Source organism: Solanum lycopersicum, chromosome 4 (genome assembly GCF_036512215.1).
Source record: "Solanum lycopersicum chromosome 4, SLM_r2.1".
NCBI classification, from domain to species: Eukaryota; Viridiplantae; Streptophyta; class Magnoliopsida; order Solanales; family Solanaceae; genus Solanum; species Solanum lycopersicum.
The window spans coordinates 798072-1078271 of NC_090803.1; the positions used below are offsets into that span (position 1 = coordinate 798072).

The 280200-nt window shown below is 32.7% G+C and overlaps 46 protein-coding genes, 2 long non-coding RNA genes and 4 other non-coding genes across 81 annotated transcripts; 24 read left to right on the forward strand and 28 right to left on the reverse strand.

The window, feature by feature from the left end:
- The first annotated feature begins 5434 nt into the window (after positions 1-5434).
- TRNAI-AAU (transfer RNA isoleucine (anticodon AAU)) lies at positions 5435-5508 on the forward strand. The gene has a single exon. It is a non-coding gene; the product is annotated as a tRNA-Ile (tRNA).
- Positions 5509-6770: 1262 nt separating this feature from the next.
- Positions 6771-13871, reverse strand: LOC101253680 (uncharacterized WD repeat-containing protein C17D11.16). The gene is made up of 18 exons (XM_004237012.5): positions 13637-13871; positions 13474-13553; positions 12610-12748; positions 11376-11575; positions 11087-11163; positions 10913-11008; positions 10677-10800; positions 10492-10550; positions 10350-10415; positions 9322-9392; positions 9129-9225; positions 8849-8923; positions 8637-8735; positions 7989-8132; positions 7876-7905; positions 7718-7780; positions 7515-7592; positions 6771-7321 (listed from the first exon to the last, which is right to left on the reverse strand). The coding sequence occupies exons 3-18, from the start codon at positions 12726-12728 to the stop codon at positions 7238-7240; spliced, it is 1482 nt and encodes a 493-aa protein (XP_004237060.1). The 5' UTR covers positions 12729-12748; positions 13474-13553; positions 13637-13871; the 3' UTR covers positions 6771-7237.
- A 902-nt stretch (positions 13872-14773) lies between these two features.
- Positions 14774-17297, reverse strand: LOC101253371 (alpha-1,4-glucan-protein synthase [UDP-forming] 2). Its single transcript, NM_001320088.1, has 4 exons — positions 16872-17297; positions 15655-15905; positions 15409-15577; positions 14774-15314 (listed from the first exon to the last, which is right to left on the reverse strand). The coding sequence occupies exons 1-4, from the start codon at positions 17193-17195 to the stop codon at positions 14985-14987; spliced, it is 1074 nt and encodes a 357-aa protein (NP_001307017.1). The 5' UTR covers positions 17196-17297; the 3' UTR covers positions 14774-14984.
- Positions 17298-19359: 2062 nt separating this feature from the next.
- On the reverse strand, positions 19360-22574 carry LOC101253075 (uncharacterized). The gene is made up of 3 exons (XM_004237011.5): positions 22422-22574; positions 22080-22343; positions 19360-19775 (listed from the first exon to the last, which is right to left on the reverse strand). Exons 1-3 carry the CDS (start codon positions 22456-22458, stop codon positions 19573-19575), a joined length of 504 nt encoding a protein of 167 aa, XP_004237059.1. The 5' UTR covers positions 22459-22574; the 3' UTR covers positions 19360-19572.
- Positions 22575-23620: 1046 nt separating this feature from the next.
- LOC101244179 (tryptophan N-monooxygenase CYP79A68-like) lies at positions 23621-25179 on the reverse strand. Its single transcript, XM_004237177.3, has 2 exons — positions 24366-25179; positions 23621-24287 (listed from the first exon to the last, which is right to left on the reverse strand). The coding sequence occupies exons 1-2, from the start codon at positions 25074-25076 to the stop codon at positions 23661-23663; spliced, it is 1338 nt and encodes a 445-aa protein (XP_004237225.2). The 5' UTR covers positions 25077-25179; the 3' UTR covers positions 23621-23660.
- A 3423-nt stretch (positions 25180-28602) lies between these two features.
- On the reverse strand, positions 28603-30704 carry LOC101243884 (isoleucine N-monooxygenase 1-like). Its single transcript, XM_004237176.4, has 2 exons — positions 29616-30704; positions 28603-29301 (listed from the first exon to the last, which is right to left on the reverse strand). The coding sequence occupies exons 1-2, from the start codon at positions 30558-30560 to the stop codon at positions 28666-28668; spliced, it is 1581 nt and encodes a 526-aa protein (XP_004237224.3). The 5' UTR covers positions 30561-30704; the 3' UTR covers positions 28603-28665.
- A 7172-nt stretch (positions 30705-37876) lies between these two features.
- On the forward strand, positions 37877-42737 carry LOC101268860 (ninja-family protein AFP3). The gene is made up of 2 exons (XM_004237175.5): positions 37877-39117; positions 42216-42737. Exons 1-2 carry the CDS (start codon positions 38322-38324, stop codon positions 42572-42574), a joined length of 1155 nt encoding a protein of 384 aa, XP_004237223.1. The 5' UTR covers positions 37877-38321; the 3' UTR covers positions 42575-42737.
- Positions 42738-43600: 863 nt separating this feature from the next.
- On the reverse strand, positions 43601-46147 carry LOC101268564 (probable LRR receptor-like serine/threonine-protein kinase RPK1). The gene has a single exon (XM_004237174.3). The coding sequence runs from the start codon at positions 46012-46014 to the stop codon at positions 43780-43782; it is 2235 nt and encodes a 744-aa protein (XP_004237222.3). The 5' UTR covers positions 46015-46147; the 3' UTR covers positions 43601-43779.
- Positions 46148-47616: 1469 nt separating this feature from the next.
- On the reverse strand, positions 47617-51804 carry LOC104646800 (uncharacterized). Its single transcript, XM_069296888.1, has 5 exons — positions 51675-51804; positions 51477-51526; positions 49671-50631; positions 48235-48792; positions 47617-48082 (listed from the first exon to the last, which is right to left on the reverse strand). Exons 3-4 carry the CDS (start codon positions 50540-50542, stop codon positions 48345-48347), a joined length of 1320 nt encoding a protein of 439 aa, XP_069152989.1. The 5' UTR covers positions 50543-50631; positions 51477-51526; positions 51675-51804; the 3' UTR covers positions 47617-48082; positions 48235-48344.
- A 651-nt stretch (positions 51805-52455) lies between these two features.
- Positions 52456-55563, reverse strand: LOC101252766 (ureide permease 1-like). Of its 7 annotated transcripts, none has more exons than XM_026030536.2 (8): positions 55201-55563; positions 54585-54878; positions 53963-54101; positions 53677-53851; positions 53452-53495; positions 53275-53366; positions 52803-53177; positions 52456-52719 (listed from the first exon to the last, which is right to left on the reverse strand). In XM_026030536.2, exons 1-8 carry the CDS (start codon positions 55207-55209, stop codon positions 52567-52569), a joined length of 1281 nt encoding a protein of 426 aa, XP_025886321.1. In that variant the 5' UTR covers positions 55210-55563; the 3' UTR covers positions 52456-52566. The 7 variants fall into 7 exon arrangements, with proteins under 7 accessions (XP_025886321.1, XP_010319471.1, XP_010319470.1 ...); XM_010321169.4 differs by having other exon boundaries at positions 53710-53851; positions 53963-54107; positions 55201-55558; XM_010321168.4 differs by having other exon boundaries at positions 53963-54107; positions 55201-55557.
- Positions 55564-56420: 857 nt separating this feature from the next.
- LOC101252475 (PLASMODESMATA CALLOSE-BINDING PROTEIN 3) lies at positions 56421-59258 on the reverse strand. Its single transcript, XM_004237009.5, has 4 exons — positions 58776-59258; positions 58428-58670; positions 58310-58346; positions 56421-56998 (listed from the first exon to the last, which is right to left on the reverse strand). The coding sequence occupies exons 1-4, from the start codon at positions 58828-58830 to the stop codon at positions 56659-56661; spliced, it is 675 nt and encodes a 224-aa protein (XP_004237057.1). The 5' UTR covers positions 58831-59258; the 3' UTR covers positions 56421-56658.
- A 1015-nt stretch (positions 59259-60273) lies between these two features.
- Positions 60274-69310, reverse strand: LOC101251872 (probable methyltransferase PMT5). 3 transcript variants are annotated; one of them, XM_026030537.2, is made up of 14 exons: positions 69204-69310; positions 69044-69122; positions 68170-68586; positions 67616-68083; positions 67286-67421; positions 66880-67120; positions 66086-66311; positions 64941-65092; positions 64527-64830; positions 63794-63926; positions 62826-63027; positions 62426-62707; positions 62218-62330; positions 60274-62132 (listed from the first exon to the last, which is right to left on the reverse strand). In XM_026030537.2, exons 3-11 carry the CDS (start codon positions 68229-68231, stop codon positions 62878-62880), a joined length of 1872 nt encoding a protein of 623 aa, XP_025886322.1. In that variant the 5' UTR covers positions 68232-68586; positions 69044-69122; positions 69204-69310; the 3' UTR covers positions 60274-62132; positions 62218-62330; positions 62426-62707; positions 62826-62877. The 3 variants fall into 3 exon arrangements, with proteins under 3 accessions (XP_025886322.1, XP_025886323.1, XP_069152991.1); XM_026030538.2 differs by having other exon boundaries at positions 69066-69122; positions 69204-69222; XM_069296890.1 differs by lacking the exon at positions 69204-69310 and having other exon boundaries at positions 69066-69140.
- On the forward strand, positions 60415-62577 carry LOC101252166 (putative pentatricopeptide repeat-containing protein At1g26500). The gene has a single exon (XM_004237008.5). The coding sequence runs from the start codon at positions 60415-60417 to the stop codon at positions 61951-61953; it is 1539 nt and encodes a 512-aa protein (XP_004237056.1). The 3' UTR covers positions 61954-62577.
- A 3444-nt stretch (positions 69311-72754) lies between the features above and the next one.
- LOC101251273 (uncharacterized) lies at positions 72755-80086 on the forward strand. The gene has a single exon (XM_004237005.5). The coding sequence runs from the start codon at positions 73458-73460 to the stop codon at positions 75135-75137; it is 1680 nt and encodes a 559-aa protein (XP_004237053.1). The 5' UTR covers positions 72755-73457; the 3' UTR covers positions 75138-80086.
- On the reverse strand, positions 76492-79880 carry LOC101250980 (probable inactive purple acid phosphatase 2). Its single transcript, XM_004237004.5, has 2 exons — positions 79188-79880; positions 76492-78226 (listed from the first exon to the last, which is right to left on the reverse strand). The coding sequence occupies exons 1-2, from the start codon at positions 79878-79880 to the stop codon at positions 76973-76975; spliced, it is 1947 nt and encodes a 648-aa protein (XP_004237052.1). The 3' UTR covers positions 76492-76972.
- Positions 80087-83936: 3850 nt separating the features above from the next.
- LOC101268274 (pentatricopeptide repeat-containing protein At2g20540-like) lies at positions 83937-88974 on the reverse strand. The gene is made up of 4 exons (XM_010321166.4): positions 88841-88974; positions 88684-88730; positions 86605-86651; positions 83937-86521 (listed from the first exon to the last, which is right to left on the reverse strand). The coding sequence occupies exon 4, from the start codon at positions 85585-85587 to the stop codon at positions 83995-83997; it is 1593 nt and encodes a 530-aa protein (XP_010319468.1). The 5' UTR covers positions 85588-86521; positions 86605-86651; positions 88684-88730; positions 88841-88974; the 3' UTR covers positions 83937-83994.
- On the forward strand, positions 86631-89764 carry LOC101267986 (uncharacterized). Of its 2 annotated transcripts, none has more exons than XM_010321163.3 (6): positions 86631-86729; positions 86975-87055; positions 87217-87456; positions 87680-87980; positions 88062-88143; positions 88273-89764. In XM_010321163.3, exons 2-6 carry the CDS (start codon positions 87004-87006, stop codon positions 88462-88464), a joined length of 867 nt encoding a protein of 288 aa, XP_010319465.1. In that variant the 5' UTR covers positions 86631-86729; positions 86975-87003; the 3' UTR covers positions 88465-89764. The 2 variants fall into 2 exon arrangements, with proteins under 2 accessions (XP_010319465.1, XP_010319466.1); XM_010321164.4 differs by having other exon boundaries at positions 86702-86729; positions 86995-87055.
- On the reverse strand, positions 89036-89673 carry LOC101251569 (nodulin-related protein 1). Its single transcript, XM_004237006.5, has one exon. It carries the CDS (start codon positions 89671-89673, stop codon positions 89161-89163), a length of 513 nt encoding a protein of 170 aa, XP_004237054.1. The 3' UTR covers positions 89036-89160.
- A 666-nt stretch (positions 89765-90430) lies between the features above and the next one.
- On the forward strand, positions 90431-98517 carry LOC101250681 (uncharacterized). 2 transcript variants are annotated; one of them, XM_004237003.5, is made up of 15 exons: positions 90431-90829; positions 92199-92644; positions 93300-93377; positions 93615-93670; positions 94709-94828; positions 95159-95229; positions 95438-95531; positions 95645-95851; positions 96233-96487; positions 96728-96836; positions 96990-97057; positions 97303-97372; positions 97486-97560; positions 97676-97767; positions 98239-98517. In XM_004237003.5, exons 2-15 carry the CDS (start codon positions 92342-92344, stop codon positions 98312-98314), a joined length of 1674 nt encoding a protein of 557 aa, XP_004237051.1. In that variant the 5' UTR covers positions 90431-90829; positions 92199-92341; the 3' UTR covers positions 98315-98517. The 2 variants fall into 2 exon arrangements, with proteins under 2 accessions (XP_004237051.1, XP_010319462.1); XM_010321160.4 differs by having other exon boundaries at positions 96236-96487.
- Positions 98518-98921: 404 nt separating this feature from the next.
- On the reverse strand, positions 98922-104775 carry LOC101267700 (uncharacterized). 7 transcript variants are annotated; one of them, XM_019213228.3, is made up of 5 exons: positions 104423-104699; positions 102444-102675; positions 101529-102312; positions 100995-101381; positions 98922-100913 (listed from the first exon to the last, which is right to left on the reverse strand). In XM_019213228.3, exons 2-5 carry the CDS (start codon positions 102624-102626, stop codon positions 99208-99210), a joined length of 3060 nt encoding a protein of 1019 aa, XP_019068773.1. In that variant the 5' UTR covers positions 102627-102675; positions 104423-104699; the 3' UTR covers positions 98922-99207. The 7 variants fall into 7 exon arrangements, with proteins under 7 accessions (XP_019068773.1, XP_069152500.1, XP_010319457.1 ...); XM_069296399.1 differs by having other exon boundaries at positions 102444-102678; positions 104423-104652; XM_010321155.4 differs by having other exon boundaries at positions 98922-101381; positions 102444-102678; positions 104423-104775.
- Positions 104776-108260: 3485 nt separating this feature from the next.
- Positions 108261-110975, forward strand: LOC101250392 (eukaryotic translation initiation factor 5A-3). The gene is made up of 5 exons (XM_004237002.5): positions 108261-108617; positions 109544-109666; positions 109757-109813; positions 109904-109978; positions 110596-110975. Exons 1-5 carry the CDS (start codon positions 108495-108497, stop codon positions 110695-110697), a joined length of 480 nt encoding a protein of 159 aa, XP_004237050.1. The 5' UTR covers positions 108261-108494; the 3' UTR covers positions 110698-110975.
- A 69-nt stretch (positions 110976-111044) lies between these two features.
- LOC101250107 (isopentenyl phosphate kinase) lies at positions 111045-117811 on the reverse strand. 4 transcript variants are annotated; one of them, XM_010321153.4, is made up of 13 exons: positions 117747-117811; positions 116263-116347; positions 115191-115421; positions 114920-115017; positions 114470-114512; positions 113831-113892; positions 113656-113712; positions 112517-112552; positions 112365-112442; positions 111888-111954; positions 111707-111769; positions 111520-111623; positions 111045-111436 (listed from the first exon to the last, which is right to left on the reverse strand). In XM_010321153.4, the coding sequence occupies exons 2-13, from the start codon at positions 116309-116311 to the stop codon at positions 111341-111343; spliced, it is 984 nt and encodes a 327-aa protein (XP_010319455.1). In that variant the 5' UTR covers positions 116312-116347; positions 117747-117811; the 3' UTR covers positions 111045-111340. The 4 variants fall into 4 exon arrangements, with proteins under 4 accessions (XP_010319455.1, XP_069152502.1, XP_010319456.1 ...); XM_069296401.1 differs by lacking the exon at positions 117747-117811 and having other exon boundaries at positions 115191-115426; positions 116263-116374; XM_010321154.4 differs by lacking the exons at positions 114920-115017; positions 117747-117811 and having other exon boundaries at positions 116263-116433.
- Positions 117812-118351: 540 nt separating this feature from the next.
- Positions 118352-119843, reverse strand: LOC101267399 (uncharacterized). Its single transcript, XM_010321152.3, has one exon. It carries the CDS (start codon positions 119634-119636, stop codon positions 118602-118604), a length of 1035 nt encoding a protein of 344 aa, XP_010319454.1. The 5' UTR covers positions 119637-119843; the 3' UTR covers positions 118352-118601.
- A 942-nt stretch (positions 119844-120785) lies between these two features.
- Positions 120786-132983, forward strand: LOC101267108 (uncharacterized). The gene is made up of 9 exons (XM_004237169.5): positions 120786-124135; positions 124288-124791; positions 125016-125513; positions 126194-126694; positions 126882-127018; positions 128361-131127; positions 131241-131741; positions 131994-132509; positions 132600-132983. The coding sequence occupies exons 1-9, from the start codon at positions 121391-121393 to the stop codon at positions 132711-132713; spliced, it is 8283 nt and encodes a 2760-aa protein (XP_004237217.2). The 5' UTR covers positions 120786-121390; the 3' UTR covers positions 132714-132983.
- A 601-nt stretch (positions 132984-133584) lies between these two features.
- Positions 133585-135484, forward strand: LOC101249814 (uncharacterized). The gene is made up of 2 exons (XR_011220503.1): positions 133585-134213; positions 135157-135484. It is a non-coding gene; the product is annotated as an uncharacterized lncRNA (long non-coding RNA).
- A 984-nt stretch (positions 135485-136468) lies between these two features.
- On the forward strand, positions 136469-145753 carry LOC101249543 (ARF guanine-nucleotide exchange factor GNOM-like). 2 transcript variants are annotated; one of them, XM_010321149.4, is made up of 3 exons: positions 136469-136608; positions 140124-140955; positions 141783-145753. In XM_010321149.4, exons 2-3 carry the CDS (start codon positions 140221-140223, stop codon positions 145377-145379), a joined length of 4332 nt encoding a protein of 1443 aa, XP_010319451.1. In that variant the 5' UTR covers positions 136469-136608; positions 140124-140220; the 3' UTR covers positions 145380-145753. The 2 variants fall into 2 exon arrangements, with proteins under 2 accessions (XP_010319451.1, XP_004237047.1); XM_004236999.5 differs by having other exon boundaries at positions 140128-140955.
- Positions 145754-145815: 62 nt separating this feature from the next.
- Positions 145816-148791, reverse strand: LOC101249259 (transmembrane emp24 domain-containing protein p24delta9). Its single transcript, XM_004236998.5, has 4 exons — positions 148443-148791; positions 147008-147217; positions 146316-146392; positions 145816-146228 (listed from the first exon to the last, which is right to left on the reverse strand). The coding sequence occupies exons 1-4, from the start codon at positions 148656-148658 to the stop codon at positions 146084-146086; spliced, it is 648 nt and encodes a 215-aa protein (XP_004237046.1). The 5' UTR covers positions 148659-148791; the 3' UTR covers positions 145816-146083.
- An 813-nt stretch (positions 148792-149604) lies between these two features.
- LOC104646747 (uncharacterized) lies at positions 149605-150045 on the reverse strand. The gene has a single exon (XM_010321148.4). It carries the CDS (start codon positions 150043-150045, stop codon positions 149605-149607), a length of 441 nt encoding a protein of 146 aa, XP_010319450.2.
- A 1673-nt stretch (positions 150046-151718) lies between these two features.
- LOC101248964 (uncharacterized) lies at positions 151719-155118 on the reverse strand. Its single transcript, XM_004236997.5, has 3 exons — positions 154835-155118; positions 153453-153526; positions 151719-151973 (listed from the first exon to the last, which is right to left on the reverse strand). Exons 1-3 carry the CDS (start codon positions 155069-155071, stop codon positions 151886-151888), a joined length of 399 nt encoding a protein of 132 aa, XP_004237045.1. The 5' UTR covers positions 155072-155118; the 3' UTR covers positions 151719-151885.
- Positions 155119-161123: 6005 nt separating this feature from the next.
- Positions 161124-163020, forward strand: LOC101266506 (transcription factor MYB106-like). The gene is made up of 3 exons (XM_010321147.4): positions 161124-161622; positions 161797-161926; positions 162040-163020. Exons 1-3 carry the CDS (start codon positions 161490-161492, stop codon positions 162770-162772), a joined length of 996 nt encoding a protein of 331 aa, XP_010319449.1. The 5' UTR covers positions 161124-161489; the 3' UTR covers positions 162773-163020.
- Positions 163021-170911: 7891 nt separating this feature from the next.
- On the forward strand, positions 170912-172738 carry NAP2 (NAC domain-containing protein 2). Its single transcript, NM_001365397.1, has 3 exons — positions 170912-171238; positions 171334-171614; positions 172121-172738. The coding sequence occupies exons 1-3, from the start codon at positions 171070-171072 to the stop codon at positions 172496-172498; spliced, it is 828 nt and encodes a 275-aa protein (NP_001352326.1). The 5' UTR covers positions 170912-171069; the 3' UTR covers positions 172499-172738.
- Positions 172739-174194: 1456 nt separating this feature from the next.
- Positions 174195-175980, reverse strand: LOC101248378 (casparian strip membrane protein 2-like). The gene is made up of 3 exons (XM_004236995.5): positions 175225-175980; positions 174927-175050; positions 174195-174545 (listed from the first exon to the last, which is right to left on the reverse strand). Exons 1-3 carry the CDS (start codon positions 175440-175442, stop codon positions 174330-174332), a joined length of 558 nt encoding a protein of 185 aa, XP_004237043.1. The 5' UTR covers positions 175443-175980; the 3' UTR covers positions 174195-174329.
- Positions 175981-176522: 542 nt separating this feature from the next.
- LOC101248094 (transcription termination factor MTERF4, chloroplastic) lies at positions 176523-182033 on the reverse strand. The gene is made up of 3 exons (XM_004236994.5): positions 181922-182033; positions 179833-179939; positions 176523-178779 (listed from the first exon to the last, which is right to left on the reverse strand). Exons 2-3 carry the CDS (start codon positions 179873-179875, stop codon positions 177200-177202), a joined length of 1623 nt encoding a protein of 540 aa, XP_004237042.1. The 5' UTR covers positions 179876-179939; positions 181922-182033; the 3' UTR covers positions 176523-177199.
- A 1095-nt stretch (positions 182034-183128) lies between these two features.
- On the forward strand, positions 183129-185111 carry LOC101247809 (extracellular ribonuclease LE-like). Its single transcript, XM_004236993.5, has 4 exons — positions 183129-183282; positions 183535-183690; positions 183784-183982; positions 184773-185111. Exons 1-4 carry the CDS (start codon positions 183184-183186, stop codon positions 185039-185041), a joined length of 723 nt encoding a protein of 240 aa, XP_004237041.1. The 5' UTR covers positions 183129-183183; the 3' UTR covers positions 185042-185111.
- A 193-nt stretch (positions 185112-185304) lies between these two features.
- Positions 185305-186560, reverse strand: LOC101246915 (peroxisomal nicotinamide adenine dinucleotide carrier). The gene has a single exon (XM_019213230.2). It carries the CDS (start codon positions 186558-186560, stop codon positions 185508-185510), a length of 1053 nt encoding a protein of 350 aa, XP_019068775.1. The 3' UTR covers positions 185305-185507.
- A 1222-nt stretch (positions 186561-187782) lies between these two features.
- MIR6025 (microRNA MIR6025) lies at positions 187783-187914 on the reverse strand. Its single transcript, NR_161772.1, has one exon. It is a non-coding gene; the product is annotated as a microRNA MIR6025 (primary transcript).
- Positions 187915-188941: 1027 nt separating this feature from the next.
- Positions 188942-193428, forward strand: LOC138347850 (uncharacterized). The gene is made up of 2 exons (XR_011220391.1): positions 188942-189275; positions 192990-193428. It is a non-coding gene; the product is annotated as an uncharacterized lncRNA (long non-coding RNA).
- On the forward strand, positions 188967-189231 carry MIR5300 (microRNA MIR5300). The gene has a single exon (NR_108004.1). It is a non-coding gene; the product is annotated as a microRNA MIR5300 (primary transcript).
- A 1036-nt stretch (positions 193429-194464) lies between the features above and the next one.
- Positions 194465-196026, reverse strand: LOC101246621 (transcription factor PRE6-like). The gene is made up of 2 exons (XM_004236988.4): positions 195666-196026; positions 194465-194850 (listed from the first exon to the last, which is right to left on the reverse strand). Exons 1-2 carry the CDS (start codon positions 195798-195800, stop codon positions 194698-194700), a joined length of 288 nt encoding a protein of 95 aa, XP_004237036.1. The 5' UTR covers positions 195801-196026; the 3' UTR covers positions 194465-194697.
- Positions 196027-208677: 12651 nt separating this feature from the next.
- On the forward strand, positions 208678-212263 carry LOC101246126 (F-box/kelch-repeat protein SKIP11). The gene is made up of 2 exons (XM_004236986.5): positions 208678-209660; positions 210547-212263. The coding sequence occupies exon 2, from the start codon at positions 210563-210565 to the stop codon at positions 211862-211864; it is 1302 nt and encodes a 433-aa protein (XP_004237034.1). The 5' UTR covers positions 208678-209660; positions 210547-210562; the 3' UTR covers positions 211865-212263.
- Positions 212264-212991: 728 nt separating this feature from the next.
- Positions 212992-215510, reverse strand: LOC101257063 (small ribosomal subunit protein uS4y). The gene is made up of 3 exons (XM_010321146.4): positions 215357-215510; positions 213993-214374; positions 212992-213328 (listed from the first exon to the last, which is right to left on the reverse strand). Exons 1-3 carry the CDS (start codon positions 215382-215384, stop codon positions 213145-213147), a joined length of 594 nt encoding a protein of 197 aa, XP_010319448.1. The 5' UTR covers positions 215385-215510; the 3' UTR covers positions 212992-213144.
- A 1905-nt stretch (positions 215511-217415) lies between these two features.
- LOC101246043 (probable splicing factor 3A subunit 1) lies at positions 217416-221793 on the forward strand. 7 transcript variants are annotated; one of them, XM_019213238.3, is made up of 7 exons: positions 217455-217723; positions 218180-220329; positions 220462-220761; positions 220929-221004; positions 221219-221290; positions 221457-221538; positions 221633-221793. In XM_019213238.3, the coding sequence occupies exons 2-3, from the start codon at positions 218188-218190 to the stop codon at positions 220729-220731; spliced, it is 2412 nt and encodes an 803-aa protein (XP_019068783.1). In that variant the 5' UTR covers positions 217455-217723; positions 218180-218187; the 3' UTR covers positions 220732-220761; positions 220929-221004; positions 221219-221290; positions 221457-221538; positions 221633-221793. The 7 variants fall into 7 exon arrangements, with proteins under 7 accessions (XP_019068784.1, XP_019068783.1, XP_069152504.1 ...); XM_069296403.1 differs by having other exon boundaries at positions 217536-217723; positions 221377-221538; XM_019213239.3 differs by lacking the exon at positions 220929-221004 and having other exon boundaries at positions 217416-217723; positions 221377-221538.
- Positions 221794-221823: 30 nt separating this feature from the next.
- LOC101264616 (kirola) lies at positions 221824-222878 on the reverse strand. Its single transcript, XM_004236969.5, has 2 exons — positions 222641-222878; positions 221824-222251 (listed from the first exon to the last, which is right to left on the reverse strand). The coding sequence occupies exons 1-2, from the start codon at positions 222825-222827 to the stop codon at positions 221995-221997; spliced, it is 444 nt and encodes a 147-aa protein (XP_004237017.1). The 5' UTR covers positions 222828-222878; the 3' UTR covers positions 221824-221994.
- A 2793-nt stretch (positions 222879-225671) lies between these two features.
- LOC101266212 (transcription factor MYB124-like) lies at positions 225672-229628 on the forward strand. The gene is made up of 12 exons (XM_069296519.1): positions 225672-225782; positions 226022-226071; positions 226555-226611; positions 226726-226798; positions 227010-227065; positions 227155-227298; positions 227382-227500; positions 227601-227707; positions 228122-228261; positions 228328-228548; positions 228657-228796; positions 228914-229628. Exons 1-12 carry the CDS (start codon positions 225708-225710, stop codon positions 229013-229015), a joined length of 1284 nt encoding a protein of 427 aa, XP_069152620.1. The 5' UTR covers positions 225672-225707; the 3' UTR covers positions 229016-229628.
- A 195-nt stretch (positions 229629-229823) lies between these two features.
- TRNAI-AAU (transfer RNA isoleucine (anticodon AAU)) lies at positions 229824-229897 on the forward strand. Its single transcript has one exon. It is a non-coding gene; the product is annotated as a tRNA-Ile (tRNA).
- Positions 229898-230180: 283 nt separating this feature from the next.
- LOC101259737 (probable peroxygenase 5) lies at positions 230181-232991 on the reverse strand. 2 transcript variants are annotated; one of them, XM_069296404.1, is made up of 6 exons: positions 232522-232991; positions 232339-232440; positions 231797-231882; positions 231201-231295; positions 230713-230838; positions 230181-230471 (listed from the first exon to the last, which is right to left on the reverse strand). In XM_069296404.1, exons 1-6 carry the CDS (start codon positions 232553-232555, stop codon positions 230333-230335), a joined length of 582 nt encoding a protein of 193 aa, XP_069152505.1. In that variant the 5' UTR covers positions 232556-232991; the 3' UTR covers positions 230181-230332. The 2 variants fall into 2 exon arrangements, with proteins under 2 accessions (XP_069152505.1, XP_010319446.1); XM_010321144.4 differs by lacking the exon at positions 232339-232440 and having other exon boundaries at positions 232522-232619.
- A 2378-nt stretch (positions 232992-235369) lies between these two features.
- Positions 235370-240841, forward strand: LOC101255288 (uncharacterized). Of its 2 annotated transcripts, XM_010321143.4 has the most exons (8): positions 235379-235600; positions 237066-237119; positions 237212-237998; positions 238185-238432; positions 239645-239854; positions 239958-240050; positions 240123-240221; positions 240303-240841. In XM_010321143.4, the coding sequence occupies exons 3-8, from the start codon at positions 237215-237217 to the stop codon at positions 240681-240683; spliced, it is 1815 nt and encodes a 604-aa protein (XP_010319445.1). In that variant the 5' UTR covers positions 235379-235600; positions 237066-237119; positions 237212-237214; the 3' UTR covers positions 240684-240841. The 2 variants fall into 2 exon arrangements, with proteins under 2 accessions (XP_010319444.1, XP_010319445.1); XM_010321142.3 differs by lacking the exon at positions 237066-237119 and having other exon boundaries at positions 235370-235600.
- Positions 240842-243904: 3063 nt separating this feature from the next.
- Positions 243905-244303, forward strand: LOC101265914 (E3 ubiquitin-protein ligase MPSR1-like). The gene has a single exon (XM_069296369.1). It carries the CDS (start codon positions 243905-243907, stop codon positions 244301-244303), a length of 399 nt encoding a protein of 132 aa, XP_069152470.1.
- An 11137-nt stretch (positions 244304-255440) lies between these two features.
- Positions 255441-255887, forward strand: LOC104646798 (E3 ubiquitin-protein ligase MPSR1-like). Its single transcript, XM_010321262.1, has one exon. The coding sequence runs from the start codon at positions 255441-255443 to the stop codon at positions 255885-255887; it is 447 nt and encodes a 148-aa protein (XP_010319564.1).
- A 1530-nt stretch (positions 255888-257417) lies between these two features.
- On the forward strand, positions 257418-264321 carry LOC101265633 (pentatricopeptide repeat-containing protein At2g02750). Of its 2 annotated transcripts, none has more exons than XM_004237164.5 (2): positions 257418-260126; positions 260226-264321. In XM_004237164.5, exon 1 carries the CDS (start codon positions 257967-257969, stop codon positions 259812-259814), a length of 1848 nt encoding a protein of 615 aa, XP_004237212.1. In that variant the 5' UTR covers positions 257418-257966; the 3' UTR covers positions 259815-260126; positions 260226-264321. The 2 variants fall into 2 exon arrangements, with proteins under 2 accessions (XP_004237212.1, XP_010319443.1); XM_010321141.4 differs by having other exon boundaries at positions 260241-260513.
- On the forward strand, positions 262456-264321 carry LOC101265326 (aldehyde oxidase GLOX-like). Its single transcript, XM_004237163.5, has one exon. It carries the CDS (start codon positions 262456-262458, stop codon positions 264172-264174), a length of 1719 nt encoding a protein of 572 aa, XP_004237211.1. The 3' UTR covers positions 264175-264321.
- A 1807-nt stretch (positions 264322-266128) lies between these two features.
- Positions 266129-272902, reverse strand: LOC101250791 (protein NRT1/ PTR FAMILY 4.6-like). The gene is made up of 5 exons (XM_004236922.5): positions 272566-272902; positions 272364-272481; positions 271607-271824; positions 267362-267793; positions 266129-267281 (listed from the first exon to the last, which is right to left on the reverse strand). The coding sequence occupies exons 1-5, from the start codon at positions 272566-272568 to the stop codon at positions 266307-266309; spliced, it is 1746 nt and encodes a 581-aa protein (XP_004236970.1). The 5' UTR covers positions 272569-272902; the 3' UTR covers positions 266129-266306.
- Between the last annotated feature and the right edge of the window lie 7298 nt (positions 272903-280200).

Sequence of the window (280200 nt, forward strand, 5' to 3'; positions counted from 1 at the left end):
TTAAAATTTTATTTAAATAGGTAATTAGATTATAAAAAATAATATTTTTATTGGAAAACAACATAATTTGTTGAAAACTATTAAATATTATGAAAATTTTAATTATATATTTTTATACAATTTTTTAAATGAGTAAATCACGATTCGTAAATAAAGTATCAGAAACGTTTGTAATTACATTTTATTAAAAAGTTTCCAATTCTCATTATTTTATAAACTACTAAAAATAAAAGTTTTTCCCACATTTCCATTTTAATGGAAATTGTAAGACATAATATTAAAGGTTGTAGGTATTTGTATCCCTTACTGGGATTGGGGAGTGTTTGAAAAGACCTTTATATGGAGATACATTATTAGCCCCTTATATTGGAAATATCATATCTATAAAATTCAAAAGTTAATTCATGACGAAAAAAAATATCTAAATTATATTAAAGAGATCACATATTTTTTCTAGCTATGACTGGACATATAGTGCGTGGATAATTTTAGTATGAAGATCTAACATCAAAAAGCAAGAATGGGATGAATCGTGTATTAATATCATGTAAGGAGCGAACTCATAAGAAAAAAATTGTTCAGATCATATTAAAATATATACCAATTCTTAAACCATCGAGACGGAGACTTTTCACAAATTACATACATACTAGACATTATAAATATCTTTTTACATCATCAATATATAGTATAGGTAAGTATATCTTACTACACTATCAATTTAAATTCATCAATAATTACTGAACAAATAATTCGATCGTGAATATCTTTTACACTGTCAACACATATAATTGCAAGTCGAAAAGTATTTAGCAATCAAGGGTTTTACAAGAATTTTTGGTGCTAATAAAATGTATAACAACCTTAAATGTTGTTTGTTTTTCCTTAAACAAGACATAGCACACTCCCCCTTGATGTATCTTTTTGGGACATACCACATGTTTCTGTTACATAAGTTGGATATTTTGATATTAGATACCTAAGAATGTGTCATCATGTTACTCCATACATATCAAACAATATTTCACTTCAATTTGAAATATTTAAAATCAAGATTTGTAATCACATAAACTAAAATACGTTAACGTAATTAATCAATCTTGATTCAACACAAATATTAATGAGAGAAAATATTGATTCAAAAGATAAAAGCACATAGTGTATGGGAATTGATATTCAAATACCTAAGTTGAATATCACAATTCATAAATATCAATTAGTACACTCATTTCATAAATAAATAAAATATAAAATTAGATAAGTGCCTATTTTATATTAATTTTCATAGTCTTTATATACATTCCATCAAATATGACCTATATATATTTTATTTATTTATTGGTGAAATACATATTGTCCATTCTTTTGGAGATGGGTATATTCTCTGCTAAAAAGATGGAGCTAAGTAATATTGGATTATTCTATTCTCTTATCTCTTTTTGGTCGAGAATCTACAATTACATCTTGAAATAAGAAATGACATATTAGAATAAAGTTCTTTTTTTGCATTGTATATATGGTACTCTTACACAGACTAATAATTTTATTCCAAAATTGAAAATATTATTTTAATATAATGAAAAAGAATTTTAATATAATGAAAAAATATAGATGGTTTTAATAAAGAATAAATATGGTTTCCTTCTACTTTTTCTTACATCATCAAAATAAAAAACTAAGCAAATAATATAAATGATTCATTTTTAAATAAACTCTCTTCTATCAACATGGTTTATGGTTAATCAGAGGTCTTGAGTTCAAGTCTTGGGTATGGAGAAAATCATGTTGGAAGCACCCCCGCCCCAAATGAGCCCTTCAGAGCGTCTTCCGAATTTAGTCGAGACTTCAATATGAATTTTGGACACCGAGTGAGAAACCAAAAAAAAAATCTTTCTCCCCTTCCACTTAATTGTGTATGTTTTCTTTTTGCTTTGCTTGACTAATTTGTAAATCCATGAAGATCCAAATAATTAGTGGTCCTTATCACCCTACTCAACCAAATAGAGTGATAATAAGATCGTTGGACTTCTTATAAAGCTTAGACATTAATTCTTTTTTATTTGACCTAGCATTTGAGGTTATAGTTCGATAAAAGATCTAATTTTACATGATATCATAGCAAGATCTGTTAGTGTACTATACCACAAATATAATATATTACAGTTAAAAATAAAATGACAAAAATGAATAAACAAATTATTAGACTTAGGCGCGATATCTCGCTCACTTTAAAGAGATTTAAGCTCACTTTGCGACATAATCTATACCGATGTAGCGGTATAACTCTTGACTTGTTCCCTTCCGAATACAATAACCTAACAACGTTGTACAACTCAAACAACTTCGAATTTAGTTAAAGAGTCCAAAGATCCACAAACAGAATACCTTCTTTAATATATAATTACTCTCTTTTATATTGCAAATATACATAGTTAAAGACTTAAAATACTTTTCTTTATCTCAACTCTCTCTTTAACTACGCTAACCTCAATATAAAGTTGTTCATCTTTTCTTACATTATTTGTCTTCTCCCAATACAAAGTAAGACCACACTAATTATAGGCAAGAATTCTTCCTTGTAATTGATATTAATATAAAAATGTTACATGATGGATTATTTGTCAAAAATTCCTCAATAATAACCACATTCTTATCAATTCATTCTCACTAACATATGAACTTAATATTTTAATTTTAATATTGAAATGCATAAACACCAACATGTCCATCTCACTAATGTGAGGCCGTAAAAATAAAAATTGGATAACTGATAAGATAGTTGAATTTTTTTATAAGATTTGAACACTCCTACTTCTTTGAGGTAGGGATCGGATCAAATTTTATATAATATCAGAACATGACATATCTCAACCAATAATAGTTAGAGAAATAACATACTCTACGAAAACCCAAAGTAGGAAATTATGCAAACAAAATATCGACACGTTTTTGTACTATTAACCATTAATGACAACAATTGTCTTTAACAACAGTAACTAATTTACACAATCATCATCATAAGCTTTAAATTTTAATTTTAATTCTATTAAATATTTGCAAATGTCCATTGAACCACACGTCTTATTTAGTGTCATAGTAATAAAAAAAATGTTGTACTCAAAACTGCTAGTTCAAAGCACACATGCAGTTGATTAAATAGGATCAATTCAAATAGTACTAAAGTTGTTAAAATAGAGTAATTTCTTTAGATTAGTCAAATTAATTGAAAGCTAACGGTTAACATCTTTAGGTAAAATATCTTCACAAAATTTTAATGAATTCCAACTTTTGGGACACCAAAATTAAATACATGTTATTTTTATTTTTACGTATTTATTATATTATACACAAAATCTAATTTTACATGATATTAAAACATGATATATGTCAGTCAATATTAAGTCTACACACCAGATGCTAAGCACATAACGTGATGCGGTATCCTAAACAATAACAAAAATATCATATTAATATAGATAAACTCCTTATAAAACTTAAGCGCGTGAGTTACGTTCCAAATCTAATATTATTATTTTTTTTTCAAAAAGTGTATTTACTACTAGTAGTTACCAATTTATTTTTTAAAAAAAAAAAAGTTTAAGTGAACAACATATGAAAACTCAAAGTAGGAAATTAAGCAAACAAAATATCGACACGTTTTTGTAGTACAAGCATGGTTTTCTTAACCATTAATGACAACAATTGTCCTTAACAAAGTAATTAATCTCTTTATAACAGACGCACATCTACAGCCATCATTATAAGCTTTAATTATAATATCTGTAAATGTTATTTCTACTTTCATATACATATTAAAATTATTTTTTCCGTTCCAAAATAAATAATATATTTAGTTTTGACACTAAACATAATATATATATATATATATATATATATATATATATAAAGTAAAAATATTTTTTCTAACTTATTTTTGAAGGCTATTCTTTCTCTCAAATAACAACGTCATCTATCCAAACCCAAACACAAACAATTTCAAACATGATATATTGCCAAAAATTCTTAGTATTCGTAATCGACATCCAACCATCATGAGTCGATTGAACTATATATCTTATTTAGTCAGAAATTTTGCTGATAGTTATATATATCTTTAGAAGATTGTTTTTAACATATATATATATATATAATATTATTTTCGATATACATAATATAATTTTTCTACGAATTGAATACGTTAATATGTAACTGACCTGTCAGTTTAGCATGGTACATTAACCACACGTCTAATCTTGTACTGATCAAAATTGCTAGTTCAAAGGACACAGTAGATTAAATAGAATCAATTCAAATAAATTTATCAAGTACTAAAGTTGTTAAAATAGAGTAACGTCTTTAGACTAGTCAAAATCGATTCAAATAAATTTACCATTTTATATTTATTTTACCTTTAATATATTATTTATTTCTCAATATTTAGATGATTTATTCAGTTAAAAAATAATAGTATGGATGAATTCTTTTATGAAATGATGATCTCATAAATGAATCAAATTTTAAATAGATAATATAAATAAGTCTATCATCAAATTTAATAATATATTTCAATTTTTTTTAAAATTTATTATATTAACACACGTTAAATATAAACAAATAAATATGAACGACGGAAATAGTAGATGAGCTATCTTTTTCAGTGAATTTTAAGTCGACAACACACCTTTGTTTAATGTTTAACTAATTGGGGACAAATGCAATGCTTGATTATAACAATGCACTTTAATTAAATGCGTTAAGCTGTCGGACTTGATGCAACATATATACACACTTATCACATTACGCTTTTCGAAAGTTAATTTAATTTAATTTTTAAAGTTAAATTAAATTATATTAATTTGATATTTTAAATTAAAAAATTTAGATATTCATAAAAAATAATATAAAAAGTACTACAAACTACAATTTTTGTATATCAATATGGAGAAAAAATATATTGTAAAATATTCGTTAAAGTTCTTATAGTTTGGCTCTTAAAAAAGAAATCATGACAACTAAAAGAAAACGAAAGGAGTATCATCTTTAATTTTTGTGTACAAATTTAAAACGTTCTTGGGTAATGAAATAAAGGGAAATTAGCACTTTATTGAATCCGTAATACATTAAAGAGATATTTGATGTAAAATATAAGATATAATACTTTAAATATAAAATGTATGATTAATTTATCTTACGTTTAGTTGGAAGTATATATTAAATAATCTTGAATTATTTATCTCACTATTTGTCATAGTGATAACAATGTTATCTTATATATACATACATAATAGAATAACTTATTTAGAAATAATTAATACCGAAATAACTTTGTTTGATAAAAGTGAGTGACAAAAAGTGGAGCAACTATAAATTAATAAGAATATCTAAACCAGTGAATAATAAGACTGGAATAATAATGACTAATTACAGTATGAGTGGCCCATTAGCTCAGTTGGTTAGAGCGTCGTGCTAATAACGCGAAGGTCGCAGGTTCGAGACCTGCATGGGCCAGTTTTATTTTTTTATAACGTTTATATTTTTCATAATTTACATATTTCTTATATTTTTTCATATTGCACATATTCTTCATAGATAGATACATGATATACAAGAGAAAAATGGAGATATAGTGTTATACATGGACATGTACATTTGTCGATAATGCAACATTCTAAGTTGATCAGGACCTTAAGACTTCAATTAACCTAGTTAAAGAGAGGCTTTTACATCAACATAGTACTTCTTCCGTTTCATTTTATGTGAGATGGTTTGACTCGGTACGAAGTTTAAGAAAGAAAAGAAGACTTTTAAAACTTGTGGTCCAAAATGAATAATAATCTTTAGCTTCTCCGAGACTCGTTTGACTTTAAAAATGGATCATTTTTAGCTGTTAAGGTCAACTGGCTCCATAACTAACGTCTTAATAGACATCCACCAAAAATTTGAGCAAAAATTGACGTCGAAATTCCGAATCACCAAACAGATTGCAAACTATAACACAAAAAATTGGCAAAGTTAGGGTGTACCTACTCCGAGGCTCGTTTGACATTGAAAATGGGCCGTTTTGACCGTCAGGGCCAACTGACTCCATAGCTAACGTCTAAACGGACGTCCACAAAATATTTGGGCAATACTAAAATCGAAATTCTGGATCACCATAAAAGATGACGAACTATAGCACATGAAAATCGACAAAATGGAGATTTACTTGTCCTAGAGTTTCCCCGTAGGGTGCCCCAATTTTGTTTGTTAAGAAGAAGGATGGTAGTATGAGGAAGTGTACATATTACCAGCAATTGAATAAGGTCGTCATTTGAAACATGTACCTATTGCCGCAAATAAATGATCTTTTTTACCAATTGCAGGGTGCATCAGTTTTCTCTAAAATTGATCTAAGGTCTGGTTACCATCAATTGATCTAATGAACTATTGAAGTTAATCAAGAGAGTGTCAAATATTGAAACATTAGAGAGACCCTTATACAAGTAGTTCTACCCAGTGCTTTATTTTTGTTCTTGTTAATCACAATTCTAACATTAGATTTTTTCTTCGTTAATTCTTCTGTGTATATATGATTCCATCTATTAATCAATTTTCTTTCTTATGACTGAAAATCTCAATGAGAATGCTTGCTTTTTGTATAAATATATGTGATAATATTATCAAAAATTATTTTATCAATTTTCAAAAATTGCATAGTATAATCAGTCACTTGCGTGATAACTTGAAATCTTTATAATTTTCACAAACAGCTATGCTATGAAAATTAACAATATTTAAAATGCATTTACCTTATATTTGGCTCTAAAAGGAACCATGTAAAAATAGAACAAGATTGTCTTACTTTCATATTTTATCCTCAACGGACTAATATAAACAAATAAAAAATCAACCAACATCTCAAATGCATTTTCTTTTTCTAGATAATGGTGTGTTCAAACAGCTAGCTAGACGTCAACTAATATATCATCGAAAATCTAATACCTTCAACCAACACAAGTACAAGATAACTCTACCTAATCTCCATTACGATACATTCAATGAACTCGTGTTGGTTATGTCCCAAAGAAAAAAAAAACACAGCTACCTTGATTCGACCAAACTCTTCACTTTCCTCTTTCACTTTGTTCCAGGCAATGTGCAGCAACAGCAAAATTTTCCATGCTCATGTGTAAATAATGGGGAGGCAATATTTTCACTTTTAGAACTCATAACCAATATCTCCATGAATACATTTGCATTATGATTTGGGCGACTGCTTTTTCTGTGCAACGTATTTGCCATATTTCTTCAACACGGCATCTTCAGAAGAAATATCCCATAGCTGGAAACGATAAGCAAAGACAGTTCTCAGTTCAAAAGCACAGAAACTTCAATTGTTGATTAATTACTAGAGATTGCTTATTAGAACCAATAGCTCTTTTACGTTGTGTTACTGAGGACCTTCTTCCAAAGGATAGGAGGTCTGGGGGGATTTACCAGGACTAACCAAAAGTTTCAAAAGGAACAGAACGCACCTGCAACTTCCCTTTAGAGCCACCAATAGCAAGAAAAAAGGGGCAATCGTCTGAGAAGGATACAGTGAAGACGGCTCCCTAATAATAATATAAAACAAAAGAGTCTAAGCAACCATCTAAAACCTTTTTTATATCAGGTTTGAGGAAATATAAGCCTCAAACTTGAATTTTTAAGAACCACAAATCATTTGAAAATCACATACAGCTTTCGGATTCCTAGATGCAATACAAGAAGGTTGATTGTTGGTCAAATCCCATAATTTAACCTGCAGCACATTTATCAAATTAATAACCAAAATAGCTCTCATCCCATGGAATATATAAAACTAGGTAATAAGCAGCAGAGACAGATAGAGCGTACCATCTTGTCCGTGGAGCCAGTTGCAAGAAGCTGCCCAACATTACACGAGCAAAGTGAGTGAAAAGGAAACATTAAATAAGGGTAAAGCCAAAAAAAAAAAAAGTCCCTCTTACATTTGGGACTAGAGGATTGAAGCACAACGAGGACGCTGCTTTATCATGAGCATGGATGGTGAAACTTGGCTTTGTCTCAGAAGTCGAAGCAGAACTAGCAGCACGGATATCAAAACTAGTGACGGTACCGTTCTCCAAGCTGACCTGAAAGTTTTAAGGAACCTGATTTGGTTAGCAATTTCTTAATATCTAATATACATCAAGAATGAGATTCCTGACCTGACTTTAAAATGAATTTATTCATCCTTCCCAAAAAGGCTTAGGTACAGAAATTTAGTGATTGAGCCAAGGGGAACATAATTATGCGACGTTTTGAATTTATCCAGTGTTTATTTTCATTTAAGTCCATAAAGACTCGGAGCTGGTAAATACTTCCAATTTTCTGTATTAAATAAATAATATATGTCAAACAGTTCAACAAGCAAAAAATATAAAACTAATATGCACGGGGAAAAGTAAACTAATTATCAAACTTAATTTCAATATCATTCCACCCCCAATCCCATTCTCAGTTCTCATACTAATGCCAAGAATCGTTAACAATCTCTCCACTATGAATCCCATATCAGAATCTATCCTGTAGCACACCAAAGCAAATAAAGCCTCAACACAGATTGCATTAATAACAAACATGATGCGAGCACTGACCACAAATGAATGCTCTGAATGCGGATCCCAAGCCAAGCTTTCAACATCAGCACCAACTGAAAACTTAAATCCACTGTGAGAGGGTTTCCTCCCATCCTTCTGCAAGAAATGTTGAAACATTAATTAGCATCTTAAAGTAAGAAACTAATCCACAATCCTAACTTTCAAGAACAAACGGGGCAAAAAAGTAAAAAGAAGAAGTGTTCTATCACCAAGCAAACTGTATGATCGAATGATCCGCTCAGAAGAATCTGTGGAGCAAATGGATTCCATGCAACTGCTTGAACCTGTCAAACATAGCAAGGCAATGAATCTACTTCTTTCAATAATTTGTAAGCAAGTTAGTCTAATGTTCTATACGTAATTCAACTTTCATCAGTCATATTCCAAACTCTAGCAAAGATGAGATATTTTAACTTTATTTAGGTTACTGGGGGTTCTGATACAACACGCTGAGATGTTTTTAGAACTGCTAAATTTTCAAAATTCTACCTTGTCAGTATGGTCATTCATAGTGAGATTACAGGCTTCGGTAGTCACATCCCAAACCTTGACGGTATGATCAGCACTAGCACTAGCAAGTATATTCCTGCATAGAATGTTGAATAAGACGATCTGAAGTTTGACTAAGCCTCAAAGAGATGCACTAGCAAACATCAAACATTCATCAAACAAATTACCATACCTATATTCCTTGTTCCAAGAAAGACCAAGTACTGCATCCTTGTGGCTATCCTTTTTGTATTTGATAGATTTCTGCAAGAAAATTTGCGTAGTAGGTAAATGGAGCATAAAAGTAAGTTTTCTCAGACAATTATCATATACTGGCATTCCCACTTTTCTGCTGCCATGACGGACTAACAAAATAGTGGTTTAGAGCAAATTTCTCTTCAAACCAAATAATATGACAATTTAATTCCAAATGCAGAAACTACTATAAGTCTCTCTGTCTGTCTTCCTACCTCGTGTCCATCTGTCACACAAAAAGAGCATTGCCAAAGCCAACAAGGACAAATGAGGGAGGTTCACATAAAAGCTGATGATTGTGGTGCTCTTATTAAAAGAAGGTACTGAGATTATGAACACTGATAGTCACAATATGCCTGCCATGTACAGCATGTTGCAGAAAATAGAGTAGCGGGATGGAGAGTAAGTTAAACAAGAACATGCCAGTTGACCAGAAGTCCAAACCCGTTAAGATAGCTACTTGACTTGTTGGTACAAACCTATAGGCTATAGCTCCTTGTAGGGTACACCACCTCAGGTTGCTCAAATGGCCATTAATTAGAGTCTGTAAGATAACTAATGCAGATAGTTCCTACTCCAGAATATAAAGCAACAAAGTACAAACCTATTATTGAAGATCTGGCATGTCGCACATGTAAAAAGTAAAAAGGACAATCGGCACTAGGAGAAACATAAACCTGAGCACACTGACTATCTTCAATTGTAAAATATCATAGCCTACTATTTTTTCATCTTTTTAGTTGATTCTATAAATTTGCAGTAGCCTACTACTTTATTCCAAATATAAGTCTCCCGAAACTAGTTCACAGTGATATGGAGAATGACCTATGAAAATCATTGACATAATTTCTATCTTTAGGCTTTAACATCTAGAAATAATTTCAGCTGCAGAAGCTGACCTAGCATACAAGAGCATCCAATCAAAAATTGGATCAAAGAATAGAAAGGTCAAATTGCTTAAATTACCTTTTTTCCCTTTCTCTTTATATCAGCGATGCCACCTAAAATAACAGATGGTTGCACCTCATCTATCTACAGAGAAAGAGGACAGTGAAATACGATCAGTAGTGACTCACGAATTCATAAACATCAGTATAGAGTCACTTACTATGTCAATGTCCCAAATTTCAATTGCTGGTTCCATTGAGCCCACAGCTATGAAGTTACCTATCACCGCACAATTCATTTATTAACACGAGTAAATGAAAAGTTGCTTTCAAAGGTAACATATGTTCAAAACCAGTAAGAGAAATACTTCAGCAGCATAAAGCTCAACTTCAAGCAGAACCATACCTCTCTCCCCGCCTTTAATAGGGCAATCAAGCCAAGCTGTGCAGAGAGGAAATGCAGGTAAAATAAGAGCATGGTGAACATACATGTTTGTTTCACCATCTGATAGATCTTCCAAAATCATAATCTGTTGGCACGGATCAAAGTCACAAATCAAAGGGCAGTCAAAATGAAACTAACTGGACCATACAGATGGAAGTATTATCAAGCCGTTGAGTCGTGAAGTAAGTTCTACTTGCCTCGAGATGACTGACATCATCCTCATTGCTTGCACAAACTATAACAGAATCATCAGGTCTTATTACCATGTCATCATCTTCTTCAGAGTCATTGTCCTGCAAGAACAATTTTCTGAGTTAGTAATACTTGAACGGATAAAACATGATGAAACAACAAATTGATCGTAGTACAACCTTATCCTTGAGATATGGGTCCATGTCATTACTTGCGTAGTACAAGTCTTTGAGTCCTGAACCAAAAAGCTCAATTCCTGACATCGTAAAAACATCATGCAAAAAGAGAGAAAAGTTAGGAACAGTTTTTCAAATAAAAATTGATATAAACTAGGCTTGGAAAAATCAATAAAAAAAGTATTTATCTTATCAAAAAGAGTTGAATATAAAAATACCGCCAGTACATTAGAATTATAAAAAAAACTATGTTCAACCCAAATCAATATATGAGTCAATGCATTAAGTTTACCCTCCTCCTCTTCATCATAGTTATCCATGTCCAGTTCCTTTAAACCATCTATTATGTCATCAGTTCCTGCAGAAGAAACTTGTGTAGCCTTTCCAAGTGCATCAGCAGCAGCTAATGCAATAGCAACTTCATCATCCTCATTTTTCTTGGATTCATCAACATTCATATCTTCTTCAGCTTCCTCATCATCACTATCTTCACTGGAAGGGGAGTAAAGAAACATGACTTTCAAGAGTAGCGCAAAGTAAAGATTACACAGAAAGTAAGTATCAAGTTTAATTCCATTATTCCAAGAAATATAGGTTTTCAATCAGTCAATGTTAATTACATTTACACATCGTTTGGATGGTTGTTACCCGTTGTATTATATTATAATGTTAGTCTAAATACAATATTTGTACTTATTGTTACTTAAATTTATTAAATTGTACCACTAAATCTACCGTTAGATAACGACGAAAAGTACCATTACGTTTAATGACCGATTTGGTGTGATCAAGTAGTTAAGTTAATTTGTTCTTCTCATTATATCACTGCTCATTATTTAATAACCTTATTTTATGTTCTTCCCTACTATATGTTGTTTTATTACTCTCTGTTGTTTCCGTTATTTCTACTACTACTTTTTCTGGACTGTTTGTATCTTGAATCGAAGGTCTACCGGAAACAACCATTCTACCTTTGAGCTAAAGGACACACCTGCCTACAATCTACCTCCCCGTACCCCCACTTTGCGGAATTACACAGAATATGCGGTAGTTGTTTGCTCTATCTTGTATCCTACTTTTCTTGTAGGTTTATCTTCCAAATCATTGATGTGTGATGTTATGTAAACAATACAATCTATCCAAAGTATTCATTTAAGCAATACAACACTAACACATTATAAAACAATACATAACCACTATCCAAACAGAGTGTTACCCACATCAAAAAGCTTTTCTCTGTGAATTGTATGATATGAGAAAAGCATCAGTGTTGCCAAATCAAATAACATGCAAAACACCACCTGGGCGGTTAATTCATTTTGATAATGCTCACTCAAACTCATTGAAACAGGTTGATATTTAGCCTAACTGATTTAATTGGTACTAACAATTATGCATTATTCAGTAACACCCTCTCTACCTTCACGAGGTAATGATAAGTTCTGCCTACATTCTAGGCTCCTCAACTAGGGTTCTCACCACTTACGGATATTGGGGAAAAACATAATGAAAAAATTAACACGTACCCTTTATCAAGAAGACCACTCTTCAAAATCTGTTCAATTTCCTCCTTTGAAGGTGGATCAGCCTCAGCTGGTACAGACTTTGCAACCCCTTTGGGAACCCATGAAATAGCTGCTATCATTCTTAAACTGCTTTATTAACCTACAACCACAAGCAACAACACCAGTATGAGAAGAAATCAAATCAACAATAGAGACAAGGATGAGTAAACAAATTCACAAAGTAATTACCAAAAATCAAACTTATCGCTAGAAAAATTGTTCAGCCGATAAGAGTTTGTGTTAATTAGAGATTCAGAAAGAAAAAATTGTGAGGAGTTTGATCCATCAAAACAAAGAGTTTAACTGAAGGTAACAACCAAGCCACTCAAAAACAAAAATCATAACCTTGTAAAAACATTATTATTAGAAACTCCACATAGTAAAAACCAAAACACAACTCCAAAAAAAGATCTTGGTCATAAAAAACTCAATGGAAAGAAAAGAAAACCAAAAGACACAATCTTTACTCGAAATGAAATTCCCAAAACCACAAAATCAAGATTAGAGATATGTGTTCATTGAAGTGAAGAATTGGACATAGAAATACAGTAAAGCTAAAAGGGTGTTGAGGAAAGCTCAAGAAAACAAATGCTAGTCTATTTGTTCCTTAAGCCTTTTTTTTTCCAATTCTTGCTTCACAAGCAGTGCATACAAACATACATTAAACAGTAAATAATTTTCATCTGAAACCCGATGATACCCACTGAATAATTGATTGAACTTGGTAATAGTTGATAGTTAAATGAGACTCTAATTATAGAAGCATCAGGCTATAAGAGTAAAGCAATATTCTCATGGGACATGATATCCTATTTTAATACAAACCTTTCCGGCAATACCAGGTGCTGAACCTCCCTGATTGCACGGCCTCAGCAAGAGCAATACCTCCCTCACCAATACTGCAACTGCAGGAGAAATAATCTTCAGGAAAAACGAGATAATATGAACACATAAAACATCAGAGGTACAAAGCAAAAAAAAAACATACCTTTGAGTTAAGCCCGAACCACCAGATATATACTCCCTCAGTTGCCGGAGATTGCAGCTGCCAGACGCGCTCTGCTGCTGCTGCCGGTCTGCTCTGTTGCTGTTGCTCGAGGTGGAGTGACCTGCAGAGCCGGTAGGGGTTGAGAGGAGTGAGAGAGGTCAGGAGAGAAAAAAATAATTTAGGGTTTTGAGCACAAGTGTTTAAAAGAAAAACCCAAATATTTATTTTATTTCTCATGTTTCGATATAGAAAGTAGTATAAATATATCTTAAAATATTAATCAATCAACATGAAGTTCACATAATTTTACTCACATCGACAAAGGAATACCGAACTCTACCTGCGTGAGGCCGAAGTCGGTTCTCAAGGCCCAGAAGCTCGGGGATTGAATACCTCTATGTTCCAAGTGACTAGCTTGGCTGGTGATGCGTTCACCCACTTGCACGCTTCCTTGCAAGCACAAAATCCTTAGTTCGCCCGCTATCACACGGGCTGGTGTACTCTTATCGCTAACCCGAGAGAGGCTATACTCTAAGAGCCAATCGACTCATTATCCCTGAACGCAAGGATTAAGAAATAGCGATGTATCATGGACTGAGAAAATAATTCTAACAAAATTCTAATGTTTGTGATTTTGTGTGAAATGGATCCTCCATATATTATGTAGATGGGCTAAATTGATTCATATGTTATGTTTTGTCCTTGTTAGAGTATCAATTTATGATATGATTAGAGACCCATGGGCTAGAGTTTATGCAATTGCAAATTTTCTCAATTTTTTTATTTTTTATAAAAACAATTATTATCTTTCATGTTTGCATGTTTCAAATTTCAAACAATCAAATATTATTTGCAAAAATTGTAACCAAACACAACTTCATCAACTTTGAAAATGAAAATATTTGCAATATTATATAACTATCTATTTGTTATATTACTGTATTATTGTAAATTTTACTAAATAAATTAGTCATATTAAGTGTTTTTTTTTAAAAAAAAGAAAGAAATTGGATCATGAATCAATTGTAGAAAAAGTAGATTACATATTCTAATATTCACAAAAAGTATGAACAGCATTCCAACTTGAAGAAAATACCAAATAAAGTGATGAACAAAGTAGAGAACATGAAGCATAAATAATATTTGAACTCAAAGGTTTGGAATTAAATTCGAAAATTAAATAATAGTCTACAATATAAGTAAATCTTAGACAACAAGTAAATAATAGTCTACAATATAAGTAAATCTTAGACAACAAGTAAATAGATAAATAGTGTATCCAAGCTCAACTCAACTCATCTCAAACTCAAACTGCAAAAAGGCAAGAACCATAAGCTCAACGAAATCTCTACTTTCCGGGGCCGTTTGAGATGGAAGGTTTAGGGTTGAGCTCATCCCAGGCTTCAATCCATGTCACCATGGCATCAGCTAGCTTGGTGAAATACGGGTCTATAGCGGAAAGTTTCTCCTTGACCTGTTTCGACAGCTCGAGATAGCACTGTTGAACACTTGTGCAATCTTTTGGAAGAGTTGCAGACTGGAAAAATGGAATGATCTCTTCTTGCCAGTAGATGCCTTTGTACTCCTTTTTAAGGTTAACAAAGGGGTTGCTTGCTTTGCTGTGCCATATGTAGGGTAAACCAGTCTTGACACCAAGTCCCAAATGGTCGCATATCACCTATAAATCAGATGAGTCAACATCAGAATTCATTCGTTCTACGAAAAATCTGTTTTACTCATACATCAACGGCAGAAAGAAGGTATATTTTTACCTTAATGCACCAACCAGCCCACATATCGTCGTATCGACCAATTGGCTGACCATCACCCATGAGGCCAAAGTACATTGCAGGTCCAATCAGCTCACGGTCGAATGCCAAATTCATTCCACACATGGGGAACAAAGTGCCTTTAGGAATTGTCATGACAGCATCCACATATCTGGAAATTGTACAGATGTTAAAATGTCAACTAATTCAATAAGCTCTAAAAATTTGATTTATGGGAAAAGTTCATACCTCGTGTTCCTCTCACGTGGCTTAACAAGTTGAGTAGGTGCATCGTAATCGGGAATGTTGAGCCAAAGCCCATGAGAAACAGCTGTGGCAGCACCCTCACGCATACTGAAAGGGTATCCACGAACGAAATCTGCCCCTTCTCTGTATGGATCATACAGAGTGTTAAAGAAATGTGGAGTGGAAGGACATAACAGGTTCTTTATGTGCTGCTCAAGAGCATTGATGTCTTTGCCAGAAGGATCTTTCGCCACCTGCATATCAGCAAGCAACAGGAGTTCAACATATGATTAAATGAATGATAGACGAAATAAACTATCAGATCAAGGCATTGGAACCACAGTTAGAAGTGAGATTCATGCATATGATCAATTGAACCACTTCGTTGGATCATCGGAAAATCATACTAAGGCAGCTCAAAATTTTGTTCTTGTTCTAGATAGAAGGTCCAAAAACCAGATGGCACATCTATGGAGTAAGCAGTGATTGGTAAAACTTGTAAAAAGTGTGACACAAGCCAAATATATGGGCCCTTTTTACTAGTAAATCATCCCTTAGATAGGAAGGCATTATTTTAAAAAGGATTCAATCATTGCATGGGACAAAGTCAATCAACAAAGATTATCACATACAAACACTCAATTGAATTCTAAAAGGAGGTGTATCATTAAGTAATATAGCATAATTACATTACATATAGCTTCAAAGTTCAAACATTATGAAACATAAGCCAAAAAACATGAAGCTCACATACATCAAGATCAAAGTTGGTCCCTTTATTTTAAAAACTATGCAACAACATAAAAACAAAATGAACTATAACATGACAATGTCAACTTAACAAAAGAAGAGATTGAAGCTATCAAAGGATCTCCAAACACCATATAGTTACAGATCTACAATTAGATCTCCAAAGTCCAAATAAAACAAACCCCAAACTTACCATAGTTGAAGAGATCCAAACAAATCATAAACCTGTTAACATAATTCAACACTTATTTACTCTTTCAAACCCCTGGTCAAAACCCCAAGTCAGCACCAAACAAAAAAAAGGTTTACAATAAAACACCAAGATCCAATTTTTATCAACACCCACAAAGCAAAACAAAGCAATCACAAAGTATAAGGTAACCCCACATCCAAAACTCATCAAGATCCAATTTTTTCCAACCCCCACAACAGAAACCACAGAAAAGATGCAAAATTGACTTAATACTCACAAAGCAATCATCATCAATAGTGTAGATATACTTCTTCTTAGACACCATATACCCAAAGCACCTACAAGCAGAGTCCTTAAAAGATATACAAGAAGCTTTTGGTCCAAGAATCCTGTTAATATCATCACGATTATAAAGCTCATAATCAAATCCTTCAGGGACATTAATGGTCTTTGAAGGGTCACCATCTTGAACAATGATGAGATGATATGGCTGGAAAAAGGGTCTCCACATCTCCAAAAAATCAAGATTTCTGATTGTAGGTATCACAATATCAAGCTCATCCTTCAGTAATGGTGTTGGTGTCACTGAAGCTCCTGCCATGGCAACAATGGATCTGAAAACAGGAGGAAAAAAAACGGTTCTTGAAGTGAGAAAGAAAATTGGGACAGATATATATATATATTTTTATACAAAGACTACTCTTTTCTTTTTCTTAGTCTACATACGTTATTTACATTAAAATTTAATTAAATATTTTATATTTTTTTTAAAAAAATCAAAATCTATATTTAAGGTGACATACGATATTTACATTAAAATTTAATTAAATATTTTATGTTTTTTAAGAAAAACTCAAAACCTATATTTAAGGCGATTGTAATATGTTGTTGACTTCAATCACTACCTTAGAAACGTGTCAATTGGTAAGAGAAAATTATATTAACTTTCTTACCGACAAGTGAATTTGTTATTATGAAAAAAATAAAGGTAGAGAACCTACTTTAATTTGAAATAGGAAAATCTATTTTTATACAAATTTGACTATAAGTCCTAATTACACATAGAATTCAATAACCTTACAAATAATTATAATAATTAGATATAAATTAAATAAATTTTTTAATATATTTTCATTTAATTCCATAATTAATTAAATTAACATCTGAGAAATTAACAAAAATTCTAAAACAAAAAGAATGTTATTTGAATTATAAGTAATAAATACTCTATGATTTGAAAATCTTTCTTGAATTTTATTACACGGATATTTCACTTAATATATGAACTTATATGAAATTTCATTACGATGGAAATCATATATTATTGGTATTTAACGAGAAATTTCTTGTTAATGTGAATGATAACACATTGAAAATATTATGATTTGATTAAAAATTTCAAATCTTCTAATAATATGAAAGTACATAATCACATGTGGAGGGGCTACTAATAAAATATAGAAAGACAAAGTTTGTAAGTTGTGAATAGGAAGAAGTATAGATGAGAAAAAAGGGGATTTGAATTTGAATGGCATATTCGAAAGAGACAGAGTGTAGACAGTAGATACACTACTGTCATGCATTTATATATAATATTTGAATTTACAAGTGACATGTGCAACTCTCATATTTGATAACTTAAAAACAAGTAATCATAGTCTTTGACTAATTTAATTAGCTTTAAATAAATCACAGCTACCGCGAGTATTATTGTAATAGAATGGTAAGTATTTCTTTTTAGTTTAAATATAATAGAAGAATCTCTCGTAACTCATATAGGGTAAGTTAGTTAATAGTAAATAAAATGTGTATAAATTATGACTTAATACTTTATGTGAGATAGAAATAATGTGTGAGCATTCGAAACAAGTTTGATTATATGAATTTTAAACAAAATAATTTTATAGTATAGCTAGATTTTTTTGTTTTTTTATCTCTTTACCGAAGGAGATTTCTTGGAAGGCTAAAACCTTAATGTATAAAGAGGCTGGAATGGAAATTGGAAAGTTAAAAACCTTAATGTATCATCGTGTCTTTTGATATTTATATCCTATAACTTTTAAATGTGTACAAATAGATGTTTAAATTTGCATAGAGGTGAATAAGCAGACCTACACGTTCCTATGTGTATTATGTCACGTCTATCTATTCGTTTAACTTTATATAAATTTTAAGTATTTATTATTTGAACAAATTCAAAATTGAAAGATTATAAATGTATATTAATATATACTATGTCAAAGTTAAATGTTAAAATATTAGAGGAGAATTAGCCATGTTCATTGTCCCACAGCTAATTGCGCATCTTCTGTCTTGGCTTTAACATGCACTCACATGCCAATGAATTACTTTAAAAGACAAAAGGAAATATATTATAAAGAATATGACATATTCGTTTTTGTTCTTTTTCATTTTTTGCATTCTTGATAATTATTGTGATTTTATCTTAGGGTTGGATATTATCACAGAATCGTTGCGGGAAATAAAAGTAATGTAGTTCCAATTTTGTAATTCAATCTTATTCAATGGCGATGTATGTCTTACAGTGAACGAATTTGTCAAATGCTATCGATTTAGCATACTTACAAGTCAATAATCGATTGACCAAAAACCTGACTGAATCGATCAATATGCACCCCTAGGTTCGATACAGTAAATCAAACTTAGGGTACAACAATTTTCTTTCGATGATTTACGTCCAAAGCCTAGACTCTGGACATACATGATTATCAATAGGTTTCTAAAGCAGCAAAGCTATATAAACCTTATGTAGGTTGAAACACAAGTGAACTTGAGCCATAGAAGAGTAAAAATAGTGTTATCTGACAACTCGAACATGAAGTTTGAAGTTAGTAGAGTAAAAACAGTTACTGCCATTTAACAACATAAGATACGGGGGGTCAAGTAAAAGGACGGAACAACTTGCTCATCTATACAAGCATGACGAGTACCTCAAGCTCCTCGGCCATCCAAAATGATTAGGAAGTAGCATTCTGTTTCAAAACCTCAGCTTCAGCCGTTGCCATAGGGTCTTCATCCTTTTCACCTTCTCTTTCCTCAGCCATCTTTTTTCTATGCAAGTCTTCCGCTACCTGCATTGCAGCCTTCTGCTCTTCTTGAAGGCGCTTCATTTCCTCTTCTTGCTGTTGCCTCTCAAACCATGTGTCAGCATCCGCCCAAACTGAATGTTCGAATAAATAAATTAGCCCAACAAAATCAACTCCAAATCACAACTGATCGATAATGACCTCTTTTCTTCTTTAGGATCACTCGTAAAGATAGTTGAGAAAAGACATCAAGAGAATTAATCTAACAGATGTAGCTGGAAAATATAAATTTAAGAACGTGTCAAGTTCCAACTAAAGAATACAAGTAACATTCATCCATTACTTTATTTATTGTCGATGACAAAGAGATTAACTATTTTAGTGCTGAAACTGGGTGGATGAGGTTCTCTCCTACCCTTCTCCCCTTGAATAAACAGACTTGTTACGTGTTGTACTATATTTGTCATTGAAAATAGGCCCTGGGGCTACATGACAATACACTTAACCTGTTCATAATGAATTGTCATGTATCATAGGGCTCAAATTACGCAAATGAATTTAAGTTGCACAAACAGGAGATGGGAAGAATAACTGTAGCAAATTACTCAAAGAGCAAACGGAAAGGCCTCGATAAATGAGATACCAACCATGATATACAGATAAGTCTTAAACCAACTAGATAATTCATGTAGGACGGCATAATAGTAGGCAGGTAATAAAAAAGCTTCCCTAATACTATTTCAACCCAGCAGCTCCTTTGACCTGAGTGGGTACCAAATTCTCCTAAAAATATAGCGCATTTTCATCAAAGTACAATAACAACTATATCTCAATCCAAATAAGTCGGAGATGGATATATGAATACACTTCTTCATTTAAGTTCATTCAAATCTTAATACTAAATAAAATAGAAGTGAAAAAAATATGTTAATAGCAATTACAACAATAATATTATTAGAAGTTCTCTAACAGGTCTAAATCTAGTATCAAATTATAGTTTCCTTTAGCACTTCTCTATGGTGTTCATGATAAATCAGACGCCATGGATATTAAGAAGATAGAGCATTTTCATCAAATTAATCAGATTATATTTTTTTTGCACTTCTGCATGGCTTGGATGAAGATTCAGACCCCACGCATTAGGAGACTGACTCAACTTAAACTCGTAATGCACACTACTACTATAAAAATATTTGCTACCTCAAATTCAGATTTTAATCCTTATTCCAATGGTAAGTAACTTCAGACATGGTTTGAGAAGAAATACCACCTTATGAATTAGAAAGTAAAGGAGGTTTCCCACCAGAAAATATTGTACAGTGTATACACATTATTTTTGATCCTTCCCAAATTTTGACATCACAAGAATGATTTAGTTATTTCCTCTGGTTTTTATTTCTCCAAAGAAAAAATGGAAAGAGTGTAAAGTGAGAGGTGATACCCTCTGAAACATATCAATATTAAGGATCTTTAGCTCCTTACTTCTTGCTTACACAGTATTCTTAAGGAGCAAATATAAGAAGAAAATAAAAAAGGGGGTGGCACCGCGATTCAGGGATAAGGAGAGGCAAGTTTAGTTCACAAATGCATTTTTACATGCACTTAGCTACAGCACTCGTAGCATACTGATAAAATTGACACATGGCATGCTTAAGAACACAGGTAGCTTACGCCTTACAGATATACTAGGTTGAGGTAGAACTTACTTTAAACGGTACTAATTATATGTAATTGAAAAAAAAAATGGAAATTCTTTTCACCTATATAACAGATCATTCACAAAATCAAGATAGTTAAACACCTTACTTCATATCACATTGAAATACTATAGTATCAGAAGGGAATTTAGTGTATAAAAAACTTCACTTTCTCGAGAGGAAACAAACGGAGAAGGGTGAGTCCATAATCCGGAGTTCAATAGATTGCAATTGGTCCTAAGAGTTAGCTGCCTATAGATTGGGAAAAACAAATTCGACAGATTTATTCATTTAATCGGTATGAGAATCAATCCTACTACTTCATATCTTTCGCAATCTGGGACATGTCGTCCAAATCATCAATCTGGTACAAGATATAACCTTTCCCCGGCAAATATTTATAACCTCTAGTAGTTCAAGGTCGAGATAGTGTTGGTTTGGCTTGGGAGGTATAACAAGTATTACGAAATAATCGAGTTAGGACAGTAGCTATGAGTACTAAAGACGGTCTAACAACGACAGAAATGTAAGTGATTTACACAAAAGCTCCTATCAGTCCATGTATTCTTTACTTGTACATTATACTGTCTACTCCTCACGAAATACAATAAAGGGCTATGCACAGATTGCAAGGTTATACCAAGTGAGAATCTCACGACCCGACCCAACACAAGCTCATGAAACAATAACAGAGACTAAAACCCTAGATGGGTAAAATTAGGGAAAAGAGCAGAAACTTACTTGGCTGAGCAGCCCAACCCTGTTCACCACCCTTAATCTTCTCAGGAAGAGCATAATTAACAGTAAGTACACGTCCATAAAGCTCAGCACCATCCATATTATCCATGGCGGCGGAAGCATCTTCTCTTTCAAGGAAGGTCACAAACCCAAAAGATCGATGCTTTTGAGTGGCATGATCTAATGGGGTCTTCACATCCTTAATATCCCCAAATGGTATGAACGCAGCATGTAGTATTGCCTCATTCACCTCCTCTGCTAATCCTCCTGTAACAATGGTAACCAATTTCTATAACATTGAATCAAATTTCAAGTTTATTAGAGGATTTACGGGTTAAAGATTACCTACGTACAGAGTGTTTTTCTGTACTGCCTGGTTCATAGCACCTTGATTCTTGATTCTTCTTCAATTTCTTTCAAGAATTTGTACAGCTTTCTTTGTTCATCACTCTATATAGTAAGTAGGCAGAAAAAATTGGCCCATTTTTCAAAAGCCCAATAAACATATCCGAGTATGGAGTGACAAGTAGTTTTTCATCCGTTGAAGTTGAAGTTATCTTTGTTAAGAAGGTTTTACCCGATATGATACTTCTTGTGAATATGTTTCATTACATGTACATAATAGAAATTGAAAATAAAATGAGAAACTGCGTAATTAGATATATTTCACTATCATATATATACTACTATTATTATATATCTTTTTAAAATATATGTATCTTACGATTATTTTGGAGTTTTCTATCATCTATTGCGGATGAAACACTTAGATATATGTATTTTTGCTACTAGATGTACTAAAATAGGGAGAAAGGGCGAGATTTGTTATATATTTCGGATATATAGTAAAGTGGTGAGAGAGAAATTTTTTTTGTTATGTATCCAATTAATATACATTTAGATACATTATATCTAGAAAAAATCACATTTAACTTTGACTCAATTTATTTCGATATACATGTATGGGAATGTATATTGATGCATCAAAATTTAATAAAATACGTATTACAAACTAGAATAATCTAAATAATTAGTGAGATTTATGTAAGTTTTCCAAAAATAAAAGAGTCACTAATTTTATGAATTATCTGAAAAAATCAATTGTGTATAAGTTTTTCTTTTACATAGGGTAATTAACGTATAATAATAATTGTTTTCCCTCTCACACGCTCTCGAGAATCAAATAAGAATTTTTGTGATTATGATATATCTATGTTAATTCTTCTAACTCATAAATTTTTTTTACATAATTTTAAAATATATAAATTAATTTTCAAAAATCATAAAAATTGTATGTCCTAACTCCGTATACACGTACAAAATAAATATAGAAAAAAAAATGGAGAGCCTTTCTATATTGTGAGTCAGTCAAATAGTTAGAAGATTTGTTGATACAATAATTATAAGAAAATTTTGATTGAAATCACTTAGCTTTTTGTCTAAATCGGAATTTAAACTTATAAATTAAGTCCTTAGATTAATGTTTACTTTTTCATAAAGTGAATAAGCTATTGCTATTAAATTTTAATTTAGAGCTACAAAAATTTATGTCAATTAAAACTCTATTGACAAACATGTGTAATTTTAAAGATACATAGCCTTAGCTAATCTTGGTTTTGCTTGAGCAAGGAGTGGTAAGGTAGAAAAATGATTAATCTTAGATGACTCAATTAAATCATTGCATGGTGAAATTGGTGGTAAACTCCAGGTAAATCCTTGAAGAAGCCTAGCAAGTAACATTGTAGTAATTGTTGAACCAAGCTTCACAGCTGGACAACCTCGTCTTCCAATACTAAATGATAACAAACGTAAGTTGAGAACTACTTTACCACCATCTTCCATTTTGAGATGGCGCTCCGGCTTGAACTTTAATGGTTCCTCCCAAACCCTACAATTTCGACCAAGTCCAAAACGACTCAATAGCACTATACTCCCTTTAGGGATGAAGTACTTTTCACCGACAATGGTATCAGAGACAGACACATGAAGAACATTAAAAGGTGATATTGGATGGAGTCGAAATGCCTCTTTTATACAAGTCTTGACATAATTTAGCCTTGGCAAGTCTGATTCTTGAACCCATCTATTGATCCCAACAACAGTGTTGAGTTCTTCTATGGCCTTTTGCATTAACTTTGGTTCATTCAACATTTCTGCTAGTGTCCATTCAACTGCATTTGAGGGATTATCCACTGTTGCCAACATGAGTTCCTGTACATTATATATTTATTTGTAAGCAATCATAGTACAATTGATCATAATTTAATAATTGAATATAAGTATACTTACAAGAACTTGTGCCCTAATCTCTTTAACATTCATCAATGGATTTCCATTTGTATCTTTGAGCATAATAAGAACATCAAGAATATCTTCTTTCAAAGTTTTATTGCCATCTTTCCATATTTGTATCCTCTTATCAACTTCAATATCAATATGTTTTGTTGCTTTAGCATATGCTTTCTTGATAATTGCCTTGTGACCATCCAAATCAAAAAAACTTAACCATGGTAAGTAATCTGATATACCAAAAGAATGAAGATATTCAAGAAGTGTAAAAACTGCATCAACTTGCTCCTCTTCTTCTATAGTACTTCCAAATGATGACCTCTTACTAAAAATCATATTCCTAATTACATTTCCACAATAACATCTTGTGACTCTCCTCAAATTAATACTAATACATTGATTATTGTAAACGAATCGATGAAGGTTGTCAGCCTCTTCATCCCTTTTACAACTCAGCCATTGAAATGTTGTTGGTGATAGCACATGAGAAGCAAGAATTCTTCTCATTTTCATCCATTGATCACCAATGGGGAGGAAAATAGAAGTTATATAGTTATTGCTAATAAGGTTCGCGGACATACAAATAGGCCTAGATGAGAAAACGGAGTCTTGACTCTTCAAGAACTCACAAGCAAGTTCAGGAGAAGTTACAGGAATAACATGATAATTACCAACACGAATGCAAGCGATTTCAGTGTTCATTTCCTCCATAATTTTGTGTATTCGATTAATTAATGCATGCTTATTTTTTAGGATGATTTGAGGAAAACATCCAATTATAGGCCATGATTTTGGACCTGGAGGAAATGGTTTATTGTAATTTCTTACACTAGTATTCCATTTCTTAAGAATAATAGAAATGAAGATTGTCAATATAATGAAGAATAATGTAGTGTTATTGGAGATAACCATAAGAAGAAGGTTTGGTATTTTCATCATTGTTGTCTTGTGATTGCTAACTCTTTATGTGTTTCACTATTTATAGGTGCTGCATGAACATGCAACTAATAAGTAGGCTCAACAGCCATGTAGTTTGACCAATCGGTATATAATTTAGGAAATATGAGAAAACTTTACAATATCTTATAATTATCTTTAGAAAAATATGACTCATATAAATTGAGACACAAAAAATATCTCCTATAATTTAGTTTTAATATAACAACATATAATGCGTGGCATAAAACAGGTCAGAAAATTCAAACATATCATTTTCTTTTCGACTATACAGAAAAGCCATAACTAGAACGATCGATTTAGTTAATTAATAAGAACTCCTAACGTAAAAGCAAAAATCGCACATTTTGTACAGTGAGTACTGAATTAAATCTATCTATCTATTATTAGAAGAATAAAATAAAGCACATGGGAATATAAAAATGTAGAGGCCATTTATTGTATGCAACAGTTATCACAAGAGTTTTTTTATCTTTAATTTGGATAAAATGTAAAATTATATTATTTTATGTTAAGGCTAATGTCTTACACTATTTATAGGGGTTGCATGTTCATGCAACAAAGGTAGGCTCAACAAAGAGGTATGGTAAGTAGTATTTAATGATCTTTTTCGTTTTAATGTATGTTATACGTAATTTAAGAAATATGATTTTTTTAGCAATGTTTCAAACTATTTTTAAAAAGAATATTTTTTGCTAAATAAGTGGGATTTAATATAAATAAAATATTGATAGTATTATTAAATATTTATCAAATAAAAAATAATGTATCATATAAATTGAAATACAGTTCAAATTTGAATGAAATCAGAGTTTTTGAGGTGTGGGAAAATATGGTAATAATCGAGTGAATCATTTATGATTTTGATTGCATGAGTAGTTAGATAACTCGTTAAAGAACCCGTACGAATTTATGAAATTAAATTTGGGCGATTAGAACTCCCGAAATCAATCATAGCGTAAAGGCTATTTTCTGAGCGTCGTGGGTCAGGGGTGTGTTGTGTGAAATGGGAATTTTGAAATTCTTTAATTAGCTCATTGTCTCGCATAACTTGCCTTGACGAGGGATTTTGCCGCTCTGGCGGAGCCGCTACAGCGGAGTGAGGGTGTCACACCTTGAACGTAGCCGACACTCGAGAACCATTGCTGGCCCCAAGCGAACCCTTGGCCTGACTTACTCATTCAGCGGAAGACTTTAATACAAGAGTTATAACTCATGCAATAACTTAAAAGATAATAACTTAGCTAAAGATGGCAACTCACGTCTTAAACGTATACAATTGAAATGAATAAGAATAAAGGACTAATAATATTTGTCTATGAAGCCGTCTATGAAGCCTCTAAAACAAATGGTAGCTACTAGCTACTTAATTTAACAGAAGACTTCTTTCTTTTTAATCTATGTGATTAGTTTGACTGATCTAACATATAATTTATGAAATATGAGAAAACTTTTAGACACAAAACTTTGTCATGTCTCAAAATGATTTTTAAAATTTTGTAATGTCCCAAAACTATCTTTAAAAAATGTATTTTTTTTACTGACTAAAATAATATATGCCATGTAAATTGAGATTCAAAAAATATTTTTATAATATTATTTTAACAACACATAATATGCGTATAGGAAAAATCACGAAATTAAAACGTATTATTTCTTTTCATTTCGTTTCGACTATATAGAAAAGTCATAAGGACGATTAACGGTGATATAGTTGATCAATAAAAACTCCTAATGTAAAAGCAATTGTACATTTAATTTTCTACAGGGAGTACTGAATTAAATTGTTATTAGAAGAATAAAATAAAGCACAAGGGAATAGAAAAAATGTATGGGCCATTTATTGTATGCACAAGTTATCACAAGACTTCTTTTATCTTTAATAGGATAAAATATAAAATTATTTTATTTTATATTTGTAAAAAAGTTTTAAGTAATTTTTAAATGGTTATCTTACCATTTATATTATAGTAATAAGATATATATGGTAAAATAATTTATTTTTAAATTATTTATTTAAAATAATTAATTATAAAATATTTTATTCTTAATCAAACGACCCCTCGATACCATAGTACTTTTTATTTTCTTAAAAGTATTTGTGACATTCAATCTTCTCAATTGCTTTAATTTTCTTTTCCTTTGGTTTAGTTCATAATATATTTTTTAGAAATAACTTTATGAAGATCATCAATTCTACTCAAGTTTTTATTTATATAAAAATTGGCCCAAAATCAGATATACAAGCGACACAACTTATTTTTTAATTAGTCATACGTATACATTATGAATTGATATGTTGATATGATGTATATCAACTTATTTGAAAATCAATTTCTTTTCAATTCAATCTAATTGTTTAATATTTATGTCTATTCTTATCTTGGATTATAGCGTTTTTCATAAATCATTTAATGCTAAATCAAGAAATTAAATTTTCTAAAAAATATCAATGTTCAACGTAAAAACTAAAAAATTAAAATTAATCAATTCAATATGATTTTTCAATATTTTATGTAGATTCTTATCCTGAACTATAGTATATATGCTTGTGTGGTCTATACATTTCCTCCATAATTTTAAAAACATCTAATTATTTATAGGTGCTGCATGAACAAGCAGCTAATAAGGTAGCCTCAACAAAGAGGTATCGTAACTAGTTTAATAAAATATTCTTTCGTTTTAATTTATATAACGTAGTTTGACTGATCATCATATAATTTAAGAAATATAAAAAAACCTTGCAATATCACAAAATTATCTTTAAGAAAAATGTGTTCTTTTTTTTAACCGATCAAATAATATGGCATATAAACTAAGACATATTAAATACTTCCTATAAATTAATTTTAACATAACAACATTTATACATATAATATGCCATATAAAAAAGACTATAAAATTAAAACATATTATTTCTTTTCAACTATATAGAAAAGTCATGACTAGAACAATTAATGACGATTTAGTAAATCAATAAAAACTCCTGACTTAAAAGCAATGGTATATATGCCATACTTTTGAATTCCTATTTAAATTCTTAATAGGATAGGCAATAGAGTCACTCTCATAATCAAGATCAAATTATAAGAATTGATAATTTTAATCTTCAAGTTTCTGAGATAAATAACTCCATATACTAAATATCTACCGTACAGGTAAAGAACACACATGTTAATCCAATAATCTATTCAAATGATACTTTATTAAATTAAGTAAACAAAATCATAGTCAGTACATATATAGGATGAAAAACAATACAATAATTTAAACCACACGATTAATAGTAAAAACAATTTCACACACTAAGACTTAGACAAATAAATACGAAAAATATTGTAGCTTAAAGATACATGGCCTTAGCTAATCTTGGTTTTGCCTGAGCAAGAAGTGGTAAGGTAGAAAAATGATTAATCTTAGATGACTCAATTAAATCATTGCATGGTGAATTTGATGGTAAATCCCAAGTAAATCCTTGAAGAAGCCTAGCAAGTAACATTGTAGTAATTGTTGAACCAAGTTTCACTGCTGGACAACCTCGTCTTCCAATACTAAAAGATAACAAACGTAAGTTTGAATCAGTGAGAACTACTTCACCACCATCTTTCATTTTGAGATGGCGCTCCGGCTTGAACTTTAATGGATCCTCCCAAACTCTAGAATTCCGTCCAAGTCCAAGGCGACTTAGTAACACTATACTCCCTTTAGGGATGAAGTACTTTTCACCAATAATGGTATCGGAGACAGACACGTGAGGAACATTAAAAGCCATAAAGGGGTGGAGTCGAAAGGCCTCTTTTATGCAAGCCTTGACATAATTTAGCCTTGACAAGTCTGATTCTTGAACCCATCTATTGATCCCAACAACAGTGTTGAGTTCTTCTATGGCCTTTTGCATTAACTTTGGTTCATTCAACATTTCTGCTAATGCCCATTCAACTGCATTTGAGGGATTATCCACTGTTGCCATAAAGAATTCCTGAACATTTTTGTATAACCAACACTTTTGAGTAGATGAGTAATAATTTATGTTTAATTTTCTATGATGAGTTAATACATAAGGTACCCCCCCAAAGAAAAATTGTTTAAGAGCCTTGGTCAAATTGACAAAAATGTTATTTAAATTGATTAACCAAATCCAAAAATACATTTTTTATAAAGTTATAAACTCTTTTCAAAATAAGCAAATTTTAAAGATAGTCTGCCACTCATAAAATTGGCCAAAGGTGATTAAACAACACAACACTACTTTGTTTTATCACATGATTTATAAGTAAATGAATGTATACTTACAAGAACTTGTGCCTTAATCTCTTTAACATTCATCAATGGATTTCCATTTGTATCTTTGAGCATAATAAGAACATCAAGAATGTCCTCTTCCAAAGTTTTGTTGCCATCTTTCCATATTTGAATTCTCTTATCAACTTCAATATCAATATATTTTGTTGCTATAGCATATGCTTTCTTGATAATTGCCTTGTGACCATCCAAATCAAGAAAACTTAACCATTGTAAGTAATCTGATATACTAAAAGAATAAACATATTCAATAAGTGTAAAAACTGCATCAATTTGTTCCTCATCTTGTTCTATAATTCCAAACAATGATCTCTTGCTGAAAATCATATTCCTAATTACATTACCACAGTGATATCTTGTCACTTCTCTTAAGTTAATAACAAGTTGATTGCTACATTGATTGTAAACTAATCGATGAAGGTGGTCAGCTTCTTCCTTCCTTTTACAATGAAGCCATTGAAATGATGTTGGTGACAACACATGAGAAGTAAGAATTTTTTTCATTTTCATCCATTGATCACCACTTGGGACAAAAATTGGAGTCAAGTATCCATTACTAACGAGGCTCGCGGACATGCAAAGAGGCCTGAATGAGAAAATAGAGTCCTGACCCTTCAAGAACTCACAAGCAAGTTCAGGAGAAGTTACAGGAATAACATGATAATTACCAACACGAATGCAAGCGATTTCAGTGTTCATTTCCTCCATAATTTTGTGTATTCGGTTAATTAATGCATGCTTATTTTTCAGGATGATTTGAGGAAAACATCCAATTATAGGCCATGATTTTGGACCTGGAGGAAATGGTTTATTGTAATTTCTTACACTAGTATTCCATTTCTTAAGAATAATAGAAATGAAGATTGTCAATATAATGAAGAATAATGTAGTGTTATTGGAGGTAACCATAAGAAGAAGGTTTGGTATTTTCATCATTGTTGTCTTGTGATTGCTAACTCTTTATGTGTTTCACTATTTATAGGTGCTGCATGAACATGCAACTAATAAGTAGGCTCAACAGTCATGTAGTTTGACCGATCGGTATATAGTTTAGGAAATATGCAACCAATCGGTATATAGTTTTAATTTATGTGATGTAGTTTAACTCATTAGCATATAACTTAAGAAATATGAAAAAAGCTTTGCAATGTCACAAAATTATCTTAAAAGGTCACTCAACTTTAAGATTTTATCTAGTAAAGTCATCGAATGTATCGTTATTAGAGATAATTATAAGGAGGAGGAGGATATTTTCATCATTTTCCTCTTATGATTGTTAAGTCTTATGTATTACACTATTTATATGTGTTGCATGAACACGTAACGCAAATAAGGTAGGCTTAAACAAAGAGGAATAGTAAGTAGTGCTATTTAATAATTTTTTTTTTATTTTACGCTTAACTTGACTCGACATATAATTTGAGAATTATGAAATTTTTTTTATGATATTTCAAAACTATTTTTAAAAAGCATATTTTTTTATCAAATAAGTGAGATCCAATATAAATAATATTATTAAATATTTTTCAAATAAAAACTAATGTATCATATGTATTTAAATACAGAAAATATTTTCTATAATTTAATTTTAACGTAACAATATATACTATGTGGCCTCAGAGAGGCCACGAAATTAAGACATATTAGAAGAATAAAATAAAGCACGTGGTAATATAAAAATGTAGGGGCATTTATGGTATGCGATAGTCAACACACGATTTTTTTTTATTTTAGAATAAAATGTAAAATTATTTTATTTTATTTTATTGAAAATAATAGATAATTTTTGAATAAAATAAAGTGATTTATTTTTGAATAATTCATCCCAAAATAAAATAATTTATTTTTTAATAATTAATTTCAAAATAATTAGTATGAAATAACATATTTCTCGTAAACAACCTCTTTATACGACGGCATTACATATTTGTTTTCTTAAAGTACTGTCATACAATCTACTCTCATAATATATTTTTTAGATTTTTTACGCAACAAATTTATTTGCATCAAATATGCTCAAGTTTTTATTTATATAAAAATGACCTAAAATATTCTAAACAAATAACTTGTTTTTTTAAAAGAATATAAACGTTGAACCTAAAAATTTAAAGAATTGATTTATTCATTTTCTTTTTTGATATTTATGCATATCTTTATTTTGAACTATAACAATATTTTTTATCAATGATTTAATTGGTACAAATTGAGAAATCAAATCAAAAAATTTAAAAAGTATCAACGCGGAACCTAAAAATTAAAGAATTGAATTAATTCAATTCAATCCGATTTTTTAATATATATGTTTATCATTATCTTGAACTACAATATATTTTTTTCATTAATGATTTTATTGCTACAAATTGAAAAATAAAATCAATTTTTTTTGAAAAAAAAATATCAATGCCAAACTTAAAAACTTACGAATTGAATTAATTAAATTCAACATGATTTTGAAATATATTTATGCATATTCTTATCTTGAACTACAACAATTTTTCACTAATCATTTAATTGCTACAAATTGAGAAATCAAACCAAAATTATTGAAATAGAAATCAATGTTGAATATAAAAACTAAAGAAATGAATTAATTCAATTGAGCCCGATTTTTTAATATTTATGTCTATCATTATCTTGAACTACAGTAAATAATTTTTTAATTGATAATTTAATTGCTACGAATTGAGAAATCAAGTCATTTTTTTTAGAAAAATATCAATGTCAAACGTTAAAAACTAAAGAATTGATTTAATTCAATTTAATATAATTTTTTAGATATTTATTTGTATCGTGTCAGACATACAATATTTTTCGTCGGCAGCTTTTCGACTTTCATATAATTATCTTCAATGTAGTTTCAATGATTTAATTACAATGAATTGACAAATCAAACAAAAAAAGATTGAAATTTTTTTAGTATCGAACCTAAAAATGAAGAATTAATTAATGATTTAATTGCTACAAATCGAGAAATCAAACCAAAATTTTTGAAGAAACATTAATGTCAAATTTAAAAATTAAAGAATTGAATTACTTCAATTTAACCTGATTATTTTGTATCCTTATCTTGAACTATAGTAATTTTTTGAATCTGATTCCTTTTATATTTATATCTATCTTTATCTTGAACTACAATAAATTTTTATATTAATGATTTAATTGTTATGAATTGAAATATGAAATCAATTTTTTTTTTGACCAAATCTAAAAAAACTAAAAAATTGAATCAATTCAATTTAATTTAATTTACGCCTTACAAGATTTTTTTTTCTTCAAAAAGTATCGCACTGACTTGTTGTTTTTGGTTGGCAACTTTTGGATCACAAAGGTTTTCTATGATTACATCAAAAATCCTACTCTTGCCAAGAAAATAATTTTTTTTTTATAAAATAAAATGTAAAATATCATTTTATATCAGACTCTTTTTCCTTTTTGAAACAATATTGTTTTATATCTCTCAATAGTTGACCTGAGCTATGTTTGGTCAGTTTACAAATTTTGTTTTGAAATCAATAAAAAAAAATTGTGGTTATTTTGGAAGCTTTAGAGTTTGGAGACGTTAAGTTATTACAAGTGGTCTTTGTAAACAATCAAAACTATTTGTTTCAAATGAAATTTAGTTAGTGCCATTAGCTTCGGAATGAATAATTTGATCTAGGAATTTATGTATCAATTCGAACTCTTCACGTGGATTTGAGCTCTTGAGTTGGAAGTTTAAGTGCATTTAGGTTAAGAAATTGACTTTGATCACTGTTCAAAGTTCGGACAATCAGTTCGAAATTCCTAAGACACGATTAAATCCAAGGGATTTAGGTCTAAGTGTGGGGAATTTTCAGAGGCTTCGAGCGCAATATAATGTGAAATTTGTAACACTCAAAAAATCACAAGAACTAGGTGGATAGTCGCAACCTCCCAGTTCGCTCTTTCAAATCATCTGACTTTGTTAAGACCAAAGCTCCACGTATCACAGGAATGAGAAAAACAATTACTCAAATTAATCTAGTAAGTAAAAGGAAGTAAACACACAAGCTGAACTATAGGAACAGTAAAACAACCAGAAAACTAGAAACTATGCTAACCAAACTTAAATAAAATCGATAAATAACTCCTAAAACATAATTGATTAAAATCATTCGATGGAACCAGTGATTAAAGCCATATCATCGACGAACAAAACAACAACAAACACAAGAGCATAGATTATACCTCTAACAACTCAAACACACTCAATTTGAAATCAAACAGTCCATCACTAGGCATCAACTGTAAATCAAAGAAGAAAAAAAATATTCGAGCAAAACCGGTGTGCATGGCCAAGGTCTTGAAGGACGTCCACAATTTTTTTTGACTTTTTTGACGTCAGAATCCGGATCACCCAAAAAATGGTGTGCTATAGCACACGAAAATCGTCGAAATGGATAGTATGCGTGCTTTGGGGCTCGTTTGACCTTGAAAATGGGTCGGACTGGCCGTGAGGGCCGTTTGTATGCATAGGCAAGGTCTTGACGGACTTTCACAAAAAAATTTGGCATTTTTAGCGTCGCACTACGGATTACCAAAAAAATGGTGTGCTATAGCACACGAAAATCATCGAAATGGAGGTGTGCGCGCTTCGTGGCTCGTTTGTTCTTTAAAATGGAGCGGACTGGCCGTGAGGGCCAACCGGCTACATTTCCAAGGTTTTGACGGACGTCCACAAATTTTTTTTGCATTTTTGACATCGGAATTTGGATCAACCAAAAAATGGTGTGCTATATAATACACGAAAATCATCGAGACATGGGGTATGCGCGCCTCGGGGCTCATTTGACCTTTAAAATGGTCGGACTGGCCATGAGGTCCAACCGGCTGTATAGCCAAGGTCTTGACGGACGTCCACAAAAAATTTCAACATTTTTTACGTTAGATTTCGAATCACCCAAAAAATGGTATAGCACACGAAAATCATCGAAATGGGGGGTATACACGATTCGGGGCTCGTTTGACCTACAAAATGGGTCGGACTGGCCGTGAGGTCCAACTGACTGCATAGCCAAGGTCTTGACGGACGTCCACAAAAACTTTTGGCGTTTTTGACGTCGGAATCCGGATCTCCTAAAAAATGGTGTGCTATAGCACAAGAAAATCGTCGAAATGGTAGGTATGCGCGCTCTGGGGTTTATTTTACCTTTAAAATGGGTCGGACCTTCCGTGAGGGCCAACCGACTGCATAGCCAAGGTCTTGACGGATGTCCACAAAAAATTTCAGCATTTTTGACATCGTAATACGGATCACCCAAAAAATGGTGTGCTATATAGCACACGAAAATCATTGAAATGGGCGGGGGGGGGGGGGGGGGTATGCGCTCTTTGTGGCTCGTTTGACCTTGAATATGGGTCAAACTGGCCATGAGGGCCAACCGGATGCATAGCCAAGGTCTTGACGGACGTCCACAAAAAATTTCGGAATTTTTGACGTCGTAATATAGATTACCAAAAAAATGGTATGTTATAGCACACGTAAATCAACGAAACGGAGGGTGTGCGCGCTTCGGATCTCGTTTCACCTCGAAAATGGGTCGAAATGGCCGTGAGGGTCAACCGGCTGCATAGTCAATGTCTTGACGGACGTCCACAAAAATTTTGACATTTTTGACATCGGAATACGGATCTCCAAGAAAATGATGTGCTATAGCAGAAGAAAATCGACGAAATGGGAGGTATGCGCGCTTCGGGCTCGTTTGACCTTTAAAATGTGTCGCACTAGCCGTGAGGGACAATCGGCTGCTTAGCCAAGGTCTTGATGGACGTCCACAAAAAAATTTGACATTTTTAACGTCAGAATCTGAATCACCTAAAAAATGATATGTTATGACACACGAAAATTATCGAAATGGGGGAACCATGTACTCAATCAAGCTTTAATAACTTAAGAATGATTATTTTCAATCCAGCATCAAGAGTAAGGTTGGAGAGAGGCCACGTTGGAGGGTAACGTTGAAAAAGACGTCTAACATAGATCAAGAAAGTTATCTTCAAAGAACGCAAATACCTTGTGATGGTTAATGTATGTATGTTTTTTCACCTTAACAAAATTCGAAAAATGATAACATTAACTATGTTTTTTCACCATGGTAATTCTTACGCACAATGTTGGACATATTAAGTCGACACTAAAATGAAGTTAAAAACACCTAAAATATATGAAAACTCACAAATTCTAAGTTTTTCATATCACAATACAATCTCTAATGGTTCCCATAAGGAGATTATTATAACTTAAATATAATAAATTTCTGCGCCCAAGAATTTTTCTCAAGCCATATTGCTAAATATTAGATTATTTGAAATATAATAACGCGTTAGATGAGGATCAGATTTATTTAAATCTCCTTTAATGAAAATTATTAATAAGGTAAAATTACTATTTATAAGTAACAATAGTAATTCGTCAATCAATAAAAAAGCTTCACCAAAGCCTTAAAATACTATATTCAATAGATATATATCACGTTAAAATATTATTACCTATGCCGCATAATATTCCTAAATAATATATCTAGCATTTCTTGTCCTTTTATTCCATCACATGAAAATAGTTACATATCCCAATTAGTGTTTTGCATATACTAATCGTTATTATTTTTTGTTCGTAATAATTTGATATCACGAAAAAAGTATATACATGAATACATCACAAATAACAGAAACTGGATTGAGACATTCTACATAAATTTTGATATGACAATTAAATTGTCTTTGATATTATCTCAAAATTTCGTGTTTTGTGAAATTAGAACAAACTATATCGTGACAACTTTTCACTTTATTCATGAAAAAAAAATCAAAATATCTTGATTTTCAATTAATTATGTGAAGACATTAAAATAACTAGCTTATTTATTCATAAAACCAGGCACAAGCCCACTAATTATTATCTTTGTGATCACGAACAATTCCCCCATCTTATTTAAAATAAGTCTAGCCTGATTTGAGAAGTGTTAATTCGATTCCACGTACAATTTTTAAATTATTTTTCCTATAATTTTAATTTTTATCAAATATTAACCAATTATTTTTTGTTCAAACATGAGCATGATTATGGATGGTGTATTTCTTACTAAAAATATCCAATATTTGACCAAATAGTGAGAAAAACATTATCAACCACGTGTCATGCCATGCTAAGTAGTACTCAAAAAAAAAAAAAACTTTCTTTATAATAAAATAAATAAAACTCCATTTTGGGAAAAGCATCAAATTATTCGAAAAGGACTGACCCCTTTTCCCTTCTTTTATTGACAACTCATCCTAAATTTTATTACAAAAAATAATAAAGAGAAAATAAAACAAAAAGATCCTCATTGACACGTGTCAATCTTTCATGTTGTCTCTCTTCATTACTTGACAAGTGTCTAACAACATTTTTCTTTCTCTTGATATTGCAAATTACTCCTTGAAGATATTGAAAATTCATCTTATCCCCCAATTAAAAGTTTCTCTAAGAAAAAAAGTATAGTTGTTGTTTTAAGATAGACAAACAAATATATCTCTTAATCCCAATTAAAATTTATTAATATTTGAATGATGAAAATAATGTTTTACAATTTTTGTTTTTGTCGAAATTTCATTGTTATATATCATGATTTTTAATAATTCTCATTGATGATATTTCTAATTTTAGTTCACCAATTGATAAAATAGTATCAAGAGATGAATTAGAATATCAAAAGAGGAATTACAAGTAAAACTACGTTCAATTCAATATTATTCTTATATATTCTGTCAAATTATACTTTCGAACTAAATAATTTCTGCCTTGTTTAAGTGCTAGTTATTTAGAGATTAGAAATTTATCTTCGCTTATTAGAAAGAGAGTACACATTCAGATGCTACAAACAAGATTCAATAAAAAGGATCGATCCAGACAACAAAAATCTAATAAATGTTATCCTAACAAATGAAGTTAAATGTATGACTGTTCACCTCTAAACGTTTGAAAGAAATCTAATAAATGTATTTCAAAATGATTCATATTTTAAAATAATTCGTCTAGACGACAAAAATGTAATAAATATTATCCTAACAAATGGAGTTAAATTCACTGTTAATAAATAATTATTCATCCTCAAACGTTCGAAAGAAAGATATTTGAAACTCGTAAATAAAAAATAGGTTTAAATTAGTATTTGAAATAGAATGGAGGGTGTTTTTGATATGATGAAACAAAGTTACATATAAAAGTTTGACACATGTGAGTGAGTACATCTAAAAATAGTCATAATTAAAACATCAATGTGTTGGAAAACTCTTTGATTAGAGACAGCACCAAAAAGGGACTATTCACTCCTACCCACGTGTCACCCTTCATCCTTACCAATTTCAGCCACTTGTCCTCTGAATACTACTTTCTTTGTCCCCTCCACACTCAAAAATCCATGCCCCATTTTCTTCATTCTTCCATTTTTAAATTTTTTTCTCTTCCTTGTTTTCTTCATTTTTCAGGCACCCCTTTTGCTGGAAACACAACATTCTCTTGTTACAGCTAACAGTTTTCTTGATTTGTATGACATCTTTAGTTGTTGTTGTTGTTTTTGCAATTCTTGATGAGGGGTTTTTGAAATTTAGTGTAAAGACTTGATCTTGGAGCTAAAATGCAGTTAAAGATTAGATTTTTCCATTTGGGTGTGGTTAAATTTGATCAACAAATGTTTAAAAATGCAGAAAGATGTGGAAAGAGTTGAGTTTGATAGTTCTTTTTTGGTGTATGGTGGTTTTACTATGGGTGATGCAGATGAGTGGAGGAGGAGGAGAAGTAGAGTGGAGATGGAGAATCTTTCATTGGATACAAGTAGAGATTTGTTGCAAAGATTTATGGGGATTTCAGAAAAATCTGAACTTGAGATTGTAGAGGATATAAATGAAGATGAGTTGAATCTTGGGTTGTCATTAGGTGGTAGATTTGGTGTTGATAAGAGTTCATCAAATTTATTGGTGAGGTCTTCTTCTATAGCTGCTTGTTTGCCAACAGTTAGAGATGATGATGCAGTGGCCGTATCATCATCATTATCACAATCAGTGAGTTGTAATCCTAGTTTAGTGAGAACTTCTTCATTGCCAGTGGAGACAGAGTTAGAATGGAGGAAAAGGAAGGAATTGCAGAGTTTGAGAAGGATGGAGGCTAAGAGGAGAAGATCAGAGAAAGTACAGAGGAATTTAAGGGGTGAGAAATGTATGGAAGATGAAAATAGAGGGACTGATCAGATGAATTTGAGAGGTGGTAATAATAATAATAATAAAAAAAAATTGGAGAAAGAACAGTTCTTGGCTACTGCAAGAAAGTTTGGTTGTAAGTTACCAACATTGGCTGCTTTGGGGGCTGATGATATGGCAATGGCAAAAGGGAAAGAAAGTTACTTGCAAGAAAAAAAGAAACCAGCATCACAAGGGTCAATGGAATCCCAAGGTGGTTGTTCTTCAAGTATATCTGAATTGGAAAGCAAACCTGCACAAGGTATTGGCAAATCATTTATGAGTTTAACTTGTATGTATATACTGATTTACTTATTCATTATATGCTACTTTGTTACTATTGTTTACTATCAGTTGCTAAGAGTTGAGAATCAGATAGAATTGGAATTTTGTTACTAGTACTCTCTCCGTCCCAATTTAAGGTCTTAGTTTGACTGAGTGTGATCTTGTGATTTTAAAGTTAAAGATGTGTATAATTGTGTTGTTAAACTTTCCATGTAAGATGTTGGAATCGTAAAACTTACTAAATCTAGAAAGAACACTCTTTTTGTGAGAGTATGCGTAAATTGGGACAGAGGGAGTACTACATTTTACTTTGACATTGAACTCTTGATCCTTCTTCGAGTAGTCTATTTTTGGCTAAAAAGGGGTGTTATCATATGTTACATTACTGTGGTGGAACAAGTCTAGTGCTTATTGTTGAATTTTGCTGTCAAGATCCTTAATATCTTGTCTTTTACTTTTATCCATACCAACATGCATGTGTTCTTTCTAATTGTTATTTGCCATGTTCTTGATTCCAGAGATGTTTTTATTGCACTGCCTTCTACTGGTGACATCTTAAGAGTTGTCGTTTGCGTCAAGTATTTTGGAGGTACTTTTTAGTCTGTCATAGTTATAGAGCTAGAAATTCAATTTTTTAAGTTCTAAATTTTAGAATTACGACTTCAAGGGCAAGGGCGGAAAATTTTCTAGGTGGCTTTTGGATTTCTCTTGTGCATGCCACAAAGAAGATTTCATATCCTAAGAAATGGAAAATAATAATAATAATAATGTACCCTTAAGTACTTTATGAAATGCTCAAGATAAACAAGTTGGTGTGGTTGATAAACAAACTAGGCTCAAATTAATATACTCCTTTCTTTTAATTCTCGTGGTTGTTTGATGTAGTACTAGTAGGTTAGAAGTTTTCATAAATTAATATATAGTGATATGGAGTTTCCTCTATTGAAGTAATTTTCAACCACTATTTAATGCTTGTTCACTACTACTTATCTTATATAACTATAAAATTAGCTTTGACATCTTAGACACCATAGGCGTTAAAGCATTGTCATATGACAGGAAAGGAGTATGACATTGGAGAGTTTGGCTCGCACATTTATCATCTCTTAGATACCTTTACATGACGAAAGAAGAATCTTTTATTGGTGCGACAAAGGAAAACATAAGACACAGTAAACAACGTAGGTTGGTTGGTAGAGAGTTAATTTGCTGGCAATATATGGTGAAGTAACCTTTCTATATGGTTAAATTTCTCTTCTTTATCCCGCAGTCAACTCTGCATGGTTAGTTCAGTCTAATAAGTTCTTTTTTCAAGTCCAAGAAATTCTTTAGCTTTATCTCGCTCTGGGGCTAACATTCAACAATTTTGTACTAAAATATAGCAGGTGTTTATATAGGTAAACAGACCAGATATTGTGGATTATTCAATCACATCAGATGCTTCTTGCTTCTTGTTCACTTTAGATTTGCAAGTTCTGATATCTAAGCATTTATCATTCCTATAATATCGTAACATCTGATGACTTCACTTGCTTGTTTCTTGCTTCTCATTTTCATTCAATATGTTTCTGCATGGGGTTTTTGTTTTTTCCATTTTGGTCGGTTCTCTTTCTGTTGGGTACGAATAAGAAACCTCCAATGCTTACGCTGTCCAATAATAGATCTTCCAAGCAAACATCTAGAGATGGTGTTCGACATGCTAATTCTGGAACGATGTGATTCAAAAGTTAATTAGTCATTTTATGGGGCAAAAGCTCGTACAAAAATGCTAAAAAGATGAGCTTTATGATGTTCTTTTATACCATGCAAAACAAAATAAAAATTGAAGTTGTTCGCGGCTTGCTTCGATGGAAAATCTCCGTAAGTTGAAACAGGTGCATTTTTCTAATAGAGCTCTTTCTGACCAAAAGTTCCATAAACGGTATGTGTTATCATTTTCCGAGGTTCGTGTGTTAAGACTATCACTATCACTATCATTAGGTCTTTGATGATATTAATCATGGGAACTTGTTTATGATGTGTCTCATCTGGTGGAAAAGTCGAAGTGCCTTTATCGAACTACATTTTGTGAACAGATTTCGGATCAGTAATACTATTCAATCCCTAATTTCCAGTAGAAGTATATTCAATTGTTTATTTCCATATCAAGTATAATTTCCTGAAAATTTTCCAATTGTTATGTCGAGGAGGAGCCGATCAAAGATCCTTCTGCTTCCTCGCTCAGCTAGCTGCTCATCTTATGGCTATGGAAGCACTCAATATAAGCTGGCTTGCCTCCTTTGGCCACGTATACCTATTCCATTTTCTGGAACATATAATGATCTTAACTTGTAGTTGCTGATTAACAGAAACCATAAGTCATTCTCTTGCTCATTTTACAATTGCCGTGACCTATTTGGCTAGACGTCCGTAGTTTCTCCAGTACTAAAGCTTAAAACTGGATTTTGGATGATCAGATTTATTTCATTATACCTTTGTAGTCTTTAGAAAAGAGTCAACTGATGGGATGCCGGGAGGAGATGAGCTGATAGCAGTAGTCATTTATGAGTCTTTACGTTTTTGACTGACGGGATCTTCCAAAGTCTAGTAACTTTGCATGTTAGCCTTTTTGTGATTGCTCATGCACTTCCCTTCCTGATGTTGTTATAACTAAGTTATGGAGTTAATAATTAAATTAAGGGTCACCCATATAGGTGTTAAAATGGAAAATAGGTGTTGTTCAAACAAAAGATGCTGTGTTTAAATACACATTTCCCTTTCCTTTAACGACACTTTCTTTTCGTTCTAAAAAAAATATGATCAAAGCAGAGAAAACAGACAATTATCTATTTCCAAAGGTTCCTGTGAAGTTCTCGTGTAGAATCTTCTGCAAAACGTGTTGGAACAACCCACTGTAACAGGTACGATCATAGACTAACGTGATTCGTATGGTATACTTTGTGTGTTTATGACATACAATTGCACTACTTGTACTACTCATGAAATGTACACCATGATCCTGTGATTTGTCTTTCCATCGTTGCTTTCTCTTTGTTCTTCCAATACATCGACAAATAAAACATTCCTTGCTTGCAGGATCAGCTGACGCAAGCCCTTCTAGTATCCAATCATTACATAAAGATCTTGGAAGCAGAACACTAGGAGGAGAGGTGGAAACTAGTCCATCTAACACAACGAGAAGTCGAGTGCAGGAAAGTGAGGCAAAAGCATTGGGCGACATGCCATGTGTTTTCGCAAAAGGAGATGGTCCTAATGGAAGGAGAATAGATGGTATATTATACAAGTATGGTAAGGGAGAAGAGATCAGAATTATGTGTGTGTGTCATGGAAGTTTTCTTTCACCAGCTGAGTTTGTGAAGCATGCTGGAGGCAGCGACATCGCGAACCCTCTCAAGCATATAGTTATAAAACCCAATCCTTCTTCCTTTCCATGAGGCACAAAATGCATCATGCAAAACAGTAACTGTGACCCCTTTTTCCCTTTCCTTGTTTCTCTTAATCTTTCTCATCATGAGGACTTAACTTATAGGTATGTATTTTACTTGTGCACATTTTTCTAATGAAATATGGAGCAATGGTATTTGAGCATTGTCATAAGAGATTTCAGGTTGCTGGTGTAAAATTGAAGTTTACTGAGGAGTACTTATTACTATTCTGGTGTCGATAAGTTCATGTCGGATTATTTTGCATGTTTTGGAGGATTTAATGCGAGTGAGATAATATCTTTGAAAAAATTCGAACAACATGACAATTCATCTTAGGTGGAACAAGCAATTCAATTATGGTTCATTACATCAGAAATAATTTTTAGCGATAGATTAATTAATAATAATAGTTTAGTTGTCGTTAAATATGAGATAAATACTATTCACAATTATGTGTTAGCACTCTTTGTAGGTGAGGCTAAAACTCATAGTGATACGAATCTAGATATCTAATAGTATTTAACTAATATCGTTAAAGATTTTAGTATTTTTTTATTGAAGTATATATTTATTGTACTTATATTTTTTCATTGTTCTAGTAATAAATGGGTTACAGTGAATTTAGCTCAAGCAATTAATTTGTAAAATTTGAATTTTAGAAAAATCAATATGCATATTTAATATCAATCGATAATACTTGAAAACAATACAAACTATTTATTACAGTAAATAAAGTCTTTTCAGTCTTACAAAGAGAGAAAAATGATTGCTGACATAAATGATAATTTCCTGTTTCACTTAACTTTGGTTAGTTTCTCATATTTGGATATTAAACTATAATTTTGGTCAAAGTAAAATCTGGTTGACTCTCGAAATTCTAATTATACCACATAAATTGAGATAAAAAAAAGCTAATAATTTCATTATTTTTCGATTGGTCGTCAATTTTTTATCACAACCTTTCATTTATTCGAATTTGAGATCAGTTATACTTCACTGATTCTTGTAAAAGCTGAGTTTATTTCATTATATATGTTTAGTACATGAACTAAACTGTGCAGTCAATGACTTGACACAATAACTGTAATGATTTTATGTAAAACATAACATCATATATCATTTATCCATCAGTATATAAAACTTTAAACTAAAACTATGCATAAAAAAAGGCATAATTAAACTATTAAGAGTCTTTTAAGTTACTTTCTCTATACTTATTCTTCGATGATGGATGAATCCAGAATCTCCATTGTTCTAAGGTTTTCAGGTTGAAGATTCTTCAGCTGCTCGACGACTTGAATCATCCTCGGCCTGTCAGGAAGGTCTGCTGTACACTTCACAGCCAAATGCAGCATAGCCTTCAACTTTTCCTCAGAATCTGGTTCCCATAGACTTGTATAGAAGATATCCTCTATCTTGTCATCGCGCAGCATCATGTTTGCCCACGAAACAATGTTGAATCCGTCCTCATAAGCAGCAAAAGAAGGATCTAATGCTCGTTTGTCTGAGAGAAGCTCTAGCAGGACGACACCATAGCTGTAAACATCAGCCCTGTCAGACACACGACTTGTTAAGGCGTATTCTGGTGCAACATAACCAAATGTTCCTGCTACAGCTGTGTTGCTGCTGGTGCCTGTTCCCATGATCCTTGATAAACCAAAATCGGACAAATAAGCGTTTAACTCATTGTCCAATAGGATATTGCTAGGCTTGATATCCCGGTGTATAATACGTGGATCACACTGATCATGTAGAAATGATATAGCTAAACCAATGTCCAGGGAAATTTTATGCAACACTTTATAGTTAAAAACTCTGCTCGCCCTCTCGAGTATGTATTTCTCCAAGTTGCCTCCTGGGAGAAAGTTGTATACAAGGAACATATCAGTGGCACTTCTATAATACCCAATCAGTGTAATGAGATTTGGGTGATTTATGCTTCCGAGGGTCTGAATTTCTGCCTCGAACTGAATAGTTCCGTCAACTGTTTCAGTTAGGAGCCTCTTAACAGCCAGTGTAAGTTCAGAGGAGATTTCTACCCTATAGGTGGAACCAAAACCACCAGTCCCAATGCAATAGCTCCAGCTAAAGTTTCTAGTAGCCTGAACAATTTTTTCATAAGTTAAAACTACTCCAACGTCATTGAATATTGTAATATTGCTTACATCTGGTGATACCGAGTCCTCAACTCTAGGAACTGATGGTGGCTCCTCCTTTCCGTTCTTACACAAGGAAACGAGGACAGCAAGAGCAACAACAAAAGCAAGAGCTACAGATACTGCAACAGTAATCTCTAAGGCAGCAAGTCCTTTCTCATCATTTCTAGACTGATTAGACCCTTGTGGAGGAGCTGCAACACGTTGAGACTCATTCGATTGTTGACTCATCGGTGGTGCTAAAGCCAACGACATCCTTGGGGTGACTGTTAGAGAAGAGTTTCCAACAAAGCTACACCTTCTTATCGTCTTATTTTCTGATGAAAATGATAAGTTGTTGAATAAGAGGTTGCATACATGAAGTGCTGTCAAATTTCCCAAACTTGAGGGAATCTCACCAGTAAATGAATTGTTGTTAAGCAATAGAACTTCAAGCTTCCGAAGCCCTCCAAGCTCAGAAGGGATCACACCAGAAAATTTGTTCGAGTTCAACAAAACTGTCCTTAAGTGGCTACATTTCCCCAATACACGCGGAATTTCCCCTTGTAGGAAATTAAATGACAGATCTAAATGCTCAAGATCCCTGCATTTATATCCAAAGTTGACAGGAACACGTCCAATCAATCGATTAGACGACAAATTCAGCACCTTTAACTTCTCAAAACCACCAATGAACCCTGGAATGACATCATTTACACCATTTCCTGCTAAAATCAACACACTCAAACACCTACATTTTGCTAGAGAAGGTGGAAACCTCCCTACAATTCTGTTGAATCCCAAGTTCAGAACTCTCAGCTTTCTCAACCTCGTAAAATTATAGCTCGAAAAATCCCCCTGAATGGCATTCCCTTGCACATCAAGAACTTCAAGATTCTGTAATTCCCATATCTGAACAGGAATTTCACCAGAAAGATCATGAAATGGAAGAGACAAAACCCGAAGCTCCTCGAGATATGCAACAGCATGAGACAGATTCCCAACAAGTTTATTAGTATTGTTACCTTTGATTCTCAACTCTGAAACTCTTGATGAATTCGCGTTGCACGACACTCCATACCAAGAACAGTAGCTGGAATTGTCTGATTTCCAGCTCAACAATATCCCAAAAGGATCAATGAATGATTTCTTGATTTTCAACAAAGCCATTTTCTCAGAAACAACAAAAACTTCATCTTTTCCATAAGCTGAAAATGGAAAAGAAGAGAAAGCAAATGCCATCAAGAACAAAATCAAGATTCTTGAAACCTGCATTTGCATTGTCATTAACACAACCCCAGATGTCAAAATCATGTCTTTAAGCCTCAGTTTTCAAATTCAAACACAAAGAAACAATCTTTTTGGAAGAAAAAAAAAAGATTCTTGTATTTGACACTACAAAAAAGAAGAAACAAATATGAGATTTCTTCTTCTTCTTCTTTTACTAGTGAAGAACTGCTCTAATGTGATATGTTTTGTTTTCAAACATGTGTTATTTATACTGTGAGTAGATCTTCATTGGGTCCAAAAGTGGACTTTTAGAAGCTTTCCAGGGTCTCTCATACTTTTAGTCGTAACGTAACGTTTTTCTAAAGTCAATTTGACCAGTTTTTAGACTATATTAAATTACGTTAACTTGATTTTTTAAAAATAAACATTTATATACTTAAAAATCATATAGAAAATACTATAAAATGTAAAGTAAAAATTCGTATTAATATAATGGAAAAAAACATTTAAAAAGGATTAGTCAAAAGTTCATATAGTTTGACGGTAGAATATAAGAGAGGAACGTTTCATTGATCGAATGGTTTTTGACGTTGTCCAATGATAACTCTCCATGTGGACTCACGGAACGTCCTCATTGGTCGATTATTTTGGAAAAAAAAAAACAAAATTAGAGGGGAAAATAAGATTTGCCTTTTTTAGGATTGAAATTTTTTTGGGAAAATTGAATTTACTTCCTTTGAAAAAAAAAGAAAGAGGAAAGATGATATGCTTCATAGATGCTACTTACTGAAAAAATTAACTAGAAGAAAGTGATTAATTAACATAAAAAAAACTGGAAAAAAGGAAAGATTGTGAATAAAATGGCAAAAAATAATAAATATTTTTTGATTGTTACCAAATGGGAATATGGAATGTAAAAGCCAGTTTCATTAATATAAATTCTTGTAAATTAGTGTAATTGAGACAGATCATGTTATTTAATATTTGTTACCAAATCTGAAAAGAGGAAAAAACTTAGTCAAGTTAATTCAGCTCATGTATAACATTTTTCGTATTTCATTTATATGTATCATTGTGTTTAATTTACCTAGAACATGTTTGAATTTAGTTAGTTTAAGTTATTTTTTAGTGTTTGAGTATTTGATTTTAAGTTAAAATTAAAAAAAAAAAGTCAAAAGTTAATTCAAACATATCACTAAATTCTTTTCTAGGATATTGATGGAACTACTTGTTGAATGAACTTACACTTGTATTTAATATAATTGAGACGTTCTTATAATTATATCTATTTGTTCAGTTACATATTAATCGATGGATTTCAATTAACAGTGTTGTAATATTTTACTTTAATCGAGAAAGAATGTGAAGTTTAGGTTTTGGTGAACGTCATTTTGAAGCATTAAAAAATTAATGACTTAAGATTTAAAAGTGGAGGTTAGAAATAACAAAGTTTTGACACGATATAGTAAATAGATTAATTGATTAACTAGGGTTCTCCGGAGAACAACGCCAAAAATTTACTTCACTTGGTCAAGAGGTATTTGTGGTAAGAAAAGATTCATAATCGATAGAGATTAGTTAGAATTCGACTTTAGACTTTTTAGATGAGGTTATATTACAACAATCACATTTCCTTTTCATCATGATCAATTACGTATAGACATTTTTTCTCCAATCAGCTACAAATTATATATATATATAAAAGGAACTTGTTATTTGGTAAATAAAAAAACTTATAACATGAGTGGAAATACAAATTGTGTCATTTAAACTCCTAATATACTAGCATTAGTGCAAAAGAAAAGATTGCACTACCTCTCTATGTTCTCCCTTGCAACCATATCTTGTCCCAACTTGAAAAGGGAAAGAAATGAACTAAGTAAACCTCCTCACTTGCCTATATACAGACACTAAAAGTATCAAAATATTGGATATTGTTTAATCCTTGAGTACTAGAGCACATTCTACAGCATGCTAGCAGATTTAATGAATGAATCGGACGTAGAAGGAGGGGCTACATGATATTAAGCATTCACATTCTCAGCAACATCTAGAGCGCGGTTGAAAGAAGGGCACGAACCACACGAACCAAGAGATCGAGGTTGAATGGGTTATAATGGTGCTTAGGTTATCCTTTTCCTCATCCTTCAAACTGCACAGAATGAAAAAAAGTTGGTCTTATCAGATATCTACAATGAACCGTTATATAGAAAGAATCGTTGGAATGTGATCACTACATGTCAATATCATGTCGTTAGATGAAGTTGAAATGTCACAGAGTAAATGAAAAAGAGGTATGTATACCTGGAAAGATGGGATCATGTAATAGTTCCCTCAAAGTAGAATGCGCGGCTATAGTGCAGTACAGAGCTTTTCCAGGTCAGGCACTTGTAATTGCTATGTTAGATTGGATATTAGCAGCAGCAGCGCAGCGAGGTTAAACACTTGCATTTGCAACTCGGCCATTTGCAGCAGCCAACAGGCATGCTTGGCCACTTACAAGAGCAACTTGAGAAGGTTGGACACTTAAAAGAGCAACTCGAGCAGCTTAACCACTCACAAGACCAGCTCGAACAGCTTGGCCACTTACAAGAGCAACTTGAGCAGCTAAACCACTTACAGGAGCAGCTTGGCCACTTAAAAGAGCAACTCGAGCAGCTTAACCACTTACAAGAGCAACTTGAGCAGCTTGGCCACTTAAAAGAGCAACTCGAACAGCTTAACCACTTAAAAGAGCAACTTGGCCACTTACAAGCGCAACTTAAGCAGCTTAACCACTTACAGGAGCAACCTGAGCACTTCAACGAGCAGCTTGACAAACAACTACAAGAACAACATGACCACCAAGAAGACTTCTTTTCCCTACATAGACAGTTTGTATTCTATATCAGCTAAATCACAATATTAGGGAAGTAGGAACTTCCATTTGCATATCCATGTACTCAAATAGGACACACTAAATACTAGTCCATGAGACATCAAAGAATACGCGTGAACAGAGAAACCTAAAATTGCCAATTTCTTTAGACCAAAACCCGTTGCATCAATACCTGACTGGCCATGATATCTTATTTTGATACAAAACTACCTTATTAGTTGAGGTTTCTTATACAACAACAACAGCAAAAACCAGCATGCAAATAAATTAAGCAGATATTATTTGTAGTACAGAAAAAGTACGGATATTTTTCTTGTTAAAGCAAAGAGATCCTCTAATTGGAAATTTTGTAATACCTTTCAAGCTAAGTTAATTGGCCATATTAAATGAAGCACTTTAAGTTTCTTCTCAAGCCAAGTTTGTCACCAATTTTTGTAATCAATAATCCTTAGCTTGGATAGCCAGTTACAAATATGGTCTGATGCATTTTACTGTCAAATCTTTCTAGACAATGTTAAATGACACAGAACTTTGTCTGTCTGTATTCTTGTTCTGTCATCTGCTACCAAACACATATTAGCGATAGTCGCCTCTGTGTATTCGTGTACTATAAGTACCGACAAGCTGCATTTTGAACATTCTTCTTGAAGTGTATTGATTGTGGCGTTTGTGTATAGTTCAACTTTACGTTAATAGAGGTGCTGTGTTTATATGTATATATACATTAAATAAAAAACACTTAACTAACAAATAAACAACTAAGCAGATTGTTTCTTTGTTCAACTCAGGAAAAACCCAAGGAACTAAATGCATGTGCGAAACATTTATTAGCAAAAAAAAAGGAAAGGAGAACATTACTCACATAGGAGCGGCAGAACACGTGCCATTTCCATCAGAAGGGCGAACAACGTTGCCCCTAAAGCATACATTTCCATCGGGGTAGCCAAGTGCAGCAGAACGGATTATGCTCTCCCCTAGTTTCATTTCCTCTCTAAAACAGACTATTCTCTTTGTTGCTTCATCTGAACTTCCTGTTGCTGATGGTTTGTTTACGACATTTACTTTCCTTTCTTTATCAAACGTCTTTTTCTTATATTCTCCTCCTTTTGTAATTGGCAAAGTCTGCCTAAACCTCGTTAGCTCAGACTTATTGTTTTTTTCATTTTTGTCTACTTCTGCACCATTGTCTCGTTTTCTGTCCCTTTTCAAATCTCCATCAGTCATCGCAATATCATTCCTTGCAGAACTACCACTTCCAGGACTGTGTATACTGAACAATGATTCGATAGAAGCAGCGCTCCAAACCTTAGAGGATGAAGCCTTACTCCCAAAAACGGATGAGGGAATTCTATTGGGATCAAAACCTGCCTTCCGTTCCATCACCTGTATAGAAGGAGATTGTGATATCGTCGAGAATTCAGATTCATTAGTGACATCTGAAACCTGTGAGGTGGAACTTGTAGATGTCGTTTTCGAGGATTCATTCAATTGATTACATGTAACCCTTTGAGATAGAAGTTTTGCATCAGAATGAGATTTGGAAGATGCTACACCTGATGAGGCTGAGGTGAATATTATTTTTGGAACCACTTGGATGTAATCATCCGAAGAACCATCTGACGAGGTAGTCGAGACGGAAGGGGAATATTCTGAAGTCTTAGAAGATCTTGTTACACTTTCATTTGATGTGGTATCTCCATCTCGTCTTCCTATACTCTCTTGGTCAGAATCCATGAGTAAAGTTGGCGGAACAAAGGCCTCAGCTTTTTTTTCGGTTACTGGTGCATCTGTTGTCGCCTCCACTTACATATTTACGTCCATTACTGAAAACACAATCAAAAATCACCTTTAGAATACCATCTACTAAGACGCGTAAAGAGATTTCAGTTAAAACAAAACAACCGGGGACACACACAAAGATGCATTGTTGTTTAAAGGGTAATGTAACATTCATAACAAGCATCATTTAACGCGTAAATCCAACTTGCAATTCTCGCATCTCAAATAGGTCCACTCGAGAGGGACAGCACGACCACCATTTCTCAGGTTCAGCTACTATATATCGTAGCTTTTTAATGCAGAATGGTGAAGTTATTATTATAATCTAAATTGCGAGGACTCATAACTTACAATACCACACCAGACGTTTGAAGAATCTGACACACACATGTTAGACTTTTTTGAGGAGTCTGAGCAACATAGATTATAACATAATGCACATGGACGATAAAAGAATCGCATTTGAAAAAAAAAAAGGATCGCATATTTACTCCATCATGAGGGATTGCATTTCATCCACACACAAAATTTTAAATGGTGTTTAATATGTTTTCAAATTTACAAACATACCATAACCACCATTTTACATTTCATAATTTCTCCACAATCAAGATGGAACACAATTAACAACTTCAATCGCCTCGGATCTTGGAACCCCACCCTTCGTCAGATTCTCCAAAAATGCATTACTTTTCGAGAATTCAATACACGTCAAACAACATTTTTGGAGGATTCGAGCAAACATAGACGACTATACACCCTATAGAAGTTCCCTTCACAAACTTTACCAAATTTTAACAAAAACTGAGTTTTAATAAAACACAGAAATCACTTTAAGGAATTATAATCAACAATTAAATAATATGTGACACAAAAAAAAAATATTTACCTCACATGAAACAGCTCCAATAAACTCTGTTTCACAAAAAAATCAATTCCCTGAAGAAAAATATAATTATTATCAACATGATTAAATCACAAAAAGATATAAAAAAATTGAAAAAAAAATGAAAGCATTAAGCCAAAAACATTAATGATCAAAAGCAAGAAAAGGAACAACAAAAAAAAAACTTGAAATGGGAATTACCTGATTGAAATAAAATTAAACAGAGTAATACAATTTGAATTTTTGTTTCTGAATATTCATACAATTTAAGGATTAGGGTTTTGGAGAAAAAAAAAATGAGAGAGAAGAAATCTAATTAGTTTCGATTTCTAATATTTCCTAAAAATAACTAACTTATTTATATTCTGTTTGGCGCCAACAATATTCTAATAATATTGTTGTATCACGTGATATACACGTGCATAATAACACATAAATAGTAAATATATCTCGATGGCTAATATTTGTTTTACTTTTCGATTCTTTCCTTTTAAACATATATTTATTTTAATTTTTCACATGATAATTTTAATATCATATTAAATTAAAATTAAATAATAAATTGAAATCGAAAAAGTTTGATTGATCAATATTTGTGTGACCATGATACTGTCATAGGAATCTCAAAATAACAAAGATAATATTTTTCATGAACTTTTTCCTTTTTGTTGATATTTTGAAAAATTTAAAACCGTTCATATGATATCTTCAACAATTGTAGAAATTGTATTGCATTTAAATAGAAATTAATTTGTGGCCATAATTTTTCAATATTTTATTCTTAAGCTTTCGATTGAGCAATTATGCCAGCAATGCAGTAATTCTCAGTGCACCTTGTCATACAAGCTCCAAACTTTGTAAAAGCATTAATTAATTATGCATAAATTAGAGAAATGTACCAAATCAAGTGTTATTAATACATTAAGCTAATATACTCTATCAATCGATCCCTAAAATTATCAATACCTAGAAATTGATGATATGAGTAATAAAGTGTAGCATTAGTTATTTGAAATAAAGTTTTATTTGTGAAAATTCAATGTTCATTTTGAATGTATATAGTTTTTCTTTATTGATAAGCTAAAAGCTACATCTATTTGCGTTTCCCTGCAGATGCCATGAGGATTGCAACAGCTGCTATGAACATGATCAACATTCCTGCAAGAAGCGTATACGTTCTTCCTGATGATCTTCGATACTCTCCAAACAATAGTACACCCCAAAATGTGCTCACGAGAGGCAGTGCCTGAAGCGCGAACAAAATCAAATTATCCAAAAAAACAAAACGTTGAATAATTAATTAAACTAGTTTAATGGAGATGCACAAACCTGAACAGCATCTGCTGCTGCATATCCAGCAGCTTGACCTCCCATAAATTGAAGACCATTTCCAAAGCCACTCAAAAGTCCAGCCAAAAAAGCCCAACCTCTGCCATCCCAATCGTTCACGTAACACATCAACGATGATTTAGGTGCGTTTAGCACAGGGCGGTACAAGAACGTGAAGTTGAGAATCATTGCCAGTAAAGAACTGGAAACTGAGAAGTAGAAAAACGCGGCGTATACACTCAAGTGAGGAACTCCATCTTTTAGAGTATGCCACTGATCATTTGTAGACAGGTTGAATGCAGGGGAAAACAGAGAAAGACAAGCTCCACCAAAGAAGGTGATAGCTAGTCCAATGTAAGTACTCTTCCCAAAAACCTACAATTGACAATCTAACACATTACGCGCGTGTGTGTACTAGATTAACGAAATCAATCAATTAACAGAAGTGGTGATTTGAGTAACAATCTCTAACCTTCATTGCCCTTCTGTTCTCAACTTCTATAAGGAACAGCGCAGTTCCAGCCTTTGCCTTTTCCTCACCATTCTCCAAGTCATTCATATCGACTGCAGAACGTCTATACATTAACTAAAAAGGTGAACACGAAATCCATCAATCTGAAGACATGAACTTCTCCAGAAGCTAAAGTACCTTTATTTGTATTTGTTGGTTTAGAACCAGTGACATCTTTTGTCCTGACAAAGATTTAACAAAACTAAAATCAATCTCTCGCAATCAGTAGTGAAATCTTCAACAGAATTTCCACATATCCTGCCCACGAGGAGCTAATGACTTCGAAAATATTGCACAAGAGATGTAAAACACAAAGTCTTCCCTCCCCGTCTGGAGAATTCAAAATTGCAATATGTTCCATACCCCACCCCATTGTTAGAGTCATTTGAAAAATACTCAAGTTTTTCTTTGTTGTCAGCTGCATTGGATGCATGAACAGCAGATCCTAGACAAACAGCAATCAAGAAACATCCAACGCCAGGAAAAAGAATCTCGGCTTTGTTAATTTTGTCATCAAGGTAATAATTCAACGTCGTTCCTGCCATAACCAAATCAAGAACACACATCACATTCCAACATAATATCGATACCAATTATCTGCTATAGGGTATCAGTAAAATGTAAATGATCACTCCAGCTAATATGATACCTATAACAACCGTAATACTTGCAGTGATGACCTCGGTGACTGATAAGCCAACGAAAGCCCATGCGTATTGAGTTGAAAGGTTTCCAAGACTAAGGACCACACCTCCAGCAATCGCAAACAAGACGCTAGGCCAATTGTCCTGCACCTTTCATACATAATGAAGTTATGTCAGCAAGGATCACAACTCTAACTCTTCAACTTAATCTATCTGAAATACACATATTTGATCAATAGTGGGAACATGGTTTTCATTGCTTCAGCTTCAACTATCTCTTGGAAACGCGGAAAAGTTACAACCATTAAGTCAGAAGAACATAACACATTAACTAGACTCTACGTTTAAGTCGAAAAAGTCCAACATGTGAAACTCCATACATTCCAAATGACAAACAATATCAACAACAACAACAACACAATTAGTTCAAATCCTCTATATCCATGAACTTAACTCACATCCTAAAAGCTAGCTCAAAGGGCACAGGATTGATCAAGCCTTATAAAGAGACCATACTTTTCATTGACTACTGATATGAAACTTTTTCATTCTTTAACAGAATCATATGTTGTTCACTTTTAAATGAGTATGAGGCGCCTCAAACGCCTTCCACGACTAGCCACTAACCTGAGAAAGCTGCGTTAAAAAATTTGGCTGTTTCATTGAATTCGTTCCAATCTCACCAACAGTAAAAGCAATGAGCGTAGCAGCGACAAGATTGGTGATGGTATAGTCAAGATAAGTGTGTTGAGGAAGACGACCTCGTCTTTCAAGTAAAGTAAGCAAAGCAGGCCATGTCCCTAAGAATAACAAAGAAAATAGCATACAAACTATAGCCCCTGCTTTACTCTCCACCAAATACATCTTCAAAAACACCCTTTCAGCTGAAACTTCAATAAACTTAGAAATGCTCCAACAATCCTAAACAAAACAAAGAAAACACTCAACTATTGAACATATACATTACAACATATATACTGAAATCCTATGAGTGGAGTTTTGGGAGGATAGAGTGTTGTACGCAGACCTTACCGACTACCTCAACGAGAGTTTGTTTCCGGAATACCTAAAGTAAAAAAGAGACCCGTGTAGAAAAGATAGCAAGTAACAAGGAAACGGTGCAAAGTCTACCAAAAGTGAGCAAAAACAACATAATAGTGCGATAATCAATGAACGATATACTAGGAAAAAGTTTATTGAACATATACATATAATAACATATTATTCACTATGCATGTGGTACCTGGTCCATTTTGTTTGTATCTCAGTCACCTCCAAGATTGCCAATATGCAAATGAGTTTACATACCTAATGTAAAGGGGAAATATGTGAGACAACCATGTTGTAGTTTACACTTGTCAAGTTTGTCTGGCAAACTATATATTATCATCATGAGGTGTCATAAAAGAAATCATCTTTTTGCCAAGTCGTTCACGCGATCACTCAAAGTTGTTCGTATATTTCACTTATTGCTTAAATTTTTCAAAAATATTGACAGATGCGTATCAAATTCTCTGAATATAATACTTTTTTTTTTTTGAGGATCTGATACTGAGTGTCTTTTTAGATAATCAAATAATACAAATATTTTGAAAAGTACGAACAATATAGATAATTGGAATGGTCCCTTTTGGAGACAGAATATGATGAGTTCATGAATAACAAATCTGCAGCCCCTGCCTCTGTGATATATAATAGAGCTAAAAGGCAATAGACAAAATTGACTAAAAATAGCATAAGCTTTTTATATCCTTTCATTTGCACATATTTTTGGCACAATCATTTAAATTTGTATAAAAAAAAACAAATAGATATACATGATATAACACACATAATATGCCAATAAGATGCAAAAATTAGTCAGGAGAATGTCACATACAACATATATGTTTAATTATTTAATTTTATATAATTTTAAGTGTTTATTTATATATACACACAATTAAAAAAAATAAATATAAATTAAAGTCAAACTAAAAGACATATTTATTGTTTTTTTTTTAACATGTAAGCCTATGAGGAACACACCTGTTATTATATTGTCTGCTTAAGAACAGACTTGTAATAAATAAAAATAACTTATCACTCAGAAGTGAATTACGTATAAATTCAAAAGAGGTAATAGTTTATTTATACTTGCATAATAGCTTTATACGACTTGTTATTTACGTGTACTATTATTATTACGTATATTGTATTATTATTGTTATTATCTTTTTTATTCGATAGACGTGAATGAATCAAATACCTCAATCATTTGGTTTCGTGTCATTTACATTTTTCTCCTTTCCTCGTGAAAATTTATGACCAACTTGATGCCCACGTTCCAAATATTTTAGAAAATATATTTGCATCTTTAGTTTATTTTTATGATTTTGCCAAGTAAAATTTGCCCAATTGTCATGTAACACGTTATATAGGACTCATGTGTTCACCTGTTACACGACTTGTCCACACTAGATGTCGGAGGGGTAAAAGAAACGTTCATGTATTATCTCAAAAAAAAATAAAATACAGCCACTTTTCAAAGGGAAGGGCGTGGATCAGATTCTTCTACATAATAAAAAATTACTAACTATGGGAATCCAATTCCAACTTTTCAAAGCAACCATAATAAGATAGAAAGACCAGAAAAGAAGAAAGATAAAACTAAACAAAGATTCTTCTAAATATGGACTTTCCTATCTCCTCTTTTTACTTTTTAGACCCTTGAGCATAAAAAGCTTATAGCCAAAAGGGCTAAAGTGAAAAAGATAGTGTTTTGGAGATGCATAGCTGCATTGCCGTCTATGCCAACGCTACTCGGTCCAATCCCAAAAGGTGGATTGTTTGCCCCAGGTGTAGTCACTATGCCTGTCCCCGTGCCAGTTCCTGGAGTTGTGGTGCCAGGTGGTGCAATCGTTGGTATTGTAGATCCTGGTGGTGCGATTGTTGGAGTTGTGGTTCCTGGAGGTGCGATTGTGGTCCCAGGTGGTGCGATTGTTGGAGTTGTGGTTCCCGGTGGTGCTGTTGACGGAGTTGTTGTACCTCCACCAGTGTTGCTGGAACAAAATTGAAAATGAACATCACAAAACACGAATCACTTCAAGTAGTATATATCAAGTATTTTTTCTTATATAATCGAGAAATTCCATAGGGTTAGTGGTGCAGGACTCGAAACTTGACATAGATAATGAACCCCCCGGTTCATTACCCTTCTGCACTTAAGTACCAACTTTTACTTGCATCAAAGGTTTAAAACCGTAACATGAACTAATCCACACATCACGAGCTGCTCTCTCGCCTGCCCTCCCGCCAAACAAACTATATATAAGTATAATAAGATAAAAACAAAAATCAGCACTAAGATTTGCTGGTTGCTGATTGCAAAGAAAGTAGGAACTTGACTGCCACTAACATGCCTTAATGTCATCATTAAGGCTGCTAATTAGGGCGCGTAATGATGAATTAAAAGCCATCCAACACTGTCATTTCTAAGAAAAAATAATTGTAACAACCACGCCAAGACAAGGATGAAATCATAATCTCTGTTTGAAAATTTTGTCAAGGGAAGGACAAATTGGCAACACCAATCTTACTTTGAATAAAAGTAACCAATTTGGAAAAAGTAACTGGCTAATTAGCTGGCCATCTCAATCATTCATCGATTTCGTTTCTTGTCACTAATTACTAATAATTCCAGCTAGCTAAACTGTTAAAGCGTTAACTTCTTCCTTGTAGTGGCGGAGCTAGATGCACGCGTATGAGTTTGGCTGAATCAATGTACTAAAAATTTCACTAAATATACAAAAAAAAAAGAAAAAAAAAACTAAACTGAGAATCTCAATTACTAATGCCTAATGTGGTATCTTAGAATTCACCTCTCATAAAGTTCAAAAATTCTGGCTCCGTTTTTGGTTACTTGAACATAATTTTACTTACATTTCAAAGGTAACCATTAGCCAGTTGTTCAAGATAATCTAAAGGCCTCGCTTTTATTTCTTTGTTAACTTTTTCCAAAACGAAAAGGATTTAACATACATTTATATTACTTCGGTGCTCATGCTTATACCCTTTTAACTTGATCTGACCTCACATTTATGTCCTCCAACTTTAGGTAAACTCAAGTATCTTTAAACTTGTATCAAGTTGAACAAATAAACAAATGCATTCCACGTAGGATCCTACATACATTACGCCGCATAAAACTTATGCATATAATTGTTCAACTTTATATAAGTGTAAGTATCTGTTTGCACAGATCTAAGCTCGAAGGATATAAATGTGAAATAAGACTAACTTATAAAACACATTTATGTATTACGCCTTCAAAAATAAGGAAAGGCAAAACTCAAGATCTAAGTTGAACATACCTTGGACTGGATTGATAGACACACCCAGAATTTGTAGCTGTTGATTAAGAAAATAAAATTAATAAATCTATAAATTGATAATCACATAAAAAGAAAAATATTTTTCTTGAGAACTTACTAGTAGGTGGATTGGGGCTTGTAGTTGCAGTTCCAGTAAAATCACAGGTAGCACCAGCTGCACCTTTTCTTTGATAATAACTATTTACAGCATAATTGCAGTGATCTTTGATAGTGTTAGGGTTATAGCAAGGACCATTTTGAGTGATTGGTGTACAATCAGCTCCAGCTCCACAAGCATAATCTATATTCTTTTGGAGTTGTTGATCACTTACTCCATCTTTACAAATACAGTACAAACCACCTATAGTTGCACAAAAAAAAAAGAAGAAAAAAATCAACACAAGCAAATTCGAAATTCATAAACTTCAAATTCTGACTTCGACATTGGCAATAATGAATTACTTACTTGAGTGATTAGTGATGGCTAAGAAGAATAGTGAAAATAGTAGAAAAGTGGTCATGGTAGTGGTAAAATTGTGGAAGAAAATTGTCAAGAAGAAAACAGAGGAAAAAAGAAAGAAAAAAAAGTAGAAAGATGAATATTGTGTAGACAACGCAAACAAGAATGACGGTGGAGATTTAGATGACAGTGTGAGGTGGAGAGCTAGATGTTAACCAACCATTCAACCATGTTCTCTAGTCTCTAGAGGATTGTCTTACATAAAAATATGAAATAATTAATTTTAATGTAAACATCGCATATATAAAAAGAAATTAAAATAAATAAAATATCACAAGTAATTGTTAATGGGACAAATACAAAAGCACTTCTATCCCAAGTTATTAACTATATTTTTATTATTGTATCGGAATTTATATTGATAATCTTTTTTTATTAAGAATTAATTAATTTTAAATAATTTGATAAAATAAATAGTATTTCCATTTCAATTTTTTTTCTGTTGTGCTGTCACCCCAGTTTTGTAATGTATAATAGATTTTAGTGTCTCTTTGTGCATTGAATGGGGGCAGAGTATGTCAGCATCAGGATTTAACAATCATCTCACGACAAAAGCTATGGTCGGACGGAATGAACAAATTCACATGTTAAATATAGTACACTTGGTGGTAGAATTCAAATATTTTTCATAATTTTAGTGTTGTGGTTAATTATATAGGGAGAGGCGAAAGTATATTATATATATATAAATCATAATCTCTCCGTTTGATATTATTTATCATAATTTTCTATTTTTAGAGTTAAATTATAAAAATTTTGACTAACATTTTAAGATATATTTTTTATCATATTAATATGCAAAAAGTTATAATTTATAATACTTTTCATATAATTTTAGAATATCTAATTTTTTTATTCAAAGTATCAAACTAATATAATTTAATTTATCTTTAAAAATTAATCAAATTAACTTTTGATAAGTCAACTTTTTTGGACAGAGGAAGAACTAAATACATTATGAAATTGAGTGAGATTTTTTAAAAAAATATAGGTATATGAAAAGAGAGGTGAGAGAGACAAGTGAGATAGGAAAGAAATCAGTGAACAACTTAAATACAACTAAATTTATTTGAATATAATGTATTTAAAATAAATTAATTTCATATATTCGAGGTTCATATATGATCGAGATCAACGGCAGAGCCATCTCATAATTAGGTTCATACAAATCTCTTTAGCTGAAAAATTATATTATTTATACATGATTAAAATATTTTTTTAGGCATATATTAGATGTCAAACTCTCCCTAACTAATTCGTATGTGTATTTTTTTAAATTTTAAATTCACTTTTTTAAAATCTTTAACTTCACTATTGATCAAGATACATCTAAACTCTTAATAAAAAATTATAAATATTGAAAGCTCAAGTTAAAAAAAAAAGAAGTAATTTATGTCTAAATTAGTGAAATTGATGTTTTAGTCTTCCCTTTCTAACGAGCATGTGAATAAACAATTATTTATGATAAAACTTTATCCCAATATTAACATATGTCTATCTCTCTCCATCCTTATTATTTTCTATTTTTTCATACATAAAAACTTATTTTTCTACGAGGAGAACTTTACACAATTTTCCCACACAAATGTTAAAACCTACAACTTTAAAGTCTTTTACCTTCCTCCTATCACCCCATCGTCTTCTTCACACCCCACCCACCCCCTCTGCTGCATCACCACCCCCCAACCCAATCCATTCTGCTCCTCAACTCCATTCTCCAAACCCCATCAAACCAGTAAATGAATCTCACCTACTAAGAGTTTCTACGATTCTCTACCAGCAACAGTACTCATCTGACCAGAAACTTCACAACAACCTCTCCAAAACACCATTTGACCTCACCCATGAGTTTTTCCTTCAAATCTGTAACAAATTCCAGTATTCTTGGAGACCCGTTTACAGATTTTATCAATTTACCAAGACCCAACCCCATTTCAACCACACCCCCGTCACCTTCAACAAAATGCTAGATGTGATTGGAAAATCAAGAAACATTGACCTTTTCTGGGAAGTGATTCAAGAAATTGGAAGGTGTCAGTTGGTCACCCCTAAGACTTATGTAGTTGGGGTGAAAACTCTGGCTTCAGCTAGGGAGTTGAAGAAATGTGTTGGAGTATTTCATTTGATGAATGGATATGGATATGGGTATAGTCTTGATGTATTGAATAAGGTAGTTGAAGCTCTTTGTAGATCTAAGCTTGTTGAGGAGGCTGAGCATGTTGTATTGAAGTTGAAAAATTGGGTAAAACCAAATGAGGTTACTTATAGATGGTTGATTTACGGGTTTTGTGATGTTGGTGATGTGATTGAAGCTTCAAAGATTTGGAATTTAATGGTGGATGAAGGTTTTGAACCTGAAATTGCGTCGATTGAGACTATGATTGAGATCCTTTTCAAGAATAATCGATATGTTGAAGCATTGAAGGTTTTTCAATCTGTTAGAGTAAATAGGATGAGTGAATTAGGGGTTTCGACTTATAGGTTGGTGATCAGTTGGTTGTGCAAGAAAGGGAAGCTTGGAGAGAGTTACTTGGTGTTTGAAGAAATGGAAAAGAGAGGGATTAAGGCGGATAATCTTACATTAGGATCGATTACGTATGGGCTTATGAGTAGAGGACGAGTTATGGAAGCGTATAGGGTTGTGGAAGGAATAGAGAAGCCCGATATAAGTGTTTATCACGGGATGATCAAGGGGTTGTTGAAATTGAAAAGAGCAAGTGAAGCAACTGAGGTATTTAGGGAGATGATTAAAAGGGGATGTGAGCCGATAATGCATACGTATGTCATGTTGTTACAAGGGCATTTAGGGAGGAGAGGGAGGAAAGGATCAGATCCTCTTGTGAATTTTGATACCATCTTCGTAGGAGGTTTGGTAAAGGCAGGGAAAACGTTGGAGGCAAACAAATATGCAGAGAGATTACTGTACAGGAAAGTTGAGGTGCCTAGGTTTGATTATAACAAGTTTTTGCATTATTATTCCAATGAGGAAGGGGTTGTTATGTTTGAGGTGATGAGCAACAAACTTAGAGAAGTTGGGCAATTCGATTTAGCTGATATATTTGCAAGGTATGGGGAGAGAATGGCAACTAGGGATAGGAGGAGAATTAGAACAACAGAGTCATAACTGCTATGACACCAAGTTATATTTCCAAACAAACAACAGTCAAATGATGCTTGCCTGTAATTGCAATTCACTGGCAGGGAGCTTCGACTTGGCCCATGTAAACCCCAGCTAGTGTCATATACCTCGCTCCCTTTCTTCTGGTAGTTGCACTTGGAACCTAATCTGCAGAATATACATAACTGAATAGAAAAAGGAGAGGGGAGGTAAGCGCTGTACGTTGTTCTCAAGTGGCTTGAGGAACAGTTCGGGGAAAGAGGTTCATACCGGCAATCCAAGAACTTTTACTTTAGTGAATGGTGAAAGATGATGAAGAGATTCTGAATTGTCAAGCACTTCCCTCAAGACGTAGAAATATGGCAATGAAGATGTCCACTGAACTGTTAGTCACAAATCCAGGAACATCCATAAGAGTCTGTAGAGCTAAAAAAAAAAGGTGCATCTTGGGAAGCCATTCATTATGATTGATTCTTACATTTTGTGACAAAAATCTCTTGCTTTGACAGAAGGTGATTCTTCGCTACACAATATTGAGTTACAAATTGAAAAAAATATGTTAATTAACTGAAAAAAGGAAAGAAAAATAGTACTGAATGAATTGCTACATGAATCTTTTCCAAGGGGAAATTCTTCTCTCTCTGCTGTCTCTATTCCAGCAAACTACAGATTCCAAAAAATTATAATTCCGCCTTTGAGGCCACCATATTATCCATCTAAAAGGATGTCAAGATTGAGACGTGGCCGTGCAGCTTGTGGCCTGGCAAGAAAAAAAATAAGTCTCACCACTACATACTAAAAAGACATTTGCAGGGAAAACAAAATGCAGAATTAGAAGAGGGGGAAGAAGGAATAAGTGCGCGAGCGCACACACATACATGGGGACAAGGAGTGGCTAATCATTGAATTGTGAATTCCACTACAAGATGATCACTTTCTCACGAATGATTTTTGGCATACGAGTAGCCGTTGGTCACTTCCATTCTGGAGGTCAACCACTCTGGCTTCCCAGCGCATTTGAGTTGCTACCATCCGCACTTTCTCTATAGGGCCCAATTTATCAGAGAGAATAATCCATCCCTGTCAAATTCAAATGTTAAAACATTCAAGGAATCAAGCAAAGATGAGTGACACGTTTTGAAGGTGTTTTCAGTCATCAAATAAAAACAGGAAAGATAAGAGAGAATATCAAGCAATCAATAAACTACGCTTGAATCCCAAACCTTAAATAGAACAGGAAAGATAATGAGTATCAAGCAATCAATGACCTACGCCTGAATCCCAAACGTCAAAAGATGAAAACATAGATCATATGGCCGACACCGACCCAGGACCCCAACCCAACCCAGTATCCAACTACCGATCCCAACTTGGGACTTGACTCCCGTCGCTTGACCAAAAACAAGACCTGACTCCAAATCCTGACTCAGGACTTGACTTTCGACCCGACTCACGATCTAAACCCAACATGACTTTGACTCAAGACCATTTATTTTCTAGAAAAATATTTTCTAGGAGTACACGAAAATATTTTCCTTCCTATCAAACATACCCTAAAAGTAGAAAAAGAAGAAAAAAATGTTTGTAATTTGGGTGTACTTATTTCTTTACATAATAAGAAGTATATTATCCATATAATCTGTTGGTTTACCCATTATTTTTTCACATCAACGATGTGCAGGTTGGATGCTTTATCCATTTTCACCTGACTCATTTTTGACCCACTCATATCTGACTCAATCTGCCCATTTTCCACCCCTAAGCATATCTAACAAAAGCAGGCTTATGTTTAAAGAAAGAGAAATGAAAAATGATCTAAAAGTGGAGACTTCAAATACGATATTACCTCTGGCCGTAAGATGCGGTCCATCTCAAAAAGCACTTCAACTATACTGCATCCTTGTGATTCAAGGTGCGAAAGAAGTCCACTACCATGGAGCAAATCGTATGTTCGTGGATATGTAGGAAAGGGTTCACACCTAGCCCAATATTAAGAACATTGGATATCAGTCTTAAACATAATTCTTCAAACTCATGATTGAATCCAATATCAAGGGAAAAGCATAAGTAAGAAAACAATGATAAACATCCAGTGAGGATAAGGTCAAGCTTGTTATGTTGATTATGGCTCCGGGCTTTAACTTTTATCTTCAACTTATCCTCACCGGCCAAATGCATTACTTCATGGCAGAAAAGATTCATAAGGATCAAAAAAAAGGTACAATCACAATACAAACTATACTATGTTTACGAAGTCCTCAAAACCACACATTAAATTTGGAGATGGTTATTGTAAATTCAACATCAGCATCATTTGATAATATTACCATCCGTCTAATATGTTTCGGGGTCAGCCATTATAGTATTCTTTGATTTTACGTTCCATCTAATTGTAGAAATCATTTAAGTGATTTATGATCACATACATTACGAGAAACACATATTGCTACTTAATTCACAAAGTTCTGTGATTTTCTTCACTAAAATAATCTGCAATATAATCGCAGAATCCACAAACTTAAGATGGATCCAAAAGCACATAAATCTCAATGTCTACACTCTACAGTATAATGGCTTACCAGTTATGCAAAACGCCAGCAAAGCCTCGATCAAGTATCAGAGGAAGTGTATTATGCACCCCAAGAGGCACAACATTCATCACCCAGACTGACTTTCCTGCCTCCAACAATGCGGCATTTAAACCCCCATAATGAGCATTCATGTCCAAGACATTCCGCACCATATTATACGGAGGCAATGGATCGTCATCACCTGGCCTCTTTGGATGGTCAGAGAAAATCAAGGGTGACAGCAAAGACCAATAGTTTCGGACAGCTGATTTCCAGAATTCTGAATCCTCAAAGAAATTGTCAGGATAAACTCCTGCCATAAAACAAAACACAGGCAATGATTGCATGTTAACAATAAAGAGCCAATGGCATGAAATTAGAGAATGATGGTAAAGTAGAAGAAACCAATTTTATTTAACTTGCCATGAACTTTGAGCTCAGTGGAGTTCATAGAATCAGATCTGCTATGAATTGGAACCCATCGATCACTGCCTGTTCCAGATATACAATGTGCAAGTGGCTGGTAGTACAGTTGCATATCCTGTCCTTTACAAATTGGTATAGTATCCTGCTTGCTACATTAAAAGGCAAAAGCCAATTAGAGAAGGTAAACAACAGCATACCCAGTGAATAATTAGAGAAGGTCAGTGGGCAAAAAGAACATAAAAATGATAACTGTAACTTGAAAAAGAAAACAGAAATGGAAGACATCTGCATCAAAGTCTGAGGATAAAGAAAGCACTTTTCTGTAACTTTTAGAAGGATATGAGAGGGGTAGTAGTAGGGTTTTTAAAAGTGAAAACAAGTACAATCAAATCTCTCTATAACAATCATTCGTTGTAACAACATTTCCCTATAACGGTCTGATTTTCTCCAGAACTGATTTCTCATGTTATATTTTACATTCTCCATAACAACATTCTACTTATAACAACAATGACATTCATTATAGCAATACACTCTTTGTAAATTACCCCTCTATAATAGCTGTTATCAAATATTGTGTAATAATATTTTGTAAGAAATATATTACATATAAAATAAAATATTAAAATATTTATGATAATCATCGTTTATGTTATGCACATAGTAAATTTCAAGCACGAATATCAATCTAAAGAAATCAAATTGTATTTAAACGGTGCCCATAAGTTATGGACATAACTTCATGAGGAAAGACTACTGATGTTTGCCTTATTTACATTCATACTCTTTCTAATTTTGCATACTTTTGATTATAACAACTAAATAAGATCTAAACGCCAAATTCCAGTATACATACATAACTACACACCACTGTAGAAGTCATGAAACTTTCAAACAAACATTGTCACTATTGAGAGGTATGACTGTGTAAACAAAATGTGAATTAGTTCAAACATGACCATGCACACATACAAAATCCAAGTACACCTAGTATTCTCTAATTGATTGTAACTTCTGTTTAAATGACTATGCTTCAACTTTTAGCTTTTTAACTGAATAAAGTGAAATCAAAAGTAGGTTAAAGGAAACGGGTAACAAAATATAGAGGGAATACATGGCATTGGCTTCTTTGGTAGTCGTACCCAGATGTGTAGCACTGGGAATCAACCGTTTTCTGCCAGATGAAAGTTTCGTCTTGCTGTTCCAAAAGAGACCAACAGAGATTCTTAGTGAACTCTTCCAAAGGAGTAGGCATGATTCCCTTCTTTGCACCGGTTGAACTACCCTGCTGCTGGGTTGTGGATGAGGTCAAAACAAAATAACCTCCAGGCTTGAGTACACGGTCAATTTCAATAAGAAACAGTCCATCTGTTTTGTCAAATCATTATTAGTTTCATGCCACTTGTTCGGTTATAAATCCTCAGAAGGTCAGCTACCATACAGATGATTGTTGAGTGATCCAATAAAGAAAAAAAGTAAACCACAAAAACTAGAACATGTTACAATCATAAAAAAATGAGGGTTTCCAACTGTGAAGATTAATTTTGCTTCAGCTCAGCAATATATCTTTTTAGGTGAGACAGGGCTGGGGGCTGGATTTAAAACCAGAACCAATAATTTATCAGCACGATCACTAAAAAGTTCAAGTGAGATAGGTCAAATCAATAAGATTTATTTTATTTTGGAGAAGATATTTTATACTGTAAAGGAGTTCCATTGTAAAGTAGACAGTTTGGGATTAGTAGTTGTGAAGTACATCTACTCTCACAGCATGAAATAGACTAGGAAAATGAATTATATATCAAAATTAGGCAAATTTAGAATTCTTAATGAAACAAAATCTTGATAAACACTGGTGGGAAATCAGTCAGGTCACATAAAACGATAATGAGAAATAAGTATGGGAAATACAGTTTCTGAAAAGCAATGGCAATACCTTTGCTGTCCCAAATAACTCCACATTGAGCACAATGAACCATGTCATAGGACAATGATGGAAATGGTAGCTGTTTTGAAATAAAGTTTCCGATGACTGCAGGAAGGCCTCTCTCAAGTGCTACCTGAACATGGCTACCAGATGACCCATAAGCTGCTACACAAAGAGCCATCAAGTTCAGCGAGAGTAGGTGGGCACTGAAGCTACCAAAGCCACAACCAATATCTAGTACAGTACGCACCTGTTATTCAGTAAATAAAAATCTTATATTCTACAAGTAGAATTATGGTTCTGCATCATAGTTCCAACAATATGAAACGTGTAGCATTCTAGAAGCAGGATTCACCAGAAACCAGCAGTGACCCAAAAAAGTAGCTTATGGGAAGATGAACAAAAGATTACTTACACCAGCTTGAAGGAATTCTGTGTCACTTCCCAGCCCAATCATCTCTGCAATTTGGTGAGAGTAATCTTTGACATCATCAACCATCATCCCATCTTGTGAATGGAAAGCAATTTGATTTTCTTCTAGTAACATTAGCCTGGAGAAACAAAGAGTTACAATAAGGTAGAGGGAAAGCTTTCACCTTACATAAAGACTTCAAGATTATTCCTACAAATGTATAACCTCAAAAGAGCTCGGAAACTCAAAATGCAGGCCTTCGTCCTTCAAGCATGTTACGCACAAAAATTTGACATGTTAAGATCATTGACAGTATCATTTAATTTACTTTACCTTTTCATAATGCTTCCAGAAGAAAGGAACTGATCTTTGGTAAGCTTCACATTTCCACTCCATATAACATCCCTTCCTGCTGGCCAAGACAAAGGGATCTTATAGTCCTTAGGTGGACGAATCAGACAATATTGACGTTCTTGTGATAACTCACAATGCCGATCTAACTCCTCGCCATCTTTAAGCCCAGCTAGAATATTTGCAGACACATTGTAGCAAGGCACATAATTTTCTCTTTCCTTACCACAAACACCAACATCCTTTATCTGATTTTCTCCCACAGCAAGGCTTTTTAGCTCTAAATAATCGCTTCTTGCTTGCTCCTTTAGCTTTCTGTAATTCGTGTATATATCATTCTTCACAGAGGAAGTGACTGAATTAAAGGTACTTGAGGATGATCCTAGCAATGCTATTACCACCAAGACACTGACAAGAAACAAGAGTAACCAGTTGAATGGTGATCTCGACCTGAAATTTTTTGATAAATTTTTAAGCAAAGGGCTTTTCATCTCCAATTTATGTAACCTCAATAAAGTTCAAGTTAAGAAGATCACAATGTGCTAGCTATTTCCTTCAACCTCAACCTCCAAGAGCTATGAAAATTATAAGCTGTCATCCGATTTCATCACCCACAAATATCACACAAAATTCAAACAATTTCAACTAGCATTGGTTAGAACTCAACCTAACGTCCTTAGGATAATGGAACTCCAAAATCATACCAAACCACCAATCAGATAATCAAAATCACAATCTCGATCGTGTTAGTTTCCAATCGGAAACTAAAACAAAAAGTATAGGTCAACCATAACTCCTCCCCTATGGTAATGATGCATCAATTACCCCTCAAAATATATTAGGAAAGTCCTCTAAAACACAACTGCACTGAAAAATACCAATTCCAAAACAACTCTAGCTATATCCTGAAATACAAAGTAATCCAAATCCAGCAACTACACGGACACATCAACCTGCAAAAAAACACCAAATCTAAAATCAATAAAAACAGGAAAATTAGCAAAAAAAAAAACAAAACGAAGAAACAAACAGAAACTAGAATCCTAAGCGCAATTAATATTCCAATTTTAACAATTCAAGCAGAAAAACCTCAAAAACAGATTAAAACACAAAATTTCCAACTCAGATGGATGAAAATAGACCCTTCCACCCCAATTCCCAAAAATCAGAAACGAATCACAATTTATATTCCAATTTTCAGCCATTCCAGCAGAAAATAGTCTCAAATACATATCAAAAACACAGAATCCACTTAAGATCAATACAAAATAAGCAGCTGAAACAAACATCCTACTCATAATTGATCCAAAATTTCCAGTGCGGGAGTTAACAAAATCTCAAAACACAGATCAGATCCAAATCAAGCAGCACACAAAAACAAAATCACATTATAAAAAATTGATAACTCACAAAGCGAGAGACGAATCTAGACCTTTGCAGCAGATTCAACTAAACGCATTGCTTCTCACGGTTCAAATCACGTAAAACACTGCAAAACAAATATACATATACGATTATCATATTATTTTATATTAATTAATATATATTATTAAAAGTAAAAAAATTTTACTTAAAAGTTGGATTATATTTCTCGAAAGAATTATCATGGAATTCTAAAATAGACAACTTAATAAGTCGTAGATATTTAGATTTTAATCAAAAACTTCACATATCCCAACTTTAACCAACTCGATTATCATATATTATGTATATCATTAATTTTTAAATGACTTTTTATAATTCACTTATAATTATATATACCAAAAAGTTATTTTCAAAATCACTTTGTATTAATGCATAAACTTTGTTTTTTCAATGTATAATTGTTGATAAATGATTATTTGGGGATATAATTATATTGCTCATCACAATCACTTTATATTAATGCATATATTTAGTTATTCTAATGTATAATTGTTGATTGTCGATGGATGTTATTGTTCATCGAATATGCAACCAAAATATATATATATATATATATATATATATATTTATGTTTTTGTTATTTATTGAGGAAGTTCCTCTATTCTCTTAATCTAGAATTGTTTTCTCTCTTGAATTTTTGTTGTTTTAAAGTTTCAAAATTCAAGTAGCCATTTTGTTATTTTTATTTTACTTATTTCATTTTGTTTTTGAATATAAGTGGGATTGGACATAATGTACATCTGAAGTTGTATAATTTATTGTGATAGTTTTATAATAATGTAAATATTGATAAATATTTATATATTCTCCTAAAACATTACATGACATCTCCAAAACTATTAAATCATGTGAAATTTACGTATCAAAATGATACAATTTTCCAAAACTATTTGATATAATTATCAGGTTGTTAAGCTTTAATTTAATGTTACACTTTTTTTCTTTTGATTACTTAATTTTATAAATAATTATTTATACATATTGTAATTGTATTTAAATCACTTACAAATATTTATATAAAATAGCGTGAAATACACGCATATTTTCTTCTCTGTATTTTGTTATGAACTCCTTTTTTTAATTATATAGAAATCTTATAGTAATTACAGGTGATAAACTTGAAATGTGTGTTTTTCAAAACTAGTATAATATACGACATGTTTTTAACTCATTTACTCTAAAATCTCCACCGATAAAAGTAATCCCTCTGCTTTTAATGAGGGGTCTCAACTTATTCTAGTTGTTTCACTTTATGTGGGCAAATTAGATTAATTGAAGCTCAATGTAAGTACCGAACAAACAAAAAAATTTAAAATTTTGAAATAATAATAGAACAAAACTAATGATTAGAATTGTTAATGTTATCAGTTGAGCAACAATGCGAGGAGAAGTGTGAGTTGGTTGATGTAATTATGTTATATATACGCATAGATCGAAGAGTTCCAAAGAGCTATGTAAGATTCGTCATTGATGTTGTCATTATTTAGTATGTTATATTTTGATATATTTAGTTTGTCTTTATTAATAATTAAAAAATAAACAAGTCTCAAAATTAATGCGTAAAAGTAGATTGATGAAAGTCATGTCTTATTACTCCTAATGAGATAATAAGTATAAATAACTGATTTCTCGATAACAATTAGATTATGTTAACGAACGTGAATTAGATAAAAATCATATGCAAGATAAATATGCATGCTCAGTTGTAATATCATCATAGAGTGTATTACAAACTCTATAGTGATCACAAAATATCTAGTCTCTATAGCTTTTATTTTCTCCAAGCTTGTTAGTTAGTAAAAGTTTTTTTAATTAGGATTGGTAAGGTAAGGTCTAGCTCCTCTTACTTGTACTTTATCCTGTTGAAATTTTTTTAATATCTATAAAAGACCGCTAGATACTCTATCTACAGGTAAATTTGCCCAAAAAAAAATAGTGGGTTGGATTATCGACCTCAAATTTCATTTTATGTATGTATGAATTAAAAAAGATAGCTTGACCATCTAAAGTAATTTGAAATATTTTCTTGTTTTTTCCTTCACATTTGTCCAATATCACTTGATAATTTATTACTTATTCTTGAATTTATTATATTTTGCTGAAGTTGTTAATATTATATGATTCTTCTTTGTCAATCATATTTAGTAGATGTCTTAAAACAACTTTATAAATATCTTTTGACATTTATAGGTAGAGTCTAAACAAAATATATAATATAACATATAATGAAAAATTGATTTCAAAACAACTTGATCATTTTAATAAAATGTAATTATAAATAAGGTTTAAAGATGCGAACTAAATAATTCCTCCCATTTCCTTCCCTCTTTTATAACTTCACCCTAGGAGGAAGGAGGATAATATTATTCTCGCTTAATCTTCGGTATGATTCGAACCTTCAACCTATTAGTTGGTGGTAAAGATGTTCAACGTCTCACTTTTCTTGGAACATAATTATTTCAAATTTCAAAATCTCCAAAAAAAATTTAAAGAAGATTTGTGATCAATTTTTAGAAATGTAAAACTTGAGTAATAAGTTTATATTTTAGAAAAAGAGTTCCATTATTTCAAATTTTACAAAAAAAAAAAAAAATCATGTTTGACGTGAAAAGATTGTTCGTATCATATAAAATATAAAATAATTTTATTAAAAAGAACCATTAGTTACTACTTTGAGTGTTGACTAGGAATTTTTTGTAACATTATATATGCTTGAAAGTTTTTAATCGCAAACATTTATTTATAAAAAGAGTATGAAAATATATGATTTAATAATACGGTACCTTAGAATATTCTAATATCTAAATTTATAAATTATGATTTACTCATTTGTTAAGATTATATAAGAATGAAAGAAATTTTGATAATTTTAATAACTTGTGAAATTTCCTCTATATATATATAAAAAATATTGATATCTAATATGAAAGGAAGAAATACTATTTATTTAACTTAGGTGTATCAATAATCTAGAGTAATACACTTTATTATTGACTTAATGCAGGTGAAAGACACTTCCTGTTCACTATCTTCCACACAAAATTATCTTTAAAAAAAAAAAAAGTTGACCAAGTAATTTAAGAGTTGGGAGAAAATAATCCAAGAAAACAAATACAAAGCATGTAAAGTTAAGAGTCGAAATAAATTTTCTAATGAGTTAGGAAGACACAAATTAGGAGGAAGATAAATAAAAAAAGAAGACTTTTAACATATAATCACTAATCAGTCCCTTAAATTTTTCATAATATTTCATTAGACACTCAAATTATATAATGTTTAATTGAACATCTCAACTTTTAATAAAATATTCTAATTACACACTTTAAAAATCAAACTAGGAATTTTTTTTGTATGTATTCTCAATTGTCTATTAGATAATTAAATTAATTACATAAAATAAATTATTTTCTTAAATTTCGTACCATTATCTCAATAAGTCGTAAACCCCCTGACATTTTTTACTTGAGATTGACGCATATAATTAAAGAAAATAACATATTTTATATAATTAATTTAACTTATATGCGTAATCATGTTTTTTCAAATTTGAATAAATATTTTATTATAAATTAAAATGTTTAATTAAAGTGCAACTTAATTTGAACGTCTAAATGAAATACTCCGATAAGTTTACTTGAAAGGGTTGACAATGTATAATTATATTAATCCTGAAAAAAAGAACTATAAAGCCTTCAGATTTGGAACCATTTATGAGTGTGTGTGACCATAGGAGCATAGACAAATGAGGAATGTCTTTATACAGATTTCAGAATATAAGAATTAATTTCCAATACCCAAAAATAGAAAAAATGTATTCACTCTTTTAATTTTCTTAATCTTCAATCCTCAAATAATAAATTAGCTATCAGATCTTGACCATATGCTTAGAAAGAAATGAATTTTTTTGCTAGTCTTATGGTCATTAAAGATTTAAAACACTTTTTTTTTTTTTTAATTTTTCTAAAAGAGTGAGAGAAGGGGGTTTTGTGGTTTTGTTGGGGAGGAAAGAGTCTTTAGATTTCTGTTGTGATTTGTTTTTTTTTTAAGTTTCCCAAATATATTGCTAGTCTTATGGTTATTAAAGATTGAATTTTTCATAAAGGATTCTTGAAATTTTGTACATTTAATATCTGGTTTGTCTTAGTGAGTGAGTGAGTGATTACATTGATATGGGAATTGAAAGAGTCTCCTTTTATTGTGGGTCTGATCATTTACTTCCCAAAAACATGTATCATTTTTATTTAATTGAGAGATTAGCTAATATAATGCAATAGCCAAGAAGAGTCTTGATGATCTGTATCTAGAGCTTTTTTTCCTTTTTGTCTTTGTTATGGGGGTGGTTTGGACTTGAAATCTTGTGAATTTGTTTGATATTCGAGTTGTTGTATAAAGTTGTTCTATGGAAGAAGATCAAGATTTGAAGTACTTTTGTAAGTTGTGTGACAAGAAGTATCCATGTGGGAAGTCATTTGGTGGTCATATGAGGTCTCATGTACTAGCAAAGGAAAAAGTTGAGTTTAAACAGAAAAAGTTGCAATCTTGGATTGATGGTGGGAAGAATAGTAGCAAGAAAGATCATAAATCACAGTTTGAATTAAGTGAACATTCTGGTTATGGTCTTAGAGACAATCCCAAGAAAACTTGGAGGGCTTCGGATTCGAGGTCTCCTTTGTTGTCTCAAGAGAATGTTTGTCAGCAATGTGGTAAGGTGTTTCAATCGTTGAAAGCTTTGTGTGGTCATATGGCGTGTCACTCTGGCAAAGACAGGGGAGGGTCGAAAGATGATCACTCGTGGACTAGTGAAAACAAGAATCTGTTGATGGATAGCAACTCGGATACTGAAGCCGATGAGCCAAAGCTGAAGAGCAGATCAAATACTAAAAGGTACAATAGACTTGTAGCTAAGTCTTCCTCTTTTTGCTTAGTTAACAATAGAAGTGTTTCATCACCTGTTTCTGAGATTGATGAGCAAGATCAAGAGGAAGTAGCTAAGTGTTTGATGATGTTGTCGATGGATTCTGGGATTTGGAATGGTGTCAATTCAGTTGTTGAGTCTTCTGACAACAATTCTGTTATTTTGGAGACGAAATCATCATCTGTCGACATGAAAGTAGCTAGAAAGGGTTGTCTAAAGCCTGCTGAAAATGTAGATGAAACACATCGAAGGTGTAAAAAAGAGGCGGATAGAAACTTGAAACTTAATGCTTTGAATGCTGAAGCTGAGTCTGAGAATTCTGATTCCGGATACTTTTTAGGCGAATATATGAAAGTTGAATCAGATGCATCTGTTGATGAGTTCCATAGAAATGTTAATTACCAATGGAATACATCTAACAAGAGTCTCAGAGTTTGGTGCGATGAGACTAGAAGAGACGTGGAAAAGGGCTTTAACAGAACAACAACAAAGTACATAACAGAAATGAGGAATGGTTCAACCAAAGACTATAAATATGAAAGCTATGGAATGGCTTCAAATTTGGCTAAGAGTGAATCAAGAAAGAGAATAAAGGATATATCTTATGAACCAGAATTAGGAAAAGAGTCGTCGTTTAGGAAGATAAAGGTCGGTTTTAAAGGTCCTGAAGGAAGCAAACATACTCGGAAGAAAAAAAAGTATGAGTGCTTCAACTGCAAGAAGGCATTTAGCTCTTATCAGGCTCTTGGTGGACACAGACCTTGCAACAAAAAAGCCAATGCCTATTTCGAATCAACATATGAAACCGATGAGAATGGTCGTGGTGCTGAAAATGGTCCTAGTTACATAGACAAGGGTAAGCATAGGGAGACATTTAACAACAGAAAACCAACTGTTCATGATGGTCAAGATGTCAATTACAATCCTGAGAAGAAGATGAAGCCTAAAAAGTTCAAAGGGCATGAATGCCCGTTCTGCAACAGGATGTTTAAGTCTGGACAAGCTTTAGGTGGCCACAAAAGGTCACATTTTCTTGTTGGTTCACAGGAGAATCATAATCAAGCTTCAGTAGTCAAAGGATCAGAATTTGCTGATTTACTTGATCTTAACCTTCCTGCTCCTGTTGAGGACATGAACGGTGAGCCTACCTTTGTGCATTGGTAGGTTGTTAGAAACCAGATGCGCGATGTTTGTTGGTAAGCTGATTTTCGATTAGGCAGAAGCATAAGCAGGTCAGGATGCCCAGTTTCTCACTTGTCATCCCTAAATTCTTTGTAATCAGTTGTAAGAACCTTACATCACAGCTACTTGTAGCATGTTCAGTGAATCTGCTTCAAGTTTTGCTAGTTAAGTTCATTCACTTCTTTAACTTTGAGACATTTTTATGTCCATGTTTTAGTTTACATGCCTCTATAATTAGTATTCTCATTCTAAAGACTTAGCTGTTATACTTCTGTTTTGTCATTTGAAAAAACCAAGGAAGTTGTTACTATACTTTAAGCTTTATTGCCAAGTGATTTGCCAAAATTACCTTCCCAAATCATTTTTAATTGTTGATTCATGTCTTTTGTCTACATAAAATAGTTGGCTTCTTCATGGGAATTGCACTTGTTGGGATAGGAACTAGACCTATAGGGAAAGGCACAACCATGATTTAAAGTTTATGAATTCTGAATGTCGAAGAGCATGAATTCCCCTAAAGATAGACCAAAGATATGATCATTTCAAGAGTATGATGGATTAGTAATCAGAGAGGTTTCAAATCATCTTTGTTATGATATGTAAATGTGGTTGTGAGACCTCCTAGTTACAATTTCACAATGGAAAAAGAGTCAAATTTGCTCATAAACTAATCAAAATCGAATAAATTTGCAATAAAATCAGTCTATGCAATAACATCATCTATCAGACACAATAGGTTAGTTAAACTTAATGTAAATTCCGAAGATAATAGGACCTCACATAAGTTAGATGTACATAACTAACTTATCGTTTCGACATAGTTTTAAGAGGGTTCTTATGTCCTGTCCAGTATTAGTTCCTATTGTTTGGGAGAATCTTTAGTAGGTAGTTTCCTAACTTTAACTCTATTTGCTTACAACCGTCTGGACCATATATATATATATGTACATAATATCTACGAATATTTGATTGAAAACTCAATTATTTCTTTTGTTAATCAAATTCAATAAAATTACATTGCATTCCCTTTAAGTTTCTTCATCAATGACTTCACTTATCAATTTTGGCATTCATGTAGTACAATTCAATCTTGTTGCCCAACTACCATGTCATATTGACTTCTCAACCTAAAAAAGAGTACTGACGGTTTGAATAAAAATCGATGTTCCTCAAACCTTAAAAAACATCTACTATGATCACAATTGTATTGTTGTATCCAGAAGACCAGTATGCCTCCTCTATTTATCAAGAACAATCACCAACAACAATAATTATCTATGAAAAATACAAGTCTCTTAAATACAGAAAGTAGTAAACCAACAGAAAGGGGAAGAGCTAAATCCCAACCATTATATATTCTTTAATTTCTTGGCAATTGCTAAACAATAATTCAATCAAGCACTGATCATATACATACAAGAACATTTTCCAAATCACATCTAAAATCATTAAAAAAACATGCTATGGGGACGTCAGGTCGGTAGGATAGACCAGGATATCTTATGAGATTATTTTATCCACTTTCCATATGGATAACTTATCCGCCCATTTATACTGAAATGACAGAATAAAACAATCATATCCATTACCAAACACATGATTATTCTCACATAGTCGCATTACAGGACTAGTGCAAAATGCTGGCCACATTCATTAAGCAGGCATTCTCTCTTATCTTGCCGTGACCAGGTGAAGCATCGTCTTAACTTAGGTTTTTACCATATAGCAACTGGTAGTAAGACATTCGAGTATTGCGATGTAGATTGCCTTGTAAGACTTGAGTATCGCCAAATTTCACAACCTGAACTAGCAAGTATTCATATTACCTCAGTTTTTATAGGCCTCCAACCATTATCAGCAGAATTTTTCCGAGCATGAGATATGAATCCAACTATGTAACCCATCAAAGCTCCAAGCATTAGCACACTTCCAACCTTTACATACCATGAGAAGTTAGACTCCATGTGTACTGTATCTGCAGGACCATCACGGATACCAGCATTGAGAAGTTGTCCTGAAGCTAGGAACTCCACCTTATCATGCACCTCTCCGTCATGGTTTCCTACATAAGAAAGTGTAAGCTTTTCCTTTGTGGCATGCAGCCTCATGTATCCAAATTCACTCCCACGGTACAGAGATTGCAGAGGCTGTGGGAAAATAGGATCCGTAGGGTGGTCTTCTCTTGGTGCCCAGATAGGCTGCCAGTCCTGTCCTGCCATCCCGATCACAATTTGAACAGGGAAAGCCTTTTGCTCCTTCCCGTTCAAGGCCAAGCTTCCACAGGTGAAGTTATTCAAAGGGCAAAACCTCTCATACCTATGAACATGCCCCCACAATACAAGATTCACATTGTTCTTCACAAGAAGAGGTTCCAAATACTCAACCATTCTCTTCCTCAAAGATATATCTTTTGTTCCGCTACTTGAACTGTACATTGGTCTGTGCCCTTGAAAGACGACAAAAGGAGTTTTTACTCGATCAACTGATTCCAAGTCATGCTTTAAAAAGTCATACTGGTTACTACCTGGCAGGAAATTTGTTTCAGTTGACATATAGACAAAGTGAACGGGCCCAGAATCAAATGAGTAATAAAGATTCCGAGTTGCAGGAGCATGCATTCCAGTCGGCACTGAAGAGTTTCCTGGCATATGGAACTTATGACTGTAGGGTACACCACATTCACCTCCCCCATCTTTCCCGTAGCTTGACCAATCAGGCTTCCAAGGTTGAAGTGGCCAATCATATTCATGGTTTCCGATGCATACATGGTATGGAACTCTGGATGCAACAGGTTCCACCTGAGTAAAAAAGTTGTCCCACAACCAAGAGTATCCTCTGGCGTAGCTGATATCTCCAATATGTGAGATAAGGGCAGGCTTATTACCAAGAGCTTCAATATCACGGCTTATCCACTTAATCGTTGATTTACTTTCTTCCTGTGTACGAAGAAATGTCAAGTATGGCGTAGCAGTCCCCATGTCTCCAAACAAGAAAGCAAATGTTTCACCCGTGTCTCTATTCTGTGACACAAAGCTGAAAATGGTGCTCCAGCCCCTTGAATCACTGCCAACCTGTATGGTAATGCATCATTAGAGATATCAACTGTGGCAACCTGACATCATTCAAGAAGTGAACGATTTCTAACTCTGCATTATACATCATCACAGCGTACCATCATAGCTACTAAGGATAAAAAAAAGAATTTGTATGGACGAGGGGAAATTAGTATTACATCTGAACATTCTTAACTAGAGGATGGTTCCACTATACCATATTGCTCTGAATTTGATGAAAATTTAATTCTGGGGGCTCGATGTTCTTCACTAGATAATTTATCAACAACAAAAATCGTACTCCACTAGAAAATCGCATTCATGAAATCGCTCATCACTCAAACCATATTATACTGTCATTAGAATCCCGAACTTATTATCATATCAATACCATTATAGTGCAAACCAAAACTTCACCTGGCTGCCCACTGCTCAAACCTCCCACCCCATGTAAAAGCATAATTCTTGCTAAAAAGGGCAGCCTGGTGCACTAAAGCTCCCCCGCTATGCGCAGGGTCCAGGAAGGGCTCGATCAGAAGGGTCTATTGTCTGCAGCCTTACCTTGCAACCTTGCATTTCTACACGAGGCTGTTTCCAAGGCTTGAACCCGTGACCAGGAGGTCACCAGACAACTACTTTACTCTTGCTGAGAAAGTAAATTTGCTAATTAATTAAAGGAATACAGCACATGTACGACTGCACGGTGCAGGAAGCATCTCGCGATCATGCAGGGTGCCAGAAATATGTAGGTACAGATTAGAAGTAAATTAGCTGGCACCATTAGCTCGTACAACGGATTAGCATTCCACAGCTTTAGCTCACTCAACAATACCATATGAAAATGATAATTACTACATCCAAAGTAAAAAACACTCTAAATTTCATATTTTTCCTTTCTCTAAGCTAATACTAATAACAGCTAATCTTCAATATCAACTAATTAACACAGAGTTTAAGAAAATGAAGAGCCGAACAATACCTGATAATAATACTTCTTTCCCTTTTTCAGATTATGCATAACACCATCATGTATATACCCAGGATCTCTCCATCCAATACTACTATTTGCTGGTGCATCACACAAATCTTCCTTCTCATACCTCACAACCCGAGTTTTCACAACCCGACCCAATCTACCCCGGGTCAACCCATATCTCACATAACTCTCTTTCCCATCAGGCGTAACAAACATAACCCGCATCTCATCTTCAAAACCCGTCAAAGCCAAATGAACCTGTTCGGGTCCCCTACCCGAAACAAACCCAACCTCCTCCGACACAGCAAGAAGATGCTTCGTCTGCGGCAATGGATTGTGGTCATGATCCACTAGATCCGGTACAATCTCCGATTCCGTCCATCTGAATATCCGAAACTGATACCCAGATCTAAGATTGACTAAAGGGATGGAAATTGAACCCGATCCAGATTCCCATTCGGATGTTGAAGATAGGAAAATATAGCCAATGAAATTATCGTGGAGTGAACTGGGTGGCGAGTAAATTCCTAAGAAATCGAGTTTAGAAGGTGATGGTATACCAGTCCATTTGATTGTAACAAAATCACCAGATTTTGATAAGGTTTTTGGGGTTACAGAAACTGAGATTTGTGAAGAAGATGATGATGAGATCAAGCTGAAAAGGATAAGTAAGGTGAAGGTGACAAAAGGGATCATGTTTATTGGTGCTTTTTGTGGGTTAAATTTCCACCATTTTTATGGTGAAGCTAAGCTATGGCGATTTTCCGGCCAGTTGATTGACGTGTCACTACCAGCTTCCGTTTACTCTTTCCAATTTGTACTTCCCAAGAATTACCTACTTATTAGGTACACAAGTAACGATATTATCCGTATAAATCCATGAAGATTTTAATGAGCATAAATTATTTGTTTCGTTTTTAAATTATTGACAATTTTAAATTTATTCATTTACTTAATTAATTAAATTTTTTATTTATCGTATAATATATCAGTAAGAAGTGTTAAAATTTTGTAGGAGCATTGATATTTTAATATAAGTCGATATAAGTGTTGAAAAATATTACTAAATTTGGCAAGGGGCATATTCACTCATGTCGTAAAGATAGAGGTCCTCATATTTAAATTTAATTAGTAAAGTAAAAGAATATATATAAGAAGGTCAATAATTTAAAAATATAATTAATAATTTATACTTGAATTTAAAGGTATTTTTGTATTTGCAATATTAAATTCAAATCATTTACATCAACAAGTTTACGTATGCTAGATTTTTTGACTCTTTCTACATTTTTTATAACTCAATCAATAAATATTAATTATGAATTTATTTGTATTGTGTTATATAATATGGTTTAGTATTATTTTAATGAATACAATATTTTGATAGATTGTATAATTTTCATGCCAAATTGATGGCGAATGTAAATAATAATATACAATAAAATATTATCATTAAAGAATAATAAGGTAAGATGATGGAATGGATTAAATATAGGATGTAGTTTTGTCTAATTCGTTATAATGACTATTCTGTAACCACATTGTAATGCAATCTGCATGAAACATATGCGAACAAGGCAGTACACGAGTTTCCTTTCCTATCTCATCTAGACATACCAAACACTCATCGTTGCTATATCTTCCATCGGTTCTAGCAACTCTATTGATGATTTACTAGCCATTCTCCGCTAATTCCACCATGGCATTGGTGATCAATCATTATCGACATACCTCCGATATCTGTCTAGTCATGATTTTTTTCAACGATTAGAGTTTGGTATCAGAAAGATGAAGAATCATTTGGGTTGATTCAGATGACTAGATTATTGGGTGACATATACCAAAATTGTTGTATTATTTTGAAATTACAATGAATGGTTAAAACTGGTAAAGAAGAAGTAATTGGGGGAATAATCCATTTTTCTTCTTCAGAAATTGGTTTAACACTAACGATAGAGTGCTTGAAGCAGTCATGGCATACAAATCCTGTTGGCCACATATTGATAGAATATAATATATATTTTTTTAACGTAGACCCTTCCAAGTTTATTTATAATATAATAAAATATAACTACCAAATCGAATATCATTAGGAATAGGATTAGTGAGTATTAGAAAAAAGAATTACACGTTTCCTTAAAAAAATATAAATAGGAAACTCAGGAATATCCATTTTTATTTGGGATAATCGTATAGAATAACAAACTAGTAATATAAAATAAATATAGTAGCTACCGTTTGATTTATTTGTGTTCCATAACAAAGTGTTTTTCAGTCCCTCTCTCTCGCTTTATAAAAGAGAATTATATAAATTGTGTTTTTAATTGAATAAAGCTAGAGAAAATTGTATATACACGTGCAAATACATATATTTTTGTCCTATACACTTATAATTATATAATAGAAGTACTCCCTGCCCAAGTCTTTTTTGTCTTTCTCTCTTTCTCGTTTTGTACAAACTCAAATTGTATATAATTTTCTCTCTTTCTCGTTTTATACAATTCGATTCAATTGTATATTCCCTGCCCTAAGTCTCTTTTTCCTTTCTCTCTATCTCATTTTATACAATTTCAAATTGTATATAATCCTCCTATACACTTATAATTATACAATTCGTTTCTTACACTTTGTTTTATACAATTCTCTGCCCAAGTTTCTTTCTCTTTCTCGTTTTATACGCTTTGTTTTATACAATTTGCTTCAATTGTATATGTATAGCGAATTATACATATATATGTTTGCTATGGAGCGTAATTATGCAAACTTTATTATATAATACAAATATAAATTTTATGTTTATTATACGTGAAAGTTACCCTTTTTATTTCGGGGGAAGTAATTACAAAAAATTAGTGTGTCAAATGAAATTTAATTTAATGCAACTTTAGACTACCTAGGATTGTTTCACAACTCTTCCTAGAGATATAATTGAATTTGTGCATATCCATCAATCTCAAAATAATGTTTGACAAGTTACAACCCCTAATGCTAACTTGGCATTTCGTCTTTTGATCCTCTTGCCTTTGCCCTACTCGTCAATCACCACTTGTGCGTCGACCTCAATAGGGTCCCTATCGTTCACAACGTCTCTGGCAACCAAAACATTGTCATGAGTTTGATGTACCATCCCAGATGGAATCATGTTTGGTACCATTAAACGACTACTAAACCCTGTGTCGCTCTGAAAATATCCATATGTAGCATTTCAGTTGGAATCCTGCCAACCAGCATCTCAAATAACTTAACGATAAACACAAAATAACTACATATCTAATGAAAATACTAAACAAGTAAAAACATATTCCAGTCACGCACGGGCAGTAATTCTATACATGTAAAAACATAAAATTGTGAACATATAAAGTACTTACCTTGCCTTCGAGTGGAAGAAAAACAATTCAATGTCATCAATAGTAGCCTTAATGTGTTGAAATACTTAGGCCATAAATCGTCTTTTATAGGTGATGAAGGTCGAGTTGGGAAAAGACTAGAGTATCAAAAGACGAAATGCTAAGTTAGATGACTATGTTAGAATCAGGGGTTTCTGATCAATAGGAAAGAGTAGGAAAATATTGTTCAGTAAAAATCTGACTCTTATGGTATACCAAAAAACAAACAAGAGGTGAATTAATCATGAAATAATGATAGGGAAACAAATAGTACATCACACAATAATGAACACAACAACTTATTGACGATAAAGAAAATTGAAGACATGGAAACGGGTTGAATGACCTGGTCCAATCGATGTGTATGATGGAGTTAGAGTTACACTGAGTTCAAGTCACTTATATCGACTGGGTTGCTACTTTTTGTACTAGCTAAAGTCGGCTAGAATTAGATTATGAATAGGATTAGATTATTTATAATTGTATTATTATTATAGTATTGTATTAGGACTCTATGTATAGTTAACTTAGTATTCTACAATTCTTCCTATATAAAAAATGTACTCAACATTATCAATACAATTCTTCGTTTCTCTAATCCTAGACGTGAGAATTCTACATGGTATCATATCTTAAACGCTCTTTCACTCTCTCCGAGTATTGATAAAACAAATCACACGTTCAACTACAAAGGCTGCCTCTACCAACATTATGTAGACCTCTTCACTTCACCAACTCATTGTTGTTTGCTTCATTGAACTTAAGCCAACAAACTGCTTCATATGGAGGACACTAATATCCCAATTGATTCGGGTGATGAGACTAACCTATCTCATTACAGAGAATGATGTAACTAAAAGTAGTTGTTTCATTGAGCAATTGCAGGGAAAGTTGTAGAGGTTGAGAAGGATTCAAGAGATAGTGACAACATTAAAATTATTGAGAGGATAACAATGCGTTGTTAAGGAGTTGGATCTCAGGCAAAATCATCTATCTAATTGTTAATTTCTCAACTGCCATAACAAATCATATACGGCAAATCACAACATCATTACCAATATCACCGATATAACTGCCAATCTAGAGACAAATCTGATCAAAGCTGAAATTTACACGCTTAAAACAGAATCATACTTTTATAGGGAAAATGAACTGCTAAACAAATCATATTTATATGAAAGTATATAACTATGGTTAGGACTTTGTTTTAATCAATTAGATACCAACCATTAATTTTAAACTATGACATGTGTCTCCAATCTAAGCTAGAACTTGGGGAAAAGAAGAAAAAATGTGACATGACAAATATTATAGACCATCTACTTTTAGTAAGGACGAGACATAAATAGAAAGGGAAGAAATATTATTGGAAAGTAAATTTATTCTTATTTTAGAAAAATAGTGAAAAAATATTTTATATATCAATGATCATAACCATGTAAGATGTGCGTACTATTATCTAAATGATTGTTAATAGTCTCCAAAACTTGATGGATTTGAACCAATTGAGGATGAGTTTTCTCTCCTGCAATGAGTTCATGAACAACACCATTGATCTCAAGTGAGCTGCATCCTGGTACTTTGCCTATATATTGGCTTTTCATCTTCTTCCTTATCCTTCTAGCATTGTCATGTTTACCTGCTGCAACATAGATATTCGAGAGTAGAACGTATGCTCCGCTATGCCTTTCCAACTGCACAATTCTCTCAGCAGCAGCCTCAGCCAAATCAACAACTCCGTGATTCCCCGAGGCACTTAGTAATGCTCTCCAAGCTATAGCCTCTTCGGAAGGAGCACTCGAATTAGGCATGTTTTGTACTATCTTTCTTGCTTCCTCAAGCAGCCCGGCTCTACTTAGAACGTCGATTATGCATCCATAGTGTTCACCTTTAGGCTCAATATGATACACATTACACATTAGATTCAACAAATTTAAACCTTCGTTCGCCATACCTGCATAACTACAAGCAGTAAACATCGAAAGAAACGTAACGTCATCCGGCCTAATCCTGAATTTTTGCATCTCATTGAACAACTTTAAGGCCTTTAAACCATTCCCATTCACAGCAAATCCTGATATCATAGCATTCCAACAAATGAGATCTCTTATCGGCATTTCATCAAACACCTTCTCTGCTATATCTAAACAACCACATTTCCCATACATATCAATAAGAGCAGTTCCTAACTTAATACTCGATCCCATTTTCAACTTCTTCACATATCTATGAATCCATACCCCAATATCAGCACAACCCAAATGAGCACAAGCAGAAAGTACACTAACAAGAATAGCCTCATCTGGTTCAATTCCACTCATTTGCATTTGTCTAAACAATTGTAACCCTTCTTTGAAGCAATTATTTTGTACATAACAAGATATCATACACCCCCAAACTCCTCTATCCTTCACTAAGCATTCATCAAAAACCAATCTTGCTTCATAAACATCCCCTCTTTTTGCATACCCACAAATCAAAACAGTCCAAGAAACAACACAATTACAAGGAATCTCATAAAAAACAGATCTTGCAGCTTCCACATTGTCAAAACAAGTGTAGAAACCAATTAAACTATTACCCACAAAAGTATCAATCAAGAACCCTAATTTCAAGATTTGCCCATGAACCAATTCACCAAGATGTAAACTTTTCATCCTTCCACAAGCTTTTAAGACATAAGGGAGTGTGTAGTTATCAGGGTACATCCCAATTTTCAACATGTTTCTGTATATCTCTGTGATTCTGTTGACCTCATCATCACCTTTGAGTAAGAATGATTTGATCATTGTATTGAATATGCAAATTGTGGGTTCTTGTATTTGTTCAAAGATTTTAAAGCCATAAACTGGGCTACCAAGATTAGGATGTGAACAGAAAGCTAACAGTCTGCTTAAAGCAAAACTGTTTTCCCCAAGTCCACATGTGATTACTTGTCCATGTGCTTGCTTGAGTTGCTTCATATTTTTGCATTTTTCTAGTAGGAAAAGGCACCTTCTTGTGCATATTAACATTAGCTTTTGCTAAAGTTTCAATTTTTTTTAAAGAAGGGGAAGGCTTTATATTGCAGCAGCATTCACTATAAGTATTTTTTTTTTTAAAAATGAAACCAGGTAACTTACAAAAATCTAACTAGCTTAGCAGCTAGATCTTTAGATACACGCTAATTTGCAATATTATGAATCTTATTGTACGTTGACAAATCTCGCTCGCTTGATCTCAGTTCTCTTCACGAATGAGACAAAGACCTCGTGAAGGTGAAGACCAGCTGGCTTCATTCTTGTAAATGTGGTGGTCTCATTGCGAACACAAAGACAACAGTTTAGTTGTAAACTTCTTCAACCAAAACCCGAAAGGATCCTTGGAAATCGTTCAGATAACAAACAAAATACGTAGATTGAGTCAAATCACTCAAAATGGCTCAGTATTCATCCAAACCGTCCAACAAAGTTATAAATCAGCCCTCGAACCTAATGGAGCTGTCGAAACTCAAATCAGCCCTCGTTAGTCTAGAACATTGAGTTTAATCGAACTTCAAAACTGAAATTCTTATCTGATCACCTCGTAAATTGCACCACCCAACCCCGCAAGTCACAAATGACATATGAAACCACGAAAAGGGTCAAAATAGGAAAAGAAAAAACATGTAACATGAAACTCGAAATGACCATTAGGATCACTACAACTTTATGGAGAAAATACTCACTTAAATTAGTGATAGTAACATCTAAGAAATCATTAAATCACAACTCTGTGTGGGTACGATATCTGACTCACTAATCACTATGTTACTTGGTGATCACGCACACTTGCCTATACGTTTGAGAGCAGCGCACATCTACGTGCCTAGAATCTACTTGTGGAATTACATTGAGTATATTATTTTGTTTCAAGAGCCAATTATAATGTCCAATATTACTTTTCTATATTTGCCTGTAAACCAAAAACCTGTACAAAGTCAAAAAGGAAACTTATTCACAGCCAATTCATGAAAAACAAGTAATCATCTATAAGAAGAAAAGAATACTTACCTTTCATGCAAAGATACTTTAACTTTGCTCCTTCAATCACCTTTTCCCTAACAAAATGAATGTTTCTTTAAATAGGTATTAATCAGATATTCACTGTTGAAATAGTTCCAAATTAAGCATATGAGGTAAGGGAAAAAAAAACATTATGCTATTTTTCTTCTTCTATGTTTTCTGCCTTTTAAACTACCTATAATCTTCGAGAATATAATAGGTAGGAGTGTGGTGTCTTGACGTACGTGCATATATACTAGTAGTCATAGTATTACTATTCTAATTTTTTGTCCCTCAGTTTCTGTTACTATCGATTATTTCTTGTACTTCGAGTATCGGTTAAATCCTTTCGTTTAATTCCCCTTACAATTTCTTTTAGGGTGAGTTTCTCTGTTGCAGGGGAAGAAAATGAACAGTAGAGACAGAGGAATACCAGCCCAGAGAACACAAATGTCCAAAGGTGGTATAAGCTTTTCACAAAACATATTTTTATAACCGAGAAATTTCCGAGAGCTAGTGGGACACGATTCAAAACTCGATGAATAATCATGCGAGACGTGTTCCCACAGGCTCTTCAGAAAGTATAGTGACTTTTTTGTATATTCTTTTTCTCTCTGGCAGAGACGAAAAGAACCGTTAGCTGGTTAGAAAGACAGTTTACGACAAAAGCCAGTCGAGATTATGATTCCAGTAATAGTGTTGATTACCCAACTGCAGTAGCTGTAGCTGCATTTGTTGTAAAATCAATTGAAGACAAGAGTAACAAGGACCAAACAAAGACAAACATTGGAGCTGATAAACCTTTAAGCAATATTAAGAGTAAAGCAAATGATATAATTGAGAGACCTGAAAAGTCCACAGGTCAGGCCGACCTCTCTATAACAATCATCCTATATAATAACATTTCACTATACGTAGAAGGTTTTCTTTTAGTATATTATATGTTTTCTATAACAGTATTTCGCTATAGCAACTGAACATTTAGCAGCAATTGAGTTAATGTCATTGCATTCAGAGTCGTTAAAGCCTTTAGCCGCATTTATATGTTGTAGTGTTTACTCATTTCCTCCATATTTATAATCAGCTGTGAAAGCTGCAAAATCGAGTTCAAAAGTTGCAGACAAAAATGTTGTAATACGAACAGCTACGTTGAATCAAGAACCACTCAACTCCACGCGATCCCTTAAGCAGAGTGCAACCTTTGAGGATAACAGAAAGAACTCCACATTTAAGAACATCGACATTGCATCTGCCAAAACGCCAATTAGACTATCGATGTCTCAAAAAGAGATGACGAAAGGAACAACTACTACGACAAATCATGTAGTTGTAAATTCTAAAGCAAATATTTGGGAGAATGAAGAGATGAAGAAGATCAAAGAACGGTACGAAGTTGTACTGAATTTTTGTATGATTGAAATTGGAAAACACAAATTGTTGTCATCTAACTACAAAGAGATTTTCAGGTATGAGAAGCAACATTATGTGATACTTGATTGGGAGACTAAGAAGAAGAAAAAGTCGAAACGACACTTGGAGCAAATTGAGGTTGATTCTAATTTCTCTTTTTTAATCTGATAACGAAAACAAGTCTCTCTACCCTCCTCAAACTCCATTTTATGAGATTTCACTGAATTTGTTATTCGTTTGCTTAGTACATAACAAATGAAATTACAGGCAAAATTAGATAGACGAAGGGCGATGACAAAGCAAAGTTTCTACAACGATATTGAAAGGATCGAAAAGATAGCAGGAGGAGCCAAAGCAAAAGCAGAACAAAATCAAGAAAAAGAAGAGCATAAGGTGAAGGAGAGAGCAAATAAAATCAGATCAACTGGGAAAATGCCAGCAACATGTTTGTGCTTTTAAGCTAAGATCGATTACACGAAAGAACGTAAATATTGTACAAACAACATCAACATTTGGAAGATCTTTCAAACTTGTATGGAAGCATAAGTCCTAGAGAATAAACGTTTATCGCAACAGAATGTAAAAACAAACTAAATATAGTTTTCGATTGTTGAAGCATGACATTTATCGTCTCATCTTAAATTTGAAGTTGTTAATTAGAACACACTATTTACTTACTTAATTATGTCTTCGACACTTGATATACTGGATATTCCAAATTTCACCTGTGAATGAAATTACAGGTTAATTAATGAATTATAATATTTTTTACGATCTAATTACAAACAAGCAAAAGTACTCCCAAAATATAGAGTATATTGTGTAATATACATACCAAATGAAATCTCTTCAAATCTAGCATGGAAGCCATCAAACAAATAAATATATGTGTTGTCTATATTATAATTACACGTAGCATGACAGATAAGACACAAAATTATTAGATAAAATAATACATTGAGCAAATATATCTATTTTTATTCGATTTTATACAATTTTAATACCGAATCAAAACAAGATTAGACGAAGGTTCTCTAAAACAAATTTATTTTCATTAATTGGCTTAACACAAGTGGCAATGAAGCCTAGCCACACAAAATACAAATCACATTTATCCAACATAAAAATAGAATTTTCAGCGCAAAATTAAACAGTTCAATGCTTCTTCAAAAAATCTCCGGCCATCTTCAGATAATCTCCTTTTTTACCAGATTCCGACGACTGACTCCCATCGGAATCTTTCTTCAAAAGTCCTTCCGCCATTTTAATATACTCGCCATATCCACTTCCTGATTTTTCATGTTTTCCTCCACTTGTATGCCCCGATGACTGCGTATGTGCAGTCGCCGCGGCGGTAGCGGTGGTTGTTGAATGATGAGAAGTTTCGTATTTATGGAGATAAGTCTCTGCTTTTCCGACGAATTTCCCGATCCCTGTCTCTTCTAGTTTACCGTACTGTGAAGCGGCGTTGAGGAGGTCAGCGGCAGCTCCGGCGAGCTCCGATTTCTCAAATTGTTTTGGATCGTGATGGAGTTTTGCTTTGGCGGCGTCAGCTACTAGCTTGGCGCTGGACATCAGCTCAGATTTAGATGGCTTCGGGTGGCTGTTGGGCTTATGGGTCGATGAATGACCCGATCCGGATGTGCTCTTGGCTCGTGTTGGATCCATAGAATGAACTAGTATCTTTCGATTAATAAAATAATTGAAGTGCGAACGAATTGATTATATATATGAGGAAATTTGTTGGTTATTGATGAATGAACAATGGTATCGCTAATGTAAATATTTATAAAGAGGTGATTTTTATAGGTATTAAATTGTTTAAGCGAACAAAAGTGTTAATATTATTATAATTTTGCAATTTTTGGTTGTTGTACAAGTCAACACGTTATGGTGTAACAGGCTTAAACGAGTAGACAACTCATGTGTGTTATCCGTGTACCAAAATCAGAGGAAACAAATTATATTTTTACCAATTTCTTCTTAGTTGTAATAGTAAGACAACGGGTGCACTATCAACGATTAATACATATTAATTAAAGAATAAGTTACTTATTATTCGTGTAATAATTTTATCAAACATAAAGTATAAATATGATTTAAACTTATTAGATAAAATTTGCTTTGTAGAGTGATGATTTTGAACTTTACTTTGCATTATGAGATCGCAAGTTCTAAACTATCTATTTTCTTATAAGTTGATTCAGATGAATTCGTAATGAAATATCTTAGCTGTAATATCTTGTATCAAATAATCATATAAGAGAGTGTCATGAGTGACCTTCTATCGAAATTTATCCTCTCACCTCTACAATGTCCACGTGCATAAATGTTATATTTTTGTTAATATAATATTTCAGCACATGATTCAATTTTTATTATAGATCATAATCTACTCGGAATTAATACATGAAAATAAGGAAGGGAAAGAAAAATGATTCTGAAACCTAAATAATGAAGAAGAAAAAATATAATCGATTAAATTAAAATATCAAAATAAAATTAATATTTTCTACGTATATCACACTAGTTTAATAGTCTAGCTATACGAGATAAGGGTAACAACTCCCATAAAAATTTGTTAATATACGAGTGTGACTATTAAGATAATTAACTCTGTTTTGCTCCTTACCACAGTCTAAAACCCAAAATTTCAGTCAAAAGGGATACAAAATCTCGATACACTTTCTGTTCAAGAAGATAATCTATGTTTTGGCGAGCTCATCACATCTCCATCTTCTTCCTCCAGCAAAATTCATCCAAAAAGTTTCTGTCTTTGCCTTGCTTCTTGCTGTATTCTTGAAACCCCACATTGATTCTGCAGGTACCTTCTTAGATTTTTTTTTTTTTAGTTTATATGAATATTTATGTGTTTCTGGGGAACCCCTTTGTGTATATATTTGTGGGTCTTTCCTCTTTTTCCCTGGGAATTAATTAATCTTTGATTATGAACCATTGGAAGAAATCTTGAATTGGGGTCCTTAAGTAGTACATGCTTCATTTTGGTACTAACTTTTGTGTAATTGTCAATTTTAGACTTCTCGATAGAAACTTATATGTGGTTGATTGATTTAGATTGATGATTGTTAAGGTTTTAAGATAGAGTTACAATCATGGGGTTGTTGAGTTTTGACTGATAATGATATACTCTCTTTGTCCCAATTTATGTTACTGCTATCTTTGGCACATACCAAAAATGCTTCTTTTATGCCATTATCTTCCTGCTAAACCAACTAATTCGATCTAACCCGGTGGACTTAAAGCAAAAAATGTGTTTTTTCAGAATAAGCTTATCATGTTTAAATAGTTTCAACCTATGCTAAGATAAGATTTGAAGAGCAGATTAGCCGTAAGCAGATGACTAATTCTCTCTGTAAACCACGGATTCAAGGTCTAGTTGAATTACGGCTATTCTCACTAGTCTTTATTTCCCTTCTCATCTAGCTTGAGATTCCCTTCTCACTGGGCCGACGGCTTCTCGAAGAATGTTTGATATTACCATTTGTTTTGTGTGCAATATTGGCAACTTCCCTGAATTCAGATCCATTGAAGCATTCAAAATTTAAACTTTGATACCGTGGTTTCTCCATTAAACTAGCCTGTCGACTTTTACTTTTAACGTTTTCTTCTATTATGATATTTAAGTCAAATTAACTTCTAAAGCTTTGTCTAGTCATATAAATACGGAACGGACAGCTGTGCAATGTGGCATAGCAAGTCTTTTGTGATTGAACATCAGTTAAAACTTAAAATCAGTGTTATTAAAACTCATATAGCTCAATTCAGCTAATGATGTTCAAAGTGATCTCTCAGCAAGAAGCAGTCGGTTCTTTGATCTCAACTTTTTCAAGTTTGAGTAATATGAACATTATTGTATTGAATGTTAAAATTATTAATTTTAATTGAAATTTGACTGTTAGAGTACTGAGTTTATATATGTTCAAAGTTTCCTTAAATTGTGCACTTCATTTTAAAGCAAAGTGCGATTCACTTTTCACATTCCACTCAAGCTCCATGGACATTTTGCTTCTTTGTGCTTTATGCTTCTACAAGTACCGAATTAAATAGAGGAGCTATTTGGATGTAAAAATTCTATTTTTCTCGAAATACTACTGCTCTCAGGGATTACTAGTCTGCCACTCATGGTTTGGCATCCTTATATTCTAATACCAAATATTTTGCTCTTTTCCCAGGGAGATTTGAGTTGTTCAAGTATAATCCATGTGGGGCTATTAGATATCAGTATGAGTTTGACTTTTTCAATAATCAAATAAAGGAGAATGGCAGGTCTTTTTTCGAACAATTAGAAGAGAGATTCAAAAAAGTGTAGCACAATATGTATCGCCCTGTGCCTATTACTACCCGAGGTGGGGAACCTACAGATAGTGGAGATCCTGTGGTGACGTTGGACCAAGTTCCACGTTGGAGTAATGCGGAATTTAGGTATGCACATGAGAATGAAGATCCTACTAATTCATGCTTTCCGGACCCCTTGGCATCTGCTTCTGGGTCTGAATTTAATGGTAGTGGCATAGTTTCCAAGTTTCCCATGGATCATGAGATTAACTCCAAGATATACTTGTGGAGAGGCGACCCCTGGAATCTCGAGGTAGATGCTGTTGTTAACTCTACTAATGAGGTAAGAGGTGACTATTCATGTAGCAGTATTTGTTTTGCATGTCCGTCATAAATGTGAGCATCTTTTTGTCGTTTATTATTGAACATCTAGGTTTGCCTGCAATGTTTCATGTGAGGTGGCAACATAAAGGCGAACTTGTAGCCAACAAATTAGCTACACTTCCATTTTATTTTACTTTTTTGAAAAGGTTTTCAGTCTTTGAAGCCAACAGATTATCTCATCTGTGTATTCTCTGATTTAAGTGAACTTCGACTAACTTTATTAAGCAAGGGGATGACTGCAATTGTCGCTTATTCTTGAACTGAGACTCAATGTCCAAAACATAATCTTAAATTTTCTTTTCTTTTCTCTGAAAGAATGAGGTAGGTAGGTGGGTTAGCATAAAAGTTGATAAGCGTGAAAATGTTGATTTTGGTACCAAAGGCATGAAGAACAAGTTTAGAACTGTCTAGAAATTGAAACATGTCTTTTTTATTTTGTCCGGTAAATGTCTTGTTCACTTTCCTGAATCATTATGTAGAGCAACAATGTGATGGGAGATATAAGATATGGTGTGACCTATTTTTATATTTTATGTGGACATTTATATTGTGTATCATTTATTGATCTATACGCCTCAACATGAGATTTATACCTGTTTTTTGGTGGTCAAAAGAACTTAGACGAAGCTCACAGCAGCCCAGGATTGCATGCTTCAGCTGGACCTGGTCTTGCAGAAGAGTGTGCCACATTGGTAGGTTCTTTCGTGCATGAATATGTGTTTAGGAATTAATTTTGATTTCTTTTTCTCTGTGCTGGTTTGCAAATAGAAGTTAGAGTATGACTTGTGCGAACTGTTGAAGTTCCAGTTTGTCCATTCCTTCTTCTAACTTAAGAAAGTTATCTCCCACTTTTTAAAATTTGTTCTGTTCTATTCAACTAGTGACAGTGATGTTGACAGACTAATATATGGTTTACTTTTCCTTCATAGGGAGGCTGCCGGACAGGAATGGCAAAAGTTACAAATGCTTATGATCTTCCTGCTAGGTGAGTATACTGGATTGTTTTTCTCAGAACTTTTGCAACAAGCTTTTCCATAATTTTCATATTTCTGCTTGCACTAGAAGTTAATCAATGTACTACAGTGTTCTCACTTGTAATAAATACCCATCCTAAGTATTCTCTTTTGTTTTTCTTTGTTAGATCTGTAACCTAATTCTTCTATTTGTTGATGTGAAATATATTTCTCTTTAAGTTCAATTAAGGAAATCGAGCCGTTTTCTTAGATATCCATTTTTTCAGTATTAAAAGAGAGAAAAAGGGAGAACACTGTGAACCCAACTAAGCTGGCTGTACATAAAAGGAGCATGTACTCTGAGAATATGCTTCTCAGATGGAGCTTGGAGATTCTCTATTGGATAGTTACTACCTACTGCTCTCGTTGAACATGTAAAGAGATCCATAATTGTATGTTCAATGGAGTTGTCTTAGAACAATAGTAAGTGGGTTGGTTAGGAAAGTCCCATGTCCCAGCTAAGTTGCACTAATATTTGAGATATTCTCAAGAAATTTCAGTATGAACAAACAGTTTGACTCGTTTGGATTTTCTGACATAAGAATCCAGTATAGTAGTAGTTTAATAAATTCAGTTTTATCTTTAACTGTACTTTCGAAGTGCTTATCTATTCATTGAAATCATTAGGCCGCTATTACTGCCTATTTCAATAGTCAATGCCGGTCCACTATATCTTGCTTTAATTTTTCACACCTCAACTATTGAAGCAATCTTGTCCCTTAACTTTGCTATAAGAACATGGTGATTCACACATACGTACTCAACCAAAAATAAAGGAAGAGCAACTTCACTTAATGTTTTAATTCCAAGATCCGATCATGGTTGTTTAGGTTAGCTATATTCTTGTATCACCGTTTAAACTGCTATGGTCTGTTAAAGTTAAAAGCAAGAAACATTAAGTGTTGAACTCTGTTTTACATTATCATTTATCACGATACTAGCATTAGTAGACGTTGAGTAGCATTTTCTAACTATTGACCCCACGTTCATTTTATTCTTGCATTGTGCAGGAGGGTCATACATACTGTTGGTCCCAAGTATGCTGTAAAATACCATATTGCTGCAGAGAATGCGCTAAGCCATTGCTATCGCTCTTGCTTTGAGCTTCTTATAGAAAATGGGCTGAAGAGGTTGTCTTATTGTTGTAGTTTCAACTGTTACATTTTAGTTCCCTGAGGTTGATTATTGAAGGAAAAGAAAAATAGAAGCAAAAATATAAAAGACCAATCTTGGCCCTAGGACTTTGGTCTAGTAGTAAGAGCACAACATGTGATGTGAGCTTGGGCTCTGCCACAGATAAGAGGTCCGGGAATTAATTGGAGAGGATAAAGGAGTGGACTCATTAATCACTGATCTATAGCCCTTGGATATTTTTTGTATAAAAAGAAACTGATCTTGAGTCTTATAAGTGTTTAAATATTTGGAAGTTGATGTAACCTCGTTGTATCATGTGGATGCAGCATTGCTATGGACTGTATATATACAGAAGCGAAAAGTTACCCACGAGAACCAGCTGCTCATGTGGCAATAAGTGAGATATCTTTGTTGGCTATTTTCATAATTTCTAATGTTTCATAATTGATGTTCAAGTTGCAGGTATACATTACTCTGTTTTCTCTGTTGCATTAATGCTATTGTATCTCCATTATAAATATGTTTTTAACGTGTATTCCAATGCTTTAGCTTCCAATAGTTTGTTCCACGTTTTCATGATGATATCTTTATTTCACTTTGATTAGGAACTGTAAGGCGGTTCATTGAGAAACAGAAAGATAAAGTAGAGGCAATTGTTTTCTGTACTACTACATCACAAGATACGGAGATTTATAAAAGGTATTCTTAGTACATCAATTTTCTTGTAGATAGCAGAGGAAGGAATTCCTTCAGTTCCTATTTCTTTGAGAAGCCCAACCATCCATCTTTCGAGTGGTATTAATACTCTGCAGATTGCTTCCACTCTATTTTCCTCGGGATAAGCATGAGGAGGAAGTTGCCCTTCTAAAACTTCCTGCAGATGTTGGGGATGAAAATGGGGAGACAACTATAGATGAGCGTAAAATTAGGATAAAACCGTTACCAAATGTCAAAAAGTCCAATCCAAGGATTTCCCAGGCCTCTGTTGATTTGTCTGTCAGTAATGTTGGTTTGACCAGGTTAGTGGCTAATTTTGCATCTACACTTGTGGATTATGCTTGGTATGCTGTTATTTCTATTTGTTCATTATTAAAATGATAAATAAAATAACCCAAACTATTACAATTTTAATATTAGCCGTATCCCATCAGAACTGACGCACTGTCAAGCAATTATCCTTGTAATTAGAGTTCAACATCACTTGCGCTGGTAAATTTCAAAAACCAATGCCATTAATACAGGAATCTTCTTGTTACTTCAACAGTGGAATATTACTTGGATGAACATGTTCATGTTTTGATGGATTCTGTCTTCTTCTTTCTACGTTCTAGTCTTATTTTTGAAGGATATGCCTTTATTTTTTTTTATCATCAAGACTTAATGAAATGATTTTTCTGAAGTAGGAGTTCATCCTATTTGGATGCTTTTCTGGATCCTGCTTTTATGTCCCTGATCAAGGACCCAGATCAGCGACGGAAAGAACAATGGGAAAAAACTGCCCAAGCTCAAACTAGCTGGAACTTCTTTAAAATGTTTGGATATGGTGACGTCGCAGGACCTCCTTTGTCAGCTGCAGAAGAATACTCGCTTCATTCTAGATATATTGCAAAAGCAAATACTCTGAATTTTTCAGAAATTGCAGAAATGAAAATTGTGTAAGCACCTTGCTGTATAGTATATGTCTCTGCAGACTTTAGTTATTAGTCCATGGTACCTAAAATACATGAAATATCTGTCTAGTTGTCCAAATATGTACTTGTTTGGGTACAAAGTGGTTTTATTGATTTTTCATCTTACGAACAACTAGTTAAGTCTCGTTGACATAGTTAGGATCAAGCTCAGATGAACTTGTGTTATATTGCTCAACTACCATGTCAGAATTGACTTTGTTTCAGCTACCGAGGAGGGGTTGACAGTGAAGGCCGTCCAGTAATGGTTGTTGTGGGGGCACATTTCCTGCTAAGATGTCTTGATCTGGAGAGATTTATTATCCATGTTGTAAAGGTACGTGATACTTGCTTGCTTTCCCTCCGCCGCCAAAAATATAGGTTAGATATGATCTATTGTTCATATCTATTGAGCTGTTCAATAATTTGTCATCTTTGATATAACTGCACAAATTTTCTGTAAAAGATTACATTATATGTCAATTTGCAGGAATTTGAACCATTGATACAGAAACCTTACTCTATTGTGTACTTCCATTCTGCTGCAACTCTACAGATGTGAGTATCATCCTTTCTCACATTGGCCTGTCCCCCTTGCTCAGTACGATGAATAAATTTCTTATTTTACTTTTTTGTTTATCTGTTTTATGGACTTTTCCAATTAATAAAAGTTAAAGGTTAAACATTGGATGTGTATTTTGTTCTTTTCTTGGGTAATATTATATAATATATGCTTTTTCCTACCTTACAGTTCTATTTTGTTTTGTGATGTTAATAGATATTATTTTGTTGTACCAAAACAGGCAACCAGATCTAGGATTAATGAAGAGGATACAACAAATTCTTGGTCGCAAGCACCGGCACAACCTTCATGTATGCAATGCTTCTCCTCTGTTCCCCTTGTGCCATGGTTCCCCAATGTTTTTACTTGCTGTTATACAAGTAGTTGACTTTCTGTATTCTAAATCTCCTTTTTCTCTGGGCAGGCGATATATGTTCTTCACCCTACTTTTGGACTGAAGAGTGCAGTTTTTGGTTTACAACTCTGTGTGGATAATGTGGTACTTACGGTCCTATTATCCTGCTCTCTGTCTTCTCTCTAATGTCATTCTTGCATTACAATGTGGATTTCATTCTTTTTTCTGAAGACTTGTTTCCTTTTACACTAATTCTCAGGTATGGAAGAAAATAGTATATGTAGATCGTCTTCTGCAATTATTCCGCTATGTTCCTCGTGAGCAGCTGACTATTCCAGATTTTGTTTTCCAGTTAAGTAATCATTCATTTTTCTGATCATAATTATGAATTTCAAGTGTGAAAACAGCAGAAGTTTTACACATTGTCAGTAGCTCCATCGAGAAAGGTGTGATAATTGATATCTAATTTGCAAAAATAGCATCTTAAAGCTCAGAAATAGATATTCAGACTCCTACAAGGGAAATACCGCACTTAGTTTCCCTGTTTACTTAAAATTTTATTCATAAAACTTGACCCTGCCTAGGGAAGTTGTGATCAGGAATCCTAGAAAAGATCGAGAGTCCCTCCGTAGTCTGTTCATGACAAATGAGATCTTCAGTGTGGGAGGCTGGAGCAGCTCAAATAAAGAACAGTCTGGTTCTTGTCATAATTTATCTCTCTGAATGTCATGCAGTTCTTTAAGTGTAGAGCTGTCGTTTCCTGTAATATAAAGAACAGAATCGAGTAGATTAAATGGACTGATAATCATGTTTGTGTTGCAGGCATGATTTGGAAGTAAATGGAGGGAAGGGCCTAATTGTGGATCCTAGAACCAAGTATGTTTATCAGAGACCATAGTCTCAAAACTTCATCCGATAAAAGAAGAAAATAGACGCTGTAGTAAGATTGTGGAATTTAAATTTGTTTGTACAGAGGCTGTAATTGTTTTGTGCAATATTAGCAGTGTATTTAGCTAACTTTGTCTGTAATTTGATTTATTTATGCAACCATATGTCCAGTCCTGTGCTAGCTAATGGCAATAAATTTCTTTGTTTCTGCAACATTTTCCCTTCTAGATATGTCATTTTAGTCCTAAATGAAGACTTGACCTGCCTCTTATTTTAAGTTAAAAGTCATAAGCAGTTTCTTAGAGTTTTTGTCCGTGTTTTTCAGTTAGACACCTTGGACTTTCAGTAGGAGCAAAACATGCATTTTTAATGTTTAAGCACATAATTAATATGTTAAAAAGACATTATATGTAGTTGCCAATATCGAATTTAGAAGTTGCAGATTCTGAATGCAGGAAGTCAATTTTAATATTGTATTTAACTCTATTAAACTAGCTTTTTGGTGCACATACAAATTCCATTTAGATTATTAATGAAAATAATTTATGATTTTTAATTGCCAGAAAATGACTTATTTTCCTTTTACCAAATACAACCTTAAGCTGCTTCCATTGTGGTAAAACAACAAAAAAGATTCCATAATACTTCCATTGACATAAATTTTTATGATTCTTTTCTAAATAAATCCAAAAGATGCATTTGGGAGAACTGATGATCCAGAAGACATTATGCTGAATACTGAACCAATAACCCAATGGACATCATATCATGATGGTGTCTCAAATTATGTGCTACCAAAACATGTACAAGGAAACCCATAGCTAACAACTTCACACCTGTAATTCATAAACAAAGTCCCTAATGTGTTGAAATAATCATGAAGGTGATGAATTAAAGCCTCATTCACATAGTTCTAGTAAATGGGACAGCAGGAGGATGATCTGCAGGGCATCTTTGCCTCCTCGGACGTCTAGTTGTCTTGCCCCCCCACCCTGTAAGGCTTTTGTCCTCCAAACTGGATACAATGTTACTCAAATTCTGCTTTAGAGGAGGGCTTAATCGGGTTGACACAGTGACAGGGGTGGTCTCAATCACCATCCTCCGCCTTCCCCTCGTACCTCCATTCCTTCTCTTCGATCCTGAGTTCCAAGAATGACCTGTAGCTCTCATCAACTCTCCGAAGGTCTGAATGTCTTCAGTCACTTCATGCCTTGACAGGGAAACTAGTCCGGGAAGGATATCCCTTTGAAAGTCCCTCCGCTGTCTTCCCCACCTTCCTTGTCCTCTTCTGGTTCGATTTGTTAGTGAAGTGGCTCCTGCATCTTCCACTGGTTGGACTTCAGGAACAAAAGGCTTGGGCAGGTAGTCTTGTTCCTTAGTCTCTTCTAGCTGCAATGTCATTGCCTCAAAGTAATCCATCTCCAAGTTAGTAGTAGGTCGCGCAACAATCATAGCGTCCTCGACTATTATTTCTTTAGACTTGCTCTCAAGTTCACTCTCAAAAGAAATGACTATGCCAACAAACCAACCTAGGGATCCCAGAGGATCATCAGATGGATCACCGGAGATGGTGTCTATTTGACTGGATGATGAAATGGCAACTATAGCTTCCGCTGCGACCCTGACAACTTCATCCTGTATTTCCTCAGGTTTGTGTTCAGGCAACTGCAAAGATGCTTCATTTTGTTTGCCATTTTCTTTAGACAAATTGTCTAGCTCAGTTTCCAGAACAGGAGGAGCTTCCAAATCTATCTCGACGACAGTTCTCACATTGACATTATCGCTTTCGACAAAGAATGAATCATCATCTTCAGTAATACATGAGTTCAAATCGAAGGGATTTCTGATAATGGTAGCTTTTGTTTCCATTGCTGTCTCAGCAACAACTGCTTCCATGACAACCTGTTTCTCGGGCTCAACCATAGAAAGGTCACAAGCTATGTTAATGTCAATCACTATTCTCCTCTCTTTGTGTCTGCTGTTCTCTTCTATGGGTGAGGAACAAAGAGTAGCAGACGTGGAAACAAATGAAGATGACTCATTTTTGGAAGCACATGAAATTTCAGGAATTGGAGCCCCCAGAATTTTCCTGACACTTCGGGTTTCCCCCAACTCTTTTGTGGCCTTCATGTTAAGATCTATCATAGCTGATGCAATATTCTGCGCATTGCAGACATCGCTGAAACTTTTCAACGGACCATTTCCACAGATGGGTGAGTTTGTGTAGGCTTCAACCATTCCATTCGTGGTCTTTGTACTCTCATTTTTGAAACTTGGTTTAGCTTTAAGCCACGGCAACACTGGTTTACAGTCTTGAGGCTCTCGTTTTTCATCAACCAACTCAAGATCTCTGCTGGCAAGTTCCTCATTTATTGAATCCTTTGATAGTACATTCAAATCAAAACCTTTTTCTGATGTCAAGTCCATATTATAGGAGGTAATAGGAGATTTCTCACATCCATTGTTAAAGGAGCGGTCAGATGTCAAATTGTCACTCTTGTTTTGCTTCTCAGAGTCAAAAGCAACAGAGAACCAACGGGGTGATTCTTTGGGCCCTGATGAGGACCCATGGTCAAACCCATTCCTGATGGAGAAATTAGTAGCCTCACCTAAATTTGATTTAGAACTGCCATCAATACGCCACTTGTCTCCAAATATATCATGGTATTGAGGTGATTTCGGACTCTTACCTACCATGGCACATGAGTTCAATGACGGGTTTGTATGTCCTGATGATAGCCGTGCAACAAAGCCACTTGGTTTACCCCAAGAAGAGAGTGTGTGCGACCATGAATCGGTAAACTCTGAGGAATTAGCGAATGGATATGGACTAGCTGTCCCAGAAGTGATAAATGGTCTCCCATACGTATATTCGGACTTCTCATGATTTACGTGGAAGGTTTCTGGACCATGCCCCACTCTCTCTTTCCATTGGTCATCCTTGAAATACTGAGGTGATTGAACCCCGGGACGTTGAAAGGCTTTATCAAGCATTACTTGTGCCAGTTGGCGTGGTGTAGGGAACTTGTTGTGTGAAAAATTATGAGGTGCTGGAGTCAACCTACCTTCAACTTTACCTGCAAAATAGCAAAAGTAAGGAAACACCTTGCATAACATCATGTAAATCCATTAAAGAAGGAAATTTTAATGTGGAAGCAACCAAGTCAAGATAGGTGCAGACAACGAAAACTCTGGCAGTTGTATATACCACAGGTATTATTTACCTGTTTCATATGTGGAAGGGAACCAGTCCCTCTCTTTGCCTTTACTAAGGCTTGTATGATGGGAGTTCCGTGTGGTTTCTCTAGGCAAAGCCACAAATGCTGGATTTGAGTTAGCGGAAGCGTTTAGGCTTCTCGTCTCCTTATGACTATTACCATATCCAAGAAAATCAACAGGCAATGAGATTGCTTCTTCAGGCTGAGCTGGTTCATTGAGATCAGCCAACCTGACTGAGCTTCTGAAACACGAATGGGATGCTGAAGCATCTTTTTTATCACTCTTTGTACCAGCACCAGGGAATAATCTTGTACAATTCTCTTGGGAAACTTTATTATTTCCATTAGCACGGGAACTTGGATAGAACGATCCTTCATCATCTCGCAACTGCTCAACTTCATCAGTATCTATGTACTCATCAGCTGGAAGTTGAAGATCGAACATCTTCTTCCGTAATTTTGAGGGCCTAGCATCCAAAGATTCACAGATCTTTGAAGAGCAACCATTTTGCATTTGACCGTGACCAGACTGTACATCATTCGCTTTTGAAGAACTGAATGGGGAATTTACAATTTCAGTACCAGACATAGATGGTCTAGCATAACTTGAATTTGCAAAGGGGAAGCCGTTGCTATGGCCTTTCCAAGCATCTTTAGGTAGTAAATGGGATCCAAGAATGTTTGATGAAGATGATGGCTCCATTGATGTCCAAGGTCTATGCAATTCCGTCCTTTTAATGTCATACATCATGTCCCTCTGAGTTCTGTAAAGGCGATGAAGTTCAAATACCTAGGAACAAAGATTTACATAGGTAAACATTTTGCAGCAAGCTGGAAAATGCCAGAGGACAAGTATAAAACTAAATATAGAACTTATAACTTAACAGAAAAAAGAATGTTGACCAGTAGAGATAGAATTACCTGATTCTTGAATGTTTCCTCGTGTTCGAGTATTTTCTGCTTTAGAACATCCTTATCATATCCAGGATCTGAATCTGTCGTATTCCTTGGCATGAAACCATTACAGTATTGAGCGTTTGTGAAGATTTTCTCTCCAAAATGCAGGGGCCATCTATTGTTTAAATCCTCGCTAAGGTAGCTCATGGAGTAATAAGCTGGTACTTAGCCTTTACAATTGGCTTGTGCTACCATTCTGCTGACAGTAGGAACTAATCATATAAATAAAACCGAACAGAGTAAGGAATTATGCAAAATAACCATTATTAATAATTAAAGAGCGCAACACATCCGATATTCAGCCTGTTTTATGGACCAGTACATCCTTCAAACGTTTAACAAGCTGAATAGCATCAGTATTAGCAATCAGCATTACATGGCAGGTATAGAGAACTGACGGGAAGTGTAAGACAGCATATGTTAATTGGCCGATGCAATATTTATGTTGCCCCAATATCATGACATCATTGGCACAATGCCACTCAAATCTCACATAGTTTAGGTGCCAACCTCTGCATATCAAATTTGCATTTTGAACATATTGTCCTCTCTCTGAAGATTTTACTTTATTTCTGTCAGAACATAGAAGAAGCAATTTGTATTCTTCTTCAAGTGTATGACTAACTTCTCACTTTATATTAGTCTTCCCCGTGAAGCTTTCTCAAGACTCATATGAGTGATTTTGGAGATGATGAATCGAGGATGCCAGGTAAGAACACACAAGATAATATCAATGGAGATTTTAAGATGTTCTTTCAATCGTTCAACACTTTTTGTGACTCCTTAATCTCTTCACTTGATTGTAATCATTTAGACGTGGAAACATGGGAAGATAATAGTGTGTGTACCAAGTAAACTTGCACCAGATTGTTCTGACACCAACCAAATGAGGAAAAAAGGAGCACTCTTCCCTATAATGACAAGCTAAGGTAAACACCTAATTGAGTATACTGTTTATGATCACTCTTCCTATAGCTTTAAGTCAACACACTCTTTTTGAGTCATCCCTTGATATAGCACAGGGTTACAGGCAACCAACTCAATAGTCCAGCATACTTCATTGGAATCACCAAGAATAGAAGAGGAAACAAGCAAGACAGTGACAGAAAACAATCAATATCGCAGCTAATCTAGACATTTTTTTATAACCGGGTCCGGACCAGCTTTCGCACACCTCAACTAATTCCACGAATACTTGACACCTCCCACCAGCACTAGGAACCACGTAACTATGTCCACCAAGTTGGGACAAATGAGAAAAAACCACGTAGTTTTTTTTGCCTCTGCTAGAATTTGAACATGAGACCTCATGGTCCTCAACCCGTGTCACTGACCCCCTAGGCCACACCCTTGGGTGCCAATCTAGACATTTTCCTATCAGCAACACTTAAAACCAAAACTCCTCAATTATCAGTGTATCATAATCTAGTAATGAAGATAGGTAATTTTGCATCAGTAAATGTATTTGAAGGTCACAAAAAAACAGTCTAATAATCACAAAAACAAGCCAATGCAAGCACTTCTGCTAATGAAACATCAACATTAACTGATGCAATTCAAATCCTTCAACCAAAACTATCAAACTAGAAGGCATTTCATTATTAATGCCCCATTAATTTAGACTAAGAAACCAACTTCCATCAGTTAATGAAGCTAGAAAAGATCTCAATCTTTATTTTTATTTTTATTTTTAAAAAAGATCACTTGACAAATCCCAAACCATAGCCAAATTAGTAAATAAGGCAACATAGTAAAAACTAGAAAACAAAAACATTAACTTCAGAACCCCACAACTGTTATTACAGATAGTATAAAAAACTTGAATAAATTAACACAACAATAATTAATTGAATATTAAAACAAATCAAATATAGAAAGAATTGATATGGTCCTAGGTCTTAAAAGTAAAAGAATTATAAATCTACAAAATGTAAAGCTTTTACCTCAGACCCCCATCTCCTCAAGAACCCCTTTCTTGAAAAAATTACATCTTTTCAAGAATCATGGAGAATTAGCCACACACATACACAAAAAAAAAGAAGTAAATTTAATATTAAATGTAATACAAAGATGGTTATTTTGGTAAGAACATTGAAGAAGGTAAGATCCTTGTAAAACTAAAGAAAAAGATTAGAGCTTTATCATTTTCAACCTTAAGGGCCAAAGCCTCACTGAAAGAAAGGTTCTTTAAGACAGAGAAAAAGAAGGTGTTTTGTGTGTGAGTTTTTGGGGGTATGGGGTGTGGGGGTAGGGGGGTTAGAGGGGGGTAGGGGAGCTTCTAAATGTATAGACCTATATTCTGTAGAGAGAGATCCCAGATAAGAAATCTATCACACAAACAAACCAACAGTGACATGAAATTTGTCAACATCTCTTCTCTTTTCTTTTTGCTTTTCTTACCTTTTTTCCCATGCTTTGTGTTCGATATCTATATTGAAGTCAGATAATTTTACATTAGGAAAAAATAATATCTAACAAAGATAATTTTGTATACAAAACTCAAATTAAAAATTACGACGGTCCACAAATCCTTTTGTTACTTTTGTCTCTCTCTAATTTAATAAGTTGTGGCTTCTTTTTGGAAAGAGTGAATCTCATAAAATAACAACTATCATTATTTTACGAGTTTTTATTTCTAAATTATTATGTGATTTATTTATTTTTGGACTATAACCTTTTTTTTTTACAAAATTTACCTAGTTGAATATAGGAAAAAATATTTATGATAACTTGTTGAGAGAAATGAGAAAAATGAATGTTTTTTTTTTAAAAAAAAATGAGTCCAATATGCATTATGGTTGATTTGGGATTTTTTTGTCAATGCTCAATAGCTTATGGATTTTTTTAAAAAGGGGGAAGTTAATTTATTCACGTAATTTTTTCATGTGTATTAACGTGTTATAACTTGAAACTCTTTAAAAGAATATTAAATGTGATGTTTATATATCATGATATTTTTTTAAAAATATTTTAATATGAATTTATAAATAGCTTGAGAAAATTTTGTAAACAATTAATAATCTAGATATGATACTCGTGTAATGATAATAAATTAGATTTGTTTTATATATTCACTTTTAACCACCAAAAATAGTGGTTGGTGCCTTTGGTGATAAGGACATTTTCTTCCTTAATAAATGAATACACTTTTCATAGAACATTTTACTTTAAAATTGAAATAATTTAGTACAATTTTTTATTAGTCTGAGTCCAACAACAAATATACAATATTGGTATGTATAAATTACTTGAATACGATAATTTTTAATGAGAGTTTGATTATAAGAATTTTTTTCCTTCTAAAAAAATCTTTGAACTTGAAATTGTATTTGGCTTCTTGCGAAAAATATTAAGAATTGAAATATGTATTCTATCTAAATTTTATTTATATTTTTCAATTTTTAAAACCTAGCAAAATCATTCAACTTTGATTAAATTATCTAAAATTTACAATTAAATTATAAATCTTATTATATTGAGCTACTGTACATTATTTTCTTTTAAGACATGAAAAGTAGTACAATTCTACTGCTAAAGTTGTAGGAGAAATTGACAATAAACCCATCGAGACTGTGGGGTTGAATGACGCTCCTTGTGTTTCGTCCGTCTATTTTTACTCGTTCATTATAATCTTCATATATTTTAAAAAAAAATAAAAAAATAACTAATATAAATATTTTAATGTAATATTATATTAATTACTAATATATAATATTAGATTTTAAGAAAAAAAATTAATAATATTAAAGATAAAATAAGAAAAACAATAATATTTTTCTCAATATATTAAAAATTAACAAATAAATAAAAAAAAATTGAAAGATGAGTAAAAGTGAATAAAACGGAAGTTACATTTTTTGTTTTCCTTTTTTTTTTCGTTTTGTGTTATGCATTCACATTAGAATTCGATTAAATTCAGATTCATCGAAGTTGAATTAACGCTCGAAAATTCCACATTAAGGGTGCAGTGTGCTCCTTAACAAAGAAAACTTCATATCTAAGCAGATTCAAACCTGAAATCTTTTAATTTAGAATGAAAGAGTAACTATCATTTCACCGCAACTTTTGTCGATGATTTTGTATTTTTTTTAGGTAGGGCTAATAAAGTATTTTGCTAAAAAGCCCTTCAAGTTTTGGGAAGGTAAGATTTGATGCTTTATGAATTCTGATTTGTGTCTGATTGGTTGATACTCTGACATTGAAAGTATATATAGTATAGTAAGTTTAATTATATTGTGGGGTACTGTCATGAAAGCAATGTATAATAAGAAAATGTCATGTACCAACGTGGTACTGGTAGAAACACAAACACTAATATGCTATCGGAGCTCTAATACGAACTTCAGACATTAAATAAAAAATTAAACGAGAAATCATACAAATCTATATATTATAAGATTGAACAAGTTTGATAGCAAGATAGAAATAAAGAATGCATATACATATTCTTTTACAAAATATATTTATGTGATTGCACTAGTATATATTTTTGTTGGACGATTATTTTAATTTTAATTTGATATGAATTTTAAGAAAAGTCTTTTTTCATGCTTACTTTCCTAAATATGTACTTATCATTTAAAAAATATCGACTCCAAAAGTTTTTTTCTCTATGGTAAACTTTGAACATAACACAAAAATTAAAAAAACTTTCGGAACGTATTTACTTTTTTTCTTTTTACTTTCACAATTATATCTCTTTTATTTCTGATTAACGCCATGAAAAAATATCGAGAATGAATAGGAAGAGATCAATATTTTTGAATTGTTGGGCTAATAGATGAAAAGTAAGTTTTAATTTATATAAAAATTGGGTCAAACTTAGGTAAAAATAAAATATAAGTCGGTCTTAATAATTTTGTTACATCAATTGATACCAATTGATAATTATCTCACAAAAATAATGATACTAATTATTAAGAGATATTATTTATTGAAGTTTTAAATTTGATAGATAATTATATAAACAACACATTTAATTTATCAATTATTTTATTGTTATAATAATACAATATTTTGAAAAATTATATCATTTTTCACCATTATAAATTTTAATTGGTCGATTGGATTTAAATACAAGCTCTGGCTTAACTTTAAATGACAACAAGTACGATTAGTTAGTTTGAATTATAAATTTTCTAATTATTAGAACTAGATGCAAGTAGTGTGAGCTAAAGTGGTTGACATTTATGTAAACAAAACAAAACATAAAAGTACTTAATATGTTATACTATTTTTTTTCATAATTTAATTCCGTTATTATTCTTTTTTTTTAATCACTAATTAAACTTTGAAAAAAATATTCAAAATTATTTATGAATTATATGAAATGATTACCCCATGTTTTAATATAATAATTGGGATCTAGACTACCACAGTGTAGTACTCAACTCTAAAACCAAATTCATATACAAATAATTTGTCCAAACATCAAAAAATAATTATCTCAAGTATTTTAGTATATGAATTACGATATATTATCCTTTGATAACACATGAAATCTTAAATTATATTTAACTCAAAGAATACTCATATAATCCTGATAGATTATAATCTATTTTTACAACATGATTCCTAGCACTCATATCAAATAAATCGAATACTTCTTTGTCGTGTAAAATTATGATTGGATTATAACACTCAATATATATGATTTTTTTTCAAACAATAAATTTTAAATATTTGAATTGTCTTTTTTTAACAATGAACTTTTTTCTATATTTTCAGATATACCACTTTACGAATATAAACAAGATATCGAAATATTGATCGATATATCCCAAATCAAAACATAGTGTATGGAGATTGATACACAACTATGGAATATATTCGAATTTCACAAAATTTATTTATTTTTAATAATTTGAGAAAGAATAAAAGATTTGTATAAAAATTTTCAGTATTCATGAAAAAGAAAGTTTAAACGCAGAAGGAGAAGTTAAGAAAACCCTAAAAATATAAAAGGGGGCTTTAGGCGGAGGCGGAGGTGTTGAGAAGCTTCAATTGTTAGTGAAAATGTCTGACGAAGAGCACCAATTTGAATCAAAAGCAGATGCCGGAGCTTCCAAAACTTACCCTCAACAAGCTGGTACTATTCGGAAGAACGGTTACATTGTAATCAAAGCTCGTCCTTGCAAGGTTTTATTTTTGCATCTAATTCTACATTTTTTGTTAGTAATTTTGGTTTTTTGTACAGTAGAGGCGGATTCAGGATTTGAAGCGAAGTTCAAATTAATATATGATGATAACTGAGGTTCAGTATTTAGTAAGTTTATTGTTAAGTTCATGGATCTGGTATTGGATTTTGTGTAGTTTATCTGCAAACTGTGAAGTAGTTAATTATCAGTGGAAAGCTGGATCGTACACTTTAGCCATAATAAAAAAAAACTTTGTTTTTGAAGTTATTGTGGCGGCAATGACTAAATCCAGCTACTTGCAATATGTGTTAAAACTAGATAACTTTTTGTTATTGTAAAATAGTAAAATGTCTAAATTTTATTGAAAAACGTATTAACATTTCGAAAGTATTGAAGTGTTTTATAGTGTTAAAAATGACAAACTATTGTACTTTATAATATTGATTAACAGACTATTGTACTTGATATGAGACGAGATTACGCGAAGAGGGATATATTAAATCAAAAGAAAAAGGGAAAAGGAGTGTATACCCCTCAACTTTGCGAAGAGGGATATATTGAATCAAAAGAAAAAGGGAAAAGGAGGATATACCCCTCAACTTTGCGATTTGGTGTTGATAACCCCTCACGGCTCGCAGCTCACAGCTCACGTATACCCCTCTACCTTACACAAATGGCCCAATGGCCTAAATATACTCTTTTTCGGATGATGGAAGTGAAATTCTCTCACGTGAATATATTTTGCCTTCAACTAGTTTGGTTGGATTCAAAAAGTTCTTAGTTGTTTACCTTTGTGGTTGGATTCAAAAGATTTTCAGCTCTTCATTGATCGTCTAGCTTTCAATGCAGATTTTAGTTCGGCCTTTCTTCCTCATTTTTTCCTTCAGTACTTCCAGTTTTTGCTAATTTAGACATTTCTGTTTACAGGTTGTGGAAGTCTCCACTTCCAAGACTGGCAAGCATGGACACGCCAAATGTCACTTTGTAGCAATTGACATTTTCACTGGCAAGAAACTTGAGGATATTGTTCCCTCTTCACACAATTGTGATGTATGTGCTCCTCAAGGTCTTCTCGTCCATTTCACAATGTTCTTTTTCTTGCATTATCGGTCTCATATATGATGATTCTGTCCGTTGCAGGTCCCCCATGTTAATCGTACAGATTACCAGCTTATTGACATCTCTGAGGATGGATTTGTATATCTCTATTCCTAGTCAGGTTTTTCTTTGTTATTTTTAATGGAAGTGTCTGATCTGTGTATTATTGTTTATATTAATGATATATAGGTGAGTCTCCTCACTGACAATGGTAATACTAAGGATGACCTGAGGCTCCCAACAGATGAGAATCTTCTCTCACTGGTCAGTAAGCAGATCTAGCTCATCCACCTTTTCACCACTTTTTTCAAGTTATAATTTGAAAGTCTAAAGTAAATATTTCGAGTCTGGTGTAAATATTTTCAGTCATTGCAGTTTTGCATCAAACTCCCTTAGAAGCTTAAGTGGGTTCACGAGAAGATCGTAATTCATTTTGATTCCCTTTTAGTAATATCTTTTTGGTTTCCCATCCGGTGTTCGGTACTTGCATTGATGTCCAACTGAATCCGGGTTTGTGCTTGGAAAGTCCCACGTTTGTGTGTGTGTGTGTAAAGTGCTTCCTAACAAAGATGATTTCGTACCCCCCACTCGAACACGAGACTTCTGGTTAAGGTTGAAGGAGTACTTACCACTTCACCACAACCCGTGTTGGTTTGGTAAAAGTTGCCTTGCCTTCTGCATTCATGTTTTCGTTTTTGAACTGCTTTGTAATGTTTTTACTTGAACCGAGGTTTTATTGGAACCAACTTCTCTACCTATTGTCGTTGTCCCACTTAGTAGAAGGGGCACTTTCTTGGTGCATATAGTGAGAGTTTTTTGGAGTTCTGTTTTTAGAAAATCCTGCCGGTTTGTTGACTAGTTCTAATTTGCTAAATGTGCAGATCAAGGATGGATTCGCGGAGGGCAAAGACCTTGTTGTGTCTGTCATGTCTGCCATGGGAGAGGAACAGATTAATGCACTGAAGGATATTGGTCCTAAGTAAACGGAGAGAAGGGACATGACGGTACCAGCTTGTTCAAGAACATCTACTTCTACTTCGTGTTCTTGAGTTAGATTGTTGTTCTAATATTTGTTGGAATTTATCTGATTACTTTGAACGTTTTCAAATCTCCTTGTTCGATGAGTTTAGTGGGTCATTTGCTAGAGTATATTAGAAGTAATAATTCATTAACTTTCTGTATTAATAGTATTCTGTTTGATACATCTTTGCTGTAGTTATACGCTCTAAAATAAAAATTGTGCAGTGTGCTATTTTTCATACATCAAATGAAATAATTTTTCCATAATTATCGCAAAGCATAACTAGACGTTACAAAAGAAATATGATGGTTTCCATCAGGCAACACATGAGATGCATTAATAGAAGTGTCAATTCGATCAATATGACATTACAACACAATTAATCAAGTCAAAATTTCGCTTCCTTAAATCAAAACAACTACTATTAATCAACAAATTAATAGTACAGTTCAGAAAATCTGAGAAATGAACAGGAAAAAGGATGAATAGAGAGACCACAAGGGAGGGGACTGCACGTCATAAAACGAAAACTTGCTGTTAGTGGAATGTGTCTTTTTCAAATGATTTAAACCCTCGTATTCAGCACGAGCAACCTATGATCTAGCTCAGCTCATGTAACGGATGGCTGTTCCGAGCCAGTCATCAGGTATGCCACCCTTCAAGAATCCACTAAGGGCTTTCACTGAATGGTCTGTTCCTGCCTGCATCAATTCAAACAAATAATGAACTAGTTGGGATGAGTTATATTTGTTTCTCATCCTAAGCTCCCATGAAAACATATTACCTTAGTTATGTAGACATCAATCCCAAGCTTGGCAATCATGGCGGCTTCTGTTATTTTTGTTACCATCCCACCAGTTGTGTCATGTGCAGCTACTGTGAATTCAACTGTGGACAAAAGATTCAGGAATATCAAGTAAATGAATTGTCTCTCCGATAGTTCAATGCAGGTTAAGTTGTAATATACTTACCGGGCTTGCTTGTATCTTCTAATATAGGTTTCACTACTGACCAGCTTCCATCTTCACGTACAGCTGCAACAAGTAAGCATCATCTAAATATGATGCATCTAGCTTATCATAGGTTCTTTATGGAAAAAATAACATATTCGAAACAATAAAACCAACTCTAGGGCTAAAATTGAGCATTTACCTATTTCCCGGATAAGTACAGCGCCAGGTTCTACTGGTGGACGATCATATACACCAAGAACATCCGTCTTCGCTCAAGATGTATAGGATAACATTTGTAGAACAAAATCTCATGTTGTTCAAAGATGATATGATCAGTAACAGTTTATGTGTCAGGGCCAAGTTAGGGGGTTCTGTATTCATTTTATGCACGACTTGAAAGCACCTAGATGCAAATATGTTGCACTGAGATGGGCCTAGAAATAGAATCTGAACTGTAGTGTATTTTTTCCAATATGCAAATACATTGCAGGTTTTAAGGCAATGTTTCTGAAAACAATGTAAACGGACCTTCACATACTACACTGGAATGATGTCTTCACAGAGATATTTTGGAGTATGTAATTTGAAATTGTATTTACTGAAGATATTCTTGTTTGCAAATTTCGAGCATGAACAGTATCAAAATGCATGCTCTACCTATCGATGTGTTGGATACAAGAAAAACAACAAACTCTGGCTTTAGTTCAGCTGCTAAATGACGTATTATCACGTCTCCACTCAGAATAGTGCACTCCTGAACAAGTGAAAGGATTAATTACATGAACAGTGATCACCATGTTAATGTTCAATTATACTTGAAAAACACACCTGTAATGTATCCAGAACTGCATCTCCATGCAGGACCTGGAATGCAAACGAACTTGTGTTACAACATTCTCTATGTCACAAAACTATAAAATCCAAGCAATTGCAATAACAAATTGACCGAATTAGAAAGCGATATTTTATTTCAAGGACTTGATATATGAAAATATAGTGAAGAAAAGCTTTATGAAAGAACAATTTACCAGAAGTGTTTCGTTGCAATGAAGAAAAAGATTCAGAAGTGTTCGATCAAGGAAGAGTGGAAAACTAAGCTAAAGCTACATTAGCAGAAGATCATCTTTTCTTATTTGCAAACAAAGCTTAATTATTTCATACAGATTAACATTGTTTATAATGAACATGACATTAATTCAAGTGAAAAAATCTCAGATTGCATAGATAAACTTAACTAGCAGTTCCTTTCATATAATAATCCCTAGTTTGCAATTGTACGAATTAAGACCCTATGTTGCTCGGACTCTTCAAAAATATCGCGCAATGCTCCAAAAGTAGTGCAGTTTGGAAGATCTGACAGGAGTATGGCAACATTTTTGGGCAGTCCAAGGAACATAGCTAAGACCTACTCAGGTTATGCCTTGCTTACAAAAGTATCTGATTGTTAAGTGTGGTCTTTGGTTTAAAGCCAAGTTAAACTTACACACATATAGTTATTAACATGTTTACCAACAACACTCTCCCAAAGTATCTTTGAAAATAATAAACTAGAAAGTGCTTTGAGTAGCAGAACTTTTTCCTGTTCGCCAAGTTCTTCTATTGGATTTTTGACCCTTTGGTGTCTATGTCAAAAAGCATATAATCATGGGAATTTGCACTACTATAATATTCCTCTAAATATTTGAACATTAAGCTTATAAATACACATCCTATAGTGCTAACAGTTAGCACCTCCTTGACATGAAAAGCCTAAACATCATGACAAACCTACCTACATAATGCACATTATTGATTATATTCTTGCCTCAGAAAATGGAGGAAGATATCAGGGGAAAGGTAAGAATATGGTCTGAAAGAGAGTGTCAATGAAAAACTAAACTGATATATAATTGTGTTGCCACAGAGATATTTATATGTGTGAAAAAGTACGAGAGTTTTGGGCTAAGATCCGAAGAGTTCAAACTTACAGGTATAAAACCAGCATCAATAGCTTTAATGACCATGGAAATGTCAGCCTCCGTCATCTGCAGAAGCACAAGTTGCCAAATTTCAAGCAAGGAACAATTTTGTTTTCTCTCGAAAGAGCTTAAAATATAGAAATATATCCATTTAATGAAAATGATCTTCATTTCGGCTTCTAACATTTCTTTGACATGTTGACCAACCACATGAGAATGGAGACATTCCGATGGAAGGAATACCCTCTGCAACAACAAAAACCATTTCTTAGGAATCCACTGATAAGAGAGAGACATAGATTTGTACGCAAGTACGCCCCTTAAGGTGAAAATATGCGTCTATAATGAATCATTAACAAGCCTTGTACGTGAAGAGCTGTCAATTGTTTGCAGAATGACTGGATGGACAGCCATCAAGTACTATGGATATCAACAATTTGTGTTGATTAATGAGGATGTTAGCTTCTTAAAGAGTGACGTGGGAACTTAAAAGAGGATACCAAAACGATTTAGGCCCTCGTAACATCTTCCGCAGAGCAATATAGCCCCTCCAATCTGATATAATAATTGTCTATGGCCTTCACAATGTCTATTCAAATCCTATTTCTTGTCATGCAATAAAGCAGTTGGGCTATTAGAGAGATGCTCAGGACTTAAAATCCAAATCCATATCAATTCCCAACCCTGCCCACAGTGAGACCCAATGGAACGAAGATGTGAAAATGTTGTGTATTATGGTACCAGGTATATTTAATCATAATAAGATATATTTATAGACAGCCTTAAAAGGCTCGTTGCATGGAAATGAAATTGTTATAAGTACCTCTTGCTAGGGCTCTCACGATTTCAAGATTGAGGGATGTGACCTGCAATAAAGAAAAATGTAAATTCCGTCACATAGCACCTGAGAGTCGAAGGAAACATAGAGGGGGATCATCGCATAGACGAAGAAGTCTAGCAAATAATTAGGTCATAACACTTAATTTTGTGCAGTAAACACCAAACCCGTCATTCCCTGAACAGTCTAATACACATCTCTCAGGAGCATGGAATTTTAGCCTGCATAATATCCTGGAGATGTGTCCAAAACAAGAGGAGAACAAAGATGCATGCATGAATTATTTCATGTAATATTTGAGCCCGAAATGATAAGGCCATGAAACGTAGGAATGAAAAAGAAACGGGTGGAGGTAACTATTTAACTGGTTTCAGCAACAGCACTGCTAGTCCTAAGTTACAAGTGGAAAACGGAAAGGTGAGGTCTGGCGCTTACTGAAATTCTTGTGGCAACAAAACCTGCCTTGACAAGAGGCCGGCTTAGTCCACCCTTATGAACCCCTGACTTGCTAGCTTGAAAGTGTCCAAAGGAACCTGAAGTCAATGATGACAAATGTTTTACTCAAAACTAAAATCCAAATTGTCCTTCTATAGCACCAAAATTGGGTCGACTTATGTTTATTCATTTCATAATTCAAAGAAATTTGCTGTGGCTACTGAACCTAACAAATCCTGCTACTGACTAAACACACTCAAATAGTATCAACCTGCTCCATGAACAACAATAAAACTTTCTGAATCCACAACTGGTTGATCACTGAAATCATTAACGAAACTTGGAGCTTCAGACTGTCCCAGCCTTTTACTCCAATCCATTCCAAGAACATTTGCAGAAGTAGAGTCCGGAACAAATGCTTGACGAATCTGGGACGAAACTTCCTTAAGATTCTCCTCATCTATAGTCTCCAATTTATTTTTACACGTGATGGCTGCACCTCCTGAACTAAAAAGTAAACAAATAATGCATCCAAAATCTCCAAAGTAAAATAAAAAAGAAGAAGAGACATGCACTTTATACAGTGTTAAGAGTAACCTAAAATAGTTAAATACAAACTCAAAAGAAAGCATTAACCAACATTGTTTTTATTTCTAGTTTCTCCTATAGGTAAAGTCAATCAATTAATCAACTAACATGTTATGCTACTATATTTTGTTTTTGTTTAAGTATTTTCTATTGTCCCTTGTACTTCCATTACGTCTTTTTCTAAACTGATTATGTCTTTGAGCCGATGGTCTATTAGAAACAACCTCTCTACCTCAATGAGGTAGAAGTAAGGTCTGCACATACTCTACCCCTCTCGATATATTGTTGTTGTAGGTAAAATCAATCAATTAGCATTTCCGCTACAATCTATTGTTTTTGTTATTTTCTAGTATCATTTGTACTTCCATTAGCCAAGGTTCTATCAGAAACCGTCTATCTTATCTCAGTTAAAGTAAGGTCTGCGCATACTCTACCCTCCTCAGACCCCGCTAAGACTACACTAGACATGTTGTTATTGTATGTAAAATCAATCAATCAATCAACTACGCATCGATCCTAAACTAGTTGAGCTCATCTACACATATCCTCTGTTCAAGTCAATGGATTCATCTAGTTTGACTATAACCCTGTTCAATTCACAAAATTAGTGCCAATTGAATCGTAGCACAACATTTTCTATTCATAAAGTACCAAACAGATGCTCAATTTGAGGATTATTTGAGTCAATCAAATACACAGATATCAAATCAAATCAAATCAAATGTAGACAAATAAAGTGGAAAAGGATAGTTCACCGAGTTTAACGATACAACGGAGACGCTTAGTTGTTTTCTTGTGCTCCATTTTTGGTGAATGCTCTGCTGCTTTGGTCAATTCACTCTAAAAGTTGGATGAAAATAGAAGCATAAAAGAAATGACATAATAGAATCTTAATTTAAGAGTTAGATTTGTAATAGCACTACACTATGTTAAATTATATTCTTTGGTCTCAATTTATTTAATCATTAATTTTTCACATATATTTAAACTTATTTATAAATATACAAAATTCATTTTAAATTGTTTGACTCTATAAAAACAAAAAGTGTGAGTGTTTAATAAAGTCTTTTGTGGTTTAAATTTGGTTGGTTGAAAACTATATTTTAGCCTTCTTTAATTCGATTTTCTTTATTGAGAGTTTGTTTTTAATAAGAATAATATCTTTAGTGGCTAAACTTTTTTAAAAAAGTTATTTTTTTTTGCAGAACCATTTTTAAAAGAACTTTTTGTCAATATTAGGATTTTTTTTAAAAACACACACACTAATTTTAGCTTCTGAAATATGTTACTACTCAAAAATACTAACTTTTCTTCCCATAAGAGTGTACTTCTGCTTATTTGGACAAACATATCATAACATGAATTCATATTGAAGCTCGATTAATCTGAATCTATATTGTGTTATATTTCATTATGAGGAAAACACTCTTTATGAAAATATTTTCATATGCAAAACTCGAATTGGAGATTTCACAAAAATCTGTTAAACCATATAAATTTTAATAAAACATTTAAAGGTATATTTCTTAATTGTAGTAATATAAAAGAAGTAGTAATATTTCGCATATTTTTTTTAAACATTATATTTTAAATATCAAAATCTTAAAATTAATTAAATTAATTCCCGAAAAGTAAAGTATGACATTTATTTGAGGCGAAGAAAGTAGTATTTATTAACATCTTGATTTAATTGGCTGTATAATGGATAAAAGAGTCAATTTGAATTTATGTGGAGTTGTCCTACCGAAAATTTATCTTCAAATATTTGTTTATCTTTGAAATTTGGCCTGATTTTCAAGATCCTGTTATTCAAATATTTTCAAGTTCTCAAAAATTGGTCTATCAGTTTCTGAGACTTTTACTTACAAAACTTCAAATATTTTTCGAGTAAAATGAATGTCTAAACACGATTTCAAAAACTCAAATTGTCCATTCAGAGGGAAGCGCTCCTTACCAAGATCGTTTGATATTCCAAATCCCAAGAAAAAAATCACCAGATACAAGTGTTTTCACTTTCTTAGAGATGTCAAAACATACTCTTGAGTATGAAAAGTTTGTACAATAGCAATCAGGTAGTTGACAGTATAATACAAGGATGAAGTAGAACTGGATTTCTTCATGATTTTGCTATCCAGTTCTGGAAAATATACCATCTCTGTGACTAACCGAGACTCGAAAGCATACAGTAGGAGGGTTTCCTTCTACGAGAGATGACAATCGATAGTTCTAAGAAACTCACCTCGACATGATGCCAAAGAACTATTTGCAAATGAAGATGATTGCTCTCTGATACCAAAATCCACAGACAGCTGAAGTGGAAACTCAAGACATTCAAAAATGCAACTCAAGATGAGTACAACACTCGAGATCACTCTACGTTCCAATCAACAAACAGATAGGAAAATCGTAAAATGCAACAACACTAAGAGCATGATGAACATAGTTTCTCAACTTGCATTTGTGATGCACCTCAGAGAACAAGACTCCTTACCGTACTTTCACCCTACTGTTCTGTAGACAAATTCAAAATCGCAAGTATGCCAATATCTCAGAGAAGCAACTAACTTATAGAAGTGCCAATACCAATCCCCAGCTTAAGTTAGCTCATTTACCAATTAGCAAGTGAAAAATGATATCTAGTATCTGAACGGAACCAGCTAACCAAACGAAAAATGCAGTGCAAGGGGAGAACTTTCTTACAAGGAGAGAACTTTCAATGTTCAAACATAACAAATACATCATAGATCTTCCAGCATGGAAGAAACATGCTATGCTTTTTCGAGGTAATAAAGATACCAACCCAATTATAAGAGTACGTATGGAGCATTAACTGAAAGCGAGCCATTTGGATATAGTAATCAAACTAACATTTAATTGAGGAAATGATACAAGTAGTTTTTACAGTACCTACACAATATGTAGAAGCTAGAAAAGAGATCCAATTGCAACCTGCTTCAACAAACTTATTACATATTGTAAAGCATCTTCACATGATTTCTTAACTACTATGGAACTCGATACATGATTAAAACCATAATTTCTACAAAATACAAAGTAAAGACTGCGTCTTGAACCCACTGACCTTAAGACTGTTTCAACTTTGAACAACACATACAACATGAGGAACCTTCTCATTGTCAAAAGGCAAGTAGACATACTCGCGAGCAAACTCCTCTGCGATATCCAATGCTAGCTCCCCGTGCAACGCCTTGCAATACATATACAACACGACACTCGCTGCAATGTTCTGAAGCATCAGGAGAGTAGCGAAGCCCGAACTCACCACCATCTGCAATATCACCCCAAAGCTTGTCCACCCACCACTAGCAGCTCCTACACTCACCAGAAAACTTGAACAACCACCCACTAACAATCCAATCAGAACCCCGAAAAATAGCAACACTGACAACGCCACCCATCTCATCCCCTTCACCAAATAAGCACTTCTTCGCAATGCTTGGTAACCCCATTTCGATTCCACAACTACAATCACATAAGCTAATGACCAATTAACCTGCAACCACATAACAACCAATACAACAAGTACACCTACAAAAACACCCAAACCCATTAAGTAATTCGAATCGTAACCCACTTCAAACCCAAGAAACTGCACACCCTGCACCACAATCACCGCCAATAGCCCAAACAGTAAAACAATCAAAGCATAAATGACACGCGAAACGATAAGGGTGGCAATTAGAGGCAAGAAAGAGTACAAAACCGACTTCATAGACGAAACAAGCTTGACGGGTCTTCCATAAAATCCATGGAAAGTACTGTAGCTGATTGTAGCCAACGCCAAAAGAGACAGAACAGAAGCTAAAAGGGTGTACACAAGGAGAAGAAGAAGGGACTGGGAATCCGGTTGGGTCAGATTCCGAATCGGGTCATATGGGTCAGTGGAGGTGAAGAAGGAGAAGGAAAGGTGAGATGGGTGTCGGTTAAAAAGGTTGGAATCGGAGTGAAAGAGAGCGGTTTGAAGAGTAGGATAGATGATGAGAGAAAAAGAGAGAGGCAAAAGGAAGGAAACTGAAAGGGCTAAGAAATGGCGTGAGTGAGCATTGATTATCCGCTTTGATTGGGAAAGTACTCCCCAGAGATTAAGGGTGTGTGGATAACCAGACATTGAAGATGATGATGAAGAAACCAAAGAGATGATGAGAAAAACTAGTCTCTGTTTTTGTGATTTGGGGCTTTTTTCCCTTTTCTTGAATTTTTCAGGATTGATGTGAAGGAGGAGACAAGTGGCAATAAGGTTCAATATTTTACTCAATTCACTAGAAAATTGGTCTTTCCATTAGCCTTTGGTCAATTCGATTCGATTTATATATTTCGATATAATTATTTAATTTTTTACTAACCTCTAATTAAACTAACACAAATTTGATATGATTAATAAAATACTGATTAACACATTTTCAAATTTCAATCACTAACTTACAATTTTTGTCTTTAGATTTGGGTCACTCCAATTCCCCTCAATTGGGCCATATTGATATTGGGCTTGGCCTAGACTAGCCATTAGTGTCGTTAAATTCGATTTTTCGATTAAATCGAATTTAATTTGTTCAAAATCAAAAATCTAAATTAAAAAAGTTTGTTTTGATCAATTTTTTTCGATTTAAACCAGAGTGTGTGCAGCCGTACATATGATTCAAGCAAAGACAAGAAAATTGAATCATGGGATGTTTTTTAAGTCTTAACCTAACTTTTGGATTGAGTTACAATCGGGTGTCATGTGAAAAATATATCTTTCACCTAGTTCCGTGAGACTTGTCTAGTGTATTTCTACCATTCCGTTTGCACACAGGATAAACTCCAATCCATCTTCGCATTTAACGACCAGTTTACTATGGCAAGGCTCTTCAAGCAACTATTAAAAAGGGATAAAGTTTACGTACATTCTAAACATAATTATTTCGAATAGGTTGACATATGCTCATGTATATTAATGCAAAATCCATGTCATTCTAGCCAAATTTAAACCTTGTTTGAATAGTTTGTCATTCACCTAGTTCTAAAAGAGAAGAAAAGTAAGTCATTTAGACTATACATGAAAAGGTTGACTATTTGCTTTACTTAAGTGCTAAGATATTATTTTGCTAACATCTTTTTCAATAATAGAAGTATTTTTCTTACTTTATAAAATAGATTGTATACATGCATTTAAATATATGTTGAAATACTTTTGAGAGAATTATCAAAGTTTGGGTGGGTGGGTGAGAGTAATTATGGAGTTGTTCAATTATCAGATAGACAAAGCAAGTTAAGAATTGACAAAACATTTCATTTTCTGAGTAATAGTACAAATTTAACAACTACCTCCTAGTTTTTTTCTCTCTCTTCATATTATGCAATTGTGTTGTCAATTATATATTTCTTATAATCGTGGTGTTTGTGTCTACTTGCACGTAACTCGACTAAGTTTCATGAGGTATTTTCTAGAGTAGTTATTATCTAAGTTGCTCGAACTTTCCAGAAATGTTGTGGCACCTTTATCAGATCCATTAGAAATGCACTACTTTTGACTGGTCTGACACACACCCAATGAAATTTTTGAAGAGTTCGACTATTTTTATCATTTTCAAAACAATTAAGATGTGACAGCCCCATGTTAGGTAAGGTGGGTGAGAGTAATAATGGAACATTATTGTATTTTATTTCACATCATTGTTTATCATCATTTCTATCACATTGTGTGTTTATTAACAACCTTTTAGTTTCAAATTTTCACCTGTGTATGATATTTGAGTTGCAACTAAGAGCCCTGCAATGAACTTTTTCCTCTGTTAAACATCCTTTTTTTTCATTGAATTGAAGAAGAACTTGTGATTTTCATCTGATCCTGCCTTTGCTTCCTTGTAAATTTAGTCAATAGCTATGGAATTCTTATCTATTTTTGTGGAAAAACTAACTGATTGCTTGATCCAGCCAGTTGCGCGGCAGATTGGTTATTTCTACTACTACAAGAGAAACATGAGATGTATGGATAAAGAATGTGAGAAGCTGAAGAATATCAGAATGACAATGCAGCGAAAAGCGGAAGATGCCAGGAGAAACTTACAAGACATTTCACCTAATGGCAAGGTTTGGTTAACTAGTGTTGATACAACTACTGCAGATGTGGAAGGCGTGATGCGAGGTGTAGCTGAGGTTGAAAGGGGTTGCTTCTATGGTGTGTGCCCGAATTTGAAGTCACGTTACTCGATGAGTAGGAGAGCTAAGAAAATTACACTGGAGTTGATTGAACTTCAAAATGAAAGCAATAAGCCTGATGTTTTGTCATTTGATCATCCAGTCGAAAGTGAACCTGAGGCTATGTGTAGTAACAATGTTGAGGAGTTTGAGTCCAGAAAATTGAAGGAGGATGAGGTCATGGCAGCTTTGAGAGATGACGAGGTTGCTATTATTGGGATATGTGGTATGGGTGGAGTTGGTAAGACAACACTGACTGAGAAAATCAGACAAATGGCGAAAAAAGAAAGGTTGTTTAAAGATGTTGTCATGGTAATTGTCAGTCAACAAATAGACTTTAAAAGAATTCAGGATGAGATTGCAGGAGGAGTTGGGCTGACATTAGAAGGGGATGATTTGTGGAGTCGTGGAGATCTGCTGCGTACAAGGTTAATGGATCAGAACAGTCGCATCCTTATAATCTTGGATGATGTTTGGAAGGCTCTTGAACTAGAGAAACTTGGAATTCCTAGTGGTAGCAACCACAAACATCGGTGCAAAGTGACATTCACAACGCGTTTCCGACATGTTTGTGAAGCAATGGGAGCTCAGAAGATCATGGAAGTTGGAACTTTATCTGAAGAGGAAGCATGGATCCTTTTCAGACAGAAAGTCGGTAATTCAGTCGACGATCCTTCTCTACTTGATATAGCAAAAGATGTTGCCAAAGAATGCAAGGGGCTGCCACTTGCAATCATTACAGTTGCAGGAGCACTAAAAAAGCATAAAACCAAGCGTTCGTGGGACTATGCCCTTGAAGAATTACGCGGTGCAGAAACAATAAATATCCCTGAAGTGCACACAGAGGTGTATAAACCTCTGAGGCTAAGCTATGAATACTTGGGAATTAATGAAGCTAAGTACCTCTTTTTGCTTTGTTCCTTGTTTGAGGAAGATAGTAATATCTGTCCTGAAGAATTACTTAGATATGGAATGGGGCTTCACATCTTTCCAGGAATCAAAAATTTGGAACATGCAAGAAATAAGGTGTGTTATCTGTTGGAAATATTGAAAGATTGTTTCTTGTTATCCCAAGGTTCAGAAAAAAATTGTGTCAAGATGCATGATGTGGTCCGTGATGTGGCTATATATATTGCATCTGAGGGAAAGGACATATTTATGGTAAGTCATGATATGAACTCAGAATTGTTCCCAAGAAAAGACTCTTACGAGCAATATAGCCACATGTCAATTGTTGCAAATAAATTTGATGAGCATCCTAGTCCAATATTTTGCCCAAAACTGAAGCTTCTAATGTTGAAACTTTGTTTTGAAGAAGAACCAATCAAATTACAGGATGATTTTTTTGATGGAATGAGTAAACTCGATGTCTTAAGCTGTAGGACATACAGTTATTGTTACACCAGTCTACCTTTTCCAGCATCCATTCAGAGGTTGTCAAATCTGAGGACGTTGTGTCTGAGTAATTTAAGGTTGGATGATATATCCATTATTGGGGAACTTGTCACTTTAGAAATTCTCAGCATAAAAGATTCTAAGTTGGGGGAGTTTCCCGTGGAGATAGGAAAACTGACCAATCTAATTATGTTGGAGTTGCGGAATGAGGAAAAACCACTTGAAATGATTTCACCAGGGGTCTTATCAAGATTAGTTCGATTGGAAGAACTACATGTGGTGGGAGTAGAACATTGTAGTTACTCCAACTTAAGGGAGCTGGAATCGTTATCGAGATTGACTTCACTGACATTAAGTGAATGTTCCGGGGATGTGATCTACAGTAACTTGGGTCTTTCCTCCAAGTTGATACGGTACACTCTTACAGTGGGTAGAGCTCTTACAGTGGGTAGAGCTTACAAAGCGACTTCAAGCATGGACAATTACGACAAGAATATTGCTTTAAAGGTCACTGAGACTGCCCCATTGGGTGATTGGATCCGCCACATGTTGAGGACGAGCGAACATGTAGATTCAACCGGAGAGGGCTCCAAGAACGTGTTGGCTGAGTTGCAGCTGGATGAATTTCAGAATGTGAAATATCTCGGCCTGAAACACTTTGATTCATTAGTACATATCCACTGTCAAAATAATATTTCATTCCCCAAACTTGAAAGACTGGAGGTAAGAAAGTGTCGTTGTCTACAGTATGTTTTTTGTGTGTCCTTGGCTGGAGGGAGTTTGAAAGTAGCCTGCCCTGATGATGAGGAAGAGGAGATCTCTCGGAGGACACGTGAAGTAATCAAGTTCCCCAATTTATATGATTTGAACCTTCAATCTCTGGAATGCCTCACTCACTTTTGCAATGACACTGTTGAGGGCATTGAGTTCCCTCGGTTGCGGAAAATGCACTTCAGTAGCTTACCAGAGTTCCAAAATTTCTGGCATACAGCCAACAACTCTATCACTGACTCAAATCCTCTTTTTGATGAAAAGGTTCCCTTCTAATGCTCTACATGTGACCTATCATGAAAAAAAGAAAAACTTTTATGAATTAAAAGCTACCTTTTACTTGAGCATTAGAGATATTTACTTACACAAAATCAAGTTCATAATCAAATAGATATTTATAAATTGTATATTTGCAGGTTTCTTGTCCCAACCTGGAAGATCTGTATATCGATAGGGCTGACAGCATAACTGCTCTCTGGTCTCACCAACTTCCAACTACCTACTTCAGTAAACTTGTAAAATTCGAAGTAGATGGTTGCGGAAAATTGACAAACTTGATGTCTCCATCAGTGGCCAGAGGTCTCCTGAATCTCCGGAAACTAAAGATAGAAAATTGTGAGTCAATGGAAGAAGTGATCACAGAAGAGGAACAACAAGGAGAAGAAATCATGAGTAATGAGCCTTTATTCCCCCTGTTGGAACAGCTGAACCTTTACAATCTGCCAAAGCTGGGGCACTTCTTTCTAGCGAAGCGTGGTCTTGAATTTCCATTTCTCAGGGATGTGTGCATTCATAACTGCTCTGAAATGAAGGCGTTTGTCCAACAGGGAATATATGTGAGTACACCGAGTCTCGAAAGTGTAAACAATGATGATGAGGTGAAAGTGGTTGATCTCAATAAAGCGATGTTCAATTCTAAGGTTTGTCTTGTGCCTCTAGTTGTTTAACTAATTACTGCTTTCTTTCCGCTTTAACTAGTAAATAGTAATAGTTATTTCTGTTTGTCACTTAAAGCAACTTTTTTTAGTTTTTACTTGTTGTTACTATGATGTAAGATGAGAATATGGTTCAATTTTGGATTTGTACTTTAAGCTATATTGATTTTCCATCCCTTATATAAAACACAAGGCCTCAACATTCGCAGGTTTCGTGTCCCAGACTGGAAAAGCTACAACTCTTTTGTGCTCATAGTATAACTGCTCTATGCTCTCATCAACTTCCAACAGGCTACTTTAGCAAACTTGAAGCGTTGCATGTATCGTTTTGTGGAAATTTGAGAAACTTGATGTCTTCATCAGTGGCCAGGGGTGTTTTGAATCTCCAAATTCTACATATAGGATATTGCGAGTTGATGGAAGAAGTGATCACAAAAGAGGAACAAGGAGAAGAAATTATGACAAATGAGCCCTTATTTCCCCTGTTGGAAGAGTTGAGGCTTCAAAGCCTGCCAAAGCTGGGGCATTTCTTTCTCGCTATGCACGCTCTTGAATTTCCATTTCTCAGAGAAGTGTCGATTCATGAATGCCCTGATATAAAGACGTTTGTCCAACAGGGATCTGTGAGTACACCGAGTCTCGGAAGTTTGAACAATGATGATGAGGTGAAAGTAGTTGATCTCAATAAAGTGATGTTCAATTTTAAGGTTTGTCTTGTGCCTCTAGCTGTATAACTAATTACGATATATATTTTTGTCATGCACTAATACCTTTTTTCTAAAATCTTGGCTAAACACCTCAACTAGCTAAAATAAGCACTTTTGGCTTCTCAACTTATCAATTACTGTTTTCTTCGTACGTGTTCGCTTTTGATTGAGATCAACAGATGAACATGCTTTAAGTATTCTTAATTGTGCCATTTAGTTGTAGTATGACATTATTCTAAAATACCATCAGTAGTCATTTGTGTGAAACTGGAAGGAAAATACTTTGTTAGAAGTTGGAGAAAATTTATGCACAAAGTCTTATTTCTGTGAAACTACAAGGGGAATAGTTTGTTAAAAGTTGGAGAAAAGATATGCATAGAGTCTGATGTTTGAGTGCTTGGTAAGTGTTGCAGAATGAACGTAGACAATATAGATAGAGGATTTGTAGGGATATCTTTTATTTCTTTCCTTAGCTAGCACCAATGTACATTTTGGAATGAAATATCAAGTCATTTTCCATACCTTGTCTATTACATGTTATCGTAGTCAGGTCCATGCTACAGTTGGGCCAGTGCGTGAAGGTAGGTGTTAGAGTGGGGTAGAATCCCATATTGATTGGGGATGGAATGGTGGTCGGCTTATATGGATTTGGACGATCCTCATGTCATCAACGTTTGTAGGTTACTTGTCCCAGTCTGGAAGAGCTATGTATCTGGATGGCTCACAACATAACTGCTCTATGCTCTCACCAACTTCCAACTGCCTACTTTAGCAAACTTGAAAGTTTGGATGTATCGACTTGTGGAAAATTGAGAAACTTGATGTCTCCATTACTGGCTAGAGGTGTTTTGAATCTCCGAATACTAAAGATACAAGACTGTCAATCAATGGAAGAAGTCATCACAGAAGAGGAACAAGGAGAAAATATGACTAATGGGCCCTTATTTCCCCGGTTAGAACAGCTGGATCTTTACGATCTGCCAAAGCTGGGGCATTTCTTTCAGACGAAGCATGCTCTTGAATTTCCATTTCTCAGGAAAGTGTTTATTTATAGCTGCCCTTCAATGAAGACGTTTGGCCTCGGTTCTGTGAGCACACCGAGTCTCGAAAGTGTGAACTATGATGATGAGGTGAAAGTAGATGATCTGAATACATGGATACAACAGATGTTCAATTCTAAGGTTTGTCTTGTGCTGCGAGCTGTATAAATTAATTAACTCTAGTGCTCTCTTTACGTCTTAACTAGTACTCCATTTCATAGTTGCAATAGTAATATTGAGATACTTATAATTTATGTTTGTTCAAGTATATATTGTACTTTTATATATTGTACTTTCATCTATGTTCTTTTCCAATCTCTACTCTCAGGAAGAAGATGTAAGTGATGACTGTGAATATGAAAAAGACGTTACTGACGGTAATGAATCTGAAGAAGATTTAAGTGATGGCTGTAAATCTGAACAAGATGTAAGTGATGGCAGTGAATCTGAATCTTCAGTCCAGTGAAGGCAGAAGCTAGCATGTTGTCGATGAATCCAAAGCTATGAAGGTAATAAGTTCTCGATGGAATAGTTTAAGTGTGACAAGTGAAGCTCGAAGACCTATATATGCTCGTTATGGAAGCAGAGATGTATACCTGTAACTTTATTAGTAATATCTAGTAATTCCTTGACTGTGAACACAAGTATTATTTTTGATATCACTGTAGGATTCTATAAACTTTAAATTTTGAATCCGACTATATGTTGTTCATTCTTCTTTCATTTATATTTAACAGCTAATATGTTGCTTTATTTTCTCATGTAATCTTGCATTCTGTGTCGTTTTGAAAGATTTAAAAAAAATACTTTTCTGGTGATGCTTTTTATCCATATTTAATCGAAGCCAATATATAACTATCTTACTGCTTGTGATGGGAATGTTACATTGTATTTTGGCTCAAAAAATGGATCCATAAGCTCTTTAATATTGAGATAAAAACATACTAGGTGTAAAATGTTGCAATAACAGAGAAAAGAATAGTAGTTAAATTCATCTTTGATTTTTATAGTCAAAAGTTGCCAAATAAGACTAGATTTGCATAGCTTCTAGTGATTAATTCATACTCTTTGTTTATTGCCCAATCAAACCAAGCTAACATTTCAAAGCTCCAAGTCTTGTGTTGTCAACCACTACCTCCAAGTTTATTCTTTCTTTCACATTATGCAATTGTGTTGTCATTTACATATTTCTTATAATCGTGATGTTTGCGTCTGCTTGCACACAACTATTGCATCACCATTTATCAAAAGAACTTTCCAAGACTTTGACTGAACAAACAAATATTGCAAGGTCAAAGTTAACCGCCAAACGTTTCTTTCCTCTTTTTCTTGGATATTTGCTACTCCATTTGTTCCGATTTATTTGTCCTATTTTCATTTTTAGTCTGTTTCAAAACAAACGCCTCTCTTTTTTTCTAAAACTTTTTAATCTCAATTTTTCACCTGATGTGTTTAAGAGCACAAAATTCAAAAGTTTTACCTTGTTAAACTTTGTGTCAAGTCAAAAAAGGACAAGCAAATTGAAACGGAGGGAGTATGTCTCTGCTCAAAGAGAAAGAAGAAAATCCAGGGAAAAACAGAAATGGTGGCCCATGTTGTTGTCTTTAATTGTGGAATTGAATTGGAAGTTTGTGACTAATGTCCAAATAATTTTCCAACTGCTTAAAGAGAAAGGAAGAAAAGTCTATGTATGATATTTAAAGGGCCTAAAAGTGAGAGCCATGTAATTCTTATCACTAAAAGTCCTGGAAATATTAGCTCTTCCCACTTTCCTGTGTTTTAATCTTTTTTTTTCATTAAATTGAAGCAAAACTGGGGGGAAAAAAACAAACAACTTTTTGGTTGCTTTTATTACACAAATGGAATTCTTAGCTATTTTTGTCGAAAAACTCACTGATAGCTTGATCCAGCCAGTTGCGCGAGGGATTGGATATTTCTATTACTACAAGAGAAACATGACATCTCTGGATGAAGAATCTCAGAAGCTGGAGAATCTCAGGAGTGGCGTGCAGGAAAGAGCGGAGGCTGCCAGGAAAAACTTACAAGTCATTTCACACACTGTTGAGGATTGGTTAACTAGTGTTGATACTACTACTGCAGATGCGGCAATTGTAACGCGACGAGGTAGAAATGGGGTTAAAAGTGGCTGCTTCTATGGTTGCTGTCCAAACTTGAAGTCACGTTACTTGTTGAGCAGGAGAGCTAAGAAAATTACACTGAAGGCGATTGAACTTAGAAATGAAGCCAACAAGTATGATGTTTTCAGCTATCCTGTACCACATGTTGAAGCTGAAGCCATGGTTAGTAACAGTGGTGAGGCGTTTGACTCCAGAAAAGTGAAAGAGGATGAGGTCATCGCAGCTTTGAGAGATGATGCTGTCACCATGATTGGGATATGTGGTATGGGTGGTGTTGGGAAGACAACATTGGCTGAGAAAATCAGACAAAGGGCAAAACTAGAAAAGTTGTTTGATGATGTTGTCATGGTAACAGTTGGTCAGCAACCGGACTTTAAAAGAATTCAGGGTGAGATTGCAGAAGGAGTCGGTCTAACATTGGAAGGGGATAATTTATGGAGTCGTGGAGATCGACTGCGTTTAAGGTTAAAAGGACAGGACAATATCCTTATAATCTTTGATGATGTCTGGGAGGCTCTTCATGATCTAGAGAAACTTGGAATTCCTACTGGTAGAAACCACAAACATCGGTGCAAAGTGACATTCACAACGCGTTTCCGACATGTTTGTGAATCAATGGAAGCTCAGAAGATCATGGAAGTTGGAACCTTATCTGAGGAGGAAGCATGGAACCTTTTCAGGCAGAAAGCCGGTAACTCAGTTGTCGATCCTTCTCTACTTGACATAGCAAAAGATGTTGCAAAAGAATGCAAGGGGTTGCCGCTTGCAATTGTTACAGTTGCAGGAGCACTAAAGCTTAAAACTAAGCCTTCGTGGGAGGATGCCCTCAAACAATTACGCAATGCAGAAACAAGAAATATCCCTGATGTGCACACAAAGGTGTATAGACCTCTGAGGCTAAGCTATGATCACTTGGAAAGTGATGAAGCCAGGTACATCTTTTTGCTTTGTTCTTTGTTTGAGGAAGATAGTGATATTTCGACTGAAGAATTACTTAGATATGGAATGGGGCTTGGCATCTTTTTGGAAATTAAAAATATAGAAGGAGCAAGAAATAGAGTGTGTCATCTGTTAGAAACACTGAAAGATCGTTTCTTGTTATCCCAAGGTTCAAACAGAAATTCTGTCAAAATGCATGATGTAGTTCGTGATGTGGCTATATATATTGCGTCTGAGGGAAAGCATATATTTATGGTAAGTCATGATGTGAACTCAGAAGAGTTCCCAAGAAAAGATTCTTACGAGCAATATAGTCACGTCTCAATTGTTGCAAATAAATTTGATGAGCATCCTAGCCCAATAATTGGCCCAAATTTGAAGCTTCTAATGTTGAAACTCTATTTTAAAGAGCCAATCAAATTACAAGACGATTTTTTTGATGGGATGAGTAAACTCAATGTCTTAAGCCTGAGTGGATATGAGTACTCCGTTTGGCCTTTTCCAGTATCCATTCAGAGGTTGTCGAATCTGAGGACGTTGTGTCTGAGTAATTTAAGGTTGGAGGACATATCCATTATTGGTCAACTTGTCACTTTAGAGATTCTTAGCATAAGAGATTCTCAGTTAGAGGAGCTGCCCAAGGAGATAGGTAAATTGACTAATCTAATCATGTTAGAGTTGCGGAATGAGAAAAAACCACTGGAAATGATTTCACCAGGGGTCTTATCAAGACTAGTTCGATTGGAGGAACTACATATAATGAATGTAAGAAATTGTAGTTACTCCACCTTGAAGGAACTAGAATCCTTATCGAGATTGACTGCACTGACATTAAGTGAATGTTCCGGAGATGTGATCTACAGTAACATGGGCCTTACCTCCAAGTTGACACAGTTTGCAATTACAGTGGGTAAAGCTTACAGAGCGACTCCAAGCATGGATGATTACGACAAGAATATTTCTTTAGAGGTCACCGAGACTGCCCCATTAGGTGATTGGATCCGCCACCTGTTGAGCAAGAGCGAACTTGTACATTCAACCGGAGAGGGAACCAAGAACGTGCTGGCCGAGTTGCAGCTGGATGAATTTCAGAATGTGAAATATCTCTGCCTGAAATCTTTTGATTCATTGACACATATCCAATGTCAGAATAATGTTTCATTTCCCAAACTCGAAAAACTGGAGGTTAGAAAGTGTCGTAGTCTACAATATGTTTTTTTTGTGTCCTTGGCTGGAGAAAGTTCAACAGTAGCGTGCCTTGATGATGAAGAAGGCGAGATCTCTCGGAGAACACATGAAGTAATCAAGTTCCCTAACTTATATGATTTGAACCTTGTATCTCTCAAAGGCTTCTCTCACTTTTGCAATGACACTGTTGATGGCATAGAGTTCCCTCGGTTACGAAACATGAACTTCATGGACTTACCTGAGTTCAAAAATTTCTGGCCTACAGCCAACAACTTCATCCTTGGCTCAAATCCTCTTTTTGATGAAAAGGTCTGCTTCTACTGCTCTAGTGCAGGATCTAATTTATTTTTTTTAATCAATAAAGCTAGTTTCTTTGATATGCGAGTCATTGATCCACACGATATTAACTCATTCTTTTGCAGGTTTCTTGTCCCAACCTGGAAAAGCTTCAACTCATTAGAGCTAACAACATAAGTTCTCTATGCTCTCACCTACTTCCAACTGCCTACTTCGGCAAACTTGTAAAACTGAAAGTAGATAGTTGTGGAAAACTGAGAAACTTGATGTCTCCATCAGTGGCCAGAGGTCTTCTGAATCTCCGGAAACTAAAGATAGAAAATTGTGAGTCGATAAAAGAAGTGATCACAGAAGAGGAACTACAAGGAGAAGAAATCATGACTAGTGAGCCCTTATTCCCTCTGTTGGAACATCTGAACCTTGACAATCTGCCAAAGCTGGAGCATTTCTTTCGGACGAAACATGCTCTTGAATTTCAATCTCTCAGGGAATTGTGGATTCATCACTGCCCTGAAATAAAGACATTTGTCCAACAGGGATCTGTGAGTACACCGAGTCTCGAAAGTGTGAACAATGATGATGAGGTGAAAGTAGACGATCTCAATAAAGCGATGTTCAATTCTAAGGTTTGTCTTGTGCTGCTAGCTGTATAACTAATTACTAATATGGACTTGGGTAATTCTCCCCTCTTGAGTTAGCTTTTGGGGTTGAGTTAGACCCATGTGTCGTATATATCTTTGCAATTTCCTTACCAGATTCTCCATTTCCGCTACCTGATCTTTCATTTTCATACTGAATTCTACATTGCTGCTCTTTCAGCTTCCAAAGTTACTGCTTTTCTACCCAATAATTAAACTAAATGGAGTCGACGTTTGCAGGTTTCTTGTCCCAGTCTGGTGGATCTAGTAGTCGTTGGGGTTAACAGCATAACTGCCCTATGCTCTCACCAACTCTCAACTGCCTACTTTAGCAAAGTTGAAACGGTGTACATTGAGAATTGTGGAAAATTGAGAAACTTGACGTCTCCATCAGTAGCCAGAGGTCTTCTGAATCTTCAAGTATTAACTATAGAAGCCTGCCAATCAATAGAAGAAGTGATCACAGAAGAGGAACATCGTCAAGGCGAAGAAATCATGACTAATGAGCCTTTATTTCCCCTATTGGAAGAGCTTGTGCTTTGCAAGCTGCCTAAGCTGAGACATTTCTTTCTCGCAAAGCATGCTCTTGAATTTCCATTTCTCAGAGTAGTATGGATTAATAGTTGCCCTGAAATGGAGACGTTTGTCCGACAGGGAATATTTGTTAGTACACCCCAACTCAAATGGATGAACAATGACGTTGAGATGAAAGTAGATGATCTGAATAAATGGATACAACAGACGTTCAATTCTAAGGTTTGTTTTGTGCCGTTAGCTGTATAACTAATTAACTCCAGCGCTCTATTTCCGTATTAACTAGTACTCCACTCTCTTCTCTGTTCCCAGGAACAAAATGCTAGCCAAGGCACTACCGATGGCTACCAATATGAAGCTGGAGATGTCGACAAATCTGAAGCTACTGATGGCGATGAATCTGAAACTAGCTCGAACATCGCATGATATAACCTATATGGATCTTAAAGAAGCAACATGAGCTTAGAGTATCAGCTTATTACGTTTTGTCAGGCCCCTTTGATATCTTATTAGTCAAGCGCTAGCGCCCCTATAGTCTGATTTACATTGGAACAAACGAGTAGTCTACATGAACTCAATAGAAATGAGTTAACTTTGAATGTTGATATTATTGCATATTCACTTGTAGTCACATTTAAATTCTAAAACCGTCTATTATATCTAACATCTAATATGTATATTTATTTTCCCTTCTCATCTTGCATTTTATGTCGTCTTGATAGATTTTTAAAAATACTCTTCACAGATGTTTTGAAAAATACTTATATTTTTTTTAAGTAATTTGAACTTACGTGATTTTTTTCATATGTTGAAGAAGTTATGAGATTTGTATTGGATGTTCCCCAAAAATAAAGCCAATTCACTAATTTGTTTGCATTTAGACTGTATCGACGAATACAATTCAAAAAATATAATAAACTTTATCGCTTTAATTTCACTTATATTCATCGGTTTTATCATGAAAAGAGAAGGAGAGAGAGGGATGGGAAAGAAGAGAGACGAGTGAAACTAAGAGAGGCATTAAACACTTCTCTATTATATCACATGATAATAAAAACAATATTAATAGATCGGTCAATTTTAATATAAAACGGACGGAGCATATAAATGTCCTTTCAAATTTTTCACAACAATTAGGTTCATCTTTTAATTTTATCAATGACTTGATAGACTTTACATTTTAATTGTCTTTTCAATATTATCAACTTAGGGTGGAGGAATTATCGAATCAAATCAATAATTAAAATTCTAGCTCCGCTCGAATCTCAAAAGCAAACAAAAGGAAAACAAATGTCATCTCTTGTCAAGACATGAAGCAAGTTGCCAAGTCCATAAAGATACTTCTAGCAAAATATCCATAATATTGAACCAATATTCAACACTAGATATTTTTTTTTCTAAATGAAGCAAATAAAGACAAAAATACCCCTCCTATAATATATCTTAAACTTCCACAATTTCATTACTCATTCCAATTTTCCCACAAATAAAAAAAATATGTCAAATGAGGATTTTTCTGAATGGCAACAAATCCCATATCCTTCATCTTCAACTACAACCAATAATAATAATAACAATAATACTCAAATAGCTTCTGATGAAATGACCATTTTGCCCTTGATTGAGGATATTACTATTGATAATAATGATAGTAATGATGATGATGAGAAGGGTGAATATGGAAATAAGTGGTTGAAAAAGAGTGTAAGAGAATTGAGTTGTTGGATTGTTCAAATGGCTTCAAAGATGAGAAATTATGCTTCTTCTAAAGTTGGAATTGGAAAATTCACTTATAATACAAGTAGAATATTGACATTTCTTTTGGTTCCATTGTTTTATTGGATGATAAAGAAAAAATGGAGGAGGCAAAGACAAATTGATAATACTTCTAACAAACTTATGCTACTTGTCCAAGAAAAAGACCAGGTATTTATTTACTTCTTTCATTTTTACCATTTCTTGTTCTTTTAAAACTTGTTTGGCAGGAGACACAACACATAAATAATCTCAAGATTAATTTTATAATGAGTTTCTATCTCATAATTGATAAGAATAAAATTATAAAGTAACTTATTCTGAAACTGTAGTTAGAGGCGAATCTAGAGAAGTATGAAGTTGTTCACTTGTACTACATTAAGAAAAAAGATCAGCAGCGCCAATTAATTTTTAATTGTCGTTATATATGTATTTTTAACGGTAATTAACACTCTCTGTATATTATCCTAAACCTTAAGCGATATTGATCTGTTCTAATGACACTCAACTTATGCCAATAAAACTTTTTACACTTTTTATTAATGTCGATATATAATGCCACTAAAAATTATTTTTGCCGTACTGTAAAAATTAATGTTCACTAAAAATCTATAAAAAAAAATAAATAAAATTACATTATATCAAAAAAAAAATTATATTATATATGTAGGATAAATATTTCTAGGTATGTGTTATGAATATGTGATCTTCTGAGACCTAACATGTATAAAGTTATCTTAGGAATTTGGAGTATTTAGTTTATTTTTTTCGTATAAATCGAGGGTAGGATAACATATATATAATAGAAAATCAGATTTTTCCTTATGTAATGATTTATCGTACAATTAACATATCCTCTACAGAAATTTAAAAATATTTTGATAAACTAAATATACATCAAATGTTTAGATTTACTTTTTCTGTGTCAATTAAATATTCTAACTTATAAAATGAACTATTTTAAAGTTATGTATCACGCCATAATGGAATGAGTTGGTGTATCTAAATGTACATTCTAAAGCTAGAATATTTAGTTGTCAATTAGAACTAAGTTAATCTTTTTATATATATACATATTAAATTTTCTAATTATAAGAAATTATCATTGTCGCAGAAAATTGAGCAGCTGTCGCTCCAAATTAGCCAGATGAATGAGTCTCTTATAACACGGCGAAAAGTTCCAGTCCTTCAAGTAGGCTAATATGTATATATATAGTTAAAGATGATCGTGCTTTTAGAATTGATTTCACCTGATATATATGTATGTGCTTTTCAATTCTGGATGCTCGAATAAGTGCACATGTTAAAAATTTATATAAAGTCGAACAAGTAGATATATACACATATCATTCTACATGACATAATAAATTTTTATGTATAGATGTATGCGTTTACTTATTAAGTTGTATACAGATTTAAGTGTTTACTTGTTCATATCAAAATCGAAGAACATAAATGTTAGTTACACACTTAATTATCGTCATATTTAAAAACTCTTTCAATGCTTCTTATTTATTAAAACGCTTCTACAATTAATTAATTTCACAATATGATCACTGTGTTTAATTTTATATATTATAATAAATTCTGTTTTAAGGAAAGTTATATTAAAATAATTGAATTACGCACTAAAGCAAATGAATTATGTATACAGATAGTGTTGACAACAATCGATTTGATTTTTCTGGAAAAAATAATTTTTTTTTATCTGAATGGTTTGGAAAATAAAATAATATACTTAAATAAATAATTTTATGTAGAAATTCTTGAAATATATCTTAATGGGATTGCCATTGTATCTCATTATACGTACGGTTTAAATATGCGTCTTTTTTAAAAAAATTTATTCGAATATATCTCTCGAATTTACTTATATTAATTTATTCTTAATTCTGACAAAAAAATATATATCAAACTAATAATCAAATTTATCCACCTTCAATTTTAAATATTCAGTATCGTTAAAAATTCACTTGTTTAACCCATCTCCGACCTATTCCCTCCATTTTGGCTTTTATATAAAAATTTTAATTGAGTAATTTTGAAAATAAACTCTATTTTTCAGTGAAAATCAACATATAATTACATATTTAAAAACTATTATTAATAATGTACATATAAATTACCAACACTAATTATAGTGCTATTGTAAGACTGTTTCACCTTTATGATCTCAAATTTGAGTATCAACTATGAAAAAGATCTTGTTAGAAGCGATATTTCAAAATGAACTCGATATACAATTTAAATTTAAAATGTGTCTGAAAAATATTTTCCACAACCTTAATCGGAACTTCAATGTGAAAATAAAATGAAAAAGAGAATAATCATGTTTTTAATATTAATAAATATACTCTTAGTTAAGGTATTATTTTTAAAAATTAAATAAATCGTAAAACCAGTTGAGGTTACAGTGACAGACTAAACTTGATTGGACATAAAGGGCTACTAAACTTTATAAAATTCACTTTCAAGGCCCTACATTTTACAATTGATTTCAAATAAGTCCATCATTCTCCGGCGAACTCCTCGGGATCTCCTTTCCTTCCTCCGACGTAATCCAGCCGTAAGTTCCGCCATTTCTGTTCTACATTTTCTGCTCTTTTTCAGATAAAAACCCTAACTCCTCTTATGTATTTAATTTTGCTTCACATTTCGTAAAAACTATGAATTTTTGGAGGTTTAGTTTTTGTTCTCTCCGTTTCGAGTATTCATATATCGTAATCTGGTTATTTTTTGCTTCTATAGCTACGTAATGTATTGTGATCTTTCTAATAATTCAAACTGCTAATTAGTCGAGTTAAAATATTGCTTATAAAATTCACTAATTTTGAGAATTAATTTTTGTCTGGTAAGTAGTGATTTGTTTGTCCACTAAGTTTATTAAATTAAATGAAAAACTCCATTTTTTCCTATTTGAGCTAATTATTTTGGCATTATTTGGCTAATGATGTTTATTATAATAGTAACATACTATCAGAACTTTCAAGCAGTCAAATTTATTTAATTATTCAGATTTTAAGGTTTGATGTGATCTGTTTTTCTATTTTTTCAGATGAAAATGACTTTTTTTCAAGTAAATTTAATGTGCAGTACAATATAATTCATGTTTATAATAGTGTAGAACCTATTTTGACTAGAAAGTGAAAACATATTCATATATATTTAGATATTAATAAAATGAACTATCTGATATCAAATGGTAAACAATTTTGGTTTTTTATTCCTACTTTGAATTAGTCTTCCAACATTCTCCCATTATTCAAAGTTATATTTTCAATTGTTGAATGCACTAGTCACCAAAATTTTTATGCACTTATCACCAAACTTCAATTGTTGACACACTTAGTCTCCAACGCTCAATTGTTGATGCACTTTGTAACCAACTCGTAATTGTTGAAAATAAAAGCATAATACTGAATGAAATGTAAATGATGTCCTTGAAAAATGAGGACTCACCAAAAGCACTACTAAGCTGATATGGAGTCATACTAACCACGGCTTGAGTGTTGAATGTCCAAATCTGTATTATCAAACAATATAGGCAGGAAGTATGCAGTCAGTATCTAGAATGTACTAAGCATGCGAGGTATGCATGCTAAATAACAACTAAGCATGATTGAAGTGACATAAGCTAATGCAATAACCAAGTAAATAGCTTGAAAACTGATAATAATGGTGTACTGAAATAATTGAATACTTGATCAGTTGATCCTGTAATAACCTAAAGACCGAATTGTAGGAGATACTAACCGACATATAATAATGGGAGCTCCTACATAGACTTTGATGAATAATCCCCATCGAAAGGGCCTAATATTCTTTGCTAGAGTATAAAGGCTGATTTGAGCTAATGTGGATCCACTAAGCTAATGTCACTAAGCTAATGTCTGTAAAAGACTAAGGACTCGGCCTCAATTGACGAGAGAGTTTTTTTAATTCTAAAGGTCTTATGCCTCAACTAATGGGTGAGCTTTCATCCCTAGGTTCACTCGGTGCTAAATAAACTCCCAATGGAACAACATGCATTTTACTGAGGACAATAATACTGAATGAAATGTAAAAGATGTCCTTGAAAAATGAGAACTCACCAAAAGCACTGCTAAGTTTGATATGAAGTCATACTAACCTCGACTTGAGTGTTGAACGTCCGAATCTATATCATCAAACAATATAGGCAGGAAGTATGTAGTCGCTACTTAGAATGTACTTGAGTATGCAAGGCATGCATGCTAAAATAACAACTAAGCATAATAAATTGAAGTGACATGAAAAGTGACGTAAGCCTGATGCAATAACCAAGTAAATAACTTGAAAACTGATAACAATGGTGTACCGAAATAACAGATACTACTAACCTACATATAATCATGGGAGCTACTACATGGAGTTTGATGTATAATCCCCATCAAAAGGGCTCTTTGCCAAAGTATAAAGGTTGATCTAAGAAAATGTGGAGCCACTAAGATAATGTATGTAAAAGAGACTGAGGAGTCGACCTCAATTGATGAGAGATCCTTTTTCATTTTGTGGTGGTACGTAGTTCTGGGACAAAGAGATTCTGAAAGAGGGTCGATTTATTTTTCTCGCACACCACTCTAGGCAGTCTTACAGCGTCTGTAATACTTCAGCCTACTTACACCCACAGAATTGACTAAGTATAGAAATACTTAAACAGCAATGTCAAACAATAAACAGGCAGCGTTTACAAGACCAAGTCCCAACCTTTATTAATCGATAATTAATACAAAGGAAGGCTTCACAAATCAGTCTAAGGCTAGAAAACTCTATGTCCCCTACCTTAGACGAATTTCCGCCTTAAATCAAAATTCTGCACAATGACAGTTACAAGCGGTTACATGCGGCGGTTACACATGACACCTGTCCGACACATGTCAGCCCAGGGTTCAAAACTAACTTTCCAACAGCTATATTTCCAACAGATAGAATCTTATTCAAATTACATTCTTATCTACACGAAATACTAATATTCTAACACTTAGAATATTTCAGGCTTCATTCCAACACTTAGAATAATCCTGCCAGCTTCCAACACTTAGAATATTTTAGCTGTCTTCCACACTTAGTTTTATTTCAGCAATTTCAGGTGAACTGCCTTTGTCTTTGACCTTGCCAAGTCTTCACAGCCTTGCTTCATCAAGTCAACATGCTGTCTTGCCAACGTCCTTAGCCCGCACGTAAGCCATGCACGTTCAAGCTGCCTTGCCAACACCCAAGCACCTTGAACTTGTGTTGCACTGTTTTGCCATCATCCATGCCAAGACCAATGCCCAAGTCCTTGGCATGTCTGCACGTAGTTAGATCAAGTAGATTGCGGGTCTAACAGATTCCTACTAAAGGTCTTATGCCTCAACTAATGGGTGACCCTTCATCCCTTGGTTCGCTCGGTGCTAAATAAATTCCCAATGGAACAACATGCATTGAATTGAGGACAATAATAATTTTGGGGTAAAATAAGCAAATGCCCCATAAAAGCAAAATAATTACAAACATATACCCCTTTGTACTATCAAGAATTGCTCAATTTTGTCGTTCGTTATACTTTGGAGACATTTATGCCTTTGTTGTTAGACAAAGCTCCAATGTGAAATGAGTGGACTCTATATATCAAAATATTTTTTGAAAAGAAAACCCAAATATTTCATAGTAGCTTTTTACTCTTGCAATTCTTTCAAACCGATGGAAAACTATTTTGTTGAGTCCAGGGTTTATCTGAAACCTCTCTACCCCACAAAGGTATAAGGCATGTGTACAGCTCAACTCCCTAGACCCCACTTGTGGGAATATACTGGGTATGATGCTGTTGTGCTTTTGAGAGTTACTCGGAACTTGTGTGGTGGGAGGTCGCAGGTAACCCGTGTAATTAGTGGAGGGGCATGCAAGTTGGCCTGGACACATGGTTATAAAAAATTGCTTGTTTACTGGGATAAGAAGCAATACCATTATATGGCTTCAATATCTAACCACTATTCCGAGGATGTTTCGCTTTCTTATCATTGTTTTTGAGAAGTTGCTTTCCTGAAATTGTTATATGGCCAATTCTAATGGTGTCTTTTGTAGACAGTGAGGGGTATGCTTTGACTTGCTTCAGCATTCTTCCTGCGAGCTTTTTCTTGATTACGTATTCAGAGGTCATTCAAGTTACACATTCTCCGTGATGGGGCGTTTAAGGATACAATCTAGTATCAAAGCAATTGAAGAGGAGCCAGAAGATTGCGAGACCACATCTTCAAATAAAACTGCTATAGCTTGTATGGTTAACTCGGAAGTAAGTGCCGTGTTAGCTGTTATGAGAAGAAATGTGAGATGGGGTGGTCGTTATGTATCTGGGGATGATCAACTAGAGCACTCGCTTATACAGTCTCTGAAGACATTACGTAAACAAATATTTTCATGGCAGCATCAGTGGCAAACCATAAATCCAGCTTTATATCTCCAGCCATTTCTGGATGTTATTCGATCTGATGAAACTGGGGCACCAATCACTGGTGTTGCACTGTCTTCTGTTTTCAAGATTTTGACTCTTGATTTTCTTGATCATAATACTGTCAATGTTGAAAATGCAATGCACTCTGTAGTGGATGCTGTGACCAGTTGCAGATTCGAGGTAACTGATCCTGCATCAGAAGAGGTTGTGTTGATGAAGATACTTCAAGTACTTTTGACGTGCATGAGAAGTAAAGCGTCAGTTACGTTGAGTAATCAGCATGTTTGCACCATAGTCAACACATGCTTTAGAGTAGTTCATCAAGCTGGAAGCAAGAGTGAGCTCTTACAGCAGACAGCACGTCACACCATGCATGAACTTGTGAGATGTATTTTTTCCCACCTTCCAGAGGTTGACGACATGCAACAATCTATAGTTAGACGAGGCAGTTCCACCAAAAACAAGGTATTCATGCATCTTTGTTCTTTTATGTATCTCGATTTATCCTTCCTGCAGTATGTCCTGGTTTCGAAGTATTATTCTTCCAGAATTATCTGCAGTCCTCTCTTAGAGTGCAAATCAATAAGAATGGCTGTATAAATGGTTTTGTAATACTTCTCATGATCCAGTTTTTCCTTGTGGGTATCATTTGATAAAAGAATAGTTTTTTGTGTTGAAAAGATTGGGTTAAGTGGTCTGATAAGGTGGATCTTACAATTCAAAACGAAGTAGCAAGACTGTTATAAGCTAATGAGTAGTTTTTCTTTTCTTTTGCATGTGCATCTAAAATACCTGTTTTTTCTTTTTCTTTCCCTTGGTTTGGGTGGGGGGAGGAGTGGGACAAAATTATGCTCTAACAAGGTAGTCTTGGTATAATAGCACCAGAGCTGGAACTTGGGGGAGCATAAGGGGTTCATTCCGACCGGTGGCAGAACCAAAATTTTTACTAAGGGGTGTCACATAAAAAAAAAGTAGACACATCTAGAAACTAAGTGGGCCAACATATAGTATGTATCCATAAAAACTAAAATTTTGACCCCCTTCGCTGGAAAATTACACGATATCTACTAGGTCAAAATTATCATTTATATATAAATCCTCTTAGTTTCTTTGTGTATTTACTTCTTTATTAATTTGGATCCTCTTAGTGAAATTCCTGGCTCCGCTGCTAATTAGCACCAAAGAGAAATTTTAGAAGTGAATAAAAATGTTTCAAAAATCATTTTCTGTTTTTGCTTTTTCTTCTATATGAATATATTTGGAGCATTATATGTTAATTTCTTCTAGTGTAGGTTTTGGACGTTGACAATGAGTACAGTTTCAACAAGCCAGAGAATGGTACTGGTACTTCTGAATATGATAGCCAACCACTTTCTGGAACTTTTACTTCTTCTGCTTCCACAGGTCTTCTTAACAGTGTTATAGATGAAGGCATGGTCATGAATGATAATGGGAAGGATAGTGTTCCTAATGATTTACATCTAATGACTGAACCATATGGTGTTCCATGCATGGTTGAGATATTTCACTTCTTGTGTTCTTTGTTAAATGTTGTCGAACATATAGGGATGGGTCCCAGATCAAATACCACAGCATTTGATGAAGATGTTCCACTGTTCGCCCTTTGTTTGATCAACTCAGTCATTGAGTTGGGTGGGCCTGCTATACACAGTCACCCTAGATTGTTGAGTTTGGTTCAGGATGAATTATTCCAAAATCTGATGATATTTGGCTTGTCAACGAGTCCAGTGATACTTTCAACTGTCTGCAGCATTGTTCTAAATCTGTATCAGCATTTGCGTACTGAACTAAAGCTACAACTTGAGGCCTTCTTGTCCTGTGTTGTCTTGAGACTTGCACAAAGTCGTTATGGGGCATCATACCAGCAGCAGGAAGTGGCCATGGAGGCTCTTGTTGATTTTTGTAGGCAGAAATCCTTCATGGTAGAGATGTATGCAAATTTAGATTGTGATATCACCTGCACCAATGTTTTTGAAGAACTTGCGAATTTATTGTCAAAGAGTGCATTCCCAGTAAACTCTCCATTGTCTGCCATGAACATTCTTGCTTTGGACGGTCTGATTGCTGTAATTCAGGGAATGGCTGAGAGGATAAGCAATGGATGTAGGTCACAGCAAAATCTGATAAATCTTGAGGACTATGCTCCATTCTGGATGGTTGAGTGTGAGAGCTATAGTGATCCTGATCATTGGGTACCGTTTGTACGTAGGCGGAAGCACATAAAGAGAAGGTTAATGATTGGAGCTGATCATTTTAATAGGGACCCTAAGAAAGGGCTGGAATTTCTCCAAGGAACATATCTGTTGCCAGAAAAACTTGATCCCCAGAGTGTGGCTTGCTTTTTCAGGTATACAGCTGGGCTAGATAAGAATCTTGTGGGGGACTTTCTGGGAAATCATGATGAATTTTGCATTCAGGTTCTTCATGAATTTGCTGGAACATTTGATTTTGAAGACATGAACCTGGATATTGCATTGCGGCTGTTTTTGGAAACTTTTCGATTGCCTGGGGAATCTCAAAAAATTGCTAGGGTACTTGAGGCGTTTTCAGAGAGATATTATGAGCAATCTCCACAGATTCTAGCTAATAAAGATGCTGCTTTGCTGTTGTCATATTCACTAATAATGCTCAATACTGACCAACATAATATTCAGGTAAAGAAGAAGATGACGGAGGAAGATTTCATTCGAAATAATCGGAACATTAACGGAGGTAATGATCTCCCTCGTGAATATCTATCCGAATTGTATCATTCTATCTGCAACAATGAGATCCGCACAACACCAGAGCAAAGTGCTGGTTTTGCTGAAATGAACCCAAGCCGCTGGATTGATTTGATGCACAAATCCAAGAAAACACCTCCATATATTGTGTGTGATTCGAGAGCCTACCTTGATCATGATATGTTTGCCACCATGTCTGGTCCAACTATTGCTGCTATCTCTGTGGTATTTGATCACGCTGAACATGAGGATGTCTACAAAGCTTGTATTGATGGTTTCTTAGCTGTTGCCAAGATTTCAGCTTGCCATCATCTTGAAGATGTTCTGGATGATCTGGTAGTGTCTCTATGTAAGTTCACAACTCTCTTGAATCCTTCATTGGTGGAGGAACCTGTTTTAGCCTTTGGCGACGATGCAAAAGCAAGGATGTCAACTGTTACAGTTTTCACTATTGCAAACGAATACGGTGATTTTATCCGTACTGGTTGGAGAAATATCTTGGATTGCATCTTGAGATTGCACAAGCTTGGCCTTCTTCCTGCTCGTGTGGCAAGTGATGCAGCTGATGACTCAGAGGCACCTTCTGATACTGGACATGGAAAGTCCTTGCCTAATTCATTATCTTCTGCACATTTGCAATCCATAGGTACTCCTAGAAGATCTTCTGGACTTATGGGGCGATTTAGTCAGCTCCTATCTTTAGATACTGAAGAGCCAAGGTCTCAACCTACTGAGCAACAACTTGCTGCTCACCAACGCACACTGCAGACAATTCAGAAGTGTCGCATTGATAGCATCTTTACAGAAAGTAAGTTTCTTCTAGCTGATTCCTTGCTACAGTTGGCACGGGCTCTCATATGGGCTGCAGGAAGACCTCAGAAGGGTAGTAGTTCTCCTGAAGATGAAGACACTGCAGTATTCTGCTTGGAACTGCTGATTGCAATCACCTTGAACAACAGAGATAGAATTAGACTTCTTTGGCAGGGAGTTTATGAGCATATTGCTAGTATTGTCCACTCAACAGTAATGCCTTGTGCTTTGATTGAGAAAGCTATATTTGGACTCCTTCGCATCTGCCTGAGGTTGCTTCCCTATAAAGAGAACTTAGCTGATGAACTTTTGAGATCACTACAACTTGTTCTCAAGCTTGATGCCCGGGTTGCTGATGCATACTGTGAGCAGATTACACAGGAAGTCAGTCGGCTTGTTAAAGCAAATGCCACACACATTCGTTCTCAAATGGGATGGCGAACAATTACTCTTTTACTTTCTATCACAGCAAGACATCCAGAAGCTTCTGAAGCAGGATTCAATGCCCTGGTTTTCATTATGTCTGATGGAGCCCATTTGTCCCCAGCTAATTATGTTCTTTGCATCGATGCAGCTAGAAATTTTGCAGAGTCTCGTGTTGGACCTGCGGATAGACCTGCTCGTGCAGTGGATCTTATGGCAGGTTCAGTTGCTAGTTTAGCATGCTGGTCCAAAGATACTAGGGAAGCTCTGGCAGAGACTGAAGCTGTGAAGTTGTCCCAAGATATCGGAGACATGTGGTTAAGGCTTGTACAGGGACTGAGGAAAGTTAGCTTGGATCAGAGAGAAGTTAGGAATCATGCTCTTTTATCCCTGCAAATGTGCCTTAAAGGAGATCATGAAATTTACCTTCCTAATAGTGTATGGTTACAGTTCTTTGATATGGTCATTTTCACAATGTTGGATGACTTGATTGAGCTTGCATCACAAAAAGACTACCGGAACATGGAAGAGACACTTGTTCTTGCCTTAAAGCTCCTCGCGAAAGTTTTTCACCAGTTGCTGCATGAGCTATCTCAATTGACCACATTCTGTAAACTGTGGCTGGGTGTCCTCAACAGGATGGAAAAATGTATGAAGGTGAAAGTTAGAGGTAAAAAAAGTGAAAAGCTTCAGGAATTAGTCCTCGAACTTCTGAAGAACACCTTGACTGTAATGAAGTCTAAGGGGGTACTTGTTAAGAGAAGCGCCCTCGGTGGAGATAGCTTATGGGAATTGACTTGGTTGCATGTAAATAACATTGTTCCTTCTCTGCAATCTGAGGTTTTCCCTGATAATGATTCAGAAAATGTACAGCCTGATCCTGTGTTTTCTGAAACCAATCCAAATGAATAGCTTGTCGAGGAATTATTCAACCTTGTCTCTTCAACTCATCAGGAGAAGTCATGTTACTGTGCTTTTGCCCCAGAATGAGAACACAAAAAGATAAAATGTCTGGTGAGTTTCTGCAAGAAAAGGTCTTTCTCAGATGATTGTATTGTATTGAGCTCATATGTACAGAACAACGAAGTCTGAATCTTGCTTTTACCCTTTTGATTTGTTAGCGTGTTGCTGCACGAGTTTTACTAACATCCATAATATATTTGTTGTAACAGTCCATTCTGTATTTTAATTTTGTCATAGGGAGTGTTGTTGTTCAAGTTTTCAACTCTAAGCTTGTTAAAGAACCATGGTATTGAATGGCTAGTGGCCTTTGTATTTTGCCATCATTCCATGAGGTGAATATTGGAAGAATGAGAGTGATTTCAGATTGAAGTCATACAACCAAATCTTTACTTGAATCCAAACTTGCAAGTTGTTGATTCTTCAACAACTATAAGTACTGATATTCTGTAATGAAAGTTCCCATATTAGGCCTTTTGTAACAAATTCTTGTTCTGTGGAAAATCAGATTCAGAGAGAAGGCAAACAGAGCTCTGAGAGTAACACATGCAATTTTCTACCACATAGTACATGTAACACAACTTTCCTTCTAACTATTGTGTTGTCTATAAAAGATTCTACTCGAACGTGAGGGTAGTGAAAATATGAGAATAACATTAGATTAGCTTCTTCTTTTCGAAAAAGGTTTTCAAATGCCACAATTGCAATCCTGCTACAGATAAGCATACACAGATTGACAGTCCAGTCATCCAGGCCATTTTGGAGTTGGTTGATCTGTTAAGTTCTTGCATTTCTTCCTCCCTGTAACATGTCGAAAAATTTCAAACTCTATTTCATTAGCTTAGATACACGAAGATGAGATTGATAACAAGAATAAGGTTAACTCACCTTTCACGTAGATAAAACATCTCGTCATGGATGCTTTGAACATGTTCATACATCTTCTTCAGTTCAAGTTCCATAAGCTGACAAGATAACAAATGAAAAAGCATTACAAATCAAGCAGTCGAAAGAAAACCTCTCTTAACATTCTTTTTTTTCTCAGGCAAAACGGCACATATACAAGAGAAAAAAAAAAAGCATGGAGAGACTACTAGTACTTGGTATGAGTTCAAGGTCAATAATCACACTGCAGATCAAATGTACCTACCAAGTTAAGAACCTGAGTATTCAAACAAGAATAGAATAAAATGCAGTATATTCTGCTCTAATTGAATTATATTCAACTAAAATTCATATATAACGGCCAAATTGTTAGGCTGAGCCAGAAAGCTGCAGTCTTTGAGGCTGCTTAAGTGCAATTTAGAAGCTTCTTTAATATAGTCGCAGATCAGACGTTCATGAACATTTAAAAGTTATTCAATAAGTGCTCCTTTCATATTGTTAAAGTGAAACGCTCTAAGAGTTATGCATTCTCATCTGAACATTAGTTTGATGAAACAAATAGGGAGTCATGGAGGCACAGAATAGGAACGAGTCAATATGTGTGAAACAGCCAGTGTGACTCAAGACGAATAGATAGGGACACCCATGTACGTGTGATTTGAGATAAGCCATCATGAAGAAGAAAGAAGGCTTACATCAATAGAGCCTTTCTTGGCAACATTTGTCCAGTCCTTAGCAGCTACACCACTCTTCCAGTCGAAATTAATAGTCATAGTAACGGGAGGCTTGTGATCAGCAGCATAGAAGCAAGCCATATAATCCCCAGCTTCTGTTGTCTCAAAAGCAAAATGCCCCTCATGAACATTATCAGCATAGTGAAAGGTATTCCCATGTGTAGATGTCACCTAATTCACACATACCATACAAAACTTCATCTTTTTGAACAGAGGAAACTGATTAGTCTGATCAACATAACACACGATACACAAAAATAAACTCTTGTTTTCTGCATGAGGAGCAGAACTCTTCATTTATGAACCTACGAAAATCCTTAGATCACATGTATCCTTAAACTCGTGCGTCCAAATAGCTTTAGAGAAAAGAAAACTCTTACTACACAGAATTTTTCTAGCCAAAATATCCAAACTCAAGTATTAGAAGCTAACTCCACCTAATTGAGTTCCGTATACTGTGTGAGCTCACATTGCCAATCCCATTCCCAAACAAATAAATGGGGTAAGGTTGATACAGACAAAATGCAAATCAATCAAGCAGATATTAACTAACCAAAAGTTCCAACTCAACGGTTCAGAAGCTAACCCTGCCTGCTCACATTTTTGGCCACAATCCCAATATAAGAGAGAAACAAAGATGACTTCTAAGAGGAATTTTAACTAATTCTATCCTTGTTTTGTGAATTGACGAGTAATTTGGGACAAATATGTTAAGTAACGTGGTAGTAATATGGGAAGGTTAACATATTCATATAACCTATCCCAACTAATTTGGAAGTAAGGCATATTAATATGGTTGTTGTAGAAGACCATATTGAGGGCAAAATGCTTCTTAACAAAAGCAACTTTGTACCCGATAAGAAGAGTTTGTTTGATCGGACTTATAAGCTAAAAGTCATAAGTTTTCTAACTTATAACCAATTTTGCATGGACTCTTCACTTTCGATGCCACACCACGTCGAATTCTCCAAAAAATACACTACTTCTGGAGAATCCGACACACATTGACATTTTTGAAGAGTGCATCCTCCCTTGTGACTTTTAGCTTCTTTTCTTTGTTATTTTGGTCTTAAAAAACAAGTCCTTAAACTCACTTTACAATCTTACTCAAACACTACAAAAGTGTTCAAAAGCTATTTTAGCTTAAAAACACCTAAAATAAACCAATCAAAACAAGCTCTAAGACTCAAAACTGATACCTCTTATTAAGGATTAACGAGCATCTACCACTCCACCACAATACTTGTTAATTCGAGTAAAGCTCATACACCCTTACCCAAAAGTTCAAAAACTCATCTTTTTTACCCTAGAAAAATCAAATCAAACACACCCAATTGCTTCATATCCCAAATATCAATCAAAATCATATAAATATCTAAAAAAAAAAAAAATTTACCCTGAGAGTGACTTTGTGAGTATCTGGCAAAGGATGTGATTCATTGGGATTGACAATATGATATTTGCCAACAGTCATGGAATGACTCTTGATATCTTCAGCTATGCATTTTGTACGACCAGATAAAACTTCAAATTGCAGTGAATGTATTTTCATTGAAATAAACATCAAGATTACAAACATAAACAGTGATTTACTTCTGATGAAGATCTTCATTTTTCTTTTTAATGATAAGACTTTGAAGAAAATATAGCAAAAAGAAAAAGGTTTTGATTTGGTAATGTATTCTCTTCTCCAACAATGAGAGGTTTTATTCTAAATAATTTTTAAAGTATTTTATACCTTTTAATCATCAATTTTATTTTAGTCTATTTAGTTATTATTGCATATGGTTTTTTTTAATGGATAAAAATGTTTGTACTTTTGGAGCTCTGTTTGACTTGTTCTTTTATAACTAAAAAAAATGTGTTAGCAAGTTTAGAGTCTGTTTGGCTGAACTTAAAAGCTGGTCAAACTGCTTTAAAAGTTGATTTTTGACTTATTTAACTGTTTGACAATACTCAAATGGTCAAACTGCTTTAAAAGCTGATTTTTGACTTATTTAACTGTTTGGCAATACTCAATATAACTTATTTTAAGTTAAGTCAAAAGTTAAAAACTGGGGTAGGGATGTTTTTTTTTTAACAACTTCAGCACTTTTATCCAAATGCCTTATTTTTAAAATAAGTTTCAGCACTTTCAAAAATACTTTTTTTAAAGCTACTTTTATTAAGCTTATCCAAATGGGCCCTTAGCCCACCTAACACAATAATTGTTAGAACTTTTTTAAAATTGTTAAAGGCTTAAAATTGATGATCAAATTTACTTAGTAAATTATTTGTCTCGATCAAAGTAATATCTTTTATCTTTAAATTTCGTGCATAAATTTAATTTTACCTTTTTTTTTGGAATAAATATAAGTTGTGCATTTCAATAAATATGATTATCCTATATATATATATATGTCACGATTACGAATTTATAATCGCGAATCTTATCATAATTTATCAAGTAAACACCGATTGCATACACAATGATTACAATAAAAATTACAATTCTAATTTCTATGAACTGAAAATGTGTAGCACTTTTATTAATTTTTTTTTTTTTAAAAAAAACAAAATTATAATTCCTCTTTCTGATCAATGGATTCTGTGTTCTCAGATTCAGCAATAACCTTAGCTTCTACATATTTCTCTACCAGTAAAATTGGAGCATAATAATCAGAATGAGCTTCCATACATTTCTGCAAAGCAGAAGTAACTTCGATACATTTTTCTGCAATGTCTTCATTGTTATTTTCCCCTGGTTCAACGCATTTTTCCCAATCGATAAAAGCCTCTCTACATCCACCTTCTTTCATGAATAAACAGAACCCACATTCTTCTTCTTCTTCTTCGTCTTGTTTTTCCTCGTCTTTTTTGATAATTTCTTCTTGGGTTTCGGTATTTGTGTTGGATTGGAGATTTGGTTCGTGGGTTTGCGAGGAATTTGAAGAAGAAGAAGAAGACATAATTGTGGAGTTAGGGTTTGAGATTGAAGGCGGAAGGTAATTGTCTCCCATTTTGCTCATAAAACCCCCTCTTTAAGCCCCCTATTTCTCAAAGATTAAAAAAAAAAACTCTTTTTTTGTCATTACTTTTTTATTTTGGAGTATTTTTGCAAATGGATTTTATTTACATATTTCTAGCTGATATTTTGGAAGGAAAAAAATTATGGGTCCGATCCATTTTCAAGCTCAAACGAGTTTCGAATCGCGCATACCCCATCTCGATGATTTTCATGTGTTATAGCAAATCATTTTTTTGGGTGATTCAAATTTTGATATCAAAAATGCCAAAATTTTTTGTGGAGGTCCGTCAATACCTTGTCTATGCAGCCGGTTGGCCCTGACGAAATTCCTGAGCATTTTGAAGGTCAAACAAGCCCGGAAGCAAGCATACCCACCATTTCGACGATTTTCGTGCGCTATAGCAAACCATTTTTTGGGTGATCCCAATTCCGACGTCAGAAATGTCAAAAAATTTTGTGCACGTCCGGTCAAGACCTTGGCTATGCAGCCAGTTGGCCATCACGGCCAGTCCGACCCATTTCAAGGTCAAACGAGTTTCGAAACGCGCATATCCCCCCCCCCCCCCATTTCAATGATTTTCGTGTGCTATTGCACACGATTTTTTTTGAGATCCGGATTCCGCGTCAAAAATGTCAAAGTTTATTGTAGACGTCCATCAAGACCTTGGCTATGCATCCGGTTGCCCCTCACGGCCAGTCCGACCCATTTTCAAGGTCAATCGAGCTTCGAAGCGCACATACCCCTCATTTCATCGATTTTCGTGTGCTATAGCACACCATTCTTTTGGTGATCCGAATTTCGACATACAAAATGTCGAAATATTTTGTGGACGTCCGTCAAGACCTTGGGTATGCAGTCGGTTGGTCCTCACGGCCAATCTGACCCATTTTAAAGGTCAAATGAGCCTCGGAGCTCGCATACCTCTAATTTCGACAATTTTGAAATAAATCATAAACTACCTTAACTGAAGCACTTGAAACAAGCAAGCTAGTTCAATGGAATCTTCCCTTTTTTCAAAACCTCATTTACTCAAAGTCTAGGACAAGCAAAAAATGAAACTATTTAAACATCCACTGTCTAAATAAGGATCTTGGAACAATTAACATGTTATACAAGTCATATTACTTATTAGAGACTAATTAAAATATACCTCCAAAATAAATGTAACCTACCTTAACCAAACTTGATACAAGCAAGTTAGTTCCCTTCTTTCACTGGCTCAGAATGATCCAAGTCAAAGATCCAAGATAAGATTATTTGATTATCTACTCTCTAAATAATGATCTTTACATTCAAGCCCGCCTAATTTTATCCATTATCGAAGTCTAATCGATTGTCCAAAGGTTATTTCATCATATAAAATGTTTTTTATGACTTTATCAATCTCATTTATTGAGTTTTCAACTCTATTAACCTCTCTTGAATAGTTTATACGCTCATAGAATCCATTTTTATAGAGTTCTTATATTTCCCAACATCATAAATGATAATTAAAACCCTTATTTTCATCCTAAGAAGTTCATCTATTAAACAATTTAAAACCAAAATACATGGATAATTATATTACCTATTCTCTGTAACAAAACTATTGTGGTGAACACCTTCCTCTGGTATGCTTTCTAGTCTCCAATTCTTATTATTTGGCAAGATTTACTTGTCACCAATTGAAGTGAAATAAAGCAACTGATATAGAATTTGAGTACATGCTGCAATGACTACACTATTGTACACAATGCCGGCATGATATAACGTAGCCTTCCTAGTTTCTAACCGGAGATTCTACTACAAAGAAAGGGATTTGAAAATGAAGAAAATAATCCCTTCGATTTGATCAACCGGTGGAATTGTTCTCTTCACCAGGGTTTTGCTTAATCCCACTGCAACAAAAGAAATGTGGCAACTTGACTCGACCACAAGCCCTGCAAGTTTGTTTGCATCAACAAATGTCAAAGAGTGCTATTATGCAAAAGGAATTGCAGGTGCAATAAGGAAAAGATAAGTAGAAGACAAAAAGAGCAGGGCGGATAAAGGCAAATGTAGAAGACAAAGAGAGCAGAGCGGATGGAGGCAAACGTAAGATGTCATGCCCTTGTCTTCCAAAGTGTAAACCTAGATAAGCATCATCATCGGCGTTCTGAACAACTATAGAGAAGCATCATTATCAATAGTAACTCCAACACACCCGCAGAGAGGAATACCAGCTTTAAAAGTCCTGCTCATGACTTCTAGCTTTTAAGCAAGGATTACTGACTGCATGACAAACCTCAGAGACCCGCACGTTCAATATATACTGATCATTCAGTCACTTAAAAAGATAACATCTTTCAAATCATTTTCTTAACCAAATTATGCTAAAAACATAGACCCTCTTGAAAGCTGACTCAATGTTACTCTACATATGAGCACTGGCTTTAAAACGAGCCATCATATGTTTTTCAGTAAAATAAAGAATATAAAACTGAAAAGAAGAATGAATTAACAATGCACAACATGGGGGGGCTCATAGAGGAAGAGAGATGTCAATGATAACAGCAGATAAACGAAATTCAAAACAGGCAAATGCCTGGAAAAAGAAAATGTGGATAGCAGATAAAATCTTCCTGACATTTGGAAACACAACCAGAGGTTTTCTAACAGCGTGTTTGTATCTTTCCTGAGTAGATGTTTCCCTTTTGATCACACTTCACAGTTATCAATTAATTCTGTTTTTTTACGAGTAAAGAGAAACGTTTAACTATCATCTGCTTCAAAACACAGTTAAGACCAATGCTGTCAGCAATTGATACTTCAACAATAAGGCGAAACGTTGCCACTACCAACACCCCAGTTTGAAGCAAAATTTTAAAACTGAAGTGCCTCAACTAAAATAAAACCAACTATAATAATAGTATGTAGTTATAGAACCTAGTTAAGAGATATTAACAAAGCCAGCACTGAAAGTTTGCAAGCACTTAATTTCTCAATCTGATATTTCAGACTCTGTCCAAGTTCTCAGACCAATTGCTTCCTTTTATTTATCTCTACACGGAAGAAAAACAACAATTTGAACTTCCAAAAAGGACAAAATGTTGACCAAATAATGGCGAATAAGCTAAGCAATCCAAGGCAAGCTCAATAGGTGAAGCTATTATCGAAATAATCATTTCCTTCTTATTTGATTTTTCTTTTACTCAAAAATTGTAAAACTCCTCTTTTACTCTTTTGTTTGGTTTACATGTTCTCGAGATGTAGGTTCCTATTATTTTTGAGAGATTGCAGGTAAAGTTGTGTTTTTTTCCAATAACCTCAAACCAGCTTTCGAAATTCAAGAGTATACAGGCTAAATGACACCAGGGATTTTGCTTATTAGTTAAAAATTTTCAAATCCATCTTGTACACTTTACTGGAAGAGCTCTTACTTGCAACGAATAATCACTGGAACGGGTTTTAGAGCCTTTGGTCCATTCCTTATGCCTCTCTTGTGAGGAGAAACCTGCATTATTGACCACAATCCATTAAGAAAAACAGTCAGATGTAAATTCTATAACACTCTCTCTTCTACAGAGCACCATCCAACACACATAAGTTCAGAACATGTACATATTTTGTGCATACATGTGATAGAATAGGAAAATCTAAATAAGCGCAAAGCCAACATGCACAACCAAATGAAAAACATTACGAATACGAATATCTAAACAAGCGCAAATCCATGCACAAACAAATGATAGAGAGATTATTTCCAAAAGACTCTCAACTCAAGTAATGCATATTATCGCAATATGAAAAGGAAAATACAGAAGAAAAGAGAGGACATCAAATAATAGGAACAGTATTACATAGCATTCAGAAAACAAGGAACAATAACAACAGCCAAATAATGCAATAACCAAAGCAAAAGAAACAATAGCTAGTAACAAAAATTGTTGGATAAGAAACTACAAGAGTAAATGATACTACTACCGGTATGGAGAAACAGGTACGTTGCACCAAACTACCACCAAGCTTATCTCATGAGAAAGTGAGACAACGTTTACTATCTATTAACCTTCTATCCTAATCCATAATCTAGTCATGTCCCCAATAAGGAGAATATATATCATGTCATGTCTAATCGCCTCTCCCCAATACTTCTTCGGCCTATCTCTATCTCTCCCTGAATCCACCACAGTCAACTTCTCACACGTCCTCGTGGGGGCATCTTAACATGTCATTTTATATGCCCAAACTATCTTAGTCTCGCTTTCATGCTCTTGTCCACCACGGAGGACACTCCTACCTTTTCCTAGATATCTTATTATCAATCTTATCACTCCTAGTATGCCCACCTCAACATCTTCTAATCATGGCTTCATTGCTTATTTTTAACCAACCAAATGTTTATGATCTATTAGTTGCTATTCAACGTACTAATACGTGCTAGAACACAACTTGCATTTTGAGAGGATCCGACACGGTGTAACATCATTTTAGAGGATCCAAGCGACAGAGAGTCAGAGACAATGGCTTTTTGCTTTTCTACAACAAGGATCATATTCCCAATCTATCACTGATCCTCAAGGGGAAAGATAGGTTCACAGTGATCCTAAGTGGCAACTATCTTCAGAATATTCCTCGAGTCATCTAGCTTGTATTGACTGAAATTGCTATGCACAAACAAATATGCAATACTTCCTGTTATATATCTATCTTAAAGGATACATTTAACGATTCAATAAATTAAGCTTAAATTTAACTTGAACTGAGCTGAGACTCGCAACACTTTTAAGAAGAAGGATCTTTGAGGAGAAGAAAATCAAACCTTCTTCTTAGGGACAGCCATAAGCTCCATGGACCCCCAATTGAAAGGTGAATTTGGAAACATATTGCTGTTATTCTCATTTTCAGGTAAAACCAACGACGGTGATGTCGCCGTCGGCCGATCAACCACGCTATCTAGAGGCGCCGGACGGGAAGTGATGTGGGCAAATCGTCGGAGACTGGAGTTCACGCCGGCGAACTTCCCGGCGGTTCGTAGCATCGTTCCCCTTAACGCCATTTTTGCTGGGTTTTGGCCGTGCTGAGAATAAGCAGAAGAAAGAGTGAAAAACTAAGGGCTCGGTAGTTGTATGGGCCAGATATTATGGGCCGAGTAAAGTGGGCCGAATATTATGGGCCGAGTATAATGGGCCGTCTCCTTTTTGCATTTGTTCGATAAATTTTGTTGTATACACGGTATTTATTCACTCAATTTAATTACTATAAACATACAATTTCGTTGGATATATTATATCTATTCGCTCAATCTAGTTATATCAACAAGTATAATTTATTGGATATATCGTACTATTCACTTGTAACAAAAATACAATATATACGTGTTTTATATGAGATATATTTTCTTAACGAATACTACTACCAATTATGCAATACAAAAATTCATAGCGTAAAATGTGAAAAATCATGTTGTGGACAAATACTAGCACTATTATATGCCATTTTATGATTTAATGCTGATATCCGATGCCAAATTTCATTGCATATACATATTTATTATCTAATCATGATTAAGTGTATCACAGAAAATTTTAACCCCTTAGATTAAATATTTTGATTTGATATAAAAAATTTGCATACAAAAAATAATCGACTTGATCATTATGCATCAAATTGTTAAAACAAAATTAATAACTCGTTTCTTGGCTATCATATTTGTTATGTTTTAGTCAATATGAGATATTTATAATGTTAAAAATATGTTGTTTTTTCTCGCATAGATACATATTTACGACTATTTTTTATTCTTTTTGGATATCCAAACGTAATATATACTCCACATAATTTTTATTTTGAAGAAATCGTGTAAAATAAGCATATTAGAACGAATAATTTATAGCAAAAATAACAAGGGGTTAAGATTGAGTATTTTTATGGTCAATATTGAATATCATCACTACTATCAAAATAACTTTTTGTGGCAATACATATGTGTTAAACTTTGTATCAGTATTAATTAATTATCATTCGATTTAATGTTGCTATAGGCTTTAATAATATTTATAAAAAGTACTAAAATATAATTGTCACTAGTAATTTATATTTTTACACTATTATAGCAAGGCTAATATGGTAATATAAAAATAGAAGAGTAATCTACTCACTCTGTCCACTATTAATTGTTATACTTTTCAATTTTTAGAGTTAAACTTTAAAAATTTTGACTAATATTTTAGTATATATTTTTTCATCATATTATTATGTAAAAAATTGCAATGTATAGTACTTTTTTTTTATATAGTTTTTGAATATATAATTTTTTGTTTAAAAGTCGAATTAATATAATTTAATCTGACTTTAAAAATAAGTCAAATTAACTTTAAAAAAATATAAGATGACAAATAAAAATGGACGGATGAAGTATTATTAAACATGCACAGCCAATTAAATTGACATGACAAATGAAATATTCAATGTAGATATTATTTAAATCTTTCATTTATTTTTTATCTACTATGTTTGAAGTTTAGGCTCACTAAGTTAATTTCATTGGCCACCATTAATTTCAAAATGAATCCAATATTGTTATTTTATTCAATAAAAATGAATGATATGTATATTCAAATTACCCATATGCATATTTTATTCAATAAAAATGAATGATATGTATATTCAAATTACCCATATGCACTTTTTTGATATTTTTTACCAGCTTTCATTTTTAAGAGTCTGGACTTATTTTTATTTTTAACTTATGTTCTTACCTGATTAAGAATATCTATAAATATTTATATTATTTATATGATTATATTTCTTATATTCAATTCTATCCGTCCATTTATCACTTTTAAGTTACGAATAATGAAAATTATTTGACATTGTGTCATATAGCTCCATGGAACTAAACAATTTAATGTACAAACGAATAGATGTGACTCATGTGAGGATCAACATTAATAAAATTTAACTATCCAACACATATACATCTGGTTTAATAAGTGACAATTCAATTGGGGATGGTGAGGACCAACAAGCACTCATAAATATTACAGTAATTGCCTCACCTGTCTTGTTAATATGTGACATTTTTAATTTGATGTACATACTCTACCCCAACAAGTTACTTCTAAATAGTAAGATAAGAAGTAAGAAATAAGAAAAGAAAAGAAAATTAAAAAAAAATTGTGATAATTACTTTTATTTTTCCTGGGGTATGATTTTAGCTAAAAATGTGATAATTATTTAGATGTACATTTTTTTTTTTGATAATTATTGATGTCGATAAAGATTTTAATATTTTTTGTTTCGAAGCATATTTTTTACTGATATATATAAGCAGTAATAAATGTGCATTTTAATAAAAAGTGCTAAAATATTTATCGAAATTAGTTAGTTGTTATTAGATCCAATGTCATTATAAACTTTAGCGACATTTTGAAAAGCGTTAAAATATAATTGTCACTAATAACTATCGCTAAAAATACACATTTATGAATTTTTAACTTATTATCGTTAATTAATTATCGCTAAAAATTATTTTTACTATCGTGAAATAACTAATACAAACCTTAACCTTTTAGTATCATCTTGGACTATGATCCTTTCATAATTTTACTTTCAGTTTAGTTAAGATTGAATCAGTAAACTCAATTCTACTGATGAACAATGGTATATATACATAATAGAAATGTGGATAGAGTCTAATGAAAGTGGTAGGATTCGTAAAATAGAAATAAGATCAAGCATTTCAAAATATGAAACAAACGATATTATATTTTGACTTTGTCTCTTCAGATCGATCACAAGTAAGGTTTAAAAGTCGTCTGTATATGAATAACTATTCAACGTGATTTGAAAAATATCTTTTAACTTTTACTGATAAATAAAAACACTTTCAAATAGCGTTATGAATTATTCAAACATATTTAATCATAACTATTGATCCATTATCACTAAGTCAGTAACATATTTTAAAATTTTATTTTATCGATCAAACACAAATTTGTTATGCACTGTAAACTTCTTTTATGAATTGAAAAAAGAGACTAAAATAAATGTGATCATTACTCAAAGGGTCCACAAAATTCTTGAGAAAGTAAAGAATCAATTGTCATAATTATACCGACCTTATGACTAATTAAATCAGAATTGGAAAATTCACAACAAAAAAGAGTACGACAGATCGGATATAATTCGTAATATTGAAAACAATAGACTAAACTACTTTGTACGTATGCACTAAAATTTAAATAGTCCCACAATATATTTATGGTATTTAAACATAATTTTAATGGATATGTACGAGGTGCAGGTGTAATAGTTTAATTATCGTTATATACATATTTTTTAGAAACAATTAATATTTTTTATAAATATTTTTAAAATTATAGCAATACTAAATACAATGACAATTAGCTAATATTAATAAAGACTTTAATATTTTGTATTACTATAAATTTCTTGTCACTTAAAATTATTTTTATTACGAGGAACAACTTATTTAGTTGTGCTATGATATTTTGGAGAAATACATCACACACATATATATATAGTATTTAAACATAATTTTAATGGATATAAATGTGGTGCAGCTGTAGTAGTTTAGTTATCGTTATATATATATTTAGAAACAATTAATATTTTTTATAAATATCTCTAAAGTTAATAGCAATATTGAATACAATGACAATTAGCTAATATTAATAAAGAATTTAATATTTGTTATTCCATAAATTTATTATCACTTAGAATTATTTTTGTTATGGAAACAACTTATTTATAGTTGTGCTCTGATATTTGGAGAAATACATCAAATATATAAAGTTAATTTTTTTCTTAATGTGTTTTATAGTAAAGTTGAACGTCTCTTATTTCTTGTGTCGATGGTTTATTAAAAATTAAACATTCTCGAGGTGGAAATAATGTGTGCATAAGCATTATACTTTACTATTTTCAAATCCTACATTGTTGCATTACATTAATATATATATTTTTAATATTTTTCAATTTTATTTTTTTTATTTTGAATTACTTTAATAAAAAAACTTAGATTCCGCAGTTTCGAAATCTTCAAAAGTTCGCTTAGCTTCAATTTACAAGAACCTAGTTTTTCTCAAATTTTATAATGCGACCCTACAAAAAACCTATTGAATGACCAAAAAGTAAAGAACATAGGATTCTTTTATTGAAAATTATCATGTTCTACTGGTTTAACAAGTTCGATCTATTCTACGCTAAAATTCAGATTATTATTATTTATTAACTGAAATGATGTAGATGAGGATGACATATATGAGTCTTTTCTCTTCAAAACATGTTAATTAATGATGTGACTGAATCGTAATTGACCATGTATATTTTGCAAAACTAGTATTTTTAATTAACAAATAATGGCGTAAATAAGTCTTTTTCTAAATGGAAATTGCATAGATGAACCAAATTTTTAATCGTGACATAAATAAGCTAACTTAAGCTTTTTCCAAAAAAAAAATAAATTAAATCTCCATCTTGATTCATCACACTTTCTAAGAATAGCTTGAACTCTCTGGAGTTGAATTTCTAGATTACTAGTCATTTCTACAACATATGTCAATAGAGTCTAGTGTGTGTATATATATATATATATAACCCTTCATGTTCACCACTTCATTACTTTGTTACTCTTCTTCTTTGCTCAACAATGGCGTAACTACGTAGACTGAAGGATGGTCACTTGAACATTTGGTCACTTGAACATTTTATATTGAAAAATTATATTGTACATATAAAAATAAATTACGTTAAAAGTTAACAGTATAGTAAGATATTTTCAAATCTTTTCTTGATATACTAAAGTGGAACAAGTAAAAGTAAACAGGATCGTGAATAACATGAGTCCGAAACTCAAAGGTAGAAAATATTAACAAAAATTCCAAAACGGTGTATAAAATTTTATATAAACCAAAACGGTAAAATCGCTGCCGACGCAGCGATTTACTTCAACTGAAAAAGTAAAATCGCCGCTGAGGCAGCGATTTTGCCAAAAAATTTTTTTTTTAATAAAAAAATGAAATCGCTACTCAAGCAGCGATTTCAAAATGTTTCTTCTTACAAATCGCTGCCAGGGCAGCAATTTAACATTATTTTTTAATTTTCTTTTTTTTTTAAAAAATAAGGTATATCGCTGCTCTGGCAGCGATTTACGAAGAATTTTTTTTTTTAAAAAAAATCGCTGCCAGTGCAGCGATTTATAAAAAAAATATATATATTTTCCAATATAAATCGCTGCCTTAGTAGCGATTTATAAAAAAAAAAAAAATTGATATAAATCGCTGCTAGAGAGCAGCGATTTACAAAAAAAAAAAAAAAAAAATTATGTAAATCTAGCAGCGATTTATATTAAAATTTTTTTGGGCTACAACAATGCAAGGTGAGCATTTTGTTTTAAAAAAAAATTAAATAATTTTTCTCATTTAATTTTTTATTTAAAAAAATTAATTATTTGAATTCAAATATTATTTAAATTTAAATTCAATATAATATCTTTTTTTTAGAAAGAAAATATATTTACTTATTTTTAATTTTTTTAAAATAATGTATATTTTCTTATAAATTATAAACATAAGTTAACATTTTTAAAAAAAATTTTTATTTAAAAAATTGCTCAGCGATTTAATAACAAAAATAATTTTTTTTTAAATAAATCGCTGCCTAGGCAGCGATTTATAAAAAAAAATTAATATAAATCGCTGCTAGAGCAGCGATATACCTTATTTTTTTTAAAAAAAAAGAAAATTAGAAAATAATGTTAAATCGCTGCCCTGTAGCAATTTGTAAGAAGAAACATTTTGAAATCGCTGCTTGAGCAGCGATTTTATTTTTTTATTAAAAAAAAATTTTTTTGGCAAAATCGCTGCCTCAGCAGCGATTTTACTTTTTCAGTTGAAGTAAATCGCTGCGTCGGCAGCGATTTTACCGTTTTGATTTATATAAAATTTTATATACCGTTTTGGAATTTTTGTTAATATTTTCTACCCTTTGAGTTTCGGACTCTGAATAACATACATTTATTAATTATTATGGATGAGACTATAGTACAAAAGAAAAAAAAATTAGGTGTGTATAAGAAAGTTGATTATTCTTTTTGAGTAATTGCCAAGGGGGGATATGTTACTATAATTTGGTGAGCCATTTATGGTTGCCATCACTTCATGTTTTTGAAAAGATCATTTCACTATTTCATGGACCACATCAATTAAAGAATCAAATAAACATGGCTAATTTCCATCTCCTTAAATTTTATGTATTCAGAAATTTATGTACTAATATTTAATTATTATAAAGTTTGTGGTACAGCGTTGGTCATAACATTTAATTCTTTCTTTTCATATATACTCTCACTTATCTTTCCATAAAATATTACATCTCACCAAAAGATAGGTAAAAGAGAAGTACCACATTATATATCTTATTATAATTTGGAACTATAGGTTATAATTAAAATGGGAAGATCACCATGTTTAGATAAAGATGGTTTGAAGAAAGGGCCATGGACACATGATGAAGACCAAAAGCTCTTAGCTTATGTTGATGAACATGGGTATGGTAGTTGGAGTGATTTGCCACTTAGGGCAGGTAACATTATAAACTTAATTTATTCATTTTGTAGCTAGGTTTTCTATTCAATCCCTACTTCTTTTTTGATTTTTTGTTTAAAGTTTTTAAAACCATAGTAATGGTATATATAATATTTATAAAATTTCTGATGACGTCAATAATATACTTTTTTTTTTCACATTTGAACCATAGGGCTTCAGAGATGTGGAAGGAGTTGTAGACTGAGATGGATCAATTATTTAAGGCCTAATATCAAGAGAGGAAAGTTCAGTTCTGAGGAAGAAAGAACCATCTTTCAACTTCATGCTCTTCTTGGAAATAGGTAATAGTCGAAAAAATGGACCGATAAAATTTTAAATTCTCTTAGTCAAAGTTCTGACTCTATTAAGTGATTTGTGCAATTGTAACATGTTGGTTTATTTCTTTATTTATTAGGTGGTCAATTATAGCATCTCACTTACCAAACAGAAGTGATAACGAGATAAAGAACTATTGGAACACACGTTTAAAGAAGAGACTAATCAATATGGGCATTGATCCCATGACTCATCAACCAAAGAGAGATGGTTCAAATTATAAGTCCATTGCTAGCCTTAGCCATATGGCTGAATGGGAGACTGCTAGGCTTGAAGCAGAGGCTAGACTTGTTCGAAACAAAAGCACATACAATAACAACAACAACAACAATAATAATAATAATAATAACAATAATAATAATCTTTATCGTCGTCCTCATAATACTTTGCATCGAATCCCTTGTCTTGACATACTAAAAGCTTGGCAAATGTCACGCACAAATGTACCAACTATAAATGACATTAGTGCAATACTTCTTGATGGTTTTATCAAGAACACAAGGACAAAAATATGTGATTCTACAACGCGTTCTACGTTCAATAATATCGAAGAAAATGTTGAGGTTGGTGAAGATCTTTGCATATTTGAAGATACAATAACAAAAGATAATGACATCCAAACAGAATTTTCCATCATTGAGGGTTTAGATGAGCTTTTTCCAGAATATGGTTATAGCCAAAACCCTGGAAACTACTCAAGTGAAGTACAAATGGATGGTTGCTTTGGAAATTTTGAAGACAACAAGAGTACTAATTGGAACAACATTGCACATTTGGTAATGACTTCACCAATTGGATCTCCATTACTCTAAGTATTCATGATAGTTTTGGATTATTTTGTTTGCATTCTTTTCCCTTTTTGATCCCTGTCGTGGTGAATTGGATGAGATCTCTTCAACGCTGAATAAAAAAGATTTGGTTTGAGCAAGGAGAATGGAGTAACTTCTTGTAGGATCTTCTCCTTTGATAATAGTTTATGCCACATGAATCTGAATTTTTCCATAAATTAATAAATGAATTATAAAAAAATTATCAAGATCTTGTATTAAATATTTTCTTATATAAATGATCCTTGGAGGGTTTACGTTTGACCTTGAATATCTATTTATATATATATATATATATATATATATATATATATATATATATATATATTTTCTATCTTTCTATATATATGTGTGTTCACAAACAGTAGAAGTCGTCTAATAAGTAAAAGCTATTTTTTCTTATATCCATATAATATATGTATATAATAGTGTTTTATTCATAAGGTTAGGGTTAAAAGAGAAGAACAAACTTATGGTTTAACACTAACAGTCTAATTAGCATCTCTTATGAGTGGACCTGACCCAATAATTATTTCCAACATGTGGTTTAAGCTATCCTTAATTATTATCTCCTTACATTTACTTGCCCTATACACGGACGGACTCAAGAGGGGTAAACGTGTACTCGTTAACTTTCGAAAAAATCATATGTATATATGTATATCTATTTTGAAAAACTGGTAGAAATTAGGATATACTCAACAGTACATCCATAAATAACATAAAAGTAATCTTGTGCTATAGGTAGAAGCTAGAGATAACACCATCTAGACCAAAATTCAAAACCTACTAAAGCCTGTTTTTATTGTTTTTATTTTATTATGTTTATATTGATGCACCCAAAGTCTTCAAATCCTGGGTTCACCTTTGGCTCTATACAAAAACTTTTTGGTGAATCTACAGGAAGTAGGAAGTCTCCCCGGGGCGGTTAGATCTCTCTCTAACTAGAATTTTTTTAAGAGAAGTGCGCGGGGATAGGATGTAGCCAAACTTTATAAGAATGTAAATAATGTAATTTTTAATGAAAAGTTAAAATATAAAGTTGGAATAATATCCAAACCTAAGAATTTAAGAAATAGATAGATTGTTTCGAAATAGTCTTGTTTTGAATTTGATAAGTTGATGTAATAATAATGAATAGTATTGCTCTACTTCAATATAATGATAACTTGTTTTAATGCTTGAAATTTAAAGAAGACATCAAAAAGCAAAGTTTGATCTTTTTGTAAACATAAATAGATTATGCATAATGAAAAAGATTTGACTATTGGAGAGACTTCAGAATACTTAATTATAAGAGAATAAAAATAATAAAATTGGTAAATATAAAAATAATAGTGTGAGTTCATGTTAGAAGTTAGGATATAAATGCAAGAACAAAATAGATAATCACATTTAAAAATTAAAATTATTTTATTTCTCAATTATTACGATGATATCCACGTACAATAAGATATGTACGTAAAAAATTATGATTTACTCCTAAAAATTTCTTTACGAATTGCGAGGCTTTTATTTTTTTAGTAATATGTATACGTTCGATACATATTTAGGGGGAAAAATGACGCCCAAAACCTAAGTTATTGCTTTAGTTGTTTTTTCGTTATGCTAACTTGAATATTTAGAATGTATCAAAATATTCTTTAATTTCATGATATTTAACATGACACATATTAAGTTAAAATTAATAAAAAGTTTGTCAAAAAATGAAATATATATCTTCTTAAAAAAACTGATAAAAAGTAAGATAAATTAACTAAAATAATAGAGCATAACTTGAAGTTCATGTTAATAAAGACTTGAAGTGGATAACTAGAAACAAATATATAGTATATCAGTATATCCCTTCCTCCGTTCATTTTTACTTGTCACTATTTAACTTGACACATCCAATAGAACAATAATATTGATATACTAGTATTTTACCACACTATCCTTATTAAATGTTATTTGGATTAAGTTTTAAAAAGTGATTTTTCAGAATAAATATTTAAAGTTGAAGATTAAACATGAATTTTTTAAATCTTTTCTGGATATAAATAACAAATAAAATTAAAAACATATTTTTAAAATTTATGACAAGTAAAACGACGTTCCCCTATTTCTTTCTTTACTATTTTGAGCAGAAAAAAAATTGGGACCATACGATATGGCACACTATTTTAATTTCTTATAAACAAGTATTCCCTTCCTCAGAATCAACATTAAATTCTAAAATTTAATTAATAGAAAAATCTGCAACGTTAGGTACAAATAATATTCTTTTCGTTTCCTATTAATTAATTATTTTTAAAAATATAATTATCTCATTTATTTATTCATTTTATTAAATTAAAAACACCTTAATTATATTTTTTTCTTTACTACCTTGTAAATAAATTTTTAAAAAAGTGTCTGCGTTTGTTTGTAAAATTTCTTAAAAGATATTTAATAGACAGATCAGTAAAATTATTATTTTATTTATAATTTCTTAATATTCATGTAAAAAGGAAGACTAGTTAATCCCCCAAAAATGACGTATTTAACTTTAATATGTTATTATATCGTTTCAATGAAATGACTTTCAGCTATATAAATATCTATCACTTATTTTAAATTACAAATTTTAAATATTTTTTTTTAAAAAATACTTAATATCAAATTAAAATAATTCATATAAAATAAAACACGAGAAATAATTGATAGTAATAACTACTGTTACATGTACTGATATTATTGTTTGCATTAATTTTTTAAAAACAACGATGTTTCAATGTTATATCTGCATATGACCTTTTCTTCCTCTTTTAAAGCTGCACATTGCTACATTATGATTTATGCTCATAATTATGATACCAAAAGTCAGTAATATAGTAACACATAAGCACATGAATTTATGTGTTTGGACGAAATAAATAACTTTTTTTATATTTTGTATTTATATTAAAAAATTAAATAAATAAATAAAAAATATTTATGATAAGATCATCCGCTACCAGTTTTCTTTTGCACTTCTTTCTTTTTCGCTTTGTATAAACACAAATTGTATAATTTGTGTTATATAAAGCGAGAGAAGGTGAGAGATTTTATATACAAATATTTTATTTAGATTCAATTGTATGCATCCAAATTTTATGCATATATACAAACATAAAAAAAACTTATACATATACAAACCAACTTTTATAGACATAAACGCCTGATTTGAGTTGTCTATAATTTTATACAAATCAAAATTGTGTGTGATTTTTATACAGATGTGAATTGTTCTCTAACAAATAAAAATTTACTATGAAACATAATTATGCAAATTATAATTATAAATATGATTTTTTTTTAGATTTTTATGAATTTTTCTCATGATATACAATATGACAACTATTCGAAATATATGAAATAAAACTCAGAATTTATATATCAGTGTCTAGATGACGCAAGCAATGACACAAGAATAAATATAGTATTTTATTCAATAAATTTAATAAATTTATGATTAGTGATATATTGAAGGAATAATGAAAAAGAAATAGTGTAAAGATAATCCACCTTCAACGCATCCTAACTTAAAAGGGAATTTAATAGGGACCCAAACAAACTTGCTAATATATCCATGGAATATCCTTCATTATTTTTTATTTTTCTTTAAATTTTTTATTTAGCATTCAAAGTTCATATTAAAATTTCAATTAAGCATGAATCACGAGCTGTAAAATTTGTTTGAGATGATATTTTAATAAGATTTTTTCACACACAAAACTCGAAACTTTAGATTAAAAATGAATAGTCTCACTATTACATCACATATCATATCGATATTTATATTTTTCATTATCTTTATTCATATATATATATATATATATATATATATATATATATTATCTAATCAATTATTAAAATAGTCATGTGATTAGTTTTTGTACGATGGTAAAACAATTTTTTTTTATCAAATTAGATTCGCCTAATTTACTTTTATTAAGGTTGAGAAAATTTGAACCTATATGCTGTTGTTTTAATTTAAAATAGTAAATGATTAAAATTATTTAGTTTCCAGAATGAGGAATTCATTTTATTACAATAGACCTAACGAAGTATAAAGTTTAAATAAATAAATAATTAAGTATAATAATAAATTAAATTAATAGTTTATATTTTTTAAAATAATATTTATGTTTATTAGTGATGCCAAATATAATTTATAGTGATATGGTGACGATTGATATTAGTGATTAGTAATGATGAAGATAGTTAATATTGCAATACTTGGTATGATACTAATATTTGATGATGAAAGTAATGATCGTAATAATAAAATTAATTAATATCAATAATTAATAAGTGTTTTGATAAAATAGCTAAAATATATATGGTGATTAACGATATAGCAATAATAATTATATTGATAGTTATAGTAATAACAACAAAACGATATAGTTATAATGAAAGAAATTAATAGGTATATTATAATTATTCATAGAAATATAATAATATAATAATAATAATTGTGTTGACACACATAAAATGGATATTAATTTTCATTTTAAAATGGATCGACATTGAAATCAAAGGGCTGATCTGATTTGCTTCAATACACAGCCTATTAATAATGAGGTGGCTAGGATAATAACCACAAGTTAACTTATGTAAATATATACAATTTTTTAATCTAGTGCTTATCTTTTATAACCACTTTTGAAGAGACACTTGTCAATTTTTCTAAAGCATGGGAGACTTATAGCTACTTTTGGTTTTCGTTCGAACTTTCTTCGAAGAAAAATCATGTTATTTATATATAATTAAAATTAAATAAGTTCATATGTGTACATAATAGATGTCAAATTTCCTTTTGATATTTTTTTCTATACATTTTAAACTCGCTTCTTGAAAATTTTGACTCCGTTGTTGATCTTAGTTCTTATTTTTTAATATCTCAACTATTATACGTGATTCTGAATTGAAATCTATTGAACTAAACATATCTTCTCTATAATTATGTGTTGAAAATAAATAAATCTCTTTCTTTTTTAATTAGACATTTACCGTTAAGCTTTGATTGAATATGAAAAATTTTGATATTAATATTTGATTTTCTCTTGAGCAATCATTATATCATAAATTTACATTGATAAATATTTCTATACGAATATTAAATATAAATTTGTATTAATAAAAATTTCTATACGAATATCAAACTAAAAGAAAGAAAGAAGATATGCTTGATCAATAAAGAAAAAAAAAAGAAAGGTACTTTATGAGGACTTTTTGCTAGTTAAATTATAGGAGTAATTGGTTTGCTTTAAAATAAAGCTTCTTACATACATTCATGTACTTGCAATAAAAAGAAACCAATCATTGTTATACCATTTGACCTAAATACCTTTATACTCAAAATAACAAATAGAAAAGACATTAATACTATGAGATGATGGTCCAATAATTTGGATTTATCTTCTTCCTCTTTTCCTTTTTCTCTTTGAAGCCATTATTATTTATTTTAAAAAAGATAAATTTTTTGGAATTGGTTTAATTAAGAATACATGGATAAATTTTATTAATGGTCACATACACATAAGTATAATATTTTCCCGGCCGAACTCATAAATAGATTTCTAAATTTGTTTGATTTTTTCTCTTAAGTATCTCAACTACGTCATTTTCCTATCGAATCATTGAACCGCTCCATTGTTGGTTGATTTTGATCAGCTTTTCTATTGTAAATGTCTTCAATTATGTTCGTATCGTAATGATTTTGATTGATTGAATGAATGAAGAAAACTCTATGGATCTCATTTGTTTTCTCATCAAGTAAAGCACAATTATTTTCGAACATTTTCGTTATCAATTGGACTAATGAGTTTTGAAACAAAATATGTGTCATCTATCAATACCCTTCACAAAATCTGATTCCACATCAGCCAACGATGTTTGTTTAAAAGGAACAAATTATGGGTGGTTTAATGATTCAATAGGAAAATATCATAGTTAAAATACCCGAGGGAAAAAAATCAACAAGTATAGAGACCTGTTTATGTATTTGGCCTATTTTCCCATCAAAGTCATGTAACTATGTTGTATATTAGATAAATCACAAATATTTCACCAACAAACAAAAAAATATAACTTCTCAATGAGTGATAAGATATATTGAAAAAAACGTTATTGGTGCATAAGAATATTTTAAATTAATATATCGAAAGTAATAATATTTTCATAACTTCTTTCTAATTCCTTGACCCTTTTAGTTATTTGATTGACTAGAACTATTTCTACAGAATTACAAATTGATCCCCTTGCGTTTAAGATAATGTGAAGTTTTAATAATTGATAGAGTGTGTTTAAACGTTATTTATATTTTACTAATGTTGTTTATCAAGTCAATTTCTTTAATTACATGTACAATGAATCTATACGATCACCAAGTGCATAGAGGTTTTTATCACATCATTGTGGAATGGGGAAAAAAAGTACTTGCATTTGTTCTAAAGACCTTTTTTTTCCCCATCTTTTTAGAAAAAAAACAAAAGAAAAAAGATGTAGTGGAGTTCTAATTTAGCCATGCCAATAACACAGATGATTCTCTCTAGCTATTACACTTGACATGGTACATTCAAATATTAGAGATATTAATTTGGAGAAAATATAAAAAAAATAAAAAATTCCAAAGTTCTCTATAATTATTGTCCTCATCATACACCTAAATCTTCGACCTTTTAAATTGATGAATATGATTGGTATATAGCTAAAGGCAGAGTTAGAATTTTAACTAAAAGTTTCAAAATTTGAAAAAGTAAAATAGTTGAATTAGGCAAAGTGGTTCGACATCTGTTATAGTCAGGGGTGGACCTACATGTAAGCCATCCGAACCCTCTCAGTAAAAAATTACACGGTATATATAAGATAATTTTTTTATATTTATGTGAATATATATATTTTGAACTCCCTCAATGACAAGAAAAAAGAGATAGCCCAGTGGCAGATTCCTTTGCAACTACGCATGACGTCCCCAAAAATTTTCTTGCCTTTTTAACATATTTATATTTTTATTTTTTAAACACCCTGAATGAAAATCCTGAATATCCTGAGTCCATCGCTGATTATAACTGAGTTCACCTTGGTATACCATTTGTTTGATTAACAATGGAACACGGACACCATTTCATAACAACTAGATTATTCCATTAGGTACCAATCATCTCTCACTAATACGACTATTGAATAATTTTGTCCACAAAACTAAGGTTAGACACACATAGCACAAAATGATGTAATATTTTTTTGTCTTTATATATTGGGTATTTAACTTTAATCTCCCAATAAATTAGCGTTTGGTCACACAATATCAATATAAGATCATCAAACTAGCTATTAGAAAACAAAAGTTTTACGGTATACATTAATGAGAAATTTATGTTATAAACTTATTTCTCTTTAAATCAGTTCATTGGGAAAATGCATGATGAAAAACAGATTTTCAGTAAAATAGTGAGACATTCTTCCTAATTTTCCTGTATGAAAATATTATTATGATTTTTTTTCTCACCTATTCAATCAAAATATTCGTGAAAAGAGCCATTAATTCTCGAAAGGAAATTTACTTATTTTATTTTTGATACTCAAAATTGGAAAAAGCAAGCTAGCTATGGAATGAAAGTTTGTTAAAGTAGCACAAACAACAAAAAGAAAAAGATAAGTACTAAGTACTTCATCCAACCCCTACCCCATACTCATAATAGACATGTTATCCAATGGAGGAATAAATTAATTAAAAGTAAATATTACCTAATCTTCAAGTATAGTTTGCTATACTCACAATACTAGGAAATGCCATCAACTTAGGTTACGAAGAGCGGTGAGACTGCTTCATTCTTAATTAAAAGTTCTGGATTTGATTTCTAGATATTAAAAATTTTGTTGAGACCGTTACCCTTCAAATAGATTCTATATAAATTTGCGATTCAAATATAATCGAAACTCCAATATGGACTCTGCTACTCAACAAAAAACGAAAAATACAAGTAAATGTCAAGTCAAAAACAGCCAATTATCAAACCCCATGTCATGCAACAAAATTAGCAACAAGACAAAAAACCTCAAGAATAAATTGGCCAACTTTTCCCATTCAAACATTTCAATTAATTCTTCTCACTTCTCAATATTATTATTTTCCTCTTACATAGAATCAAATTCCCCTACATCAACCCCACTTTATCATACTTCTCTTAGCTTATAATTTATTTTTTTTATAAAACCTTTGTTCTTCTCCTCCACAAATATTCATATATATTAACTTTTTTTTTTAAAAAAAAATGGTTGGTAAAAATAATTCCAATCACCTCCCTCCTGGATTTAGGTTTCATCCAACAGATGAGGAATTAATCATGTATTATCTTCGAAATCAAGCTACCTCCAAGCCTTGTCCATCTTCAATCATCCCCGAAGTTGATGTCTATAAGTTCGATCCCTGGGAATTGCCTGGTTAGTAAACATATATATATATATATAATCGCGTTTTAATTCAAATAATTATTTTTATGAATTAATATTGAGTTTTTTTTGTTTTTTTAATGTAGAAAAAACTGAATTTGGAGAAAAAGAATGGTATTTCTTCACCCCACGTGATAGAAAATATCCAAATGGTGTTAGGCCAAATAGGGCAGCTGTGTCTGGTTATTGGAAAGCCACAGGCACAGATAAAGGTATATATAGTGGAACAAAATATGTTGGTATTAAAAAAGCTCTTGTATTTTATAAAGGAAAACCCCCTAAAGGTATCAAGACTGATTGGATCATGCATGAATATAGATTGAGTGAATCAAGGACTCAACCAACTAGGCCAAATGGATCCATGAGGGTAAGCCTTTGGAAACACTATTTTTTTCCTAGATATTTTGATTGAATATTCACTAAGAAAATTAGTGGATATTTTAAAGTAGTTCAATGTAAATGTATACGTTTTTTTTTCTTTCAGTGAGCTGATTAATGGGAATTGAGTAGAAAAATATTTTTTTTATAGCTCATTGATTCGTGATGGGAAAAATAATTATTTCCGATAATGAGTCTCTAATTTTGTTTAGCTATAAAATTTGTTTATCGCTTTTTTTTTTCATAGAGTATAGTTTAAGTTTTGTATATTAATCAAATAATCATTTAAAAAATAATTATGTGTAATGATTGATATATACTATATTGAAAAATATGGCATGTAACTTTCTATAGCAAGTTAAGTTGTACTTATAATAAAAACATTATTACGTTAGCGTTGATCAGTGAATATAAGTTAAATTTTTTATACTATTCATTCTTTTTCTTTTTTTTTTGTTATGACTAATACTTAGTTTTTTGTTGGTGATTTTTCAGTTGGATGATTGGGTACTTTGTAGAATTTATAAGAAGAAGAATTTGGAAAGAGCTATAGAGATGATGAAAGTTGAAGAAGACACACAAGAACCTCAAATAATGAGTGTTACTAATCCTATTCATGAAGTTGTGGCTTCTAATGGACAACAAACATTGAAACTACCAAGGACTTGTTCACTATCTCATTTATTAGAAATGGATTATTTTGGATCAATTTCACAACTATTTGATGACAATAATTCATACAATACTATTAGCCAAAATAATACATTAATGACCAATGTTAATGGATATGTTATGCCTCATCAAGCCATGGAGAAATTTCAACTAGGGGAAGTGTCACAAATTTCTATGAATCCATCCTATCAATTTCAGTAAGAAGGCGGTACGCGGCGATTAAATATTTCGACAACAATAATTACTATGCCTCAATTTAAAACAAGTTGATTACTAGTATCTCATCAATAATTGTAACGTATAGATGAAATTTAAAGGTCATGGTACTATAGGTAAAAAAAAAAAAAAAGATTGTTGTATTACTATAGAATTTTATTTTCGAGCACTTGTTTGAAAAATAATTAATTTGGTTCTGAAATTATAATATTAATATTTTACAAAGGTTACCTTTCATTTCTATATTTAGCAAAGAAATTGTCAATTTAGTGGGTGCATAAGCTTGACTTTACTCTCCAACTTAACCTCATTCTTCACTTTTCCTATACTTTAATTTTTATTTCATAAAATTATGATTTATAATTTGATAAAATTGGAAATTATTCATTAGACTACCTAATCCGCGTTGAAATAACTTTATCTAACTAATATAATTAGAATTTCGAGTGTTAAATTATTCTAGTTTGACCTAAAATAGAAATAATGTATTTTACAAGAATTAATAAATTTTTACATATTTAAAAATTACGTTACAAATATTCTTAGTCATATCATTATTAATTCGCAATATATTAAAAATCATGAGAAACATATTTTTTTAATATTTAAAATTCCAACGTCATCACATAAATAAGATCAATTTTTCTTTGAGATGATGTAAGAAAAGCAAGAAACTTATCTTTATCTTTCAACAACAAAAAAACAAAAGGAAAATAATATAAATTTAGTCTAACCATCAATGTATTAGGACAAAAGAATAAAAGAGACAAGGATTTAAACTTCAACCATAAAAAATATTTATGATAATTGCCACTTGTATCGATAAAAATAATTGGCAAGTAAAATAATAGAAGCACATCATCCATATCATAATACAAAAATTATGGATGACAAGAGCATAAATATGAAAGGTGATTGGGAAAAATTAAAGGTGGACGTTTATAATTGAAAAAAAATAAATATGAAGGTGATGGTCAAGATGAGTGGCTAAAGGAGTGTGGTCTATGCATGGCTTATCAAATCAAAAAGATTGTGATATTTTTTGGAGTATTCTTCACTATGATATAATTTCGTTCGTTGTTATTTATATGTTGTTCATATTAAAAATAGACGATTATTAATATTTCATAATATATATAGAACGTCAAATAGGATATAAATTTTTTATGTAGGATGTTATGTAGGACAGATGTGTCTATTTGTTCAATTTTATACAAGTTTTAACTGTCTACTTGTGCATATCCAAAGTTAAAGGTCATGGTTGTCAGTTGACGCCAAGTTAAGAACCATGTTTATGTATTATGCTTAGTACAAAATTCATAATACAAAAAAAGTAATGACTTCACGCACAATAGCACAAAAGTTCCTTTTCTTGCAACGTCATATGTTAACAATAAATTGATATAGTTCAACAAGCAACAATAGGTTCTTAGTTTAGCTACAATAAAAATTTTATTAGACAGAATAAGGTGTTCTTTTCTCACCTTCTGTCACATGCGACTATTATTTCTTCTGAATACATAAAAAGATGATTGAGCATTTCATACATAAAATTTTGATAGGTAAATTGAATCCTAAACCAAAGATAAAATGGAATATTTTGAGTTTTTTCTCATTTTGAGGCTTAAACTTCCAATTGATGAGTAAATTGAGAAAAAATGAATCATTTTTTGAACTCCAATTTGAAAAACTAAACAGGCACAATATATATTATTGATATAAGTAACAGGATAAATTGCATACAAAATCCAAAGCATGAAACTTTAGTCAAATATCAAACACAACAGATACACAAGCCAATGTAAACAGCATTGATTTATCGCCTGGATATCGCGACAGCTGAGAAAATGATGAGGAGAACAAGACACACCATCGCGCCAAATGAGCCGATGAGAGAGCCAGCAGATCGTTGGCAGAAATCGGTATACTGTTGACAAACTGAAAACCAGTTAGCAGAAGTGTTCCCAGTATGTGCTAAATACACAATGGCAGCTGCTGCAGAGGCTCCAGATGTGAGAAGAACCAGCATTATCTTCAAAATTTAACAAGAAAATTATAAACATATAATCTACTCTAATCAACCACAAAGTTATAGCGAAACACTACAGTCAGACTTCTCTATAACAACGTTTGTATGTAACAACCAACTCTGCGTGAAACTAACTCTTCATCTTGCCCTTCGATTTTTCTTATCACGTATCGTTCTTTGCTTCAATTTATCACATTATTTTGATGTTATTTTGAGCTAAGCATCTTTCAAACTCAACCTCACTATCTCCACGAGATAGAGATAGGGATACAATATGTATACACCTTACCCTATCATTTCACTATAGATGTCAGAAAATATCCTCACAAACAACGTTGTTATAAAGAGGTCTGACTATATAAAAAACAGCTCAATCTACATTACCGCGTCAAGGAAGATGAGCAAGATCCGACTTTTTCCTGCTCTGCTCCTCATAATATGAAAGATGGAAAATGGTAGAGTAAGAGCAAGATATGCACATACTATTGCATTCACAATCACGAACAACCTATATCAAGAAAAAAAAAAAGATGATGAAATATACTCCCTCTGTGTTAATTATATGAAGTAGTTTGACCTGAATACGAAGTTTAAGAAAGAAAGACTTTTGAAACTTGTAGTTCCGAGACTGTATCAATCATTCAAAATATAGAAAATGTGTAGTTTCTATAGATGGACATACTTAAATGAGTCAAAATCATCATATTGAGCTGAAAATTGCACAAGTTGTGTGGCAAAAGGAAGAGTTTGTTCAGCAGTTCCCATTGCTACAGCTCCAGCTAAGGTACCAACAATCGCAACAATACGAAGAACAAGATCAAATACAGAGAGTCCTCTGTTAACTCCATGACCTTTAGCCTTTGATGCTTCTCCAGATTCAACTGATACCGCCTTCATCATTCGTTTTTTCGATGGCTCAAGTATCTATTAAGATTTGTATTTTTAGCTTGTAATAAGTGATTTTAGATTGATCATCAATTTATATTATCAAATACTAAGGCATGTTTGGATTTATATTTTTTTAGTAATATTCAGCAATAGGAAGTGGTTGATGTGGATTTGCTGAAATACAATTAAGTATGATCAGTGTTGAAGTGGCTAAGATATGCACTCAGCTTTGTAGACTCTTTACCTGCTCTACTTTCTCTGTGGTACGTACTTAAACAACATTCTTTCGAAAAACGATTTTTAAGTTATGTATGCTGACAATTTAATGATTTTGACGTTATTAATGTAATTTAACATGTTAATAATACATCATCTGAATTAGGTTATCAAGGATGAGTGATGTCTGTTTAAGTTAATTTGAAAATTATGTGACCCTTTTTGCATTTCTGTAAGAAAAAATGGCCCTTTTGGCTTCAAACTTGAGTAGTTTTGGTTGATTTTGGATTAGGTACAAGGATGTGTTTTCTCTTTAAAATACAAGAAATTCATTGATTTATAATTTTAGGCTGACCATTTGATAAATAATGTGAAGCCAGCCAAAAAAAATAAAGAGACTAATGGAGTAGGTCAATATTAGAGGATTTATTGATTGAGTCCTCTTTTTCTTTTTCCTTCTTAATTATATATCACTTCAAATCATGTTTATTAGAAAAGCAAGCACTACGAAGGTTATAGTCAATGGCGAATTCAGAATTTTATAGTTATGTGTATACTATTTTTAACATAAATTTGTATCGATCAAAGTACGTAAATGCAAGCTAAGATACCTCAAGAAAAATGGAACACTATCTTTTTTATTTCAATGCAATACCCAATAGGAGTTTTTTGGACTGGTTCAAGAAAAACAAAATTTGCCCCAAGAGCTCCCACCTTTTTACTCTCTAGTTGACTCAAACCTTTTTACCCTCTAGGTGACTCGAGCTCAAAACCTTGAAATTGAAAGGAGTTTTCTCTAGGCGACTCGAGCTCAAAACCTTAAGGTTGAAAGTAAGGATGTTCACCATCCATGTAACATACAATACTACAATCAAGTAGTCAAAGAACCAGGTTCTTTAGCAACTATGCAAAAACGTTTTCAGGTTGCATCCCCATAAGATGAGACTGAATACAAATAAACAAGTACATTTGTAACTTAACAAATTGAGGATTAAGGATCAATAAGAACATGTTGTAAATCTCTTGAGGTCCCAAAGGAGTTGTTGAAGATGTATTATATTTTTTTTTATGACCGTGATGTCTAAGTCAACTTTCGCGTACCTCAATTAATTCCACAGGATACCTGTCACCTCCCACTAGCAATCGGTACCAGATAACTCTGTCCACCAAGGCTAGGACAAATCTTGAACCTCAGACCTCAAAGTTCTCAACCACTTCATTTACCACTAGGCCACACACTTGGATGTGTAGTTGAACATATTGTTAGTTGCAGGAATTTTCTTATAAGCTTCTTTTTCTTTAAGATTTTGAACAGAAGAAGTAAAATTCTGCAACATGCATGGTAGTGGAATACTGTTGTCTAACTATTAAGGTTCTAACTTCTAAGATGCATTTCAGAAATTGGGACCAACAACAATCAGTATATCCCCCTTCCTATATTCAGTTTGATAAACCCCATTGGCCACCTTCATGGCCATTCAAAACTCAGAAAATTTGAAATAGTTAGCATTTACATACTCTGGGGGAGTGAACAGAACATCCACTTGAGTAGTCTATACATTGTCGTCTTCACTGTAATCATCGTCGTAATCAGAAGCTGATTCATCATTTCTGGGCTCCAATAGAGTATTCATATCGAAGGATGATTCACCTACTTCCATTTCTTCCATGTCAATAATGTCGTAACTCATCCGCTGATCAAATTTCTCATCAGAACAATTAAGAAGCCATGCAAGGGAACATTTTAAGGCCTTCTCAGCTATCTTTTTATGTCTTGGTTTTATTGTGGACTCCAGACCATAAGTGAAGAAAGCTGGGAAAGCGACCAAATCTTCCAAAGGCCTAGCCATTGTAGTTTTGAAATACTCAAAACTCTTCTTCATAATGTCGAGATTTAGTGCAAGTACCTGGGGACATCCCACGACCATTTCTCTCACTTGTTCCGAGGAAAAACCACATTCCTTGAGGAAATCAACATGCTTCACAACAGGTGCTTTACTGAGGCTGATAATCTGTGGCATCTTTTCTATAACTCGGCCAAAATCTTCACGGGTAGATTCAATTATTGAATTGAGAAATTCTTGTTGACTTGGAAGCTTTGGCTCCATGTCGATTCCTAAGATCTCGGGATATTGTGCAATTACTGAAGGAAGTGTGGTTTCCCTCACATGAAACTTTAAAAGGGATTGAATGTTTGGTTTTACCCTTTCTTGTAGTCCAAACCCAAGAATGTGTGGATGCTTCTCAATCAATCTAGCCACAGCTAGCCTCGGAATTCCCAAGACTTCCAGATATTCTACAAATGGTTTAATTACCCGACCTACTCGCATCCCTAATATCTCAGGATATCTAGTGAGAAGCCCACCAATTTCTCTTCTTGCCACTCCAATTCCTACTAAATAAGCAACTGATGTACTCATTGTGCCCTCAAGCTTGAACCCCAACACTTCAGGATATTTCTCCAGTACTCGTGGAATATCATTTGGTTTAATATCCATGCCTTGAAGATATTTCACAACTGGAGCAAGGTCTACCACCACACTTGCATGTAGAACTTGTGGGTACCGCCGCAAAAAGTCTGTCAAGGTGGATTTTCTAACACCCAATTTGCCCAGATAATCAAGCACAGGAATCATGTTTTTCTTCACACTGCATCCCAGAACAAGAGGATAGTTGTTAATATCTTCAATAGTGAGTCCCAATTTGTGAAGAAAGTCCACGCGTTCTCTCATGACCTCCACAGTCACAGGAAGCTCTAATCCATCGAGCTCATCAGGTACAATGCCAATGCTTCTCAAGAATTCATAAACACGTACACGGTTGGCTGCCTTCTCATTCTTCATCTCTAATAAACTAGGATGAGTGTAGAAAGATGAGCTCTTTTGTTTCTTACTTCCACTGGAAGTGTCTGTCTTCACTGAAGATGAAAGAGCAGCTCTCGTAGCAAAGCAGCACGGTAATCTCATCATCAAGTCATTTTTCCTCATATTGAAACTTGAAATACTTGGAGCTGAAGTGGATATTAACCGGGGTCGATGGAACATGTTGGAAGGCAATTCATGATTTATGAGCAAAAAACTGGGATTAATGATGCGGTTATAACTAATGACCTTCATATTCTGAAGATGAAAACCTGCACCAGACAAAGATGCAATTGTCAAAAAATAAGCCTTCACACTTTCAATGTCATTAAGAAAGAAGTTGAACATTACTATAATTCTTTTTCTCCAGTTTTTGGTAACTAATGAGTTAAGGACGACTTTGAAATTACTCTCTCACACATGGAGACCTTTCACTTGTACAGTAATGTTGCATAGTAAGAGACCAAGGCTTCCACAAGGAAAGTTAAATTAGAACGTGCGCAATATTAAACCTTTGGATCTAGCAAATGAGGGTGAGTGATCAAAGTATGCAACTTGTGCTTTCAACCACAAAAAAAAAACAAGTTGTAATGTTAAGCTTATAAATGATTCAATCAATAAAAAAAATCTAATGCGTGAGACTGGGAGAAAGTATGGCAACCCTCTCATGTTTTGAAGGCTCCAAGACCTGTAATAATAATCACCAGAGAGTCTCTGGATGTAAAATTATGAACCCTCCAGGCTCCATTAAGAGCCATTTTTAGGTAATGAAATAGCAATAACCAGCCTCTACGTAATTCAACAATCCAAGCACCCATGAGAAAATACTCCCACTACACCCATCCGGCCACCCCACCATCACCTTCCCAAAATAAGTTCTTATTGTCTGCAACATCTTCCATAAGTTCATGCATTCAGGAATTATATGCTTTCAAGTGGGAGATGGGAAAATTTAAGTTCTGGCAGGATAGTTAGTGTTGGAGCAGCCCTCTCAGAGAAGAATTTCCCCTTATTTTCCGGTTTAACCAATCACCAGAGGCAGTGGTAGCAAAAATGAGGGGAAACAGTAGATATACATTAACCATTAAAAGGAGGACCAGGTAAGATGGAGTCACACAGAGGGAGAATTCACAGTGAGAGATTTGTATCAAGTGCTCGTGAGAGGTGAGTCGGGTGACAATATAATTGATAACTGGCCTTGGAAAATCATTTGGAGAACAAACACCCAGTAGAGGTAACCAGTTCACATGGATTCAGACTTATGAGACTCGTCTTTAACAGGACAATCTAATGAGGTGAAATTTCAAATATGCAGTACATATTACCTCTCTCAGTATGAATATGAAACCGCAGACACCTTTTCAGCATTGCAATATAACAAAGTAAGTGTCGATTACGTTCCTGAACCTTTTTTGCTTGCGTGTAGTCACACCTAATGATATAAACAAAGTCTTAGCAGTCGGACTTTGGAAAGTTCAGAAGGTAAAGACGAGGCCGTAGCAGTCCATTCGCAGCTTTACTTTTTGGATAATTTGAAGAAAAAGGAATATAAGATGTTCTGAAGGAGAGAAAACCTCAGTCCCCACTTTGAAAGCTAGATGTCTTTTGAATAGACTCAGTTGGGAAAACTATTCAGATGTATATAATGTGAATCAACTCTGGACTTTTTAAATTCCTCACTTTTATTAGGAGACAATTATGAATTATACAGTTTGTATCCTATGAATGCTTAGTAATGAATGTCTACTTGATCAAAGAAGTTCGGGAATTACCGAGGACATGACCTTAGTTAGGAAGTGGTGAAGGACAGATTCAGGTAGAAGGTTAGTAGGTAATAGAGTGTTGTCTAGCTTATCCTTCCTTCCTAGTAGTCGTAGTATTTCTTTTTTAGTTTCTTGTCTTCTGTTACTATCTACAATCTCTTGTACTTTGATTATCACACTATTTTGTAGTTACTATTCTTTTTTTCGGATGCTTTGTCATGGTCTTTTAGTATCTGCTTTGATATGTTTTTCCTTCCGCCGAGGGTTTATCAAAAACAACCTCTTAACCTCCCAAGGTAGGGGTAAGGTCTGCCTACAATCTACCATCCCCAGACTCCACTTGTGGAATTACACTGGGTATGTTGTTGTGGTTGTTCGGCAATTAACAACAAGACATGAAAATTTTAAGGAGATACTGAATCATTAATCTTTTGAAACTTTTAAAAAGAAAAAAGACACACATTACTAAAAGAGACTTGTAAATTTTGCCCAATTACTTCTTTAACATTCCCCTGACTTGGAATTATTAAAAACTTAACATCCCCAATCTTTCGTCCAGGAAATTCTTCGACAAAAATTAGTAGACATAGCTATACACCTTTGGCTGCGCCACCTAACTCTGTTCCTTTCAGTAAGGACAGTGTGAAGATATTTCATCCCATAATATCTCCAACTATACATGAAAACTAGTGAATCACCAAGTGTCCCCAAACAGCTGATGCATCAATCGGGACTCATAAACTACTAATACGATGACAAAACAATCAAATTAGTCTCTTCCTTTAAGAAGAAATATCATTGCACCAGTTATGCCACATGCTGGTTTTTCTACTGTCAAAAATTATACTTCTATGCATCCTTCCGTAAGAAATATGAACAAGTAGCAGCTACCAACTACTAGAGAACCCTAAAAGTATCTAACTTCAGAATCAGGCATAGCCAGGTCAACTGAATCGAAACTCCCCAAACACTTCCAGACATACTGACATTCCTTATTTCCACAGGACTTCGGTTAAATGGTAAAGAAAGTACAACTGGTAACGTGTGGTAGTCGCAAGTCACTAAATTAAACCCTGCATCTAGCTAGAGGGGTAGGCTCATACTCCCCGAGCTTGGAACTTGTGCATCAACGAGGGACGGACCGGCTAATACACAGGAGATTTCAGTCACGAATACTAAATTAAATGTCGCTTTACACTACTAACTAATTGAAACCAGATAGTTTTGCTCAGAAAACGTTGCTCTTCGCCATAAGGTCAACAAATAGAGGTTCAAACTGAAGTTGTAACCTCTATCCACTGTCCAGATACAACAAATACTAAGCCTCATTTCTAGATTAATTAGGCAACAACAAGCTAGATACTTGGATAAAATGCTACCACTCCTAGGAAATAATAAGCTCTCATTAGTTATCCATCTACATAATTGCAATGAAATCATACTCTTCAGCACAAAAAAAATGTTTTATATAGTTCATTAGCATCATTTAGTGGTCATCCTTTGACGGAAAATTATACCGTTTATACATGATTAAAATTGTTGTAGAATTAGTTCGACTAGTTCATATGTTTACTTCTTCAAATTTTAAACTACTTTTAGTAAAAATCACTACAGAAAATCAAAAACATAAGCATGAAAAGGGAAAACTTACCAGAAATTATTCCTGCCGGTGAAGAAGGCGCACCTTCGTTGAGAAGACGAGAAGATAAAAGGAAATGAGTTTGGGTTTTTAGCTAACTGGGTTTGCCGTTTTTTGATGGGCCGCCAATTTTGGGTATTGCTTTTTAGAGAAAAATATGCTTTGATAATCAATTTTGAATTTTTTTTTTTTTTTTATGATCGTGGTGTTCGAATTAACTAAAAAAGAGAAATTTAAATTTTAAGGAAATGATGAAATTAGGGATTTAAGTGATCTATATGGAGTTGGGGTCTATTTGGCGTGGACATGTGGAGTCCATGTGGTATTTAAGCACACCAGATGCTTTCGTTAAATACAACGGCAAGTGTGGTCCAGTAGTTAGACGGGAAGAATATTTTTATTCAAAATATAATTTAACAATATATTTAAATTATTTCAAATAGTTTAAGGGTAATTTTAAGCCTTTTCCGATTCAAGATTGATAATGAAGAAAAAGAGTCGACAAAATTTTATGAAGTTTTAGCTAGTATTTGGAAGGTAGAAGAGTAGATTTCAATTTATGGAACTTTTATGTTATGTTGTTGTTAACATACCTTATTCGTGATTTTTAAGGTGACAGAAAATAAAAAAATAAATTGCAATCACAATAAAATAGAGAGAAATAGTGGTGTATTTCTCGTACCAATATGATTTGACCTCTATATTAATATTCCATCAATTTGTAGAATATTCAAGATGTCTTTGAAACTAAACACATCTTCTAGAGTCTCATCTCAAATTGAACATGTCTTTTAGAGTCTCACAAAATTTCAATATCTACACGTATATCACAAATATTGGGATAGATTATTTTAAATTATTTGAATTCTGAATTCTCGTGATAGAATACGGAAAGAGCTTATTCAAAGTCCGTCCTCTATCTTCCAAAGAATTTTATTTATTTATTCACACATATGAAGCATAAAATCATCTAAAAATAATAGTAATAAAGTTTTTTTATAAAAATAAAAGGAATAAAGCATGCCGCTGCCCTATTTTGAATTACTCCATTAATTCCCACTAAAGCATATATTTTAAAAATTATTTTTTTATTACTCCACTAGTTACATGATTTAAATTTTATACAGTTTAATTAAATTAATATATTGTCCACGTTACCATAACGTGGGAACAAACTGGCATATTTAAATTATTACTAATACTTTTGTGGTTTCATCATCTTTATATTAAGTCTCATCCACAGCACAAAATTAACACAGAACAATTGAGCAAATATGAGATTCATTTATGTTATCTTGATTAATCTCATTATTTTCCAATTTATCACGTTTCTACATGCTCAAGATTTTGATTTCTTTTATTTTGCTCAACAGGTATGTAATTTATAAATAGTTGACACTTCTGATCAGGGGCAAAGCTAGTAAGGGTTCAGGGGTATAGTTTTGAATTATATTTTATGTGTATATATATCATAGATGTTGAATGTACTTTAAAAAAATTTAGGTGTTTACTTCTTAGCTGGTGTTTTGATAATTCATAAGTCAAATTTATTTTAATTTTTTCTATTGAAAGTTATCGATCGAAAATTATATTCTTATATTTCTTTACTGTTTCGTACTAAATAGTGGAATCCAGCATCATGTGACAGCAAGATAAAATGTTGTTACCCTACAAATGGGAAACCAGCTGAAGATTTTGGTATTCATGGACTATGGCCAAATTACTTCAATGGATCATTTCCAAAAAGTTGTAATAAGAATGTTCGTTATGATGAAACACAAGTAAGTTTTAAGAATTTAGGTGATACTTTTCGTTTTTCGAAATCAAAATTAAAAATTATATTGACATGAGACGAACTACAACTTATAATACAGATTTCCGACTTGATAAGTAGTATGCAAAAGAATTGGCCAACATTATCTTGTCCATCAAATAATGGAACAAGATTTTGGTCTCATGAATGGAAGAAACATGGTACATGTTCCCTTTCAATGTTGGACATACATTCTTATTTCCAAGCAGCTCTTGCTCTAAAGGAAAAGGTCAATCTACTCCAAATTCTCAAAAATGCAGGTAATATATATATTAGACAAATGAATTTTTAATAAAATTGAGATTGAGTTATGTATATTGTGTTCTGACTGTTTTATTTAAAAGTTTAACATGTTAGAGAGATCATAGTTTTATTAGATTAGTTATTTTCTCAACACACTCTTCACGTGCGAGCCTGATTTTTATTTTCATGGGCCAAACACGTAAAAAAATAAATAAGGGAAACATGTATTGTACCTAAAAAAAAAGAAACTATTACAAACGACTACCTCTTTACTTTTATACCCCATGTTTTTAACTACTAATGTAAAGTTTACTGCCTGAGAGTATATAAATATCATTAGAATATATTTATATTCTGATGGTATCAAAGATGAAGAAGTAGTGTTTCGGTGAACTGAACAACGGTGCAATAGGGTAAATATTTATGTTGTGGGTCCAATTAGGATAAATGTATTGTGTTGGGTGCAATTTTAGTAAATACTTTGCCTGGTGGATCCATTTTGTGTAGTTTTCCCAAAAAACAATTGAAAATGGGTGATGGTGAGATTCAATAATAGGATCTTTGTGTGCTCTGCTTCTGATAACATGTAAGATATGTTTAACTAAATTTCAGAAGCTAGATAGGAGGGAATAAATGCCCAAATACATACAAAAAAGACCACGAATCTGTTTCTCAACAAATTTATATGAGATTCTAATAGACTCTAACACCTCACAAGCTCACACCGTAAATTAGAGTGTGGACAATATAACATGAGGGTCCGAATTTTGAATGTGCCTTTAATAAGATCTAATTCAATATTTTCAGGTATCCAACCAAATGGGGGATTTTACAACTTGGAAGCAATCAAGAAAGCAATAGAAAAAGGCATTGGACATACTATTGGTGTAGAATGCAATATTGATTTAAATGGGAATAGTCAACTTTATGAAGTTTATGTTTGTGTTGATAAATCTGGTTCAAACATCATTGACTGTCCAATTATCCCAGAAACTAAAAGATGTAATGAAATTGTTGAATTTGCTGTTTTTGGATCAAGAAATATACTTGATGCTGGACATGCCTATTCTCTTTAAAGACACTATTTGTGACAAGAAAATCATTGTTTGAAATCAATTTTATCATAAGATAAGAGAATTTCTTGCATTTGATTTCATGTTTATAGGGATTTTTACAAGTTGCAGTTCAATCAAGCTTTTGTTGTTTATTTTGACTTTTCACTCAATGTTCCATACTTGTTTCGAGATCTAATTAATCCTAGTATAACTTGCTCCAAACAAAACGACCCCTTTAGTTTTGGCATAGCAGAAGCACAATTATAAGTCAACAGATGCACTAATTATCAAAATATAACCCCAAAAGGGCAGTTATCTCAAATAATAGTTTCATTCATCTGAGCTACTTTTCACTTTCAAGCTTACTATGGCTTTCTTTAGGGAATATTACAATTATTACTCTGTAATTTGAATACAAATACAGTACAAATCATATGCAATTATCCAGCAAGAAGATTTATTAAGTAGTTCACTTTATGACTGCAAGCTATACATTAACCTTACTTTTGTTAGCTAAAACAGCGTAGACTTTGACGAGCTCTTCCTTCACCATGAAAAGTACAGAGGCTGCAAAGACACTCTGCACTATTTTTGTGCGCATTCCTTGATAGAAGCATCTGAATCCTTCGTGATGAATCATCTTAATAATAGCATCGACTGTACCTGAATATCGTAATGAGACATTTCCACTAATCTCCTGCTTTGCTTGAAGCCTTGACTTCACAACCAACAATGGATATGTGCATACAGTTGCTCCAAGTTTAGCAAAGGCTCCGATAATAAAAACTTCCAAAGCAGTTATATTCTGCTGGTCTTTATTCTTCGCAGCACGTTTAGCCCTTAACTGCTTCGACAAACTCTCAATAATCATGAACTGAATCGAGGGATTAGACACCATGATCAATGCTGGGATGACTCCTTTCCAGAATCCTGTGACTCCTGATTCATTATAAACCTCTCGTGCTGCTTGCAATGTCCCGTAAGGATGAGGTTTCAACGAATCAAGTTCAGCGAGCTGTACTTCCAAGGAAGAAGCTGTCAAGACACTTTGAGAAGCTTCTTTTAATAGGGTTTCCCTTTTTGCCTCCACGATTTTCCTTTCTGCTTGTGTATGAGTCTGCATACGAGTAACTAGAACCCATATAGGGTTTGTCAACAATACATTTACTGAACCTGCAAGAGCTGCCACAACGAGCCAAGAAAGCATCCCAACAGAACCATCCCCTCGGCCTCTTTTCTTATTTGCAGCTGCTATAGCCTCAGCCCTGTTCTTGAAAACCTGGTAAAAATAGTAGTAGACACCCTGTGACACGGCAGTTCCGAGCAGAGAAGGCTTCAGGCCACTGTAAAGCCCTGGCAAGCCTTCACTTCTAACCACCTGTAAGATTTGAAACAGGGCACTGCCACGAGAATCACGGCCCTCTCTCGAGACCCTCTCAGTCTGCTGCCGTGTATTGACAGTTTGGAGGGGGTAAGTAATTATTTGTGCAATTATGCCCCCACCAGCTCCAGCCAGCCCATTAGCCAAGGCACTTGACATTTTTCAGTCTTTACTGCTCAGCGTAAAGACAATGGTTCTGCCAGAAACACAAACTTCCTATATAATCTCAACAATGGTTAGTAACAAGTCCTACACAACATTGATAATGCACTATTGGATTCAAGAATGCATACATTCCAAACTAAACGCTTGTTTGGATGATTGTTAACATACTTGTTATATCATATTGTTATTTCAAGCGCAATATTTGTTTTGATTATTATATAAATTTTATAGTATCATAAACGTTAAGTCCAGTGTTATCCAATAACAAAAAATCCCATTTATGTAACAATAATATTTGGTGTTATCTCATGTTTAACTTATAATTTTTCTCACTTTTCTTGTGTTTATTATTTAACTATCTTTAACCAATATTTCTTACAACAACTCCAACTATATCTGAAGGTTGTATTCTTTTTTCCTCATAACCGAGAAATCTGTATGTGACCCGCCCTTTGGACCAATCATAGTCTTCTAAACTCGGTGTATAATGAGTCCGCTCCTCTACCCTTCTCCACTTAAATACCATGCTCCGCCTTGCGTGGTGTAGGGCTTGAACATGCGACTTAAGTCACAAATCCTCCACCTTTTGCCACTTGAGCTAGGTTTTGGGGGCCATTGGAAGGTTGTATTCATCAACAACACAATACAATTAAGGGCGAATGTATGGACATATTTATAGTCTAGTTTAGGCCAACTTAGGTATTTGTGTACATAGTTTTAATGTACTTGAGCCGAAGTCCTTCAGAAACAGTCCCTCTACCTCAACCTCTACGAGTTTACCTCCAATTCAACGAGGTAGTGTAAGGCCTGTGTAGACTCTACCTTCCTCGGACCCTACTTGGTAGGATCGATCTCAAGTGATATGCTATTGTTGTACTTTCTAGAATTGATCTAATATTAATTTGCCCAAAGAAACAAGCATCGATTCCCACTAAATACATTCCGTCTACTCAATTTGTTTCAGTAGTGTGCACCCGTGTTATAAAAATTCTAGATCCGCCACTGAATACAATACTATACCTTATGAAAGGCTATACAACAACAATTCAAACAAGCGGTAAGAAAAGCAAAGACTGACTTACTATTGCAGAACACAGATCCTGCCACAGTGATCATACTGCACAGCAACTAACAAACCGAGATGCCATCCCAATAGTTGGCATGCCTGGATTTGGTACAACACCAAAATACACATTCAATCATAAATTTACCCAATTTATGCATGCCAACACTGAGATAACATCAAGGTTCAATAATATTTTTGTGCAAGTGTACATGAAATAACTATACAAATTAGCTACTCAAAAGATCATTAAACCTAGATGTTATCTCAATTATTGGTATACCAGAATTTGGTAAAAAAAATACATCCAACAATATACTCATCACTTGAATTTTGGGCAGAGATATCTTACCCAGTATAGACGGACAACAATCCTTCAACACCGATAATGGAGTTTTCCTTTTCAACAAAAATGGTTGTTTATGAAACAGTGAAGGCGGCTCTGATTGGGCAAAAGGAAAAAAACAAAACTATAAAGGGGTATTAGGTAAAAAAAATTGGGTTTTCTTTGGGCTGGTATTTCAGTTTTAGCTAGTGGGATATTGGGCTGGAATTAATGGATTTGGATGGTATTAGGTTAACCTTGAATTACTCATGGAAACTACACGAATAATTATCGAAAAAAAATCGTATTTATATATTATAGGGAAAAGGGTCAAAATTGAGAATTTTCAAAAGTTTAGGTGTTGATACACGAAGCAACACGCGGACCGTATGTTGGATATAATGTTTACATGTCGTATCGTATGTTGAGTCAATATTTTGCTTAAATTTGGATTTATGAATTTACACGTGGAACAACATGTGCATCACATGTTTAACAGAGAGGTGGCAATATGACAAGGAACTTAAAAATACATTTCTAAGTTGGATTGTCGTGGTTTACGTGAATCAACATGCGAAGAAGATCACATGTTGAACATATGGTGGTAGTATGTTGAATATGGCTGCGAAAATTATGTTTTTCCTTATTTAAGTCTGATCATTATATTGTAACTTTGTCATACCATTGAAATTAATACACACTTTACTTGTTTTCTTTTTTCTCAGAAAATTCTTAATTTCTTAGAAGAAAAAAAACATGAACAATTATCTCAAGGTTTAAATACAAACCAAATTTGTCATTTACTAAGTAGAGATATTTATATTTATTTAATTAATAAAAGTCAAAATATAGGGGTTGATATGATAAAATCATGCAAGTTGAGGAGTTACTTTGTAAAAAACAAAATATTAATAACAAAGGATATTTTTGTCCTAAAAATTTATGATTCACCCTTATTTATGCCTTGCAAACCCTAGTTGCAATTCCACTCCACATTCCACATGAAGTAGCTTGACCAAAATTCTTCTTCCCCAGTCCAGGCATTCCAACAGTTGATAACATCTAGATCTGCCAATACTTTGTATTTTTGTTCTTCTATTTTTCACATGACATCTTCAAAATCTACTATGAGCTTCATCATAAGCTAAGAAATGGTGAGTTTTGATGATGTGATGCCTAAAATAGGATTAAATGAAAGTACTAGTAAAAAGGTGTTCAGATCTGGAGGTTATGTTAAGCTGGTGGTATGCTTTGATTGGGAAAGATGACTTAGGTCAAAATAAATATATCCAGATATGGCACAATCTTGTGTTTGCTAATGGTGAGATTACTACACTCACTGAATCCTAATGATGAATTAGTATAGTAGCTAAGTCCTAATGATGAATTGGTATAGTAGCTAACTTTTAGGGCTCATTTGGTGCGAGTGATATGTATAAATAATGTTTGAGATAAAAAAATAGTCCTGCAATAAAAACTTATGTATATTGTTTGATTGACATATTTGGCATAACTTATTCCATTATTTATCTTGTAGTGGTAGAAATAAGTTATTCATATACATGGTGGAATAAATTATTTTTATCTTGAGAAAACTAATTTCCAACCAAACGATCCCTTCTTATATAAATAAGATACAAGGAAAAAAAAGCCTATTTGACAATGAAAAGTGACCAAACATATTGATAGAGATAATTATTGAACTGAATTTAAATACATGTGTGAAGAACATCTTAAATTGTCAACTAGTTTTAAAAAGTGTTTTCAACATTATTTGGCAACTTCTATCTATAAGAATTTGAGACCACTTTCTATGTCATGTGGTGACAGATTGATATGTATTTAAGCTTAGTTAGTCAAGTAGAATAAGGAGTTTTTGAGACTGGTGACAGATCGGGTGTATATAAATTTTAGATAGCAAACTAGAATGAGTAGTGCTTTAATAGTGTGGGATGAAACTAATATTTGTGTGAAGTTTGAGATGTTTTCAATAGTTCCCTTGTATTAGTGAGAAGCAAGCTTACTAATAATAATTTGGAAAAAAGTATATGTGATTATCTGATTTACTTGGGTCAAGAAAATACATTCAGATGGGTGCAATATTTTGTGTTCCTAGCTTTTCTTCATGATGCTCATAGTGAGATTACTTGACTCAGTGAGCTACTAATGATGAATTAGTTGCTAATCTTGTGTGTTATACTAGCTTTTCTACATGATGCTATTAGTGACATACTAGACTCATTGAAGTCCTAATGATGAATTAGTAGTCAATCTTGTGAGTTACTAGCTATTCTACTAGACTTAATGAAGTCCTAATGATGAATTAGTAGCTAATCTTGTGTGTTTCGAGCTATTCTACTAGACTTAATGAAGTCCAAATGATGAATTAGTAGCTAATCTTGTGTGTTACTAGCTAGTCTACTAGACTTAATGAAGTTCTGATGATGAATTAGTAACTAATCTTGTGTGATTCGAGTTATTCTACATGATGCTATTATTGAGATACTAGACTTAATAGTGAAGTCCTAATAACGAGTTAGTAGCTTATCTTGCGTGTTTCTAGCTATTCTACATGATGCTATTAGTGAGATCACTAGACTTAGAGTGAAGTCCTAATAACGAATTAGTAGCTAATCTTGCGTGTTTCTAACCATTCTACATTGCTATTAATGAGAATATGAAATCACTGGACTTAGTGAAATCCTAATGATGAATTAGTAGGTATACGAAAGAAAAAGAACTATTTGACAATGAAGGTGACCAATGATACAAGAAGTAACTTACTGATAATAATTTGGCAAATGGTACATGTAATTACCTGATTAACTTTGGTTAGGGGTCAAAGTTGGATACTTTTAGAGATAACAAAAAAATTTGTGGAAGGCTACCTCAGTTAGTTGTTCTTTTATCAGGTTAGATGTAATACATCTTAGTTAAGAATTTCTCCTATCATTTTGGAGGTTTTTTTAGAATATAAACACGAAGTTTCAAAATCTGGTAAGAGTTCCTGCTGTTTATCTCTTTATTCTCAAGAAGATAAATTCGTAAAATGGAGTTCATCATGGTCACTTGCAACTAGCTATATTCAGGGATGCTAGCACGAATTGCTTTGTCTTCTAAAAATGTCACACAAATTTCTTCCTCTTCAAAAATCTTTCAGAAGCTCCAAGTTTTTCAGCATTACTGGATCTGGAATTCACCCTTGACTTATCTTGATGTTCGGGTTTTTGAGGAATGCAGGTTACCGTTCCTAGCCAATGTTCTGAACCTTGAAACTTTGATAGTTAAAAGTATTGGAGGTTGACTAATATTACAAGGTATCTTTCGAAGATGGCTAAGTTGCAACGCTCTGCATCTTTTTCTTGAGCAGATGATGCAAACTCGGTCTCAGAGAAGATATTGTTTAGAAACCGAGATGTAAATAACGTCTTTGTTCCCTGGGTTCAACAACTTTAATAATGTTGAAATGCCCAATGTTTCTTGTGGTGGTACAGAGTTGTGAGTCTATGACCTCAAGTTCCCTCTAAATCAGATACGGAGCTAGCATTTTAAGTTTATGAGTTTTGTATTGTAGAAAACACAGCTTAGTTGGTGCTTGACAAGTTATTTGTACATATTAAGTGGATTTTAAACACAACTACAGGGTTCTAGTCTAAGCTATTGGGTTCTACCAAACCCATAGGCAAATCTGTAGATCTGCCTCTACTTAAGATCTTTTGAAGTTAGCAGAATACAACACTTTGTGTATACATACTTCATGCTTCCCAATCTTAGAGTTAGAACCGTCATATATATGTGATTTCCTTCAAGACAAATTCCTGAAACAAGAAAATACTACTTCAGAATGGAGTATCCTGGACAACGCTTTGCCTAGAATATTTGATTTTTCATACTTGTACTCAGCGTAAGGTGGTCCATATCTTCAACCCTCAAATGACATTTTAAACTGCTTGTCTGGTAGTCTCTTGAGTCTCAAGGAACGCAAGTCTTGTTTTTAGTTCTTGTTAAATGGTTTCGTTAGATACTTGCTCCTACGGTATTTGTTTTGGTACTTTGTTTGGAGCCTGAATATGTTTCTGACTTTGTTCATACCTTCTTGGCTTAGGCTTACCATTGAACATGAAATGGAAAACCTATCAATTTAAAATGATTCTTCAGCTGCCAGAGTTGGTCTTTGTTCACCCTCGTAAAATATACTACCATTGCTCTTGACGATAGCTGTATCAGGGGAATCTTAGAAATCCGAAAATTTACCTTGTTGGTGAGGCTTTAATTTCAACCTTGTAACTCTCTCTGTTCACCTTCCCGCTATGTGTAGTATTAAACTTTTTAAAAAGGTAGCTGTATCATATGCAGTTTGACATAAATAGTTTTCTAGTGTTTTGAGAAGTGTCTACAGTTTGTTTTTGGTGTTTTAACCGAGAATGGAGAAATTGCTTCAACAACAACAACAACATACACACTGAAATCCACCAAGTGTGTCTCTGGAGGGTAGAATATACACAGACCTTACCATTATCTTGTGGAGGTATAGATCTTGCAGTTACCAAAGGGCGTCCCTGCTGTTATTGGTGTTCAAAGTGCCCTATTCATTTAGGGCCTTTGATATGGTTCATTTTTCATTTTGATCCCATTGGGAGCTCTAGCTTGAATATTTTTAGTGATAGCGAGAAACATAGTTTATAATGAATCAGATATTGACGTTAGCCTGTGTTGTTCTGCACCAGCAACATTTTGTAAATCTCCAGATGGTAACGTCTCGTACTGTACTTAATGGTTCGTTTAGTGTAAGTGTAGGTTCATGCCTCAAATTCGTTCATCGTTCATCTGTATTTTGATACAGATTGTTGTATGGTGTCGTGATTCGCATCATCTTTTGAATGCTTTTGCTATTTAGCAGCCAGTGATCCACTGTTGGGTTTGCCTGCATCTATAAATGCATGTTTTGGTTCTGTTTAATACATCCCTTGTACATTTTACTGCAAATTCCAAATATAAATTCAAATTTATTAACTTTTTTGCTTGTTTATATTAGGTAGAAGAAAATGGAAGCTTGTACAACACCAAACAAAGGTAACAATGATTGGAGTCTCAAGATATTCACGTTTTAATTGCTCGGGATGGAAGCAGATTCAGAATTTAAAATTTATAGTATCCTATAGCGATCTCAAGTGAATAACTGAAAATTTATAGTCAAATAACTATAGTCATTTAATGAATTCCTTATATAGGGTTCGAATAAAAGTTATTGAATTTCTATGAATCTACTGAGAAATAAATTTCTAAGTCAGAATTCTTGGAAGTATAGCACCACTAGAATATATTAAACTTTTTGAGTGTATCATAATTATCGTAAGTGTATAGTTCATATATATGTAAGTTATGTTATATAGTCATATGTAATTATTATGACTTTTGACAAGCTAAATTCTATGGATTATAACTAATCTTTTTATAATTTTATATATTTGAAACTATCCCTTTCATGAGCTACAAATTTGTATGATATTATTAATAAACTGTTTTATAATTAAAAATTATCTCGAGAGGCCCCAAAATAAAAGGAATATTGCAATATAATAAAATCATGTGCATTTCTCTATTGCATGGTCCACAGTCATGTTTAGCCAAGCTGCAGCACATGAACCTTTATGAAACCCCTAATTTGTCAAGCTACGAAATGGTCCACCACCAAGGACGTTTGCTGTTTTCGTCTCAATTTACGTGACATTTTTTAAAACAAATAAATTAAAATAAAAGAAATCTAATTTATAAAAAATTGGTTATGAATTTCAAGAAATGGTTAAAATTATGAAACTTATAGAGTAGAATTTTTTATTTTTTACTTTTTTTTAAAAAAAAATTATCACAAAACTCTTCTAATACTATAGTTAAAAGTAAGTTATAAATCTCTCTATTTGTTAGTCAAAAAAAAGATATCACATAGAAAACATGTACAACCTGGGCCACCTTTCATGTGTAATTTTAAGTCCTAAAATATGAGAGAGAAAATAACACATTTATAGCTTATCTCGATTTATATGGTATAGTTCAGATTTGAGTTAATTTTTTAAATTTTGATTATAGATTTTTAAGTATTTGGACACAAAATCAACATAGTTTATACATATAAAGTATATCTACAAATAACAATTAAAAATATTTTTAAAACATATAAAGAAAATTCCAATAAGAAACAAATATGTTTAGCTCTTGAAATCTAAAAGATAGTCAATAATTCTATTATATATCCAAATTTGCATCTCAACTTATTGTACTTCATTCTTTCCTATTATAATCTCAACTTGTTTACTTCCTCAGTTTCATTTTATAAATTTTAACCAATTATTTTCATTAAATTGTTAAAAAAATAATACATTTTTTTTCGTTTACAACATAAAAAGTACAAGAAAAAATAATTTTGCATACTTTTATAGCAGTTAAATAAGATCTAAACGTCAAATATCAACATACATATATAAAGAAACTTCATTATAGCAACAACGAGACTTTCAGATAAAGAGGACTATATAAATAATAATTGAATTCAGTCAACTTATAATATTTAGTAAATTTCTCAATATGACATCTAATTCCCTTAATTATAATTAACTATAAGTACTAATGCATCTTAGAAGAAGAAAACTAATAACAAGATGATAATTAATACAAATTATAATAAAACCTAGTAAATAGAAATTATTGTTACATAATTAGTAAGCTTCTAATAATGGCAACAATTTTCACATAAATAGGCTTCTAATAATAGCAGCTTGAGCACTGTCACTTTCAGTAGATTCCAAAAGCACTGATAATCTATCACTCAAGTCTTCCACTTCTCTGTGTAGACTTCTTATGTAATTACATATCTCTTGCAACACTTTGGAAGCTTCAACCTATTTTTAAAAATAAAATAAAATAATTTAGAAATTGCTTTACCGATGAGTTCTGATGAAGGTAGAATGTACAAAGAGTCGTGGACAATGGCAGAGCCAGAATTCTTACTAAGGAGTTCAAATTTTGAATAAGTACGTACAAACATGAACTAGCCAAAGGAGTTTCAACATATACACATAAAAAATAATTTGAACCATGTATAAATGGTACAATTTTCAACGAAGGAGGTTTGAGTGAACCCTAACACGAAGATGGCTCCGCCCTTGATCGAATACCTTACCCTACCTTAGAGGAAGAGTGATAGACCATTGACTCATGGAAAAAGAAGTATAGAAAAAAAAAAGTAACACAAGTACAAGAAAATAGGAGATAGTTATTTTTTTAATGTAATTAACATAAGATCAATGTTTGTAAATACAATGCATATTTAAATGTGAGACTAGGCCAAGAAATGTTATGAAGTGACAAAGAGTCCTACACCACATGCTTAAGCAACACAAAATATTAAATGAGGGAGCTTGCAATATGGCCTAGTGGGCATGAGAATATGACTTTCAAATTAAACTTATCCCTAAAAAGATAATGAAGGCCACAAAAAAATATGAATGGCTTCAAGGAAAAATATAATTCAATTCATTTTTACAAACACAACATATATAGTTTATAGCAAGTAAAAGAAGAGAACAAACAAAATGTAACCAAATAACATTGTCAAAATGTGTGAATGTACCACAACAAGTACAATTCAACATGCTTATATATAACTAAGGAATTCAAACTGTCGGTATATATAACTTAAACTGAAAAATACTACCTTATCGGAACTCCTAGTGCTCCGGCTTTCAGGGATAAGTAATTGTAACTTTGATACGAGATCAGCAATTTGATCATCACTTATTCTAGAAGCTCCTGATGATTGTCTCGAACCGCGTGTTCTTCGATTTGACATTATACTGTGTTAAGAAGGCAAGAATTTGTGTTAATTAAGGTGTCAATAGATAGAATATGTTGTTTGAATGAATGTGTGTGTGTGTGTTGTGGGGAGTTTAAAAAGAGAAGAGGATGATAACTATTTGAGAGACAAGTTATGGACAAAGAGAGAAGGGAACCATATGAAGAAGATTAGAAGGAAAAAAAAACACTAAGGAACAAGTGTTGGAGGTGAAGAAGACAAGTGCATGGGAGAAAGTTGTGGGCTATTGTTCTTTTTAAATAGAAACTTAAAAAGTATTATGAGGAATTGATAACAAAGATAATAAGGGGGTGGGGTGGGTTCCTTTGGTAAAAGGGATAAGGATAACTAATTTAGATTAATTTTAGGATGAGTTCATCCTTGTTTGATTAGGATAAAATCGCGAAATAACTTATTTCAAGAATTAATTATTCTAGAATTATAGTGTTATTTTTGTCCCACATTAAGGACACATTTGATGTGATGACAAAGGGAGATAATCCTAACTACTGTGTTTGGTTATAAAGTTTGGAATAACTTATTCATGATCAGGGACGTAGGCACATAAATGTGAGAGTGTCCAATTGGACACCCTTCATCGGAAAAAAATACTGCATATACAAGTAAAATGATACACAAAATTATTAATTGAATAACATATTTTGGACATCTTTAACATAATAGGTTGTTATAGCCTAGTTATTTAAAACATTTTTAAGGAGTTCCATGATAAATGAAAAGAACATATCGAAATAAGTTATCTCGACCTTTGGGTGGAATAATACTTTCGACATAACTTATACCGAAATAAAATAGCTAAAATGACAAAAAAAAAATACCCCCATACCCTCCCCCACCCCAACCCCCCCACCCAAAAAAAAAATTCATAACTTTTCACATCTTTTATACTTATAAAGGTTATCTTTCTTTTCTTGAAAATCATGTATTGTTAATTTTTTGTTGATAGTTAGGCTTCTTCTAACAAATGTCAAGATTGGCTCTGACATTTGCCACAAAGGAGATTTGCAGACAAATAAAAGATTCTAATTTTTTTTTTAAAAAAACTATTAAATAAATTATAAATATCCCTAAACAATTCAAAACACTCAATATGTCACCAAAAAATTGAAAAGTTTCAAATATACTCCTATGTGACTTTTATAATATAAAATATAATATAATCTTTTCATGTTGGAAAATCATTAGCAATTGGACATATTTTAGACCAAAAATAACGATAAATATAAGAAACCAATAGAGGTATATATGAGCCTTCAATTGTACATCCTATTATTTGTAATGACTAATTAGTCCTTTCTTTAATTAAATTTAATCTATAGTGTGAAACTATTTTAAGTCGATAATATAGTTTAACTTATCCTAGCCTATTTGTTACCATTTTAATTAAGGAAAAAGGATAAATATACTCTCAAACTATCGTAAATAATATCTGCATACCCTTTATCATATTTTTGGGATATTGACGCCTATGTCATCCAAAATTTAGAGCATATATACCCTTCACTTTAACGGAAGACTAAATAGGAACACATGAAGCAATTTTATTCGTCGATTCGATATTTAATAAATATCAAGTCGGTAAATAAAATTATGACACATTTATGTTTGTTAGTATAAAGATATATATGCTCTAGTCTTTGAATGTCAGAGACACCAATATCCCAAAGTATGACAAATGATATCTGCATACTACTGATACATATCATAAAGATTTACCTGTAAATAAAATTTAAGTCAATATAAATGTATTGTATAATGTCATGAACTTTTTTTAAGTCATTAATTCCATATATTATTATTATTATTTGACAATTTGATTAATATAAAATCTTCTTTTACACTATACACATTGTTGTCCTTCTACATGTGTCTCACAAACTAGTCAAGTGGCTAATAGGAAATTTAGCCCTTAGTAAACTGCCAACTTTGGGGCCTCTACTGTCAGTATACATCATGCAAGCCCATGTTACCATTTTTCGATGGGCAATTCGATATTTATATAGGAGTTTGACTATTTCTAAAAGATCTTAATTAAGAAAAAAAGATTTTTTTAAGAGTTTTCTTATTTAAAACTTGAATTTGATATTTCTAATTAAAAAGGAATTAATTACATTCGCTGCATCATAGTCTTTGATGGTCAAGCTCATATTATATATCTTATTATTTCGTTGTAATTTTGATATACTCCTTCCTATCTAGAATAAATAATTAAATTTCTAGACCTTAAAATTCATTTATTTTGGATCTAAGAAAATATATATATACCAACAAAGACCACTCTAATCTCTAGACCTACCCCTACCCTAAACTAGGTGTATATAAATTAAATTGTATTTACATAATAAAATGGCATCAATGATATTTATGCCCCTTAACTTAATTTGGATGTGCATATGCACTTAAATTTATGGAAAATTGAACAAATAAAACATGTGTTTTTACGTGATAATTTATATTTCATATGTAATATGTTATGTAATATACATATATATAGTATCCCTTTCTTTCTTCAATAACCATATACTCCAATTTTATTACTTTGCCCTTTTGTCTCTTCAATAAATAGACATTCTTTTTAAGAAAACAAGGGTATGATAATCTTATTTCTATTTGAACAATCTTATATTTATTAATTAATTGTCACTTGAACTTTTCAAGTTTGTAATTCTTATGCTATATTAGTCAAATTTGTTACTCATGATCACTTAATACTAAGAATAAAATGATACAAAATTAATTGATTTTTTATATTATAAAATGAGTTAGGTTAAGTTTGTGAGTTTTATTCATTACGTCGACCTTTCTTTAATACGAGCGGAGAAGATATGAGATAATTTTCTGCTAGTCCTAGTTTGGTTCTCTAGTGAAAAGATTTGAGATACCTCTTGTACCATCTAAAGTAAGGAGACTGACACTATACTTTATAGAGAGCGAAATAGTGATAAGGAGTTGTGGAAAAGAATTTCGAAAAAAGAAAATGACTTCTCCTGAAAGAGTAACGGGGACAGTCTTTTGACCCATGTAAAAAAAAAATAGTCCTCCCCTTCCACTTAAGTGGACTATTCCCTCTTTATGGAGTCTAAAAAAAAAATACCCTTGCGTAAGGTGAATTATTTTGTAATAAATGATTTTTATGATATGGATATAATTAATATAAGACGGAAGGAAGTAATTCTAAATTAAATGTCTAATTTAAGGTGGACCTCGACAACATGCATTGAAACTTGTTGGATCAAACTCATTAAAATAAGATCCTATACATCACCATAAGATATATGAGATAATTTTCTTTAGTCCTATTTTGATATGTTATCAGAATCAGACTTGATTCAATGTGAGAGCTAACGTTTAAAATACCTTATAAGCAAGTCGTAATTTAGCCAAGTTCAACCCAATTGGGTTCGATGTGTATGTAGTACCTTTAGATATAACAATCAATCATAACAAAACACACATAAATTATTTCATTTTTAACATTAATTTTCCTTAAATCAAATAGGTGTTAAATTTTTTACTGACATTAGGTTTAATATCGTTATATATGGGTTTTAAGGACATTTACAAAAAGTGTTAATTACCTCTAAAAAATATATTTAATCGTAATTAAGTTATTATCATTAATTAATTGCTACTAAAAATCATTTTTAACGTGAAGTGATAAGAAGAACGTTTTTTCCAAATTGGGTTTTACCTATGGTATATACTAGCCTAGGTTAGTTTCTACAACTATTATGAATCAAATTATTTAATTTATATAGCTCAACCACCCTAGCTAGGTTTGTTTAATTAAAAATAGAGGATGTTTTATTAATTTAAGAACATGAGAATAGACATTCATACTTCAATTTCATCTTGGCCTATTTAGCTTTTGAAGAAAGGCTATAGAAGCCTAGTGGGATGAAATGGATTTTATTAGCGTTGTATGCTTTCTTTAGAGTATAATTTCATTTGTCAAAATAAAATGCAATGCAATATATAACTACAATAACATTTAAAAAAAAAATTAATATTGTCATACTTTTTTTGTATTTTCGATAATTTTCAAAGATAATAATGTAAAAGAAATGTTCAACAGAGCGAACAAATAAAATTAGGCGTGTGGATTACTTTGACATGATCATGATATTCCTTTCATTTTGATATAAGTATATAATAACCTAAGAAATTTCGTATTTAACATAGTTTTAATTATGGAAATATACTTACTATATTATTACTAGCTCGATGACAATTAGGGTAAACCCTCGTGTATACAATTTTGGAAAAATAAAATTGGACAAATAAAAGAAAATTTCTATCAAACTTATATGCAAGAAATATTATTTTATCAAAGTCCATGCCACCTTCCTTTGTTTTCCCTTTTTCAATTATAATTTGGTAAAAGATTATACAATATAAACATTCCAACTCATTTTAAAACTGATTGTCGTGTTCGAATGAGGCCTTACATAGCTTAATTCTAAAATAATCAAATTTCAATATTAATATTGAATATCGGACTGAGAAAGGTCATGTTTCATGCATATATTTACAAAATGACAATATATCTTGTCATGACATACGAAGAGAATATGGATTTGAATAAGATCATATCTGGTCAAAATTCCAAAACAAGGAAAAATATAATCAACCAAATTCATCTAATAATGATGCAAGAGGATTTATGATCGGAGGATAGAGGGTGAGTCACGATTTGAACTTTATGGGTTCAGAGTCTTTGTTTTGTAAAGTTATCAATCTGTATATTAGTAATTTATATACACCTATACAACGAGCTTCTTTTTTCTTTCTTTTTTTCTAATACAAATATAAAATTTAGATCAAAATTATTATCGAGTTCTATCTAAAATTCCTGCAATGCCAAGTGGCATGAAGAGTGACCTCACTCTCGTTATAGTTTGTGATAGATAAAAAAGCATTATCATGTGACAATTTACATTATCTTTTTGTACAATATAAAATATTATAGTTCAGACGATAATAACAACGCATCGATATATAGATTAATTATTAAATTACAAAAAGTGAATAGTTTAGGAAAACTTTTAGTATATCAACTCTGATTTATATTATTACTTAATAAGATTTTGTTTGCATTGTTTGTTAAAGATATACCTAAAGGCTAAAGGGAATAAAATCAAGTTTGAGATCAAGCTAATAATAATAATTAATGAAGTTTATTATTCAAATTTGTCATAAATTTGATTGAGAAGATCTTCTGGTTGAGTATCTTCAATAATGTGAAGTCTCTATTCATTACATGTGCCTTTATTTACTAAGTATTATCATATGCACAACTTTGTCACATGCTAACATGCATGAAGCTAAAAAAGTACTTTAAATTTATCTATTTTTAAGATATGGTCCCTTTTTTATACATGGTCTCCATCTACCCCTTATCTCATCATCCACAACAATATGATACAAAAAAATAAAATAAATTGTAAGTGATATTAGAGGAATAAGATATAAGATTGTGTATAGGATTTCTTATTTTGTATTGTAATAGATATATATATATATACTATTATATATACAAACAATAAATATATGAAATGTAGTTGGATAAGAAGATGAAATTTTAAATGAACAACGACTGTGAAGATGACTCGCTTGCTGGTAATGATCCATTTCATTATTATTAAAAGATATTAGTGTTAATACCCAAAGTCTTACTAATGATAGATAAATTCCGCTAAACACTCATCAATTAAGAACAAGATGTCCAATTATTTTATACATTATATTTTCCATAACCCTAGATGATAGAGAAATTTTAACCACTCATACTTTAATTACACAAGATAGAATTCATAAACAAGCATGCAATTACACTAAGAAAAGAGTTAACATGTAAACCAAGAAGATTCATTTTTTGTTCTTTTATCATGTTTTCTCCCATCTTTAATGAATCCAATATGAAATAGGATCCAACTTCGCAATATCTAATCAATTATCTTTAAATATCTGCATAACTCTTATATAGACAAACCAGTCATCAACGTGACTAGTTCTTCCAAAAGACCTACCAAGGACATGATTCTTTTGCATCGTTTATTAATCATCAAAATATTTAAAAATCATTATCGAGACCTACTAAGGATTTAATTCTTTTCTAATTGTTTGTCAATCATTAAAATTAATTTCAGTTCAACTCAATATAACGTGTAACCTAAAACCAAAATTTAAATTAAAGATATTGAATTCAATCAAACTAAAACGCTAACTCCGCCTCAAACTTAGCCGCCCGTCCTATGCCAAATGACATTCTAACAAGGAATGTCCTCAAGAAACATAACAGACCCACCTTATAAATTTAATGTCATAAGCCAAAAGCTATCATTATCACTATCACTATAGCCATGGTTGGTCTGTGAATTGAACAAACATACATCACGTGACTCTTTTTATTTCTTTATAACAAGAGCATATGTATTTTGCCTATTCCTCCATATTGTATAATGTGTTTACACACAAAGGCTTTCCCAAAGTCATGTGATCATGGCGGCTCAACACGTTTATAGACAAAAATGTTTTCTTCAAATAATCGAGGCGGCTCAATAAAATTAGTGGTCTAAAGTCAATTTTATTGAAAGACTTTAAATATGTGGTCGAATTTTTGAGAAAAGGCTTTTTTAATGTTGTTATTTGTTAAAATTTTGGTTCATTTTCTCGTTTGAGTAAAGGTTCATTCAGGTCATTATTTATTAATTAAAAGTAGTTAATAATTTTACAAAATTATTTTTTACATGTGATTAGTTATGATTCGATCACGTCATTAACTAAATGATTTTAGAAGGGAAAAAACTTAAATATGTCACTCGTTCATACCATCTGTTAATTAAGAGTTTATTCATCTATGTCATTTCAGTTAACAAATAGTGGCATGGATGAGTCTTTTCTCAAACAAAAATGGCATAGATGAGCCAAAGTTTTTAATAGGTAGTATAGATGATGAGCTTTTTTTCTCAAAGCTCGATGGCATATTTGTGCCTTATCCTTTTTTTAAAAGAAAAAATAAGGGGAAAAAGAACATATATATTCCCGAACTATCTTAAATGGTAAAGATACCCCGTTATTCTTTTGTGACATTGGTGCCCCTGTCGTCCAAACACTAGAGCATATATACCCTTATACTAACGGACATACACGTGTCATGGTCTTATCTGCCGATCACACGTCGGATTAATGGATTAGATTTTACCACGTGTCCCTATTTAGTCTTCAGTTAGAGTGAAGACATATATGCTCTAGTTTTTGGACGGTAAAGGCACAAATATTCCAATGTATGACAAGGTATCTCCATACCATTTACGATAATTCAAAAATATATTTATCCTTTTTTCCTAAAAATAACATATAAATCTATATTGGCCTCATTCTTTCTTGACTAGATATCTTGAATTTGGGCATCATTCTAAATTGTTCAAACTGATTTTATAAGAAAATTAAATTAGTTATGCGTTTGAATAAAGCATTGACACTATTAATCATCCGTAGTTAAATAATTAATTACCTAGACATATGTAAATACAATCAATAATCTTAAATATAGGACCAAAAAAAAAAGAAATATTTAATCCAGAATTGAAATGTATGAACTCACAAATGAATTACTAGTAATTTGTAGTAAGTCAAAGTATACTCAAGAAGAGGTATGAGACGATTAAGAGATTAGGCGATTTTCTTAGTTTTTAATGTTTAGCTTATAAATTTTTTGATAATATGGCTTTTGGGCAATTTTCTTTCAAAAATTATTATAGAAACCTAGGGACAATTCCTATAACCTCACCCTGAAGAGTAATCTAAAACTCATCATCCAAAAGCAATCCCTAAAAAACAAAAACCTAATGGCTTATTTATATGGAGAACTATTAGGTTTCATTATTCTAAAGTAATAAAATACCCTTCACTTAGGGCCTTCTAGTTTAAGATCAAAGACATGAGTCTTTTTTGTTCTTTTGGGCTAGCTTTTAAATATCTTGGACCTTATGCTTCCATATAAACATTATTGTGTACGGAGAAAATCATGTTGTGAGCATCACTCCTAAATGAGCTTTGCAGTTAACGATCTGGATCTTAGTCGAGATTTCAATATGGATTTCAGACACCGAATAGAAAACCACCCATACTCATTAAATTTAAAAGGAGAACTTTTGATTAGAAAGAATAAATTCCTAGGGTTGGAACTTGGAACTTGGAACCCATAGATGGGCTCATTTGTTAGAAGGCTAGAATCCCAACTTAACAGACTAGTCCAATAACTAAACTTATACTAAATTGGGATTCTTACCCACCCATATGTACTCCCCAAAGTCCAAACAAATAGTTTACAATAAGAATAGCCCAATAACTTTTTACATTTAAAATGCCCAAACATATGTTTAATTGAATTTTCATGAAGCCAAATCGATTTCAATGTATACACATCATGAATACATGACGTATATACACTTTTATACGTTACATATAAATCATTATATACTACTACATTTAACGCATACGTTCTAATATTATACATTACATATTATATATGTATATAGAATATAAGTAATGTATATATATTTTATATGACCATGTGTATGTAAACACACATTTAACCGACCCCTAAAATTTTGGTGACATTCAATTTAGATAATTATCCCTCAATTGAATACTTTTCAAAATTTCAATTTTTGACACTGCATTGTGAGTTAGAAAAATAGTTATTTATATCAAAATCACACGTGAAAAAAGGGAAGAGTGAGAAAAACAAAATTGGGATTAGGCTTTAAAAGAAGTGGCTTAAGTAAGGCAATATATGGATGGGATGGAGTATTGATTAGTCAAGAGGTTCAAATTAGGAAGATGAAATCAGTGTAGATGAGGATGAAAAGAAGGAGAAGATAAAGATTAGAAACGAGGATATTCGAGACAAACTGAAAGTGACTTAGTTGGAGGTAATAAGATGCGGATAGTGAGGTTCATGAGATGGTTCAGACATGTAATGAGGAGATGCATGGACATTCAATACGAAAATGTGAGAGATAATTAGTTTTAAGAGACAAATTTAAATAGAAAAGTTGTCGAATGCACATATTAGGATAGAAGGTTAATAAAGGGCAATGTATTATCTTTTTGTTGTCCGTACTAATAGTTATAATATTATATCTTTTGATATCTGTTACTATATGTTATTTCTCGAATGGAAATTATCAATTATTTTCTTATAAACTATCTTTATCTATACTTTTGTTATTATCGTTATTTATTAGATAAAGACTCAATTAAAAATAATTTAATTTATTTTTAATATAAAAATAATATATACGTACACTTTATTATTTTTAAATTACGACACGCCGTGTAGGACTACTATGCCTGCCGTCAAGTCGTACACGGCACTTGACACGAGTCAAATGATTAAAAAATACACACGCTATTCGTTAGCCACTTTTTTCTATTCACACCTTTGATAATTATTTTATTCGTTTAAAAAAGAATAAACCAATTTGATTTGAAATAAAAATTTTCTATTCGGTTTAAATAAGAATAAACTAATTTGATTTGGAATGAAATTTAAGAAAAGAAAAAAGATTTTTTTTAATATTGTGGTTCTAAATTAAAGTTATGTCAAATGTACCAAAATGACCTTTAATCTCGTAGCCTTAAAATATCACGTGGAAAGTTAAAATTAAAGTGTTGCCAAAAAAAGAAATAGGTCATTCATTTTAAACAAATTAAAAAAATAGAATTATTCTTTTTAAACAGAAAGAGTATAAAAATTTCTATCAGGAGTGTCACGTCTAAATAGACCCTATAATATGCAATCTAAATTTGATCGAAGCATACATCAAAGTACTAATTGCTAAAATTAAGTTTAATTAATTCAATATTTTTAAAAGTAAGATTTAAATATTTTAAATAATAAATAGTATCATAAATTAAATTTTGTTTTTATTTTAATATTAAAGAAATATATTTTAAAATATTAGTCTAAATTCACTTTATTTAAAGAAAACAAAAGGTATATTATATAATAAATTGAGACGTGTTGAAATAGTATTATTTTGAGTGGAACAATGCAAATGCCCATCTTTTTACTAGCTCTTTTATTTAAGTCAATCACGTATTAAATAGTAGTCAAAGTTTAAGAAATGTTATAATAGCGTTTAAGAAAAATAACAAAAGAACACAAAAGAGATAAATTTAAAGATGAACCCAAAGTATAAGTTTGACTTATAAAAGTTAGCATCGACGAAACGTGTAAAGTTATCTTATATGTATTTTTAAAATATCGTAATAGAAAATAATATAAAAAAGAATAAAAGAGATACTATTACTGTAATTAAAAAAGAAACAGAATAAAAATCTCATATTAAAAAAACATGAAACTATAATTAAAAAAAATGTAAGTGCACCATAAAGCTAATTCGTTTATTAGCGGAGTAATAAATAGTCCATTATATTAAATTAAAAAATTTTAAATTCAAATCCTATATATAAAAAATTACTTATTACAAAATATTATCCTTATTTAAAAATTAAAATATATTTAAATTTAATCAAATCTCAATATAACAAAAATAATAATAAAAAAAAAGTAAAGGACCACAAATACCAAGGGAATAAAGAATATGATTCAGAACTACATTCATTGAGTCTATCATATTCTCTTTTCTAATTTTTGCTTACTCAATATTTTGATTATTTTAAATTTGTATTATATAAAGTTTTATTTAAAAGAAAATATCTTTTATAAAAAATTATTCCTACCTACCACTCAAATCAAAAATATAATGAATCAAGATAAAAGGTTTAAATTCTAATAATAATAATAATAATAATAATAATATTTTTGTTCCTATTTACTTGTCTATATTTTCTCTTTTAGATGTCTCTATTTACTTGATTAATTTAACAAATTTAAGAAAGAACAAAAAGAATTTTCTATTATACCCTCATTTAAATTTCTTGAAAATTTTTAAGTTTTAATTCATCATTTTTGAAATTATAATTAATAAAAATAAAATTATAATTTTATTATGGTAATTATTATTATCTTAATATGTGTATATTTTTTAAAGTGGACAACTAAATAGATAAAACGAAGAACTCTCTAACGTTATTGCTAATTAAATTGACAAAAATAGTTCATGTATAATTATCGATTATCAGTTGGGGATTGTGATTGGCAATTTAATTTATTTATGTCAAAATTCATTTTATTGTTATATACCGTAGTTATTTATTGTTTTGCCAAAAAGGAATATATTTTTAATTGTCTGTCCTTCAAAATATATATTATATTTTTTCTGGATTGACTTCAACTTGTGATACGTAAATATAGTGAATCAATTATTATATATTAATGAATGTAACGTTAGAAAATTAGACCAGCGTAAGATATGATATTTATAAACCAATATTCTTATAAATAATCTACCGTACACGTACATTAAATTAAGATCGATCAAAGTGAATATATTATTAACAACAAAATAAATGATGTTCTTAAGCAAGCAAAAGTGAGAAAAGTCTTTTTTAAAAAATATATTTATGAATGGAATATCGTTTTTAATTAAAATTTCGTCTGTCAAAAGTTTTTAGAATAAAAAAAATAAATTGTTATTTTATAATGTGCTGAATTTTACTTTGAATAATTTCATCTCCATTTTTAATTATGACATGTGTTTTATTTAAACAAAAACAAAAATTTGTAAAATTGAAGAAAATAAGAAATAAAGAAGAATCGGATTCACGCACGATATTTATACCATATAGTATATAATATATTGCAGTTTCAAATTTGTGCTAATTGAACTTTGAAAATTGGTCTTTTGGTTGTGGGGGCATGCGCCTAATAATACAAAATACATGATCATATCTAAGAGTTTGATGACTCGATTAAAAATAATTATCTCTCGTAAATCGCAAATCGCAATGAGACGTATAAAGTAAGATAAGATTAAGATGATTCAGATATGTAAAGAAAAATTGTGTAGATTTTTTAAGTGAAAAGATATGAATAGGTATGAATTGAAAATATATTGAAAAAAAATAATTAGATAGAAAATGATGTAGCTTAAAGAAGATATGACATTAAATAGAAGAATAAAATTGTGCATTAGGTACAAGATTAAAAGATATATATGGAGCGTTATCTTAATTTTTCATGGATTTAGTCGTTTCCGTAGAGTGTTTTGTTTTTTATTTCATCGTCATCTATTATTTATTATATTTTGATATCACATTATTCTATAATTGCTACTATTTCATAATTAGTTGTTTTATTCTCTATTGTCATTTTTCTTTTCATTATTTAATATATTATATACTCGAATTGAGAATTCTTTGAAAATAATTTTTTTACCTATACGAAGTAAAAATATATTCTGCATACACTTCAAATAATTTTTTTGCCTATACGAAGTAAAAATATGTTCTGCATACACTCAATGACTCAATTCTCTCCAAACCCTATGAATCTATTGAATATATATAATATGTATTTTTATTAAATATTATTTTAATAAACGATTATATATCGAATATAACATTTAATATGATTGTGGAAATTCCTTTTTGAAAAAAGGGAAAAACTAATTAGCTACTTTTTATGACTGACCAAATACTTGGAACCTTTTTTAATTGAAAAATTAGTGTGAATCTTAAGAAGAAAAAACATAAAAGGAAGCCACCAAAGAGACATAAGTAGGCGTGGATGATGATTATTCCACAAAGTAATCATGTAAATATATTCATAAAGGTTAAAATAAATGAAAAAGAATAATTAGTAGTTTTGTCTCTACTACGTTTCAATACGAAACTTCATGTTGTCAATTATATAATTGATTATTAGATTATTATATTCATCAAGAGAAGGATATATAAAAAGAACTATTAGTATTTTTATCTTTATAAACATTTCAATCCGAAATTCTAAGCTTTCAACCACTTTATTGATTATTAGATCATATCATCGATCATATAACTATATTCATCAAGAGTAGCGCATCTGAAAAGAACTACTAGTATTTTTGTCTTTGTAAATATTTCAATCCAAAATTTCAAGCTCTCAACCACTTCATTAACTATTAGCTCACAATGTCGTTAAACATATAACAATATTCTAGCAAAATTAAGACAGTTAAAAAGAATCATCAATTTTTTTATCTCGATATTTCAATTTAAAACTTCAAACTCTCCACTAATTCATTAATTATTTCGACCAGATAACTATATAATCTTGATGTTCATCAAGATAATAACAAATGAAAAAAAATCATTACTATTTCTGTGACATTTCAACCTAAAAACATCATAATATCAACCACTTCATTAACTATGTCAACCAGATAACTATATTAATCAAGACTATGACAGATGAAAAGACTCACTAATATTTTGATCTCCACGAATATTTCAATAAAAATCTCGTGTTTTCAACTATTTCATTCACCACTAAATCAATACCGTCAATCTATTTTTGTATATTATATCCTCTCTACATCTTGTTACTCTGTATTTTTCAACACACATCGTAGAAAGAAAAAGAAGAAAAAAAAAGCATATGAATGACACATTTCCAGCTGTGGAATGAACAGTACCTCCTCTCTTCTTCCTTATTTTAGTATATATTAATTTAGTAGTTGACATAAAATAGTATGGAAGAGAGATAAAAGGGGTCCTCTGAAAAATTATGCCCCAAAGCAGAAGCCAAAGTCTACTTTGATTGTACAAAGAATCCACAGAAACAAAAAAATCACACAAAAAAAAGGAAGAAAAAGAGAGCAAAATCACACACATACACACAGTTGAATTTTAAGTTGAAGATGTATACATAAATCTAATCAGGTAAATGGTAATCTTTTTTTTTTGAGTTTTTATTTTGTAAGTATGATAAAGAGATCTAATTGAATTATTGGGATTGGGATTGAAATTAATACAAGATTTGTTTTTGAGTTTTTGGGTGTTTTTTGATGTGAAATTAGAGATCTGGGTTGGTGAAGTATGCATTTTTTATCCAAAGTTTCAGCTTTTATAGCAATTTTTGGGTGTTTTTGATTCTGGGAATCTGCTATTTTTGGTGAATTTTGATTATCTTTGGAGGGTTTACTGAACTTTCATGTATTGGAAAACTGAATCTTTGTGGATTTTACTTATCTTTTGATTGAAAGCTTCAATTTTTTGGGTGTTTCTGATTTCAAGTATGTAATTTCTGGTGAATTTAGTTATTTCCTGATATTCTTCAGTTGTTGTTTGTTCTTGCATGTTCATTTGATTGAAATTTTTCAGGTTTTGAGGTGTTTCTAGTTGTGTATATAGATTGGCTTCTGCAGTTATGATGTGTATTGAAGAATCAAGTAAATCTAAATTGTACCTTAAATGAGTGTGTGGTTGTAAATTTGCTTTTATTCTTTGTATTTGCGTAATCTGGATTGGCTTTATTCATTATAAGATACTGGAATTGCTTTATTTTGTGATCGAATTGATGTCGATGGAAAGAGTAGTTAGAGATTGATTTCCTTTCTTGTGCTTTTATGAGGGAGAATTTTGTTGTTTGGTTTCTTAGAATTCAATAGGTTTCTGTCTTTGTTTTGATGAATTCTTATTGGGAATTCTATTGGTTAGGTTGAATGTTGTGCTTTGATGAAGGAGAATTTTGTTGTTTGGTTATTTAGAATTCAATAGGTTTCTATCTATGTTTTGATGAATTCTTATTGGGAATTCTATTGGTTAGGTTGAACCTGGACGATATGTTGGAAGATCGATCTTGTTTGGTTCCTAGGGATTTCTCAAGAGAAAACAACAACTGGTCGGCCTGCATTAATTACAGCCTCGATATGATTGAAGTTCAGAATGGTAAAAGGCCATTGGAAAATAATCAGGAGGATGAAGTTGTGCAACGCAAGTTGCCAAAGCTATCTGATGCTCGTGATGGAAAAGAAGTCGTTCTAGCCTCACCACATGACCAAGCTGGTGATCAGCGTCATGATGAAGATACTAGTTCTCTTATTCCTTCCATTGGCCGAGACAACTCTGTTAGCTCTCTCATTCATTGCTCCAGGTCTGATTTTGGGGCTATTGCATCTTTAAATCGTAGCTTTCGCTCGTTAATTAGTAGTGGGGAGCTTTACAGACTGAGGCGTCAACAAGGCGTGGTTGAGCATTGGGTTTATTTTTCTTGCCATCTACGTCAATGGGAAGCTTTTGACCCCATTCGTCGCCGTTGGATGCATCTACCATCAATGAATTTCAATGAATGTTTTGTGTTCTCAGACAAGGAGTCTTTAGCAGTTGGGACAGAGCTGCTTGTGTTTGGAAAGGAGATATTGTCACATGTCATTTATCGTTATAGTTTGCTGACAAACAGTTGGTCAGCTGGAACAGAAATGAACGCACCAAGGTGTTTGTTTGGCTCTGCCAGCTCTGGGGAGATTGCCATTCTAGCTGGTGGTTGTGACTCACAGGGCAATATCCTCAGCTCAGCAGAACTTTACAATTCAGAGACTGGAACATGGAAGACCTTACCAAGCATGAACAAGCGGCGGAAGATGTGTTCTGCAGTATTTATGGACAAAAAGTTTTACGTAATTGGAGGCATTGGAGGTACGGAGTCATCAAACGCGCTACTGACTTGTGGAGAGGAATATGATTTGAAAACAGGAAAATGGACTGAAATTTCGAGCATGTCTCCTGTCCGAGCTAGGGGTGATATGCCTGCTACTTCTGAAGCACCTCCTTTGGTTGCGGTTGTGAATAATGATTTGTATGCTGCTGATTATGCTGACATGGAGGTGAGGAAGTATGACAAGAAAAACAAAACATGGGCTACTATAGGAAGATTGCCTGAAAGAGCAGCTTCAATGAATGGTTGGGGCTTGGCTTTTCGAGCTTGTGGTGATAGGCTAATTGTAATCGGAGGACCTAGAACCATGGGTGAAGGGCATATCGAAGTTAATTCATGGGTTCCTAGTGAAGGACCGCCTCAGTGGAACTTGCTTGGACGAAAGCGATCTGGTAGCTTTGTGTATAATTGTGCTGTCATGGGTTGCTGACATATGATTTTTGCAAGTAGATACAGAATTGGGAATTCTTGCCAATTGGTAACTTATCCCAACCTTTTCGTTTCTGAATCCTTCTGTTTTATCTTATCAGATTACCAAACTATACCCAATATTCAACAGAATTACGTTATTTAGAAGGTCGATCCTGAGTACGACTTATCTCATCTCCCATTTTCATTTGCATAAAACTCCAAAGGCGGCCGCAGAGGTAAAATATTAACTTGAAGATGGGAGCAATACAGTGATAGATTTTGGTTATGCTGTGATCCTTATTTTTCTTGACATTGTTGAGGAAGAAAAATAAGGTTTTGTAGTGATGTTCATTTGACATCTTGTTTTATGTACCAAATACATTTATTCTTGTTGACAACAGGCTACAAGTTGAGACAATATTGGTGCCTTTAGAATGCCTTTCTACTTTCCCTTTAAATTTGTGTTATTTGAGCTTTATATTGTTGTAATCGAGCTAAATATCTTTTAGAAACAACTTTTCTACCTCCACGAGGACCGTAAGATATGCATATACTTTATCCTCTCTGAACCCCGCTCCCGCTTTGTGATAGATATTTAGTGCATCACAGGCATGTTTGTTCAATATCAGATGATAGTTTCACAATTTATGTTTGTTCAAAATATCAGATGATGTTTCACAATTTTTACCCTAGGCATCATTCTCCATAAAATATGATTTTCTTAGGAACTTCTAATAAAACATTTTCTCCCATTTAAATACTTACAAATATGATTTAATTATATTTCCTAAGTTGGAGACAAAGTAATCAATTAATTACTTAATATATGGGTCAAGACTTCAATATTAAATTAAAAAAAATCTTCTCTAGTCTCTTTCCTTATATGAGAGCTAGGTATGAAATGTTAATATTTTGGACTTCAAATATTCTTTTCTAACAGGTTTTATTATAATTTTCATATATGAAGAATAATTTTCATCTAGCAAACGAGATACTTGACCTAGGTAAGTTCATCTATGGTTATTACCAGAGCTCCGATGCATGGCAATGGAGACAAGAGTTGAATAACTAATCTCTACGTTACTAATACATGTAACGACCCCTTCAGAGGGTTAACTCTCAAAAGAAAACACATGGTAAGACAGATTTAGTCAAAACTCTTAAAACAGTGCAAAATCCAAGATTTAGAAACTTCTGTTTAATATTTCTTTACTACTACATGAAGGTAAACCACAAATAGCAGAAAAAAAAGATAGGTCAGAACTACAAGCCAAATAGACCAAACACTAAGATAGTTGATCATTCTTCATCCTCTTCATCACCATCACCACCAGCAGCCTTCTTGGCAGCAGACTTTTGGTTCTTTCGCTTCACTCTTCCAGGACGCCCACCGCCAAATGGACTAGTGAGAGAGAAGTCAATGTGCTTCTGGGAGTCTACTCTCACCATAAAAGAAGCAACATTCACCACCTGCCTACCAACTCTGCAGTGCAAAGATATTGTGAATCAGAAACTAAGAGATCCCAATTCCCGCGCACCAAATAAAAAGTAGGTACATTACTACCCTGGGGTTCTGTATATATGTGATTCTGCTTGGTCTAAACTCTAAATGAAACTATGTGAAGCAGACTTCTTTCTTCTGATATATATATTTAAAAGTAATGAATGATCATGCAGCAGATATCATTTTCATGCCATGTCTAGTATGTTGTCATAAACCCACTACATTTAATAAGAATCCTATTTGCACGGAAATGCCAATCATTATATAAAAAGCAAACTCCAGAATAAAAATAAAGTGTTCCTTTCCCGGCTAATATTGATTGACAAGAAAAGAAAATTTTGATTGATGAAACAATCTTCATAACATGGAACTTTGATCTACTAGAGAATGCCAGATAAAAAACTTGTCTTTAATCGTTGATGGATCTTTGTAGCATTTACTGGATCTTCTAAACATATGGTGTAAAATCAACGCCAATAATTCAGGAAGAAGTGATTGAACCCAAAAATGCCATATTGATAATTATGTTCTTAACAAATCCAGCAGAGATATATGCACAACAGTGGAAAAAATTGATAAACAACAAAACCAAGCATGACTGAAATTATTTATTTCCTTTTGCCAATAAAAAAACTAATGGTACCTGATATGCCTTTGCCTGATGAGCACTCTGGCATGATGAATTGACTTAGCCATGCCGGTCTTGAACACTAGTGTTTGGAGACGACGCTCAAGAAAGTTCTCCACGGTGAGTGCCAAGACATAATCGAGCTTGTTTTGGCTCTCATCCAACAACCCATACCTGTTCATCCTCCTCAAGAGAGCTTCACCTTCAAAAATACGACGTGGATCCTTCTCATCCAATGTCAGAAGCATTCTAGCAGCATTCCTGATACGGCTCAAAGCATACTGAACTCTCCAAAGCTCCCTCTTGCACCTTAGTCCATACTCTCCTACAAGCTTCAATTCTGCATCCAATCGCTCCTTCTCATAAGGCCTTCGTGGCTTCTTAAAGGTCTTCCCATCTGAATTCCGTATCACAATGTGTAAGATATACTTAATTACAATGTGAATATACTATACACAGCCTGAATTTTGAGCTAAGCATATCACAGCCAAATCGAAAAATACAGACTATTAGACATAAAAACCAATTAATGTTAGGTCACTGCGTATAACTATAACAGACGTCATCAATCAATCAACTAAATGACTAAATCACACATCAGAAGTCGTCAACTAAACAACCCTAAAAATGCTTCTCCCTCCATTACAATTCATGAGGCATACTTCCATTTTCAGTCCATACCCAAAAAAACACCTTTCTACAGCTAAATCAACTAAACTTTAGCTATAGTTCATTTTAGAACACAAATCTCTGAAGTCTTCAACTTTTTCAGAGCACATAATTTAACTCTACTGTAAATAAAGAGTCCCTGATACAAACGATGTCACATAAATTGGGACGAATAAAGCACATAATTTAACTCTACTGTAAAATAAAGAGTCCCTAGTCCAAACAATGTCACATAAATTGGGACAAATGAAGCACATAATTTAACTCTACGATTAATAAAGAGTCCCTAAAAACACAGAGGCTCCATAACCTCACTCTTAGGCCAATGGTTACATAAAAGTCGTCAATCGCACTAAAAAAAACGAAAAATGAGAAGTGACCCAATTTCAAATTCAAGCAAAAAAATTTGAAATTTACATTCCAAACCAACTGATCATACAATTATAACCTTCAAGGTTCTCCATTAATGAAAAAAATAAACTTACACAAACCAGGAAACTTACAAAGTACTCAAATCTCAACAACAATGGTGCAATTAGCTAAAAAAACTGAAACTTTACAATATAATCAGACTATTAGCAACATAAATTAACCTCAAATGCTGCATACATCCATAATCCTACTAAATTCACCCATAAAATCACTAATTTGCATTTAATCAAACAGATACATAATGAGAGATCATACATAAAGGAGAAAAAAATACTCACAGTTGCGATAAAAAGAGACGTGCACCATGTTTGTTCGTCTCCTTCAATGTACAGAGATCTCTGAGAAGGTAAAGGATACTGCTATATACTCATCAAACCCTAATAGGCCTTTAATGGATTCTAAAAAATTTGGGCCCAAACTTTGTTTGGGTAGTAAATTTAAATTTTGACCCAAAAGATGGACCCATGGGTCAATATTTTTCTCGAATTCATATTCACGCATATTTTATTGGAAAATTACTGAAATACACATTTTATGTTTTTCTTATTTTTAATATCCTTTTCTATTTCTAAAAATCTCTAAAATATCTTATTTTTTAATGTATTCGAGTTACATATTAATGTATCCGAGTCAGTATTTAATGTGTTTGAGCTACATATTACGTATCTTGTTTATTTTATAATGTATCCGAGCTAGTTTTTGATGTACCCAAGCTATATATTATGTATCTGGTTTATGTTATAATGTATTCAAGGGACTCTTTAACATATCCGAACTATATATTAATGTATCCGTTTGTGTTAATTTATAAGGGATTAAAGAGTGATAAATTATAATTTCATATTAAAACTACGTGATTTCTGTAAAATCTACTTTTTTATTGGACATTGCTATTTTACATGTAAATTTTTTATGAAGGCATGTTATTTGGTAGTCTCCATTTGATCTTATATCTGTCGAAAAAAAATTATTCAATGGATATTCAATATTAAATAATTTTGTACTAACTTGTCTTTTATTTTGATTCTTTAAAATTGGTTTATAATACTAGTATTTGATGAAGATTTTTTTTGTTTTTAGAAAGGTTTAGATTACTCATTCAAAATATAAGAGCAAGAGTTTAAGTTTTCATATCTCAATTCTCGAGTGTATATTTCTTTATCTTTTAATAAAAGAGAAAATCTGTTGAAATTTTTTTGAAGACAATTTGAATTTTTGATTTTTTTTAAAAAAATCATTTAAATTTTTGAGAGAAAGAAAGAGATATTTCAAATGAAATTTAAATTTATGGAACAATAAGTTGAATGAGAATGAGTTTCATATATAACGGAGTTTAAATCTCACATTTTAATTGTGATGCATGAGATTTTACTTATTGTAAGCCTTTGCAAATCACAATTATAATTGCGACATATGTATCTTATTTGTCAACAGTATTTTAACTATTTCCTTTCCAAAAAAAAAAAAAACTCTTCCTCTCACATACAAATAAATACATTCTATACTAAATAATAACTTATTTTAAAGATTAATGAGTCGCTTTAACACGAGTTTTGATTATATGAAACAACACAATGCAAAGTACCTTATCCTTCTCCCTTGAGCAACATAATGAGGTTTAATTTTGTTTTCATAAATCATAGGAGATGATATATATATACTTGAACATGTCAAATGTTCTTCTACTTTGCTCTAATTTTTTTTATCGCAGATTCACTTAAATTCAAAAGGATGAAATTGCGTATCACTTTAAAAATCTAACGTAGAAAAATGCTCGATGTGGCATTTCAAGAATCAATCTGTAATACTTGAGTTCGACATCCTCAACTTCCTATATCATGACCACTTTTTCATTTTCACATTTTTCTTCATGAATAACAAAAAGTTTGATTTACTAGTTGTGTTTTTTGCTCTCTTCTCATAGTTTTTCATTATATATTATAAGACGCGATCTCTCTCTATCTCCACAACAAACTGTCGCTCTAAGTTTTTATGCGAATGTCATGAAACGTGATATTGATCATTCTTTTCGCCTTTTCATCTTCCTCAAATACAATTTGGTCGATGTAATTTATCTTTGTCTTCACAAAATTATTCGCTTTTATAATTTTTAAATTAGTATTTGACGTCGTGAGAGCGGACATCCTTTTTTCTCAATTTGCATACTAGTGCATTTGTCAAAACTCAAAAATACAACTTAGAAATTAGTTAAGATTAATAAGAAGACAACAACTAAAATAATTTTCTCAAAATATTGTAATATCCGTTTTAATCTCCATAAATTTAAACAATTCTAATTAAGCTTTTATTAAGTAAAAGTAACTTAACTTAAATTGTATGTTACAAATAGAAAATCTTGAATGAAAAAATTGTTTTAAGAAAACTAATCATAATTATTTTTTTAAAAAATAAACGTTAAAAAAAGAAGAAGAAGAAGTTATCCAATTAATTAATACTAAAACAAATTGTTTTAATAAATGCACAAATATAAGAATGTAAAATGTTCTAATAACAATAAGAACAATCGATCAAATTCTAGGGTTCCAAATTTCCAATTAGGTCTTATAGTCTCAGAAATTCACTTAGAGTCCGAGATTCAGAGAGAGTTCTGCCGCCGGTTGCCGCCTGTCGCTGCTCTTATTCAGGTAAGTTCACTCTTCCTCGTCTAGTTGTTGTCATATACCAGAAAATTGCTGATAAGCTTCTCTGTTCGCCTGTTATGTGATGTATTTAGTGAGCTGAGATTAGCGGTTGAAGTTAAATTTTCATGAGTAGAGAGATTTTGTGTTCATTTCTGTAAATTTGTTGAGATCTTTTCAGTTATGTGATGTATTTGAAGAGCTGACATTAGCTGCTGAAGTTCCATTTTTCATGAGAAATGAGATTTTGTATTCATATCTGTAAATTTGTTGAGATATTTTCAGTTATCTGATGTATTTAAAGAGTTGAAACTAGCTATTGAAGTTCCATTTTCATGGGGCTTACCCGAGGGGAAAGTTATTAAGATATAAATAAGCTTTTTTCCTTCAATCATTCGTTCTCAATGCTATGTGCTACAAATGAATTGTTTTTTTGAAAATAGAATTTGCTGCAACATGCAGGAATAGAAATGTTTGGTACCACAACGATATTGCCCCTTCCGGCACCGCCGTTGGATGGGAATCTGGGACCAACACCTCCTGCTCAGGTGGTAGAGGAACCAGAGGATGATAGGATGGAAGAGAATGAAGAGGACAACAATAAAGGCAACAAGGTTCCAACATCTGTTGCTACACATACTAGAACTATTGGTATCATTTACCCTCCTCCAGATATTAGGAGTATTGTTGATAAGACTTCGCAGTTTGTTGCGAAGAATGGTCCGGAATTTGAGAAGAGAATTGTTCTAAATAATGCTGGCAATGCGAAATTTAACTTCTTGAATGCCTCTGATCCTTACCATGCCTATTATCAGCACCGTTTGGCTGATGCTCGCGCACAGAATCAGGCTTCTGGAGAGCAGCCTACTCAGCCAGATGACAATGAAGCAGCCCCTGCTCCTCCTACTGCTGATGGTGCTGAGGCAACTGCTAAACCTGATCCGTCAGCTCAGTTTAGACCTGTAAGAAAGGTTCTCGAGCCACCTGAGGCAGAGCAATATACTGTAAGACTCCCTGAAGGGATCACAGGTGAAGAACTGGATATTATTAAGCTAACAGCACAATTTGTGGCCAGAAATGGGAAGTCTTTCTTAACAGGGTTAACAAGCAGGGAGATTAATAATCCCCAATTTCATTTTCTAAAGCCTACTCACAGCATGTTCATGTTTTTCACTTCACTTGCTGATGCGTATTCAAAAGTTCTGATGCCTCCGAAAGGCTTGACGGACAAGCTGCAGAAGAGTGCTGCTGACATGACAACAGTCCTAGAGCGATGTCTGCATCGGTTGGAATGGGAAAGGTCACAGGAGCAGGCTCGGCAAAAAGCTGAAGATGAGATAGAACAAGAGAGGGTGCAGATGGCTATGATTGATTGGCATGATTTTGTTGTTGTTGAGACTATAGATTTTGCCGATGACGAGGATCAGGATTTACCTCCACCTATGACCCTAGAGGAGGTTATAAGGAGGAGCAAGATGCCTACATTGGAGGAAGAAGAGTATGTTGAGCCTGGAAAAGAGGTGGAAATGGAGATGGATGAAGAAGAGGTGCAGCTAGTTGAAGAAGGTATGCGAGCTGCGACTCTTGAAGAGAATGGTGATATCAAGAGTGCTGAAACCATGACAATTTCAGAGGAACAGGACCCACCAATGCGGATTGTGAAGAACTGGAAGAGGCCTGAAGAGAGGATCCTGGCAGAAAGGGACCCAACTAAGTATGTTGTCTCTCCTATAACCGGTGAGCTCATACCTATTAATGAGATGTCTGAACATATGAGGATCTCTCTCATTGATCCAAAGTACAAGGAACAGAAGGACAGGATGTTTGCGAAGATTAAGGAGACGACTCTTGCGCAGGATGATGAGATTTCTAGGAACATTGTTGGACTTGCAAGAACCCGTCCGGATATATTTGGTACCACAGAAGAAGAAGTTTCAAATGCGGTCAAGGCTGAGATTGAGAAAAAGAAGGAAGAGCCGAAGCAAGTCATATGGGATGGTCACACAGGTAGCATTGGTCGCACTGCGAACCAGGCAATGTCTCAGAACAGTGATGATCAGAATGATGCTGCAAATGATGCAAGAAACCTTCCTGGACCGCAGGCTCCTCCACCTCCCAGACCTGGTTTTCCATCTATTAGGCCACTACCTCCACCACCTGGGCTTGCACTGAATATTCCTAGGCCTCCTAATACAGTCCAGTATTCTACTCCTGGGGTTGCTGCTCCGCCTCCACCTCGACCTCCTATGGTTAACATGATTCCTCAGGTTCGGCCCCCACCTCCTCCCATGCCACAGATGCCAGGTCAGCAAAATCTCATGGTGAATCGCCCTCCAATGCCTCCATCGATGGGTATGAATTCTCTTAACCTTCCCATTCCACCACCTCCTGGATCACAATTTACTCCTTTGGGAGCACCTCGACCCTTTGTTCCCCACCCGATGTCCCAGCCCGGAATGTCTATGGTCCCACCGCCTCCTATGCCCCAAGGAATGCCGCCACCCCCTCCACCAGAGGAAGCGCCTCCTCTCCCTGAAGAGCCAGAGCCAAAGAGGCAAAAGCTTGAAGAGTCTATTCTCATTCCTGAAGACCAGTTTTTGGCTCAGCACTCGGTATGGATAGCTTTTTTTTTTCTTTTTCCCCCCAACTTTTACATAATTGTCTGGGTCTCTGAGAATTTTGCTTAATGCCTCAATTTTCTTACATTCATGGAAATTATGTTGCCTGCTGGGATTTTATTGCAGGGACCTGCAAGGATCAATATATCTGTGCCGAATACCGATGAAGGGAATCTCAAAGGACAAATTCTGGAAATTACAGTGCAATCTCTGTCCGAAACCATTGCCAGTCTAAAAGAGAAGATTTCTGGGGAGATTCAGCTGCCTGCAAACAAACAGAAACTGAGTGGAAAGGCTGGTTTTCTCAAGGACAACTTGTCTCTTGCGTACTATAATGTTGCATCTGGAGAAACACTTGGTCTCTCACTAAGAGAACGTGGTGGGAGAAAGAGATGAATGGGGAGTTATTTGGCATGGTCTTCAAAGGTTTATTTTGCTACTGTTCGGCATATCTAATCCTTGTTATGAGTTTTAAGAATTCTCTATACTTCTTTCATGTTATTTGGGAGATTATACTGGTCTTGTACTTTAGTTTTTCTTTCTGCATTTAATCATCTTTATTTTTCAAGCTGATGGCTGAGTATCTACTACAGATTTTGGCATGTTGGTGATCATCCATGAGGACAACAGGAAGTTTACTAGTTCTATGTCTATAAAGATGCCATGACTGTGGGTTCACACATTTTTGTTTATGTTACTAATTTTGTGTTTGTCTCACCACCTGCAGTTGCTCCACCTTAACTACAGCTCAGTTGTTATTTTTTTCTATCTTCTGAGTCCAAGCCACCTTAGAACTTTTCTGATGTCTTCTTGGCAAACATTTCTTATAATTTTGGAGGTTTCCCTTAGCAATTAACATCTCAAATTCTTCTGTGGACTTTAGGACCTATTTCTGTAGAAGATGTGCTTGTCGTGGTGGGAGACGCTTGTCCCAATCACACCTGCCTCTTTTGTGGTGCGTTTTTTGGGGCACTCGAGTCTCTACATTCAAGTTACATGTAGTTTCCTTTTTTTTTTGACAGTGGTAACTGTTATATGTAGATTCATTCTTTTGGTTTGTTTTGATGGAGTCTGCTGTATCCCCGTGGCTCCTCTGATGTGCCTTTATTTTATCAACACAGCTTTATACCCCTGTTAGGAGATGTGATGTGTTCTGCATTTGTTGGTTGTGTTGCGAGGTCCAATCTCGACAACAAAAAGCAGGTAGAGTTATTGCTCATTTCACTGGTGTGTTCATTTTAGTGTTTGATGAGATCATGTTGGCAGATATCAAGATTCAACACTTCACTTTTTGCAGGCTTTCGAAGGATGTTGCAGACGATTGATACGTCTTTCTTATGTAATAGTTGGAAATTCCTTATTTTCTGGCAGATAATGTGCCATCGTAGTATTCTTCTGCTATGATTCTTATAAGTTATTGGTTGATCAGTTTATATATGTTTATGCTTTTGTGCATGATATTAGCTCTAGTGACATATACATAACATATTCATCAAAAACATTACTTATTCCACATGCTGGCTAGAACTAGCCAAATATTCATCACACCAACACACACATACTTATAATGTGTATCTACATAGTCACACATACATTATATTATTTATTATTCCACATGCTAGCTAGAACTAGCCAAATTATTCATCACACATACACACATTATTTCTTGAGAAGGTGACTTTCTATATCCTTGGTCATGGCAAGGATAACACCCAAGTGAAGGAGGGGTTCTGGGGTATCTTCAGTTTTCTTTTCGTAGTCAATTGTCCAAGTAGTCCACTGGCCATCACAAGATGTTGTAAAATTACAGTATTTATACAACTTCAATAAATCTCCTTCGATAACTTTCCATTTGATTAATTTCTGCTGAGGATCGGCAGCTTCAATTAAGTGCTTCATATACATTTCTTGTCCAGCTACAATCATATTATAAACAGAAAATACAAGAGATCGTTATCACTAGTTCAACTGTTCAATACCTTATGGAGAATTTAAACATTTACAAAATATTATTAGGTGAGAAAATTATATTTGTGATGTTATTACTGCTTTGATAAGTTTTTTTTTTAATTATTATTAAAGATTAGTGAGTGATGAGTAGTTATATTCCTTCATTGAAAAGCAAAAGGATTTACTTGTACTATATTTATGAAATTTTTACACCATCGAATATGTTTTCATGAAGATTTTTCTCTTAAAAATAAACTTTCTTATTAGTTATTGTCAAATATTTTTAAATAGAGAAAATTTATGCAAGTAAATCATATTAAGAGAGAGAGATAGGGTACAAAAAAAGGTGAGTTACCTTCGTTGTATTTCCAACTAACAATCGAACCAGTCTTAACGCTTTCACCTTCGTGAATTCCAAAATGGACGATATTTTTAGGACTTATATTGGGTACCTGATTAGTATTAATGTGAAAAATATCGAAAAATGAGCCTTCTCCACACTTCATCTCCACTGAAGCAATCAACTTACCTTTTAAACCCATATTTTTTATTTTTTTAAGAATAGCAATATGTTGTGAAAGAAAGTGGTGAGAAAATATTTAGAACTTGTAGTCTTTATATAGATTTTAATTAAATGTGAAATGCTAGCTAGTAAAAACATTATCCACCACATATCTACGAGTTAATACCATTTTACACCTTAACCTATTTTTTTTAAAAATAATTTGTTACCTAACCTATTTTTTTTAAAAATAATTTGTTACCTAACTTTTTACTTTCATAGTAAAATTACCTTTAAAAAGAACTGACAAGTTATCGTACATATTCATTTAAAGTGTTATATGTGAAACTTTCAATGTTGTACGATAAAATAAACAAATATTTTTATAAGAACAAATAATTGTCAATGGCGAAATTAGAAATTTTATTTAAAATATTCAAAACTGAATATATATAACATAATTATAAACTTATTTACTTAATAGAACTTTTTATAAATATAATATAATTTTCATTGTAGCACATGCCTAATGCAGAAAATAAATCATATCTATTTGTTTAATTTTCTTTTCCTAATAGGGGTAGGGTTAGGCCTGTTGGCCGGTCTGGTTTAGCCGGGGATTTAATAGGGCTGAGCTACGATTTTTGAAGCCTATTTGAGAAAAGGATTTTTTTAGCCCGGCCTGAATAAGCCTGTTGATTTATGAGGCTTGAGAAATATCGGTAGGGTCGGCCCGTGGGCCAATAAAAATTAATTAAAAAATATAATATAATATTAAAATTTAAAGTTAAAGAGAGTACAAACTCAAAACAATTAGGTTAATATTTTTATTTAAATATTTATACTTTTACTTGAAAAAAAACTTAATAAATATTACAAAGATAATTTTATTTGTGGATTTGATTATAAACTAGTAACATTAACATCATGTAATATTATTTTGTCGATATTTATGATAATATTTTTAAATTATAATTTATAATTTAACTTAATAATTTTAAATATAATATAATTTTAAAATAAAGTGGGCTGGCCCGACAAGCCTGTAGCCCACGTACTTGTGGATTTGGCCGGTCGTTTTTTGGCCACACCAAAAATGGACTAGCCCGGCCTGACCCGTAAAATGTCGAAGCCTGTAAGGGTTAGCCCAGATGGAGTGGGTTAGCCCATATTGACAGCTCTAATATTGACTATTGAGTGAGATATAAAATTACAAATGAAGTATGTGATATCTCAACCACAAAATAATATCTTTTTAGACTTTGCAAAGTATGAAATAAAATAACAAATAAACTAACACACATCTTATAATAATGGGAAAAGGGTCTGAAAAATACTTTCAATTTTGGTTGAAATTGCTGTTACGATATCAAACTTTATGGACAACCTTTTACCCCCTACACTATTTTGAAATATATTTTAAAGGTATATATGTGCCCACATGGACACATTACTATTTATAATGACGCAATATTTATGATGTCCACGTGGGCATTTATACCTTCAAAAGACATTATTAAATAGTGTAAAGGGGTAAAAAGGTCATTTTTAAACCTTAGTATCGTGATAATAATATCGATCAAAGGTTAAATATATTTCAGATCTTTTTCCCTATAATAATAATAATGGAATATTAGAATTATAATGGTCTATAAATGTCCATAAATGTAATCCATTTTATTTGTGTTGAGTAAATGTTATACTAACGGACGTGCCTCATGAAAGTACTCAAGTTCATAATTTCTCTCCTCTTTGTGTTTGTGTTTTTATTTAGATATGACCAAACCAAAAAGTGGTCAATTGAATTCAAAAATCTAAGAATGCAATAATGAAAACCATTCAAGTTCATCATTAAGACATTTGGCTCTAGGGTTGAATATATTCTCCATTGAAATATAATTACTCTTATCATATGATTCTAAATCTACATCATCACATGTCATTTGAGATAGCATAATTTTTCAACACCACATACGCTCCCATATAGATATATAAAATAAAATAAAGTGATAGGTAAGAAAGATCTAGATATAAATATTAATACATACTACTTAGAATGACATAATATATACTTAAATATGTCTTTTAATTTAGCTTCAATTGACATTTATATATGATCTCCAACTTTGGATGTACATAAATAGGTACTTAAACTTATATAAAATTGAACAAGTAGACACATATATTTTATGTGACATAATACATGTATGACGCCGTATATCTATGCTTCTTTAATTTTATAACAGTTTAAATGCCTACTTGTGCACATCCATAGTTAGAAGACATAGATATCAGCTAAGACTAAATTAAATAACACATTTATGTATTATACCGAACTTTGAATTCATTTTTCCAACATAGAAACTTTTACCTAGGGTTCCATATGTTCCTTTTACATGCAACTATAGATTCCCTCTCTAGAAAGCTTGTTTTGTACAAGTACATTTCCCCCCACCCCCTCCCCTTCTTTTCTTGAAAATATTGGATTAGTATATCCTTTTGACTTATTACTAACTTGAAAGATAGTACATGAAAGTTTATCGGTTGATTTTACAGACGATCACTTAATTTTTTATTTCGTTTCACTAAAATTATTGAATTACGATTTATTTAAGTATCACATAAAATCATTGTATAATTTATTATTTATAACCAAAGGTGGCTCAATTTTACCTAAAGATCATTAATATAACATTATTAAGAAATAAATGAAGTAGGGAGTAATATTTTTTCTAATTTTGGAATTCATTATGCATAGAATTCCAATAGTATAAACTAGTGAATCCAAGGTGAAAGGTATCCAAGTAGTGTAAACACTATTTCCCCCTTTTTGTCCCCTAAGCCATTTCTATATAAATCAATTATTCATCCAAAAGGCTCTTTTGTAACATAACAATCTACTTATTATAAGTTGTGAAAAATGAAGAAGACTAAAGGAAATAATTGTGATGGAGCCAAACCAAAAGAAAGACATATTGTGTCTTGGTCACAAGAGGTACTAATTATTATTATTATTATTATGGTTATTTGACACTAATTAATTTGGAATTAAGACATGATTGATTGGTTGGTTATTGTTTTATTTGTTTTGGTCCTTTTTGAGTTGTTGTGTTTATTGCATCGCATATTTGGTCACCTGATGCTAAGGAGGCCGGTCCCACTATAGTATTCACTTTGATTTATACTTTGATTTATGCAGCTACATCTTGTATTGATATTTGTTTTGAGTTGCAGGAGGACGATATACTACGAGAGCAAATTCGTATTCATGGAATTGATGACAAGTAATGTCACTTATTCTTTCGATTTTTTTTAGAGTTAATTTCTCAGATGATCACTCGACTAATAGTTATTATAGAAAGTCATTTTCGTTAATGACAAATTGAAATCAAGAAAGAAATATGACTTTTCAAGATAATAACTACTATAAGTTAAATTACCAGCTAAGAAATCAACCTTCGAAAATTTTCAATGATCTTAAAAAAGGGCCATATATTTTTGGTATCTAATAAGACCAAAAAAGTTTGTCCATATGGTTATTGAAGGCTGCCACGATAACATAGTCAAAATTTTCATTAAGAGGGTTCAGAATATGAAGATATAAACACGTGATTAAGTCGAGTGGGATTCAATATCTAAAACATATACGTAAAAAATAATTTTAACCATATATATATACAGTGTAGTTTTCTGCGTTTCTTGAGCCCTTACTAGCTCCGCCCTTTGAATCTAAATGATTTTTTTCTTCTTCATGATGTATGATGTAGTTGGACTATCATAGCTTCAAACTTCAAGGATAAAACAACTAGACAATGCAAAAGAAGGTTTGTTCCAAAATATTCTCTATGTATTTGACATTTTCCATTATTCATTTACTGTATTTTTTTGTTTGTCTTTTGGTTAACTAATGTGATTGTGTTTTTTAAAAAAATCTGCAGATGGTTCACTTATTTGAACTCCGATTTCAAAAAGGGAGGATGGTCACCCGAAGAAGATATGCTTTTATGCGCGGTAAAATGATGTTATGTTGATTGTAACATTGTACAGTAAGTCGCGTTTCTATTTGGGAGGTTTGGTTTTGTAATCATTTACAAACGTGTTCTAAGACCTCATTTGTTTCTATTGGAACTAAGACGTCTGAATCTGAATAAGTATTTGATGATGATGAATTGTGATTACAATGTACATATCTTATAGAAAAAGATTGCTGGCGCATTTGCAGGCTCAAAAGATCTTTGGAAACAGATGGACTGAAATTGCCAAAGTGGTATCAGGCAGGTAAAACAGCATTGTATTTTGGTACTAATTGTTAGAAATTTCAGTGTTTTGTTAGGAATGTTTACCTTTTTCTTTTCGCGTTAATACAGAACGGATAATGCTGTGAAGAACAGGTTCACTACAATCTGCAAAAAGAAAGCAAAACATGAAGCAATGGCTGAAGAAAACAGGGTTACGTTATCAGATAAGCTCGATACTGATAGAATATGTGATGTTTCCGCTAAGAAGCTGAGGTAAAATGAATATAGCTTGGTTCAATTATGTCGCGGAGATACAAAAGGTATGTATTATATAACATACAATCGTCATGATGCAGGAGGAGCCGTACTATAGAAAGCTCGGTTGATGATTGTCCGAATAATAATCAACCGGTTAGACATCCATTTGCAGTGCTTGCTCAGAATGTCAATAACTTGAAAGAGACATATGAAAATGGTAACAATCTTTGACAGTAAACTTTTGTAAAGGGATAGTCGAATATTAGATGAGAGAACATATCATTGATTATGTAACGGACTTTCTATGGATTTTCAAGGAACGGTCCTTAAGAAGAATGATCGAAATATGTTGATGCAACAAGGCTCACTGGCACTCAAAGTTAATTCGGAAAACAGTAACCAGCGTCTTGAAAATGCTTGGATGGTAAGCTATTTTTTACATTACTGGTTGCAGAACTTGTAATCTCGTTGAGGATGCAATAAGCTGTAAAAGGCGTGCTTAAGCCTTGACATGAGGCTCAAAACACATTGAGCTCTTCACTTCGCTTACTTGTACTTTAGTGTCATCATCAATGCTTTAAGACAAACTTTTCTTGCGAATGAGCTTGTCCTAAAGAGGCGACACTAAACAATTGAAATTTTACTTTATATCCGAAAATAATTCTGTTTCTTTGTTTGTATGTTTGTTATTCATGCTTATAGTTATAATCGTATGTTTTCTCCACTGTGCCTTTTGCACTTTATTTGCGTTTAAAGCCTCAACTGACCTTAAAGCCTTTTTTGTGCTTTTTGGTATAGATAACACAGTCTCTGATGGGATGATCTGAATATTTTGCAGGTAGTCGATGATTTTCTTCATCGTATGAAGGAAGGTGATATGCTCAAGTTCCGGCATACAGAGATGAATTCTGCACACAATACTCATAAGAATCTGATAACAAACTCAAGTAGTAACGAAAGGAACCGATCATCTAAAAGGTATTGACTAGCACAAGCTAATTTTTCCTAGTGCAGAACTAGTCTAAAATGTAGATGTACATACAGGCAACTTGCTTTATCTCAAGAGTCTGGTGACAGTTCAGAGTACAATACCGGATCAACTCAGCTGTCGCGTGCATTGAGTAATAAAACAGAAGAAAGTCAAGTTAAGACGTGTACGCATGATCAGGAGATTCAATCTGGTTTGCAAAATTCTCAAATAAGTGATCAAACTGGAGTACAAGAGTTGGAAAATGGAATTTTCTGTGATCTATCATTCCCTCATGGTACGACGAAGAATTTCATATTACATAATACATAGTGACTATTCTAAATAGCTAAAGCTGAAATCTGAATTGCTTTATTCTCATAAAAATGATAATTTTGAACGTCAGATACTCGGTCTGTTTGTGATGAAATGAAGCACAATGATGTATCAGCAACAGATGGATGTGAATATCCTTCTCCTCTCCAAGTAACTCCGCAATTCAGATCATTAGCTGAAGCAATTCCCAGCCCAAAATTCTCCGAAAGTGTAAGCACTCATTGCTTTATGTAATGATTCGGAACTACATCCAGCATAGCTGTGCTTTTTCATTTGCATCATATTAACTTTGGTGCAAAACTAGCTGAATTTCGTATAATTTTTCAGGAGAGACAATTCCTATTGAAGACACTTGGAGTTGAGTCTACATCCCCTCATCGAACCACGAAACCTCCATCTTGCAAAAGGGCGCTCCTTCAAAGTCTATGATCAATATGCATCCTTTATCATGACACATAGAAAAATGCAGGGCACGAGCACGAACAAACACAAACTCACACAGACATGAACATGTACCTAGTCTGTTTTCTTAATGTGTCTCATTTCTTGTGTGTCATTGTGGAACTCGAATGGAGGTATTCGATGTTTCCATAAGTTTTTGGCATTTATTGTAGATAACATAATAGTGTAGTAGTTACAAATTGGCAATTCACCAGAGTTTACAGAGTATGTAAAAGAAGATAGTTATTTGTAGAACTTCTTCCAAAGGCTTTTTGGTGGCTAAGTTGCTCGGATCCTTTAAAAGATATTGTCGTATCTTTGTCAGATTCTTTAAAAGCTATGCGTGTTTGAAGGGTTTGACACACGAAAAGAATTTTTGAAGAGTTTGACCAATATAATATGGTGTAGTTGGTAGTAGTCTTAGTCGAGTGTGATCATTATTAAAAAGTAAAAAGCAGAAGATGGAGGGAATTCAATATGAATTAAAGCTTAGTATTCAAATCTAAAGCATTCAATGTATTATTATGTACTTCGTATGTATATCATGCCTAGAATCTTTGCAATTGTTTTCAATGGATTAAATTTTGTGATGTAGTTTCAATTTTGTTGTTCCTCTATATTGAATATCTTGAAATTACGAGGCATAATAATTGAGCTTTTGGTCATGTTTCATTGCGAAATTTGAAAAAAAATAATTGATTTTGAAGTGAAAAATAATATTTGAAAATTGAAATTATGTTATGTTTGACCAGTATTACTAGTAATTTATACGTATACTACGAATATGCAAGCAATTGGCCCATTAGCTCAGTTGGTTAGAGCGTCGTGCTAATAACGCGAAGGTCGCAGGTTCGAGACCTGCATGGGCCACTTCTTTTTAAAATTTTCGAATCTCTTTGGAAAATCGTTTCTTCTTGCAAATTATGTGATTTTAAAATTTCTTCTATTTTTATTATGTGTCACTTCTTTTCAGAATTTTCAAACCTCTATCGTTTTTTTATTATGGGCACTTCTTTTTAGAATTTTCAAAGTTCCTTGGAAAATCGTTTATTCTTGCAAATTATGTGATTTTAAAATTTCGTTTATCATAGAATCTCTTAATAAAGGACAAAAAGCAAAAAATGATTCACGTATATAATAATTAGAGACAAAATTTTCACACAAAGCTTTTCGATTTATTTATTTTCAGTAATTTAAGGAGACTACAAATGCATAAAAATAAAAATATAGCATTATAACAACAATAGTAGCATTAACAACATAATACAATAACTTAATTAATATATAGTGGAACTATAGAATCCACTATTTTGAAGCATGCTCCTTTGCTATTTGCTCAAAAAGACTTCCATCATACAGAGCTTTTACAGTTTCTTTTGTCAATTTTTCATTCTTATTTTTGCCTAAATCATATAAAGAATTCCAATCTACAAAAGCATTTGCCCTACACATATAAAAAAATTGAGTTATAATCAAATTTTAAAAAAATAAGGAAAACAATCTAACCAAAAAAAAAAAAAAGGTATAATTGCACTTTGTATAGAGGTTTAATGCTCAAAAATATTGTTTTAGATCGTATATTATTATATTATCTTAAGTTTTAAGTGATGTATCTGGTCAGATCTATCACGAAAATTGAGACGGAGAGAGTAACGACAAATAAGAAACAAAGAAAGAGAGGATACCATCCATAGTAGTCCTTTGGTTTTCTATTGGTTTTGAGCATTTCTTTCACTTCATTGTAGGTCAAAGAATCTGCATTTTCATTTGCATGCTTCTTAAAGATCTCCTCAAACTTCTCTGGCACAAACCTTGAACAATAATAAGTCAGTGACAGAGTCAGAATTTTCAATAAGATGGATTTAATTAAATATGAAGAAGTAAACACACGAAAAAGTCGAAGAAGGTTCAACTATATATACATAACCAGTGTAATTTCTGTTGAAAGAAGTTCAAATGAAACCTCTAACATCTAAACCCTAGCGCCTCTCCTGACTGACCAAGTGTAACTATACATAGTCACTTTGGTCCACATGAGCGGATCCAGCATGTTATGTGTGAATTTACAAAAACTCATTAATTTTTACTTAATTTTTTTTATATATTAAAATATCGATTAGATATCTATACATAACCAGAATTTAATTATTTATAAGGTAGTCATGAATTTTACCTCCCTTCAGAGTCATAGGCACCAGAATCACTACCATGTATGGCATATTTAATATTTTCTACCACAATAGGGAAGAGTAAAGATGGCCATTTCCCCTGTGACACACAAAAAAAAAAGCATAGAAAATTAGAATAAATTATATTGTTGAGAACATTAGTACAAATCATATCCAAAGATGACTTATTTGTGATCCACTTTCAATTCCCTAAGTTTTACTTTGAAAAATATCAATTCTAAATTACTTTAAGAACTTCGTAAAAAAAAAGTACTCTGTCTGTCCATTTCATTTTACTTGACTCTTATATTATACATAAATTATTATTTTTATGTATTTTTTAACAAATGGAGATAAATTTTGCCTTTTTATCAAATGTGCATGTTCCTAATCTAACTACTAAGTCAATAGAGAAATTCACATTGACAAATCATATCAATTTTTTTAAAAAAGTACCAAAACTATATTATGAAACCATACATAGAAGAAAAAAATAACAATATATACTCAGAAAAAAGTACCAAAACTATATTATTTCCAAAATATGCTCGATATATAGAGAAAATAAATAAATAAATATATATATATATGTGAAAATTACCGGTCGAGTCTTGTAACTGAGATTAAAATGAATGAGAACAGCAGAAAACATAGAACGGAAAATACCACGCCCCATCTTTCTAAAAGCTGAAAAAAATAATTATAAATCAGAAAATAATTAAGACAAGTCAAAGAAAATATATATTAGTGTATAAAATAAAAGGAAAAAAAAAGAACTCTATATTTATTAAATTCACTAATAGAAACAAATATTTTTTCCATCATAAATCAATGAAAACAAGAACTCTATATTTATTAAATTCACTAATAGAAACAAATATTTTTTCCACCATAAATCAATGAAAACTTACGCTAGAGAACATTATTTTTTCATTCATTTCGAATCAACATAGTCGAAAAATGCATGGTGAAAAACATTTCTAATTTTTTCATATGAAACAATTATACTTTTGTTTTTTTCAGTTTTCATATTAATTCAACTAAAAATTCTGAAAAAATAACTACCGAACATTTTCCAATAAAAATTTGAACGAAAAAATAGTGACTTTTTAATGTTGACTAGCTAAGAAAAGAAGGAAAAACCTTTATACGTTTCTGAAGGATAAATTATTCCATCATTATTGATATCGAAAAACATAACATGCTTTTCCAAAGGAGTGAGCTCATGATTATTTACAATTATTCCTGCACGAATTGAATATACGCAGATTTTTTATAAAATCGCTATATGATCATTAAAAAAAAAAGTAACTTTGATATACGTACCGTCAGCTTGACTGCAACTAGTTGAGCTAGCCATGGAAACTATATAATATATGCAACGAAAATATAAGAAAAATGTGCAATAAATAGAAAATAAAGGGAGTCAAGGTTTTGTTGGAGAACATGATGTATAATTAATTAAATACGTAATATGTATTTTGAAATATTTTTAAAATGTACTTTTTAACTTAATTTTATTTGATATCCATATTTTTTAATTTTAGGCGTGCATAAGTAAATATTTAAACAAGTATACTTCTTACGTAAAGTAATACATGTAGGACGTGAATTATCATGTAGAACATCGCGTAGCATACATGTCTGTTTTCTCAACTCTATACAAAATTAAGTATTTACTTATGCATTAAAAGACATAAATATCAATTGAAATCAAATTAAAAAAAATACGTTTACGTATGTGAGAAGAGAGGGAGAAGGAGAGAGATATAATGCACACCTTAAAAAATGAGTTCATTTGATCTCAAAAAAGTATTGGATATTTATAGACGATTTCTGTTCTTGTTAACCACTTCTAATTCAATGCAAGGACGCAATATGTGAAGACGGTAACGATGGGTATAGTGGATGAGTTTGCTCTTTTTTTAATCAGAGATTTTAAGTTTAAATTTTTTTAAACGAGAGCATTTTTACTCGAATATGACATTATGAATTCAAAAAAGTCGAGCTCTCAAATAAAAGCAAAATAATTTTATTGAATCAAAATAAAATTTAAATTTTTTCACTAACATATTAATATTATTAAACTCTAACTTGGAACGTAAAAAGTACTAAACAAACTATAATAATCAACAATGAGGTACAATAGAATAAAATAAAATTATCCAGCTATTAAGCTGACAGAACATTAGTTACATTTGAAGTCTTAAGCTTTTACAAGAAATCAGCATCATATATTTTTATTTTAATTTCTTTATCTAATTTAATCCTGATACTTAATTTTAAAAAGAAATTCTTTTATTCATCATTTTAAATTAGAAATATATACAAATATTATGATTTTAGACATGTTATTTAAAAAATATATAAAATAATATTTTTAGAAACAGACTAAAAAAAGTAAATCCAATAATTAAATTGAAACATACAATAAGTCCACGTTCTTTATGTATTTGCCTATGTACGCAATGTCACAAAGAAGCTACCTATATTGTTTAATTTCTTTTAGTTTAAGGTTTTAATAGTTTAATTAGAACCGAAATTTACTCCCTAAGATAGGTTAGACATAGAATTAGCCAAAGGTATTAGGATGCGTTAAGTAGACTTATCATCATAATTTCAGGATGAAAAGTAATGTAGGGGTGTATATTATTTTGATTAAGTCGAAAAATCAAATAAGTAAATTGGAGTTGATTATTTTTAGTTATTTTTTCTTTCATTATGATTTAGTTTGTCTTCTATGTTTGGACATGTGTAATTGGTATATTTTTAAATATTGTGTTTACGTTTTATTTGTGATTTATGTTAGAAAGTATATTTAAGAGATTCAACATTATAACCCCTCCTCGTATTTTTAAACTGCAAATATATCATTGATTATGTTTGTAATTATTGACAAAATCAAATAATTAAATCAGACCGAATATATTTCGATTTGAATTGGGTTACACTTCTTCAAAATCAAATATCAAAAATTTCAAACCGAATAGTACAAAGCCAAATCGAGAAATCGAATAAACGCCCCTAAAGAAATGTAATTGATAAATCATAAGTATAATTTATTTCAAATTTTAATGTCTTTATTTCGATGTATCGAGAATGTGAATCATTCTCGAGCAAATTGTATATCAAGATGCTCGAAATAACAAGAGGATTTTATATCTAATTTTTAGGATTGCTTAGTGGTGATTTTGAGTTGATCGAGATTGAATTTGTCAGTGTATATGTATAGTTAGTGTATCATTCATGTTTAATTAAATTATATTTAACTTTTTGAGCATAGTATAATCAATGTAAAACTCATATATATATAAAAAATATATTGTGTAGTTAGTATATAACTTGTGCACAGGTAAGATATATTGTATAGTCTGTCTATATTGCCAATGACTTTTAACAAGTTATATTGCATAGTCTATTTATAGTTAGTATATAACTTGTGCACAGGTAAGATATATTGTATAGTCTGTCTATATTGCCAAACATTATTATATTTGTCGTAAACCAATTAATTTATTGTATATATTTGAAATTAGCTCAATTTTGTTATTACATTGGATATCATCTGGTTAAGAAATAAAAGGAAAAAGCACATAATAAGACATACTTCACTACCATTTATATTATTAATACCTAAACTTTTGAAATACTATGTTTCTTACCACTAATTAATTTTTTCTTACACATCTTGCACTTGAATATATGTATTTGAGCGAAATTTTGAAGGGAGGCGTGCGAGATTCGTATGTATCTAAAATACATGTGAATATGTAGGCATCCAAAGTGATTCACATGTAACTGGGATACTAGATGCATGAAAGAGCGGCGAACAAGATGGGAGAGAGGCGAGCGAGATTTGTTATGTATCTTGATACACGTGAATCCACTTGAAACAATGTATTTAGAACAAACTACATCAAAATTTGACTTCATGTATCTAGAGGCACCAAAATTTGGTATGAATATATAATATCGCAAACTAGAGTTTATCTAAATGATTAACTCCTAAACTAGTGCGATTTATGTAAATTCTCCAAAATAACCGAAATAAAATGGATAAATTGTTAGTGTTAAACTTGGGCTTTTGGCCCTAATTCTACACTGAGCCCATTCCCCTTTTAGTCCATCTGACGGGTTGGTCCATCATATAAATGTGGTGAGTAAAAATCAATATCTGGTCCCTAATTATAAACTGAGCGCGAGCGAATAATTAAAAAAGGAAACATATTTCATTTTTCTTCTGAAATTAAAAACCCTATTTTGATTTTCTTCAGAGATCTGCTGAGAATCGTTTTCCGGCGACGGCGACGGCTACTCTCAACGTTAAGTTCCTGAACTGTGCAATCGTCTTTCAAAGATGGACTATCATTTTCTGGCGAAATCGAAAACTGAATGAGGAACTCTGGTAAGTTTTTGACATTATGAAAAAAAAAGCAGCAGCAGAATAATCTCTTCCGTGATTGTTGAAAATCCTCATTTTATATGAATTCATTGTGAAGGACGTTGATTTTAGTGTTTCTTACAGTACAGTAGTTTTTTCACCTTTTTTGAACAATAACACCTAGTTGATTGTTTAAGTGTGTTGCATTTTTTTAACTTTTGCTTTTTGAACTAGAAGAATTTGCTTGAGCTTGGTGATATTCTTTTACAGATTAATTGGTGAACTTGGTGGCTGTTTTACTATGAAATTTTTTATGCATGTAGTTGAAATTAGCTGACTTAGAATGATTTAGATTGTAGAAATGTTACTGGAGAGATTTTACTTATTTGTGGTTGAGTGAGTGAGTGATTGAGTTTTCTGTCTGTTGCTTGTATGTATATATTCCCATATTTAGAAACATAAAATATGTTGGTAGGTTTTTATCTTATATAATACTTTATTGGTTTTAAAGGTGGAGTAATGCATGTATTGTTGGAGTTTCTTCTTAATTATGAAAGTTGATGTACTAAAATGATTGTAGGGATACTTGTGTCTTCTCTGCATCAATTACTAAAGTAACCAATAAGTATATAGAGAGATCATGGTTGACATTAAGATTGTAAGATGAGTTACTTGAGATGAACAGAAGATGCTATCAATGTAATTGATTGACCTATGTTAGCTGTCACTTATGTCTCTGTACACAATGACAATGTTTCCAAAATACTTGGTCATCACTGCTGAAATCATTTGCACATGAAGCAGATAAAGTCTGTCCTACGTGTAGTGTGATTTGGGGATTGATTTTTTTGTGTATGGTCAGATATCTAAAGTTGTCTTGGATGACTTTGCTTTGGTTCATTCTGGTCTGATGGCTCCAACTTGATCTTATTGTGATGTCTTCTACCCTCTTTAAAGTTGCTTTGGTTACAAAGTACAAGTTCGTGTTTGCAGAGGTGAAGATTTTCTCCATCAATGGTCTGTAGATTAAAGGGATTTGTACCACCCCATTTAGAGGCGGAACCAGTGTTTTTAGTTTATGCATTCTGGATAATTATCCTTTTTTATTTGTTGTGTTCTGCCAGTTCTGGATAGATTATTTGTAAATATTAAATGAAAATTTTAATACAAATACAAAATTTAGTTTAAGTTACTGGGTTATGCTGAACCCGAAGCTTTAATGGTGGCTCCGCTCCTAACCCATTGTAATAATTACCTCGTTAGCTCTAGTTTGTGAAATATCCTTAGTCAATTATTATAAATCTTAACCTATTTTCTCAAATATCTCAACTTCTCGTGTGTATAGAAACTTAATGTTTACGATTTATTCAGTTTTTGTAGTAATTTACATATATACATTAGTTTTAGTTTCTGTAACGTCATTAGTAAATAGTTGTTAGCCTAGTTCATTTTCTCGAAATCTCAGCTTCTTGTGGCTAAACTTTTGTAGCTTCTTGCGAGCTCAACACACCTGGCTCCTTGAATTATCTCTCTTATATTTCGGGTATATAATTTTTCTTAGAAGTTATATGCATCTTAGTACTTTCCTTTAGTATGCTTTATATTTTTCTAATTTAATCTTTATGCATCCCCAAGGTGATGACACCTAATAAGAGACCGAAGAAACTTGTTGATAATGGACCTGATGAAGCCTCGAAGGTTATGACACCTAATAAGAGACAGAAGCAACTTGTTGATAATGGACCTAATGAAGCCTCCAAGGTTATGACACCTAATAAGAGACAGAAGCAACTTGTTGATAATGGACCTGACGAAGCCTCCAAGGTTATGGCACCTAATAATAGACAGAAGCAACTTGTTGATAATGGACCTGATGAAGCCTACTTAATCGGGATGCAAAAGTTTTTGGATTATGCTTTTGGAAGAACAGAAGAACTATATGAAATACGATGTCCATGTGTCAAATGTTGCTACACAACTGTAGGAACACGCGAAACAATCGAGTCACATTTGAAAGTTTATGGAATAATTCAAAAGTATACTTTAGGGGTGTCTGGAAATGATTCACCAGGTGCTATAAGTGAGGGACGAGGCAAAGAACAGGATGTTAGATCTATGCGCTCTTTGGGGGCATCTGGAAATGATGTAGGATCCTTCCATCAAAATTCTCTTTACTCTGGTCAAAATATGGCAACGCCTTCTAATAGTACTAGTTCAGATGCTACCATTTCTGATTATTCTGGTGAAAGTATGCCATCTCATTCTACTGGTACAAGTTCAGATCCTACCACATCTACTGGTCAAGAAATGCAGAGAACAAATAAGCACCCCTTGGTTCATGACAAAGAACAAATGCAAATTGAGATTACATCGTCTCCTTCTACCGATCAAATTATTCAAGACACTCTAAATGTTGAAACAAGTATGATCTTGCAATTCTACTGTGTTACGAATTTGCATGACTGAATTATAATGCTAAAGTATTTACTAAACATGAATTCAAGTATGAAGTTGGAAAGAATATATGGTATAATCATAAATTTATGTATATGGCTTTTTTATTTTTTGCATAACATTTCAGACATTTCTAAATTATATGCAAATGTAGGTTCATGTACTACCGGAAAAGTAAGAAGAGGTCGAGGACAGAACAAGTGCCAAGAAGTTGCATCACTTCAAGCCGGACAGAAGCTGAAAGTGACATTTTATAATAATCGAACTGTTGGAAGGAATAGCAATCTATTTTCCAGGCACTTGGGAAAATTAGTTCGTGATCATAGCATGTGTCCATTAGGAGTATCATCATGGGATGAAATTGAGGAAGAAAAGTTAAATCACATGTGGGCAGCTGTTGAGGTAACACGTGTTCAATTTGCCTATCGGCTCTTTGCTACCTTAAAAACACTGTTTGCTTATGTGGACAACATAATTGTCAATTTGTAGGTTTATGTTAGCCAAATTGGTGTAATAGATGTGATGGTGTCATGGAGTAGGTTTAGGGCTTTATTAAGAAAGCTTTGAGGACTCTGTAGTTTGATAGAGGCTTAGAGCAGAATGTGCAATTGAGCTTGATCTGGACCTCAATTTTGTGTTTGCATTTTGACAAATGTCCTTTAAATTTGTACTAGCCTTCTTGTTAGTGGCATTGTACGGGTTGCTACTTGGAAAAAAATAAACTAATATTCCTTACTTGGTATCAATATGCAACTATTAGATACAGTAAACAAGAATTCACCATGTTTCTTTAAAGAATATCCTGGTTGTACCACTTTTGACTGGTTAAAAGCTGCTTTACCTTTTACTTTTTCATTTTAATAGTTACAGACTTGCAGTTTCTTAAAACAAAAAGGGAGCTGATCCACTACACGGTCTCTCTTTCTCATCTCATAGAAAAGGGGGTATAACAAGGAGCTCATCGATTGTCTTATTGCCCATATTCTTGGTTCAATCACCTTCCTAAACTGGTTATGCTTGAAGCAGGACCCTCCCCTTAATATGGAGCAGTAAGCCCAAAAATGGAAATACACATGGTTTTTCTTGTGAGGGAAGTGATTGGGCGTGATAATTTACAGTAGAGATTATTATAAGTGAAAAAGGGATGCGCAATAGTCTTGATCCCTGAAAAGGTTCTTTTTTGTACTTTTTGCAAGTAGAGGTTTAGCTATTGATTTTGGCTTATTCTAATCTGGTGTTCCGGAAATAGATACTGCTAGTGATAATCTGTTTTTTGGAGTAATGCATAGATAAAATTTTAAAAACTTGTTACGTAGCAGAAAACTGGACTCTTCGCTAGATGGCACATTAGAGATACAGTCAATCTTTTTGGAGTTGTGCATGTATCATATATGACACTCTAGTCTACATATCATCTATGTTGAATCTATGAGTGAAACAGCGGGGGATCCTCTGCTGTGTGCATCAATAATCTTGTAATTTCATCATACTTGGTACTGGCAGGAAGATGATCTCTGCAGTTCTGTTTTCATATGCAGCAAATATTTTATGTATGGATTATTTGTTTACTAAAATATGACATTTATCTTAACCAAAAAATTTGATTTATTGTAGGATAAATTTGAGAGTGATGATATGGATAGTCACCGGGGTCACATTTTGGGATGGATGAAAGAATTGTGGAACAAATGGAGAGGACAATTACATTTTAAGTATGTGAAAGGTAAGCCAATCCTAGAGGCTCTTAAGAATACACCAAAGGGCGTTGACAAGAAACAATGGGAATGGTTGATAAAAGAACATTTTTCTTCAGAAACTTTTCAGGTTTGACATAATGCCTAGTGGTGGTGTAATTTCATTTTCATGCTATTGTCTTTCAATTGAGATTTTATTCATGATATTTATATGTAATGTTCCACAAATATAGGCGAGAAGCAACAGGAACTCGGCCAACAGAGCTAAGTTGAAGATGCCTCATCATACCGGTAGCAAGCCTATTAGAGAAATTATTTATCAAAAGGTGGTGTCATAATTTCCTATCCCTTTTCTCTTTTTCTTTTTGAAATATTGAGAGGTGTTATTTGACATGAAGGGCGGGAAAAATGGCAACCCACCAGATTTAGCAACTATTTTCTTCGAGACTCGGAAGAAGGATAACAAGCTCGTCGAATCTGAGGCAGTTGAAAAACATGTATGTTCCATTTATTGAACAATGTAAGCTTACTTTTACTTATTATGGTTCTGACTGAAATGTTTCTCTATTTATGTGTAGGCTCAGCTCCAAGAATTGGTGCAATCTAAACCATCTCTTCCTAGCATAGAGATAGTGGAACAATGCTTTGGACCTCAAATTCGTAGCCATGTATTTGGGTTTGGAGGTGGAGTAAAAGCGAAAGACTTGAAAGGTCCCCCTACCTCAAAGGCTGAATTACTATCTGAGTTACGTTCAATTCGAGAGGAAAACCAATCTTTGAAAGGTAGCGCTTCCTCAAAGGTTGAATTACTTCCCCAGTTACATTCAACTAAAGACGACAACCGATCTATGATGGATCGCTTGCGTGCCCTAGAAAATGAGGTGAAAGAACTGAAATTATTTTTCGCTCAACACCTTAATATCCAATTTACAACATCATCTATTTCAGGAGAACGATAATTTGAACATACCAAAACTTTGTAACATATTAGTAAATCTCTAACTAGTCTTGTAGCATATCACTTTTCTTTCCGTTATTTTTCGAGATTTCAATTATTTGTATTTTAAAAAATGTAATTTTTGTCATATTTATTTGAATGAAATTATAATTTATAGTAGTTTCCAAATATCTAAAAGACCTAATTAGGAAAACAATGACTTTATTGGCAAGTAACAAATCCTTGTCCTATCAAATATAGGTTTTCATAATTGCAATAGTAACAAATAGTGCCAAATATAGACTTTCGAATTGAAATTATAGTTGGTTATGGATTTGATTGTCAAATTATAGTATAAATAAATCACACGACCCCTTTGAGTTTTATTATAACGTTTACTTGAGTTCTAATTTAAAGTTTTACAATATGGTGCCCGAAAACTTCGTATCCCATAGTAGGTCAACAAATTCATTCATCAAATCAAGCCAATTTCCAAAAAAAATAATTTGATCGGTATTCCCCCAATTGTTGATTCATATTCTTCTTCTTCACCTTATTTAAGTGTACACTTTAACTTTAATATTCATACGAAGGTTTGGGATATACAATCCAATAATCGAACCGTACTCATACATAGTACATTTGAAGATTCAACTGGATCGTCCCAAGTCATTCTCAATCTTTCTGATATTATGCTCTATAAGAGACTCGATCACGCTATATCAAATATGCTTACGCATGAGTTTGAAGATCAACGCGGTTCTATACTTGATCGTACAACTCGACAATTGACAAGACTGATGACTATAACAAAATGTAATTATAATTGTCGTCGTAAAGTGTTGGGGGCATGTGTTAATGTAACTTTAGTGATTAATCACTTTTGTGATAGAGCTTTACATGCATCAGAAGAGTTATTCAATGGGATGGTGCCGGCTAGTAAATCATCAATAAAAAATGAGTGTATAGTTTGTCTAAGTGAAATCAACAAGGAGAGTGAAGCACTATGCATGCCTTGCTCGCATATATTTCATGGAGAATGTATTATTAGGTGGTTAGAAAAAAGTCATTATTGTCCTCTTTGCCGCTTTGCGATGCCAACGGAGTAATAAATTTAATGTCAACATAATTTTGTACTTTTGTTATTATTAAAGTACTATTTAGAGATTATTTAATTTATTTTCGATGTTCTTTTTTTTTTCTTTCGAGTTTGTGTAATACTTTACTTAAAAAATAATGATAGAATTAATTATTAATTTTGTTTACTATTAAAGATCATAAACGGAGTAATTAAATTTGTGTTACAATTTCGAAAAGATAATACATAGTAACATAAAATAACAACAACAAAATATGACTTTAGTTTGATTCGAACATTGGTCGCGCAGGTACTCCTAGGTTCCTCATAGGTGCTCTGTTAACTACTCCATATCCTAATTTCTTTCAGTTTTCTGAAGTTAATAAGTCCACGTGCATCCTCAACTTTGCATGTGGGTCTGACTATGCTGATGACATGGCTAAACTCAAAATAGGTATTCACTTAGGAATTGTTTGGGGTGAGGTAAAATATAGAATTATCTTGTCCCACATTTGGTTGGAGGGTTCACAATTGGGGTTTTGAATAAAACGACCTTTTGTTCTTGGATTATCCCAATAGCTTATCGCAGAATTAGTTATCCTCGATAACTTATTTCCAACCAAATGACCTTACCGTGTTTGTAGATATGCATAGGGAAGGGGCGAGGAAAAATCAGTTTACATACCGTTTGGCCATAAATTTTCCAAATAATATTTGGGAAAAATTTGGCAAATAATGTTTGTCCATACAATTTGCCATTATTTGGCAAATATTTTTGGCAAATATCCCAAATTTCCAAATACTAGTTTTTTCTAGTATTTGGGCCAAATCTCATTATTTGGGATATTTTAAAAATTAAAATTTTACCCCAATCTTTTATCATTTATAAAAACACCCTCTCTAGTTGTTGCTTGCGTTGTATTACATCATTTTTACGTGAACACCAAAATAGTGATAAAATATTTAGTGAATATTAAATAATGATATGATTGTTGATGAAAATTATTAAAAATTGGCTTTAGGTAACAAAGTCATTTACTTTGTCTACTTCACGATGTATGGAATAATTCTTGTTGCACTCACTCCAAATTACCACATTGCTTTAGTGTCATGGACATTATTTGTTATTGTTGTAACGAACATTCAATTGACTTGTAATACAAACTTTTAGTTAGTTTTGATAGTTTTTAAAACTTGTGCGTAAAAATCATATTTTTCTAAAAAGGTAAAAAAAATATTTCCCAAATTTTATGGCCAAACACATGGTGAAATTTCACCCAAATTTTCACTCAAATAATGTTTGCCAAGAATATTTAGAAATCTATGGCCAAACGCTAGCATAGAAGTGTCTTGTGGGCATGCACTTGACTGGCATTATATGAATTTAGTAAAGGAAATTATGGTCTTATTAGCCTGGAAGAGTCATAGTGAGAAGAGCATTGGTAAGTAACAATCTGCCAAAAAAATTTAGTTACTTTTTCATAAATAAAAATACAAATAATAATATTTAAGTTTCCAATTTATGTACTACTTTCCAAAACGTGTTCTTTTCCATAAATAAAAACTCAAAATATTAGTTACCAAAAAAAAAAAAAAGCATTTAAAGTTCCCAATTTATAAAGTATTTTCAAAACGTGTTCTCTTTTCCATAAATAGAACTCCAAATAATATTTGAAGTTTCCAATTTATGTAGTATTCCCCTAAAAACGTGTACTTCTCTAAATTCCCCCCCAAGTATTTCCTTTTTTAATATAGAAACTCACTAATCCTTTTCCTAATCAGTTTAGGTTTGATAGTAATATTATAAATAAACTTGAAATGGAGTAAGTCTCCCATTAGTAAAAAAAAATATATTCGTTTCTTCTTCTCTCAAAAATTGCAATATGTTTCCAACAGAGTTTGTATGCCATGACTGCTCCAACAACTCTTTTGTTAGCGTTGAACCAATTGTTTCTTCTTCTTCTTCTTCTTCTTCGTTACCCTATTTAACCATTCACTTTAATTTCCGTGTACTACACCAATGTTGGTATATAAGACCTAATGATCATGAATTCGTACACCTAGGTGGAACATGGGACCCTTCAACCAAGTCGACCCAAATTATTATTCATCTTTCCGATATCATGTTCTATGAGAAACTCCATCACGCTATATCACAACTGTTAATGGACAAGTTTGAAGATCAACAACACGTTATAGTTGAAGAAACAATTCGTAAGTTGCAAGGGATTGATATTACTTCTGAGATGTCAGAGGTATGTGTGGACGTGGACTTACAGATTGATCACTGTTGCGATGGTAGAATTTTGTCAGCATTGGAAGAATCATCGTCCGTGGATGGAATGGTACCGGCTAGTGAATCATCAATAGAGTTGCTAGAGCCGATGGAAGCCGATGAAAGAAATAGCAACGATGAGTGTTTGATATGTCTAGATGAGCTAGGTGAGGAAACTGATGTACTGCGGTTGCCTTGCTCTCATATGTTTCATGCTGAGTGTATTACAAAGTGGTTACAAAATAGCCATTACTGTCCGCTTTGCCGCTTTGAGATGCCAACCGATTAGACGAACACTGCCTAAAAGATCGAACTATCTAAAGCCAAGAACAATTTTGTAGCTAAGTTGATATTCTTTCATGTATAATGTATGCAGTAGTACTACACTGAACCAAAAAAATGGTGTATTATAAAAATATTTGTTGGAATAATATGTTATTTTGTTTGAATGGTTTCAAATTGTGTAATTAATTAGTCCTTTAATGTTAGTTAATATTGTTTCTATTTTATAATTATTAGTTAAAGTTACATTATTATTTTGTCGCATTAAATTATTGGAGAAATAATACGATTATTTTATGAGTGTATTTTTTTTAATCCAATCGAAAATAATGGTAGCGGTTTTTAGTTCATTTGCTACAACGGTTTTTCTGTAGAGAAAGGGAAAAACTATCCATGCAAAAGAATGATAAATAGGAATGTAGTAAATTGCCTTCCCTGAAATCTTATAACTATTGGTAGGTATCGAATGAGTCGATTGAACTGAATTTGGGCGAGTCAAATTGAATTGAGCTGATAAATTGAGTTTGGCTGAAATAGTGTAATATATTGCCTGAAAGAACTGTCATTTATCCCTTGATGTATTTGTTTGTGTGGGCAAATCAGTTGTAGCAAACAATAAAATGGTTATAGTGATTTCCTCAACTCAACAATAAACAACAGAGAACTAACTAATAAGTTTTGATTCATACATAAATGAGCAATTACAATACGAAGAACACGAAAAATAACAGTAACTATAAAGGAGAAGGATATGAGGGGACTAAGAGAGAATTGGGGATGACAGGCACACATCTTTGTCTAAGCACAATCATAATTCACATCAACCTATTTTGCTCTCCCAAATCTCTATTTATCAACCCGGATCCCACACATAACCACTTAATTCAGTGTTGGACTGCTTTGCCAGTACTGATCTAGGCCCTTCATAGCATCAATTTACTTATGGAGGTGTCTTGAGGGCGTGCACTAATGTGTAGATGAAATAATTTATTTACAAAAAAAGTAGAAAAGCCAAGGGAAAATCCATGTGGGTGTAGTTAGATGTGTCTTGTGCATGTTATGATTATCATAGTTTGTGTATGCATGCTGGATGTCAATGCAACTTCCCTCTACTTTTGTTTACGTTGTATCTTTCACTTACTTTAACTTCTGCAGGGACAAAAAGAAAGAGTTTGCGGCAAATTATTATTATTATTTAAGAGAACAATTTTCTATTTTTTGGCATATCATAAGTTCAATAAAGCTCTACTTCAGAAGTAGAAAAACCATGACTACAAGCAAGCATTGCTAACCAACGAGATTTGTGATCTGTTGCTATTTTGTGTTGCCAATCTGTGTTAAGAAAAACAGAAATTACTGGTTGTAATAAATCATTCAGAAACACGAAGTAATCTGAGATTTTTAGAACCAGTAAATAAGATGAACATAAATTTATTTGTAAAAAATAATTTAATCTGTAAAACTTACCAGAATTTGGAATACTCTTTTGAAAAATTCAGGAAGAAAATCAAGTCCACTGAATTCACAGTGTCCCCTTAAGGAAATTATTCCCCTCTAGTATCCGAAGTTTGATTTGGAATATAACCTCCAGGGTAAAATGATCTTAATTAGTAGAGTATAGATACCAAAAACTCTACTGTCAGAGAATCAATCCACAGCAATAAAGTACACGAAGAAATATATGTGTTTTTAAAAAGAAGGAAGATCAGAAAATTTCGTTAGGAAATATTCTGAAGACTGAATGGTATTTATAGGCAAGAATAATATATTCTGAAAGGTTGCTACCCTTTCAGAATTGACACGACCATTAATGAAAGGTTGCAAACTTTCAAATGGTATTGACTGTTCCTGAAAGTTGCAACCTTTCAGAACAGTCATGGCGGGAAATTTTGAATATAACGGAATTTAAAACGGGTCACTCGCGCGGATCCGAGTCGGATCGGGTTAACTAAAGAGTTGAAAATATTTCGGTTAAATTCTGTTATCAACTAATTTATTGAAAATAATTTTTGGCCATTTAAATTAATTAATAAATAATTAAAATAAATTTTGTCCAAAAAATTATCTCTCGATCGATCATTTGCCAAAGCCAAAGCTGAAGCGAGCGACGACGACGACGGCGCGAGGGGGGTCCCTCTTTCCAACCCTTTTAACAATTAATAGGAGTGTTTATTTATTTAAACTCTCCTATTTTCATTTCCATTACTGATGAGGGACTATTGCCTTTTTCAATAAAGCATTAGAGGACTTTTCAAGTTCCCAACCTTTCAAGTTCTAAACTTTTCAAATTCCTCTCCTTCCCTCTATTTCCCATTAATTCTTGCTACATACCCAACAATCCCCCACATTGATGGGGAATAGTTATAACATAGGAATGCACGAACAATTGTGTACTTTACAAGCAATGATTAATTGCATCTGGATAAGTAGGTTTCCCCTTGGACTTTCCGTAGTGAACATATGTCGGATATACTCGGTCAATCGGTAGATGTGATATCTTTGAACCGTCGAACTTCGGTGTATACCTAGACAACCATATGTCACACAATTAACCCTTTACTGTTTATGATTCTTACGGTTGTGTTCGTTTCAGCCATGAACACCTCCTGGTTTCATGAGTGTATAGAGAATAGGTTTTTGACATAAAATTCTCTTTGAAGCGGCTTTCACTTCACACTCACATAGGTGATTTCAAACCGTGTCATCTCGTAGATACACTATTTGATCAAATCTACCAAACTTAGCAAATCAATAAAAACTTTAAGCTTTATTACCTCATTAACAAGCCTTAAAGTCTTAACCTTTTCCTGAACATTGTCTTCATCATGAGAATGGATTGAGTTAATTGACAATGTCGAACCGTCAGCCACAACTTTGTTTTTCTCCTTGAATCTAGCTCTTGGGATCTCCAGTCTGCTAGATAGAGTTACGGTCACGCTGACTTGTCCTAAGCCGTAAACCCATTCCCTTAGATGATCTTTCAACTACCTCTCTCACTAGGCCTTTCGTTAGTAGATTTGACACATTATCGCTTGACTTTACATAGTCAATTGTGATAATTCCACTAGAGAGCAGTTGTCTTATGGTGTTATGTCTACGTCGTATATGACGAGACTTTCCGTTGTACATAACGCTCCCTGCCCTACCTATTGCTGCTTGACTATCGCAATGTATGCAAATTGGTCCAACAGGTTTGGGCCAGAATGGAATATCCTCTAGCAAATTCCGGAGCCATTCCGCTTATTCACCAGACTTATCCAAAGCAATGAATTCAGATTCCATTGTGGAGCGAGCAATACATGTCTGTTTGGAAGATTTCCAAGAGACAGCTCCTCCACCAAGTATGAATACATAACCACTCGTGAATTTTACATCATTTGACCCGATGATCCAATTTGCATCACTATATCCTTCAATCACAGCAGGATATTTATTATAATGCAAAGCATAATTTTGTGTCCATTTTAGATAACCCAACACACGTTTCATAGCCATCCAGTGAGTTTGATTTGGATTACTAGTGTACCGACTCAGTTTACTAATAGCACATGCTATATCTGGTCGCGTGCAATTCATAATATACATCAAACTTCCCAACACTCTAGCATATTTCAATTGAGAGTCACTTTGACCTTCATTGTTTTTAAATGTACAACTTAAATCAATTGGAGTTTTGACTACATTGAAATTCAAGCAATTGAACTTATCCAATACTTTTTCAATATAATGAGATTGAGATAATGCTAGTCCCTGGGGAGTTTTGATAATCCTGACCCCTAAGATCAAATCAGCAACTCCTAAGTCTTTCATATCGAACTTGCTGGACAACATGCGCTTAGTAGCATTTATATCGTCAATTTCTTTACTCATTATTAACATGTCATCAACATACAAACAAACAATGACTTCATGATTCATAACGTTTTTAATGTAAACACATTTATCACATTCGTTAATCTTGAATCCACTTGCCAACATTATTTGATCAAATTTAGCATGCCATTGTTTAGGTGCTTGCTTGAGTCCATAAAGTGACTTCACAAGTCTGCACACTTTCTTTTCTTTACCAGGAACTATAAACCCTTCAGGTTGTTCCATGTAAATTTCTTCCACCAAATGTCTTTACATCCATTTGGTGGATTTTAAGATCATGCACTGCTGCTAGTGCTATTAACATCCTAATTGATGTTATCCTTGTTACTAGAGAATATGTGTCAAAGTAGTCCAGACCTTCCTTTTGTCTGTACCCTTTGACTACCAGTCTAGCCTTATATTTGTCAATAGTCCCATCAGGTTTCATTTTCCTTTTAAAGATCCATTTTGATCCTAAAGATTTATTTCCTGGAGGAAATAAGTGTGATTGCTTAAAATTGATTCAATCTCACTATTGACTGCTTCTTTCCAATAAGTTGACTCTGACGAAGACATAACTGCTTTAAATGTTTGAGGCTCATTTTCAAGCAATAGTATTACAAAATTTGGTCCGAAAGAAACAAATTTTCGTTGTCGAGTACTTCGCCTATGTTCCTCACTAGTTAGAATATTTTCCATTGATTCTTCTCGTGGTCGTTTAGGTCTTTCACTTGTTGACTCACTTTCAGTTTTATACGGATATGTTTTCAAAAAATTCTGCATTATCTGATTCAATTATCGTATTAACATGAATCTCAGGATTATCAGATTTGTGAACCAAAAATCGACAGGCTTTACTATTCACAGCATACCCAATAAAGACACAATCTATTGTTTTGGGTCCAATTTTAACCCTCTTAGGTAAATGAACCTCTACCTTGGCTAAACACCCCCACACTTTGAAATATTTCAAGTTGGGTTTTCTTCCTTTCCACAACTCATATGGAATTGATTGTGTTTTTCGATGGGGTACTCTATTGAGTATTTTATTAGCTGTAAGGATGGCTTCCCCCCAAAGATTTCGCGGTGAACCAGAATTGATCATTAAGGCATTCATCATTTCCTTTAATGTTCTGTTCTTCCGTTCTGCCAAACCATTTGACTGTGGTGTATAAGGTGCAGTAGTTTGATGAATAATACCATATTCCAAACATATCTCTGCAAAAGGAGATTTATATTCTCCACCCCTATCACCCCGAATCATTTTTATCTTTAAATTCAATTGGTTTTCCACTTCATTTTTGTATTGCTTAAATGCATCAATTGCTTCATCCTTACTATTAAGCAAATATACATAACAAAATCGAGTGCAGTCATCAATAAAAGTTATAAAATACTTTTTCCCACCACGAGATGGTGTTGACTTCATATCGCATATATCTGTGTGAATTAAGTCTAAAGTTTTAGAATTTCTTTCAACAGACTTGTAAGGATGTTTAACAAACTTACTTTCCACACAAATTTCACATTTCGACTTATCGCATTTAAAATCAGGCAATACTTCTAGATTAACCAATTTTCGCAAGGCTTTGTAATTTACATGTCCTAAACGGGCATGCCATAAATCACTTAACTTCAATAAGTAAACAGAAGCAGAATTTTTATTAATACTGTCAATAACCATTACATTTAGTTTGAAAAGACCCGCATTGAGGTAGCCCTTTCCTATAAACATTTCATTCTTACTTATTACAGCTTTATCACTAACTAGGACACACTTAAACCCGTTCTTAACAAGTAGTGCAGCAGAAACTAAATTCTTCATAATAGTAGGGACATGCAGAACATTGTTTAAAGTCAACACTTTGCCGAATGTCATTTTCAACATTACTTTCCCAGTTCCTGCAATCCTTGTTGTTGCTGTGTTTCCCATGAATAAATCTTCATCGTACTCAGCAGGAGTGTATGTTGCAAAGATTTCTTTTGCAGAGCAAATATGTCTAGTAGCACCTGAGTCGAGAAACCACTTCTTGGGATTTCCAACTAAGTTACATTCTGATATCATTGCACACAAGTCATCCGCATCTTCTATCTTTTCCACGATGTTTGCTTGACTTTTGCCTTTGCCTTTATTTTTGTCCTTTCTTGGAGCATGACAATCAGAAGATCTATGACCAGCCTTGCCACAATTATAACAGTTGCCTTTGAATTTCTTCTTGGCCTGTTCTGACTTTTGCCCGTTGGACTTCTTTCTCTTTTTGTCTTTGGTAGAAGCTTCTTCAACAATATTAACTCCATTGATTGTTGAACTCTTACGCGACTTCTTTTCGGCATTTCTGTTATCTTCCTCAATCTTGAGCCGAATCACAAGATCTTCAAGCTTCATTTCTTTACGCTTGTGCTTTAGATAATTCTTGAAATCATTCCACGAAGGAGGCAACTTCTCGATCATTGCAGCCACTTGAAAAGCTTCATTTGCTACCATATCTTCAGCAATCAGATCATGGAGAATAAGTTGAAGTTCCTGCACTTGTGATCCAACAGTTTTACTATCTGTCATTTTATAGTCTAAAAACTTTGCGACCACAAACTTTTTCAAGCATGCATCTTCTGTCTTATATTTCTTCTCAAGTGCATTCCACAACTCTTTTGAAGTTGTTATCGCACTATAGACATTATATAAGTCATCCTCTAAAGCACTCAAAATGTAACCTTTACATAGGAAGTCTGACTGTTTCCATGCTTCAACAATCATAAATTTTTCCCTGTTTGGCATATCATCAGCAGGAACTGGAGTATCTTCACTTGTAAATTTCTGCAGACCAAGAGTGGTAAGCCAGAAAAATACTCGTTGCTGCCATCCTTTGAAATTCACACCTGTGAATTTACCCGGTTTCTCTGCTTATGATACAAGAGTTCGGGTTGGTGCAGCAACAACCACTGTAACACCAGTGTTTTCCATTTCTGATAAATAAAATTGATACAATATAAGTAAGCAATAAATTATAATTGCAGACTTAAAGGAGTATAAAATCACAAAGATTTTTGTCTCCACCAGAAACACAGATTTATTTAATTTCCTTAAGATTGTTGCCAATCTGTGTTAAGAAAAACATAAATTACTGGTTGTAATAAATCATTCAGAAACACGAAGAAACTGAGATTTTTAGAACCAGTAAATAAGATGAACAGAAATTTATTTGTAAAAAATAATTTAATTTGTAAAACTTACCAGAATTTGGAATACTCTTTTGAAAAATCCAGGAAGAAAATCAAGTCCACTGAATTCACAGTGTCCCCTTAAGGAAATTATTACCCTCTAGTATCCGAGGTTTGATTTGGAATATAACCTCCAGGGTAAAATGATCTTAATCAGTAGAGTATAGATACCAAAAACTCTACTGTCAGAGAATCAATCCACAGCAGTAAAGTACACGAAGAAATATATGTGTTTTTAAAAAGAAGGAAGATCAGAAAATTTCGTTAGGAAATATTCTGAAGACTGAATGGTATTTATAGGCAAGAATAATATATTCTGAAAGGTTGCTACCCTTTCAGAATTGATACGACCATTAATGAAAGGTTGCAAACTTTCAAATGGTATTGACTGTTCCTGAAAGTTGCAACCTTTCAGAACAGTCATGGCGGGAAATTTTGAATATAACGGAATTTAAAACGGGTCACTCACGCGGATCCGAGTCGGATCGGGTTAACTAAAGAGTTGAAAATATTTTTGGCCAAAAAATTATCTCTCGATCATTTGCCAAAGCTGAAGCGAGCGACGACGACGGCGCGAGGGGTCCCTCTTTCCAACCCTTTTAACAATTAATAGGAGTGTTTATTTATTTAAACTCTCCTATTTTCATTTCCACTACTGATGAGGGACTATTGCCTTTTTCAATAAAGCATTAGAGGACTTTTCAAGTTCCCAACCTTTCAAGTTCTAAACTTTTCAAATTCCTCTCCTTCCCTCTATTTCCCATCAATTCTTGCTACATACCCAACACTTTGAGTTATTATCATTTCTAACAGAGTTCCGAATTTGGACTACCGATTCTGCAACACGATGGAGAACTTGAAGAAGGCCACCAGAGGAGGTTAGCCTGGCTTGGAGTCAACTTTCATGTCAAGGCTGAGCAGTCAAGCACTGATAACGTCGAGTTTTCTAGAGGTTTCAGATGACACATTCCTATTATTGTTGCGAGTCTTGTCATTTCGAGAAGTGTTGAGCCCCCTGAAGAGAGCACCCTGGAGATTCTCAATGACCTTAAAGGAAGCTTCTTGGAAGTCCATACCTTGTGATTCATAGTGTGATAAAAGCTCTCTTTCGCGCTTGACAACTTTCTCGTCACCTTCTTTTGGCTGCTCTCATTATTGTTACTGGTTGTTTCAGTATCAATCTATTTTATCTCATCCTTCCCATTTTGAATTGGTTGTGGTGGTTTCCCCTTTACCTTTTTATTTTTTCCCTTGGGTTCTCTCTGATTTCCACAGTTTCAGATTAAGCCTGCCAAGACAATTGCCAAAAAATTGGCTGGAGATTTTATGACTGTAGCATTTGCAGCAAATTAGGCTGCATATTATCCTTTTGGTGTTGATGGAATTTCCTTTCATTGAACACTCAGGGACACCTCCATCCATTCTTGTAGTGAATATTCAGGTACCATTTAGTTTAGCTTTAAGCGAATAAGTGTATTCAGGTACCATACAAGCTCTGGCTCATTTTATATTAAAATATTCACTCATTTGAGTAGCTAAGATGCTGTTTTCGCCGATTTTTCTTTCTTTTTTACAAGTACCCTTATATCCTACTGCAATTTTTCAGTGTGAAACTGATGGTTAAGGAATGAGTTTTGTCTTGTACTTTAAGCTTTCCAAAAGTTATGCAAAAGAACTTCCTCCTCATTTTCAAGAGAACATCAGAGTTAGTTCTAGACTTCTAGTTACCATGTCATTGGTTCCTTGTTTCTTTTTTAAATAACCTGTTTGTAGTTGTATATATCTCATGTTGCTTCTTAATTGCTTAATCATGTTTCTTCATGTTCATCTTTTTTATTATGCCTCTTGTAACATTTGTTTCTCTGTTGGTGTTTACATTTTTCACATTCTGTTAGTTTTTGTATACATTCTTCTGTAGTATTGTGCTTGTTTCCCATTATTATTTCAGGGTGTATTCACCTCTTGTTTGTTTATTGGTAAACTCTTAGAATCAGATTTCTTACTGAACAATTTTTTCTCACTCTTTCCTATTGATCAGAGAGTAAGGGATAATGAAATGGATGAAGTATAGGCTTTTCAAATGGACGGTATTGTTCCCTTTTGGGAAATGTTGAAGATATTAGGTCGCTAGCAAATGTGGAGGACGTCCAGTTAAGTGCAGTAGAGACGAAGCTTATGCAGGTATACAATGAAATACCTGGTCCTTCACATCCTCAACATGAGTTCTATAAGGTATGATTTCCAGATTTGGTTATCGTTACATTTGAGCTTGAATTTGATGAGCAACTTATATTTTATGTTTGTGTGGTCGTTAGTATGAGTTGCTTCTCTTCTTAGAATAGAATAGAATGCACACTTCGTTTTATAGCTTATACTTGTTACCCGCTTAATCGCTTATGCTTCTCACATGTCTTGCCCTGTCAATTTTACTCAAGCTGTCGAATTTGTGATTTAGTTTTGGAGATAAAATGAATAGTGCGTGCCTTGTCTTTAAAAAAAATGGATAATTGTATATAATAGCAAACTAATAACCTAAAATAAATGGAGTAGCTATTGTTTGATTTAATTGTGCACCATAGCAAACGTTTGCTAAAGTTTGTCAGTCTCTTCTCTCCCATTCTCGCTCGCCACTTTCCTATTCTCGCTCGCCACTCTCTCTCTCTGCTCGCTTCTCTCGCTTTTTACAAAAAGAAGTGTATAAATTGTGTTTCTGTTTTGTATAAAGTGAGAGAAAATTGTATATACACATGCAAAAACATACATCTTCGTGCTATATACTTAATTACACAATTTACAAACATTTTACTTCTATTCAATTGTCTACAAATGCAAATTTATACAAATATTGCAGCAAAAAAGGTTAGCGAATTATACAATTGCAGTGAAATGCAATTTTCTCTCGCTTTATACAATAGATGTGTATAAATTGTGTTTCTGTTTTTGTATAAAGCGAGAGAAAAACATATATCTTCTTCTATACACTTATAATTATACAATATACAAATATTTTACTTCGATTCAATTGTATGCAAAGCAAATTTTATACCCATATTGCGGCGAAATAGGCTAGCGAATTATACAATTGCGAATTATACAATTGCAGCGAAATAGGCCAGCGAATCATACAATTGTATATGTATAGCGAGGCCAGCAAATTATACAGTTATATGTTTGTTATGGAGCGCAATTATGCAAATTTTGCTATAGCATAAAAATATGAATTTTTTATTTGCCATATGTGAAAATTACCTAAAAAAAGCGATTTTTGATGTAGCTATATCTTTGAGACTTTGACTTGCTATATTTAGCTATGTGCGTGTAAGTTGACCTCAGACATCGAAGTTATAGCAATGCAACATCTTTTATGATTTCAGTACTGAAATTATGGTCTTATTAGCCTGGAAGTCACAGTGAGAGAGAGCATTGGTAAGTTCAATCAACAATTTCTTTTTTATTACTTTTCCATAAATAAAACTACAAATAATATTCGAAGTTTCCAATTAATGGAGTATTTCCTAAAATGTATCCTTTTCCATAAATAAAAATACAAATAATATTCGAACTTCCCAATTTATAAAATATTTCCAAAACGTGTTCTCTTTTCCATATATAAAACTACAAATAATATTAGAAGTTCCCAATTTATGTAGTATTCCCCTAAAAACGTGTACTTCTCTAAATTCCCCCCCACGTATTTCCTTTTTTAATATAGAAACTCACTAATCCTATTCCTAATCAGTTTAGGTTTGATAGTAATATTATAAATAAACTTGAAATGGGTTAAGTCTCCCATTAGTAAAAAAAAAATATTGATTTCGTCTCTCAAAAATTGCAATATGTTTCCAACAGAGTTTGTATGCCATGACTGTTTCAAGAAATCTTTTGTTAGCGTTGAACCAATTGTTTCTTCTTCTTCTTCTTGGTTACCCTATTTAACCATTCACTTCAATTTCAGTATACTACAACAATTTTGGTTTATAAGACCCAATGATCAAGCATCTGTATATCTGGGTAGAGTACGGGAAGACTGTTCCACCAAGTCGACCCAAATTATTAATCATCTTTCAAATACCATGCTCTATGAGAAACTTGATCAGGCTCTATCACAAGTGTTTATGCAATTCAAAGACGAGTTTGAAGATCAAAAGCATGCTATAGTTGAACAAACAACTCGCAAGTTGCTAAGCATCACGACTACTGAGATGTCAGAGGTATGTGTGGATGTGGAATTACGGATTGATCACTGCTGCGATGGTAGAATATTGTCAGCATTGGAAGAATCATCGTCTGTGGATGGAATGGTACCGGCTAGTGAATCATCCATAGAGTTGCTAGAACCGATGGAAGCTGATGAAAGAAATAGCAACGATGAGTGTTTGGTATGTCTAGATGAGCTAGGGGAGGAAACTGATGTACTGCGGTTGCCTTGCTCTCATATGTTTCATGCAGAGTGTATTACCAAGTGGTTACAGAATAGCCATTACTGTCCGCTTTGCCGCTTTGAGATGCCAACCGATTAGACAAAACTACCTACAGGATCAACAATCTAAAGCCAAAAACAATTTTGTAGTACATTATGTTGCTACTGTTACTAATATATGATATATGGTAGTTTGTTTGAATGATTTCAAATTGTGTAATGAGTTATATGGTTTGATATCTTATAAATATCTGTTTATTAGCATACAATTCACATTATTCTAGTTCGTTTATTTGTGGGTTAATATTATAGAGTACTTTTCATGTTAGTACTCTTTCTATTTTATGATTGTTACGTTGTTCCATCAAATTATTGGAAAAGTCGTATAATTATTTTATGAATTTTGTATTTATGATTCTTAAAATCCAACTGTTAGAAATTAAAAGTCAATAAACCAAAAGTCAATAAAAATATCTTATCGATTTAGTTATTGATCTTAATATATTTCAACATCGAAAATTAATAAAGTAATCGATAATACGTAAAATCGAAACGATATAAATAATATTTTAAAAATAATTATTTGAAGTTTCCAATTTATATTTCCCCAAAACGTGTACTTTTCCTTCTCCTATTCTAATTTAAAGTACTTGTATTACTTTTCATAATTTTCCCCCCACTTATAATAAATCCTTTTTCTCAATCAAATTAGGCTTCCCACTCACTAATCCTTTCCTTAATAAATTTTGGTTTGCTAATATATTATAAATATACTTGAAGGTTCTAATTTTTAAAAAAATAATTAATTTCTCCTCTCAATACTTGCAATATGTTGACCTTTGTATGTCATAGCTGTGTCAAGACCTCTCTTGTTAAAATTAAACAAATTCCCAACCAAAAAAAATTGATTATCCCTCCAATTACTTCTTCATATACTTCTTTTTTACCCTATTTAAACATTCAATTTAGATTCATTATAATGAAACGATATTGGTATATAAGACCCAATGATCAAGCATCCGAACGTGTGGGTAGAACATTGGAAGGTAAGGCCAGTTTATCTCCAATCGTTATTCATCTTTCTGATATCAAGCTCTATGATAGACTCGATTCCATTATATCAAAATTGTTAGGGGATTTTAAGAACGAGTTTGAAGATCAACATCACAATATAGTTGAACAAACAACTCGTAAGTTGGAAAGCATCATGAGTACTAATGAGATGTCAAAGGCACGTGTGGTAATAGCATTAACGATTGATCAATATTGCGATGGTAGAATTTTGTTAGCATTGCAAGAATCATCATCTGTGGTTGAAATGGTACCAGCTAGTAAATCATCAATAGAGTTGCTAGAGACGATTGAAAATGATGAAAGAAATAACAACGATGATTGTTTGGTATGTCTAGATGAGATAGGGGACGAAACTCAAGTACTGCGTTTGCCTTGCTCGCATATGTTTCATGCAGATTGCATTACAAAGTGGTTACAGAATAGCCATTACTGCCCGCTTTGCCGCTTTGAGATGCCCATAGATTAGATAAGATCAGCAATCAAACGCCAAAACTATAACTTGGGTGACATATAATTATTTTTTTTATCGTATACGTTTTTCATGTAATTATAGCTTTAATGTATAAATTGAATTAGTCACTAATCTATTACTAATTTTTTCATATCAAACGAATTTATTTGAGGGAAACTTTCCCATTAGTCATTCAAAAATAGTTTGATTATGCTTCATAACTATAATTTGGTAACTTTGATTTGTACCTACATGTTATAGGAAGGAGAGTCACGAGCGAGATTGAGAGAGGAAGGAAAGAGGTAAATTATATATGTATGTCGGTTAGATAATTGTATATATGTAACTGATATGCATATTGTATTTGTATATCTAGCGAACGAGATTGGGAGAGGGATGAGAGACGCGAGCGAGATTGAGAAAGGAGAGAGCCAAGCCAGAGTTGGCAATAATTTGATAATCCGCATCTCGTATATCTGGAATTATATGACAAAATTCAAAATAACAAATTGTTACAAACATACGTATGAATTATATTATACAAAATTCAAAAACTACAGATTTATACAAACTTTAAATAGATATATACAAAAATAATGATCGTACGTGGTGATAAAACTGAAAAATCATCCCTTGCTATGAAGGGAACAATCCATGAAGATTCAAATAGCAAAATTGGTAGCCAATGGACTTTACAAAGAAGCCATTAACTTGTATTCCCAACTCCATTACTCTTCTTTATCTCCCACCAAATTCACCTTCCCTTGTCTCTTCAAAGCTTGTGCAAAGCTAAAATTTATACCACAAGGTCAAATTCTTCATAGCCATTTGATAAAACACGGGTTTAACACTGATGTATATGCAGCCACATCGCTTACTGACATGTACATGAAATTTGGCTTAGTGGAAAGTGCCCTGAAGGTGTTCGATGAAATTCCTCAACCAAATATTGCTTCGTTAAATGCAATCATTTCTGGGGTTTCTCAAAATGGGTATCATGTTGATGCTTTTAAGATGTTTGGGTTATTTAGTGGTTTATTGATTAGGCCGGATTCAGTTACTATAGCTAGTGTTTTGTCAGGGTGTGTGAGGATTGATCATGGTGTTCAAATGCATTGTTGGGGTATAAAGATTGGTGTGGAAATGGATGTATATGTAGTTGCGTCGATTTTGAGTATGTATTTGAATTGTGTTGATTGTGTTTCTGCGACGAGGTTGTTTGGATTGGTTAAGAATAAGAATGTGGTGTGCTGGAATGCGTTTATTTCAGGGATGTTGCGAAATGGGGAGGAGGAAGTGGTTTTGGATGTGTTTAAGAAGATGTTACTAGACGAAGAACCGAATGAAGTGACTTTAGTATTGGTTCTCTCTGCTACTGCTAATCTTAAGAATGTGAAGTTTGGTAGGCAAGTTCATGGACTTATTGTGAAAATTGAGTTACAATCGCGTACAATGGTGGGAACTGCACTTTTAGATATGTATTCGAAATGCTGTTGCTGGTTATGTGCATATGAAATCTTCAAAGAGCTGGGTGGCAACAGGAATTTGATAACATGGAATTCGATGATTGCCGGTATGATGTTGAATGAGCAAACGGAGAAAGCAGTTGAGCTGTTGGTGGAATTAGAATCGGAAGGACTGGAACCAGATTCAGCAACATGGAATTCAATGATCACTGGGTTTTCGCTGCTGCGAAAAGAGAATGAAGCTCTTAAGTTCTTTAGGAAAATGCTTTCTGCCGGTGTCGTTCCCAGTGTGAAGACTGTTACTAGTCTTCTGATGGTGTGCTCATCTCTGTCCTCACTCCGTTTCGGCCAAGAGATTCACGCATATATTTTTAGAACGGAAAACATTAATGATGAATTTATTGTTACCGCAATCATTGATATGTACATGAAGTGTGGACAATTTCCTTTGGCCCGAAAGGTTTTTGATCAGTTGGAAGTAAAATATGATGATCCTGCTATCTGGAATGTAATGATTTCAGGGTATGGAAGGAACGGGGAAGGTGAAGCTGCTTTTGAGATATTCTGTTTAATGCTAATGGAGAAAGTACAACCAAATTCCGCAACTTTGAATTGCATGTTGTCTGTGTGCAGCCATATCGGAAAATTGGAGAAAGCATGGCAAGTTTTTCGCTTGATGATCACAGATTTTGGCTTAATCCCAACTCTAAAGCAGCTTAATATTATGGTTGATCTACTTGCTCGATCTGGTCGTCTGGATGAAGCTAGAGAACTACTACAGCTCATTCCCGAGCCTTCTGCATCTGTTTTTGCTTCTTTACTAGCAGCGTCTGAGCAATTCTCTAATGCCAAGATGGGAGAAGAAATGACCCAAAAGCTCTCAGAATTGGAGCCAGAAAACCCTGTTCCTTTCGTGATTTTGTCCAACCTTTATGCTAGACAAGGAAGATGGGACGATGCTGAAAGAATCAGAGAAACAATTGATGAAAGAGGACTCGATAAACTACCAGGATACAGTACTGTAGGAGTGACATAATCTAACATCCTGTATATGTTAAAACTGGTAGAACAGACTACTATTGCATCTTATGCCTAGTCTGCATGAACTGGCTCTCGTTGCACGAGAAAATCCAAAATCGATGTTAAAGATGTTGGTGGTTCAAAGATGAAGCAACGAATGAGATCTCTGAGTGCAAGCATACAATTGACTTCATTAACCTTGCCACTTATCGCAGATCCTGTGAACTAACTTGAAAGCCATGCAGTACGAAGAGTTATTTCAAGCTCGCGTGTGACAATCTTCACGGTCCATCTGTTCCCTAAGCAGTTGTCTGTGAAGTCCTTTCAGGTCAGCTTCCTTCAATTAAGATGGTCAAATTTGAATATTGACACAGAAACTAAAGCGTTGGACAAATCGCTTTTTACTGTTTTTGTTTTCGTATAACAGCCAGTGTTGTTAAAGGTCATCGCGATGTCACTTAAAGCAATGAAGCCATGTGAAGGAAGGGGCACCTCATAGCCCATAGGTGAAGCCATGGGCTTGAAGAAGCATCTTCTTCAAATAATGACGCAAACTCATCCAGACAAAAAGGTTAGTTCTTTGAATCTCAATTTTGAGGAGTTGGATTAATATTGGCCTTATTCTATATTGCATGTTGAATTTAGTTATCCTAATTACAATTTGATTATCATAGTACTAAATCCATGTATGTTAAAGTATTTTTTTGTTCTTAAATTGTGCATCTCACTTCAAGCCTCATCAACATTGTTACCTTTTTGTGTGCTTCACTTTTAAATACATTTGTAATATAATACTTTGCTTTCTAACCAACTTGCGTGCGCTTTAACTTTTCCTCGGGATACTCATTTTCTACCACCAGGGAATTCTGTCAAACGTGGTTTAGACAGATAAAAAGAAATCACGTAGCTTTGTGGCTTTTGTGAAATTTGAATTCGCACATACGTATAAATTTTTTGTAATTACTTTTCCCGAAATAAAAATACACTTAATATTTGTAAAATAGGTATTTGAAGGATAATTAATTTGGGCCTCAATGAATTGGGAAAAAAAAAGAAAACAAAATGTTTACCTCTTCACATCAAATTAATTTGATCATCTTTTTTTTATGAATCATTCACAGTCAGAGAAAAAAATTTCAATCTTGATGGATTTATATCAAACTAATCTGATCATCTATGCTCTTTTGATAATTTTCTTTGCCATTAAAACACCTTCAATTTGATATATTTGCATTTGACTATGAAAAAATTCTGAAGAATATATATATGATCTGGTCAAATATATCGTCACATCATCTTTCCTATATCCTCTCCAATCGATGAAAAACGAAAGAATGAATATTTTCATCCAATTTGTTCAAACTTGACCAGATTTACTGAATAATATTATATTTTTCTAGAGTTAAAATTTTATACCATTATAACTATCTTTAAAATAATATAAACAGTAAAAAAATGCTTCTCTCTTCATGATGAGCATGAAATAATAAGCTCTACGTAAATAATTGTCAAGCCTCTACTAGGGAAACTTAAATAACTAATAATTAACAAAAAAGTTGCAATTAATTATCGGTTTAAAATTGCAGAAGGAAAGGTTTTTCTATTTTAGGAAGTTGTCGAATGCTACATAAAATAAAATTAAAAAGGGTGCAACTAATTAAGTTTGCTTGCAACTTATTAGTGGTCAGTTAAAAGAATGTAACATAATATTATTGAATAAAGTGTATTAGTAATATTGTAATTATTTTTTATTCGGAGTTTGATTTGGTGTATTAAGAATAATTTTATCTTTGATCATTTTTATTCATTTATGAATTATTCTTGTATTTATGAATTGTTTGGTAGCAGAATAGAATATGTAGATATTAGTAATATATGAATTAGTTTTGATTAAATTTTTTTATATTAGTTTATGCCATCAGAGGATTTAGTTATTTATGTATTATCAAATTATACATAAATTCTCTAATAACTTATACATGTATTGATTATTCAGATTTCTAAATTATATATCAAACATTATATTAATATTATACATATATAATCCTAACCAATTACCAAACATGATATTACTTACACAGAATCTAATACTTTTATAATATTTCTCCTAGCTAATGTTAAAAAAAATACTACCTCACAAATATTCCTCTTATTTCGTGTATGCGAATTTGTGAGGTAATACAGACTTAAGAAAAAATATTCAAACAATAATTTGAATCATATTTTTCATTATCCCAAATCAAACACCATATTAATTTTTTAGATAATTTTAAATATAACATTACACATACATAATATATTTCCTAATCAATTATCAAACGATCCCTACTTGTACCTAAGTTAAAATTATAAACCACAAAACAAGAATTTCTGAAATATACATGGCATTATTACCAATCTAATTTATGTATTTTTTTGTGCTTCTTTCAATTATTTGACAATATTAACAATCCCTAAATTCATGGAGAGAAATAAAATTGAGAAATTTTCGTTTAGTTTTAACAAATTCATGCTAAATTTTCTTTGCGTCTATTACTCCATTTATTTAGTTAAAAACTCAAACTAATCAGCGTAACAACTGCTAAACTAAAATACTCAGAACTCTGTTTTGCTCTGTTTTATTCTGTATTGCTCTGTTTTGATCTTCATCAATTCAAATGGAACTGATCAAGATTCAATCTTTTTCATTTCTATTCACAATCTTGATTCTTTCATCATCTTCATTGCCTCACCGTCATCGTCACAATCGTCGTCATCATCGTAGAAACTCACAGCTTATACCGACTATATTTCATCCACCGTTTATACCATCAAATGTAAATGGTGAATGGGTACTTTTACATGAATCAATTGGTGTTTCTGCAATGCATATGCAGCTTCTCTACAACAACAAAGTGATCATTTTCGATAGAACGGATTTCGGAGCTTCTAATCTCTCACTTCCACAAGGAAAATGTCGTTTCGATGATGAAGTTCTTGATGTTGATTGCTCTGCTCATTCTGTTCTTTATGACATTTTATCAAACACTTACCGTCCACTCATGGTTCAAACTGATGTTTGGTGTTCCTCTGGTGCACTCAACTCCGATGGTACATTAATTCAAACCGGTGGATACCATACCGGGGATCGTAAAATCCGGCTGTTTTCGCCGTGTGATGGTGATTGTGATTGGACTGAATTACCGCAAAATTTAACGGTTCAGAGATGGTATGCTTCTGATCATATACTCCCTGATGGACGTGTAATCATTGTTGGTGGAAGAAAAGCTTTCAGCTATGAATTTTTCCCCAAAACAATGGACGAAAATGGTGGGGGTTTTCAGCTTCCATTCTTAGTGGAAACTACAGACCCAATTGAAGAAAACAATCTTTACCCATTCTTGTACATTTTACCCAACGGAAATCTCTACATTTTCTCAAATCAACGATCAATTGAACTAGATTATGTTAATCACAATGTTCTCAGGGAATTCCCCATGATTCCCGGCGAGAAACGGAGTTATCCGGCAACTGGGTCTTCGGTAATGCTTCCGTTACGTTTACGTCAGGGTCAGGAACCGGTGGTGGAGGTGATGATCTGCGGCGGTGCGTGGGGTGGCGCGTATGTTAAGGCATTGGAAGGGGAGTTTTGGCGGGGTTCAAGTTCATGTGGGCGAATGAGAATAACGGATCCGGATCCGAAATGGGTCATGGAGGAAATGCCTTTGGGTCGGGTCATGCCGGATATGTTGTTGTTACCTACAGGAAATGTGCTTATACTAAACGGGGCGGCGAATGGAGCAGCCGGGTGGGAGAACGCGATTGACCCGGTTTTAAACCCGGTTCTTTACCGACCCGATGAACCCGACCCGAGGAGAAGATTCACTGTGCTCACCCCTACTAAAATTGCAAGAATGTACCATTCATCAGCAATTTTACTGCCAGATGGGAGGATATTAGTGGGTGGTAGTAATCCGCATGCAACGTACAACTTTACAGGCGTAAAGTACCCGACAGAATTAAGCTTAGAGGCGTTTTCACCACCTTATTTGGCTACACAATACGCGCATCTAAGACCTTTAAACCAAGCCATCGATGTGGGACAAGTTATATCGTACGATCAACAGTTCTCGATCACGTTCACTCTACCGTTCCCGCAGCCCGATGCAGAGTTCATGGTGAGCATGATCCCACCTTCATTTACAACACACTCATTTGGGATGAATCAAAGGTTGTTGTTTTTGGAAATTGTGAGAGTAGAAAGGTTTTTTATGTTTGGTTATAGAGTTATAGTGTTTGCACCTCCAACAAGGAATGTTGCACCTCCAGGATATTATATGGTATTTGTAGTTCATCAAGGTGTTCCTAGTCATAGTGTTTGGGTGAAAATACAGTGACCATTATAGCAATTTTTTACTATATTGTTTTTGAGTTTAGATCACATGTGAGATATTTTGCTAGGTGCATCATATTTTTTTGTATGGAGTTGGAATAAAAAAAAAGGATTTGAGTAGTTGATTATTTATATCACCATGTTTAGAGTGATTGTGTAGAGTGGAATGTCTTATTCCTTGTGGCAGGCTAATATTTTACGGTATATTACGTAAACGTTTCTTTTATTTCGACATTAACTAGCATCTGTGTGTTTTAATTTAGATGTGCATAAGTAGGAATTAAATTTCGTATTGAAAAAGTAGATATATATATATATATATTCTATGTGGTAATTTCACGCTCTATGGTAATATGTCACGTAAAATATGTGTGTTTACTTGTTCAACTTTACACAAACTTAAATGTCTTCTTGTACATATTTAATACCTTTTGCGTGGACTCATAAACTTTAAATTGTGAATTTATCTCTCGTATCTTCGATCTTAATTGCAGTTGTCCATAGTTGGCAGAATTATGATCTAGCAGTTCATCTACCACTTAAGGAGTTTGCTTTCTTATTTATCTAGTTTGGTTTAGTTCCACGGTAGAAAGTACTCTCTGATAGAGATTTCATATAATCAAAATATTCATGAATACACATACGAAAAATTGATAAAATTACCGAATTTCTTTAAATTGGCTATTAAATGGCAAAAATAGAACTCTAAAAATGATGAGATTACATGTATTGCTTCTCCAACTCCCTACAAAGGGTTCGGTTCAGGTTTCACAAAAAATCATCTGGAAGTCATATCATTATAATATTTATAGGCTAACATACATAAAACTGATAAAATTACCTAATTTTTGTAAATTGACCTCTAAATGACCAAAATGAACTCTTTAAATGGTGAGATTGTACGTATTGCTCCCCCAACTCCCCACGGAGGGTTCCACAAAGGTTTCGCAAGGAAATCATATGAAAGTCATGTCACTAAAATTTTCATAGGCTAACACACACAAAAATTTTTAAAAATCACATAATTTTTTAAATTAGCCCTTAATTACCCAAAATACACTCAAAAAAAAAGTGAGACTGTACGTATTGCTACCTTAACTCCCTACAAAAGTTTCCATAAAGGTTTTGCAAAGAAACCATCTAGAAGTCATATCACCGAAATATTTATGGGCTAACACACGAACAATTGAGAAAATTGCATGATTTCTATAAAATTGATCACTAAATGACCAAAATGGACTTTGAAAATGGTAAAACTATACACATTGCTTCCCGACTCCCTACAAAATATTCCATAAAGATTTCACAAAGAAATTCTTCCCTTGTCACCAAAATATGTAGGGCTAACACAAAAATTTGAGAAAATCACCTAATTCGTGTAAATTGACCCCTAAATGTCCAAAATGGGTTCTGAAAATTATAAGATTGTACGTATAAAATTAAGTAAATGTTATACGAGGAAATTGCCTATAAGAGATAGCACCAAAATATTCATGGATTAACACATACGAAAAACTTAAAAAATTGCTCAATATCTTTAAATTGGCTATTACATGCCAAAAACGGACTTTGAAAATGGTGATACTTCATTTATTGCTTCCCCAACTCCTTGTGGGGGGGGGGGGGTGTTCCTAAAGATTTCACAAACAAATCATTAAGAAGTCATATCTTTAAGATATTAATAGGCTAACACACACACAAAAAAAAAAACTTAGAAAATCACTTAATTCCTGTAAATTAGCTCCTAGATGCCCAAAATTAACTTTGAAAATGACGAGCTTGTACATACGACTTCTCCAAAAAAAGTTTATTTATTTTGTTTATATATATATATATATATATATATATATATATATAAACTTGCTCAAATTACTTATAAGAGACATTTGTTGAGCATTGATAACCTTAAGCTTGTTATATGAAGATGTGACACAACAAAAGAACCTATGAACACAAACTGAAATCAACTCTTTATCAATTGATCAAAACCGGATAGATATCCCCTTTACCTCGTCTAGCTAGCCCTTTTTGGCTGTTGCGTGGACAACGCCCACGCAACTCATCAGACGTATTTACAGTACAAGGATACATCAGTCTGTATACATATATATATATATATATCCGCGCTGTCACTTGTTATCCTTGAGAGGATACTGATGTGTACTTGTATTTTCTTGCCCAATACAAATAATGTACGAAATTCAACGCGCTGAGTATGCACATTAACCAGTAGAATCTCTCCAAATGGAAATGATTCAAGTTTTTGCCGGTTAGCCATGGTTGATGCTTTGAATCTCCTGTAACATTATTGACAATGGATACTATCACTGTGCTTAGATAGTATCCAATTGCTAATGAAGCCCAAGAGAGTGATGTTGCTAATGATCTCATACTAAATGCTGCTTCTGAGAAACAGAATTCTAACAGTCCAGCTAGAGTGAACAAATCAGCTGATCCAAGAAACAAGTACTGAATCGCGATCCAAAAGAACGTTATAGGCAATGGCTTTGAAGAATCGAGTAGTGAGGAGTCAGTAGCTACTCTCTTCCGTTTGATTTCAACGAGAGCTGCAATTGCCATAGCGATAACAGAGAGGAACAATCCGATCCCTATACGTTGGAGGTGAGTGATTCCCATTTCAGTTTTCGTTACCTTACGAGCAAATGGAATGATGAAGTAGTCGAAAATTGGTGCCAGGATCATGATGAAAAGTACAGGGAATATAGGAAGTGAAGCTGGTGGTACTTTTAACTTTCCAAATTTTGTATTCATAGTTGCTGCTTGTTGAACTGAGAATGTGGATAGTTGAGCTAAGCAACAGTTGAGCATAATAGTACAGCCGAAAATCGGGAGGATTTTCACCACAATCTTCACTTCTTCAACTTCCTGTACCGAACATTGTAGCACACCAGAAGCTGCTGCTGGTTTCTTTACAGCTGCTCGATTAAGAAATCTCAGACTTTTCGATTCTACTATATGTTTGTTGTTTCTACTAATCTCCTCATCTTCATTCGATAGTACTGGAATTGTCGAAGGGCTTGATCCCAGACTTGCTATTACACTACTTGAATTTGTCCATGCACACGAGTTTACCATTGCAGCAATAAGAACCTATAGAACAACAACAACAACAACGTATTAGTCAATCTAAAACTACGAATAGTTAACTCGTTGTTTGTGTGTTCACATACCTTAGATATAGTAGTTAAAGGACTTCCGCGAGGTATTTTGTTCCTATAGAAAGGTGAACCAGCAAGGAATATTGGGATCGATAATAATATAGCGAGCGTTGAAATCCCAAATCCCCATTGCCAACCTTTATTGTCTTCAACCCATACAACAAATGTGACGGCAATGAGGCCACCACATGAGAGGCAAAACACAAAGTAATTGAAGAAAGTTGATCTTTGTTTCCTCCCTTGTGGTGTTTCGCCGTCAAATTGTTCAGCTCCATGGGGTGGCAATGATCCTTTGATACCTCCAACACCCAATGCCACTAAGTAAAGTCCTATAAACAACATTGCAGCTTGTGCACCGCGGACTTGTTCACAAGCCATCTCTGGCTTGCACTTTGATGGTTTCAACGAGTCCGATCGAGCTTGTATTGTGAGTATCACTAGACCCTGTGTTCAAATCAAGACCTTTAAATGGTGAATATATACAATAGAAAACATATATACACAAGATTTCATTTGATTTGTTGTCGATTGGACTATGGAAAAACCAACGCAGGTTTGTTTCTCTCTCTTTAAATTAGCTATATACATGCACATAGTGTTATTTGTCCTCTGTTTATGCAGTGCTTATCATATATAATTTAGTCATTTCACCATCTATCCTGTACAAAAAATACACGAATTCTCCCATAACTTATATATGTATAAGTTATGTAGGTATCTAAATAGAAATCCAATGTTTTATATGGAATAACTCACATCTAAACCGATCCTTAGTATTGCACTCTAACGGGACGTTTGGTAGATAGATAAGAAACAAGTTGTGCATATATAACTTATACGATATCTGGTGTGTAGATAAGAAATAATTTTATTCACCTATAAAATTAATATGACATTTGGCTAACAACATAAAAATTCACATAGCTAATACATATATAAATTATGAGAAACTCTATGTATTATTTTATACATAATAAAAGATGAAATAACTAATACATAAATATCTTATACGTATATAAAATAATATATAAATTCACCAATAACTAATTTCTACATTATTCACACTTACACAACTCTAATCAGCTATCAGACTTGCGTTACACACCATGAGGACCCAAGTATGTTCATGTCATGCAATAAAGACAAAATGAAGATATAGTAAAGATAAAGATTGGGCTAAGTAGGCCATATGCCTTGGGCCACAAGACCCCAGGGGTCATCTCACTAATAGAAGGCTTGGCCATTCTGCATATCGAATATAAATTACTTTCTCCGTTTTAAAAAATGAATGATCTAGTTTGACTTCTCACATGAAATGTAATAAAATAAAAAATATTTTTCAATCTTGTGATTCAAAATATATCTTATAAATTTAACCATGTTCTATGGAAAGTTATAATTAAAATATCGTCAAAAACAAAAATAAAAAGTTATTCATTTTTAAACAAACTCAAAAGATAGTACGGTAGGTCATTCTTTTTTAAACGGTGCGAGGTATTGTTTTGGACACTTCTAGTAATTTGACAGGTAGAGACATTTGGTTTTTTGCATGCTCAAAATGGAATGATATATGTGACTATATTTCTACTAATGGAGAATTTATACTAAATTTAATTAGGTAATTGTACCATTGATATGATCCTAATAGCCACACACCTGTTTCATGAAGATATTATTCTTTTATCACCATATTTAGATAATATATTATCTTAGGCCAATAGTAATATATAGGACAAAATACAATACAATTAATATTGCAATTGGATACAAATGAAAAAACATCAATTAATATCAAAAAAGCAAAGTCAAAGAGAAACAACTCTTGTTGTGTGTTGTGAGTATATAATAGGAAGTGTGAATGGGTAACATGCAGATAAGATACTATATATTATATGTGGTGCAATAGCGGTTATACACTGTTACAGCCTAGACAATAGCATTAAAGTTGACAAACACATAAAATTAATATGACATATTTAATGAATTTTTTTTAATCATATTTAGATATAATAACATAAATAATGTTATGTAATGTTTTTATTGTAAGTTTCTTAATTATTTCTTAAATTATATTACGTAAAAAGTTACATATATCATTAACTCGATAATTCTTGTTTATGAGAAATAAAAGACGGACTCAAATAACTAAAGTTGAAGCAATTACTTTCGTGGTAATATAAAAAAAAAATTACTGGATAGGTCATAGGGTCAACGTCTAATAATTTGAGTTGAGTTAAGTTTGGACAAATAAAAATAAACTCATGATTAATAAATGCGTGGATTATTATTCGATCTATCAAATTAATGATTACTTTAGTTAATCAAATGATCAACATGCAATAATGTTGCTTTGGAACATATAAGCATCATCAGTGTTTTTTTTTTTTATAATTAGTAGTATATGTTAAGAAAACTAATTTTTTCATATGGTCGATGTGACAAAAAGAAACATAAAAAGGGAGATAAAAAGAGAAATTAAAAGCAACCAATTATACATGTATCTTTATTATATGCTGCAAAACTTTATAGCTAGGGATTAATCAATTTGCTTCACTTTGCAATTTGCTCCTTATTAGTGGAATTCAAAAGTGATAATCACTATGTTAAAAATGATTCCTAATTACTACAAGTGTCTTCTCATTATGGATATTCATATGTTATAACTAATTAAGTTAATTAAAGTTTCATGCTCAAGAAAAAAATAAATAAAACTAATACTAGTAAGAAATTAGACCACCTTTGTTTTAGGCTGACCATCTAGAAGCATTTAAAATAGGGAATTATTTATTTGATTTTTTAACCACTAGAACAATCTACTATCTCGATCTCTGCTCTTTGGATGAATATTTGTGTTAATCTATTCATTGTGTGATAGGTTGATAGCTTGTGAATCACACAGAAAATATAAATCGAACAAAGCAAGTCTAATACGATGAGTTTATAACTAAATAACAGATGAAAGCTAGATTCGATTCTAGATCTCCTAGAGAGAAAATTCACCTCCCAACCACTCAATCATGCCTTTGCAGGTAATAAGAAACTATTCCCTCCTTTCTTTTTGACTAGTCCGATATTAATTTTAGCTGGTTGTATCTAGAGTTTTACTTAATTGATGAGAATTAGATTCTATTTCTTATATTCACTTTTGTATTTCCATTTTCCCTACCGCATTTATAAAATTCAAAATAAAATAAAGTGGTCTTGCTCTTTCCTTAATAAGTTTTTATTTTACTTCATTACCCCATATTTTTTATTAATAGGCAAATAGTTGAATGACTATAGTTTTAAATTAGAAACTTAAGATTCTTAACATTTTATTTGACGTGTAATATTTTAATGAGTCAAAACATTTAAGTCGAAGAAAGGGAAATAAGAAAAAGAAAAGTATAAAAGTGCATAAAAAAGTGTGGTGTCCTCACTTGCTTTAATCACACTTTCCAACTTCTTTGATAGAGAAATAAGTAGCAATTATTGCTAGTAGTATTTTCTCATGCTCTTCCTCCTTCAATTTAAGTGAGTTTGACAAAGATTTTTTTATTTATACATTTAATTCTCGATAAATAAAATTATTCAATATATATCGATAAAACTAACAGATATACATAAAATTTAGTTGGAATGCATACAAGTTGATCCAATAGACAAACTTTCAGATATGATAAAGCAAGAGGAGAAATAGACAATCATAGGATTGGAAGGGTTGATAATATATTGATAAAAAAACAATAGATGCATACAAAATTTAGTTGAAGTATATAAGTTGATCTAGCGGACGAACTTTAAAGATACGATAAAGTAAGAGGGGACCAAAAAATAGACAACCATAGGATTAGAAAGTTGATATCTATATTGATGAAAAAAATAGATATATACAAAATTTAGTTTTACTCATAAGTTGATCTAGCAAACGAATTTTTAAGATACGATAAAGCAAGAGGGGATCAAAAATAAGACGATCATAGGATTGGAAGGGTTCGATATCTATATTGATAAAAACTAATAGATACACACAAAATTTGGTTTTACTCAAAAGTTGATCTAGCAAACGAACTTTCAGAATACGATAAAGTAAAAAGGGACCAAAAAATAGACGATCATAGGATTGGAAGGCTTCGATATCTATATTGACAAAAACTAATAGATACACACAAAATTTAGTTAAAGTACTCATAAGTTGATCCGGAAGACGAACTTTTAGGGTACGATAAAGCAAGAGGGGACCAAAAACTCATAGGATTAGAAGGGAAGATAATTTACCAGAAATTCAATGAATGCACTGATCAAATAGATGTGATAAGTTGTGAAGAAAGCATCAGATAAGAAGCCACCAAGAAGTGCAAGTAGAAAGGCTGTGCCCATAAAATTAGTCACACAATTTGCTGAATTGGTTGGTGAATAGTGCATGTACTCAGATAAGTACATCACCAAGTTACTTGCATTTGCTAGATATGCCAAATTTTCCAACACCTCCACCACTGAAATTACAATGAAAAAAAAGTCAAACTGTTTCTTCCGTTTCAATTTATGTCATGTAATTTAATTTGATCACACAAAAGTTTAAAAAGAAAGATGTGTCTAAAATAAGTTAAAAATGTATAATATTAATATATAAAAATGTATCATTTTTTTGAGAACTGAATAAAAATGATAGTGAATTTGAAACGGCACCAAGGTTATACTATTTATCCTCTAAAATTCATCAAACTAATCTTTGGAAAAAAAAAACTTTACATATTTATGATAAATATCCCAAAGTGAGTTTATCGCTACACTATGAACAATGATTTTTTTTTTATTTGTCTAAATTTTAATGGATAAATTTATAAATGATCAATAAAACAAAATGTGTTTAAGTTGATCCAAACATTACTATTATTTTAAAATATACAAATCATGAATTTCATAAAAAATTTGATGGGGCAATCTTCCACTACCTATATTGATAAAAAAAAAAATTATATGTAGAATGTAAATAAATTGACTCGAACACTACGATTATTAAAAAATGATTTACCTAAGACAAAGGATGAAGCCACCAAGCCACCATGTCTATTGATAAGTGCTGGCCTATTTCTCCAATCAACATAGCCTTCCCAATTTGTGCTAATTAGTTTGCTTTGGCTTTCCACTTCCTACAACACAAATCATGTAATTAGTGAAACTACTAAGTAAAATATATGTATACAAAAAGAAGAAAACAAGAGTTATTAACTCACCATTTATTTATTTATTTACTGCTTTTCCTACAAGTTTAATCTCAATTGGAGTACAAAGGCTATAACCTCCCCCTAATAGAAAAAAAATCAATTTTTTGTGTAATTTGCCATTGATGAACTTCTTCAACTTTTTTAGAAGAGAAGATGAATAGATGTGATATTATCACCTAAAATTTGGTAGATTATATATAATATAAGAACATCAAATAAATTTTATAACTAGCTAGTAGTAGTTGTTAAGGAGGGGAGATAAATTAAAGGAGGGAGATAATTATAAGAAAGAAGAGAAGGGAAGAACTGATATTTTAGGTAGTTTATTTTTTTTTTGTCTTGTATTGTTTGACCAATGACCTAAAACAATAAATGTAAAGGTTGATAACCCCACCATCCCATTTAAGATATGTTTTTTTAATCGGTATTTAAATTCGCATCAGAAAATTAAATAAGAAAGATAAAGCACTTTTTAACAAAAAAAAAATTGACTTTGTACTTCTCTTTCAAACTAGAAATCTCTTGGTTAAGGATTATATTACCGGTATTTGACACTCTAAAATAATATATTTTTGTTGGTTTGCTATGTTGTTTTATTGACATAATACATAAATATGACGTCAATTGATAATTATGACCTTTAACTTTGGTGTGCGCAAGTTAGACATTTAAATTTATATAAAATCGAGCAAATTAACATTTCGTTTTACATGGTACCTTATACATGGCGTTTTACATGTATCATGCCATATAGGAGATTTGTTTCTATCTGATCCATTTTATACAAATTTAAATGTTTATTTACGCCACAATCAAAATTGAAAGACATAATTATTCGTTAAAATCAAGTTAAGGGTTATATTTATGTATTACCTATATTTTTTTACATACTGGAAATGTTTTCTTTTTTTTCTTCTCCTTTAATTAATTAGAAGTTTTCCTTTTTCTTTTTTAATTCCACTTGTTGCTTTTTGTAATATATTATATATTATATAATAAATATGTAATTAAATAAAGAATTGATTCTTTTATAACCTTGAATACACGCGTTGCAATGGGATCAATTTAGGCTTCTATGGGAATCCATGCGCTTCTTTTCTAATAAATAAAATAATGAAACTCATATAAAGGCGGTTCAATGATAAAAGAAAAATGCAAAAAAAAAAAAAAAAAAATTTTAAAAAAATTATCTTAATTATTGCTAAATATTTTTATAAATATTAACTCAATTGTCGCTAAATATTTTTCTACGTTCTTTTATTGTAGTGATCACTCAATTATCGAGTGCAAACATATGTTTCTCGTCATCTATCTTAACCTCTTAAATATGTTATGTAAAAATATATGCGTTCAAAAAACTATTAGAAATTGATATGAATCCAAATTACTTTTAACATAATATTCCCTTTATATATTATTCTAAAAATATTATTTTCACAAATATTTTTTGATCTGATTCGATAGGGTTTTGGATGGGGTCTCACTAAAAGGATGTGCTTTTAAACATTTACTTGAACAATATTTTCATATATGAGATATCCTTACCATCCATATTCATATTCTTATTAAATTATTGATGCGTTCTTTTTTTTTTTACAATCAAGCGATTGAACATTTTCGCGAAATAGATAAAAAAGAATGGGATTGCTTCATCCAATAGTGTAAACACGCATGTAGTTGCAATGGCTTTTTCAAGTTCCCGACATCAAATTAAAAGCACCCTCAATGCAATTGTCCTTTCAATAATTTGATGGATGTTTATATACAATATGCTCTTTTTTTTTATTTGATGAAATGTAAAAGTGTTTGTCCACTAAATTACTGCCACGTATAGATATACATATCCTTTTAATAATGTTTCCTATTTAGAAGGACAACATATGATTTGATGAAAGAAACATATGGATTTTATTTATCCTGAAAAACTTGTGTACAATTTCCAACCCCTCATAATCTTCCACCATTTCTTCCTAGGACACGTCGCTCTTCATGATTTTCTATATATTTTTTCGACGAATAGTGTTTGACTGATCACCCTTTTTATATATGGTTTTGTCGCGCACACCTTCAATGTCGAAACTAGTAGGCATTTGGAGATTATATTCACTTTATTTTCAATTAACATGAAATCATAAAAAAAAAAAGTTAAAGATAGAAAAAATGGATTTTGAGTTTTTAAACTAAAATTAATTATTTGAGTATTATAATATCCTTTAAATTTATGATCTTAGATATGTATCGAAACAAAGGTGTAATACTTCCTTAAAATTTAATATTTGAATTAAAAATTAAAGAGAAGTGGGATCGAGAGCCGAGTTTTCGACCGGGTTCGAGACTTGAAACCTAGGACACGGAGCAGGAGTCGGTACTTAGGATACGGGTCAGAATCAATTGAGAGTTAAGACTTGAGACCCAGGTCAGGGTCAGAGGTCCATACTTGAGACTCAGGTTAAGGATGGGAGACAATCGGTACCAATTGGGACTAGAGACTCGAGTTGAGACCTAGGACTCGAGCCTGGGTCAGGAATCGAGAACTCGGGTTGGGTAGGGAATTGGATGGTGATGTTAAAAGAGAGTTTTTGGAATGAATTCCTCAATAATCTATAAACTATATATGTTTGTAGATGTTCCATTAAAGTTGTTAACTCATAAAATAAACTATGTTTTTTCTTAATTATATGATACCGGTAGGAGTCTTATCACCTTTGTGATGTAAAAAGATGTGAAAACAGCACAACTTAATGCATAAGTTAGTGAATATATATTTTAATATTTTCTAGACAATTGTCATCAAAAATTCATTTCTCCATCTTTCTATACCCACTTTCTCTTCATCTTTTATAAGAAGATAATATACTAATTAGGTTTGTATATAGACCACTTTGACTACTTTTTGGCTTTCTTCAAGCATTTAACTAATTTATCCTAAAAGAAATTAATTAATTTTTACACTTAAACAATCACTATTCCATGAATTAATTTACTAGCTTGAACAATAAGAGTTGTATGTGAAGCCAATGATAAAAGAGAAGAACCAACAGATTTTAAGATTAAAAGTCTTTGAAGAGAGGTGCACATAACATCTTAATTAGGAAAGTAAAAATTTTATAAAATTAACACGAATTTACAAAATATGTACATGCATTTTTGGGTTCGATAAATTAAAGATATAATTTGATTGGAAAAATTATTAGATCTGTTGAGATCGAAACAAACAATGTATGTCATGTATTTTGAATAACAATTATTTTTTCCTGTTAAAACGTTTGTCAAATTTAACGGCATGACGTAGTATATATAACAAATAGATGAGAAAAGAACTTGTAGATTGCATCATTTTGAAAAAGATAAATTAACTTATCCATAATGAATAAAATATGCAAATAAACGTAGAATAATAAATAATTTTTTTAATTAAAAAAATCACCAATAAATAAATAAATAGAAAATTGTTTTGCAAGTGGAGTTAGATTTTATTTGTCGTGGATGATGTAATAAAAATTAGTATGTTACATGCTCTACGTGGAAGCCTGAAATATTCCAAAATTTCTAAATCATGAAATAAATTAAATTCATTGAGTTGATATCTTGATATTCTTTTGACCAATAAATATTATTTCATATAAACATAATTTAAAATTTATGAAATTGAAATAATTAAGTAGAGCATAAAAATATCTTAGGCTGGCAAAAGATAGTTCTATATAATTCTTACGCTTCTTGAGCTATTTTACTTGAAAGTAAAATCATTTTTATTGTTCTTTTTTAATTATATTTTTATTGAAAAAAATTAAAATTAAAAAAATATAATTAAAATATTAACTATATATTTAACGAGTGATTATCTAAAAAAAAATCAATTCCAAATTGGTAGGGTCAAATCAAGAGAAAGGACTAACACTAAGATGTGACAATACCCTAATTTTGTACTACACTAAATTCACCAATTCTAACTTTCAATAAATTGGAGAAATCATATAGTAAAACTGATTGGATTTTCATGTTTATTAAAATCTTATTTAAAAAGTGTCCTCTTTATCAGGTCTTTTACAGTATGAAATAAGTCTTCATCAATCAAATTGGGGTGACTTTAGCATGTGAAAATTAATAATTTTAAAACATATGAGACTCGTGATACACTAAGGTACATTCCCCCTAGCAAACATTAAATTGATTAATTGTAGTCTATTTGAATTTTGAAGTGTGAAAGATAAATATCTTTCCGGTCAAATATATTAGAAAATATTTTACCCCATCTTTCGTTCTTTTTAAGAGTTCGAAACTTTAATAATGGATGGAAAATAAGTAATAGTCAAAATAACGTGTCAAAATAAAGTTGAAAATATCTTTCCATGCCGAATCAATAAATGGAAAGTCATAAGAAAATATTTTTTCAAAAAAATGTCAGAATGAGAGTAACTATTTCACTTGTATTCTGGCTTGATTGAAATAATGGAATGAACTAATATCCTACATGATCTTATGATTATGTAGAGATCTGTTTTTTTTTTTTAATCAATAGTCGCTCGGGCCTAATCATTGGTAAACTCCTTTTGTGAGGGGGCACCCCTTTTCGCGCCCTTTGATATTATATACATATTTACATTTTAAATTTTGACTTTGTGATTTCATATCATGATTTTATCTCTATAGTCAAACGGACCCTTATTCTCTTTGTACTAGTTCCCAATATCACTATCAGAACTCGGCTATATCGGATACATATATTTGATGCTTTCAAATATATGTATTCTAAATATATTTAAGTCAAATACATAAGAAAAATAAGTGATTAATTAAGAACCTAATTGAAATGTATAAATTTAGAAAAAAATCACTCTTTTAATAATTTTTAAAATTTTGAGCATCTCCAATATCGCAACTCCTTTTTTTTTATATATATATAAATTTGAATTCCTTTCCCTTTTTTTCAAGCAACAACTTTTGCCAAATATTTATTGTGTATCTGAAATATAACTAATTAATTAATTTAGATACACATCACGTGTTAGAACTTAATTAATTGGGCCGGGAGTTAGATGGGCTTATGTGGGCCAAATAAGAAGACCAATGGCACAACTGTTCAAGGCCCATGGTTCATCTTGTCAATCCCTATTTAGAATTGGGCTTTTAACCGAAATAATATGGGAAACTTACGTAAATATATTATAATATATCATTTATAGCAATAACATTTTTTTGCACTTGATCACTTTTAATTCATTTATAAGTTTAGTACATATTACAAAAAATAATATTATAAAATAGTGAGTATTTAAATGAATATAAATAAAATCTCGTGTATCTCATCGTTGTAATTCTATACACATAAAGAAATATATATTTACAAGCTATATATTGTAATTTTTTGATGAAAAATATTATAGATTCTTCTTTAAGTATATGTGATTCCGCCACTATCCGTTCAGACATTCCGAATGTTCCTAGATGGATCATTCCAGATTTTCGATTTTAATACAAACGAGACGCTTCCTAATAACTATTTTCGATTAATTCATGACTTGTTTATCAATATGGCATCCAAAACTCCTTTAATTTTTTTTTTTTTATCATTTTTGAAAATTCTTCTAAAATTCAAATTAAAAGAGTATTTTAGATGATGAAATATGATATTCCTATTAAAAAAGAATGATTTTTTTAAATTTGTTTTAGAAAGAATAATGATTTTTTAGTTATATTTTAATTTCAGTTTTCAATGCGATATATTTAATATCATAAAATTAAACGACATTTTGATATGTTTAGCATCACATTAATTTAGGATTATAAAATCGATTTTTTTTTTAAAAAAATGCTTAAACTATGTATCAACTCAAACTAGATCATTTTCTTTTAAACGATTTTTTTTTAACTTGACACGTGACAATTTATATTAGTAAAGTCAAATTGGATTTTGGATTGTATTACAAGTTCAATGAACTCTCATGAATTATAGTTTAAATTAATATTTGGGAAATTGGAAGAATTGTGAGTCATCAAAGTCCTCCAGAAAGAGCTCCACTTGAAAATGTTTGACTTTTTTTTTTATATATATTAATTATAGTCTTAAAATTAAAATACTTATATACATTAATATTTCTGCTTTTTAAGAGACTAAAATCTTTATGATTTTCTAATTTTGGGGACTAGAATAGAAGTCCTATGTGATTTTCTACTCTGATTACTTGATTTGATGATATAAAAAGTTCACTATTTTATTAAATTTGGCTAAGGAAACAAAAGGTGACAACCTTTTCATTATAAGTTAAAGTCAGTCTAATAGATATTTAAATTATTTGCTAAAATCAAAATATTATTCCTTTTAAAGTATCATATAAATTTCTCTTTTAGAACAAACATGTTCTGTAGAATAAGGTTAAAACAAAACAAAAGGGTGGAACTTAGGAAAAACTATTTGATAATGAAATGTTTGCCCTAAAAGGGATAGCCACACAAGTTTTATGATGCTTCTTTCGAACGATAACTTAAAGATCCGTTTGATCATAAATATATGTAGGAAAATTTTATAAATATTATTTGTTTATATTACTTATCGTTATTTAACAATATCTTAGATTTTATGATGACCAAAAAAAGGTGAAATTTTATGAGGGGTAAATTCTCGATCATTTTACATAATTTAAGAGTATATTTGATCTTTTTCTTTATAAAAAATTATTTGTCAGAAAACTTTTGCTATACGAATAACTAAATATTTAAAACAACCTTAACGATACTTTTGACTTTAACTTGTTCATATTAGTAAATCATCAACATTTTATTACTTTTTCATACTATGATTATTATTCTTGAAATTTTTGATAATTTCTTTCGCTATTTTTAATGTCACAATTTTTATATTCAAACGTCTGCTCGTTGAACGGAAGGAATGAAGATATTTTAGATTATGAGAGTGTAGTTTCACATCAATGGGGCACAAACTCTTTTAATAAGTTAAGGGCTGTACCAGTTGAGAGATACTTTGCAGGTATACATGTGATCAAATTGACCACCCAATTCAGCCAATTAAAATCCTTTAAAATATTTATTTATTTATTTATTATCAATTTTATTAAAAGAGTTCTTTAGCAATTCAATGAATTAGGCATGGGCACAACAGAAAGGTGGTAAAAACACTTTGGATTGGAAAGCTACAATATGTTTTTTGGGTTTATTTCGCGACGTTGATATTTGTATTAAAATTTATTATTTTTGATTTAGATTGTTTAGAGCTACATTCAGGGTAATAGTGAGAATGTTTTTATTAAATATCTTTTCATATTTGTATCTCAAATTTAAGAAATAACTTTAACTACTATATCACCTTCTATTCGTGTATTGATTTTTTCTTAATTACAAATTATTGATTACAAATACAGATATCTTGGACCCTTTTTTAGGTACCCAATTTTTATCTTTTGAAGTTGCCCTTTTTATCATGATTTTCTTAGGCCTATACAACTTTTTATCCCTTCCCTTTTTCACTTTTTTTTTTTTTTTGAAGTTGTCAACAATAAATCTCTCTTAGATGAGATGAAAAGAATAAGTAAAATAAAATAAGTAATTTAATATAAGATCAACTTTTTAAATACTTGAATAGATTTTACTGAAATGATATATATATCTTGTTTCTATGGTTGGTAT

Bases quoted from the DNA above. Each gene is read 5' to 3' on its own strand.
- LOC101248378 (XM_004236995.5), bottom strand. From the start codon at position 175,442: ATGATGAAGGCGGTATCAGTTGAATCTGGAGAAGCATCAAAGGCTAAA. The intron at 175,051-175,224 runs GTATGTCCATCT...TTCTTGATATAG, and splicing joins GATGATTTTGACTCATTTAA to GTTGTTCGTGATTGTGAATG. The intron at 174,546-174,926 runs GTAATGTAGATT...TAAATTTTGAAG, and splicing joins TGCTCATCTTCCTTGACGCG to ATAATGCTGGTTCTTCTCAC.
- LOC101264616 (XM_004236969.5), bottom strand. From the start codon at position 222,827: ATGGGTTTAAAAGGTAAGTTGATTGCTTCAGTGGAGATGAAGTGTGGA. The intron at 222,252-222,640 runs GTAACTCACCTT...ATATGATTGTAG, and splicing joins TAGTTGGAAATACAACGAAG to CTGGACAAGAAATGTATATG.
- LOC101251273 (XM_004237005.5), top strand. From the start codon at position 73,458: ATGGAAGAAGATCAAGATTTGAAGTACTTTTGTAAGTTGTGTGACAAG.
- LOC101253371 (NM_001320088.1), bottom strand. From the start codon at position 17,195: ATGGCAGGAGCTTCAGTGACACCAACACCATTACTGAAGGATGAGCTT. The intron at 15,906-16,871 runs GTGAGTATTAAG...GCTGATATGCAG, and splicing joins CTATTGATGATGATTGCTTT to GTGGCGAAAGATCCTTCTGG. The intron at 15,578-15,654 runs GTATGAACTTTT...TACAATTTCCAG, and splicing joins CCACGTGAGAGGAACACGAG to ATATGTGGATGCTGTCATGA.
- LOC101243884 (XM_004237176.4), bottom strand. From the start codon at position 30,560: ATGATGAAAATACCAAACCTTCTTCTTATGGTTACCTCCAATAACACT. The intron at 29,302-29,615 runs GTAAGTATACAT...AAAAATGTTCAG, and splicing joins AGATTAAGGCACAAGTTCTT to GAATTCTTTATGGCAACAGT.
- LOC101248094 (XM_004236994.5), bottom strand. From the start codon at position 179,875: ATGCTGAAAAGGTGTCTGCGGTTTCATATTCATACTGAGAGAG. The intron at 178,780-179,832 runs GTAATATGTACT...TGTCTGGTGCAG, and splicing joins TCATATTCATACTGAGAGAG to GTTTTCATCTTCAGAATATG.
- LOC101267108 (XM_004237169.5), top strand. From the start codon at position 121,391: ATGGAATTCTTATCTATTTTTGTGGAAAAACTAACTGATTGCTTGATC. The intron at 125,514-126,193 runs GTTTGTCTTGTG...CAACGTTTGTAG, and splicing joins AAGTGATGTTCAATTTTAAG to GTTACTTGTCCCAGTCTGGA. The intron at 131,742-131,993 runs GTTTGTCTTGTG...CGACGTTTGCAG, and splicing joins AAGCGATGTTCAATTCTAAG to GTTTCTTGTCCCAGTCTGGT.
- NAP2 (NM_001365397.1), top strand. From the start codon at position 171,070: ATGGTTGGTAAAAATAATTCCAATCACCTCCCTCCTGGATTTAGGTTT. The intron at 171,239-171,333 runs GTTAGTAAACAT...TTTTTAATGTAG, and splicing joins CGATCCCTGGGAATTGCCTG to AAAAAACTGAATTTGGAGAA. The intron at 171,615-172,120 runs GTAAGCCTTTGG...GTGATTTTTCAG, and splicing joins GGCCAAATGGATCCATGAGG to TTGGATGATTGGGTACTTTG.
- LOC101244179 (XM_004237177.3), bottom strand. From the start codon at position 25,076: ATGGAGGAAATGAACACTGAAATCGCTTGCATTCGTGTTGGTAATTAT. The intron at 24,288-24,365 runs GTAAGTATACTT...TATAATGTACAG, and splicing joins AGATTAGGGCACAAGTTCTT to GAACTCATGTTGGCAACAGT.
- LOC101267700 (XM_010321155.4), bottom strand. From the start codon at position 102,626: ATGAGCTACCTTAGCGAGGATTTAAACAATAGATGGCCCCTGCATTTT. The intron at 102,313-102,443 runs GTAATTCTATCT...CTTTGTTCCTAG, and splicing joins AGGAAACATTCAAGAATCAG to GTATTTGAACTTCATCGCCT. The intron at 101,382-101,528 runs GTAAATAATACC...GCTATTTTGCAG, and splicing joins CCCTTCCACATATGAAACAG to GTAAAGTTGAAGGTAGGTTG.
- LOC104646800 (XM_069296888.1), bottom strand. From the start codon at position 50,542: ATGGATTCTGACCAAGAGAGTATAGGAAGACGAGATGGAGATACCACA. The intron at 48,793-49,670 runs GTGAGTAATGTT...CTGTCTATGTAG, and splicing joins ACGTGTTCTGCCGCTCCTAT to GGAAAAGAAGTCTTCTTGGT.
- LOC101250107 (XM_010321153.4), bottom strand. From the start codon at position 116,311: ATGGAGCACAAGAAAACAACTAAGCGTCTCCGTTGTATCGTTAAACTC. The intron at 112,443-112,516 runs GTGTGTTTTTCA...TCACTTGTTCAG, and splicing joins CAGTTCTGGATACATTACAG to GAGTGCACTATTCTGAGTGG. The intron at 111,770-111,887 runs GTAAATGCTCAA...TACTTGTTGCAG, and splicing joins TGTACTTATCCGGGAAATAG to CTGTACGTGAAGATGGAAGC.
- LOC101267399 (XM_010321152.3), bottom strand. From the start codon at position 119,636: ATGTCTGGTTATCCACACACCCTTAATCTCTGGGGAGTACTTTCCCAA.
- LOC101265326 (XM_004237163.5), top strand. From the start codon at position 262,456: ATGGAACTGATCAAGATTCAATCTTTTTCATTTCTATTCACAATCTTG.
- LOC104646798 (XM_010321262.1), top strand. From the start codon at position 255,441: ATGCTCTATGAGAAACTTGATCAGGCTCTATCACAAGTGTTTATGCAA.
- LOC101246043 (XM_019213239.3), top strand. From the start codon at position 218,188: ATGTTTGGTACCACAACGATATTGCCCCTTCCGGCACCGCCGTTGGAT. The intron at 220,330-220,461 runs GTATGGATAGCT...ATTTTATTGCAG, and splicing joins AGTTTTTGGCTCAGCACTCG to GGACCTGCAAGGATCAATAT.
- LOC101266212 (XM_069296519.1), top strand. From the start codon at position 225,708: ATGAAGAAGACTAAAGGAAATAATTGTGATGGAGCCAAACCAAAAGAA. The intron at 227,501-227,600 runs GTAACAATCTTT...TGGATTTTCAAG, and splicing joins GAAAGAGACATATGAAAATG to GAACGGTCCTTAAGAAGAAT. The intron at 228,549-228,656 runs GTACGACGAAGA...TTTGAACGTCAG, and splicing joins TGATCTATCATTCCCTCATG to ATACTCGGTCTGTTTGTGAT.
- LOC101259737 (XM_069296404.1), bottom strand. From the start codon at position 232,555: ATGGCTAGCTCAACTAGTTGCAGTCAAGCTGACG. The intron at 232,441-232,521 runs GTACGTATATCA...CAATTCGTGCAG, and splicing joins TAGTTGCAGTCAAGCTGACG to GAATAATTGTAAATAATCAT. The intron at 231,296-231,796 runs GTAATTTTCACA...TGTGTGTCACAG, and splicing joins TCAGTTACAAGACTCGACCG to GGGAAATGGCCATCTTTACT.
- LOC101252766 (XM_010321168.4), bottom strand. The intron at 53,852-53,962 runs GTATCATATTAG...TGGTTATGGCAG, and splicing joins AAGTATTACGGTTGTTATAG to GAACGACGTTGAATTATTAC. The intron at 53,178-53,274 runs GTTAGAGATTGT...TGTCAATTGTAG, and splicing joins AGAACAGAAGGGCAATGAAG to GTTTTTGGGAAGAGTACTTA.
- LOC101250791 (XM_004236922.5), bottom strand. The intron at 267,794-271,606 runs GTAAATTATCTT...ATTTGAACACAG, and splicing joins GTGCATTCATTGAATTTCTG to GGTCTAGTGATACTCACAAT. The intron at 267,282-267,361 runs GTATGTGAACAC...GTTGTTCTATAG, and splicing joins CTTTAACTACTATATCTAAG to GTTCTTATTGCTGCAATGGT.
- LOC101249543 (XM_010321149.4), top strand. From the start codon at position 140,221: ATGGGGCGTTTAAGGATACAATCTAGTATCAAAGCAATTGAAGAGGAG. The intron at 140,956-141,782 runs GTATTCATGCAT...CTTCTAGTGTAG, and splicing joins GCAGTTCCACCAAAAACAAG to GTTTTGGACGTTGACAATGA.
- LOC101250681 (XM_004237003.5), top strand. From the start codon at position 92,342: ATGTATCGCCCTGTGCCTATTACTACCCGAGGTGGGGAACCTACAGAT. The intron at 94,829-95,158 runs GTTGTCTTATTG...ATGTGGATGCAG, and splicing joins ATAGAAAATGGGCTGAAGAG to CATTGCTATGGACTGTATAT. The intron at 96,488-96,727 runs GTAAGCACCTTG...ACTTTGTTTCAG, and splicing joins ATTGCAGAAATGAAAATTGT to CTACCGAGGAGGGGTTGACA.
- LOC101268564 (XM_004237174.3), bottom strand. From the start codon at position 46,014: ATGATTTTGACATCTGGGGTTGTGTTAATGACAATGCAAATGCAGGTT.
- LOC101268274 (XM_010321166.4), bottom strand. From the start codon at position 85,587: ATGTTAATATGCACAAGAAGGTGCCTTTTCCTACTAGAAAAATGCAAA.
- LOC101250980 (XM_004237004.5), bottom strand. From the start codon at position 79,880: ATGATCCCTTTTGTCACCTTCACCTTACTTATCCTTTTCAGCTTGATC. The intron at 78,227-79,187 runs GTATTGTTCGGC...ATTACCATACAG, and splicing joins GAAAGAAGTATTATTATCAG to GTTGGCAGTGATTCAAGGGG.
- LOC101255288 (XM_010321142.3), top strand. From the start codon at position 237,215: ATGACACCTAATAAGAGACCGAAGAAACTTGTTGATAATGGACCTGAT. The intron at 239,855-239,957 runs GTTTGACATAAT...CCACAAATATAG, and splicing joins TTTCTTCAGAAACTTTTCAG to GCGAGAAGCAACAGGAACTC. The intron at 240,222-240,302 runs GTATGTTCCATT...ATTTATGTGTAG, and splicing joins CTGAGGCAGTTGAAAAACAT to GCTCAGCTCCAAGAATTGGT.
- LOC101265633 (XM_004237164.5), top strand. From the start codon at position 257,967: ATGAAGATTCAAATAGCAAAATTGGTAGCCAATGGACTTTACAAAGAA.
- LOC101248964 (XM_004236997.5), bottom strand. From the start codon at position 155,071: ATGGCGTTAAGGGGAACGATGCTACGAACCGCCGGGAAGTTCGCCGGC. The intron at 153,527-154,834 runs GTTTGATTTTCT...TCAATAATGCAG, and splicing joins TGGCTGTCCCTAAGAAGAAG to GTTTCTCCTCACAAGAGAGG. The intron at 151,974-153,452 runs GTAAGAGCTCTT...ACAAACTTGCAG, and splicing joins CCAGTGATTATTCGTTGCAA to GGCTTGTGGTCGAGTCAAGT.
- LOC101250392 (XM_004237002.5), top strand. From the start codon at position 108,495: ATGTCTGACGAAGAGCACCAATTTGAATCAAAAGCAGATGCCGGAGCT. The intron at 109,667-109,756 runs GTATGTGCTCCT...TGTCCGTTGCAG, and splicing joins CCTCTTCACACAATTGTGAT to GTCCCCCATGTTAATCGTAC. The intron at 109,814-109,903 runs GTATATCTCTAT...AATGATATATAG, and splicing joins ACATCTCTGAGGATGGATTT to GTGAGTCTCCTCACTGACAA.
- LOC101252166 (XM_004237008.5), top strand. From the start codon at position 60,415: ATGTTAAAACCTACAACTTTAAAGTCTTTTACCTTCCTCCTATCACCC.
- LOC101247809 (XM_004236993.5), top strand. From the start codon at position 183,184: ATGAGATTCATTTATGTTATCTTGATTAATCTCATTATTTTCCAATTT. The intron at 183,283-183,534 runs GTATGTAATTTA...CGTACTAAATAG, and splicing joins TCTTTTATTTTGCTCAACAG to TGGAATCCAGCATCATGTGA. The intron at 183,983-184,772 runs GTAATATATATA...CAATATTTTCAG, and splicing joins CCAAATTCTCAAAAATGCAG to GTATCCAACCAAATGGGGGA.
- LOC101249259 (XM_004236998.5), bottom strand. From the start codon at position 148,658: ATGAAGATCTTCATCAGAAGTAAATCACTGTTTATGTTTGTAATCTTG. The intron at 147,218-148,442 runs GTAAATTTTTTT...TGTGTGAATTAG, and splicing joins CTCACAAAGTCACTCTCAGG to GTGACATCTACACATGGGAA. The intron at 146,393-147,007 runs GTAAGCCTTCTT...TTATCTTGTCAG, and splicing joins CCAAGAAAGGCTCTATTGAT to CTTATGGAACTTGAACTGAA.
- LOC101268860 (XM_004237175.5), top strand. From the start codon at position 38,322: ATGCAGAAAGATGTGGAAAGAGTTGAGTTTGATAGTTCTTTTTTGGTG. The intron at 39,118-42,215 runs GTATTGGCAAAT...CCTTGCTTGCAG, and splicing joins GGAAAGCAAACCTGCACAAG to GATCAGCTGACGCAAGCCCT.
- LOC101246126 (XM_004236986.5), top strand. From the start codon at position 210,563: ATGTTGGAAGATCGATCTTGTTTGGTTCCTAGGGATTTCTCAAGAGAA.
- LOC101267986 (XM_010321163.3), top strand. From the start codon at position 87,004: ATGAACAGTAGAGACAGAGGAATACCAGCCCAGAGAACACAAATGTCC. The intron at 87,056-87,216 runs GTGGTATAAGCT...TCTCTCTGGCAG, and splicing joins GAGAACACAAATGTCCAAAG to AGACGAAAAGAACCGTTAGC. The intron at 88,144-88,272 runs GTTGATTCTAAT...ATGAAATTACAG, and splicing joins GACACTTGGAGCAAATTGAG to GCAAAATTAGATAGACGAAG.
- LOC101246915 (XM_019213230.2), bottom strand. From the start codon at position 186,560: ATGTCAAGTGCCTTGGCTAATGGGCTGGCTGGAGCTGGTGGGGGCATA.
- LOC101251569 (XM_004237006.5), bottom strand. From the start codon at position 89,673: ATGGATCCAACACGAGCCAAGAGCACATCCGGATCGGGTCATTCATCG.
- LOC101253680 (XM_004237012.5), bottom strand. From the start codon at position 12,728: ATGATAGCAGCTATTTCATGGGTTCCCAAAGGGGTTGCAAAGTCTGTA. The intron at 7,781-7,875 runs GTACGCTCTATC...AATGTGCTGCAG, and splicing joins CTGGCTCCACGGACAAGATG to GTTAAATTATGGGATTTGAC. The intron at 7,322-7,514 runs GTGCGTTCTGTT...TATCGTTTCCAG, and splicing joins GCTCTAAAGGGAAGTTGCAG to CTATGGGATATTTCTTCTGA.
- LOC101251872 (XM_026030537.2), bottom strand. From the start codon at position 68,231: ATGACAGCTTATAATTTTCATAGCTCTTGGAGGTTGAGGTTGAAGGAA. The intron at 67,422-67,615 runs GTAAAGTAAATT...TTGTTTCTCCAG, and splicing joins TCTGGAAGCATTATGAAAAG to GCTAATGTTACTAGAAGAAA. The intron at 64,831-64,940 runs GCAAGTTAAATA...GTTTTATGGCAG, and splicing joins CACTGAGCTCAAAGTTCATG to GAGTTTATCCTGACAATTTC.
- LOC101252475 (XM_004237009.5), bottom strand. From the start codon at position 58,830: ATGACCACTTTTCTACTATTTTCACTATTCTTCTTAGCCATCACTAAT. The intron at 58,671-58,775 runs GTAAGTAATTCA...GTGCAACTATAG, and splicing joins AGCCATCACTAATCACTCAA to GTGGTTTGTACTGTATTTGT. The intron at 56,999-58,309 runs GTATGTTCAACT...ATTTTGTTCCAG, and splicing joins GTCTATCAATCCAGTCCAAG to CAACACTGGTGGAGGTACAA.
- LOC101257063 (XM_010321146.4), bottom strand. From the start codon at position 215,384: ATGGTGCACGTCTCTTTTTATCGCAACT. The intron at 214,375-215,356 runs GTGAGTATTTTT...TACGGAATTCAG, and splicing joins CGTCTCTTTTTATCGCAACT to ATGGGAAGACCTTTAAGAAG. The intron at 213,329-213,992 runs GTACCATTAGTT...TTTGCACTGCAG, and splicing joins ATCAGGCAAAGGCATATCAG to AGTTGGTAGGCAGGTGGTGA.
- LOC101265914 (XM_069296369.1), top strand. From the start codon at position 243,905: ATGGACAAGTTTGAAGATCAACAACACGTTATAGTTGAAGAAACAATT.
- LOC101253075 (XM_004237011.5), bottom strand. From the start codon at position 22,458: ATGAACCAGGCAGTACAGAAAAACACTCTGTACGTAG. The intron at 22,344-22,421 runs GTAATCTTTAAC...CCATTGTTACAG, and splicing joins GAAAAACACTCTGTACGTAG to GAGGATTAGCAGAGGAGGTG. The intron at 19,776-22,079 runs GTAAGTTTCTGC...TCGAACATTCAG, and splicing joins GGGTTGGGCTGCTCAGCCAA to TTTGGGCGGATGCTGACACA.
- LOC101246621 (XM_004236988.4), bottom strand. From the start codon at position 195,800: ATGTCAAATCGAAGAACACGCGGTTCGAGACAATCATCAGGAGCTTCT. The intron at 194,851-195,665 runs GTAGTATTTTTC...TTTTAAAAATAG, and splicing joins GCACTAGGAGTTCCGATAAG to GTTGAAGCTTCCAAAGTGTT.
- LOC101266506 (XM_010321147.4), top strand. From the start codon at position 161,490: ATGGGAAGATCACCATGTTTAGATAAAGATGGTTTGAAGAAAGGGCCA. The intron at 161,623-161,796 runs GTAACATTATAA...TTTGAACCATAG, and splicing joins TGATTTGCCACTTAGGGCAG to GGCTTCAGAGATGTGGAAGG. The intron at 161,927-162,039 runs GTAATAGTCGAA...TTTATTTATTAG, and splicing joins CATGCTCTTCTTGGAAATAG to GTGGTCAATTATAGCATCTC.
- LOC104646747 (XM_010321148.4), bottom strand. From the start codon at position 150,045: ATGGGAGACAATTACCTTCCGCCTTCAATCTCAAACCCTAACTCCACA.